Raw genomic sequence first — 285,569 nt, forward strand, 5'->3', positions numbered from 1 at the left:
AATAAAAACAGTGAATGGAACCTGGTGACACAGAGCCAGTAATACAACTAAAGTACCTGCTTGCAGAGCTCTGACAAAGACCCATGCTGTATGCTTCTGGTCAATTTTGAGCCTCCCTACAAGCAGGTTCAGCCTTGCTGGCCACTTTCAGTGTTGTACCTACAGCCACTGAACACATCACAAAGGAGTGTGGTCATGGTTCTGATGGGTTCACTAAGCCAGCATATTATGAGCTATATTGTACTTGGGGGCTGGAGGGATGGCTTAGTGGTTAAGGCATTTGCCTGCAAAGCCAAAGGACCCAGGTTCTATTCCCCAGGACCCACATTAGCCAGATGCACCATGTAATGCATGTGTCTGGAGTTCATTTGCAGTGGCTACAGGCCCTGGCACACCCATTCTCTCTCTCTCTCCCTCTTTCTCTCTGTCAAATAAATAAATAAAACTTTTTTAAAAAAATTAAAAAAAGAAAACACTTGGGAACAAAAATGGTAAATATTCCCTTAGAGGATTTTATTTCTCTATTTTTATATGGAACACTTATTAAATTAGAAGGCTGAAAAGTAAAAATATATTGTACAATCAAAGAAAATTCTGGACATGTACCTCCCTCCCAAGATAACGCAAAGTTCTGAGAACCATTCCCACCAACCTCCAAGCAGTGCATCTCAGCCCACGTTAGAGACCATGAAGGAGAGCGGCCTGAGAGGATATGGGCAGAACCCAACTACATGAGACACTTCTTTCACCTCAGCAGTCATCACTCACATGGTGAGATGGAAGCCAGAGTTCATGTCAGATCACAGATGCCAGGTGGGCTCCAACTCTAGCCACTAGCATCTGCCACGAAGAAAACAGGCCAGGCTGTGCCCAGACCCCTTCCCATGTCAGAAGTGGCTGAGTTCCCACCAAGCACTCTGTGTGGCTTTGCTACTGATATACATCTTTAAACCTGGCAGGACAGCAATGAGGCCTAGTGAGGGACTAGATCCCCAGCCAGAAGCCTATCTACATCTGTTATGGCTCTGCCTTTGAGCTGGGGCCAATCTGCTCCACCTTTCACACAAACCAGACACAGGATGGGATGGAGAATCAAGCAAGCAGAGCTAACACCATGGCTCTGGGGAATGGGGCGGATAGTGCTGCCTCTTCCCCTGTACTGGGAGGGGCAGGAGGCTGGGACATGCAAGCTTTCAATGAAAACAGTGCAAACGAAGGCAAGAGGGCCTCACTGAACTTCAGCCTTATAAAATATGATCTTTCTTCAATCTATTAAAAAATAAATGTTCATGAGAAGGGAAGAATCTGGCAAGTTCTGAGTCTGAATCTATCTTGAAATCATTGCTCTCCTTCCTGAGCGAGAGCTGCCTTGTGGGTGCCACAGGGGCTGCTCAGGGGTTGGGTGGCACTCCTTCCAGGTCACACACTACAGAACCCCACATGAATGAGGTGGTCCTGTGCCCAGACACCCCAGCAATGTTAAGGCAGAAGCCAGTGATTGTGACCCTGCCTGGAGCCTGCAGACTCACACTCTGTGCAGTGTTGCGTCTGTTGCTGACACCAACTGGACCACCTGGCAGCTCCTGTCCCACCTGACATGTCTGTCCCACAGGAGGGGCACTGGCTACCCAGGCACAAGGCCACATGTCAGTCTGGAATGGAGACTTCCAGTGCTGATGGTGTTAAAGTGAGCGGTTGAATTGACTTAAACATTGGTCTTTCTTCTCCATTATGGATTAAGAATGATCCACAAGTAAAAGCATGTGATGCCACCACCCCATGCCTGCCAACCACCCCATACCACCTTCAGGTATATAAAAATAAATATTTATGAACAAATATTTGACAAAAAAACACCCCACAACCGCTGGCAAAAAGCAATATTGTCTGAATGGCACTAAAACAACCTGTTTTTAGGGAAAAGACTGAACCTGAAGCACTAACTTCCTCATTCTAAGTCAGTCATGCAACTCTCGGCTACTGGGAGTCACCTGTGTGCCTGCGCTGGTGGGACCTCAAATCCAAAGGCTGGGTGCTAATTTGTGGAAGAAGAAATGGCAATTTAATGCAAAATGACAACAGCACAAACATGCAATGATGCACACTAGCCTTCAATGTTCTGCAGACTTGAAAGTGCATCACTTCTGAGAATGCTCTCAAAATTCTGAGTCTTACAACAAGGTGTCACACCTTCTGTCCCTAACCCTGAGATCTATAGCCAGCACACATGTTCAGAGGCTTGCAACCCAAGATGCAACATACAGTGACTACCCTTGGGGCAAGCACCTCTGTTGTAAGCTGGTGACGTGTACTGCTTTCTATCACTCAAACCAAGCTACAGTACTGGTCACAGCATCTGCTGAATGCCCTTTAGTAGACACAGGGTCACGTCTGTCTCCACCACAGGCTCGCTCTGTGGCAAGAGCCTAGCAGCCTAGCAGAAGAGAAGTCCCAGGATCCCCAGGATAACTCCCATGGCACTGGGATGAAACAGGAGGCAAAAAGTAGTGTCCAGCAGGCAAAGGCCAAGCAGAGCCAGGTCTGGATGCCATCTGGATTCACATGGGAATGTGTGGCTTAGGCCTGGCTAGACAGTAACAGTGGAGCTAGGCAAGAGTCAGGTCTGCTGGCTATGGCTAGAAGCCCAGCTCACCAGCTCAGGACCAGCCCAGGGCTCCAGGTCCACATATACCACCAAGAGAAGGAAGGAACTTTCAGTTTGAAAGTCCTAAAAATAGCCCACAAGTCAGTGCACATGGACTAGTTATGCCTTAAACTCCTGGGTCTATCCCACTAGGATGAATAACCCATGCCGCTCACTGACTCAGAAGGATGCTCCACATTTTTTAACGCCCTGGCTGAGGCAGCTACTTTCTGTAAGATACTTTCCAGAACAGTGTGAGGAGGAGAGATGCATGTCCCCAAGTAACAGGACTATAGGTCTGTCTGTTCAGTGACAGGGTCACGCCAACATCACTGAACCAGAAGCAAGGAGGAGCTGTCCTACCTGCCACTGACGGCAGAGGGCGGGCTGCCTGGAACAAAAACCCACATGCATCCCAGGAAGAGGCGGAAAGGGTGACACAGATGTCTGAGGAAGGAGTACATGGGCGGTCTCTCATTGGAATCTTGTGGGGACAGTGACCCTGCAGAGGAGCCCTGGGTGGGCAAGTCCAAAGGGCCAATGGCATGAAGCCAAGGGTGGAAGGCAGGTCTAAGACTCTTCACCCATCTGCAGCAGGGAGTTGATAGCGGCATCTTTGTTCCCCCTCTGGGCTTCGAGCACGGAGCGGATCACCTCCCTGTCCATGTTGGGGAACATGTCCTGGATGGCCTTGAGGTCCTCCTCGTTACAGCGGGGCTGGGCAGTCACAGCTGGTGGGGGCATGGCCATGGGCATCATGCCAGGACTGCAGACAGCAGGCATTCCTGGAAATAAAAGATCAAGCTTGGTGAAAACAGCATCACCAAAGTATAGTGCCAACAGAAGAAGCAGTGCATTTGATTGACCTCCTGGAACATGATCTGGACATGGGCCCTGCAAGGATGCCCACAGTGGGTGAGCGGAGCTGTCCTTATGCATCACTGTAGCCCCTCTCCTGATGCATTTTCTGCACATAAATGCAGACAGATCTTTCCAATCTCACCACAAGCCTATTTCATGATTATAGAGGACCACGTATGCTGACTTCAAGAACTCAAATAGTTCTTTACTGAGAACAGGTAAACAAAGTGTTACAGTCATTCACCTCACACCTTGAAGCTGAGCGAAGGTACTATTGTAACTGTGCACGCTGGCAAGTCAAAGCTGCAGCAGGCCCTGAGCCTCCGCAGAAACACAACACACATGTCAACCAGTTACCGAGGAGAACACTCCATTTCACAGCAGCAGGTGCATGTGGACCACCCGGAGCTAACACTACAGGGGCCCTTGCAAGGGTCTGCATCAGTGCTGGACGAGAGCGGACAAAGTGAGAGCGACGGCAGCGCAGAGAAAGAAATACGCCACGAGGAGCGTCACAGGCGTGGGCTGCTGAAACTCTCCTTACTTACTATCCTGACAAGACTCAGGAAGTCTAGGAATAGATGACAAATTAAAGAATTCCTATTAAACTCTTGTCTAAAAAGTTATAAGGGTTACAAACTAATTGTTTAACCTCTAAAAGAACGAGCAAAACTATCAACTAGGCCCACTGCAGCATTAGGAAGAGTAATTTTAGGCTTCTTCTTCTTCTTCTTCTTTTTTTTTTTCCTGGCTAAATTCAGAAGACCCTAACCTAAAGGAAGCTGACTACCATCTTCAAGGCCAACCTAAATCAAAATTGTTAGCAAGGAGCCAAAAGGTGATTGCCATTGGTGGTGGCTGCAGTGGGGATTAACTGCAGCCTCCTAGCCTGCAGCACTTGCTGCCAAATCAAACAGCCTTCCCTCTGGAGGGGTTTCCCAAGGCCCCTCTGGGCCCAGACTTTACCAAACCTGCTCCTTCATGCCTGCCCGCTTTTTGTCTGTCTGATCTTGGACAGGCTGTCACCATTACCCCACATTGCTCAGCCTTTCAGCAATTATAAAACAGGAAACCACATCAGGACCAGGTAAGGACCTGCCACACAGAAAACGGACTGTGCTGCCTGGGCCAGGCACCAGCCTGTTCTGGAGGGAACACACCACCTCATGCAGATGGATGCAACGTCTGACGCATGTGCACACGCAGCCAAGTTGACAAGGAAACTGCAGCAGCACATGGAAAGGCGCAGGACTGCAACCAGCCCAGGTAGCTCCCTGCAAGCCCTGCTCAGCTTAGTCTAGCATTTTCCACACTCTAGAGGATGGGTGAGGAGAAGGAAGGGCTGGCTCTGCTGCAAAACCTACAGGCTGACTACCAGCCCCCCTTGGGGAGAAACCCACAGCATACAAAGACTGTCTCTGGTGCATCTATTCCCCAGAGTGGACATCACATTCCTGGCCCACATCTGACCTGCACCATGCCCACTGTGGTCCTATTTATGAAACCCTTGGTGAGCCCGTCAGAGTAGGCCTGTTGGGAGAGTCAGTCAACACTCGCATGTAAAGGATGGACAGGAGTCCTGAAGCCTCATGGGTCCCAAACAAGGTCCTCTGGGGCTCAAGTAGGAGTAGAAAGGAAGCCACGGAGATGAAGATGAACCCACAGCTCATGCTGTAGCACCCTGTTGAAGCAGGGCCACTCTACTCTGCCTTGTTCTTCATGCACTGACAAACTGATGCCTGACAGCAGGACCAACCCACTCCAACAACAGGGCACTGGCCATAATGTACATGTCTCAGAAATGGGGGGGGCACACTTCAGTGGGATTAGAGTTTCTAATCACAACATCACCCAGACAACCAAAGCATGGCAGATTTCCATTCAAGAGCTGGTGCTCAGTGCAACAGTAGTCAAGACAGTAAGAGAACAGTACATGCATCCCGTGGCCTAGGCCCCCCAAGTACCTCACAGTAACAGCCCAGACCTGACACTGACACCCAAGGACGTGCATGTAAAATGCAGCTGCAGAGCATACACAGGGCTGGCCAGCTCTGCCCGCTGCGGTTTCAGGGCTTAGTAAGTCTAACATGACAGAGGAAGCTGCGTATCATGGGATATTTCCAAGATCTCAAAATAGTAGGCTCACAAATACATAGCAACAAGGAAGAAAAGAATTCCAAGCAATAGCTCAGAAATTAACAAATCCAAATTCTCACTTTAAATCAAACCAATTACATATTTCTCTAAATTAAAAATATTTTTTATATGCATGTAATATGGTGTGTGCATGTGTCTTATGTCCTTTCAGCAAGCACTCCAAATGCTCGCCTGTGGTGGGGATGGCTCCTCTGCAGTGGCTGGAGTGAAACGTTAGGTGTCCTCCTCCATCACTCTTCCATCTGGTCTTGTTCATGAGCCAAAGTCTCTCTTTTGACTGTTTCTGGAGCTTACAAGGCTCTGTCAATTTCTGGGTCCTGTTCCCATGCGGGACTGGGGTTAGAGGCACATGTGGCCACACACAGCTGTTTTACGTGGGAATCTGGAAATTTGAACTTGGGTAGTCTCTCAGACCCTCATGTTTGCACGAGAAGCGCACCTAACCACTGAGCCATCTCTCTAGCCCCTGTTTATATTTTAAACAGACAGTAACATGTAGCTTTAAATTCCATGGCTGCTGTGGGGAACCACTGCTTGGCTGGATTTACCCAATTCTCAGGTGTGGCTGTCCAAGGGGAGCTGCATGAGCTGCCTTCTCTGCTGACTGCTCAGATTTTCTGTGAGCAGTACAGAGGGGAGCAGGCGCAAAGCCAGACTCGCTTTCACAGAGGCTCTACCAGGAGACTCTGCATCAGTATCTGCCAGATCCACAGATGCTGGCCACAAAGATGGGAGGGACTAATCTCATGGCAAGGCAGGGTGCAGGGCAGCAGTTCTGTCCACTTGCCCAGAACAGATCACTCCAGGCCTAAGAAACTAAAAGCACAGGAAGAAATGAACATAATCATTTACCTGACCCAGCAAGAAGCCTTGCCAATGCCAGTAAGCCTGAGGAATCAAGCCCCAGTGTATCTGGCATATTTACAGAAGCCTGTTGGGAAAGCACAGGGAACCAGACCTAACAATCCACAGTACATGGTAAAAGAAAGCAGATAGTGACAGTGTCGTACAGTTAGACAAGACCAGTTTTTCTCAGATGGACAGTGCATGAATGAGAGCTGCTCTCCTGGCATCTCACTACCTTATTGAACCTGCCTGTCCCCTAGAATCTCATGGAATCATATTCTGAAGCCCAGGTGAGAGGGGTCACAGAGGGTCCCAGCATGAGATGCAGCCACTCTGGGACCCACAACTTATGCCCACAGCCTCTTCTAGGGCTACCAGAAGGTGGGCAGTAGACTGCACATGCACCTTGACCCCATGCTGCACCTCTGAGGCCCCAGCAGCTCTTTGTGGATGAAGACCATTCAGAAGCGCAACAGCAAGCCAACTGTGCATGCTACAGCTCCTGTACACAGGAGCGTACTCTGCAGCTGCACGCACCTTCCCACCCCCCACACCTCGATGCTCTAAAATCAAAGCTGACCTCTGAAGCAGACACCTAGCAGCTAACAATCTGAACCTGACGATCTTTTTTTATTGTATTTTTATTTGTTAGCAAGAGAGAGAGGAAAGAAGAGATAAATGTTGAGTGACAGAGAAAGAGAGAGAGAGAGTGGGTGTGCCATGGCTGCTAGCCACTGCAAACAAATTCCAGACACATGCACCACCTTGTCTATCTGGCTTATGTGGGACGTGGAGAATTAAACCTGGGTCCTTAGGCTTTGCAGGCAAGCATCTTAGCCACTAAACCATCTCTCCAGCCCTGAACTTGATGATCATTACCTTTAAAGAACATGATATAAGCTCTGTCTGCAGGCTTGGTGGCTTAGTTATCTTTACAGCACTGTGACAAAACACTAGGCAAAAACAGCTTACGAAGGAAAGGCTTTTTTTCTGGGTCATGGTTTCAGTCCGTCATGGTGAGGAAGGCAGAGCAGAGGGCCTGGCAGCAGAAGTGCACAGCCGCAGCTCCTTACCTCGAGGCAGACCCGGAACAGACACAACCTGCAAAGGCCTGTCCCCAGTGATGTGCTTCCACCAGCCAAGACACACCTCCTCAAGGCTCCATAGCCTTCAAAAAGCACTACAAGCTGGGGAACAAATAACTAGAACATGAGGGTGAGAGAGACATTTCAGATTCCAACTGAACACTTTGATCACCAAGTTCCCATTTCTGCCCAGCCTCATTTCATGGCTAAGATGGCCTCACTCTACTTTTCCGCACTTCTAGGAAAAACAGAAAAATAACGTCAATCAGTCTCTGAGATATGTAGACAGTTCCTTCAAGGAGACAAGTGACTTTGGGTTCTCAGCCTTGATCTCACATTTCACAAAGCATGCTGGGTAAAATCCTGTTTCACCACTGCCTGGGGGCTTGAGACTCCAAGACCCACATGCACTACGACATAGACCAGATGACAGCCTCTGTCAGTCTCTGCACAGGATGCCCTTCCAGGGTCAGTGAGATACCCCATCCCAAGAAGTAAGGTGGAGAGCAATGGAGGAAGACTCAACGCTGACTTCTAGTCTTCACATGCACATGTATATATGTGCCTCGGCACACATATGTACCCGCATGCATACTCACATGCACACTACACACATTAATGTGCATTAAAAAAAGCATGGTGACAGGCACTTTCTAGAATTGATTTTCTAATACTGGCTCAGAGAGAAGTAGCTAATTCTAAGCCTGAGGAAGGAAATGAGCAATACAAGCCACAGACTTTGTGCCAGAGTCAGGGAGCACTCAAACAATGTGGGATGCATCAAAAGGGCAGTCCGGCCTAAAGGACTGGCCAAATCTGGGGTCACGGAAACCATGTAGAAACAAATTATAGCCCAGAAAATAAAACGAACCTCAAGGCCATGCTGTTACAGCTGTCAAGGGACAGCTCAGTCTGACAAGAAACACAAGCAACCTTGACTCTAAAGCCTTTAAATGCTGACCCCAGGAGAGGTTTTTCAGGGACCAGGTCCATCAGCATGCACAGGCACACGGTGTCTGCTCCCAAGTGTGGAGGTGTGGCTGCAGTAACAAAGGAAGCTGGCTTCCTAGTGTAGCAGCTGGGCATGCCCAGGAGGGTGGCAGTCAGGGTAGCACAGCCCAGGGCAGAGGGACCCTTGGGCTTGCCAAGGGCCCTTGGCTTCACCAGGCCTCTGGCCTGAGCCCCTCCCCTCCACAAAACCAAGGTGGGGACCAGCCTGGACACTGCCCACAGCAGGTCCTGGTGGGGACACTGCCCTTGAGGGGGAGTGTGCTCACTCCAGGAAGTGCGCACTCCTGGGGCAGGCATCAAAGGCCAGCCTCCAGAGGCTGTAGAAATGCATCCTTTTCTTTCTGTGGCAAACTTTTCGGTAAGCAGAAGATGGTTTCAAACTTTTTAAATGTATATCAAAAGTGAAGTTCAAAGTCTCTATTTTAGAATACGTATTCTAGAGCAAGCTTCAAAGGCACTTAAAAAGAATGAAGGACAGGAGCTGGGAAAGGACAAATAGGCCAGCAACTTTTATCTCTTATTTGGAAGCTGACGCGGCATGAACCAAATATGTTCTGTCTGGTATGGCAACAAAAAGAGACCAAAGCGTGTCTCCCAGAAAGAAATGCTCAAGTCCTGACCCTGAAGCCTGTGAATGGGCCTTGTTTGCAAAGGAGGACCTGGCAGAAGCACTTGAGTTAGAATGAAGTTATGAAGAAGCAAGGTAGGCCCTTGTTCAGTAATAGGAAAGACAGAAACACACATGGCCTGGTGGCACAGACAGTAATTCCAGCTACTTGAGAGGCTGAACTTCAAGGCCAGCTTGGGCAATTAAGTAAGCCCTTCTCAAAAACACTGTGTAAAATGAGAGCTAGAGAAATAGCCAGGGGTAGAATCCTTGCCTAGTATGTGTAAATGCACAAGGCCCTAGGTTCAAAACACACACACACACACACACACACACACACACACACACACACACAAACACACACACACACACAAGAAAAGAAAAAAACAAAGAGGAGTGGTGGAGAGGCCATGAAAAGATGGGAGCTAGACCGGGGAGATGATGTCTTTAGCCAAGGAATGCCAAGAACAGATCAGACAGAAAAGGCCCTTACCTTGAGCCCTAGGAGGGACTGCAGGCCTAACACACCTTGGTCTCAAACTGAGAAGAGATCTCTGTTGCACTGCCCATCTGTGGTTCTTGACTTCTCTGGTGGTAGGACACTAAGACCTTTGTGTTATAAACGGGCTGCCTAATCCTTCAACTCAGGATAACTCAATGACAGAATCTCATACAAACACTCCATGAAATGCTAGATAGAACACTATCGAGACTCTGATCCTCTGACCTTGGGACCCAGTCACTGAACAGGACAAATCAGGACCTCCTACTGGGGTCTCTGGAGAGAGCACACATCCATGTGCCTGGTAAGACACCACTCCCTCACTTACTAAGGTTCTCTCCTAGGTCCCTCCACTTGATTGGCTTCTTCTCCCCTGCAGGCTGGGTATGCCTCTGGACCCTGCTGGTTTGTCAATTTCCTATCCATTCCAAACACTGTGAGGGGACAGCCACACTGCCCTTCCTCCCCCAGGCAGCTTGGTCACAGGCAGAAGCCCCAAACTCTGCTCCCAAGGCTGTGGGGGGGTGGGGGGGAGGTCCTGACTGTAGGCTTCTTTCCCATGTCTCAGCATAGGGAGGGTCTTCAAGTGTCCCATAATACCAAGCCACAGGGCAAGACCCACACTAGGCACTAGTAGCCAGGGGCTGTGCATACAGGAATCCACACCACAGCCCTACAAGCGTAGCATGCCCACTGCTTTGGCTTGTTACTTCAGCCCTCAGGAGGGCAGAATGACCAGCAGGAAGGGCCCTGCTCACTGGACCCTAGCAGAGAGCAGACCAGGCCTGCCCTGGGGTCTGCACCTGTCTTGGCAGTGGCAACTGTGGTTTTGTCTGGCTTGCCCCACTTTATGGCTACCTAATGGAAGGCCAGCTAGGCACCAGGTGCTGTGGTGGGCATGCGAAGATTAGGAAATAAAAAGGCATAAAAAGCCTCATCTCAACTTCATGCCCTGTGCTACTTCAGATGCTCATTTACATAGGTAAATTCCTGTGATAAAAGGCACATTAAAAACACAGCATGGGACTACTGGGTAAGATGGAGGCATAGGAGCCACACCAAACCAGCCTAAGGAGAGATTTAAGCAAAATCACAGCAAAACACACTCTTCTTTTGAAAAGTGAAGGTGTAACTCTTCTTCTGAAAAGTGAAGGTGTATAGATTATTCTTAGACACAGTGGAGAAGCAGGAGAGACCAAGATCCAACAGAAAGGAAAACGGCCAGAATCCCACTGAGGCACTTGCAGCCTGCTGATCCATTCACCCACCAGGCGCGCCAAACTGCAGCAGAGTTCAAACAAGGAGATTATTCAACTTCATCAGCCTCTTTGCAAAATCAAGAAAACTAAAGAAAAGACAGCTGAGATCAGCTAAGGAGCTACTGAAAGGGATACAGGTGGGACTGCGTGAGCAGCTCCAGGCTTTCTGCACTCTCCCCTCCCCCAAGCACCAGAACCATGAACCTCCAAATTCAGCCCCTGGTGGCAGCGCATCCAGCACAGCTCATCAGAACGCCAGCTCCACAGCACAACACAAAGGGATCGAGGTGAGCACTCAGCATTGGTGAGATGGGAAGCCACCCCAAAAGGTAACAAGGCTGACTGATGAAAACAAACAAACAACAACAACAAAAAAAAAAAAAAACAGGTACATAGGCCTGAATTGCAAGAGCTAATTTCTCTTTCCATGTCAAGGCAGGTTATGGGTTATATATTCTTGGCTGGATTTACCATCTTCAAATAAGTTCTATTTGGGGGTTGAATATTGTTGCCTTTCATGCTTTCATATTTATAGGGCCTTTGTCTTTTGCTTCTGTCATTATTGGGGGCAAGGTCTGATCCAGATCCAGGCTGACCCGGAACCCAGCTGACAAGATTAAGGATGCAGAACAACACATACCCTTAGGGATTTTGGGTTTATAAAACTATCTGTTTTAATTCTGACAATTGCATACTCTGTGCTGGCTTTTATTGAATGTGTATATTGCTCAGTTGAAGTTAAGAATTTAATAGTAAACTGTTCCATCCAGTCCAATAGTAGACTTGCTTAACAGGCAAACTCAACATCTAGGATTACTTCTGCAGCTGCACTGGGGTGCAAGAGCTGCACCTGGCACCTTAAACTCATATCCTGAAAGTATATAAAGGTGGATTGCCACATCTAAGAACAGATAAGTAGAAAACCCAAGCATCAAATCAATTCAGGATGCAATAGTTGCTACATTATAATACAAGAAACACAAAGAATCAAGATAATACAATCCCATGAAAAATTATAAATCCATCAGATATGACCACCAATGAAACTGTTTTAGATGAAATGCCTGACAAAGATTTTTAAAAAATGAATGTATCTATATTCAAAGAAATCAAAGGAATCAAAGAATAAAGGAATTAAAGAAAAAAATCAACTCCTGAAAGAGAACACAGGAAACTAGTTTAATGAAATAAGGAGGTCATTACAAGACATGAGTAAGGAAATAGAAATACTAAAGAAAAGCCAGGCTGAAATTCTAGCTCTGAAGAACACAGTGAGTCAAATAAAAAACTCTGTGGAAAGTCTCACCAGTGAAATGGATGAAGGAGAGAACAGAATATCTAAACTAGAAGAGCAGGTGGAAGACCTAATATAGTCCAACAAAGAGAAAGACAAACTAATAGGAAGGTATAGGTATGAATGGGAATTTCAAGATATCCGGGACACTATGAAAAGATCAAACATGGGCTGGCGAGATGGCTTAGCAGTTAAGCGCTTGCCTGTGAAACCTAAGGACCCTGGTTCGAGGCTCCATTCTCCAGGATCCACATTAGCCAGATACACAAGGAGGCACACATGTCTGGAGTTCATTTGCAGTGGCTGGAGGCCCTGGTGCGCCCATTCTCTCTCTTTCTGCCTCTTTCTCTGTCACTCTAAAATAAATAAATAAAAATGAACAACAAAAAGAAACTTAAAAAAAAAAGATCAAACATAAGAATTCAGGGTATAGTAGAAGAATTTCAATCCAGAGGCTTAGTAGGCATTTTCAACAAAATCATAGAAGAAATTTCCCCAAATTGGGAAAGAAATGCCAATGCAGATACAAGATGCTTTTAGAACACCAAACAGACAAAACCTGGAAAGAACCTCTCCTTGCCATGTTATAATTAAACTACTAAGCATGCAAACCAAAGAAAACATACTGAAAGCAGTTAGAAAAAGCAACTCACCTACAAAGGCAAGCCCATCAGAATAACAGCACATTACTCAACACAAACTTTAAAAACCAGAAGGGCTTGGAATGATGTATTCCAAGTTCTGAAAGATAACAACTATCAACCAAGATTATAGAGAAATAAGGACATTCCACAACAAAAACAGGCTAAAGGAATTTATGACAACTAAACCACCTCTACAGAAAATATTTGAACGAATCCTTCATGCTGAAGAGAAAGCAAAACACACACAGGAGGAAATAAGAAAAAATAAACCATACTCAAGTATCACTTAAAACATGTGAGTCAGTTAAAACAAGTGAGTACAGGGAAAATAGGAAGCACTACAAAATAAGAAAAATGGCAAGAATAAATACATACCTTTCAATAATATCAATGGCCTTAATGCCCCAACCAAACGACACAGGCTTGCAGACTGGATTAAAAGGCAGGATCCTGCCATTTGTTGCCTACAGGATACTCATCCCTCAAAAGATAGACAATGTATTAGGATGGAAGGATAGGAAACAGTATTTCAAGCAAATGGGCTTAGGAAACACACAGGGGTTACTATCCTAATATCTGACAGGATAGACTTAAAACCAACATTATTGAAGAAAGCTAAAGAGGGTCATTTTATACTGATTAAAGGAAGACTCCAACAGGAGGACATTACAATCCTAAACTTATATGTACCTAAAATAGGGGCCCCCAATTTCATCAAACAAACATTATTAGAATTAAGGTCACAGATAACACCAAACACAATTGTAGTGGGTGACTTTAATACCCCACTCTCATCAAATGACAGGTCATCTTGGCAAAAAATAAAAAGAGACACATCTGGACTAAATGATGTCATGGAACAAATGGATGTAACAGATATGTCAGAGCATCCCATTCAAACACTGTAGAATATACATTTTTGTCAGCAGGATATGGAACATTCTCCAAAATAGACCACATATTGGGGCACAAAGCAAATCTTAACAAATACAGGAAAATGAAATAATCCCTTGCACTCTATCTGACAACAATGAGATTAAACTGCAAATCAGCAGCAAGAAAAACTACAGAGCATACAGAAATTCATGGAGACTAAACAGTACACTATTGAATTATGTACATTGAAAAAAATCAAAATGGAAATCAATAAATTCATAGAATCAAATGATGATGAGAATACAACATACCAAAAACTTTGGGATACAATGAAGGCAGTCCTAAAAAGATAAGTGCCTATATTAAGAAATTAGAGAGTTCACAAATAAAAAATTTAATGCTTCACTTTAAGTCCTTGGAAAAAGAAGAACAAGGCAAACCAAAAATCAGTAGACACAGCCAGGCGTGGTGACGCACGCCTTTAATCCCAGCACTTGGGAGGCAGAGGTAGGAGGATCGCCATGAGTTTGAGGCCACCCTGAGACTACATAGTGAATTTCCAGGTCAGCCCAAGCTACAGTAAAACCCTACCTTGAGAAACAAAACAAAACAAAAAAATAGTAGATGGCAAGAAATAATAGAGATTAGGGCAAAAATTAATGAAATAGAAACAAACCAAAAACAAAAAAAAGGCCAAAGAATCAATGAAACAAAGAGTTGGTCCTTTGAAAGGATAAACAAGATTGATAAAACCTTAGCAAATCTGACCAGAAGAAAGAGAGAAGAGACAAATATTAATAAAATTAGAGATGAAAAAGGCATCATTACAACAGATACCAAAGAAATTCCGAAAATCATAAGGACATATTTTAAGAATATATATATGCCTCTAAGTTTGAAACTCTGAAAGAAATGAATTATTTCCTCAATTAATATGACCTACCAAAACTAAGCAAGATGAGATAAGCCATTTAAATAGACCTATAACAAATACAGAGATCCAAGCAGTGATTAAAATGTCTCCCAACTAAGACCCAGAGGGATTCACTGGTGAACTTTACCAGACTTTCAAGGAAGAACTAACACCACTGCTTGTCAAATTTTCCATAAAATAGAAAATGAAGGAATTCTACTGAACTCGTTTTATAAAGCCAGCATCACCCTGATACCAAAACCAGACAAAGACAGAACAACAACAACAAAAAAAGAAAACTACAGACCAATCTCCCTTATGAACATGTATGCAGAAATTCTCAACAAAATACTGGCAAATAGAATACAAGAATATGTCAGAAATATTCATCCCAACCAAGTTGGCTTTATCCCAGGGATGCAGGGATGGTTCCCTCCATATGCAAATCAACAAATGTAATACATCATATAAATGGCCTGAAGGACACAAAGCACATGATCATCATCTCAATAGATGCAGAAAAGGCATTCAACAAAAGCCAACATCCCTTAAAGGTAAAAGTATTACAGAAACTGGGAATAGAAGGAACATATCTCAACATAATAAAAACTATTTATGACAAACCTACAGTCAACATAATAGTAAATGGGAAAAAACTTGAAGCTTTTCCACTAAATTCAGGAACAAGACAAGGGTGTCCACTGTCTCCACTTCGATTTAACATAGTGCTGGAAGTCTTAGCTATAGCAATGAGGCAAGAGACACTCATAAATGAGATACAAATTGGAAAGGATCAAATTATCATTATTTGCAGATGATATGATTCTATACATAAAGAATCCTAATGACTCTACAAGCAAACTGTTAGCACTGGTAAACACTTTTAGCAACATAGCAGGATACAAAATAAACACAGAAATCAGTAGCTTTCCTATATGCTAACAACAAACATGCAAAGGATGAAATCAGGGAATCCCATTCACAACTGCCTCAAAAAAAATTAATAAAGTACCTTGAAATAAACTCAACCAAGGAAGTGAAGAATCTCTACAATGAGAACTTTTAAACACTCAAGTGAGAAACTGCAGAAGACACATGGAAATGTAAACACATCCCATGTTCGTGGACTGGAAGAATCAAGACTGTGAAAATGTCAAACTTACCAAAAGTAATCTACACATTAAACACAATCCCCATTAAAATACCAATGGCATTTTTCACAGAAATAGAAAAAACAATCCTAAAATTCATTTGGAAGCACAAAAAAACTCAACTAGGGCTGGAGAGATGGCTTAGCGGTTGAGCACTTGCCTGTGAAGCCTAAGGACCCTGGTTCGAGGCTCGGTTCCCCAGGTCCCACGTTAGCCAGATGCACAAGGGGGTACACGCGTCTGGAGTTCGTTTACAGGGGCTGGAAGCCCTGGCGTGCCCATTCTCTCTCTCCCCCTCTATCTGTCTTTCTCTCTGTGTCTGTTGCTCTCAAATAAATAAATAATTAATTTAAAAATATTAAAAAAAAAAACTCAACTAGGCAAAACAATTTTGAGCAACAAAAATAAGGCTGGCCGTAATAACCATACCTGATTTTAAGCTCTATTACAAAGCCATAGTAACAAAAACAGCATGGCATTGGCACAAAGAGACATGTAGATCAATGGAACAGAATAGAGGACCCAGATGTTAATCCAGGCAGCTGCAGCCATCTGATTTTTGACAAAAATATTCACTGGAGAAAAGACAGCCTCTTCAACAAGTGGTGCTGGGAAAACTGGATATCTGTATGTTGAAGGATGAAAATAGATCCTTGTCTTTCTCCATGCATAAAAATCAAGTCTAAATGGATCAGGGACCTTAGTATCAGATCTGAAACTCTGAAACTGCTAGAGGAAAAGGTAGGGGAAACCCTTCAACATATGGGTATAGGCAATGGCTTTCTGAATATAACCCCAATTACTCAGGAAATAAAATCACTAATCAACCACTGGGATCTCATAAAACTACAAAGCTTTTGTACAGCAAAGGACACTATGAATAGAGCAAATAGACAATCTATAGAATGGGAGAAAATCTTTGCCAGCATCACATCTGACAGAGGATTAATATCCAGAATATACAAAGAACTCAAAAAAAACCAGAACAATAATAAACCAAACAACCAAATTAAAAAACGGGCTATGGAACGAAATAGTATTCTCAGAAGAAATATAGATGGCATATAAACATCTGAAAAAGTGCTTTACATCTGTAGCCATCAGAGAAATACAAGTAAAAACTATTTCCGGGCTGGAGGGATGGCTTAGCAGTTAAGGTGTTTGCCTGCCAAGCCAAAGGACTCAGGTTCAATTCCCCAGGACCCATGTTAGCCAGATGCACAAGGGGGTACACGTGTCTGGAGTTCATGTGCAGTGGCTGGAGGCCCTGGCATGCCCATTCTTTCTCTCTCTCTCCTTCTCTCTCTCTCTCTCCCTCTTTCTCTGTCAAATAAATAAATAAATAAAAATAAAATATTAAAAAAAAAAACTATTTCCATCTCGCTCTACTTCCATCTCACTCCTGTCATAATGGCTACCTCAAGCAAACAAATGACAGCAAATGTTGGTGAGGATGTGGAAAAAGGGGAACCATTCTACACTGTTAGTGGGAATGTAATCTGGTACAGCCATTGTGGAAATCAGTGTGGAGGTCTTGAGACAGCTAAAAAGAGATTTACCATATGATCCAGCTATAGCACTCCTAGGCATATATCCTAAGGACTATTCTCACTACCTTAGAGATACTTGCACAACTATGTTTATTGCTGCTCTATTCACAATAGCTAGGAAATGGAACCAGCCTAGATGTCCCTCCACAGATGAATGGACAATAAAGATGTGGTACATTTATACAATGGAGTTCTATTCAGCGGTAAAGAAAAAATGAATTTTGCAGGGAAATGGATGGATCTAGGAAGGGTTATACTAAGTGAGGTAACCCTCTCTCAAATGTGGATCCTAGTGACAAATGTATAGACTTGTGTGTGAGCTGGAACCAAAAATCGATAACAGAGGCCAGTAAACTAGAAAAAAAGCTATAAGGGAGGGAAGAGAGAGAAGGACTTAAGGGGATGGTATTGTATATATGTAAGTAGAAGAACAAATTACAGAGAGGGGAAAAGGCCTAAGTGAGGCCAGGGGAAGAGATAATGAAAGAAGGGTGGGGGGGAGGGTCAATCAAAAGTTAAGATCTTCTGAATAAGACATATGAAAACCTATTTTTTTGAATAATCGCATATACAGAAGCTATAAATTGTTACTAGAAAGTTTTCAGTGCCAGAGATGAAATATTTCCAGTGAGTTGTTGGCCAGGGAGGTCCCTGTTGCCTCCAACATGGGTTCCTTCCCCTCCAGCCCCCACATGGTAAGGGCTCCTTGAACTTTCTTCTCTGTTGTCTTTCTATGCTTTCTTCCCCAGGCCCTCCACATGGGATCTCTAGCCATGTGGGTGTCTTTCCTTGGCTCTACTTCCCTCAATAAATACAATAATTTAGTAATTATCCTTCTTAGTTTTCTTTTTTATTCAATTCCTTGACTAAAATTAGAAATGAAGCCGGTGTGACAGCGCACACCTTTAATCCCAGCACTTGGGAGGCAGAGGTAGGAAGATCGCCATGAGTTCGAGGCCAGCCTGAGAATACAGAGTGAATTCCAGGTCAGCCTGTGCTACAGTAAGACCCTACCTCAAAAAAAAAAAACGACAAAAAAAAAAAAAAACCATAATGCATGACCCATATACCTCAACAAGGAGGGGCCGGGGAAGGGGGTAGGACATGGATGAGCCTAACAATGGTACCAAATTGACTGTATTCACTGAGTACAAAACTAATTAATAATTAAAAAAAAAAAAAAAAAGAAAGAAAGAAACGAATCCAGGGGTTGGGGTGCAAGGACTTTCCTGGACCCTACCAACCCCATTACACTTTTAGAAGGATTTTCACTGAATTCTATACTAGCCAAGCTCCACGGGAATTCTGAGGCCCTTAGTCCTCCAGTCTCACTGTCCCAGGGCTGTCAACTGAAGAAGTGGTACATACCTGCGATGGGCACGTAGCCAACACCCTGCTGGTAGACAGTTGGCATCAGGACCACAGGCTGGGGTGGCATCATCATGGCAGCTGGCAGGGACTGAAATCAGTGAAGACAATGGGAGAAGGGGTCCAGAGTGAACCACACCATATGTGAAAGTCGTGTATCTTCCCATTTCACCGTAACTGTGTTGGATACAGCACAGATATGAGATCCAAGGACATGAATCCCAGCAAGGATGTGGTGGCCTTGGTTATCACTACCTCCCATACTTGCACACTACCTCGTCTCAGCTGGAAGACTTGGGCTTGTAGCAGACTTACACAATTACAGCTACAGGGATTAAGAGAACTGGGTTGACAAGGCACATGCAAGTGCCCATTTCAGGATCTGTTTCTTGAGAGAGACTGCATCAATATCAGCAGCTTCTCACAACAGTCCCAGACTTGAGTTCCAAGAATCACCTACTGTAGGGAGGGAGTGAAACATAAAGCGGTCCTGTGCTATGCAAGCTGTCTCTTACAGATGCACAAGGAACATGTGAGAGATGACACTCACACCCAGGACTGGTGTTAAAAGTACCCCAGCATTAAACTCCAGGAAGGGGAAAGACCTGGGGGCTGGCATGCAGAGTTCCTCATACCCCTCCTCACCTCTCCACTATCAGTAACAATCAAAAAATGATACAAAAAAACATGTCAGGAACCCAGACCCCCCCCCAGTCCTCCCCCAACCAATGACCTCCCTGATGGTTCTGGGAGCCACAGATGTTCTGAGGTATGGATGGGTACAAGTCAGAGGGCCCAGGGGCACAAACTGAGTCCACTGTATAACACAGCTAGCTCTCTACTCAACAACCCTGAGTGAAGTGACCCCGGAAGCAATCCCCCAATGTTCCCAAAGAGACATTTACCACCTCATGGGCAGCCACTGCCCCTAGAGAAGAGCCTACAGAGTGTAAGGCCATGCACCAAGCCTGGGCTATTCCTCTGTCCTCCCTCTGGCCTGGAGAAAGTAGAGTGGGCTTCAGGATTCAGGCCCCAGGATTCAGCTTCTGCTGTGAGGCCAGCTCCAAGGCAGGGCTTAAACTCGGACAGTGACGTGAGGCCAGGCACTCACACTTACCGTGTAGGACATCACCAGGTTGATCATGCCCTCCTTGTCATCGCCCTGCCTCCCACTTAGGCTGTACCACTCGTCTTCCACCTGGCCCTGCTTCAGGGACTCAGGGATGGTGATGTGGGTCCAGGCAATGCGGTCATCCATGGAAAAGGCTCGCTGAGGAGGACAAGGAGGAGGTGACTTTGTCATAACCCACAATGACCCATGTCACAAAAATGAGCATTGCCCACTGCTGTGGCTCCACCTGCACTGGTACCTGCATCTCCCTGCTGTAACCCTATCACCACCACCACCTCTGCATCTTCTTCTGAGTAACTATTATGAGATGGATCAGGTGTTGAGGACCAGAAAGGGAGAATCCCTGGGCTACTCTCCTTATCCTGTCCTGGCCCAAGGATATCCAGTGCTCATCCCCAGCCCCTGTGGCCAAAATTTTAAACCACAAGCCAAAAGTCCCAAGTCCAACAGGCACAATATTGGAAGGCAAGGCTCCAGGCTACTACCCACAGGCCCAACCCTACTTCCCACATGTTCCTCTTATTTCAAGGGCCACAGAAGGAAAGACGAGGAGATTAAAAAAGGAAAAATGGAGGAAGCAGCAGAAGGACAGTGTGAGGAGAGGCTGTGCCCTCCCAGCCAGGTCGTCCTTCCCCAGCTCCCCTCCAGCCCTCCTAATACCAGCGCTCACCCCCACTGTCCCTTAGCTCTGACCTGAGGAGGCACACTGTCCAAAAACAAGCTTCCAAGAGCCACCTGCAACCACCTGAGCTTCCTGACTGCCCCTCAAAAAGCTTCGTGCCTGACTGCTAATCTGGCCAGGACACTGCTGGTGGGCCATGTGACTCATGCTAGGGAGGGAGTATGACCTGCTTGAAATTTAACCTATTTATGAACAGATGGTAAGGACACATTTCCATGCTCTGCCCAGAATGATCAGTGTTTGTGTTGCTTGTGATGCTTCCAAATGGGCATTGTCAAATGAGCTGAGAGAGGGGAAAGCCATACCCTGACACCTAGCCACTGAATGCTACAGGTATAGGGCAGGCCCTGAGCCCTAGCAGAACGGCCTCAGATGACACACACCAAGTGGTGCATTGACTGTAGCACCCTACTCCCCACCTGTGACGCTGGGATGACTCTCACCTCATCAAAGATCTCGAGGTAGAATGAGTCCACACCTGGAGGCACTGTGCATTGGATAACTTTGTTCCAGCGGGGGTTCTTGGCCCCATTGTGGGCTGTGGGTGTCTCATACACAGCATAGCCCAGACGCAGGCGGCAATAGGGGTCCATACGAGTCATACCATAATTCTTTGCCAACTTTGCCTGAAATAATGCCAAACGTAGAAAAATGAGACACCTCCTTCCCTTCTGTAGAAAAGGTGAGCATTCCCTACCCTGCCTTCTTCCTCACATTCCTCGCTGGCATTTCTTGGGCAGGAAAAACAGCCATTCAAGTTTGCTGACGTGGGTTGCAGGACAGGAGGTACTGGTTACTGAGGGACTCACACACTCGGCTGGGACCTCTAATCTGACATGTGCTTCAGCTTTCATGCCGGGCTCCTCAGCTACTGTGCATGCACCCTGGCCCTCAGCACGGAGCTTCGAGGCTGAGCAGCAGCAGACTTCTGTGCAGGTCAGGAGGCTCGGAGCACTGCCTACTTGGCACTGTGTGGCCATGGGCAGTGCTACCACCCCAGGGGCTGCGAAGGCTAGGGAAGCCATTGCAGTGGAGGAACGGTGGCCAGCATGGACCAACACTCATGATTACTTTAGGGTGAGCCTGAGAAATCAGATACCAAATGTTTCAGGAAAAATTGGGGATGAGAAAAGTACCATCTGTCCACATGGGAGATAGGATTTACTAGTGAAATCCCCACTCCCCTGCTCAAGTGCAACCTGCCTCCTCTCCACCAGCCCTGGGCAGGAAGGAGGGCCTGAAGCCTACCTGCACAACCGTGATGCTAAGGCGGCCCACAGTGCCAACCGCCCCGCCGTACTGCAGCTGTTGTGCTGCCTGGGCATCCAGCTGGATCTGCTGCTGTTGCTGTGTGGGTGTGATGCGAAGGAAGTCCTGGGGGAGTTCACCGATGTACACCTATGGGCAAGGAGCAAAGGGAGGAGCAAGGAGTCAAAGCAGGAAGCCAAGCAACCACAGAGGCAGGGTTATCCTCCATGCAGCCCTCACTCATCTCTTTGTGGGGGCCTGGTCAATGCTCATGCTCAGTTTCCTCATCTCCAAGAGTCTCCAAGCTGTCCTGCACCAGGTCCATCCTCCCCCGCAGATGAACTGCCTTCTTACTACTCAAAGGCAAATGAGAGCCCTGGAAGGCTTGGAACATTCCTCAGTCACTGAAAGGTTCTCAACTTCAAAGGCCTGCTCACATAGCACATGCTCTGTGTGTGTTCACAATCCACTTTCCTTTGCACCACAACTAAAATCAAAACTTATGAACTACATGGCATCAGGTCAAATGAAAGAAAGAGATGAAATTGGAATCTTGGATCTAAAGTTATTAAGATAGCCCTCTGTCCTAATAAGCAAATTATTTTCACTTGAAACAGTTTAAATTCAAGAGCACTTGGAAGAAAAGAAGTAAACAAATTCAAAAGACCTCACCACCCTCTTGACCAGTTTGCCCAGCCTTAATAGGAGAGAGAGAGAGGGAGGGAGGGAGGGTAGCAGGGAAAGACCTAAAAAACCTTGGCAACTAATGCTGGAGGGAGACATACTCCTTGGGGACCTTCTCCAGAGCTGGAATCATGGGAGACCAGAAGGGCTCTAAGAAAAAACAGTCATCTGAGAAAAACAAGAGGAAGCCAAAGCAAAGGTTGCCTGAGACTACCACAGGTGGTCCCAGCCAAGCTGGGACCCAACAGGGAACATGACCCAGGATACCCAGTTGCTTGACAAGGAAGCAGCAGTCAGAACAGTTTACATGCCTGGGGCCTCAAGCGGAACAAAGTCCCAAGGGCCACTGGGCGCAGCGCTGGGGGCAGGTACCTGCAGCTTTAGCCAGGCTGGTCTAACAATGCAGGAGGACTGCTTGTTGCCCAGTGGGTGTCTGATGGTTACATGTAAGAGATGCTCATAGCTAATGAACGCCCGATGAAGCTCCTCAGACCAAAAAAAAAAATCCATGAAGGTGGGCTTGGGTGCTGGTAGGGAGACAAGTCCTTCTGCGGGGCTGAGCCACCAAACAGATGTCCACAATGCCTGCTATGATCCTGCAATGTGTGGTCCCACAGGCCAGGACGTGTACCTCCAAAAAAAGAGTGGTACAAGTGGGAGCTGTGGCAAAGTGGATTTCCTGGGAACTACTGCTGTAAGCATTCAGATGCTGTGATACCTTTACAGCCTCCATGGTACACAGATGCCTACCCCACGTGGCTGTGGGCTCCCACTGACATGTATCAGGTAGACTACCAAAAGTTTCTGTACTTTCCCAAAGACCCGGAGTGTCCTTTTCAATGCTAGCACATAGGTGACTGAGGCAGAAAGACTGCTGTGAGTCCTAGGCCAGCCTGGGCTACACAGCAAGACCTCGCTTCAATCACCCACACACACAGGTCCTTGGATCACTGGAAGGACATGACTCTTCATCATCTATTTCTGTTTCTAGAGAATGCAGACCAGTTAGAGCACCACAACGAAGAAAGGTACAGGGCTGGAAAGATGACTTAGCAGTTAAGGCTCTTGCCTACGAAGCCTAAGGACCCAGGTTCAACTCCCCAGAACAAACATAAGCCAGATGCACAAGGTGACGCATGTACAAAAGGTGGTGCACACGTATGGAATTCAACTGCAGTGGCTAGAGGCTCTGGTGCATCAATTCTCTCTCTCTTTCTCTCTCTCTCTCATGAAAAAATAAAACATTTATTTTAAAAAAGAAAGGTACAGTCCAGATATGTCTGCTAGTAACTACTGAGCAGCTTGCCTGAAGTTCCTATTCCTCTCCACTAACTCATAAAACACACTTCCCTTTCCTTCTAGATCTGAATAGGGACGTTTCTGTGTAAGGTCTGCCCCCAGCAGCATGCCCCTCTGCACCTCTGATTCACAGAAGCCAGGAGGGAGCAGGTTCACCTGGAAGAAGCTCCCTGAAAATGAGAAAGGAGCAGCTGCCTCTCCAAGACAGCCCTTCTCAAGGTGTGTCACATAGTCTGCCAGAGTCCCGAAGTAAAGGGTCTGTAGCTAACAAGGTCCTCTCAGAGGAGGGATGGCTCTAAACTTGTGCTGGTCTACATTGCACAATGAACCGATACCTCCAGGCTCTGGAACCAGTTTGTCTACTGCTCATAAATGGGCTCTTTGCAGAAACAGACTCATCAACCAGCTTCATGGGGTTAACATATACCGGCAAATTCTCTTATGTATCTGAGAACTGCCTGCTACATGCTATGCGAGTGCTGCTGCAGAGCACATCGAAATTTCCAGGAGACATATTCAGAAGGGCAGACAAGCCAGCAAGGGTCCCTATGACAGGTAAGGGAATGAGTGGTCATGAGGGCTGTTGGAAGTATAAGGTCCAGAAAAGGCCATGCAGAGGAAGCCAAGGCTTGTGGGGTTTAAAAATATACATATTTATTTATTTGAGAGAGAAAGCAGCAGACACATAGAAAGATTATGGGCACAACAGGGCTTCTTGCCACTGCAAACAAATTCCAGATGCATGCTCCACTTTGTGCATCTGGCTTTACATGGATACTGGGGACATCAGGCTTTGCAAGCAAGCACCTTTAGCCATTGACCCATCTCTTCAGCCCTTTGTCTTTTTTTTTTTTAATTTTTATTTTTTGAGAGAGCAAGTGAGCAAGAGACAGAGAGAAAGAGAGTTGGCATGCCAAGGCCTCAGCCACTACAATCAAACTGCAGATGCTTATATCAGCTGGTGGGCATGTGAAACCTTGTACTTGCCTCACCTTTGTGCGTCGGGCTTACGTGGGATCTGGAGAGTAGAACATGGGTCCTTAGGCTTCACAGGCAAGCATCTTAACTGCTAAGCCATCTCTCCAGCCCCCGTGTCTTTTAGTAGTTTTTCTTTTGTTTATTTCTCAGAAAAAGACCTCCAGGCATTGGGATTCCTTATTACATTTTTTTAGGCTTTCATTAAAGAGCATGGGACTAATTTTTAATCAAGGGAAAACCACATCAAAAGGTCAAGTGTGGAGCTAGAGAGATGGCTCAGTGGTTAAGGCACGTGCCTGCAAATCCTAATGACCTGGGTTTGATTCCCCAGTACCCATGTAAAGCCAGCTGTACAGAGTGGCATTTGCAGTGGCTAGAGTCTTGGGCTACCCATTCCTTCCCTCCCTCCCTGTCCCCCTGCCAGGTGTGGTGGTACACACCTTTGATTCCAGCACTCAGGAGGCGGAGCAAGTAGGATTGCTGTGAGTTCCAGGCCGGACCGAGACTACATAGTGAAATCCAGGTCAGCCTGGGTTAGAGTGAGACCCTACCTTAACCCCACTTGAAAAGGGGGGGTGGCGGAGGCTGGAGAGATAGTGGTGGTAGAGTTCTTGCCTAGCATGTGTGCAAGCCATAGATTCAATCCCCAGTAATATCCCTCTACCACAAAGAAAAACCAAAACATCAAATCCAAATTTGTTTTCAATCAGGACTTAACCATAAAATTATAAATACAAAAGAAGAATATTAACAATGTGATTTAAAAATTGTGACAAAAGCTGGAGGTTCTGGTGGAACACACCTTTAATCCCAGTATTTGTGAGGCAGAGAGGATCACTGAGTTTGAGGCCAGCCTGGAACTACAAAGTAAGTTCTAGCCTGGGCTAGAATGAGACCCCACCTTGGCAGCTTGTTTGGAGGGTCTAGCAAGAGAGTGTAGCTACTTGTACACCCCTGACCAGTCCTCCTCTGTTGGGGAAAAGTCGACCTCTTTGACTGAGCATGCAGCTTCGGGAAGGACACACATGAAGCAGTGAGGGAGGAAGCGGACACCAGCCTAGCCAGCCAGATCAGCAGAACCAACCACAGCGATCAATGGGGTGACAGATGTCACAGCCAGATTGCCCTCACATACAAAATTTTTTTTTTGGTTTTTTGAGGTAAGGTCTCACACTAGCCTATGTAGTCTCAGGTTGGCCTTGGGCTCACAGAGATCCTCTCCTACCTCTGCCTCCCGAGTGCTGGGATTAAAGTCATGCGCCACCACAGCTGGCTTGAAACCCTACCCATGTGCGACTCTCCAGATCCCACATAAGCCAGACACACAAAGGTGAGGCAGGCATAAGGTCACACATGCCTACTAGGTGGCACAAGTGTCTGGAGTTCAATTTCAGTGGCTGAGGCTCTGGCATGCCAATTCTCTCTCTCTCTAAAATAAGTAAATAAATAAATAAAACAAAACTGTGACTTAAGAGGAACAAAGTATCCTTATAATAAACACAGCCAGCCAACACTTCCTCAGCCAGGTGATATCATCATCCAAACTAGAGACACACCACAAAAACCTCACCACTGTGCCTCCTCCAACCATCGGAATCAAAAATAAAAAAGACAAAGGAAAGCTGAGGGAAGGGCCCAGATAGGAAGAGACACAACAGTCCAAAGCAAGGCAGGGTATGTGGAGGCCCTCAACTGTAACGGAGAGCAAGCAAAATCTGGAGCTAATGAGTGTGGGTTGAAGCCAGCTTCGTGGCAGTAGGGATAATGACTTTAGGGGACCTAGATGAGTGATATAGAGTGAAAAAGGGTCGCTTTTCCTTAAATATAAAATTATTCCTAAGTCAGAGGTTTTATTAGAAAAACAATCACCTTAATGCAAATAGGGAGTGGGAAGGGAGAAAAATACTTCTGCCTAAGTCAGACAACAAACAAGCTGGTTATGCAACCAACACATGCTGTCCCAGGAGAAAGACAAGACAAACTCACTGCTACTGCAAGTCCCCTGTGATTTCGTAACCTGATGCCATTGGTCCAAATAAGGCCACATTTCTACACCTTCAAATTAGCCACCATTGTTACAAAATAATCCTTCATGAGCCACAGGCCAGTCTGGGTGCTGACACAAATCCTATCACATCAATGACAGAACAGAAAGATTGCATAATGGATTTTTTATAGTTTTGCATAAATGTACAAGTTAAACACATATATTGAGTCTAATAGTAACAAGTGACTTTAAACCCTTGAGGTGTGACCCATAGTTTCACTTCCAGGAACCAGTCACTTATAGCCTGGAAAAAGTAAGAGCCACCAGGAGCACCTGGTTCCCCTAGCCAGGAGCACCTGTGTGACACAGACTCATGCAGTCACAAAAAGGAATTCTGTGCCCCTAACACAATGCAAGGAACCCCCCAGAACCATGGTGAGGAGAGGGGCCAGCAGGCAAGGTGTACTGGACCTCCTTGGCTCTGCCAGCACTTGACCAGAGGCAGGAGTAGAGTCAGCAGACCAGGTGAAAAAGATAGGGAGGCTGGGAGACTCCAGTCCCAAGCTGTGCTCTGAGGCAGATCCCACAGGATCTCATCAAAGGTAGAGAGAGAAGGTTGTCCAAAGGCTATTGGTCTATGCAAAATGAAGGGCAGACCTGTCTAAATGTCTGGAACTGAAACAAACAGCTGCTGGTTTAGAGTTCAGGAAAGAGGTGGGAGGGGACAATCACCATCACTGGGAGAGTGGGAAGGTGAAGCTGGGAGTCTGGAGGAGCAAGAGAGAAGTGCTCAAGAAGCGCCAGGTCCCACTACTGGAAAACATGCAACTGAGCAGAGCAAAGCTGGGGTCTGCTACCTGGTGCCAAAGCTAGAGAACAGCCTTCCAGGGGAAGCTCACATGAGCTATGGACATAGATTAGCTGCTGCCGCCTCCCCTACTGAACTCCACAGCCATCCTTCCTTGCCTTTGGCAAGTCTGGAGCACAAATTCAACCACCTGTGCCCTGTTCCATCATCTTGCTGATGTCAAAGCAAAACTGTTGCAGGGATCTGGTTTTAGGAACAACCAAGTTTTCTGAGAAGTAAAAAATAATACATAGGGACCTAGCAGCTCATTAGTTCATGGTACTCTCCATGAGCCAGGCCTGATGCAAACACTTTTCATGCATAAGCTTGGCCCATCCTCACAGAGGCCCTTAGAACAACTCTGTGAATGGTGACCAGCAGCCCTGAGCTAGAGAGCTGAATTTTCACTTAAAGTCTTGAGCAATTCATACTAAAAACTCAATAGGTGGGAGAGAATTGTAAGGACTGGGAAGATAGGCCACAAGAGGGTTTCCACAGGGGAGAAAGACAGCAAGCAGACATTCTTGCAGACATGTCCATCCGAATTCCACACAGCCCTTAGGAAATTACAAGGCATTCATGATGAAACACTGAGTGTGTGCCACCCAAGAGTTTAAAGAGAAACTCTGAAGCAATGGTAAAGGAATCCTGATGGATGGTCAGACATGAGGAGGGGGAAAAAATCACACATTCTCAGCAAATCTAAACAAGAAATGAGGATATGCCAATGGTGCTGTTCCTCGGAGAGGGCTCAAAGGAAAGTAGAAACTATCACACCAATGCAACAGCACCAGCTAGGACAGGACAGGGCTAGGTAGGGTCTTTGTACAGATAAGATAGAGAAATATATTATGATTCACTTTAGAGCTACAAAACTGCAAGTTAAAATTCCTTGGTTTGGGGTGGGGGAATGGCTTAGTGGATAAAGCACTGTCACGCAAACATGAGCATGAGTAACTGAGTTCAGAACCCTAGCACCCACATGAAAGATGTCTTAATCCCAGACACACCCATAGGCAAGAAGGGAGGCAGAGACAGGAGAATCATGGGAAATCCTAGGGCCAGCAAGCCTGGTGAAAGCAGTGGCAAACAGCTGAGACTCTGCCTCAAAGGAAGTGTAATTTGAGGACCCACACCTGGAAAGCTGTCCTATAATCTACACATACATCATACAATACACACACTCAAAAATAATTCATAGGGTACCCTACAAGAGAAACACACTGTGCATTTCCCAAACTGAACTGAATTAAAATTCCTATGCTTGGTAAATCAAAAGGGTCAGGATAGAAAAGCAAGTAGAACAAAACCCCAAAGCTGAATATGTGTATGTATTTGTCTGTATACACCAAATGAACAGACAGAGACTTGGACTTGAGATTTGACTTAAGGATACAACTACATGCTGCTATGAATGGATCTGTCTTAAACATAAACGTTGAGTAAAATGTAAACTCAAAAGACTGAACTGAAAAGAGAATCCCACAGACAAATACTTTCCACTAATCCACTACTATCAGGTAAAGTAAAAGTGAAAGGCTGGTGAGGCCAGTCACCATTTGGTGACCATAGCCTGATTCAGCAATGTTAGACTTGAACACAGGAGGAGCTTGGCCTCAGAACCCAGAGCAGACATTCACAGGGACCCAGAGACACAGGCCTACCGGCCAGTTGAAGAGCAGGCTTGCTCGCTCAGGACCTGCCTGGTGAGAATGTTGACAGACCCAGGGGCTGCTGACTGATGCTAAAGGTTTGAAAATCATGGGCTTGTGATGACACTTGGAAAAGAGACAGCAAACACCACAAAAGAAAACTCTCCTCCTCCTTTAACTGAAGAAGAAGGGCCTATATCTTGCCTGCCTTTACAAAGTACTTTAGGATGACCCAGACACTTCTGGTTGATGGGGATCTTTACCAACAGACCCAGTTAACAAATGTAGGAAAAAAAATGATCAAATTAAAAACAAAAAAAGCCAAGTGTGATGGTACACACCTTTAATCCCAGCACTTGGCACACAGAGGTAGGAGGATCACCATGAGTTTGAGGCCACCCTGAGACTACATAGTGAATTCCAGGTCAGCCTGGTCTAGAGACCCTACCTTGAAAAAAAGAAAATCACCATTTGACAACCTAATGAAATCAGCAGTTCAGCAACAATCACCAGTGAAGTACAAGACTGATGAGGCCCAGGACAGACACGGGGAGTGTCGAAAGGCTCAGGAGGGGCAAAGACAGGGCCAGTGGCCTCCAGCCAAACTCAATGGCCAGCCAGCATCCCAGACACAGGACAAAGGAGTCAGCACCTAGCACTGCACACTACATATATATATAACAGCCCTTCAAAAAGACAGCCTCCACATCATGGTGCTGGGAAGAAGTGACAGAGGAGTGCTCAGCACTGCAACCTTCCAAGGCTCAGGGTCTATTGCGGAAGGGGTGGCGGAAAGAATGTAAGAGCTAAAGGAAGGGTAGGACTTCTTACAACGTGCTCCCCCCCCCCCCCCGCCCCGTCACCAAATGGACTGGATATCCATGACCTCATAGTGCCTGACACTACCTACACAAGACCATCACAATAGGAGGAAAAGATCATGACATCAAAATAAAAGAGACTGATTGAGAGGGGGAGGGGATATAATGGAGAATGAAGTTTCACAGGGGAAAGTGGGAGGAGGGAGGGCATTACTATAGGATATTGTTTACAAACATGGAGGTACAGGAACCCATCACATACTTTTTAAATACTATGTGGTCTGGGTAGAAAAAAGGTTTGGGAATTCCTGTATATCAGCAGTTTTCAAAAGTCAGGTGACACAGCACAGGGTCTAGAATCCCTTGCTGGGTAGTCAGGAAGAGCCGTGTCTCCAGGGAAGGACTCCTTCCTTCACAACTATGTGGTTTGGACTGTATACATGCTGGCTTGGAATTCACTGTTTAGGCTCAGGCTGGTCTAGAACTCAGAGTGATTCTTCTATTTCTACCTCCTAAGTGCTGAGATTAAAGACCTGCACCACCACACCAGGCTTGTATGTCCTCTTTTCTCCTGAATCCCACAACCAAGGACAGAGAGCCCTCTTGGATCACACAAGAGTGCCCTAGCCCTTCAGGACTCTGCTTGTCAGTCCTTCCCCACTGAGAGGAGATGATGGTCAGCCACAGGGTCTGAGCTCCCTGGCTGGGGACTCTGGGCCATGTTCCAACCCCAGCTGGGGCTACACGTAAGGAGGCTGCCTGCAGGGTCTGGCACTGATTGAATCTGCACCTTTCTGTTTTAAAACCTAGTCCCCTGTTCATCTTTGTAGCCCCACAACTCTATAACAGATTCAGTAGGGCTAAAGTATCAACACACTCTGGCAAAAGACCCTAGCAACTGCCCCTAAAGTCTGCAAATGCTAGTAAATGCAGAACTGGATGATCACTCTAGGTGAAACGCATGGTGGAAAGCTGGAAATGGAAGAGGGAAGCCAATGTACAAAACTGTCAACAAACTGTGCACTGAGCAGCCAAAGTTCAAGGGCTGTATTCAACCCCAAGACCCTAAATGTAAGAAACCCAGTACCCTGCCTCAGACAGTCCTCATTCCACCCCATGTCTAGAGCCTTCTGCTCTCAGTATCTCCTCTTCACACCAACCCCACACTCTGTTACTCCTTCAAGTCTTAAGCTATATGCACGGCCTCAAGAGACACCCAGTCTGGGAACAAAGTCACAGCACCTAACTAGTGAGTTGAGACTACAGATCTGATGGTGGCTGTCCCTGGCTCATCTGAATTATCATGCACAGTCCTCTGTCCCTGTGCTACACACCTGTGGTTCACTCAGTCACAGCTGCCCTAGATACCATGGCTTTCACACTGATGAATGGCTAAGTCGCTCATACCCCACACGGAACTTATGACCCCAGTTGTTGAAAGTATTCTTTTTTAAAAAATTATTTATTTATAAGTAGAAAGTGTATGTATGTATATGTATGAGAAAGCAAGCACGCATCAGAGCTTCTTGCCACTGCAAATGAACTCCACATGGCATGCCACTTTGTGCATCTGGCTTTATGTGGGTACTGGGAAATTGAACCAGGCCAGCAAGCTTTGCAAGTAAATGCCTTTAACCACTGAGCCATCTTCCTAGCCCTATGACATCTTCTTAGAGTCCAGACCCAAGGTTACTGCATGTTTACAGGTCAACAAGCATGCTCTGAAAACACTCATTCCCCTCTGCTGTAAATATGTGACCGACTATGTGATCCCTAGAACACTGGACAAGTAGAAAGTCAAAGCAAACATCAGGACTTGATATCACACACCCTACAAGTCTCAACATTATCTGACACTCCCAATTACTCATCAGAGAGTATAGGTTATTCCAGCTCACACAGCCACAGCACCGGTTTCCCTTGGCAACTGAGAAAGCTAACCTCTGTTGACTTCTCAATTCATGGCAGACGCTGACCTCACTCACCATGTGATGGATGAACTCAAATTCTATCCCACACCACTGAAGTTCTAGATGAGGGGTCACTCTCAGACCACACCTTGAGGAAGAGGCTGTCCTGCATGACCATACGTCCACTACTTGGCAGAGAATATGGAGAGGGCACAGTCCCAGCCCCCTTCCTCCTCTACCTGCCACCACTTATCAGCTGTAATTTGTTGAAACAGAGTGAGGATGAAGAGGGAACAGAGGCAAGCCCACCTCTGGTAAGCTCCATACCAAATGTGACCACGGGTCAAGAGGTTTGCTTCAAAGCCCCAGAAAAAGCACCCTGTGCCACAAAGGGGTTCCTCTCAAAAAGCCTAGGGCTTCACTACAAAGTCAGAAAGACATCTACCCCGAGGAGTTATCTCTCATAAAGAGAAACACACACACACACAAGATTGTCAACACCCAGCTGGCGGGGTGAGGCGCCCTGATAACCGGGGACTTCACAGGCACATCCAGTACTAACTTCAGGAACCCTTGCCGAGCAGTCAGTGTTCTTCACCCAGTCAGCGGCCGCCCCCAACATCTCAGCAAGCAGCAGGGAGGCCATCCATATCAGGGGGAGGGGAAGACAGAAACACTCTGAAAACCCAAGGCATGGGGCTAAGAAGACGGCTCAACCTAAAGGCGTTTGCTTGCAAAGCCTGACGGCTGGGGTAATTCGCCAGCCACGCACAGAAAGCTGGCCGTGAATTCATTTGCAGAGGCAAGAGGCCCTGCTGTCCCCAGACAGACAGACAGACACTGAAGCTGGAAAGGTGGCCAGTAACAGGGCTCAAGAGACAGTTCCCAATGCTCCTTGTAGGTGGGAGTAAGAGAGGAAAACACCTCTTCTACTTGTGAAGAGTGACTGCCACTCACCATCTGGGGGGGCAATGGGGATAAGGACACCTCTCCACATGGGGGATCAAGGGGGCAAAGACCCTTCCTCCATATGGGGACAAAGGGGACCAGGGTCCCTCTCCAGCTAAGAGATCACCCGGCTCTGGCCTCCTCCACCTGGGTGTCCATGAAAGCCGGCCCTCCTCCACCCACCGGACCACTAGGGACCCTCCTATAAGGCCTGGGGCGCCGAGGGCGGGACCCCGGGCACCGGGGAGGGCGCGAGCGGCAGGAGGTGGCAGCCAGGTGCCAGGCCCCGCCCGCACGTGCCGCCGCCCCCGCTCCGCCCTTGCCCGGAGGCCTTACCGGCCCGCGCTGCGTGCTGACGGTGGTCGCCATGGTGTTGCGGCGGCGACCGAGCCTCGCCGACCGCACACAGACGTGCCGGGAGAGCTCTTCCGCTCCGCGCCAGAACCTGCGATGCTGACGGTTGTCCCGCGAGGCCGCCGCCGCCGCCTCAATCAGCTGACAGTCGCCCCGCCCCGCCTCGCCCCCTCCCCCCCGGCGTGTCTAATGCGCAGGCGCCCAGCAGGAGCTGACTCCTCCCCTTCCGGCTGCCCTGCGTACGCGCGCTCCTAGCTGGAGGAGCGGAACCCTTGTTGGCGCCTGCGCATTCTTATTCTCCTGAGCCGAGCGGCCCCGCAAAATGGCTCCCGCCCCCCCCACCCCGCCCGCCTAGCTGTCTGCGCATGTCCAAATCTGACCTTGGCGCGCATGCCCAGGCCTGGCCTACCTGCGCATGCTCACACCTAGACGTTTGGTAGTGGGTGTGGCCGTGCCTCCAGGCTGTGCCTGGTCACCTGATTGGAGGTGGTGAGAAGACTGCCTTCCGCAGGTGTCTGATCTGCTTGGACAAGGGAGAGACTTGTGGCATACAGAGGTATGAGAAGCAAACAGGTGGCAATGGAGCCAGCTATCCACAGGTCCCTGAATTACCTCAAAATCCTGTAAGAGGAAGGCATTTGTACTTAAATGTAAATATAAAAGAAGGAATCAAAAGCCAGGCGTTGTGGCCGACGCCTGTAAATCCCAGCAGCTCAAGGCTGAGGTAGGAGGATCGCTGTGAGTTCGACACCAGCCTGACCTGAATTCCAGGTCAGCCCGGGCTAGAGTGAGACTGCCCCTAAAACAACAAAAAGCAGTCCGGCAGAAAGAGTGTCCTGGAGCGTTCCCACAGGCCTGGAAGGACGGTGGTTTGCTGAGTGAATGGAAGAGCGGGAGGCCGCGTCCCCGGGAGCCCTGAGGCCTCGGTGTTGACCTGGTGCAGCCCGACTTTCATCGGAAACCTCTGTTGGGCGTCGAACTTCCCCATGTTGGTGACCACTTCGTACGTGGGCTGCAGCAGACTTAACACTGCTGGTCTTTCTTAAGGACGGATCTTAACTCCCCCTTGGTACATCCTGTTCTCTCATGTTCCTCCCATTGCATAGACCAGGCCTGCCTTGACGTCACATGGGAAAGCATTCACAGCTGTGTTCCTGGACTCCCATCCACGAAGGGGTGGTCTCCTCCAGCTCTGTTGGCTGAAGTTCCATCTCTATACTGATTGTCCTAAATGGACCTCCAGCCAGGACAACCTCTGACCATGATATTCAGAAGTTGCCTAATATCCCTCCCAATGTGGTGGACAGATTTTAAGTGGGACTCATGACCCCCTCTGCCTGGTGTTCACATCCTTGTATAGTCTCTTCTTTGAGTGTGGAACGGACCTGTGCCTTGGATCTGAACAGTAAGATGCAGATCCCGTGATTCATTTGGGTTGTATAAGACTCCATCTGGCTGGCAAATTCACTCCAGAAGGTCTCTCTGTGGGCTTTATGTATCCTGCAACTTCAAGAAAGAAATTCTGCTTAGAATCTGAGGGTCCAGGTGAGAATACAGCCCAGCAGACTCCTTAGGCTGTGAAAGACCCCACACAGCTAAGCACAGCACATGTCTGAACAGCTCATCCACATAAACTGCGGTATTTTCTGTGTGTTGTTCTGTGCTACTAATAACAATTTATCATGTAGCATAGATATTAAACTTAAATGGCCTACCAATCCATGTGGCTCAGTCAGCTACCTCTCAGTAAACCCAAATCATTTTTTCACAGCGAGGCCTGACCTGAGCAGGAACTTAACCACAGGCTTACTCCACCCCTCACTAGCGCTTCCTACCTTAATGTCCAGCACTACTCTCCACAAAACCAGTATCTTCTAGAAAAAATATAAGCTTTTATATTTATTAACTTTTTTAAATTTTTTAACATTTTCTTTGCAAACAGAGATAGAAAACAGAGAAAAAAATGGGCATGCCAGGGCCTTCAGCTAGTGCAAATGAACTCTAGATGCATGCTCCACTGTGCATCTGGTTTTATGTGGGTCCTGGGGACTTGAAGCTGAGTCATTAGGCTTTGCAGGCAAGTGCCTTAACTGCTGAGCCATCTCTCCAGCCCTATTAACTTATTTTTGCTATTATAACAAATACCTGAGATAACCAGCTTACAAAGAAAAAGGGGTCATTGTATCTCAATGTGGAGGTCCCCTCTACATAACTGGTTGGGCCCATTCTTTGAGCCGGTAGCAAAGCAGCACATCACGGCAGGGAGTATATTGCCGGGGAGTGGAAGAAAGGAAAAGAAAGAACTTGGGTCTCATAAGTCCCTTTCAGGACTTCCATTAGTCCTTATTGAAGGCAGAGGTGAGACAAAGAGCTGACACAGAAAGTCACTGCAGCATGCTGGAGAGATGGCTTTGCGGTTAAAGCACTTGCCTCCAAAGCCAAAAGACCCAGGTTCAATTCCCCAGGATCCATGTAAGCCAGATGCATAAGGTGGCACATGCTTCTGGAATTCGTTTTCAGTGGCTAGAGGCCCTGGTATGCCCATTCTCTCTCTCACACACACACACACAATTTGCCCCCCACCCCCGTAAATAAATAAAATAAAATATTTGTAAAAAAAAAAAAAAAAAAGAAAGAAAGAAAGTCACTGCAGGTGATTTGATCAGGTGTTAAGGAACCCAGTTGGAGAAAGGCTGGAGGCATGTAGAGCCCCTCTGGATTAAATCCAGGTGAGGCACACTCCTCTGGGGTCTGGAACAGCAATGATTTGAGTGGGCCATATCAGTCAGTGGTGACAGTGATTAGCTGAAGCCCCAGGAACAGTTGGTAGTTCATCTGTGACACAGTGGTGGGACTGCTGCTCCTCCAGTGTTCTGTGCCCCTTCTTTTATATGATCCAGGTGAGGACCCTTCATTAGCTTGGTGTGTTTGCCACCCTGCCTTTGCATCAATACTCAAAATGGAGTCAACAAGCTACATAGATGGCTTAACCATTAAGGCGGTTGCCTGCAAAGTCAAAGAACCCAGGTTCAATTCCCCAGTACCCATGTAAGCCAGATGTACAAGGTGGCACATGCATCTGGAGTTCATTTGCAGTGGCTGGAAGTGCACCCATTCTCATTCTACCTCTTTCCTTGCCCTTCCCTCAAATAAATAAATAAACTATTTAAAATGGAGTCAAATGCTGCCTGAGGCAAGGCACAGCTTGAGGCCCGCCCATGTTTCACATAATATGGAGTCCCTTAGAGCAGGGAACAGCCTGAGGGCTGCACTGTAGTATTCCACTGCACATAAGCAATTTAGCTGAGCATTAACATTCAAGGCTATTGTGTGACCCTGAGGCACTGACATAAAAACAATCACTGAATACTGTTCAAGCCCAGTGACCAAGCCGCCTCCCCTTCCCAGTTAGTATGACGACCACAGTTACCAATTCAGCTTTTGCCTCAATCTCATCTTGCTCCTTTTACATGAGAATTATTAGAAGGCTATTCATAGAACTACTTCCCAATGGCATCCAATCCAGAGCCAAACTCTGCATCCTTGAGCTCTCCCCCACCAGTACCTACACAGGCCCAAATCCTATACCAAGCCCTTTTGAATGCCCTCTTTCTGCATCACCCTGCAGGTCTCATGATATGCATTCTTCACTGCAGTGAACCTTTACTCTGATGTACCCAGCTGTGGGTGTTTTCTGTTGTCTCTGGAAGGCATTGGCATACCCAGGGCTTGAACTGTCTTGTTCTTTTTGTACAGTTTCCAAAGATGTCAGAAATAAATAGCCAGCCCATTCTTTGCAATTGCTAGTTTTGTTATAGCAACTAAGTATCTCCAGTACCAATCCTTTAGCCCTCCACATAGACCATACCCCATACCACCATCCCTCCATGTACAATACAACCCATGCCACAGTCCCTCCACATGTACCTCACCCCATACCACCATTTCTTCACATATGCCACAGCTCATGTCACCATCCCTCCATTTACATCACACACCATGCCACTGTCCTTTCACGTATACCACAACCCATGCCGTTTTCCCTCCACATGCATCATGTACCCCATGCCACCTTTGAGAATAACTGGTCTCCATGTGACACAGATTTCCAATGCTCCGCTTGTCCTGGCAAGGGGTGTTATCCATGTGCTCATCAAATGTCTGAACAGCCCTGTCCTAGAATCCTACTCTGAGAGTCTGTTTCTTGGGACCACTTCTGTTACCAATTACTGTGTTAGTTGGATCTCAGCAGGAAACAGATGGCGTGCACAAAAAGATAATTAATAGGGACACTCTGTCCTAACAACATAAGGAAAAAGCTGGGGTGGGGGGGACAGAAAAATCAGCAACCCTCCTGAGATCTGTGAGACAAGTGAAGTCACAGGGTGAAGATCTGCCCCCAGAGCTAGACAGATGGGTACAAGTGGAGATTTGATTCGTGACTCAGCAAAGCAGAGACCACGTCTGAGGAACCAGAGCTATAGAAGGATGCCTGAGCTATGGTTGACGAAATGTGGGAGGCTCGGATTCTGAGAGACAAAAACCCAGGAGGACACATCAGGAAGGTTCTTCAATTTGTGGAAATCCATCTCCAAGTCCTCTACCAAAGGCCTCTCAGTGAAGCTCTGAGAATCGCCTCTCTGGGCATCCAGCAGGAAGTAGAGAAATGAACCATTCTTGTTTATTTATTTTTTTAATTAAATTATTTTTTATTAACAACTTCCATGATTGTAAACAATATCCCATGGTAATGCCTTCCCTCTCCCCACTCTCCCCTTTGAAACTCCACTCTCGATCATATCCCCTCCCCCTGTCAATCAGTCTTTCTTTTATTTTGATGTCATCATCTTTTCTTCCTATTATGATAGTCTTGTGTAAGTAGTGTCAGGCACTGTGAGGTCATGGATATCCAGGCAATTTTGTGTCTGGAGAAGCATGTTGTAAGGAGTCCTACCTTTCCTTTGGCTCTTACATTCTTTCCGCCACCTCTTCTGCAATGGACCCTGAGCCTTGGAAGGTGTGATAGAGATATTGTACTGCTGAGCACTCCTGTCACTTCTTCCCAGCTCCATGGTGCCTTCTGAGTCATCCCAAGGTTGCTGCCATTTGAAAAGAGAAGGGAAATAAACAATTCTTCATTATGCCAGAACGTTGCGCTCTTCTTTTAAAAAAAAAAAAAAACAACCAAAAAAATACTTCATTTCCATTATTTATTTATTTACTTGAGAGACAGAGGCAGATAGAGGAGAGAGAATGGGCAAGCCTGGGGCTCTAGTCACTGCAAATGAACTCCAGATGCCTGACTTGCTTGTGCATCTGGCTTACATGGATCCTGGGGAATTGAACCTGAGTCCTTAGGATTTATAGGCAAGCACCTTAACTGCTAAGTCATTTCTCCAGCCCCCATTGTGCTATTCCTAAGAAGGTCTGCCCTTGGGCTAGGACCTGAGTTTAACTCTCAAGCACCTACATAAAAGGCATGGTGGGGGGGGGTGGAGAGATGGTTTAGCAGTTTAAGGTGTTTGCCTGCAAAGCCAAAGGACCTCAGTTCAATTCCCCAGGACCCACGTAAGCCAGATGCACAAGGGGGCACATGCATCTGGAGTTCATTTTCAGTGGCTGGAGGCCCTGGTGTGCCCATTCTCTCTCTCTCTCTCTCTCTCTCTCTCTCTCTCAAATAAATAAATAAAGATATTTTTTTATAAAGGCATGGCAGAACTGGAGAGATGACTTAGCATCTAAGGCATTTGCCTGCAAAGCCTAAGTAAGGACCCAGGTTCAACTCCCCAGAACCCATGCAAGCCAGATACACAAGGTGACACACGCACAAGGTGGTGCACACATCTGTTCAGTGGCTGGAGGCTGTGATGTGCCAGTTCTCTCTCTCTCTCTCTCATTAAAAACGCATGGTGCAGTACTGCAGTATCTGTATCACACCTTCCAAGGCTCGGGGTCTAATGTGGAAGAGGTGGCGGAAAGAATATAAGAGCCAAAGGAAGGGCAGTACTCCATACAACATGCTCCCTCCAGACACAAAATGGCCTGGATATCCATGACCTCATAGTGCCTGACACTACCTACACAAGACCATCATAAGAGGAGGAAAAGATCAAGACATCAAAAGTAAAAGAGAGACTGATTGAGATGGGGAGGGGGTATGATGGAGAGTGGAGTTTCAAAGGGGTAAGTGAGGGGAGGGAGGGTGTCACCATGGGGTATTTTTTATAATCATGGAAGTTGTTAATAAAAAAATTAAAAAGTTTTAAAAAAGTAAAAAGAAAAAAAAAGGCATGGTGTTGCACACTTGTAATCCAGTTTTGGATAGGTAGAGATAGGAGGATATTTTAGGACTTGCTAGCTAGATAGTCTAGCCAGATCAGTAAATCTAGGTTCAGTGTGAGACATCTCAAAAAGAAGGTGCAGGGCTGGGGAGATTGCTCAGTGGTTAAAGCACTTGCCTGCAAAGCCTAACAGCCTGGGGCTCAATTCCCCACTACCCACGTAAAGCTGGATGCACAAAGTGGTGCGTGCATCTCAAGTTCATCTGCAGTGGCTACAGGACATGACATGCTCATATTCATTCTCCCTTTTTCTCATTGCAAATAAATAAATGAATAAAAATACTTGAGAAAAAAAAGAAGGTGCAACTGGGTGTGGCATTACACACCTTTAATCTCAGCATTTAGGAGGCTGAGGTAGGAGGATCCCAGTGAGTTCAAAGCCAGCCTGGGGATACAGAGTGAGTTCCAGGCCAGCCTGGCCTAAAGTGAGATTCTGCCTAAAAACAAAAAAACAAAAAAAAAAAAGAAGGTGAAAGTGATTGAGGAAGACACTTGAGGCCAACCTCTAGACTCTGTATGCTCGCACACATGCACATACGTACAAACTTGCGCACACACACACCACACACGTTTGTAAAAAGCCTGACTGCAAGGGAAACTAGTTTACCAGCAACCTACCTGAATAGACCCTTACTGAGTTGGGAGAAGGCCAATAGCCAAAGCCAGCTCTGCCTAACATCCCAGGGGAAAAGGGAGACAACCAGCTCCAGTCCCCCAGCCATCCCACACTACATAAAGTGGCAGGGGAAACCTGAGAAGCCCTGGTGAGGGTCACAGCTCAGGGTCACAGCTCAGGGCCACAGGGGCACTAATGCTGAGCCTTAAGCACAGGATAGTGGAGTGTGGGGGTTTCTCCAACCTGAACAGGTGTGCTTGCAGCAGGTCCTTCCCCAGCACATCTTGTCAGCTTTTCCACCAAAAGTGACAGGACTGAGAGAGAGGGAGGGAGGGAGAGGAGAAAGGGAGGGAGGAGAAGGAAAAGAAGGAGGAGGAGAAGAGGCAGAAGAGCAGGAGAGAAGAGAGGAGGAGATGAAGATGAATGAGGGATGACAAGACCCAGACATAGTAGAACACTGAAGTGGTCAGAATGGAAATTTAAAGCAGGTATGACTGATGTGCTCAGGGTTCTGATGGGGAAAGTGGGAAACATGCAAGGTACGTAGCAAAGGGGGGCAGAGAGATGAGAAAGGATCCAAATCAAATGCTTGAAATAAAAACGAGCTCACCTTGGGTGGGCTCACTAGCAGACCGGACACAGGTGAGGAAAGGACCTTTTACTTGGGGATATGGTGGTAGACGTTTCTAAAGTGGAAAGGCAGAGCAGGAGAGAATATCTAAGAACTATGAAGAGGTAAATATTTGTGATGGCAATACCAGGAGAAGAATGACAGAAAGAACAAAAGTGACATTTGAAGCAACAATGACTGAGGAGTTCCTCAAATTACTGTCAGACCTCAAGCCACAGATACAGGAAGCTCAGGGAATACTGAGCAGATAAACACAAAACCCAACCAAGACCCACACCTAGTCATGTCATTGCCAAACCATAGGAAATCAAAGAAAAAGTCTTAAAAGAGGGTTGAAAATTTTCAGATAGAGGAGCAGAGATGACAATTGCAACTAGTTTTGTTTCAGGAACCATGCAAGCAGGAAGAGGGTGATGTGAAATGATGTAATAAAAGAAAAAAGAAAACTGGGCTGTAGAGATTGCTTAGTGGTTAAGGCACTTGCTTGCGAAGCCTAAGGACCCAGGTTTGATTCTCCAGTCCCATGTAAGCCAGATGCACAAGGTGGTGCATACACCTGAAATTCATTTGCAGTGGCTAGAGGCCTTGGTGTGCCCATTCTCTCTCTCTCTCTCTCCTTCCCTCCCTCTTTCTCTCTCAAATAAATCAATACAATATTATTTAATTAAAAAAAACCCAAAAGCAATGGAAAAGTAAAGGCCATAGACCTACCTTGCTAGAATTACTGAACAAAAAATGGAGGGGAAGTGATGAAGGTCAAAAACTCAGATCTACATAAGAATATGGGAGAGGCCTGGAGAAATGGCTTAGTGGTTAAACACTTGCTTGTGAAGCCTAAGGACCCTGGTTCGAGACTCAACTCCCCAGTACCCATGTAAGCCAGATGCACAAGGGGGTGCATGCATCTGGAGCTCGTTTGCAGTGGCTGGAGGCCCTGGCATGCCCATTCTCTCTCTCTCTCTATCGCTCTCAAATAAATAAAAAAAATAAACAAATAAAATAAGAAGAACACGGGAGAAAAAATGAAGGCAAAATAGAATATTTTTTCTTTTAAAAAACTTTTCTAGGGCTGGAGAGATGGCTTAGCGGTTAAGCGCTTGCCTGTGAAGCCTAATGACCCCGGTTCAAGGCTCGGTTCCCCAGGTCCCACGTTAGCCAGAAGCACAAGGGGGCGCATGCATCTGGAGTTCGTTTGCAGAGGCTGAAAGCCCTGGTGCGCCCATTCTCTCTCTCTCCCTCTATCTGTCTTTCTCTCTGTGTCTGTCGCTCTCAAATAAATAAATCATAAAAAAAACACTTTTCTATTGATAGCCTCTGTACATATTAAAAATACCACCACAATCTCTGCTCCAGCTTGTTTCCTCAGTGACCTTGCAGCCAAAGCATATGGACTCTTCAGCAATAGGGTCTGGCCATCTATTTCTGGTGGAAAACCAAGGGCCTTGGCAATGTCCTGCAATGTTTTGGGGGCATCAGGGACCTCCCTTGTCAGCAACTCACTGGAGGGTATCCTATCCCTGGCACTGAGGTTTTTCTAGTAATGATCTATGGCTTCTAAGTCACTGAGAAATCAAGCTGGAGCAGAGATGAAAACCTCCTCCATGTAGACCAGCTGACAGAAACCTGGAAAAAGCTATGGTGCCTGTAGCCCTATGGGAGAGAGAAGTCATCAGTGGTGAAAACAGTGGACACTGCAAGCCTTAAGTTTGCCCTTCCAGGCCAAATGACCATATGGGTGCAATACTCTAATTGGACTGGAGACCCACTCTGGGAGGGAATATATGCCTGGTACTGAAAACCCAATCAAAAGCCTATGGTTGGATAGGTCATGAGTCCTAGGAGTGTAACCCCTGCTCTTGTCTGGCTAAATGCATTTATTATGTTCACCAAATGCCCGGTAAGCACTTTTCTTAACGTTCACACCCGTATATTAATGTTACTCTCACTTTTGGTTCGAGAAGCTTCTCTTTTCAGATGGCAGTGACCACTGGGATGACCCAAAAGGCACCATAGTGCTGAGAAGACATGACAGAGGAGCGCTCAGCACTGAAACATCTCTATCACACTCTCCAAGGCTCAGGGTCCATTGCAGAAGATGTAGCAGAAAAAGAATGTGAGAGCCAGGGCTGGAGAGATGGCTTAGTGGTTAAGCACTTGCCTGTGAAGCCTCAAGACCCCAGTTCGAGGCTCGATTCCCCAGGACCCACGTTAGCCAGATGCACAAGGGGGCACACGCGTCTGGAGTTCGTTAGCAGTGGCTGGAAGCCCTGGCGAGCCCATTCTCTCTCTCTCTCTCTGTCACTCTTAAATAAATAAATAAAAATGAACAAAAAATTTTTAAAAAAAGAAGAGCCAAAGGAAGGGTATGACTCCTTTACAACGTGTTCCTCCAGACACAAAATGGAATTGATATCCGTGACCTCACAGTGCCTGGCACTACCTTCAGAAAACCCTCATAATAAGAGGAAAAGATGGTGACATAAAAATAAAAGAGATACTAATTGAAAGGTGGGGTTGATATGGTAGAGAGTGGATCTGGGAAGGGGAAAGTGTGTGGGGGGGGAGAATTATAATGGTTTACTGTCTATCATTTTGGAAGTTGTCAATAAAAAAGCTTTTCTCTAATATTAAAAATTACAACAATCATAATCTCCTACAATTACCCTCCATTTTTCCCCCTCGTGAGCCTCCCTACACTGAATCCCTTTTTCTTTCCAAAGAGTCTCTTCTGGCTTGATGTCATCATTTTTTTCTCCTATTATGCATGTCTTGTGTAGGTAATGTCAGTCTCTGTGAGGTCATAAATGCCATAGTCACTATGTGTCTGGAAGACATATTGAGAAGCACTTCTGCCCCGTTTCTTTTTGGCTCTTACATTCTTTCTATGACCTCTTCCACAATGGTCCCCTGAGCCTTGGAGAATGTGACAGAGATGCCTCACTTAGTACTGAATACTCCACTGTCATTTCTTCTCAGCACATTGGTGAGTTTTGAGTCACCCCAGTGTTCACATCCTTCTGAAAGAAGCTTCTCTAACCAAGAGTGAGAGTAGCATTAATATATGGGCATAAACATAGGTATTTAGAGGGCAGTTTGATGGACATAATAGATCCAGTTAGCCAGAAAAATGTAGAAGTTTCCCCCTAGGGTTTATGACCTCTCCATTCATAGGCTTTTGATTAGGTTTTCCCTTATGTGAAATAGGCCTCAAGTCCAATCAGGGAGCAGTTGATTGCCTCCGTAATTGACAGGCCACCATTGCACCATTTATTATATTTTGCCTGGCTGTCCAGCCATAAAGCTTGCATGGTCCACTGCTAGTTAAGACTGTTGATGACTTTTCTCCCCCAACAGGCTACATAGGTTTTTCCACCATCCTGACAGCTAGTCAATGGGAAAGAGGCTTCCAGCTCAGCTTAATTTCTCAGTGACCTGCAAGCCAAAGCATTTTTATTTTTTATTTATTCACTAAATCCCTTCTTAAAACTTTTTCTTTTTTGAGGTAAGCCCAACAGACTGGCCCTTTTTTATATATCTCACATAAAAGGAGAGAGAGAGAGAGAGAGAGAGAGAGAGAGAGAATGAATTGGTACGCCAGGGCCTCTAGCCACTGTAATAAAATCCATTCGTGTGTGGCACCTTGTGTGCATGTGTGACTTTGCACATGTATCACCTTGTGCGTCTGGTTTATGTGGGATCTCGGGAGTCAAACAAGGGTCCTTAGGCTTCACAGGCAAGTACCTTAACTGCTAAACCATCTCTCCAGCCCTTAAAACTTATTTTTACTTGATCTAACAGGTAAGAGGCCTGGTGGCTCACACCTGTAATCCTAGCACTCAGGAAGCTGAGGTAGAAGGAATGCAAATTTGAGGCCAATCTGGGGTGGATCCGATCTCAAAAAACACCACAAAAATGCAAAACAAATAAATTTATTCGAAATAATACTTTGAATGTACCTGAAAGTTGGTTAGGTACAATGAATGACAGCAGCGATCAGTAGGAGAGAAGAACTGGGATTATTGTGCTGTTGTATTCACACCCCCTGTGAAGCTATGTGGCATTAGTTGTGAATGTATGTCTTTTGCAAACTATAGGGCAACCATTGAAAGTTTTTTAAAGTATAATTAAGGGATTGGGTGATGATGAGTGACAATTCCACACTGTTGATAGAGGTCCAGTAGGTTTGGGACCCTCTCTCTCTCTCTCTCTCTCTCTCTCTCTCTCTCTCTATCTATCTATCTATATTTGTTTCTCGAGGTAGGGTCTCACTCTAGCTCTGGAATTCACTATGTAGTCTCAGGGTGGCCTCGAACTCTCAGCGATCCTCCTACTTCTGCCTCCCAAGTGCTGGGATTAAAGGCGTGTGCTACCACACCCAGCTCTGGGACTCTATATTTTGACAATCTCCTCTGGTGCAGGAAACAAATATGTCTTTGTTTTTTTTAGAATTTCAATTTATTTATTTATTTATTTCTCAATTTTTATTAACATTTTCCATGATTATTAAAAATATCCCATGGTAATGCCCTCCCTCCCCCCCCCCACTTTCCCCTTTGAAATTCCATTCTCCATCATATCCCCTCCCCATCTCAATCAGTCTCTCTTTTATTTTGATAGCATGGTCTTTTCCCCCTCTTATGATGGTCTTTTGTAGGTAGTGTCAGGCACTATGAGGTCATGGATATCTAGGCCATTTTATGTCTGGAAGGAGCACGTTGTAAGGAGTCCCTACCCTTCTTTTGGCTCTTACCTTCTTTCCGCCACCTCTTCCGCAATAGACCCTGAGCCTTGGAAGGTGTGATCGAGATGTTACTCAGTACTCCAGTCACTTCTTTTCAGCACTATGATACCTTCTGAGTCATCCCGAAGTCACTTCCATCTGAAAAGAGAAGATTCTCTACCCAAAGTGAGAGTAGCATTAATATAAGGGTATAAATATTAAGAGAAGTGCTTACTGGGCAGTTTGATAAGTATAGTATATACATTTTTCCAGACATCAGCAGATGTTACACCCCTAGGGCTCATGATTACCCCTGTTGTAAGTTTTCAGTATCAGGGATGTGTTTCCCCCCATGGAGCGGGCCTCCAGTCCTATTGGAGGGCAGTTGGTTTCCACCATGACAGATGTGCAACTATTGCACCTGTTGGCTCATTTGGGCTGGCTGGCCAATTATAAGGCTTGCAGTGTCCACTGTTGAGTATCTTCACTGGTAGTATTTCTTTCTCCCATTGAACTACATGTAGAATGGCTTCTTCCAGCTTTCTGTCAGCTGGTCTACATGGAGGAGGTTATCAGCTCAGTTCCAGCAGGATTTCTCAGTGGCCTTGCAGCCCAAGTATGTGACGTCTTCAGCAATAGGGTCTTACCATCTATTCCTGGTGGGAAACCAAGGGCCATGGCAATGGCCTATAATGTTTTGGGGGCATCAAGGACCTCCCTGGCCAACAACTCACTGGAGGTATCCCATCCCTGGCACTGAAAATTTTCTAACAACGATCTAACAGATATGTCTTGTATCCCATAGCTCTTCACTTCTTCTGCTGCAGACAAGATGACACACAGACACACACACACAAAACATGACAGGTTTAAACATGGCTGAGAGAGAACGTGGGGCTACATTCTTTAGCTGAACCAGCAAGTGATAATTTGTAAATCTGAAATATCTATTGGTAACATATGAACCCAAAGGTGATTAGAATTAAACCAAATTAATCAATCATTCAAAATGCTTTATACTGACTTTTGAAATATCCCACTTATTTTGTTCTTACACAAATATTGTGGAATTTTTTGGTAACAAATTTGCTTTAAAACAAACTTAACAATACATGATATTTAAACTTGAGAAGAAACGACAGCACATTTAACATTTTTTTTCTCATAAAATCAACCATGTTTGCTACTTTATTATCATGCTGTTGGTTTTAAATGCAAGCATTGTATGTAACATCTCCAGCCAGAGCTCTTGTACTCTTCCTTATATCAGCCTTGTAAACATACCATTCATTTACATTTACGGACTAAGTGTAAGTCTTTAAACAATAAGGCATTTGTTGTATTAAATCTATATATTTAGCCAGGCATGGTGGCACATGCCTTTAATCCCAGCACTTGGGAGGCAGAGGTAGGAGGATTGCCATGGGTTCAAGGCTATCCTGAGAATACAGAGTGAATTCCATGTGGGCGTGGACTACAGTGAAACCCTACCTCAAAAAAACAAAAACAAAATCTATATATGCCAGGTGTGGTGATGCATGCCTTTAGTCTCAGCATTCAGGAGGCTGAGATAAAATTGCCATGAGTTCAAGGCCAGCCTGAACTAGAGTGAGACCCTACCTTAAAAAAAAAAAATCTTGTGTTTTAGCTGTTTTCACTATAATGATATGAACCAAGGAATACTACTATAGGAATTATGTATTACATACTGAAACTTGTGACAATTTTCATTCTGGATTATTTGGTTCACAATAAACAATTTGGACTGATCCAAAAAGAAGTATAATTAAGGAACTGGGGGGACCACTGAGTGGTTAAAGGCATTTGTTTATAAAGCCTGCTGGCCCAGGTTCAACTTCCCAGCACCTACCAAATGCCAGATGCAAAAAGTGGCACCTGCATCTGGTGTGCAAGAAGCTGTGCACGTGAGCACGCATACGCACACATTTTTTTTCCAAGTATAACTGAGCTGGGTGTGGTGGTGCATATCTTGAATCCTAGCACTTAGGAGGCAGAAATAGGAGAATTGCTGTGAGGTCAGCCTGTGACTTTAGAGTGAGTTTCAGATCAGCCTGGGCTAGAGTGAGATCCTGCCTTGAATAAAACAACAATCACCCAATCAAACAAACCAAAGTATAAATATATATATATTAGATATTTTCTCATTACTGCAACTTAACAGAAAGATTTATTTTGGTTCGCAGCTTAAGGGTATCAGATCTATAATGGTAGAGAAGGCGTGGTAGAAGACTCAGTTTTAGAAATTCATTGATTCTACACGAAGCAACTCTACAAACTGTAATTTCTATTAAAGCCTCCAAATGGCTTTCAGAGAGATTTAATAAACTGATTCTAGAACTGATATGGAAAATCAAAGGCTGAATAGTAGTGGAAATATTTTAGGAGGAAGATGGAAATGGAAAGGAAATGCCCTAGGCCATTATAAAGTTGTAATGATCTAGGCTGAGGTCCTGGTATATGGACAAAGTCATATGTAGAGCAGAATATGGAAAATACAATGGGTGATAGAGCTGGCACCAGGGGAAGGGCAGTTGGGAAAGGAAGTATTGGGCTAAGTCAATCAGTCATACTTAATGAAAAAAAATTAAAGTAGCTCATAACCTTATTCAAATGAGAAAAGTATTTCCCAATGGAATTGTTCCAATAAATACTTGATAATTTCAGAGCCCATGTCATGTTTGGAAATGGTAAAATGAGAAAGGTTGTCACCTCCCTAGTGATTCATGTGAGAAGGTTTGAGCAATATTTGAGGTGTTGGGAAATGTGCGTGATAAAAAGAGAACCACTTGGTAAGTCCAACGTGGGAGAAAGGTGTTCATCAGAACACGGTGACCTGACAGGGCAGTGAGCAGACACACCTGGGAAGACAGAGGATGCTCATGGAGAGGAAGAAAGAGTTAGGTGGACAGAAGGGGGTTTCCCTTCATTATGGGATTTCAGGAGTGGAGCTATGCAAGCGGAGATGCCACTCCACACAGGAAAACAGAGGAAATGTCACCTTACAGAGATGAGCAGAGAGGGTGTCACCCCATGTAGGTGAGCATGGTGGATGTCACTTTATATAAATAAACAGAGAGAGTATCTTTGGTAGGATATGTAAAGAAAGAGAAATCAGCTAGGCATGGTGGTGCACGCCTTTAATTCCAGCACTTGGGAGGCAGAGGTAGGAGGATCGCCATGAGTTCAAGGCCACCCTGAGATGACAGAGTTAATTCCAGGTCAGCCTGGACCAGAGTGAGACCCTACCTCGAAAAAAAAAAAAAAAAAAGAAATCACACAGAACCGCCAAATGTATTTTTCTCCTAATTGTAGACTATGAAGGGAATGCTGATGTGAACATTGGTTGCTTCAGAGACTTTGCCTAAAGTTCCTTACACACATGATGTCAGCCTTCAGAGCCTCAAACTCAGGGAGTTCCATCCCATGTTGTTATGGGAGCTCCACTCTCCTTTGTCTTCCTACTTGCAGGCCAGGCTCACATGGCACGCAGGTGCCCCAGTATTCACAGGACACTATAATGTACTGAGAACTCCAGGTATGTTTCCTGCACATCTTCCAGGGGAATTCTTTTTTTGGTTTTTGGAGAAAGGCTTTCACTATGTAGCCCAGGCTGACCTTGACTTCAAAATCTTCCTGCCTCAGCTTCCCAAGTGCTGGGATTACAGGTTTACAATCCTAGCCCAGCTCAGTGAAATTGGAGAGCAATAATAATGATGGAAAACTGGGCTGAAGAGATGGCTTAACGGTTAAATCGCATGCCTGCAAATCCTAGGAACCCAGGTTTGATTCTCCAGGTCCTATGTAAGCCAAATGCACATGGTGACACATGCATTTGGAATTCATTTGCAGTGGCTAGAGGCCCTGGAGTGCCCATTCTCTCTCTCTCTCTCTCTCTCTCTCTCTCTCCCTCTCTCTGTCCATAATAAATAAATATAAATAAAATCTTTTTAAAAAAATAATGATGGAAACTGGTTTTGTTTTCGGCTAGGCCTGTTTTAAGAGATGTCTATCATGTCGTTAAACCAACAGTGTGACCCTGTATAGTGTGTACACCACAGAAAAGGAAAACAGATGACAGATGAAATGTGGACCATGTCTACAGTTCCATAAATAATTCATACTTACACAGCATATAAATAACTCCTAAATATCAAAAGGATAAAAGAAACCACATAGTGAATAGGTGTTGTAAATTGTGATTCAAAGGCTGAGTCCCAAATGCTTGACAGATATAACAAGAGGGTCTCAAATAAGAGAAAGTAGTAATGAGAGAAAATTAAAAACACCCAGATACCACTTTGTGTTTGCCAGAATAATAACCATCTGAAAGGGAGGGTGTGGATGAGAGTGTAGGTAGTGGGAAGCCCCTGTGTTCCCCAGGGGAGCACAGATGGGTGGGGGATCTCTGAGATGTGATGTAGGCTTGCTTAGGGATATCTCCCCGTCTGCTCTGTAAACACTCTCACGTGGGCTCACAGGGGAACCACCCAAGGCCGTCTGCTGCGCAGTTGTTTGTGTAGCAGAAATTGTAGTCTAATTATTCATCTTTAGAGGAATGAATAAATAAACTGTGATGGTTATACACTATGGAATACTACACAGCAGGGAGAAACAACAAAGCAGATGTTTTTATAGAACAATATGCATACTTTTAAAAAAATCTAGAAAAACAGGTTAGGCAGCAGTTTTCAAGGTATCAGGCATCAGGTAATGAAGTCCAGTTATCCCTAAGAGGCAGGAAATAAATGAGGTGAGTGGCCATGATGGTCTCTGTTTAGTGCCTAGAGGGTTTCCAGGCCACAGCTCAGGGAGGGGAAACTGAGGCAAAGGCTAGGACTCTGAACTGAGATGATCAGAAAGGCTTGAGTTTTCAGGGAACAGGGCCAGGGAGGAGAGAAGGGCACTGACAGCAAGCAACGGGGACCTACAGAGGCTCTCTCAGTCTCGCTCAGAGCACATCAGGTCATACATCTGTGAGCTGCCCCAGGTTGCCCCGAAGAACTATGAAACGCTACAGGGCGCTCACACGGGGCCAGGAGTAACTACTCCTGTCGGCCACCCAGCTACAAAGTTTCAAATACTTGAAATAGCAACCGATGGAGCTATTAAGGGAAAAAAAGGGGGGGGTGCTGGAGAGATGGCTTAGCGGTTAAGTGCTTGCCTGTGAAGCCTAAGGACCCTGGTTCGAGGCTCGGTTCTCCAGGTCCCACGTTAGCCAGATGCACAAGGGGACGCACGCGTCTGGAGTTCGTTTGCAGTGGCTGGAGGCCCTGGCGTGTCCATTCTCTCTCTATCTGCCTCTTTCTCTCTCTGTCTGTCACTTTCAAATAAGTAAATAAAAATAAAAACAAAACAAAACAAAAAAACTCAAATCCACACCTGTAAATAGTGATTTCAACACCCCTCTCTACATTTAGTAGAATAAACAAATAGAAATGTACTAAGGATAGGGACAATTTGAACAACTTAATAAAACAATGTCACTCAATTAATGATTGTAGAAAATGTCAATTTATAGGTTACCGAGCAACAAAACATGTAAGTTGCATATCAAACATTTGCCAATAAAGACTATATTGTGGACTGAAAAACAAGGCTAAAATGTTGAAGATAATATAAAGTATATTCTCTGGTCAAAATGAAATTAAAAAAAAAAACTGGCAATGCCTCACAATGTTTGGAGAATAAATAACATGCTTCAAAGAAGCATGAAAAAGGAAAAAGGTACAGAACTTTTTATTGAATAAAGATAAAACATATTACATTTTGTAGCATACAGCTAAAACAGGGTTCAGGGGAAAATCACAGTTACATTAGAAAAGAAAGAAGCTCTTAGCTGGAGAAATGGCTTAGTGCTGAAGGCGGTTGCCTGCAAAGCCAAAGGACACAGGTTCAATTCTCCAGGACCCATGTAAGCCAGGTGCAGAAGGTGGTGCAGATCTCAAATCACTGCTGTGAGCATTCTCCTTCAGACACTGGAAAAATAATAGCAAATTAAATTCTAAGCAATCAGTAAAAGGGGATGTACAGTCATAGAAGAAATCATTGAACTAGAAAACAGAACAAACATAGGAAAAAAAATCAATAAAGACAAACGTATGTTCTTGGAGAAGGTCAATAAAATTAGCAAACATCTGGGCAGGTAGATTGGAGCCAGAGGTATGAGACACACATTGCCAGTACCAGGATTGAAAAAGGAGCCATCACTACATGCTCTACAGAGATGAGTAATATGGGATTGTCAGGAGCCACTTAAATTAAATGCAGTCAAAGTTAAAATGTTGCTCTTGGATTTTGGAGACAGGATCTCATGTAGCCCAGGCTGGCTTCAAATTCCCTGAAGCTGTCCTTGAGCTTCTCTTCCTCCTAGCTCCGCCTCCTGAGTGCTGGGATTATAGGTATGTGCCACCATTCCTGGCTCAGACAATTTTGTTTTGAAAGATACTAATTATCAAAGCTTTCTCAAAAGACAATCTGGACAATCCCTTGTTTATTAAAAAGTCTAAAATCTTTCCCAAGAAATCTATAAATGGCTTCACTGGCAAGCTCTAAAATATTGGAGAAAGAAATAACAATTCTATAATAAACAGGAGAGGAGAGAACACATTCCAGTTTATTCTATAAAGCCAGCACTATGCAGTATTTAAAACCAGACAAGTCCATTATAAGAAAACTCAGGAATATAGATGCAATCCAGCCTACACGCCCATTCTGTATGGTCCATGAAGTCACCAGTCCCTAAGATGTCACTGCCCCTGCCTTCCTTCTCTCCTGGACATGCACACAACCTGACATCAGAAGGTGGGGGCTGTGCCCTTCCTTTGTGTGTAGGTTGTCTCAAGGTCTCTTCACCAAGAGCATGTGGTGTTAGTAAGACTGAGGCCAGGTCCTAAGAAGCCTGCAGCCTCCCTCTGGGCTACTGGACCCCCACTCAGGATGTGGGATGAGACCCCCATGCTGGGAGAAAACCCAAGATGCCCAATAAGCCCCATAGGGTAGAACACTGTGTGGAGACCGTGTTTGAGCTCTGGAGGGGTCAGAAATAAGCATGAGGAAGCTGTGTGGTGGACATCTAAATGCCAGCCCTAGCTGCCCTAGTAAGACTACTACCACAGAAACACAGCATCCAGTCAGGTCTCTTCGCGGATTCTTGGCCCCCAAAACTAAACAACATAAATGACTTCTTTGAGTCACTCAGTTAACCTCCATAGTATGCAAGAATTGAACAAGAACTGATGTACTGACAACCTATGGTTGGTCAGTTTGGGATACATTTTTAATTAATGGTCAACATTGAAAAAAAAAAAAAACAGTCTGGGGCTGGAGAGATGGCTTAGTGGTTAAGTGCTTGCCTGTGAAGCCTAGGGACCCTGGTTCAAGGCTCAATTCCCCAGGACCCACGTAAGGTAGATGCACAAGGGGGCACATGCATCTGGAGTTCATTTGCAGTGGCTGGAGGCCTTGACAACCCATTCTCTCTCAAATAAATAACTAAAATAATCATTCAAAAAAATAAAAACCAGTCTGCAGGGCTGGAGAGATGGCGCAGCAGTTAAGGCACTTGTCAGAAAACCCAAAGGACCCAGGTTTGATTTCCCAGTACCCACGTAAAGTACAGTACCATGGAAAGCCATATGCCTAAGGTGGCACACACGTCTGGAGTTCATTTGCAGTGACTGGAGGCCCTGGCATTCTCTCTCTCCCTCTCTCTCTTAAATAAATAAATAAAATAAAAACCCAGTCTGCAAAAGAAATTAAAAATATAGATGAAAAATTCTTACTCTTTTTTTTTTTGAGGAAGCACCTATGTGTAGATATGTTTGTGAACTTGGCATTCTGTCCATTGATTTATATTCAGTGTCCACTAATAGCAGGGCCACAGTGACCTGATTACTGTGATATCAGGTAGCATGACTTCCACCTTTGTTCCTTCTCAAAGTTGTTTTGGATCCCTACCCCCTCCTCTCTCTCTCTCTCTCTCTCACACACACACACTTACTCTGGCAAAAAAAAAAAAAAAAAAAAAAAAGCCTCACGTGAAATTTACCTTCTTAACCACTTTATGTATACATTTCAGTAGTGTTAAATACACTCACATTGTTGTGCGACCTATCTCTACAACTTCATCTTGTAAACCTGAAGCTCTGTCCCCATTAAACACCAATTCTCTCCCCTCCCCACCCAGCGCTTGCCATTTTATTTTCATCTCTTTCATCTGATGACAGCAGGGACCACCTATGAGGAAAACCATAAAGCATGTGACCACCTGTGACTGGCTGATTTCACTGAGCATGATGTCCTCAAGGTCTACCCATACTGTAGCAGGCACCTGGACTATCTTTTTAAAACTTGATGATGTTCATTATATGAATTCACCACCGTTTTTCTCCATTCATCTGTTGAGGGTCATTTGCTCTATATCTTCCTCTTGGCTGTGGTAAACAATTCCAGGTTAACTCCTTCCTTCTTCCTTTCTTCCTTCCTTCCTTCCTTCCTTTTTTCCCCCACCATAGAGTCTCACTCTAGGCCAGGCTGGCCTGGAATTCACCATGTAGTCTCAGGCTGGCCTTAAACTCTAGCAATCCACCTTTTTCTTTCTTCTTTCTTATTTGCAAGGAGAATCAGGAGGGAGAGAAAACGAATAAGAATGGATCCACCAGGGAGGGCCTCCTGTCACTGCAAACTAACTCCAGATGCATGTACTACTTTGTGCATCTGGCTTTATGTGGACACTGGGAAATTGAACCCAGGCTAACAGTATTTGCAAGCAAATGCCTTTAACTGCTGAGCCATCTCCCTGGCCCCTAGGTTAATTTTCAACAAAGTACCCAAAGGCAATTTAGCAAAGAACAGATGATATTTTAACAAATGGAGAGAGAAGAACTGGATACACATATGCAAAACAATAAGCCTTGATCAGATATCACATCATACCAAAAAAAATTAAGAATCAATGACAACCACACATTGATGTGTAAAATGTGAAAGTATAAATCTTTCTAAAGAAAATAGGAGAAAGATCTTGGTAATTTGGAGCTACATCAAGATTTCTTAGATACAAAAGCCCAATTCAGAGGAGAAAAAAATGAAAACTGGTATTGCACTGAATCCAATAATTTGTTCTTCTAATGACATTGTCAATAGAATAAAAAGGCAGCCACAGACAAGAAAACATTTGCAAAACACCTATCAGATAAAAGATTTTTAGATAGAATGGATCAAGAACTCTTCACCTCAGTAGCTAAAGATCAACAGTTGAACTAAAAGGGACAAAAGATGTGGACATATACTTTATTAAGGAAGATTTACAGATGGCAAGGAAAGTCGTGAACAAGGTCTGAGGAATGCAAACATGAGGACCTGAGTTCAGATCCCCAGCACCCATGTTAAAGGCACATGTCATGTGCCTAGAATCCCAGCCCTGGAGAAGTGCAGATCGGAGGATCCTTGGGGCTCACTGACTACCTAGTCTAACTGAATCAGTGAGTACCAAATTCTGCGAGAAACCCTATCCCAAAAAGTAAGGTAGGAGCTGGAGAGATGGCTCTGTAGTTAAGGTGCTTGACTGCAATGCCTAACAACCTGAGTTCAATTCCCAATTACCCGCATAAAGCCAGATATACAAAGTGGTACATGTATCTGGAGTTCCTTTGCAGTGGCTAGAGGCTCTGGAACACTCATTCTCATTCTCTCTCTCTCTCCTTGCAAATAAATAAATTTTTTAAAAAGTAAGGTAGAGGGCTAGAAAGATGGCTTAGCAGTTAAGGCATTTACTTGTGAAGCCTAAGGACCTAGGTTCACTTCCCCTGTAGCCACATAAGCCATATGCACAAGGTGGCACATGTGTCTGGAGTTCATTTGCAGTGTCTGGAGGCCCTGGCATGCATGCCCCATTCTCTCTTCCTCTCACTACCTCTTTCTCTCTCTCTCTCTGAAATGAATTAAAAAACAAAAGCAGTAAGGTAGAAAGTGATTGAGGAAGACCTTTGACTTCCATACATACTTGCACACACATGAACGCCAACATACAAACGTGCACACACACGTGCACACACACACCACAAACACGCTACTGTGCGCACCAAAAAATAAACAAATAAAAGAACTTGAGTAGATATTCATCATGTTAGTGGAAACACAACACACTGGGGATAATTCCACTCTAGGGACCAAGCCTACGCATGAACCATCTCCAAGTCCTGGCACTTGCTAGCGACGTTCCCTGGAGAGGGCCAGCAAATGGCAAGCTGGTCACCAAGCAATGTCTATCCCTGGTTGGGAGTTCACTTAGGTTTGTAGCTACCAGTGGAAGCCACAAGTGCTAGGGGCTGCTAACAGAGCACTCCGTGCCAATGAGGGGGCAGGTGGTGTCAGCAGAAATGACTACATATGCCCGTGTACTTGTGCCCTCCAGTGGGACAGAGAACCCAGTGATCCAAGTGCTGTGGCATGCTGCCGGCTCCTCCTGCCCTGTGTGTCCTGGGACTGCCCAAACCTGGGACTTCCTCAGCAGCGGACTCCTCCCCCGTGGCTTCTCATGCCCAGCCAGAGTGAGATCAAAGCAGGCAGGGCCACGCTCCCGACAGAGGTCAAGGAGGATTCTTCTTGCCTTCCTCATCGGGAGCTCCAGGTACCTCGGCTTGTGGCCGCTTTGCTCCAGTCTTCTCTGTCTTCTCGTGACGTTTGTCACTGCGTCTGAATCACTCCCTCTGCCATTTACAAAGACCCTGCTGTTGAGATTAGAGCAACCCACGTACCCTTGTCTGGACTAGCACATCAGCCCCAAAGGTTCTCCTTCTACTCTTCCTCCATGTTTGAGCCCCCCGTGTACCCTGGCACACATCTGTGCCACACAGGGCTCTGTGGCCTCCATCAAGCCATGTCGTGGAATGAATCATGCTTGCCCCACATTCATGAGTTGAAGCCCGGACTTGCAGCGTGTCAGGATGTGACTGCGTTTGGAGACAGGGTCTCTTCTCGTGTCTCGTGTCAGGCTCCCTCATGTCTACATCAGGAAATGGCCAAGGTCATTTCCTATCACCCACAGGGGTGATCATTACCAAACACAGGTCTTGAAGTCAGCATAACCCAAAGGGACAGAAGAGAACAGATGATGGCCTAATGGAGCACCAGCCAAGCAGGGTGAAGGACAGGGTGTGGACGTGAAGGCTGACCAGGCAGGCCCCTTCAACCCTCTCCTCTGAAAGCCATGGAAGGCTGTGGGAAAATTTTTACCTCTAGGAGTCAGTCCTGGGAGAGCAGACTCATGTTGCCTTCAAATTAAGAAGAGGAAGGGACAGTGAGATGGAAAAGTACTGCTGTGATTTTTAAAGAGGTACGGCACCCACCTGGCTGCTATCTGGAGCCAAGCCTGGGAAACACAGCTCTCTCTCTCTCTCTCTCTCTCTCTCTCCCCTGCCTCTGTCTCTCTGTCTCTCTCTCTCCTCTCTGAGTCTCTGCCTCTCCTCTCACCTCTCCCTCCTGTCTTCTCCTCTCCTCCTCGTTCTTCTCTTTTTCTCCCTCTGTCTGTTTTCCCCTCTCTCTGACACAAGTTCTTGGTATGTAAGCCCTGGTACTCTCACTGTAGCCCAGGCTGGCCTGAACTGGCAGCAATCTTCCTGCTTCAGCCTCTCCAGTGCCTGAGGCCATAGACATGTGCCACCATACCTAGCTGTGTGGGCTTCTCTTGAGTGTGAATTTTGTTTGCGAGTAGGGGGTTCGTGCGAGCCAGCCCATTTGGTTCAGTGTCCTCCAATGTGGGAGGGGGCCAAGCCTATAGGGGAGGAGGGAAAAGCAATGGACCCCCTCCTCCATTTCTCAACCTCTATACCCCCCCTTTTTATTCTTTACATTTCTTTCAGTATACTTATAATCATTCTTTTGATTTCTCTGTCTGTCTGGCATTTTGTCTAATTTAATCCCATAATTTAGGTTCATAATTTTTGGGGAGGTTATGTTGCCTTGATTTTTTGTGTTTCTATTTATTTATTTATGAGAGGCAGAGAGAGAGAGAGAGAGAGAGAGAGAGAGAGAATGGATGCATCAGGGCCTCTAGCCACAGTAAATAAACTCCAGACACATACACCACCATATGCCTCTGGCTTACATGGGTTCTGGGGAATTGGATCTGGGTCCTTAGGCTTCACAGGTAAGCACTTTAACTGCTAAGCCATCTCTCCAGCCCTGCACCTGTTTTTATACTTCTAGAGGTCAGGGTCCCTGCTGAACCCTGTAGCCAGGTGTCCCAGGGACAGTGGCTCAGACAGGAGGAAATCCCCTTGCAGGTAGCCCTCCCCAGAAAGCTTCCACACTGGCTACCAGTCCTTGTTTCCAAGTTTCTGGTTTCCTGCTTCCCACACCTGCCACTGAACCCAACAAAAAAGGGACCAGCTTAGCCAGAGCACTAAAGGACACAGAAACCTGGGCTCCTTAGCGTGTCTGCATGTCCCAGCCTCAGTTTCCCACCTGTGAGGTACACCAGTGTATAGACTGTGGTGGGTTCAGTCGACATCATCCACACTCATGACTGCTCTGCAGTCTGTTATCTTTGCCACTGTACGGTTCAGGCCCATGTCCCTTACCACCACTTAGGCTCCCTTAGAGATACACCCTGCCTGTTGGTGACAGTACCCATGAATGGATGCATTGGGCCACAAGACTTATCTGCCCAGCCAGAGAGGCTGCCTTTGCATTCCATCTTCTGCCCGTTGAAAAGGCCTCTGCTGCTTCTCCCCAGTCTAGTTCTGCCCTCATGAGACAGCACGGGTCACCCCTGTGCCACATCCCCAGGACAACAACTTAGTGCCAAAGGCCTAGGAAGCCCTTCTGCTTCACCCTACTTTCCCTGGCTAGGGGTCAGGCCCATTGCTTTCCTTAGGATTTCTAGCTTCACTTGGGAGTGTCCATTGTGTACCTGAGAGTTTCATTTTCTCCATCTGCCAGTGTCCCTTCTGACACCTATGGGGGCCACGGTCCCTGCCAGATCTCTTCTTACACATTCTTAAGGCCTTTCCCTTATTTTGACTCTCTGGATGGACTTCAGTGGCCAGTCTTCCTGACTGGGACTTCACGGAGTCCACTGGGACCAACAAACAGCCAGAAAGTGCTGTGTCTTCCAGAAGCGGCTACAGTTCCCACCAGCCTCTGCCAGAGCCACCTCCCACAGCCTGGGATGGCTAAGCTTCTGAGGATGCTTGTGAGTCACTCACTGTTCAACATGCAACCCTTGAAAATGGAGGGACACGGGGCTGGAGAGATTTGCTCAGTGGTTAAGTGTGCCTCCTGTGAAAGTATGAGGGCCTGAGATCACCGGAATTTGAATCTCCAGAACCCATGTAAGGAGTTGGGTGTGGTCACACACATCTGTAACTCCAGTTCTGTGGGGAGTGGAAACTGGAAAATCACTGAGAGCAAATGGGCAAGCTCTAGAATCAGTAAGAGACTGCATCATAAGGAAAGCAAACAAACAAACAGGTGGGTGGGTGATAGAGGGGTACACTGTGTGTTCTTCTCTGGCCACCACAGGTGTGTCCACTGGGTCCCAGAGGTGAACATACAGGGTGCCACATCAGCACAAGACGTGCATATACCACACATGCACACACACACACGAAATGAACCCACAACCAAGCAAGTCACAGCAAAGACAAATGACTCAGAATTCAACACTTCCTAGTTCCCAATTATACTATAAGATGATGCTTCCTGTGAGCTGGGCTGGGCACGCACTGTGGAGGGCTGTTGTGTAGCCATTTCCTCCTAGTAGAAGTGTTCTGAGGAGGGATGCTCAGAATGTTTAGGAAGCTGAGGAAACAGGCTCAGGCAGTTCATAAGACATAAAAGACTCAGGAAGCTCAGAAAACTTCAGAGCTCAGGTGATCCCTCCCCACCCCCCCCCCAGGGTATAGGAGCCATAACTGAAGAGGAGACTCTTCAGTGGAGCTGCCTACAGACTGGGTAGGGAACTCTAGGGGTACAGCTTCCATAAGTCATTGCCCATGCCGGGATGGTTTTTCAGTAATGCAGCTGCCACCCATGTTCTCTATAAGTAACCCCAATAAACTCCTTGGTTCACCAAGCTGCAGTTGGGTAGAATGCTTCTTTGGCCTGACATGGGTGGCCCATCTGGAGTGTGTAGAAATTTGTTCATGTCTCAAAAAAATATGATACAACAAATGAAGGAGCATTACCTCCAGAAATGGGTACACTGGGCCTTGATTCCTGCTTTGTGGACTGCATGGCCTTAGAAAGCACTGGGGAAAATTGATGATGTAGATAAATCAGAACCGTGTTGTTTTAAAAAAAATTTTTTGGTCACTTTTTAAAAAATATTTTTTGTTCATTTTTATTTATTTATTTGAGAGCAACAGACACAGGGAAAAAGACAGATAATAGAGGGAGAGAGAGAGAATGGGTGCGCCAGGGCTTCCAGCCACTGCAAACGAACTCCAGATGCGTGCGCCCCCTTGTGTATCTGGCTAACGTGGGACCTGGGGACCCGAGCCTCGAACCGGAGTCCTTAGGCTTCACAGGCAAGCGCTTAACCGCTAAGCCATCTCTCTAGCCCATTGGTCACTTTTTATTTATTTGAGAGTGACAAACACAGAGAAAGACAGAGAGAAGAGAGCCGCCTCACGTGACCACCTGGCGGAGGAGCCACTTAACTCTGTTAGATTCTGAATTGTGAGTAGGTAGCTCTGCAACCCTGCGTTTGGCGCTGGGTGCCTCGATGAGATGAAGACTGTCTGCCAGATGTCACGGTGCTGCGTCCTGGTCCTTCCCAAGGGCGGGTGCACCTGCGGGGACATCCCGGGTCCTCTGCCGCCCCCTGCCGGCCGCGAGCGCGCGCGCTCCCAGAGCCCGGGCAGGAGGAGCCGGCGGACTCTGCAGCCTCCTCACATGGGGACCAAGGTATTTTCCAGATTGCACAGCTGCCAAACCCTCTCTGTCTCCGTCTGTCCTCGGTCTCTGTCCATCCTCCACCAGGCTTTCTGTCCCACTCGTGCTTCCTCCTCCACTTACCGAATTCTCTGTCCTCTTCCCTTGCTTCACCATCACAGCGAGGAGATGCCCAGCTCCTGCTCCCGGCGGGCACCCTGCCCTCTCTCTCAGTCCTGAGGACGTCCATATAGCCAGAATGTCCTAAGTGCTCCCTCCAAGCATCTGAGCATCAGTGGACACAGACATAGGCCGTGAACGCACAAAGCTGTCCACCTGGACCATAGGACAGTGGTGCTCCTCAGCACTGACTCCACACTCCTCAACTCTGTTCCAGGGACATCACACTTGGACCATGTCTCAAAACAAAAGCTAACAATTATGGGCGCTGGGGAGATGGGTCTGTGGTTAATGGCGCTTGCTTGCAAAGCCTGCCTGCCTGGGTTTGATTCTCAGTACCCATGGAAAGCCAGATGCACAATATCATGCATGTATCTGGAGTTTGTTTGTTTCAGCAAGCAGCCTTGGCTCACCTATTCTCTTTTTCTTCCTCTCTCATAACTAAGTAAAAAGTTTTTTTTTTTAAAAAAACCCTAATAATAATGGGGCCTGGGGAGATGTCTCAGAGGGTAAGAGCACTTGCTGCGCAAACATGAAGACCTGAATTTGAACCCCAGCACCCACGTAAAAAGCCAGGAAATCGGGCGTGATGGCACACGCCTTTAATCCCAGCACTTCGGAGGCAGAGATAGGAGGAGTTCACCATGCATTCCAGGCCACCCTGAGACTACATAGTGAATTCCAGGTCAGCTTGGGCTAGAGCAAAACCCTACCTCAAAAAAAGGGTGGGGGGCTGGAGAGATGGCTTAGCGGTTAAGCGCTTGCCTGTGAAGCCTAAGGACCCGGGTTCGAGGCTCGGTTCCCCAGGTCCCACGTTAGCCAGATGCACAAGGGGGCGCACGCGTCTGGAGTTCGTTTGCAGAGGCTGGAAGCCCTGGCGCGCCCATTCTCTCTCTCTCCCTCTATCTGTCTTTCTCTCTGTGTCTGTTGCTCTCAAATAAAAAAATAAAAAATATTTTAAAAAAATTTTTTAAACAAATAAAAGGGTGGGGCAGGAATGACCATGCATGCCTGTAACGCCATCCCTGAAGAAGGCAGACAGGAGGATCGTTGAGGCCCACTAGTCAGCCAGGCTGACACAAACAGGGAGCTCCAGGCTCAGCAAGTCTGTCTCACAGAAATCAGACAGAAGAAGCCAGGCATGGTGTCACACACCTTTAATAATAGCACTTGGGAGACAGAGGTAAGAGGATCGTTGTAAGTTCAAGGCCACTCTAAGACTACTGAGTCAATTCCAGGTCAGCCTTGGATAAAGTGAAACCCTACCTCAATAAAACAAAAATAATAATAATAAAAGAAATAATGAAAGCTAGAAAGGAGATATAAAGGGAATAGAAAGAGAGGGAGGGGGACCTAGTGGGATGGTATTGTACATATGTAAGTAGAAGAACAGATTAATGGGGGTGAAAAGGCCTAAGTGAGGTCAAGGGAAGAGATTGAGTAAGGAAAGGTGGAGGGAGAGCTAACCAAAATCTAAGAGGATATAAATAAGTCATATGGAAACCTACTTTTTTGGACAATGGGACACTCAGGAGCCATAGATTGTTACTAGAAAATTTTCAGTGCCAGGGATGGGATACCTTCTAGTGAGTTGTTGGCCAGGGAGGTCCCCGATGCCCCTAAAACATTGCAGGCCATTGCTGAGGCCCTTGGTTTCCCACCAGGAATAGATGGTAAGACTCTATTGCTGAAGATTCCACATACTTGGGTTGTAAGGTCACTGAGAAATCCTGCTGGAACTGAGCTGATAACCTCTTCCATGTAGACCAGGTAACAGAAAGCTGGAAAAAGCCAGGCTGCATGCAGTTCAATGGTAGAGAGAGAAATCACCAATGGAGATACCCAACAGTGGACACTGCAAGCCTTATATTTGACCGGCCAGGCCAAATGAGCCAATGGGTGCAATAGTGGCACGTATATTATGGGGAAACCAACCACCCTCTAATTTGACTGGAGGCCCGCTCCATGGGAGAGAATACGTCCCTGATACTAAAAACCTACAACAGGGGTAGTCATGAGCTCTAGGACTGTAATGTCTGCTGCTGTCTGGCTAAAAGTATATACTATGCTCACCTAACTGCCTAATAAGCACTTCTCTTAATGTTCATACCCTTATATTAATGCTAGTCTCACTTTTGGTTAGAGAATCTTCTCTTTTCAGATCACAGTGACCTTGGGATGACTCAGAAGGCACCATGGTGTGAGAAGTGACAGAGGAGTGCTCAGCACTGAAATACCTCTATCACACCTTCCAAGGCTCTGTATCCATTGTGGAAGAGGTGGCGGAAAAAATGTAAGAGCCAAAGGAAGGGTAGGACTCTTTACAGTGTGCTCCTCCAGACACAAAATGGCCTGGATATCCATGACCTCACAGTGCCTGACATTTCCTACACAAGACCATCATAATAGGAATAAAAGATCATGGCATCAAAGTAAAAGAGAGACTGATTGAGAAGGGGCGGGGATATGATGGAGAGTGGAGTTTCAAAGGGGAAGGTGGCGGGAGGGAGGGGATAACCATGGGATATTGTTTACAATTATGGAAGCTATATATATACATACACACAAACACACACCCACATATATATGATGGAGTTCATTGGCAATAGCTACGGGACCTGGTGCACCTATTCTTTCTCTCTCAAATAAATAAATAAATAAACAAATATTTTTTAAATAAAAAAATATTTTTTAAAGAGAAAGATAGATGTGTACTACCCAGAGGTGCCAAGAGTCACATGGGATGCAGGGAGGCAGAAAGCCAGGATGAAACACGACCAGGGGAGCAGGAGATGGTGACTGGTGCCCTTCAGTGACACAGTGGGGACCTGAGAGTGGGTGCAGTAGGTCTCAAGGAGTGCACTATGACCCCCCCCCACCATGTGAACAGTAGATAGTAAGCGGTGGACAGCTCTCCTAGGTCCTGGAGCATGCACAGTCAGAAACACTCAGACACACCCACACAGCCTAGCCTTACACACTGACACATACCAAAAAAGAAAGGAAAGGGGCTGGACAGATCGCTCATCAGTTAAGGCACTTGCTTGAGAAGCCTAAGGACCCAGGTTCGATTCCCCAGGACCCAAGTAAGCCAGATGCACAAGGTGGAACATGTGTCTGGAGTTGGTTTGCAGTGGCTGGAGGCCCTGGACCATTCTCTCTCTACTCTATCTGCCTCTCTCTCAAATGAATAAACAAAATCAAAGAAAAGAAATAAAAGAGCACCAGGGGACAGTACCATGTGGGGAGGTAGACGCTAAGCCACTGTGGAGGCCCACTGGATTTGTGGCATTGTACACATTGCATGTGTGGTTCCAGGGATGCCAGGATCCTCCATTCCTGTCTGTGCTCCTCAGGGTGGAGGTGACAGCCATGCATGGTCATTCCTGGCACTGCACACATCACAAACAACACAGAGGATGTTCCCAGTTCCCCCTCCCAACCCCACCGTGGTGGTCTCTCTTAGCGCCCTCCCTTCCCCTCCCTGGATGAATGGTTTTCTGGGTTCAGAACTGTGGGTTTTGTATACTTGTGGAATTACACGGCGCTGCCTTTGTGCTTCCTAAATAAAACGCTAGTGAAGGAACGGGATGCAGCCGCAGATGAAAATAGCAGCTCGCGGCAGTGGGAAGCGGGGTGATCTCAGTAGAAGGCGGGCGACATTGGGAAGTCTATTATTGCATCCAGCACGCAGTGCTGAGAGGTGGGAAGTCGGCGTCAGGAATAGAAAGAGCTGCTTTCGTGGCTGGGATGTCACTCAGTAAACCTGCAGCAGCAGCCCACTTGATTTCTTACGTGGCAGGGACAGCCCTAAGTGTGGAGCGAGACTCAGAGGTGAATTGTGGGGAATTTGACAAGCTCACATCATGGGGTCTTTTGACCTGTAACTGAGGCACTTGTCTCCATTTTTAGCTATCATCTTTAAGTCTTCTGAAAATGTCATGATTTTTGCTGCAGTGCTCTGACATCTCCTGCTGGATATATTCATACTTATTGGATATTTTGGGGGTTCATAAGCACAGTCTTCACTGTGGTTACCAGTGGATCACCATGCTCACGACTGGAGTGTGAACAACTGTTCTTTTGTTTGGAGTTTTGTTTTCGTTTTTGAGATAGGACCTCATGTAGCTGAGCACAACCTCGAACTCATGATCCTTCTGCCTCCACCTCCCAAATGCTAGTATTGTAGGCATGCACCATTAGTCCTGGCTAATAGGTGATTTTGATATCAATATTTTACTGTAATATAATATATATGACATAAAATTTACCATCTCAACCATTTTAAGAAATAGTTTTGCTGGGTATGGTGGTGCATACCTTTAATCCCAGCACTTGGGAGGCAGAGGTAGGAGGATCATCGTGAGTTCGAGGCCACCCTGAGACTACATAGCGAATTCCAGGTCAGCCTGGGCTAGAGCGAGACCCCACCTCGAAAAACAAACAAAAAGTTTATTTTTCTTTCTTTTTTTTTTTTTTATGAGGTAAGGTGTCGCTTTAGCCAGGCTGACCAGGAATTCACTATGCAGTCTCAGGGTGGCCTCGAACTCATGATGATCCTCCTACCTCTGCCTCCTGAGTGCTGGGATTAAGGCATGTGCCACCATGCCCAGCTTGAAATAATTTTTTTCGTGTATGATGTGTGTGTGTGTGTGTGTGTGTAGACCAGAGGGCAATGCCAAGTACTTTTCTCAAGCACTTCCCACCTTTTGTCTTGGGGGCAGGGAATAGGGTCTCTCACTGAGCTTGGAGCTTACTGATTCAGCTAGATTCATTAAAGTAAATTCCAGGGCTCCTCTTGTCTTCACCTCCCTAGCCCTGGGTTACAGGCACACATCACCATGCCCAACTTTTACATAGGAGCTGCAGATCTGAACTCAGGTCTTTGTGCTTGCATGCCAAACACTTTACCCTCTGCGCATGTTCCTGTTATGTAAAAAAAAAAAAAAAAAAAAAAAATCCCCACCATTCATTCCAGAACTTTCCCAAGATGAAACTCTGGCCCCTGTATGTGGATTTTGCAGTTTGCTCCGGCCAGTATCCCAAGGCACCGCAGTTGGGGGCTTGGACAGAAGTTTATTTTCTCATTGTCATAGAGATGGGAAGTCTGAGGTCCAGTTTTGCAGGGCTGGCTCCTCCTGAAGCCTCTCTCTTTGGCTTGAGACGGTATTTTCTCCCTGTGACCTCATATGATCAATGTCTGTGTGTCTGTCCTGAAGTCTGTGTGTCAGTGTCCTAAAATCCTCTTTTGTACATCTTTGTGTGTGTGTGTGTGTGTGGGTGTGTATGTGTGTGTGTCATGTGCACCCCCGTGTGTACCCGTACAAGTGGAGGCAGGAGGATAGCCTCAGGTGTCAACAATGTTCATATCTTTTTTAAAAATATTTTATTTATTTATTTATTTGACAGAGAGAATGGGAGGGGGAGAGAGGGAGAATGGGCATGCCAGGGCCTCCAGCTACTGCAAACGAACTCCAGTCGCGTGTGCCACCTCATACATCTGGCTAATGTGGGTCCAGGGCAATCGAACCTGGGTCCTTTGGCTTTGCAGGCAAGCGCCTTAACTGCTAGCCATCCCTCCAGCCCGTGTTCACCTCTTTTTAACACAGTATCTCTTTTTGACACAGTGTCTCTTACTGGCCTGGAGCTCATCAATTAGGCTGGCCAGGGAGCACGAAGGTGCCACCTGTCTCTGCCTCCCCAGTGCTGGGATGCAAGTCTTCATTCTTGCCAGCAAGCACTTTACTGACTGAATTATCTTCCCAGCCTGAAATCCTCTTCTTAATAGAGACCCAGGCTGTGGTATCGGGACCTGCCCGTGATCTCCCTGTAACGTCGTTACTTCTTATTTGGCACTGTCTGTAAACAAGGTCACAGTGGGTGCTACAGAGGCTCAAGCCCGGGGTTTTCCATGTGTCCAGTTGTGTCACACACGACAGCACTGTTTTCCCTCTGTGCTCTCTCCCAGCGTCCAGCATTGAAGACAGGCTTATCACAAGCCTCGGCAGCATTGCTCACAACATCTCGGCTGGCTTGCTATGACTCAGGATGTCAGTGAAGACACTTTGATTCTTAGTGGGCTGAATTAAGGAAAAAATAATGACTGAATGTTGGGCCTTATTAAGGCAGCACCCAGAGAAAAGACCATAGAGTCTTTCTTATCCTCTGTTCACACAGTAAGCTACACCAGAGAAGCCTCTGGTGGGTGCTTTTTTTCCTGGTGCCCAGTGCGCTGTAGACCAGTGGCTAGGCATACATTTCCTCACCTCCTGGAAGCCAGGGTCACTTTCTCAGAGACACCTGCTGTGGCATTGGGGGTCCCCTCTAGCACCCAGGAAAAGTTGGGGATCCTCAATGAGCCTGGTGGCTTGTGCCACAGAGAGGGATTTTCAGGCTGTGTGGAGGAGGTGTGTGAGGCTGGACTGGTTCTAAAGATGGCTCAGCATTCTCCAGGAGATTCTTTGCAAGGCCATCATCAGAACCGTAAAGTGGGTAACTGTCACTCAGAAAACCCTGGCAATGACAGAAGCCACTGCTGTGAGCCATGCTGCAAAGAGATTGGCAGCGGTGACCTTAAGGTACCCCGTGACTGCACAAGGCGCCACAAAGGGAAGAATGTCCCCGCTTGAGGCCGCTTGAGGCCGGAAGAACCCAGCGTCATGCTAATGTGAGCTCAGCTCGTGTGGTGTTAATTTGCAAATTCAGTGGTGCATGCCCCCCGAGTCACAGAGCCATATACACTGACTCCAAGGTTTTTGTGGCAAAGAAATCATGTCATAACAGCAAGAGCAGAGGACAGAAAACAGAAAACCTGTGAGGGAACTGGATGGTACAGAGATGAAAATGCCCCGAAAACCTCTGAGCAAGACACGGACCAGATGTCTGTGACTGGGGGGTGTTGCAAGTCATAAGGCTAAGATGAGGTTTCCAGGAAGTGGAGTTGGGACCACCTGTAGCCATCTCAGAAAGAGTGCAGACACCCCACCACCACACACTACGTAGGGCTCTGAGGTCGTGTGGGACAAAGCCCTTACCAGAAGGCTTGCCACACACCCAGGGTCAAGAGGTCCTGGCGGGGGGTGGGGGAGGGGTCAAAGACAGCTTGACTCTGAGCTTCTGTGAAAAGGAAATGGGAGAAGGGCAGTCTTTCTAAGCGGATGTGTGTGATAAGATCCAGGTGCCCGCTGCCTCCTCCACCTGCCTCTCCGATGCCGATCTGTTCACGCGGACACACTTCACAGATAAACCTTTTTATTGGGAAAATTGAGGGCTGGCATTATAGAAGTGTCCTTCTGAATCCAGGGAGAACTGGCTCTAGGATGTGAGATGGTACCATGCCTTCAGGTGAGATGGCACAGTGTTTGCACAGGAGCTACAGATCCCACTGTATACCTGAAGTCAGCTCTGGATGACTGCTGAGACTGAGGACTCAAGCAAAGATCTGTGGGTTGTTTTGTCAGTAATAGTCAGTCTCTCTCTCTCTTTCCTGCCTTTCCCTCACCCTCATCTTATCTTTCTTTTTCTTACCTTTCCCCTTTTCTCCTCTTCATTTTCTCTGCCTTTCCTACCTTCCCCTATTCTTCCCTTCTACATTTTGTTGTCTCTCTCTTCTCCTTCCTTCCTTTCTTCCCTTTCTTGTTTCCCCCTCCCTTTCTCCCCTTCTTCTCGCCCTGCCTCCTCTCCTCCTCCCTCTCTCCCTCTTTGACAGGGTTTCACTGTGCAGCCTAGACTGGTCTCCAGCGTGCAATCTTCCTGCCTCAGCTTCCTGATACATGCACTGACCAGTTTTTAGCTGTAGTTAATTTTTTTTTAAACTGGCCACCTCCCTAAACAGACACAATATACCCTGATCATAATCTCCTCCCATCACCTTCCTGTGTCCCCCTTCCCTATCCCTCCTCCACTGAATCCCTTTCCAACTCGTCCCTGGTCTATTTTGATGTCTTCTTCCCCTCCCCATATTACTCAGGTCTTTCTGTAGGCAGGTCAGCCACTGGGAGACCTACATGCCAAGGCCACTTCTCCCCTTCCTTTGGTTCTTACGTTCTTTCTGCCACCTCCTTCGATGGCCTTCAGGGACCCGTCTTGTAAAACCCTTGCCCTCCGTGTCACCCTCGCTCAGCATCACAAGCTCTTCCTGCTCCTCCTACTGTCGGGGCCTGGGCCCCACGCTGGCGCCGTACTGCCCTCCACTGTGAGAAGTGTGCTTATGCCGGGGTCCCAGTGAGTGTCAGGCAGTGGCAGCTCTGGTAGGTGCACAGATGGGGCAGTGTGGGGGTCTGCACCCATTCTCCAGGAGGCGGTGCCTGTCACTCCTGGACACACAGGACCAGCCGGTGGCATCTGCCTGCGAGGCACAGCAACACTGCCTCTGCACACTACACCCAGGCAGATCCAGCACCCACAGAAACATGGCGGTCCAGTGTCTAGATGAAGTCCTCTATAAGCATGCAGGGGTGATGGACAGTCCCTCCCATGGCAGGTGGAGCCATCCAAGTGGGTCTCCAAGGCCACCAGAGTTTTCACCTTCAGTTCTCTGAGGGGAGGTAGCCACTCTGTGTCTGGTCACGTGGCGTCCTGGGAGTCTGGCTGGACAGTCGGCTAACCCTGTGCTGTCCCTGTCCCATCGTGGGCCCCCTTTCTCATTAGAATGCAGCTGAGGGACCTTCAGGTTGATGGATGAAGCCTGTCAGTCCCCGGACTGACAGCACAAAGCCTCAGTCCCTGTGGTCCACACCTGCTCCATCTGGCCTGACTCAGGGTGACAGGCTGCCTGCTGTGAGGACAGACACAATGTCCAGCTGCTGCCTTTGTCCGCTTCGTCCCTCCTGCATGTGGGCTTCCATTCCTCCGGCCGGAGTAGCTGGGAGGAAATCTGGCCGTAACTATGACTACTGACCAGGAACTGAGTGGGAAGGTCTACCTCTGGCACCTGTGACCTGCCTTTGAGAGGTCGCTGAGCCCACCGGGCCTGGGTTGTTGGCCCCCTGCCATCTCCCCCTTTCCCCGCCTCCACTCCGCGCGGGGTTTCCCTCTTGATTCTGAGAGCTTCTAGGGCATCCTAGCTCTTGGCAGGCCTGCCTGTCATTCACACCCAGGGCTCCCTAGAGAGGTCAGAACTGACCATCTGTTTGCCCACTGCACTGACCTATGGCCTCAGGAGGGTAGAGTGCTGACCTGAGGGGCCAATAGCCCCTGGACAGTTCTAGGATGACTGGGAAGAATTGCTGCCCTGGGACCCATCCAGATGTAGGGTCTAGGAAGAAGGGGAGGACATGGGTCCCACACAGCCCCTGGGCCTGCTGAAGTAGCCATTCACCTTCGGGTCTCAGCCTGCAGCCAGTGAGGGCCTGAGTCCCCCCTCCCCACTCTACCTTCTATGTATATTCCTCCTTGCCTGGGGATGGCTGTAATTTTACCCAGGGCTCTGTGGGGAGCTTGGCTAAAAGTCCAGTTCCAACCTTCTCCTGGGAACATGGGGCTTCCGATTAGAGTATTTCCTGCTCAGAGAGCCAGCCCCTATATAATCAACTATACCTGCCTTCCTATTAAATAGAAGGAAGGTGGTCATCAGCCTGGTGTAGAGCTCATGTACCTATCAGTGTTTCTGAGCATAGGGTCCCCAGGACCAACTTACCTCATCCTCCCCCCCTGGACTCAACCCCATCCTGCACCCCTGCAGCAAAGGGTGACACCCCTCAGGTGTATCCCCATCCCAAGAGTCAAGGGTCCCTCATTCATATAGTCACCTATAGGGACTATAAGGGTTGTAGTAGGCTCCATAGAGCCTCCCCAGATCCACCTGTATTACAATCCCCAGAACCTGCGAATGGCACCTTGTGTGGTAAAAGAGTCATTGCAGATGTAATTAAGTGAAGGATCTCAAGTTGAACTCATCTGATTAGCGTGGCCCTAAATTCAAGTACAGTGTCCTGATAAAAAGCCAAAGAGACACAGATGCACAGGAGGGGCATGTGAGAAGACCGAGGTGGAGGCTGCAGCGATGAAGCCACAAATCAAGGAACACCTGGAGCCTCCGGGAACTGGAGGAGGTGGGAAAGACATTCCCCAGCCACACCATTCAGACCTCTGGTCCTCATGCCCTGGAGAGATTGCTTCTATCTTACTTTAAGGCCCTAGACTATGCATCTCACATAGAGGCTCCGGAGGCGAGATGGCAGCCCCGGGACACTAGTACCCTTGCTCTTCCCTGGCATTCCTGGTGTAGCTCACTTTGGGGTTCAGAGGACAGTCCCTGAGGCCACCTAGTGGCTGAATAGTGTAAGGTATCTGAGCTGATGTCTGTTGGATGGAATGAGGTCCTTCATCCAAGGAAGCAGTGGGCTGAGGAGCTCAGTGGGTCAAGTACATGCCTCTTAAACATGAGTTTAATCCCAAACACCCATGTAAAAAATGGCAGCTGTGGGGATGGAGAGATGGCTTAGTGGTTAAGGCACTTGCCTGCAAAGTCAAAGGACCCAGGTTTGATTCTCCTGGACCCACGTTAGCCAGATGCACAAGGTAGCAATGCATCTGGAGTTTGCAGTGGCTGGAAGCCCTAGTGTACCCACACACTCTCTCTCTCTCTCTACCTCTTTCTCTGCCTCTTTCTCTCTCTAAAGATAAAATAAATAAAAATAAAATATAAGGGGCTGGAGAGATGGCTTAGTGGCTAAGAACTTGCCTGTGAAGCCTAAGGACTCTGGTTGAGGCTCATATTCCCCAGGACCCACGTAAGCCAGATGCACAAGGTGGTGCACGCATCTGGAGTTCATTTGCAGTGGCTGGAGACTCTGGTGTGCCCATTCTCTATCTGCCTCTTTCTCTCTCTGTCTGTCGCTCTCAAATAAATAAATAAATAATCAACAAATTGGGGGGCTGCAGCATTTCTAGAGTTAATACCTATGGTTGTCCTCTGTCCTCCACACACATGTACAGACACATGCATGCATACCTGTGCACATAGGTACACCCACACACATACAAACATGCACAATGCACACACACACATACACACAGAGGAAGGAAACTGACACATGCTCTGACATGAATGGATCTTGGGGACACAAGCAGCAAAATAAGCCAGGTACCATAGGATTCCATTCATAGGGGTCCCCAGAAGTGTTAGATGCCCCGAGACAGAAAATATAATGAGGTAGGGAGGAAAACAAATGTTTGTAAGGGATAGTGCACTTGTGACTATGGAAAGTCCTGGAAGTGGATGGTGGAGACAGCTGTGATCACACTGTGAGTGGATGATGGAGACAGCACAGTGAATGAGCTCTGTGCCTGTGGGGGTTTGAATGGAGGTCCCCCAATAGATGCGGGAGTTTATTAACACTTGTCACTTAGCTCTCCAGCCACGTGGCAGGAGGAGGTGTCACTGTGGGCAGATCCAGGGGTCCAGTCCTAAGGTGTTGCTGGGAGCAGATCTGAATTCCAGACTAAGGAATGCAGAGTGCTTGAGCTCTGCCTGGGTTCCCGTGTGAGCGTGCTTGTGCAGCTGCTGGCTGTGGTTTTCTCTGTGTGGACCTGGCAAGGGGACCAGCTTCTTCCACCATTATGGAACTTACCTTGGATCTGTAGGCTTCCATAAATCCCTTCCTTAGCCGGGCGTGGTGGCGCACGCCTTTAATCCCAGTACTTGAGAGGCAGAGGTAGGTGGATCGCTGTGAGTTCGAGGCCACCCTGAGACTACATAGTGAATTCCAGGTCAGCCTGAGCTAGAGTGAGACCCTACCTCGAAAAACCAAAAGTAAATAAATAAATAAATAAATCCCTTCATCCCATAAACTGTGCCTGGTTTGGAGGTTCATCCCAGCAACATGAAGCTGTGACTATGACAATGCCACTGACCTATATATGTACTTTGAACATGTTTATATGTATTTTACCAGATTTTTTTAAATCACTTTTTAATAACTTTTTAAAAAATTATTTATTTTAGGGCTGGAGAGATGGCTTAGCAGTTAAGCGTTTGCCTGTGAAGCCTAAGGACCCTGGTTCGAGGCTCAATTCCTCAGGGCCCGTGTTAGCCAGATTTCTGCACAAGGTGGCTCAGGTGTCTGGAGTTCATCTGCAGTGGCTTTAAAGCCCTGGCGCGCCCATTCTCTCTCTCTTTCTCTCTCTGTCTGTTGCTCTCAACTAAATAAATAAACAAAAATTTTTTTAATTTATTTATTTCAGAGAAGGAAAGAGCATGCATGAGAGTGTGCCGATGCCTCCAGCCACTGCAAACAAACTCTAGGTGCATGCACCACCTTGTGCATCTGGCTTATGTGGGTCCTAGGGAATTGAACCTGGGTCCTTTGGCTTTGCAGGAAAGTGCCTTAATCGCTAAGCCATCCCTCCAGCCCTTAAATCACTTTAAAAAAAGATATTTTATTTTTATTTATTTGAGAGGTACAGAGGGAGGGAGGGAGGGAGAGAGAGAATGGGCATGCCAAGGGCACATGCCAGGTTCTTGGGGCTGCTAGAGCAGGAGGTAGCAAGACTCCAAGCACATCTAAGTGTCAGGGCTTAGGTGCTGCCCTCCTAGGGTGGGATAAGAGGAAGTCTATATGAGACTAAGGACAAGGAGGGGTTGGGCAGTCTGATATGTAGTGTGAAGAGGGCTGGCTTAGTATGCTTCACGTCCAAAGACCTTGAAGGCAATGGGACAGGAGAATATTGGGTGTGCTCTGCACTAGAAGCTGGGAGGCCAACCGTGAGGAGAGAGGAGGGCTCATGCTGTTGCCTTTTGGCAAAGGGGTTGTTGCCAGAAAGAGCTTGATTCTAGCAAGGCAACAGAAATGGTCACAGCGCCACTCCCAGCCTCTCTGCATTCCCCATCAAGAGGTGGGGCCGGCTGCCTTGAGTCTTCGTGAGCCTTTGAGCAACATAGTGAAGAGCAGACATCAGCCCATGACTTACCGAAGTTAGTATGAGACAGCTTAAACGACCCAACTTTCCCCAGCGGTATTTGGTCAAGAGTAGAGCACCACTGAATACTGCTAAATCACTAGCAATGTTTATTTCCCCTTTACATAGGCTAAGACACTGGGGGCCAGGGTGATTTGACTAAGTGACAGTTCCTAGAGCCTTCCCTGGGGCCTGGGTTTCTTGAGCAAGAACTATCAGCCAAGCAGCCAGCTGGATCGCACTTATGGCAGCCTAGCTGCTTTGGAAACACCACGGATAGCTTGAGGAAGTTACACAGCAGCAACAGCTGCTTGCTGCCGAAGCACAGCCTGGACTCCCGAAAGCACTAGCCCAGCCATATAGAAGACTAGCTTATGCCAGGCTTTTTGCCATCACAACTCTAGCGGCCATCTTCACCCTGGTCAGAGAGGGAGCACATCCCTTTGTGGCCCAGCAGAAGGCCTCTGATTGGTGCAAACATCCTTGCCACACTTTCTTTCTCTGTCTATAGAAGCACCCTGTTTGGCTCAGTTTTGGGGTCAGCTGGGAGACACCCTCCAGCGCTGCCCCCGACTGTGGCACCATTAGGCTCAATAGAAGGTTTCTCTCCCTCGTTGTCTTTGGGAGAGCGGGATAAGCTGGCAACGTGCAGAAGAAATGGCTGCAATAGTAGCTGAGCAGCAGCAGAAGCAGCGGCGGCAGGCAGCCACCCTCGCAGTGGTAGCGATGAAGGCGGCAGGAGCGGCAACAATGGCGGCAGCTGGAGAGCGCCAAAAAGCGGCCGGGGCAGAAATGACGGAGAGCGGAGCAGGAGGCACAAGGGATGGTAGAAGTAGAGAAAAGGTGCCATCTGCTACCTCCTGTCCACTGCTGCCACTCACTGCTGCTGAAAACAGACGATTCCAGGGGGCCATTGGTGGTTAAAGTGAATAGCAATAAGCCTTCATCCGATGTACCTGGAGACAGAAGTCTCTGATTTCTAAAGCCAGGAACTGAACGCCTGCTCTCTAGGTTTGAGTCTGTCAGACCAGCCCCTGGGCCTTGGAACTCGAAGGCCTGGGATTGCCAATACTAGAAGAGCTTCTCAAGTAAAGTGGAAGGACCCTAAGTAAAGGAATGGACTCTAGAAGTTTATATGCCTGGCTTCCACTTTCCCAGCTGGGCCATTGTCTCCAGCACCCATGAATGTCATAAACAGTTGTTTTGTGTCGTGGTTTGCAATCTGTGTGGCAGTGTGGCACAGTAGATACTACCATTGAAGATCATCCACAAGCAACCATGACTCTCCTCCAGCCACTGTGCCCTCCCTACAACCACCCACTCAAAAGTCTCGGAGCTCAAATGCCCTATGTTGGGATGACCCAGGCAGTTAGGATCAAGGCCCTGAGTCACATTGAATCCTGGTCAATGGGTCTGTCTTGCTGTCCAGGAAATTAGATTCTGATTTTAAGAGAGACTGTTTTCCCTTTTTATTATTACTTTTTTATTTGAGAGAGAGAGAGAGAGAAAATGGGAGTGCTAGGAACTTCAGCCAACTGTGAATGAACTCCAGACATGCGCATCCCTTTGTGGTGCATGTGTGACATTGTGCACTGTGTCACTGTGTGTCTGGATATGTGGGACCCGGAGAATGGAACATGAGTTCTTAGGCTTCCCAGGTGCCTTAACTACTACGCCATCTCTTCAGCCCGAGATTTTTTTTTTAACTTATTAGTTGGGCATGGTGGCACACATCTTTAATCCCAGCACTGGGGAGGCAGAGGTAGGAGGATTGCCTTGAGTTTGAGCCACCCTGAGACTATATAGTGAATTCCAGGTCAGCCTGGGCCACAGGGAGACCCTACATCAAAATACCAAAACATAGCTGGGCGTGGTGGTGCATGCCTTTAATCCCAGCACTCGGGAGGCAGAGGTAGGAGGAGCACCATGAGTTCAAGGCCACCCTGAGACTACATAGTGAATTCCAGGTCAGCTTGAGATACAGTGAAACCCTACCTCCGGAAAAAAAAAAGAAAAAAAATATTTATTTATTTATTTAAGGGGGGCATATTAAGAAAGAATGGGCACACCAGGGCCTCTACCTGCTGCAAACAAATTCCAGACACATGTGCCACCTTGTGCATCTGGCTTACATAGGCCCTGGAGAATCAAACCTGGGTCCTTTGGCTTTGCAGGCAAGTGCCTTAACTGCTAAGCCATCTCTCCAGCTCGAGGCTGCTTTCAAAGATCAGGGCTTTGGGGGTGGAGTGATTTATTTGCACACGTATATGTGTGGAGTTTGTGTGTGTGTGTGTGTGTGTACATATGTACGGGGTTGATATCTTGTGTTTTCTTCCATCAGTCTCCACTTTGAGACAAGGTCTTATTGATTAGGTCAGGTTAGTTAGCCAGTGAGCTCCAGGGATTCCATGTCTCTACCTCCCCAGAACTTGGATTATGGACACACACTACCACACCTGGTATTTTCCATGGGTGCCAAGATTCTGCTCTCAGGACCCCATGATTACACACCAAGCCCTTGCCCACTGAGCCATCTCCTTGGGCCCTAAAGGTCGATTTTTGTGGTTGTTAGCATTCCTCAAATGAGAACAACCAAGTAAACCACACACTGAGGGCCAGACTCAACATCCTACTCCAGCTGACCAGGTTTGGCATTGCACACACCCTGGCCTCAAGGAACCCTATCAAGACTTTGCCCATTTTATGAAAACCAAGACACCAACAGGCATTAGAGGCCAAGCCTCATGGCCAACAGTGGAGCATGGGTGCAGTGGCCACTTGACCCCAAACCAAGCCTCCCAACCAGGCAATAACACCTGTGGGATGAGACCCTGTCACAAAGAACAGCCGCTATTTCCTCAGATTTCACCATGAGCTCAGGAATCCCACGATTCCAGGGGCCTTTCATCCAAGGCCACCTGATGGGACAGTTTGTGTCTTCTCCTCCTACACCTATTTCTCATTGTGGTCTTGGGCTCTTTGACCAGTCTCCAGCAGGACCAGCACTGGGCTGGCCGGTGCCCACCCAAAGAAGTGTCTGCGGCTCTTAGTGCTGGGTGGAGGGCAGGCTGTACAGAGGCCCACAGATGGACAGGAAGCCACAGCATCAGTCTCATGTGGAAACCAGTGGAAATGAGCAGAGCACCATGGGCCATTTCAGCATCACTGGGAAATGGAGAGGCCACCACATATAACAGTTTCCAGCAACATCAGTGTCCTTGGCCAATAGTGGGTGAGGCTCCACCTGCCACCACACACAGCGGATACTGGTAGAAACTCCCTGGCTCCGTGCCCAGCACTGTGATTAGGAAAATGCAATTCTCTGTATTTGATGCATTCTAATGAAAATAAAATGTGCTCGGTTTTCTTTCTGGTCTACTGTTCATCTCTGTCATGAAGAGATCAGGTTGTTTTTTTTTTTTTACTTCTAGACCTACTGAGACTGAAAGAACTGTGGGGAGAGATAACTCGCTGTCAGAGTAGATGAGGATGGAGCCTCTAAGGAGCACTGGTCACTTTTCCAGACAGTTGCTTGAGCTCCCCAGGCCCCTAGTATGGAGACCCAAGTGTATAGGGTGGGGGAATGGACTCTCTTAGCACTCTCTTGGGCTGGGAAAGGTGGTGGGAGGCCCAGTCTGTCACAGTGGCAAAGGACTGCTCGGCCAACAACCCCCAGGCCTGGCAGTGTGCAGTTGGAGCAGGTGTGTGGGATGTTGGGCTGGGGATCCAGGCTGTGATTTCAGGCTGACACTTGGGATCCTTTGGCTCCTGTGTCTCTCCTGGAGAAGCCACATAAGACCTGTTCTCCTCTTGGCCATGGCAGAAACATAAGACCTGTTGCCTGGCTCTGGGCCACTTTGTGCACATTGCTTTGGCTAAGCAGGTCCCTTGGCCACATGATGGTTCTGTGATGGGGGCCCTAGAGAAGACCTGAGTCGACACCCTTCTCACTGTCCTGGCCTGCCTGTGAGCCCTGGGCTTTATAAGGACTGGACACAGCTGCTTAGGAGGCTTTGCAATTCCCTGTTGCTGAGCACCTAGCATGCCAGCACTGACTCAGTGGATAAAGCACTTGACCCTCGAGCTAGAGCACCCAAATTCCATCCCTAGATCACATGTAAAAACGCCAGAAGCTGTGGCAGGCTTCTGTAATCTTAGCATGTTGATAGTGAGATGAGAGGTGGAGACAAGAGAATTTTCTGGAAGCTCATGGTGAGTGCAACAAAGAGCAGCAGCAGAGGGAGATCCAGAGAGAAACCCTGCCCCACATGAGGTAGAAAGGCAAGGATGGACCTCAAAGTTATCTTCTGGTCTGCATACACATGCTATGACCCATGCACACGTGTGCGCACACACATCGATCAAACACAATAAAGTAACAGTGACACATGGCTGCCATAGGAGATTCCTGCAGAAGCACTCAGGAAGTGAGACAGTGAGTTAGGGAAGGGAGAATGGGGCGCACAGGGCTGAGGAACTCAGAGGTCCAGGACCCAGGGGGACATGGAGGGACATTGGCCTTAGAAATGAGCAGCTCCCTGGGCTCTGCTGTCATGGTCAGGCTGGTGAGGTTGGGCCCCAGGCAGTGTGGAGGTACTTTACCCTGTGTGACTGTCACACCTGAGTGTACCGCTGAGAGGACAAAGACGGTGATTCTTGGGCACAGCACAAGCCCTAGAGTACTCCGGGCCCCACTGAGGAGTCCTCCTAGGCACCAAGATACCTGCAGCTGCCCTTTGGGAAGGAATTCTTCCAGGATGAGTTCCTCACGGCTGAGCACTGCTCTCCTGAGGCATGACCACCACCTCTCTGCAAAGGTGCTTATGCCAGACAGAGGTCTTTTGCAAGAGGCCCGACCAAGGTACCTAATCATCAAAGGCCTTGCCTCCAGGGCTTGGTTGCAATCACTTGGGGGCGAAGGCAGAGGTACCTGGCCTCAGGGCTGGTGTGGGGCCTTTGGAACTACCTTAGCTCATGGCCCAGGTCTGTTCTCCTGCAAAGAGGAGTCAGGAGACAGGGCTCTGTGGCTTCTTCACAGGAAGGGCTGGAGGTCTAAGGATCATGCCTCTGGGGTGGGACAGGACTTGAGTTCCTCCAGAGAGCCTGTGAGAACATTATAAAGCAGCACAAAGCTCTCCCAGTAGCCAGGAAAACCACAGGCAACACCCCGCACTCCAACACACACATCACTTAGGAAGTGGGTCAGGCCAAGACCAGGTGAAGACCTCAGTATCAAAGGTTCCCCAGAAAGTCAGGAAAATAACCCTTATTAAACACAAATTTCAGTAGAAACACCACCATTTCAGAAACAGAAACCTACCAGCTATTTAGGTATGGAAAACTGACACACAGGATCACCTAGTGATAAGACATGCAACTTTCAAGAAATGACTGGTTGAGCTGAGCCATGGTAACTTTAATTATCAGCGTTCGACCACGGCGACAATGCTTTTCTTTGCTGGCAGCTGAGAAATGCTGTGGAGGCATGTGGGGTGGGCAAAGGCTTGATGTACATCCTCCAACTCTGAAAAGCAAATAGCAATAATAGTAAAAACCAAATTGAAGCTGTGAATAAAGAGCCTCATTACAGGCAAGCGCAGACAGGATGGGAAAACTGGGCAGGGCATTTCTCCTGGCCTCGAAGCAAGGTCCAAGGCTGGGACCTTGCTGCTCCCTCAAACGCCATCTCATTAAACAAGTAAATTCAAAAAGGGTCGAGCTTAAAACCCATGGAGTGTGAGCGCACTGCTCACCCGAGTGTAAGCACCGTTACATCTTGATACAGCCGCTACCAGTCGGCTGGGGAGACTCCATGCAGCTCCTGTTCTGCCCAATTGCCTTGGACACAGTTTCTCTCTGCGTCAATTCTTTATGGCTTGCTCCAGAAAGAGTGGAAGGAGGAGGAAATACGCATGCCCCCAGCAATTGCAGTGCCTGCATTTGCCGAATACTGCAACTACAAAGCCTCCTTCCTCTCTTCTCCTCCCAGGGGCGGGTGTGTGTCCCCAGCTCTCCTTTCTGGTTAGCTTCTGTGTATTCAAGATAGCCAGTGGCTAAAGCGAGGGGCACAGGGCTGTCTACAAAAGATCCCTTGGAAACGATGTCTTCTGTCCTCTTTCCCTCCAACCCTGAATCGGCCCTGGCTTTGGGAAGCCCTGGCTGCTGGGATTCCAGGTCCTTGAATATCCCATATCCCAGAGACCAGAGGAGGAAAGGAAGCAAAACTCCACTTCTTTGCATGTGTGTATACAAGTGGGTGCATGTGTGTGGAGGCCAGAGGTCCATGTTGGGTGTCTTCCTCAGTTGCTCTGTCCATCTTACTCTTTGAGACAGGGTCTCTTGCTGAACCTGGAGCTCACTGATTTGGCTACATGAGCTAGCCAGTGAGCCTGAGGGATTCTGTCTCTGCCTCTTCAAAGCTGGGATTATAAATCCATGCCACAGCACTCAGGGTTTTCCATAGGTCCTGGGGACCCAAACTCAGGTTCTTATGTTCCACAGTAAGCACTTTACCCACTCACTAATCCCCCCCCCCATTTTTTTATCCTCCTCAGCTGCCAACAGGGCAAGTTGGTTTTGAAACTGGATCTTTGGAGCAAGACTCACGAATTAGGTTATTTCTGAGAACCAATTTGTTGACCTGGTTGACCTGCTTGCTATTGTCAACTTGATAAGATTGAGAATCACAATGGGGAAAACCTCTGAGGGTGTCTTGAAGGAGTTTCTTGACTGAGTTGAGGTGGGTAGGCTCACCATAGCTGTGGGTGGTATCATACCACAGAGCAGGGTCCTAGACTGAATAAAAAGGAGAAAGCCAGCTGAGCACCAGCAGTCATCTCTGCTTCCTGATTGCAAATGAAACGTGACCAGCTATTTCAAGCTCCTGCTGCAATGCCTTCCCACCGTTGATGAACCGTAACCTCAAAGTTTGTGCTGAAACAAATCCTTAAGTTGCTTTTGCCGGGTGTTTTATTAGAGCAACAAGAAAAGTAATTAATGCACTGAGATTCTGTCGGCTTTTTTGTGCTAGGTTCATGAAAAGTGGTGAGCTTCAATTTTTTATTTTAATAGAGAGAGAGAGAGAGAGAGAGAGAGAGAGAGAGAATTGGCATGCCAGGGCCTCAGCCATTGCAGTCAAACGCCAGATGCTTGCGCCACCTAGTGGGCATGTGCGACCTTGTGTTTGCCTCACCTTGATGCATCCAACTAACATGGGATCTGGAGAGTGGAACATGGGTTCTTAGGCTTCGCAGGCAAGCGCCTTAACTGCTAAGCCATCTCCCCAGCCCCAATTTTATTCTTTCTTTCTTTCTTTTTTTTTTGCCCTGTCCTTATATGGCATTGGTACAAGGGCCATGATACTTTTGCATAAAAAGGAGAAGCTCTATCTCCTGTTCTGAGAAAAATGGTGTAGCGGTAGTGGTGCTGGGGAGGGGGTGCTGTTGACAAGGTTCCTTCAAGGGACAAAGCCCTTTCCACTCAATGGCATTGGCCTCCCAGCTTCCATTTCCCCAGTGCAACTTACTGACTAGCCCATCACCAGCTGTGGCATTCATTCATGAGCACTTTTTTTTTTTTTTTTTGGTTTTTCAAGGTAGGGTCTTACTCTAGCTGAGGCTGACCTGGAATTCACTATGTAGTCTCAGGGTGGCCTTGAACTCACAGTGATCCATCTACCTCTGCCTACTGAGTGCTGGGATTAAGGGTGTGCACCACCATGCCGGCTTCATGAGCACTTCTTTGCTGCTGCATACCGCTCCCAATGTCCCCCAGCATCAAATCCGCCAGACCCAGCTGACTGAAGCCTGGCTAAGAAATTAGAGAATTTATAAGACAACAGGACAGGTACAGCTGAGAATCTCCTGCCCAGTAGAGAAGGCTCGGAGGGAGCAAGAGCTGCTCCTAAAAGGCACATCCAAGAGAAGAAAGTATGCTGCCTGACCCTGGAAACCCACTGACGGGTGTGGGCTGAAGGGACTCACGAAATTGAGGTGTGGCCAAAGAAGGAAGACCAAAGGGTTCACAAGGAATGAGGGTGACCTGTGGGTGGGGAGAAAGCAGAGTCCTGAAGGTAAGAGTTTTGGGGACCAGATGAGGATGGCCAACAGGCCAAATGTTGCTGAGGCCACCACAAAGATGGACATGTAGGTGAAGGAGGCCAGGTGACCAGCACCAGCAGAGAGGGAAGTACCTAGCATCTCTCCTCTGAGGTCTCTTTTTAATTGTTGAGTCATCTCCCCAGCTCCCCTCATTTAAAATCATTTATTTGTATATGTATGTGCATGTCACTCCAGACACATGCACTACTTTGCACCTGGTTTTATGTGGGTACTGGGGAGCTGAACCAGGGCCAGCAGGCTTTGCAAGCGACTCCCTGAGGTCTCCTCTCTTGTGGAGCACCCATGCTGTGTTTCAGCCAACCACCTCTGCCAGATCCCTCTGCTCCATGCTCTGCTGCAAGGTCTCAAAAGGTCTCCAAATTCAGCTAAAAATCACCACCAAGGCCCCAGTGGCACCCGCAGCAGCCTGGGGTTGAGCCTCTGTAGCTATCTATGTATCCTCACCAGCAGGGCTCTGGCTGGCATCGCTCATCCTGAAGCCCCCAACACTTAGCACCTGATGACCCTAAATCCACCACTTCCAGAGAGCTGTCAACATGCCAGGCCAGTGGAGGGGTGGCCGTATGGAGTGCTAGCCCCCCTTCCTGGGCCGGAAATGTAAACAGATCATACTGCCCTCACACTTCGCTGGTTACCAGAGGGTACTGGAAAGAGGGAGGCCTTTCCCAAGTTCAAACTGCAACCACCTAGGGCGGGCAGGGGCACGTCGGCAGTAGAAAAGCTGCAGATGCCATTCCAGCCGCAGGGACTTGCTGTACCTGGCATCCTGTTGGTTAACGCAGACTCCATAGAGGTGCTGGGGTATTGCTCCCATTGCTGGCTACCTCCATGGATTAGCCCGATACCCATGCAACTTTAAGAATCTTCTTTGGCTCTTACGGTGCCATGAGCCCCACCCCTCCCCAAGTGGCCCACTGCTCAGCTTGAAGAAATGTCTGCAGCGAAAGGTCTGGGAAGCACCAGGGGACCCTGCTGTTGCATGGCCCTGCGTGACTTCCTTCAGCCTATTGTACTTGTCACTATTTCACACTCAGGAATTGTTGTCCCCCTTCCTCTCCTGGGAACAGTAGCAGCCAGCAGAGGAGAGGATGGCTTCCAGGCACTCCTCAGGAGGGGCAAGGGCGGCACGCCTGGGCACAGCTCAGTGTACAGCACGCTCGCCCTGCATGTAGCACTTAGCCTTGCATGCAGAATCCCACCAGAGTTCAGAACCTCAGCCAGTGCGCTGAACCCCTGCAGAACCTCAGCTTAAAAGCAACATCCCCATCCCGCGTGCAAAACCTGGGCCCGCATGCAGCATGCCCGCCTGAGTTTAATACCTGAGCCCTACATGAAGCACCTGCCCAACGCGCCTGCAGCACCCCAGCTCGCGTGCCACACCGCTCCTTCATACGCAGTACCCTCCCTCTCGAGGGACAGAAAACTCCTCCCAAAGCCAGGGCTCGCAGCTAACTGGGTGAAACCCCCAGACCAAGGCGGCCATCTGCCCCCTCCCCACAGCCTGCTGCCAGTCGGTAAACGGCCCCAGCGATCTCGTCTTAAGGGCGGGCGGCGCGAGCACGGCGATCGGGCTGTCGTCTGGAAGGACCTTGCTTTGGCCTAGCCTCGGCTTCACCCCCACCCAAACCCTCGGCTCCCAGACCTCCCCGAGCGTTCGTGGAGAAAGGCGGGACGGCCGAGGCGGTCGGCGCTGATTGGATCGTGCCTCTGATTGGCGGCTGCAGGCGCCACTAGCCACGGTCGCTGCAGCCGGGTTCACTCGCTCGGGCTCGGCTCGGCTCGGAGCCACTCGAAGCGCCTCGGCTGGGCTCGGCTGAGCGGCTCGGTTCGGCTACTCGGCTCGGCTCGGCTGCACGGCCGCGGACGGGCGTGCGCTTGGGGGCGCGGGGCGCGGGCCTCGGTGGCAGCGGCGGCGGCGGCAAAAGCCTGGTGCCCCCGCCCGCCCTGTCCTTTCGACGAGGCGGAGGCATCATCGCGGCTCAGACGGGCGCGTCGCGGGGGGCGGCAGGGCGCGGCGGGGGCGCAAAGCAGCGCGGCCCGCCCGGGGGCGCCGCCGGCCGGGTCAGCGCGGACGGCGCTCGGCGGACGCGGACGCACTACTGGCCGGCCCCTCCCTGCCCGCGCGCCCGGGCGCCCACTCGCCGGCGCGGGGTCCGGGAGCGATGACATCGACGGGGAAGGACGGCGGCGGGGCGCAGCACGCGCAGTATGTGGGGCCCTACCGGCTGGAGAAGACGCTGGGCAAGGGGCAGACAGGTGCGTGCGCGCCGGCGGCTGGGGGCGCGAGCGGGGTCGGCGCGCCGGGCGGGCGGGAGCGCCGCCGCGGAGGGAGGCCGTGCTGACCGGCCGGGCGGGGCCGAGGGAGGCCTCCGAGCTGTGATGCTGCAAGGCCTGGCCCGGCCGGGCGGCCGCAAACAATGGGCGGCCGTGCGCCCCCGTCCGCCGTGCGCCCCGGTCCCACCGCGGGGTCCCGCAGGCTGGTGGCTGCAGTCGAGCGGGCGCGGCCCAAGGGCACGCGGCGCGGACCGGGACGCACAGGAAACCAGGACGCACGGACCGGGCCTGGCGGCTCCCGGCGGCTCCGCTGCAGGTGCATGGCCCGGGCCGCATTGTGCTCCCTAGCGCCGGGCCCATTGTGCCTCGGGAGGAGGGGGACGAGCGGGCGCCCATCTGCCGTCTGCCGCGGCCGCGCTAATAAGCGTGCTGCCTGAGCAGCTGCGCCCCGGCCGCGCGACCCCCCACCTCCGGGAAGCGGCCACCGCCCGGCCCACCCGGCCTGGCTTTCCTGGCCCCAACCTACTTGGGCGCTGCGAGCTATAGCGCAGGAACCGTAAGAGGGCTGGACAGCGCCTTCCTCTGCTCCCAGCCTCAGGCCTGCTTCTGCGACACTGGGCTTCCCTGGGGACGGAGAGGGTGACAGTTTCTGGGCCTGGACCATGCATCCTGGCCTGGCTGTCTGAGCAGACCTGAGTCTTCAGCAGGAGGGGGCTTCCCCAAGGGTCCCCTCTGTCTTTGCCGGGACAGATTCTGGCCCAACCCAAGCCAGCAGTGAGTCTAAGCACCTTGCGTTTGGCCGGCTTTCCCAGCCGGGCTGGGCTTAGCCAGCCCCCTCATCTGGTCAGCCAGGCACATTCACACAGTCGTCTTTGTCGGAGACTGGGACTCAGCCATTTTCTTTCTTCTCTCAGGTCCTGCTTGTCTCCTGGCTGCCTAAAGGTCCTCCTGGCATTGCCTGCTTCTTCCTTTTCCTTCTGGGAAGTTCCCCAGAGCCAGGGCAGGCTGGGGTTTGGAGGACAGCAGTAGGATGTGATGTTTGGGTGGAGCTCCCGAGCTCTCTTCAAGCACCCCAGGGCTGCAGGAGGCAGCACTGGAAGGTGGTGTTTGAGAAGAAAGTGGGCCAGGCTGGATCTGGGTGGAAGCCAGGGCAGAAGCAGGTCGTTTTTGGGCCCCGGGAGCTGTGTCTTCCTGCCCTAGAGTCAACCCCTAAGCTGAGCAGCCTGCAGCAAGGCACGGAGCTTGGCGTCTAGGCTTGGAAAGTGGGAGGGAGGTACAAGGCAGCTGGTGTTCTGCTGAGTCCCAGATATGCATGTTTCCTGGGATGAACAGGTGTAGTTTGTGAGATCTCTGATGAAGGAAGGGCCTGAGGCGGGAGAAAGCAGGAGGCAGTGAAATAATTGAATTATTGAACCAATAAAACCTTGTTATAAGGAGTCCTGGGCGCGTAAGCGTTGACATCAGTGAGTGATGTGTGGTGCCCTGTGGTCTCCGTGGGAAAGGGCTGGTCTCCCTGCTTTCTTGGTGGAGTTACAGGACCATGATGGCCAATGATATCAAAGCACTTGAGTACATCAGCAAGGCATGATGGGTGATTATAAAACAGCCCTGAGCACACTTGCTCCTGGGCACTTAGGAAGGATCCCTTCTCATTCATTCTGTCACGATGTGAATGTGTTGCCACAGTGCCTGTTCTCCCCTCCCTCCCCACTTTACTGTTGAAACAGCATCTTGGTGGACATGGCCTGTCGTGTGTGTGGATCCTGGGCCTGGCCACTCAACACCAAAAGGCAGCATAGTCGCTGTGTTTCACGTGTGGGGGGGGGGGGCGGGGGAGGGCAGATTTCCTGCCGACCTTGGTGGGAGAGTGCAGGTCAGATCTCTGTCCGCTGCTCCTCTACTACTGATCCGTGGTTACTTGTGATGGGGACCTCTCCAGCATGGCCCCCAGCTCCCGCTTTCTTTTATTCACTCCAACCTTTGCTAACCTTCGCGTCCTTCTGCTCGAGTCCTTGCACATGGACGCTGCCCCTCGGGGCTGTGGACAGGCACAGTTGGTTGCAGTGAGCCTTGTGGAGCTGTGTAAGCCTTATCGCCTGTGGGAAGATGGACCCCAAGATGCTGGCTGTGTGGGGTCACATGAAGTGGGGAAGCTTCCCCCTGCCGTCCAGGACTGGGTTCTGCCTGCACTTTCTTTTGGACCACTCAGCAGGTAGTAGCTCATGACCTTGCCTGGGTGGCTGGACCATGGGGAGTTATTCTCTTCATTTTACCCCGCTGTTTGGCCTCCCCGTCAGACTGATGGGGCTTGTGGCTGTGCGCTGGTCTCTCCTTCCAGGTGTGTTCCCTACCGAGCCACTTTTGGTGGCCTTGGGTATCTCTTCTGATGGCGAACATACCAGGTGCCAAATGAAGCCCAAGTGTTTGGTGATCCCAGGAAGTCTGGCCCACAAGGGCCCTTTAGGAAATGATGGGCTTCAAGGGTGCCCACAGGCAGGTGGGACTGCACTGGCAAGGTGTCTGTGGGCTTTCTGTTCACCTAAGCCGTGCTGAGGTGGCTCCCTGCAGAAAGGGGGAGACAGACCCCGTCATTGAAGGGCACCACCAGAGGCTGTACCAGGAGAAGGAGTGGGTGGCGCTTCAAGTCTATGGTGACAGGACCATAGGCTGTGTGACCTCACCTCTCAACCTGCCAGCAGCTGAGCAGGGAACCTTCCTGCCCACTCTGGAGCTCTGCTTGCTGGATGAGCCCGCATTCCAGGAGAGCCTGCAGGACCTTTAGGAGAAGGTGGAGATGGCCGGAGGTGGGACAAGGGCAAGGCGTCAGGGAAGAAATAAACCAGGCCGGGGCAGGGGTGGGTGAGAGGGCCAGCCTTCTCACTCGCCTGACAGGGCCCATAGACTGTAGCTGCTCTGTCAGGCCAGGGGGCATGGGCCCTCCCCTCCATACTCCCAAGTGGTCCTTAAGGGCATGGACGGGACGCTGGGTCTGGTGGTTGCATGGAGTCTTGGTGTAGAAGAAGCTAATAGGCATGGAACAGGCAGGGGTCGTCGGGGAGAGATAGGTGAAAGGACAGGTAAGAGAGAGAGACAGGTGATTGAGGAGACAAGGGAGAGAAAGGGATGTGGCAGACCCTGTAGGTGGCCCAGGTCCAGGAGCTGCAGGTGGAGGGCAGCAGAGCGAGCCAGAGGCAGATGTGGAGGTGCCTGTTGGGACCATGTCAGTCTTTGAAAGTCAAGCAGGAGCCAATGAGTGGCTAATGAGGCCCAGAGACCCCGAGGCTGGGTGGATGGGATCCAGTGGTCTCTCCTGCAGTGAATGTAGGCGTCATGTAGCATCTGGTGGTCACCACCCTGCCGGGTTCCCCAGGCCCTGCTGTGGGTCCCGTAAGTACTTAGTCAGCACCCTTCCTGCATGGGGATCTTGCCATCTGACCCAGTTGTACAGGTGAGGAAACTGAGGCTCAGAACCTGGCATTCAGTGAAGGGCCATGCTGCGGAGAACCCTATTTTCTGCCTGGGGCTAGGTTCATCGTTCATGTCAGGTGGCATGCAGCCCTGGGGGCCTGCACAGGCTGTACGGTGGTTCCACCTCTCTTTTGCCCCACTCTGCTCCCTATCTGTGGCTGAGCCCGGGTCATGCCTGCCCTCCTCCTGTGGTGTGGACCTTGTCGGGGATTCTTGTTCCCACTGAGCTGGCTTGTGGGGACTGTGTCTGATGGTCCCTCAGCACAGAGGACATTGATGAGAAGGTTCACTTGAAGCTGGCAGGGAGTTCCTGGTGGGTTGGAGGAGTCCCAGGATCCCTTTCTATCCCTACTCACCAGTGCAGTGCAGAGCACATCTGTGTCCCTATGCACATGGGTCAGGGGTCAGGCAGGATCTGCTTGTGACACGAAGCTAGGACAGCCCTAGCTGCCACCACCCCCAGGCCCTTCATGGAGCCCATTTCTGACAAGCCCTCAGGTAGATGCAGAGGTGAACACTGCTGGGGCCAGCCAAGAACACTACTGCTGTAAGTGGTTAGTGGACTGAGGCTCGGGGGACTCCTAAGTCCCACTCTCTGTCCCTGCCTCTCTGGAGTGACCTGAACCCACCCTTCCTCGGAAGGTGCCCCAGCATCAGAACAACCCCTGTTCTTGCTGTGCTCTTCCAGCCACCTCAGGGACAGCATGGGATTCGCAGGACCTGTGTCTCACCTGCTGTCAGAGCCGGCCAGGCCCAGGTCCACTCCTGGAGGACACGAGCTTATTGAGTGTGCTCCCTGCCCCTGGCTGTCTGTTTTGGATTCTCCTCTGGTGTTTGTAGAGTGACCTGGGTCCAGGGTGAGCCAGGTTGGGGGCACATTTTCACCCTTGCCTTGGTGTCTGGCTTCTGTGTTGTCATAGTGGGCAGCAAGCCCACCCCAAGCCAGGTCATCTGCTGGCGATTGCTGAGAGTGACCCAACCCACAGAGAAGTCCCCTGGATCTCTGGATTTTGGCAGAACGGTGAGGAAAGCACCGATCTTCACGGTAACCTGGTGGCCCCTGAGAAAAGTCACGCTGCCTCTAAAACCATCACCTAAATGTGTTGGTTGGCGGTGCAAGAGTCCATGCTGGCCTCTGAATTTGGGGTGGAGACCCTTGTGGCCACCTGGAGCTTAATGGGATGCTGGCCCTGGAGGCTGTGCAGTGCTCACCTAGGGTCTGGACAACTCGGTAACAGGGGGCCTCAGGTCACCGCTTATGGAATGGGCTTTGCTCCCTGGCAATTCTGTGACGCTCTAAGGCTGGACATGCTATCTGGTGGGTGACAGCAGGGATACCTGTCATGGCCTTGGGGTGGTCCTATGGGATACAGGGGGCTCTTTAGCTTTCTCTGTATTTGAGGGAATTCCTTGTGCTGCTCTGTACACTGGAAGGGGCTCATAGTGCCATGAGGGCACACTGCCAAATGAGACCTGAGCCAGATGAAAACTGAGCTCACCTGCGGGACACCCGTGTGTCTACCTACCCAGGTTCCGTCTTAGGCCAAGCTTCCCAGAGGCCACTCACATGCCTTTCTCAGGGCTGCCTGCTGAGACAGGCTGCCCCAGGCTCTGGACAGGATGGAGGCTGAGCTGCAGCAGAGACCTCAGGGACAAAGCAGGGATTGTGTCAGGCCAGCCACCCCTCCGGGCCCAGTCCGTTCGGTCCAGGCCTTGTTCCACTGCCTCTAAGAGGCCAGTGTTCTGTAGCCTAGCAGCTGGGAGCTGGCCCCACCCTCTGGACAGTGTCCTGAAAGTCCAGCTGTTAACGGAAGCCTCCCCTTTCTAAGTGGCCTTTAGCCGCTAGCTGCAGGCTGGGTCTAGGGTATCAGCCTACACTTAGGGTCATAATGTGAGGGCCATGTAGGTTGGTATACATTGAGCATGACGTAGTGGCCTTAGTATTAAACTGCCCCAGCATCCTGGCCTTGGAGGACAGAGTCAGCCTCCCTGGGTGTACAGACAATTCCGGGCACTTGTGACTCTGGCCTGGCCAGGATGGGTGCCTGGGCTGGGGTGGGTGGAGGCCAGTGGGAGTCCTGACCTGCAGGGTTCCCTTGGGGCAGGGGTTTGGCTGGCATCAGGATAGAAATACTTCAGGGTGTTCACTCTGTCACTGCCCACTCTGGGCTCAGGCTGGACCTGAGGGTCCCAGAGGGCAGGGGTGGCCTTCCTGGCCCCATAGGCAGAGGCGGGAGTGCAGCCTGGACAGCTGCCTTGGGGCCAGTGACGCAGGTGGGGGTGGCTCCACGTCAGCTGAGGCTCAGAGCCGTGGGCGGTTTGCGCAGGGAGCCTGAGACTGTGGCTTCTGAGGGATGGCTGGGCTTGGGAGCCCTGGGTCACTCCAGCTGCTGGGAAGCTCTTGGGGTAAATATGTCGGGGTCGTGGGGGCTGGGTAGCAATGCCTTGTGGGCCCTTGCTGCTTAGAGAGTTGGGCTGCTGGGTCCAGCCATGTGTCTATGAATCCTTGAGACCAGCTCCACAACTCGCGGCTTACCAGTAAATGCTGCCACATGGGTTGGCTTACCTATGAGCTCTCCTGGGGCCCTAGATGGTGGTTTTCTGGGCATGTGGTCTTTGCATGCCTGTCTGAGAGTTCTCTTATGCTGGCCGGAGATGACAAGGCCTGGTCCCAAGGGCCCTCATCAGGGACCATTTGCTCTGGCAGTAGGGAGGCATCCCTGGCGCCTTATGCCTTAGCCTGGGTTCCAGCGGCCAGGTAAGGGCTGGTTCAGTTCCTTCTGCGTGGTCACGCAAAGCCCCACCGAGTATCAGGCCCTGCCTCCAGCCTGCAGCCTCACTCTCAACCAGCCCCTTCTGCCTGTCCTGGCGGGGTCAGTCAGCTCCTCAGCAGTGAGTGAAGGTCTGGTATAGCCTGAGGGTGCCTGGGAAACTCAGCCAGCATGGCCCCACACCTGCAACTCCGGCCCCTTTCCGTTCTGGTTCGTGGTTAGGGGCCCCGGCCCCCTCTGGCTGTTGGGAGCAGCAGTGTGGCCCTGCGTACTTTCCTGGTTTCCATCCCACACCATCCTGCTAAGAATCTGGTCTTTGGAGTCCTGTGGCACCTTCCTTCCTCGGGGCTGCAGGCATGACTGTGCTGGCCTGCACTTCACACAAAGGCGTCTTCAGCCTGCAAGGAGCTGGCCAAAGCAGCAGCTCTCTGGAGGCCTTGGGGTCAGGACTGTCCTGTGCGTGGCGCACCCTGGGTAGGCCCACCCGTGGGGCTTGGTTGCGAACTCAGTCTACAGTAGAGGAGTCCCATGTCTTGACACTTCTGTGACAGGGATGTGAAGGGGGAGACATTGCCATGGGGAATGCTCTTTCATGGGGCTGCACAGGGCCTGTACCTGAGGCCACATCCAGTGGCACCTTCAGGGTCGACAGTGTGCAGACCACGGGACATAGGATACAGTGAGAGAAACAGGACGGGTGAGGCCTTCTGCCTGCTTGCTCCCTCCACTGGGGGGATTTTCCTGGAGCCCTTATTTGCTGGGCAGCAGGCAAGGAAAGGTGATGAAATTGCGGCAGAGCTGGTTAGGCAGCTGTGCCCAGGCAACGGGATGCTGGGCTGGCACAGCTGTACTGAAGCTCAGGCTGGCAACTCCTCACACCTTACAGGCCCTGAACTAGTGAGTGGGTTTGTTTTGTCCCTTGCTAGGTGCACCCACAGTGCCTAACTCTGGATACCCATTGGATGGATTGACCTTTTCCCACCCTAGCTCTGTCTGCGGCCTGGTGGGCTAGGGGGGTTGGGACAGCAGGCCAGACATGGGTCCTCGGCTTGCAGATCCCTTTGTTTGGGTTGAGGCTGTTGGGGGAACTCCATGCTCTGCATTTGCTTTGGAATATGGCATTTCCAGACAATGATGTGGACAGGGGAGTGTTCAAAACCTAGTAGATGCCCTTGCACACGAGCTCCACCCACCAGCAACATTCAGCCAGTTTTGCTGTGTCCCTACTCCCCTTATTTGATAGTAAATCCCAGAACACCTGATAAATGTTCTGGTGTCTGTGTCAAAAAGATGGAGACTCTGAAGATCACAGAGCTGTTACTGCCCCCGAAATCAACACTGATTTTATTTTATTTAAATTTATTTATTTATTTATTTGAGAGCGACAGACACAGAGAGAAAGACAGATAGAGGGAGAGAGAGAGAATGGGCGCGCCAGGGCTTCCAGCCTCTGCAAATGAACTCCAGATGCGTGCGCCCCCTTGTGCATCTGGCTAACGTGGGACCTGGGGAATCGAGCCTCGAACCGGGGTCCTTAGGCTTCACAGGCAAGCGCTTAACCGCTAAGCCATCTCTCTAGCCCTCAACACTGATTTTAAAAGCAGCAGAAGTTAGTCTGGGGCTGGTAAAGGGTTTTTCAATGGGACCTGGACCTGTCTCCTGGTCACCTGCATCTGCTGTCCGGCAGCCATGGCTAGTGCCTACCTAGCTGTGGGCTGAGAGCCTTGCTCAGGATTTCTAGCCATGCATCACTGAGGCTTAGGTTTCTTACAAGTTCCCAGTAGACCCTAGTATTCTTTAGGGCCCACCTGGACACCCAGAGGGGCTGTGGGCTGCTTTCTCTTATTACACTCTTGACTGCAAGTGGTCGCATACATAGACTCTGCTTGAGTCCATCTATCATGGTTCATAGGTGCCTAATGCCACGAGGAGCAAGCCAGGCAGCAAATGTGGACCTGGCACAAGCCAGCAGCAGCAGCTCACATGTTCCAGAATATTCACTGCATGTCATGCATGAAGATGCTGCCTTAGTGGGATGGGTGCCATGAGTGGGCTCATTTTAACTCTGTCGTGGGGAGGGTGGAGGCCTGCCACTCCAGAAAGCCTGGGCAGAATGGGCCTCCCAGGGGAGGGAGCACCCAGCACCCTGACACTGGACACTGGACACCTGGCTTTGCTGTAGACTCTGCTGCCTGGTAAGTGAGAAGAATGGCAGTGGGGGCTAGGGGAGCGGCCTCCCAGTTCAGGCTGCACCCTCTCAGGCTCCCGTGGTCCTCAGGGTCACTCCTTAGGCCTTGCTTCTTCCAGATTCCAGGCAGGGCACCAGTGCCCTCAGTGTTCACTGGCTCCTGGTACACCCTCCGTCTCCAGAGAGTGGGGCTTTATCCAGTCCAAGTGCAAAAGCTTTGTGGGTCACCGTTAGGGGCACTGCAGTGTTTCCAACAGATGGACAGTGGGTGCAGTCGACGTGGAGCTGAGTCAAGTGTGCCACCCTGCCCAGGCCTCCTGTTTCAGACCTCATATCCTGTGACCTTCTTCTACAGCCCCAACATGTGGTCCCCAGAGATCGTGCTAGGAGCCAGGAGCTGGTGGGCTGTGAGGGGCAATTGCCACACTACCTGGCTTCTAGGAGAAGCTTGGTACCTGGTGTGGGCACCTCTAGAGGATATTTGTGTTTTCAAGTCTCCTGTCTGAGGTTGGGACTGCTGCTATGAGAGGCTGTGCCTCGTGCACCTGAGTTGTGCTCACACCCAGCACAGGCATCTTGCCTGTGCTCACACCTAGCACACGGGCATCTTGCGTGTGCATTTCTTGGTGACTAAACAGGGCTATGGCAACTTGGAAAATTACACCACTCTTGAACCCATCAGCTTTGTGTGCAGCGTGGAAGGCTCAGGAGACCCTAGCTTGCAGAGAGGTCCCCCAATCATTAATATATCCCTTGAGTAGCACCAGGCCCCTGCTCACCCTATACAGTGAGACCCTGGTGAATGGTTGCCAGCGTCCATGCCAGCTCCCTTTCACACTTGCCCACTCCTCCCACCCTCCCTAGTTTGCAGGGAGACCTTGGCAGGCCTGGGTGGTGCTGAGGCTCTAGTCCCCGGGGTCTTGTCAGGGCTGTGCTCTGACCTAGTGTTCAGCTACTGGAGGACCAGGCCTGCGCCCAGCCAGTGGGGAGCTGTCCGGCAGGGCTGTGCTGAAAGCTGTGCTTCTGCCTGCTAGGTGTTGGGGGAGGGGCGCTGCTGTTAGAATGGGTCCTCAGCTCCTGGCTCCAGCTGGACAGAGGGATACGGGGTGGGGAGGGGGGGTGTCTGTTGAGTTCCCAAGCTTATCTCCCAACTGAGGCCTCCTGCCTCTAGTTCCAGTCTGCTTCTAGTGCTCTAGGCCTTTAGGCACCAGGCCCCAGAAAACTCTGGCTCCTCACTGGTGCTGACCCTGACATTGGCTTCCCAGAGGTAGGTCCTCCCATGAATGGCTCTGTGGAGGATAAGAATGTGACCTTACACATGGGTATCTGAGGGTGAAGCCTGTGACATCATTTGTCCCTTGCCCTCACTTTTAAATTTTTTTTAAATATATATATATTTATTTATTTGTTTATTTATTGGGGGAAAGAGAGAGGGGAGGCAGATATACAGAGAGAATGGGTGTACCAGGTTCTCCAGTCACTGCAAACAAACTCCAGATGAATGTACCACTTTGTGCACCTGTCTTACATAGGTTCTAGGGAATGGAATCTGGGTCCTTAGGCTTCACAAACAAGCACTTTCACCGAAAAGCCATCTTCCAAGCTTTTTTTTTTTTTTTTCAAGTAGGGTCTCACTCTAGCTCAGGCTGACCTGGAATTCACTATGTAGTCTCAGGGCGTCCTTGAACTCACAGCAATCTTCCTACCTGTGCCTCCTGAGTGCTGGGATTAAAGGCGTGCGCCACCAGGGCTGAGCAACGCCCTCGCTCTTTGGTATCATTTGTTTCAGAGTTCTCATAGCTGAAGGTAGATGATATGTAGGAATCTGATGTCCTTGGGTGGCCATGGGGGTGGACAGGGGCTTGGGTAGCAGCTTGGTCCTAGATTGCTCTGGGAGGGAGAGGAACACGGAGGTGTAAAGTGGCGTCACTCACCTCTGGCTACTCCGACCTGGATCCTCAGACTGGCTTCCTTCAGACTAGCCCTCCTGGTTCTCTGCACACAGAGGGGTCGTGGTCTGCTCTGGCACCCCTTCCCCACCAAGCCCTTCACCTTCCCCTGATCATGGAGTGGTATGGGGCTGACTGGAAGCAAGTGATGTCTGTTATGAGGCAAGGTAGGTCTTGGGAACTTGTGGGAGGCTGTGGAGTCAGCAGGTTAGTGAAGGGCCAGCCGCCAGCTATGTAAAGAGAGGGGTACTTACCTTAGATAGGAGGCTTATGGACTCTAAACCCCAAATCCCAGCAAATGCCATGGGTGATGAGCTGGAAGTAGCAGCATCCAATGAGTAGGTTTGTAAGAGGCCCTGTATATAGCACCAGTGTCTCGTCGCACTTTTGAGAAGACTGCGGTCATACTGTCTAGCTAACATGGGAACCCAGGGACTGGCGGGGGGGGGGGGGGTCATGCTGCAGGCCTGGCAGAGGTGCGTGGTGAGCTAGTGTTCTCTGAAGCTTGGCTCGTCATACTGGACATGCCGACTCATGGAGGCAGAGGTGGATCTGTGGCAGCACCCTCTGCCTAGCCCCTCTCCTCAGTCACACTGCCCTCCCCTACACACATGCTGGGCTCCAGCCTGTGTGTGCGCCCTGGCTGGTGTCATCTGAGAAGGACATAGAACCCAGTTGGGTTACTTGGGAGTCAGTGGCAATTGTCCCCAAGCCCAAGGAGGCTGAATGGTGGCCACCATCTCAGGTCACATTATCTTTGGTTCCCAGACCACTGTGGAGATCCCTCCCTGGTAGTCCCTCCAATGGTGTTGGAGGAGGTGCTGGAGGGAGGACTCCTTAGCACCCTGAGCTGCTGGGACTGCCACCTCCCAGAATGCAAGGTGCTGAGGGTGGTGAAGACTATTCCACAGCTCTCGGAATTGGTCCCTTGGTGGCAGACACTTGGCTCCGTGCCAAGGACCCCTTATCTGGTTATAGATACCTATTGAGCACCTGCCAGGCTCCAGTCTTTCCCACTGCCCAAGCTGGGTTTCGCTATTTTACATGGCTTTGGCACTTGAAATGTCATCAGAATTCACATGCACAGGTGGAAGCTTGCAGATCCGGTGCCCTTCCCTAGCACCACAGAAGTACCTGCCGAGTCACAGCATCTCCAGCTGCCCTGAGAAGCTACCAGGGTCCGGAGGCTCCCCTTTGTAGTGGGACGCACCCCAAGCTCCAGTGTCCTGACACCTACAGGACTAGGGATCTGAGAGTTTATGATTCGCTTCTTTCTGCAGGCCCTGCTTCCTCCCATCCTTCCTCTCCCCCCCTCCCCGCACCTCTGCTCCTGTCCCCAGTGACTCCCTCTTCTTTACCCGACCTCCTCTGTAGCATCCTCTCTCCAGGCTTCCCTTACAGGGTTGTGGACTTCAAAGAGTAGGTTATAAGGACAAAGCCAGCCAGGCAGCCCTGCCTGGTGTCTGCTGGGCAGATGTAGGGCCGGAGATCCCTGGAGGCCTGCTGTACACTGTCAGGTCTTTTGACCTCAGATGTCAGCACCCGGGGTGAGGAAGGGCAGAGCTTATGAGACCAGAGCAGGTCCTCAGCCTGAGTGCCAGCCTGGAGAGGGAGAGGTGGCTGAGGCAGACATGGTGCCAGGTTCCTGGTGTGGTCACCGGCTCTGTGACACTTGGGGCCAGATACTGCTGTTTGCAAGTACCAGAGTGTGGGCTGATGGACTCTCTCCTCTTTCTGTCCTTCCTGCTGGCTGCCCACTAAGCAGATTCTATTATTACCCCACGCTGCAGATTACTGGCTGCCTGCTCCTCTCTGATGGACAGGCAGGTGCTCCTGGGCGGGGCCAGGCCCATCGTTTCTGTCACCAATAGCAGGTGACTGCAGAGCTCAGTGTGGCTTCCCTCCCTGACCACGGTCTTCTGCTGGTATTTCAGGCTTGTGTGTGTGCATCTGTCCATCTAGTTGCCTCTGGCTATCTGGGCAGACGGTCCTATTAGGGAACTTGAGCTATGTCTGGTCCTGCCAGGGATGTTAGTCCTCGCTGCAAGGGACATGAGAGTGGCCTGGCCAGGCTGTCCCCTCTTCTCCCTTGACCCACAAGGCTCTGCGGGAAACAGCTGGACTCCTCAGCTTTTGCTTACTTTGTGACTTCCAGGCAGGCATGGAGAGGGTACTGGCCAAGTGACCAGGGAGGTGACCAGAAGCAGGTGGGCCTCACCTGCACAGGGGGAGGGGAAAGTTTTAGGGCTCTGAAGGAAAAGGGTGCTGAGCATTGCTGGACCCCTGGGCCCTGTTGCTCATGGCTGCCCATCATAACAGGGGCAGAGATGCCCTGGAAAGAGGGAGCATGGAGACCCTTTATGGCCTTGGATGCTTCAGAGGGATCCTAGAGGTCCTGGTGAAAAGGCCCTGGATGACCTGCCAAGGCTCAGGTTCCTGTGGAGGATGCGGCTGAGCGCTCAGCCAGACAGTGTGGTTGTGAAGTGGGGAGTGGAGTGGGGGCAGCTGTGGACCCTCTGGGCCATCGCTGGTGCCTGCTGTATCTGCTAGCAGAGCCTTGAGGTGGCCGTCCCTGGGCTGGCACAGGGCTGGGGGAGTCCCAAGATTGAAAAGAGTCTCAGATGGGGAGGTCTGGAGCCTGCTGCCTCAGAATGGGGTGCAAGCTTTTGTGCAGATCTGTAGGCTTGTGTCAGAATCTGCACCTCTGTGTGTGTGTGCAGGTCTGTGTGTGTATAGGTTTGTGTATACAAGTTTGTGCTTTAGGCCTATGTATGCAGGTCTGCGTGTGTGCGTAGGCCTGTGTGTGCAGGTTTGTGTGTGTGCGCTTGTGAAGGTCTGCACACCCGTGTCTGCCTGTGTGTGGGATGACAGGTGGAGGCTCCCTGGGGCTTCCCAAGGAAGGCATCCCCAACCTCATCGCCATGGCAACCCCATCACCCATCCCTGGGGCCCTGGAGGGGTGGGGCCTGGCAGGTGCAGAGCGGGAGGGAACAGCTACAGGCTTTGGCGCTCTGCTGGGGCTTGGGAGTAGTGTCTTCCTAGGCTGCCAGCGTCAGGTCTGCAAGCCTCAGTGGCTCCTCCTAGTCCTCCTGTCTCCAGAGCCTGGCATTGCACTTCCCTCCCGGCCACCTCTGCTCTGCCCAGCATTGTATTCCTGCCACCCTTGCCATGCCCTGCATGCCCCTCGGGCACTGCTGTGGACTGTTAGAGCACCTCTGTTAGCTGTGTCTGCGCTGGTCGCACCAGGGTACATGTGTTTGCCAAATGTGGGAGCCTGGGCCCCATCCACTTGGGGCTTCTAATGTAGGACTCCCTGATACGGGCGTCACTCCTCTGTTCCCCCTCTCTACCTAGTTCTTGCTGACCTCCACCTCCTCACTGGGAACATACCTTTTAGAAAGACACTGGCGGTGCCCCCACCCAGGCTCCTTGTCCTCCTGGGATCCCCAGAGCCGTCACTCTGGAGGTGGCTCAGCCAGCAACCTAATCCTCTGTTTCCAGCCCCCAGTCCTACGCAGTGGGAGGGAAGGAGAGCGAGGCTTACTTAACTAGGACACCAGCTTAGACAAATGATCCACCCAATTGAATTACTGAATAGATAAGGGATTCATCAAAATATTTCATTGGGTTAATTTTACAGTATTGAATTGCAGAAACCAGTTAATAAAAACCTAATGTGATCACCCAGCACCGTGAAGATTGGAGTGGGGGGATCACCTCCCCCCCACCTCCAGGAGGGCACACCCTACCTGTAAGGTAATTCCCAGTGAAAGCTGGGGCTCCAGCAGGAAGGGTAGTGCACAGGGTTCTCTGTGCCCTGAAATTGTCATTTGCACAGCACTTGTGGCCCACAGATAAGGGAGCCAGGGAAAGGCTACTGATCCTGCCCACCCTGGGAGGCTGCCAGAGGTGCCCTGGTGCCCCATGGGGAAGAGTCCTGTGGCTCTCAGATGGGCTATCCTGCATCCTGGGCACTCCTTCCCTCTCCCGGGCTTCTGGGGTACGTGCAGCAGATAGATGCCCTGTTGGAATTTTAGCTGGGAAGAGGTCTCTGTGGCATCCCACTGAGGTTATCTCTGGGCTCTCACTGCAGTTTCCATGGGAACCTGGTGCTACTGGGCCTTGGACCAGCAGTCACTAGGCTGTGGCCAGGAGGAAATGGGGACCTTGCTGTTGTGGATCCTCAGCTCCCCACTTTCCCAAATGGTAGTCAGGGAGGGGGGTTGGTGGTGGTCTTGAGGGGGAAGGAGGCTTCAGAATAGATAGATCTGTTGGGAATTTTCCCCAGCATCTCTCTAGCCTCCCACTTGACCCAGAGCACCCAACCTGCAGACCCTTGCTGCTTCTTGCTAGCTTGAGGCATCTCTGATACCTCAGCTCATGGCCTGGGAAGCACAGGGTGGGTCCAGCTTCCCTTAGGCCTCCTCTGCTGTGGCATATATGGGACACTGAGCCAGTTGGTCATCTCCACCTGCTGTCTACACACCCACTCACATATGGCTCCAAAATCCATGCCTCTGGGGAGGTCTGCCCACCCATCCTGAGTTCCAGCTTTAAGGAAACATAGTAGTCCAGTATCTGAACCACATGTCACCTTCTACCTCAGGGTCCTGGGGCAGGCCCTGGACAGCAGCACTGGAAAGGATGCAGTGCCAGGATGGGGCACCCATGTCTTCCTTGTTCCGCAACCTGGGTACTTCCTTCTCAACACATCCCTGAGCGTTGCAGCCCCTTGGCAGATGTGGGGTGGCAGGTGTCATAGGAAGACAAGCCATGGCTGCCAGTCTAGTACTGGCTCCAGATTCACCCACAGACCTCAGCCTCCCTACACAGATTGGGGCCGAGCAGACCCCTCAGCCTGCCTCTCAAGCTGGCGCTGCCCCATTGTCAAGTGAGCAGGGCATCCCTGGTGGAAAGCTACCAGGAGAGCCAGACCTGATGACTTGGTCTTCAGAGAGGCGGCCCTACCTGGGGTCTGGGGTTTCACCCCCTTGTCCCTTCATATTCAGTTCAATCAGCCTGTTGGCTTTCTGTCTCCCAGAAAATTTGTCTCCAAGCCTGGCATTGGAGTGATTCCACAGGGTGAGAGGTGACCCAGAGGGTGCCAAAATGATGCTTAGAGCAGCTTGAACACTGTAGGGCTCCTGCGTTGGATTCACTGGCAGGTGGGTCCCCTTCCTGACTTTGCCTGACCAAACATGGACAGGTGCTGGGCTTCTCGGATCTTTAGGGTCTTGGAGTTTTTGGTAGGGGTGACAGCTATAGAAGGAGCCATGTTCTGAGTCTCTGGGAACTGGACATCCACTCAGGCACCACCAGTGGACCCCAGCCAGTATGTCCCTGGGTGCTCCTTCCTTTGGGCTGCCAGCAGGTGGGGGGTTGCATCAGGGAAGCTGGGTCAGTGGGCAAAACTTTGGTGTTCACAGGTCTCAGGCCAAGGTTGTGGCTGGCACATGGTGGGCAGGAAGGAAGGGGTGGGGGCAGGGAGCGGCGGATGCTACTGCCTGATCCGATCCTGTCACCATGGCAACAGATGGAGGTTCGGAAAGAAAGAAGAGGGGGAGGGCTCCAGATGAGGTGGCTGGGATTTGGAGATGAGGATCCTTCAAGGCTGGGGGAGGGGACCTGTGACCTCAGGCAATGGGACATTCCTCCCAGGACCATAGAGTTGCCCTCCAGGACCTGAGGGTTAGTTTTGGACCTGGGCTTGAGCTGGCTGCTAGGCCAGAGAGGCAGTTGACACAGGGGCATCTGTGCCCCCAGCAGACTAGCCTGAAGGTTGAGGCAGATGGCAGGGTGGGGACTTGAGCAGTGGTTATTCCTTTGCCTCCCTGACACTGGAACTGGGGAGAAGACCTTCCTAAGATGCCAGCCTCACTCATCAATGGTCATGTCCCAGCTGGACCTGGGCCCTTCCTCCCCTGCTCTCCACAGAGCTTCCTGGCCTGAGCCAGCAGATGGGGCTAGGCTGTAGTGTGAAGCCCTGGCCACTCTCCCAGGCATGGCCCTCTCAGCACACTGACTTCTTCACGGCCAGAGCAGGTGTACCCCTAATGGGATACTTACAGCCTGTGCTAGTTCACACTGGTTCATGACAGTGTGAATATGTGAAAGAAAGACAGGCCTGGACACTTGCCTGAGGGCACAGTGGGGATGTCTTCAACCCCAGGGAAGCCAGCTGTGGGGTTCCCAACCACTGTGGGAACGTGCCACCTGAGCTGAGGTCTTGGGCCTGGCATTACCCATTGTGGAGGATAATGCTGCTAGCCACCAGCCTGGCCACAGAGCTTAAGAACAGCTCGCTCACCCGGGCTGACTTCTAGAACCCCTAGCGGCCCTCCCCAGCAAGTGTGTCATCCCACATATGTCCTAATGGGAGAGGGTCAGTGGTCTGGGATCCTTGGGTGAGGCCCGGCGGCAAGGCAGTGCGCATCCTTGGAAGATGTTGAGGTGGGAGGGAAGGGCGAGTGTCAATGGGAGGACCTTTCATCAGACGGAGAATATGCTAGTAGCTCCTAGCCCATGTCAAACACTGGCTTGCCTGCCCACTGTGAGCTTTGGGGACCAAACAGCATGATGATTCTGTGTCCTAGCCTGTCAGGGTATACAGGACACAGGGCAAGGTGTGACTTGGGTGACTCTCACTCCCTGGGGAGGTCTCCTTGCCTCCCAGATCCCTGAAATGCAGAGAGTAGAACATAAGCTCTTGTGGCAGCCCCTACCATGCACCCCTCCCTATTTGCCAGAGGCCTGGGATGGTACGATGGTACATGTATCATTGTGTCCTAGAAAAGTGGAAGGTCTTTGCCTCAGAGCTCCAAGGGCTCAGTCTAAGCCAGGGCTGGAGCTAGCTGGCTATGCCAACCACCGACACCTCTAGGAGCCCTGTGGCCCATCTGGGACAGTGCCCTCACCAACCTTCAGCCTCCTCTTCTAAGGAAAGAATGTGCCAGTTGTACCATCTCCCCTGTTAGCTCAGGGAAACCTACCCCTCTCAAATCCGGCCTGAGCTGACCTTCAGTACCCCCACATTGGTCCCTATGACTGTGTATTTGTCCCATCTCTGGTGACTGTAGGAGGTGATGAGGGTAGATTGATGCCCTTAAGAGGCTGGTGCTTCTGCAGAGCCAGTTAAGCAAGAGGCCTGAGGCCATCTGTGGCCTTCAGCCTGTGAAGGCCCCTTGCACTGGTGTTGGTAGGGAAGAGAGACACTTTTCCTAGGCCTGGGTCCTGTGTTCTCAGCCCCAGTAGTCAAGGCCAGCATATCATATCAGACCCCAAAAGTGGCCACAGAGCTGGGACAGGCTTACCCACCACAGTAGGGAGCTCCCAGTCCACCCAGCCTGCCAGTCCAAAGGTGCTCCTTGTTGACGCTTCAGCCCTTAGCTGCACTGCCAGCCCAGGGAAGGCTGTGCTTGCCTGCACCTATGCAGAGACTTTGGGGAGCCATGAGACAAAGGCTTGAGGCAGGAGAAAGGTTCAGCACAAGAGCAGCCAGAGGACCAGGCCCAGACCCCGAGGCAGCTGCTTTCCCCTCCCCTCAGCTTGCTCTGGCTTCCTGGCTGTGTAGGTTCTGGGCGGTGAAATCCATCCTGCCTCTTCATTATGGGGGAGGCACAGACGGGCCTAAAGCTTCATCAAAGCCCCCCCCTCCGGTATGGGTGTGGGCTGGGTTTCCCTTCCTTCTCTCCCTCTTTGTAGGTCACAGGTGGAAAAGGAATGAATGCACCAAGGGGACTTTGAGTCTTCTGGTTCCTGGTGTGGGAAGAGCTCCCAGTTGGAAATTGCCAGCATCATTGCCCACTTGGGGAAAAGTGAGTTGGAGGCAAAGCAGTGCCTTCCCCCATGGTGAGGATGCAAGATGGATTTCATGGCTGGTTTGGTAAAATGCTACCATTTCATGAGTTGATTACATCTCACTGTTTTCTCCTTAAGCAAATGATTCCCAGAAGGTAGGAGATAGGGCAGGTGGAGTGACAGACAGGCTGGGGTGAGGCCCTCGTGACCGACAGTGGGCAGCTAGCTTAGGGTTGGCGTCGCACTGGCAGGAGGCTGTGCTGTGTGCCTGCTGGCTCTGCTCTGAGACCAGGTTTTCATGGGGTTGGGAAGGTCAGAAAGGCCAAAGCCTGGTGTTCTTTTCTGACATCCATGAATTGTCTGCATTCATGACGTGGCGCACTTGTATCACCACATTCCAGAGTCCTATGAGTTCCCAGGAGTTCCAGGTTGCTGCTTTCTTTGGGGGGTGGGGGTGGGGGACAGGGTCTCATTCTAGTGCAGGGTGATCTGGAACTCACTCTGTAGCCCAAGCTGGCCGTGAACTCATGGCAGTCCTACCTCAGCCTCCTGAATGCTGGATTAAAAGCATGCACCATGATGCCTGGCTCCAGTTGCCCCCGCCCCCTCTCTCTGTGGGTGTGTATGTGTGTGTGTGTGTGTGTGTGTGTGTGTGTGTGTGTGTGTGTTTGATTTTTAACCTATTTATTACATGCTCCACTTTTTAAAGAAACGGCTCCGTCTCCGAGTAAGCACCCCTGCTCTGTCACATGGGACCTGGCTCTGAGGGGCCTCTCAGAAGCATTCCTCCTCCCTTCTTCCAGCTTCCCTGAAGCCTGCTGAGTACATGCCTCTAGGGCTGCCCCTGGCCAAAGGTGCCATGCCTTCCTGTCTGTGTTCAGAGCCCACACTAGCCTGGCCTCCGTAGCATTTGGCCCTAGGGACCTGGGTACCTAGTATCTCAATTCCTTTAGGTTACTTTTGGGCAGTGGAAATGGCTCCTGGCCTGACTGTGCCAAGACCCTTGGTTGGGCCTTTTCCTGGAGGCGATCTCAGTCACGTCCTGGCGAGGAAAGAACAAGTGTAAGGCGGATAGAATGACAGATGTGTAGGGGCTTTGATCTCCATCATGCACAGAGGGTGTCAGGAAACCCCTCACCCCACCAAAAAAAAAAAAAAAAAAAAAAAAACAACAGAAAGAAAAGAAAAACAACTGAATGGACTCCTCAGTGCTGCCAGATCAGAGGGCAGGGTACAAGGATCTCAGGGTCACATGAGGGCAGTGCTCCCCTCTCTCTCCATGCGCCTTTCCTCCCCGAGTCAGTGTCTCCTTCAGAGGACTCTGGCCAGGGGGATATGCTCTACAGAGGAGTAGTCGGCCCCTGTCTCCTGATTGGGTGCCAGGCAGAGGAGGGTGGGGGCGCTCAGAGCCAGCCAAAGGGCTGCAGGCGTGTGAAATATTTCAGAGCTTAATTAATTTAATTTGAGAGGTTCTTTTCTGAGCGTGAACAGTTGTCTCCCCAGAGGCGCGCGCCCTCCCTGGCGCACTAGTGGGCGTCCTCTGGTTGGGTGGTGTGCCGGAGCTTTTCCCTGCGAGCAGGCGGCCTTTCCTGGTGTGTGCAGTGATGGGGTACTCTTTAAGTACAGCCACGGCCCAGAAACACGGGTGCCCACCCTGTGGGGTGCATTCGCTGAGCCTAGAGGTGGGGAGGGACTGGGGTGCTGACAGCTCCTAAGGAGGGCACGACCGCTTTGATGTCTGCAACTTCAAAGGCCTTCTCAGCTCGGCTGAGGGAGGGGTGCTCCGAGCAGTCTGTCTTTGAAGCAGGCCCACTGGGTCTGGGTGCCCCCCAACTCGGGAGCCGATCTGCATCCTATGCTTGCCCCCAGGCATCCTGACTCCCCCTTCCTGCCAGCATCAACTTGGAGTCTGATGTGATCTTGAGGCGGGGTCTGGAGGAGAGGAGGAGGCCAAGGCTTGGGCTGGTGAGGCCTGATGGCCTTCCTGGGCCAGTGTCTAGCTGAGGATCTTTGGAACCCCAGCCTAACTGCCAGACCCTTTCCCCAGAGCAGTCACCTGGAGTCCACAGCAGGCGGCGGGAGAGTCAGCCTGGACAGATCTGTAGTGGGCCGCTGGTCAGTGCCGCTGTGTGCACTGCGTGGAGTCGGTATGGTCCTTCCGGAACCCTGAAGCTCCACCAAGTTTGAGCTCTGGAGACCCTGGGAGCGCCAGCAGCCAGCTCCCAAGCGCAGTCCATCCCTGGCCGTCGGCAAGCCTCTGCTGTTTCACGCAGCTCAGCTATAGTTGTCAGGAGGGCCCCCCCCCCCCCGTGGCTGGTGGCTATGTTGTAATGTTCATGGTGCTGGGAGAGCCCCTGTTGCCCTTGGCTCCAGGTCCCTTCTGTCTCTAGCCACTCTCTCCAAGGATTCTAGCTGCCCAGCTTGCTTTCCATGGAGAAATGAAGAGTCTAGCACCTCCCACTTTGGCCACTTTGGCCCAGGCCTAATGGGCGAATTCTGGGCAATACCACTCATCTGCAGCCACTGGTGGTGTAGAGGCAGGAGTCACGTAAACCTGGATTTCTGAGCATATGACCCACGGCTCTGAGACTCTGCTTTCTTCTCTGAGAAGGGAGCAGAGCTGTGTGAGGAGACGGGAAGGTGTGTGGGAGCCTTGTTCTGGTCACACAGTGGCATTGCTGGGACATGTGACCAGGCCTGTCCCATGATCTGTGCTCAGTGTCCAAGGCTAAAGATAGTTCTTAGCACCTGTGGCCAGCGTAGGTGTACTTGCTGTGCAGAATCGTGCTGCAGTGAGCAATGAGGCGATGAGGTGAATGAACCCATTGCACAGAGATATGCTGGATCTGCCATGATGAGAAACAAAACATGTTTGTGAGCTGAGGTGTCTTATGTTGGCTCCGCAGGCCTCTGAATAAATGGCCACAGGCTAGTCTCTAAGACACCAAGTCCAGGTGTGGGCAGGAGGCTCTAGAGGATCCCTTCCAGCATCTGTCCACTACTGGGGGTCACAGTGGGTTTTGGCACTTCTGTGTCCAGCTGACCTCATATTGGATCTACAACTCAGTTGTGAATACAAAGGTCTCTTTCTAACCAGGTGCCATTCATGGGTTCCAGGCATTGGGACATGGACACACTTTTGGGCCACAATTCTCCCCCCCACCACCATCCGTATCCTCACATGTGAGAATTGAAGCCCGAGGTGAGTCCGGGCACTTACAGTTGTACACAGCAGTTTCCTTATCATTGAGAACCCTCCCCCCCACACACACACCAAGGCCACTCTGGGTCTCCTAGCACTGGGGAAGTCTCAGTACGGGGTGAGAGCAGGGAGGGTCAAGGGGAGAGGAGATGCTTTGGGGGGGGGGTCCAGCTGGTCCTCAGGACTCCCACCTTCCTAGCAGGAACTGTGGGATCCACATGAGGAATAGGGCAAGGCAAAGATTCCCAGCACTGGAGTGGGGACCCACCTACCAGTGGGAACTTTCCCAGGACTTAAAGAATAGATTTTCTTATTTATTGAAGAGAGAGAACAGTAGGTAGAGAATGGGCATGCCAGGGCCTCCAGCCACTGCAAACTGCAGATGCATGGCTTAAGTGAGTACTGGGGAATTGAACCTGGGTCCTTAAGCTTCTCAGGCAAATGCCATAACAGCCCTCCCAGGACATTTTTAAAGGGGAGGTAGATGGGCTGGAGAGATGGCTTAGTGGTTAAAGCACTTGCCTGCAAAACCAAAGGACCTCAGTTTGATTCCCCAGTACCCATGTAAGCTAGATGCACAAGGTGGCACATGCATTTAGAGTTCATTTGCAGTGGCTGGAAGCCCTGGCACACCCATTCTCTCTCCTCTCTCCCTCCCTCCCTCCCTCTCTCTCTCTCTCCCCCCCCCCCTTAAATAATCAAATAAAAATAAAATATTTTAAAAGGGTAAGGTAGATACAGGACCCCCTCCATTCCACAAATTTGGGGCTGTTTGCTGCCCTGCCCTTGCCCTCCTCTGGTACCCATGCCAATTGCATGTGCCTTCTGCCCTCCACACTGGCCCGGGAAACCTAGGCTGAGGACCCAGTGCGATTAGTGTGGAGGCAGGTTTTAGCTGTTGCCTACCACCAGTTTCCCCCATCACAGGACCTGTGGAACAGGCTAGGGGGAGCTCTGGCCGTAGGATTCCCACCAGAAAATCACGTGGGGCCCTGGCTGTGGCTAGAGGTGTTGAGTGAGGGATTGAGTGGATGGATATCTTTGAGCCTTGCCTCCTAGTTCTCACAGCTCTGTCTTGTCTACTGGGGATGAGATGTGGTCCTCCAACATAAGCCAACGAGGTGGAGCAGGCTCAGAAAAGCATAGCACTGTTAGATTCCATAGGGCAGGTGAGACTAGAGCCAGCCAGAGTGCTGCTGCAGCGTGTGCCTATCCTGTTTGCAGGTACTGGCATCCATTATTAAAGACATTCGTTATTACTGTGTGACTAGTCACCTTCACGTTGAGTGGCCCAGGATGGCAAACCCTTTGCCTTCTGGCCTTCTGACCTGGGGCAGCTTAAGTGTCACCCTGGCTTGGGGTTTCCACTGGGATGTTAGCTGGGGGTGGGAAACGGAGGTGGTGCTCACTCTGACAGCCTGGGGCTAGAGAGCTGCCGAACGCTGGCCTCGCTCCTGAGCAGGTGACGAGACACTGGATATTGCCTCGGTGGTGGGTGTGGTCCTGGGGCCCATTGCCAGGACAGATGTGCTGAGTGAGGGGCCTGCTGTGTATGGCTTCAGCTGGCTGGCCAGGTCAGTAGGCGCCATGGGGGATGCTGACTGCCAAGGTTCTTAAAACCACCTAGAGCAGAAACTGGATGGATAGAGAGCTCAGATGAGGAGGACAAGGTCACAGAGCAGCTGTAGTCACCTGTGCCCAAGGAGCTTGCCTCTCTGTCCTGCCTGCTGGATACCCTGGGAGCTGGGTGCTCACCATTTTCTGGCCTCCTCATCTCAAGGGTCACCTTATTATTTTTAAAGAAATATTTATTTATTTATCTGAGATGCGGGGCCAGATAGAATGGGCACGCCAGGGCCTTGAGCCACTGCAAACGAACTCCAGATGCATGTGCCACCTTGTGCATCTGGCTTTATGTGGGTACTTGGGGAACCAAACCTGGGTCCTTTGGCTTTGTAGGCAAGTGCCTTAACTGCTAAGCCATCTCTCCAGCCTGGATCAGCTTCTTTTGGGAACCCATAGAATCTCTCACTGTAGACCAGTGCTTCTGGCCTCATACCCTGGGCATGGGGTCATGTGTGTGTTGGTATCTGAGACCATGGTGAGGCGGCCTGCTGCCACTGGCCTTCAGGACAGAGCCTGCAGAGTCTGTCAAGACACTCAAGGACAGAAGCCTAGGCTGTAGGAATGACAGTGTGTGGTGCAGCATGCCTAGCCCTTGCTGGGAGAAGGGTATGGACTCCAGGTGCCCGCCCTGCATTTTGCTCTCCCTCTCCTTGTGCCTGCTTTCCTACTGTTGTGGGCAACCCAGCTAGGGCAAGTTTTGCATTGCGGATCTGTGTTCCCAGCATGGGCTGTCCTCCACCAAGCCAATGCAGGCTGGTCTGCACTTCCCATCTGTCCCCCTAGGGAGATGCAGCCACTGTGCCTTCACACACCCACGACTGCAGCCCACAGTGAAGTCAAGGAAAATGGGTCACTGTTTGCTGTAGTGGTTGCTCTGGAAGCTGAGCCATTATGGGGAGGCTGGGATAAGGCGCCCCTAGGCCTGGAGGAGGGCGGTCAGCAATGGAGGCCCAGAGGACCTCTGAAGCAGTCCAAGAAACATTGGTCTCCTGAGCCTGATGTTGAGGAGGATGCCCCCCTCAACTTGGCTCGGCTGGACCCGGGGGTGGAGCGCTCATCAGCTGCCTCGGGCTGGAGCTCGGCCATATCGTGCCCCGTGATGAGCCTCGCTCCTCAGAAACCGCAGGGAAGGCCTCTGTAGCAGGCTCCCAAGCACCAGCTGACTGGGCAGGGCCCCCTCCCCCCAGGCTGCCAGAGGCCAGGCCCTGCTGTCAGTACTGGCCCTGTTCCTCACCAAGGTCGGCACACCTCTGCCCCTCTGCCCAGGTGGAGGCTCCCACTCTCGGAGGGAGAAAGTGGGTCCCCCATGGCTTCTCAACTGCTCTCACCTTCTCCTAGCTGGGCTTGGGCAGAGGAGCTGACTCACGCCCACTCTCTCAACCCTCTCTGGCCAGGGCAAGGGTGGCAGACTGCCATGGGTGGAGTCTAGCGTCCTGGTTTGCGCAGACAGGAACTGCAGAGGAGGTGCCCCCTGCCACACCAACATCTGTCCATTCCTGAGGCCCTGTGGACAGCTGAGACCACTGATGGGTGGGGCTGAGGAAGGACTGAGACTGGGCATCCACCCTATCATGGTCCTCTGCATGGGTCAGTGAGGGGGGAGAGTGGCTAAGTGGATATTGCCCAAAGGACAGAAGAGAAAAAGCGCCCATAGGTTCAGGTCTCCACCACTTTCCTGGCTCCTAGGAGCCCCAGACCAAGGCACTGCCTTCTCCCTTGAACTGGCTGTGAAGTCCCGGGGCTGGGATTGTGGGAACAGCATGACTGAAGCAGCCTCTGTGACAGTGGTGGCCTCTGTACAGCCATACTCAGCACCCAGGTGCCACGGTGCCAGGCTCTGAGAGGTCAGTGTTGTGTGGAGAGGCTACAAAGCCTAGTCGGGGAGAGGCATACCTCCTTATCCAGCCTGTGTTCCTAGACTGTATACTCCCGACGGTGGGTGTCTCTTGGGTGTGTTCCCCTGCCCAGGACTAGCACTGCCCAGAAGTGCATGCTCAGCCTATTTGCGCCGAGTCCCCTTCTGCACGGGCCAGGACTGGACTGAGGCCTGTATGCAGTGGGCACGTGGGCCAGCTGTGGCCTGCTGGTAACAGAGGAAGTCAAGCAGTGCAGGGACAAAGGTCCAAGATGACCCTGTGGGAAAGAGTGGAAGTCAGTGTGCTCCTTTCAGACTGTGGTAAATGGGCCACATCTTGGCCATGGGAGAGCAGCAACTTGGGGAACCAGCGCTTTCACCAAGGTGAGTCGAATCTGGATCTGGTGAATGTGGGATGAATTGGCAGGCCCTGAGATACTGGGAGCGTGAGGATGCAGGGAGTGTGAGTTCAGGTGGACAGAGGCCGCAGCCTGTGTCTCCTTGGTGAGGCTCCGGAGAGGTGGGAGGCGTCACTGCAGCCCAAGGAACAAGCAGAGTTCTAGCTGTAAGTATTTCCCAAGAGCCTTAGCCGGGTGTGGAGAGACCAGCAAGGAGACATTGTGAGTGCAATGTGGTCCTCAGATGACCTGCTGCCCTCCTAGCCATAGCCTGTGCTTGGGATATATTGGGGCCATTAGCCAGGGGGACCTGCGTGGGGCCCTGAGCAACCCAGGCCTTCATGGAGAGGGCCATGGGATATGGCCCTGAGCACTCCCTGCTGGCGACGATGAGATGGATATCAGTCGTGATGCGTATGGCCATGTGCTATATCTGAGGCCAGCGTTGCTGCCCAAATGGAGGTCCTGTGTGTCTGAGCTGTTGCTTCCCTACCCTATTCCCCAGAACTTGGCCCTAGCCTGGGGTGCTGGGGGCTACAGAGGGTCCCTCCTCAATGCTAAGTACCTGGAATACCCTGCCCAAATCAAAGAGCAGCAAGCCAGCCTGGTGGCCACCAGTGGGCACTGGGAGCAGGGGTCCCATTCTGGAGACAGCAGGGATATTCAAGAGCTTGGCCCATCCTGCCCGTTGAGCTCATGGTGCCTCCATTTCGGTCTTTTAAAGAAGACTCTGTCTGCAAAAGGAAAGAGGCCAGTGGTGGTAGTGGTTGAAACAGAGGTACTGGTTCCAGGTTCCTTATGTTCATCTGCCCTAGACCCCTGGCTGTTGGCTGAAGACTGGTGGATCTCAGGGAGCTGGGAGTCTTCTCTCTGAATGTAAGCCTCCACCCCCTTCCCATCCTCCCATTCACAGCCAGCCTTGGGTCTCCCTGGAGCCCTCCTGGCCTAACCACAAGCAGACCCCTTCCCTCTTCCATATTGAGATGGTGGCTCTATGGGGTGCACTGCTGAGTAGTGTGGCCTAGGAACTGAACTCTGCCTCCACTGCTCCCCAACATGTGCCCCCAGCAGTGTTTTGCCACTGGTTCTCCTGGAAAGCTGAATGGAGGGTCATCCTGCTGCCCTCACCCCGGCCCAGTCCCCAGTCCCTGCCTCAGTGAGGGGGAAGAACTGCTCGGAATCCAGACCGTCCTCCTGGGGCAGCCAAGGGCCTAGTCAGGGCTTCCCTGATATCTGAGCTGGTTGGCTGCAGGTGCACCGCCTGCCCGCCTGTCCCCTGATTCTCCATCCGGGTTGTCAGGAGCCCCAGATCCCTGTGAGTAGGGGGTGGCCCTGTCAGGATCTTAGGTCCTCACCCTCATATTGGGGTCAGCCCTGGGAGGCCAGGTCTCTCCCTGAGGGCAACAGCAGCCCAAGCACCCTTGTGCCCAGTGCATGCCACAGAAGTGGAATACAGTTGAAATGGGTGGCTCCTCAAACATCAAGCTTGGGCCCCACCCTGGCATAGCCCCATGCAATTATCTGTGACACGGTATACTTTCCCTCTTGATGTGAGCCTGAATTTGTGTAAAGACAATAATTAGAGATAAATTCACAATTGGAAAATAAGCCCCAGCGAGTTGGAGGGCTGAGTAATGAGGGCCATCATGGGCTTTCTGCCAGAAGCTGCCTGTCCCATGGTCTCTGAGGCTGCAAGCCAAACACCAGGGTAGAACTCCTCAGAACCCAGATATCCAGCCCCAGGAGATCCTGTTTGCTCCATTTTCTGAGGCAGAAACCAGCCCATTTTTTTCCAGAAGCAAGGGGTGGGTAGGTGGGCTGAAGCACCAGGAAAGCTGTCCCAGGAAGGGGCAGTCTCATCCTGGCCTTTGCAGGGTGTGTATGATTAGTCAAGGGACAGTCCGAGGGAATGAGCTTCCTGTGCATACTGGAAGCAGTGAAAGGAGGAGGTGGTTGGGAGGGAGTGGCCAGAGCTCCAGAATGCAGCCCAGGTTGGCTCCTCAGCCCCGTGGCCCTACTGTGTCCAGAGTTGCTGTGGGACTTACCCACCTGGGCAGGTCCAGGGAACCCTGTGGCTATGGGCCTTGGTGTCTTGTCGCTTCTGGAGAGGCCCACTGCCTCCATCACCATGAGCTACCAGGGAAGGCTTTGGGCTGGGGAGCACCTTGTCCCAGTGGCCCTCTGTCCTCTTCGCTTTCTAGAAGCCAGTGCGTTGAGTGCTACAGACCTCAGGCTCCCTCACCCATTAGATGGGGTGGGAACGCACAGGCACACAGGCCATGCTTGCTGACCCAGAGGGTCACGTGTGGTTGTGACAGCATGGTTCTCTTAATGTTTGATGTCTGGGCAGTGGGGCCAAGGCAGCTGGTAGTCAATCAAGCTCAGTACCCCCTCCTGTCCACTCTGGAAGAAGGACCACATTTTCCTGTATGCATCTGTGGTTCCTGCTATCTGAGGTCATGTGAGGGTAGGGATGTGTGTATACACACACATATGTGTATGTGCAAATAGGTGGACATGTGTCGTGTGAGGGTGAGCATGGGGCGTACACACATGTACAGGTCTATACACAAGGGTCTGCACGTACGCATTGTAGAAATGTGGGCATGTATACAGCATGTGAGGGTGAATGCATAGTGTGTACACATGAATAATGTGCACACATACATGAGGGTGTGTGCCTCATAATAGAGCTGTGGGTGTGCATACTTGTATTTGAGAGTGTACTTGTACTGTGGGTGTGGGTGTATGCTGCCCCTGCGCGGGCCCCGCATGTCCCATGGGGTCAGCTGGCAAGCGTCTCTTGGTTGAACAGCTATTTGTGCCCTTGGCCGTGGCTCTGACAGCTCACAGAATGGATCCTGTTCCTCGCTGTGTCCCTTGTTCCCCACCTGGTGAGTCCTGAAGACTCAGATCAGAGGTTGAGCGTGCCTGCCTGGGACGTGGTCAGGGAGGCCCCTTTCCACTGCAGTCCTTCCTGATTACATCTTGGGCCAGTGACTGTCTCTCTGTTCTCTGGGGTCTCCTGAGAGGGTTCATTGTGCTGGTGTTTTGGGGCCATTTTTCATCCCCCGTTTTGCCCTCGTGGCTTTGTCTCTGGCTGCACCCTTCTGTGAGTGGGTCTTGTACACTTGCAGGGTAAGAGCCTCTTGTCGGGCTGGAGAGATGGCTTAGCGGTTAAGCACTTGCCTGTGAAGCCTAAGGACCCCGGTTCGAGGCTCAGTTCCCCAGGACCCATGTTAGCCAGATGCACAAGGGGGCGCAGGTGTCTGGAGTTTGTTTGCAGAGGCTGGAAGCCCTGGCGCTCCCATTCTCTCTCTGTCTGTCTCACACTCTTCCTCTCTCTCTCTGTCACTCTCAAATAAATAAACCACAAAAAAGTTTTTTAAAAAAGAGCCCCTTGTCACTTGTCACCGTGTTCCTCGTTTCTTTTGCACCTGCAGCCTTGTTTGGGGGACTTTGCTAGATAGTGTTACTCAAGTCCCCAGTGCCTTCTGATGTGGTGCAGATGGCCTCACACAGGGGACAGCATGCTGCGCCTCAGTGCCCAGAGCTGCGATGTGGGAGCAGGGTGGTGCCATCTCTGGGTTTCTTGCGGCCCCTGAGGTGGCTGAATTATGGATGACAGACTATCAGCACCCCCGTCCCTCCTAGCAAGCACTTTCTGTCTCCTGACTGAGTGGGAATCACAGGCCCTCGTGCCAGATCAAAGGCAGCCAGCAAGTGGCCCTAGAGCCTGTGCCAGGCCTCAGAGGTGGCCTCCCCTGGTTATCACATCTCATGGAAGCCACCTCCTGGCCTGCGTTCCCACATAGGGCCTATGCTTCCCCTGCCTTGGAGAGGGACACAGCTTCTGCACTCAGGGTCTTAGGACCCCTGCCCCAGGCCTCAGGACACACTGTCCAGGGAGGAGTCTGCTCTTCTAGAGGCAGCAGGCCAGGGTTGAAGGAAGCAGAGCTTTGGTGTTCACTGTAGGGCACATGGGTGCTGGGCCTTGAGACAAGCTAGCGTAGGCAATTGGAGTCCTCTGTGGGACCCACAGCTGCTAGTAGAAAACAGCCAGGCCAGGGGCACCAACCAGGAGGCAGGGGCTGCTGTGCCAAACTGGATCCAGACACTGTCTCGGTAGAACTAGCTGCAGCAGAGGGTGGGCCCAAGTCCACACACGAGGCAGCATAAGACAAAATCAGTGGAAAGGTAGGGCAGAGTGGAGGAAGTATTTTTCGCCTGTACATTCAGTTTCTCCCTCTACAGAAGGTTTATTCCCCCTCCCAGGCCAAGGGCTCTTGCAAATTGATACAACACACGCATACACTGGTGCACATGCCAGTGTGAATACAAAACAGACAGACACATAGAACGACACTGTCTTGGTTAAGGTCACAATAGGGACACTGCCCAGAAACTAGGGGTGACATACTGAAGTTGGACACAGAGCAGGGTTTCCACTTATAGTCACAGCCCACCTCGTAGGCCTTGGGGAGAAGCATGGGCATCCCGGGGGCTTTAGTGCCCAAGGCCGTAACTCCCAGGTAGAACATGACAGCAGTTAAAAGCACCCTTTAAATTTTTTATTTGTTTATTTTTATTCATTTGAGAGAGAGAGAGAGAGAGAGAGAGAGAGAGAGAGAAATTACGGGTGTATCAGGGGACTCCTGTCATTGTAGATGAACTCCAGATGCATGCACCACCCTGTGCATCTGGCTTCACGTGGGTACTAGAGGACTGAACGCAGACCGCTGGGCTTTACAAGCAAGAGCCTGTAACTACTGAGCCGTCTCTCCACCGCGTGGTGGCGCTGATGCGAGGCTGGGTGGTGGGGTGACGAGGATCCTGTGAGATGGTACCATTTACAGAGCACCCATCATATAGGGGGTCAAGAGAGAAGAGCTCTGGGGATGTGGAAAGCTGGGGTAATGTTCCCCAAGGTGCTGAGGGGCACAGGTTCAGAGGGGGCTGTCTCTGCAGAAATCTGCAGGTGGGGAGTTGGGTAGGAGTGGGACAAAGTGGCTGTGAACCTGAGGCGTTCTGGCTCTCTGACTGAGGCTGGCCTTGCTTAGGGGAGGAGCTGTAGGGTCCTGAGAGAGGGGCAAGAATAAGTGGAGACCTGAGGTTATCGCAGGGATGTGACTTTGGGACAGCATGCCATCCTTCTATGGAGCCATTCCGGTCGATGACCAGGAGCACCTGGGATGGACATTGGCCGTGGAACCCCGCAAGCCTGTGGCTTGCTGGGTGGGGTGCGGGCCACACGTGAGGGTGGGGCTCCACGGTGGACATAAGGTGAGGCCAGGCTCTCTTCTACAGGTCTTGTGAAGCTGGGGATTCACTGTGTCACCTGCCAGAAGGTTGCCATCAAAATCGTCAACCGTGAGAAGCTCAGTGAGTCGGTGCTGATGAAGGTGAGACAGCGGGCTGGTGCCTGGAGGGGTGGGCTAGGCTGTTGTCAGGGGTCAGTGTAGGTGGCGTCTGCGCTACAGACCTGCCCCAGAGCTGAGCCCCGGGAGGACTGCTCCCTCCCTCTACATCAGGAGTGGTACAGCTCCTGGCTTATCTCGTCCTCCTAAGGATCTCCATCACATCTGCCCGCTGGCCTGGGGCCCAGCATAGAGGGTGCTGGGACAACATGCTGGCGGACTTGGGGGTTAACTAGGCCTCACTTCTTCAGTTAGAACAAGGAAGCCCCTCCTATCCCCAAGAGCTCTTCTTCCTCCAGGACCAGGCTGCCAAGAGGCAAGCAGGATAGTTTTAGAGAAGCTAAGGTCCTGGGGGTGGGGGATGGTGGTTGGAGAAGAGACGGCAGCTCAGATGGAGAGGAAGGTTGCTGGTGTTGAAGGACTGACATCGTGAATCTGCCTTGAGTGTGGGGCTGGGGGCCTTGGAAGGTGCCAGGAACCAGTGTTGAATTAGGGACACACGAGTGGCTAGAATCTGGTAGCATGGGTCTGAGATACAAGAGAGAGAGAGAGAGAGGTTTGACACTGTGGGCGTGACACCCACAGACCATGTGGGAAGTAAAAGATAGGGTGGCCATCGGAAAGCCAGGGCCCATGACAGACCTGGTGGCTCTTCTCTGTCAGCCCCTGGGGGCCAGGGTAGCTGTAGGCAGAGCATTGCTCATCAGAAGTCTGGTCTTCAACTCAGAAGCCCTCCTGGGTGTGAGGAGTGTACCCCTGTCTCCTAGGTGTTAGGATGGGCTCTACCCACCCCATGCAAAGCTGGTACCAGCCTGGAGTCTGTGGATGAGGAACCCTTGCTCCTTTGCAGGGCCTACCACACCCTGCACACACATACATGCACACACAGTCCCTTGCATGATACTCCGCGACGGGTGTCTCATTCACCAAGCTACCCCAGGTCTCCATCACTAACTTTTGCATAACCCTCTGCCCAGGGCATCTGTCCTGGCCTCCTGGGGACAGCGAGGCCAGAGCTGCAGACATCCCTTCTCCTAAGCTGGGCCCCAATTGCAGTGTTACACAGACAGCTAGGGGAAGATGCCGGCAACCCCATGGGTGGACAGCCTGCTTGGATGGCCCCTGGTCGGCCATGCTGTGGCAGTGACATGGTCTCCCTGGCAGGTGGAGCGGGAGATCGCCATCCTGAAGCTCATCGAGCACCCACACGTCCTGAAGCTGCATGACGTCTACGAAAACAAAAAATATTTGTAGGTATTGCTGGGCCTGGAGAGGTGGGGAGGCTGGGGTGGGCTGGCCGCGGGGCACAGGCCACCTTCACCCTGGGGAAAGCTTGGTGTGGTGGTGCTGGGAGTTGGCAGGGGAGGGTCCCAGCGCTGGCCATCATGGCCTCTGTTTTCCGGCCAAACCCCGGTTGGCTGTTGTTGCTGGAGACCTGCTCAGCTGTTGGCGTAAAGCCAGCAAGGGAGAGGGCGTCCAGGAGGAGGCACTGGGGTCCACATGGGTGCTGCTTGAGCCCTCCCAACACCGCTCCTGCTCTGTGTGGCTTTGCAGAGCTGCTTTGGCTTCCAGCTCCTTCCAGCCTCCCTCACAGGGCATCATATTAGCCAACTACACTGTCTGCAGAACACCACCGCCGCCCCCCCCCCCCCCCCAGTCCCAGCCTGGGCTCCTGCCCAGTGTGGCTGACACATGTCACCACCTCAGCTACCTGAGGCTTGTGGGAAAACGTCTTGGGAATCCCAGCTGCCTGGATGCGGTGTGGCCAAGTCCAGCCTGAGCAAACTGGCTTGGGAGAGGAGGTGGCACCGTCACTGGCAGGGCCCCCACGAGGTCAAGTATCTGGGTTATCTATGCGTACAAGGCCTGCACGCCCTCTACTTGGATGTGAGGCAGTGTGCACATGGTATGGAGACACGACAGGCTGCTGCCCTTGGGGGTGGTGTCAGTTACTTTTTGCATTGCTGTCACCAGACACCTGACACGAAGCAGCTTGAGTGAGAAAGGATCTGTTTTGGCTCATGCTCGGGGTTTAAGGGTATAGTCCCATCTTGGCAGGGATTCTGCTTGGAATATGGCATTCAGCTGGCTTTCTTCTTTTTCCTTTTGCTCTTCCTTTTTCTTTCTTTCTCCTACCCCCCACCCCGCCCCCGCAAGGTAGGATCTCACAACTCAGACTGACCTGGAATTCACTGTGTAGTCTCATGGTGGCCTCCAACTCACAGCGGTCCTCCTACCTGTGCTTCCCGAGGGCTGGGATTAAAGGCGTGCGCCACCATGCCCAACTCTTTTTTCTTTTTTACTGTCTAGGGCCCCAACCCATAGGATGGCACTGCCCATATTCAGGGTGGGTTGTCCCTTCTCCTCTTTAGTTAATCCTCTGGAAACACCCTCACAGATGTACCCAGGGGTGTGCCTCACTAATAACCTATCCATTACTTACTCCAATGCCAAGCAACCATCACAGGGACTCTGGGTGTCCCTCCCCCCAGCTTGGGGCCTTTCCATGTTCCTGCCTTGCCACTGGCTTGTTCTGGAATGCTTGCCCATGAGCACCAGACTACCATGAGTAGAGGCCAAAGGGACAGAGGCAGCAAGCCTGTACAAGTAGCTGACCCCAGTACCTAGAGAGAGGAGAGCAAAAGGTCCTCTGAGAGCTGAGGATGGGCAGTGGGGGTGGGGATCAGTGAGTGGGACACTGGATACCACAGGCCTGGGGCTGGGCAGGTGGTGGTCTGGGATCTCTATGCTGGAAAGATGAGGCCTACTGAGGGGCCCTGCCAAGGTATTGCTGTGCTTTCTTTCCCCTAGTGCTGACCTCAGTATAGCTCCTCCGTGGGGGCTGTCTTAGTCCCCTCCCCTAGCTCCCACTGGTTCTCCCAAGCTGCCTCACAGGACTCAGGGCCCCAGGTCAAATGATCTCCCCCAACCTAGATGGCTGACCTCTTACCTCTGCCACGTGAGGGCCCCATACCACCGCAGCTGCTGCCACCACACCCCTCGGGCTGAGCAACTGTGGGGTCTGATCTGGGGCCCAGCTACAGCATGCCCACCTGCACCCAGAGGGCAGAGAGCCATCTAGAGCCCTGTGGAAACCCGTGCTGGGCCCTCCCTATGGTCCTCCTGTGGACCCAGCACTGGACTCCTCTGACCAAGGCAGTGGGTGGGCATGAGGGGGCTATGTGCCAGGCTATGTGTGGGCGCTGACACTTCCCCCTTCCCGCAGGTATCTGGTGCTAGAACACGTGTCTGGGGGGGAGCTCTTTGACTACCTGGTGAAGAAGGGCCGGCTGACCCCCAAGGAGGCCCGCAAGTTCTTCCGACAGATTATCTCAGCACTGGACTTCTGCCACAGCCACTCCATATGGTGCGAGCCAGGCCACTTCTTAAGTGGTCAGCAGGTCCCTGTCAACTTTGTGTAGGGGCATTGGGAGGTAGGAGGTCTGTCAGGTGCCCTAACCCAGAGACCGGGAGCTCCTCTGCTCCATCCCCATGTGCCTGCCCCTCACAGCCAGCAATAGGATGCCTCGCCCCTGTTGCTCAGGCCAAGTGGTCTGCCTGTGGCATCCCCCGGCTGGGTTGCCATCAGCCTGTCTCATAGACAGGAGTTCAGGAGAAAGTGGGGGGATGGCATGGCCCCCTGGCTGGCCCCAGTGTCTGCTCTCAGCAATGGGGGAGGGCTTCCTGGGGCTCCCCTCCCTGGATCTGGATGGATGATAGCCATCTCTAAGCACAGCAACCCCAGGTTGGGTCAGAGAACTGGACACAGGATCCCAGTAAGGCTCACCTGGGCTTTCTTCCCCAGTCACAGGGACCTGAAACCTGAAAACTTGCTGTTGGATGAGAAAAATAACATCCGCATAGCCGACTTTGGGATGGCATCCCTGCAGGTGGGCGACAGCCTGCTGGAAACCAGCTGTGGGTGAGTCGTAACCCACACCCCACACGCACCCACTGCCCTTTGAGCCTTGGAGCCAGACACATCAGCCACTACTGCCCAGACTGGACAAGTTGTCTCATGTTATTATTTATTTGAGAGAGAGGAGGAGGGAGAGTGGAGAAAGACTATGGGTACTTCAGGTCCTCTAGCCACTGCCAACAAATTCCAGATGCATGCACCACCTTGTGCACGTGGCTTATGTGGGTCCTGGGGAATTGAACCTGGGTCCTCGGGCTTCACACAGGCAAGCACCTTAATCACTAAGCAATTACTCCAGCCTGGACAAGTTTTTAGAACAGTCATAGTACATTTTGCTGGGATGCACAAGGGCTCAAACACCCAGCTTCCAGCTCTCCCCCAGCACTAGAGGCTAGCCTAGGACAGAAAGCAGGACTCCAGTTTCTTACCAGGGTGGGGGTATGCTATGGCCCCAGTGTCTGCTCTCAGTGATGAGGGGAGGGCTCCTTGATGCTCCCATCCCTTGATCTGGATGGATGGCTATCCCTAAGACTAGTAACCCCAAACTGCAGGCCCCTCTCTCTCTCTCTCTCTCTCTGCAGGGGCCTAGGGAGGGTTTAGATTGAGAGGGTTGGTCCTGAAGCCTGTCAGCCTCCAGGGGCTAACCAGGGTAGGGACTGTGGGCTCCACAGTGCGACCACCTCAAGGTTGCTTCAGGGCTGGTGACAAAACCGGGGTAGTATGCCCTGTCCTCCTGTCCTCCTGTCCCCTGACCTACTACTTTTGCCCTCAGATCCCCCCACTACGCTTGCCCGGAAGTGATCCGGGTAAGTAACCACCGGGGTCGCTGTGGTAGAAAGATCTTGACCAGCTACTGCTGGGCAAGACTCTGCTCAGCTGCCCTCCCCTCCCAGATGCCCCCCACCCCCACCACCTCCACCCTGCCCCCTACCAATGCCTGACACTGCCTTCCTCCTGCAGGGGGAGAAATACGACGGCCGCAAGGCGGATGTGTGGAGCTGTGGTGTGATCCTGTTCGCCTTGCTGGTGGTGAGCCTCTGGGTGCCCTGCTCCCTTCCCTGCCCTGACTGGAGTCCACCTGCCCTCAGTGACCGTTACCCTCTGCTTGCCCTCAGGGGGCGCTGCCCTTCGATGATGACAACCTGCGGCAGTTGCTGGAGAAGGTCAAGCGGGGTGTGTTCCACATGCCACACTTTATCCCACCCGACTGCCAGAGCCTGCTGCGTGGCATGATCGAGGTGGACGCTGCACGCCGCCTCACGGTGCGTCCCACCTGACCCCTCTGCCCTAGCTAGGACTCAAGTGCCCGTGGGAGTCTGGTCCCTCTGCAGTTGCCATCCTTTCTTCACTGTCTCCTGGACTTGTCCCTTCCTTTGGTAGATTTGTACCTGTGGGGACAAGCTTCCCTCTTAAGCACCCTGTTGGGTGCTTTGGGGAGAAGAAGGTTTCACTGAGGATGGGACTTGTCAGTGTGGGCCCTGCCTGTGCCTGCATGTGTGTGTGTGTGTGTGTGCACGTGCGTGCATGCGTGTGTGTCGTGCAGGTAGACTGTGTGCAGGGATATGAGTGTGTGCCCAGGTGGATGTACTCAGAGGTGGGTCCACATGTGCCAAGATGGGCATCCTGGTATATGGGACCTGTGCTTAGCTGTGTGTGTTCAGGTGTGTGTGGCCCATGCTTAGCTCTGTGGAACCTGTATGTGATAGGGGGCAGGACTGTTGAGTGGTTGGCTCAGGTGAACTTCAGAGGCCATGACTCCCTTTGTTGCTACATGGCCCCTAATAGTGTGAGCAATTCCATCAGCTTCGGGCTGGGCAAAGGCCCGAGGGAAGCCCCAGGAGTTCTGCTTGTACCACCCAGTGCACACCCACGTGACAGGGCAAAATACCCTCTGGGCTGGCCTTTGCTGGACGAGGTGCCCCCCCCCCCCCCCGAGCTGTCCTTAGTCAGGGTGGAGAGAAGACCACACAGTAGGCTTGTAGGCCTCCTGCCCGCACCTGCACCCAGCCCCACCTCGCCACCAGGCCCTCCTGGCTTCCTCTCCTGGGCTGATTCTCTGCTCTTGCCCTCTGCTCCAGGAGGGCTCGGCTAGGCAGCACAGGTGCCCCAGGGCTCTGCTCGCTTCCTGCCTCTTCTCCCCTCCTTGACTGCCCCCGTTCCCTGCCTGCAGAGCCCTGCCCACCCCCCACCCCAGCCTCCCCTTCCCTGGCTGCATTTCTTCTGTACCTGGGGGAGCAGTGGTGCTGGCCTGGGCCTCCGAGAATGCCCCCCTCCCCACTCTCCCGCTCTGGCCCCCACCTCCTAACGTGGGCTGCCCCTGGTACTAACCCCTGTTTCTCTTTCCTTGTAGCTAGAGCACATTCAGAAACACATATGGTATATGTAAGTAGTTCCTCTGCCCACTAACGCCTGCCTTGCCTGTCGCCGTGGCCTGGAGGGCCTGCCAGGACGGAGGGGGGAGGGCACCACTAGCTTGGGGCTGCCCCAGCCTCTCTCCATTGCCCTGCGTGGCTGTAGCAGGATGCAGGAGGTCCTCAGGGCTGGGTGCAGGGATAGCAGCAGGACTCCGGGCCCAGATGAGGGTGGGTTTCACACCCTCCTGGCCACCTCAGGGTGGGTGGAGTTGTAGCCTCAGGCCAGGCCACAGGTGAGTGACTGCTGCTGGGTGCCCTGTCATCCACAGAGGTGGCAAGAATGAACCAGAGCCAGAGCAGCCCATCCCCCGCAAGGTACAGATCCGCTCACTGCCCAGCCTCGAGGATATCGACCCGGATGTGCTGGACAGCATGCACTCATTGGGCTGCTTCCGAGACCGCAACAAGTTGCTACAGGACCTATTGTCTGAGGAGTACGTCGGATGTGGGGTGCGGTGGGGAGCTGGCTCCGTCACTGGGCTCGGTGCTAGAGCAGAGTCCTTGAAGTCGAGGCTCGTGGGTGTAGGTACCCTGCATCCAGAAGCTCACTCACTGTGCCCCAACCCTCCTGGCGCTTCTCACCTGCTACAGGGAGAACCAGGAAAAGATGATTTACTTCCTCCTTTTGGACCGGAAAGAAAGGTACCCCAGCCACGAAGATGAGGACCTGCCCCCTAGGAATGAAATAGGTACGAGGCATCAGGCCCACCCTGTGTCCCCTGGGCCTGGATGTTGCCTAGCCTGACCCCCCCCCCAATCTGTACACAGACCCTCCTCGGAAGCGTGTGGACTCCCCAATGCTGAACCGGCATGGAAAGAGGCGGCCTGAGCGCAAGTCCATGGAGGTGCTCAGTGTGACGGATGGTGGCTCCCCAGTACCCGCGCGGCGCGCCATTGAGATGGCCCAGCATGGCCAGAGGTGCGTGCCTGCCCCAAAGGCTCACAACCGCCCTCCTGTTGCCTTGTCGGGGCAGCGTCCGCACCCTACCGGGTTGCCTTCCATCTGGCCCTGTTTGTCTCTGCCTGTTGGTCCTGGGATCAGGTCTGAGGCCACTGGTTAGGTGGAGTATACTTGCTGGGCATGCTGGCTGACTGCATGAGCTGAGCCAGGCTGGGCTGGGCTGGGTTGGACTGATCTGGACTGGACTGATCTAAACTGGGGTGGCTAGTCTAAATTGGGCTGAGCTAGACTGAGCTACGCTGGGCTGAGCTGAGATGGACTGAACTGGAAGGGGCTGATCTGGTCTGAGCTAGACTGGACTTGCTGGGCTGGGCTGGATTGAGCTAGGCTGAGTTGAGTTGGACTGACCTGAACTGAACTGGATTGGGCTTAACCGAACTGGACTGGACTGGGATGAGCTAGACAGGGCCGAGCTGGGCCTGGCTAGACAGCTGTGCTGTGCTGTGATATGATGTGGTAAGGTTGTGCCCAGCAGACTTGTCCCTCACTGGTGCTGGGCCATCACTGGATGGCCAGCAGTAGTGTTGTGGGAAGAATGTACAATTCAGGGAAATGATGGGCAGGCCTTGGTCTGAGAAACTTGGGCAAACATGGGTGGGAATTTAGGAGGCCTTTACAAAGCCTCCTGTGCTCGGTAGGAGCCTTGGTGGTCTTGGAGCAGTCCTGGAGCCTGGGACCTTGCAGCAGCACTAGCCATCCTTGCTCAGCAGTCTGGGCCCAGCACACCACTGCCCTTTCCCGCTGCTTGGTGCTTGGGTGCTGAAGCAGGCCAGATGCTGCCCTGAGGATCTGGGCAGAAACTGGGAACCATGAGATGGGTGATGGCCTTTGGGATAAAACTTCCTCAGCCCTGACTCTAGGGTACTAGTGTCCCCATCATAGATCCTCCCTGAGGATGAGGTTGGGCTTAGCTTCTGACCTTGGGGTTCTACCTGAGGGAGTCCTCCAAACTCTCCAGCCATCTGTGACTTATGGCCCCTTGGCTCCCAGCACCAGGGTGGGGCAGCAGGGCTCCCTCTTGGCTATATTCTCAGCCTGACCCTTCTCTGGTGTCCTGCATCTTAGGGGTGTGACTTGCCTCACCAGTATACCTTGCCAGCGTCTCAAGTCGATACCATCTGCTCAAGTGGTGGTCGCTTCTCCATGGGCTCCCCTGGTCCCTACAGGGTGGTTCCGGGCAGGCACTCAGCCTATCTTCCCATCCCACGGCCTGAGAGGGCTTCCTGGCTTCTGCTTCAGCTGCCAGGCCTAGCTGCCTCGGGGTGGGGCCCATCTGTGGGATGGCAACTGTTGCCAAAGATCTCTGGACGGCCCTTGTCCTGGCACACCCCAGCCTGCTTGTGCTCTGGCTTAGTCACTTGGCACTGAGCTATGACGGGACCACTGGAGGGGTCTGTTGTTCTGGTTGAGTATCCAGGCTCTCCTCCAAGGTCTGGCCATCACCCCGCCCAGCAGGTCACCCAGGGCAGGGTCATCCTCCTTCTTCATCTGTGCACTGGCCTGGGGTCAGCAGGGCATTCCTTGCCTTGAAGCTATGTGGAGGTCTTGCCTGGTGTGCCTGGGTGGCAGATGGCCCAGCAGCTGACCTGCGTGCGTGCGTGTGGCCGCGGCAGTAACTCTGTTTTCTCACTTTGTTCCTGCTGTAGTAAAGCAGTGTTCAGTAAAAGCCTGGATATCGCTGAAGCCCATCCCCAATTCAGCAAAGAAGACAGGTATACACCCTGCCCGTCCACTCCGCCCTCCCGTCCCCAGACACTCTTGCCTGAGCCGGGCAGGCGGGCCTGGGGACAGGGCTGCCTAGCAGTCTCCCCTCCCCTCCTCTCTGGGAATGGAACCATCCAGCAGGCCAGTGTGGCCTGCTGTGAGGAGGCAAGGCGAGGTGGGGATGCTAGGGCAAGGCCCATGGCCAGCCTGAGGCAGAGGCCCACACAGTATGACTCATACAGGCCCAGGGCAGGTCCCGCCTCCCCAGACCCACCTTGTAGCTGCAGGCTTACCACCCTCTGGTGGCCCTTGTCCTTTGTGGGCCTCGGTGCTGGGGCATCCCTGCAGCCTGTGAGGGCCTAGCAGTGGAATTGAAGTGGATAGTGTGCCATGTCCCTGGCAGGTGATAGCAACAGGCCCCAGTAGGCAGTGCTGCTCAGATGGCTGCCATCTACACGTGCTGGCTGCTTGGCTGGCCACATCCCTGTTGAGCTCCATCCCGCCCCTGCTTGTGCCCCTTCCTCGCTTGCTTCTTGCCCACCCTGGCTACCCTCTGGGCTGGTACCATCTTTCCTGCCTTGGGCAGTTGCAGTTCAGCTCCAGCGGCTTGCCAGACAGACAGAAGGGTCAGGGCACAGTGCCCCCAGTCAAGTCCCAGCTTCCGTTCTTGCCTTCTGCTTCTCCTGCCTGGCTGGGCAAGTCTGGGCCCTCGGCCTCAGCTGCTTATGCATACTGCTCCCTTGCATAGCCATCCCTGTCCCTTCTCAGGGACTGGCTCTCAGCTTCCTAGCTGGGCCTTGGTCCCAGCCCTCACCCTGGGTGCCATCCCCAAGGCCAGGCATGCAACACTGACTACAGATCTCTGCTATCCCGCGGGCTCTTCCCTTAGCAGACAGGTGGGGAAGCTTGGAAGTCATGGCCATAGCGCCTGCTTGGGAGTCAGCAAGGGACCAGTGGGGGTCAGTTCAGATGCTCTGTAGCCTGGGGGCTGGGTGCCCAGGTAGGGGCCAGAGACCCCTTTGTGGTAGTCTGGCTGGTGGTGGGCAGCACATGCTGGTCTGGTATTCTTCTGTCTTCTTGTCTCCTGTGGCTGTCCCTCACTTCCCCCTGAAAGACAGCAGACCCCCACTGCCAAGTCTGAGCCAGCGTTTGTGTGATCTCACGTGATGGATCAAAAGCCTGGTCCCTGCCTTGCAGGACAGCTGTTCACCTGTGTCACAGTGGACATACAGGGCCAATGCCTGCCTCAGCTATCAGGCCAGGTCCCCAGTGGGGCACGGTGGGTCAAGACAAGGGCTGTGAGCAGGCCCCGGGTATATCTTGTGGGTAGCTGTGGATGTGGAGGGGTTGGGCAAGTACTCAGCTGGTTACCCCCCCACCCCACTGGGCGCTGTTGACAGTTCTTAACAGCATCAGACACTGGGGACTTGGGTTGGATGAGGCTGGATCCAATTCACAGGAGACCCCTGTCTAGTCCCCTTGTATCTCTGTCCATCCAAGTGCCTGCACACCCTTGCTGAGGCCTGTGCGATACCTCCTCCTGTGCCAGGTCTGGGGCCGCTGGCAGGCAGGTCCCGTGTGGAGAGGAGCCCCAGAGACACCCCCCCCCATCTGCATATTGGGCCAGCTGACTAGTGTGGTTGGCAGGGTGGAGTCTGAACACGCCCATGCCTCCAGGGACCCTCCTGAGCATGGCAGGAGCATTGGGACTCTGTGCTAAGACCGCCTCTTGGAGAGTCCACGTGGGGGACAGAAGCAGATAGCTCTGCCCTCCTCACTGAGTCACCCCTCTGCTTTGATTCCCCCCAGGTCTCGGTCCATCAGTGGCGCCTCCTCAGGCCTTTCCACAAGTCCACTCAGCAGTCCCAGGGTAAGTGACTGCCCCACCAGCCTCGTGTTGCAGGGCTGACCTCCCCCGGATAGAAAGGGACTCAGGCTGCATAGGGGGGAGCCAGGAGGCAGCTACCCCTGCTCTGCCTCTGCCGGCGGGGCTGGCCCCCTCGTGGCTGCTGCTCTGCCGCTTGGCTCTTGCTAACTGCATGTTCTTTTGTTTTGTGTTGTTTGTTTTCTCCTGTGTCACTTGTTTTCTTTTTCTTTTCTTTTTTTTTTTTTTTTTGGCGATCCCTCCCCTTGGTGGTCCCTTTCCCCCGATCCTGCCTGGGGTCCTGCTTGAATGCTTTTCTGATCCTGGCTGCTGTGTGTGTGTGTGTGTGTGTGTGTGTGTGTGTGCACGCGTGCGTGTGCGTGTGTGTGCATGCTGGCGGGGCGGGCTCTGCTGTACTGCGCGGTCACCCCATCTGCCTGCTCTCTGCGTCCCACCCCTGTAGCCTATTAGAAAGTTCGTCCTACCCCCTCTGCCCCCTGAACTCCCCTTTGTGGCCTGCCCCCTGGCCACCTCCGTGGAGCCCGAAGCTTGTCGGAGCGCCTCGCGGCCGGGACACATCCTCCCTTCACAGGCCACCCCGCGGCTCAACCCCAAGACCCAGACCTTGCCGTGCAGGGCCAAGCTGACTGACAAACCGCTGCAGGGCACCAAGTCCAACCCTCTTCCGGCCCGCACCCAGGCCCGGCCTCCGGGCACCAGCCCCGGCCCCCCACTGGCCCTGTCCCCTGCCACCCCCACATTGCCGGCCCCTGTCCGGCTTTTGCCCACTGGGACTGAACCAAACACCAAATCTGTCCCCACCATACAGGTGACCCCTCACCCCTCACCAAGGGGTAGTCCCCTTCCTACCCCCAAGGGAACGCCTGTCCACACGCCAAAGGAGAGTCCGGCTGGCACACCCAACCCCACGCCACCGTCCAGCCCCAGCGTTGGAGGGGTGCCCTGGCGGACACGGCTCAACTCCATCAAGAACAGCTTCCTTGGCTCCCCTCGCTTCCACCGCCGGAAACTGCAAGGTCAGCACTGGTGCAGGGCTAGGCGGGTGACGGAAACGTCACTGGGAGCTGCCACGCTGCCCCAGAGGGACTGTGCCTGCAGCCAGCGGGGTTTGCAAGCTGTTCCGGGAGTCCACCATGCACCCCTCTCATCCCTGCTCCCTTCCCACCATCCTCTGGACAGCAGCAGGGCCCAGCCATGCCTGCTGGGTGGTCAGGAACTCTACAGATTCCGTAGTGTGCTGAGTAGCCTCCCTCTGCGTACCCAGAGTCAGGGGCCAGTGTCTCAGCTGGGGTTGGGGCCGGGGGCTGGGGCTGGCCGGAGGCACAGTTGAGACTTGAGCGCCAGAGCCTGGATAGTACCCCACAGCCGATGGACAGAGTGGTGTGGACTCCTGGGGACAGCTGCCTGCAGGGGAGGGAGGAGCAGTCACCTGCCTTTTCCCTGTCCCTCCCTGTGCAGTTCCCACACCGGAGGAGATGTCCAACCTGACCCCGGAGTCCTCTCCTGAGTAAGTAGCTCTGTTTGCAGCCAGCCAGGCAAAGACCCGAGACACGAGACCCTGCCCACAAGTAGAGGGTTGGTTGCCTGAGGAGTCCCCACCCGGCATCCAGCCTGTCCACGTTGGGCCCATTGCAGACAGGGTTTGACTCAGCCCACTGGATCCTGTGCAGGTGGGGAAGGCCAGTGGGGGGATGCACCCCAGCTTGGCTCAGAAGCTTCTCAAGCTGGTTAAGGGTGAGCAAAGGGCCCAGGGGATTGGAAGGGCTAACAGAGAAATTGGCCAGCCTAGGAGGACCGGCCCCAGCAGGAAAATTGCTGGCCGGTAAGCCTGATGGAAGCAATGTTGGGGAGGCGATTGGCAGAGGCCCAAGGCAAGATAGAGTGCCTCCTCAGCCCTCATCAGAGGGAAGGAAGCCTAGGATGGTGGCCTGCGCTCATTGTGCAACCCCTGGCTGCTATGGCCCCTGGTGACAGGCATCAGGAGATGAAGATGTCCTTGGTCAGACCCTCTCAGAGCCTTGGATAGGGCCTCTCGGTTGCCACTTCCCAGGTGGCTGCTGGTGTGCATGTCTGAAAATGCCATGTGAACAGGACATAGCGTCTGTGCAGAGAACAGAGTCAAGGCTACAGCTGTGTGACCTCCCACAGCCGTCTCCACACAGGGCCGGCTACTGCCAGAAGACCTTAGTCATGTTGCTAGTGTGCAGTAAGGTCTCGTGGGGGACAAGTGGGCTCCGAGCTAAACTCACCTGGAGCAGTGTCTGAGGAGTGGCTCACTGTCCTGGATTTTCTGTGCAGCTGAAGTGCACTGTGGCCAGACCCAAGGCCATGGGTATAAGAGGACCTTTTACTCCTGTCAGGCCCTCTTGCCATTTGTGTTATCAAGCAAAGGTTTTTGGGAAAGTAGAAAATGTGACAGTAGCTTCAGGCCAGTAAGGAAGCTGCTGCCTCTAGCCACCAGTTCCCAGATCAAGTCCTTTTGGAGGCTCGGCTCTGTGTGGCCCCGTGTCCCCACAGGCCTGCACAGTCACCGTCAGCCTTCTGTATACTGAGAACCTTCTCCTCAGCTGTGCCCAGCCCTGTCTGTCCTGTGTCAGTTGTGGCCTCCACAGAAGTGGACTCTGGAGGGTGGGGTAGGGGTATTTCAGGAGCTGGCTCCCTTGGCTGTTCTGGCAGGCTGGAAGCTCAGGCTGGCTCCCACGCAGCTGTCTGGAGGGTTCTCCCTCCTCCAAAGCTTCTCTCTCCAAAGGCTTGCAGGCCATCAAATGAGGCCCACTTTGTTGAGGTTTTCGCTCTGCTTAGAGTCCTCGGGTACATATGATCTATTATCTCTCATATTATCTCTCATGCCTTCACGGCCACACACAGACTTCTTATGCCCAGGTCAGGCACCAGGGCCAGCTATGTGGACCCAAGAACTCCACGAGCTGTGCCCCCACCACCATCATGTATTGCCAGAACAAGATGTGTGCCACATGCCACACAAGCTCCTCTGGTCTCCCAGCTTCTTTTAGACATGACATACCACCAGGTCCGAAAGTACTAGAAGGTAGTGTCATTGCCTTCTTATATGTTTTTCATCAATGGGGGGGGGGTACCTGTGCCACCTTGATATACCCCAAGCAATGCTGGCATGAGTATGCTACACCCAGGACAGTGGGCAGCAGTGGATGGCAGAGGCACAGAGGGGTTGAATTGGGTCCCGTGTGTTCCAGATCTTCCATAATGGTCAAAGCCACAGTTCTAGAAATGGGTAGGAAGGGGAAATGACATTTTCAGGAAACTCCACAGAGCCTGGAGTCATCAGAGGGGGTGCTGCCCGGCACAGACCTTCCGGTGCACACGCCAGTCCTGGCCACGAATGCTTGCTGTGGTTGCCGCAGCCATTTCCCTGCAGCTCTCGGCCTCTGCGTCACTGGCTTCAGCCTGCATCAATGGCCCGATGGGGTTCCTGGCCATGTGTCCACGTTGCAGCTGTGCAGGGCAGCCAAATGGCATCCTGGCCATACAGGCTTGGCATCTCTGGGCTCTGTGAAGCAAGCATCTGCAATGGCTGCACTAAGGGTCCACGGAACCATGGTGGTCTCCAGGCTACTCTGGGGAACCAAGCACCTGTGGTGGTGGTGGGCTGGCTTGGAATCCTCACGGGCAGCAAGATGGCATGAGACTATGGCTGTGTGCACTATCACTCAGAGTTCACCCTGGTTAGGAACAGGAGTGGGCAGGGCCCTGGAAATGTGTCTGGGAAGTGGTTGCATCTGTCCTTACTAGTGATTTTCAGCCACTCGAGATGAAGGGCTCCACTGAAGAGGATACTGTAACTTAGCAAGGGCCAGGAAGTGGATAGATGGTGGGTATATAGTGAATAGCATTCTGGTGGAGCTAGGGAGGTGCTCGGGCAGCCCTGGCCAGACAGCAGAGGCCAGTTGGGCAACAGTGGGATGGCAACAGGCTGGCCCTTGACAAGCACTGTGTCAAGTTACCATGGAAACAGGGTTGTCAGATGTGAAGCCTTGTACCCATCCTGGATAGGATCTAGGAGCTGAGGGTCTGTGTGCTCCAGGTAGGTCTTCCCCAACCGACCCTGAGGGTCTTCAAGGGATCTCTGGTCCCTGTGCTGAGGAGTGGATCTCCAGGGTAGAGAATATGGCCCTGTTCTCTGGGTAGCATGCACGAGGCTAGAAAGGATGTCAGAGCAGGCTGCTCCAGAGCAGGGACTCATGGCACGGGAATTGCTAGAGCACCCTCTTCTGCCCTGTCCAGCCCAATTTACAACTCTGGGGGAAGGTCTTGGAATGGGTTGGGAGGTTGGGATTAGAGACATTGGGCTCAGGTTGGGGATGGAGGGCTAGGGTTCCCTAGGGATGTGAGATACAGATTAAGAACATGGGACTGGGATTAGGAATATGGAGTCTGGCTTAGGGACTTGAGGTCCAATTTAAGGGTGTGGGGCTAGGATTAGGGATGCGGAGTCTGGGTTAGGGGCTTGGGAGCTGAGTTAGGGACGTAGGAATCCAGATTATGGATGTGGGCCTAGGGTTAGCGATTTGGGGGGTCTTGGTTAGGGATCTGAGGTCCAGTTTAAGGATATGGAGTTTAGATTAGTGACATGAGGTTTGGGTTGAAGATACAGGCCTAGGGTCAGGGAAAGGAGTTTGGTGTTATATGAGGGCTAGGGTTATTTAGGTTGGCATTAGGTTTGTGAATGTTTGGTTAAGGTTAGGGACATTTGGTTATAGTTTATGGTGGTGGTAGGGACATTTGGTTGAGTTTTGCCATGGGTTTCCAGGGTGAGTTTAGAGTTGGGGATAGGACTTGGTGTCGGTTAGACTGTGGGTGTGGCCATGTTTGCACTGGGGCTATGTGGATGGTCTGGGATGTGGGGAGCGTCAGCCCTGCCTTGCAGTGAGTGCTCCGTGCCCCAGCTCCTGTGGCAGGTCTGACGAGCGGATGGGTGCCACAGTCCCTCACCACAGCCTCTGCTTCACCTAGGCTGGCCAAGAAATCCTGGTTCGGGAACTTCCTCAACCTTGAGAAGGAGGAGCAGATCTTTGTGGTGATCAAAGATAAGCCCCTGAGCTCCATCAAGGCCGACATCGTGCATGCTTTCCTATCGGTGAGGCCACGGCAGAGCTGTCCACTTACTTCCACCCACAGGCCTGGCCCAGTCCTCCCAGTAGACTGAGGGCCCTCCCATTCCCACCCGACTGTGGACATACACTGTCTTCCCATGTCCTCAGCCTACTGGGCACTGCCCAGCCCTGGGAGTGGGGCACTGCCCATGGCTGTGTGAGAGAGGGTGCATCCCCACCCTGACTTCAGAGGCTAGTGGTCTCTGCACATAGGCCAGCCCTTGATCTTGAGGGTTTTGCATCTCTGGGCTCTTGATTTGCTGAGAGGATCTTAGGCACTGGAGTGGAAAGACTCCCTGGCCAGGACACAAGCTTTCAGAGACCCCTTAGAAGGAATCCTGGTGCCCACCCCCATACCCAGCCTGTGTTGAGCCAGGCCTCTGTGGGACCTTCTTCAACTGGTGGCTCCCACCCTAGGACTACAGTATGTGGGCATTTGGCCCTGTCCAATGATGGATCCTCTGAGGATGCCCACTCTGTCTAAGGATGGGAGGTGCCCTTGCTCCATTGGGGTCTGCTCTGGGGTCCTTTAAGTCAGGACTTCCGCATAAGATGTTGGCGTAGGTACCACGCCAAAGCAGCCTGGGTTGGGGGAAGAAAAAAAAACCCAGAAAAATACATACTTTTACTAAAAAGTGAGGTGTATAGGAAATTGAAACGGCAGCGGAGAAGTAGGAGAGATCCAGAGCATCCAGAGCCCACACAGGCCGGCAGAAGCAGTTCCAGAAGGTCCGTGGACTGCGGCGGGTTACTGCCTTTGTGGCTACAGCTGAAGGGCTTCCTTGTACCCTGGGGACAGCTGTGAGTCCTTGGCCAGGGAGGCCAGTCCAGACAGTGTGATCGCACTTGACTCTTGGCCTCCCATATCCTCTCAGCCCTGAGCCTGCCTCCTACTACTCTGATCCACTAACCCTTCATGTGTCTGGATCCTGAGATACCAGGCCAGCCTGGGCCTTTATCCTCTTCCCCATGCTAGCCAGAGCCCACCTACTTTCCAACTTTGATCTTGCTACTGTGTACTCATGTGTGGGCCTGGGCTCAGGAAGGCAGGGTGGGGAGGGAACATAGTCTCCCATATCCAGCAGAAGGCTCATAGCCCTCCTGGTTACTGCTGGGATGATGTCCCCTCCTTTCCTGCCCTCTGACTCAGGGCTCCAAGGTCCCTGCGGGGCCCCTTCCCCACCCAGCACCCCCTGTGGGAGACTCAGGTTAGGTGTTAGCATAGGCCCTGGGCTGGCTGAGCCAATGGAAGGGGCTCTGATACAAGTTTCTCTCCAAGCCATGTCACACCTGGTTCTCAGAATGGGAAAACAACATGGAGAGCTGGGATTGTGGCCTAGAATCGCTGCAGTGCTTGCTTCGCTGGGACCACCTCTCCTGGAAAGCCAGGGGTGGGCTAACGTGGTCCGCTGGCTGGCTGCTCTCACACCCCTGTGCATTTTGCAGATCCCCAGCCTCAGCCACAGTGTCATCTCACAGACGAGTTTCAGGGCCGAATACAAGGCAACAGGGGGCCCGGCTGTGTTCCAGAAGCCAGTCAAGTTCCAGGTAGACATCACCTACACTGAGGGTGGTGAAGCTCAGAAGGAGAATGGCATCTACTCCGTCACGTTCACCCTTCTCTCAGGTGAGTCCCACGCTTGGTGGTTGGAGCCACCCTCCTTGGCCCTGTAGAGACCTGACGTGCTATCTTTCCTCAGGCCCAAGCCGGCGCTTCAAGAGGGTGGTGGAGACCATCCAGGCCCAGCTGCTGAGTACCCATGACCAGCCCTCAGCCCAGCACCTGTCAGGTGAGGCGGGGGCTTGGTACGGCATCTGTGCCTAGTGCCATGCGGATGGGAGGTATAAGGACCCGTCACAGCTTCCTACTCTGACGGACACCCACCTCTGTGCCCCAAGCTGAGCTGCACCCCTCAGGAAGCAGGGCCCCTCCCCGGGTACACTGGGCTGCAGCACACTGAAAGGCACCTCTTGTCCACTGTAGAACCCCCCCCGCCAGCGCCAGGACTAAGCTGGGGTGCTGGGCTTAAGGGCCAGAAGGTGGCCACCAGCTACGAGAGTAGCCTCTGACGCTGGCAGGTAAGGTGTCCGGCCTGCTGCCGGGGTGGGGAGGGGCTGCGGGCAAGGGCCTCTGCGAAAGCCAAGCTGGCCCCGAGGGGGCACCTTGTGCCCACCCGCCTGTCCTGACCATGGATAGGTCTGCAGGCTCAGCACCCAGGCAGCCGGACATGGGGGCAGCCTGTGTAGGCTCTGGGAATAGGGACCAAGATGGTGCCCCATGGGGCTCCCCCAACAGCACCTCATGAAGGCTGGGGCTCCCCAGTACTGTGCAGCTGCCCACCAGAGCCCTGCCTTGAGCAGGATAGGGGCCTGAAGCCCTGGCCCCAGCTGGCTGCTCAGGAGTATGCCCAGGTTGCTGGGTACGTGGTGGGAGAAGGCGACATCTATGTGTTAGGCCCCATGCACAGGCACACGTGAGGCCCCGCATGTCGGGGTGATGGGGCGGGCACAGCGCCTGGGCTGTCTTTTAGCTAGGGCCGATGGTGGTATGGTATGGCATGGGGCTGCTCAGTCAGGTGAGGGCTTTGGGGTAGGCAAGGCCTAGCTTCTCTGAGCCCCACAGCCAGTGGAGCCCTCCAGTGCTCCTTCTCCTAGGCCCCCTGTCTCCACATCTGGGGCCTGTTAGGGTCACCTCCTCTGCGTGTGTGGGGTTCCGAGGTTCTTTCCACCTGTCCCCCATCCTCATTCCATCTCATTCCACCGCCTGTGGGTGTACTCCCAACATGTGCCTCGGCCCCTTGGGGGACTGGAGCCCCCAACAGTCCTGACCTTAGTCAGCTCCCCCTCTCCTGGAAACCAGGCAGGTGGGGTGGGCCGGGAGCTAGCAGGGCCAGGGCCGGTAGTCACCTGGTTTCAGGCCTCCATCTTGGAGCCAAGGCAAACTGAGGGCATGGGGTGATAGGCAGTGGCAGAGGCTGTCCAGAGGCTTTGAGGAAAGTCAGGATCTGTCATGCTTTCCAGGCCTCCCTCTATCTTTGGTGACCACAGGGACACCACAGTCTACCCCTGCTGCTAGCCAAGTCTGGGACACTTCCGTGAGGCATTCTACAAGGTTCTTGTCTGTCCGCCTCCCCTCAGATGTCACAGTGAGCAGGTGGCTATGGCTTGTGCACAGGGTTCCACCCTGCTGTTCTGCCTGGCCAGCCCTGACCTTGGATCAGCCCACCCTTAGGCTACTGGGCATCCACTGGGGGCCCATGTGAACTGACGCCTCTCCCCTCATTGTCTTCCTCTGTTCTGGCCCTTCTCACCATTCTCCTTCCGCATGGGACTCTTGTGCAGTGAGCTTAGCTTCAGGGCTTCTGCTGCAGGTGGGCATTAGTGTGGCCCTCCAGGAAATCCCTGGTAGCCAGACAGGGACCTGACCAGGGAGGGGAGGCTGAGAGCCTCCAGTGAACAGGCCAAATGGACGTCATGCTGCTCAGGCCCCAAAGGCACTAAGGGCACTCCCAGCCCAGGCCCTTGCAGGTGCTGATATTCCAGGCCCAGGAGAGTGGAAGAGGGCAAAGAAAGTTGTGTGGGGGGTATGGGAGTCACTGGAGGGTGGGGTGCAAGTGAAGGTGTGCAGGTAGCCTGTGTAGACCAGTAGGTTTGTCCATCCCAGGGTAGACAGGGGAAGGCAGCGAGGCCTACCTAGGGGACCAGACCACATCTAGTTTTTACACTGTGACTACTGGAGGGTGACCCTCAGCTGTCTGCCTGGCTCCTACCTCATTATCATCACAGGCCAGCTCTGACCCTGACCCCAGCTCCCAGTCCTGTTCCTTCCAAGCTCTCCCTCCTTTTTGGGTCTGCCTTTTCCACCAGCAGCTCCGGCCAGGTTCAGCTCCTGCCAGTCAGTCCTCTTGTGCCTGCCCACTGTGGTCACATTCCCTCAGTGAGTCCCATCCTCTGGACTCTGCCTATGCCAGGCTCTAGCCCTCTCGGCCTGCCCCTTTCAGTGCTGCAGTGGCCAGCAGCCCCAGGTAGACAGTGGGCAGCCTGCTTCCTTTCTTCCTTCCTCTCTCCATTGCTGTGGTGGCCAGCAGCCCCCAGGGCCTATACAGTGGGCAGCCTGCTCACTCTTTCCCTCCCTCTCTCCATTCTGTGCTCCAGACACCACTAACTGTATGGAAGTGATGACGGGGCGGCTTTCCAAATGTGGTAAGAACCCCTCACGCTCACCTGGCCCCTAGCCTGCACTCCCCCAGCCTGCCCTGCCGCCCCTGCACAGGCACTGGACTGCCTGCTACTTCCAGACCACGTCTCCTGTCCAGAGCGGTCTTGACCACTCACTGCGCTCTCCCAATTCCTATAATCAGGTCAGGCTAAGGGGGTGCCCCAAGGCTCAGAGAAGAAAGAGCTCCTGGGGTTTCAAAGGCAATACTGGCCTGGGGACAGGGTAGATGCTGTCCATAGACTATGCCTGGCAGGAGAGGAGTGGGCTTGCATTGCTGGGCCGAGGTGGAGGTCAGATGAGGAGCTAAGGTACCCTGTCAGCACAGCTGAACAGTGACTACAGGCCCAGGAGGGAGTCCTCCCATTTGCCCCGTGGGGACCAGGAACCTAGCTCTGGCTGCCTGCTCCCAAACCTCTGCCTGCCCACCCACGCCCACCATGCTTCTACCCATCCGCCCACCCGTCTGTCTGCTGCTGACCTGTACACACCAGTTAAGAGCCAGGCTCTCCTGGGCTGCTGCTGGCCACGGGCACCAGCCTGCTCATCCCAGCGTAGGCATCCCACACGGAGCCAGCAGCTGACTCCAGGGTCTGGCTCAGCTTTGGGGCTCCTTGCGGGCCCTGGTCTTCACAGCGCTATTTCTAGAATTGGGGTCATACAGCTCACATGCTCTAAGGCTTGGCAGGGAGGGAAGGCGAGGCCTGGGTCACTCAGGACCACGCCAGAGGAGGGTCTCACTGCTTGCCGGGGCCTCTGTGCTCAAAGGAGCCTGGGTCACTGTGGCAGCTTAGAGGCCCGGGGGGCCGGGGTTCCTGATCCCACAGCACAAGATCCTCCTGGCGCACTGCCTCTGGCACTAGGGACCATGCTGGCCGCCTGCCCACCCTGCTTGCTGCCCGCCTGCCCCGCTCTGCCATTCATGTCAGACCTCATCTCCTTGGGTTTTTCTTTCTCTCGTCAAGGCCCCTTCGTTCATTTGTTTGTTCTTTCTCTCCTTCCCTCCCTTCCTCTCTCTTTCCCCTTTTTCTTTTCTTTTCTCTCTTTTTGTCTTCTGTTCTGTGTCCCCAGGCACCCCATTGAGTAACTTCTTTGACGTAATTAAACAACTTTTTTCAGACGAGAAGAACGGGCAGGCGGCCCAGGCCCCCAGCACACCCGCCAAGCGGAGTGCCCACAGCCCCCTGGGTGACTCCGCGGCCGCTGGCCCTGGAGGGGACGCCGAGTACCCGATGGGCAAGGACATGGCCAGGATGGGGCCGCCCGCCGCCCGCCGTGAGCAGCCTTAGACACTAGTCCCTTCCCAGCACAGCACAGCACAGCACTGACTGCGGCCGTCTGCCGCTGCCCTGTGTGGACCAGGGCCCCACCTGCCAGCCCCGACCTTGTCTCAAGCCTGGGAGGAAAGGAGAGTGGCTGGGCCGTGGCCTGCAGGCCGGGCTGCTGGGCTTGCTCTCTTTTTCTCTCGCGCGGTTTCTGTCTCTGCCCGTCTCTGACAGCATCGCTTGTTTCCGCTCTGATACCAGGAATTATCCCGAAAAATTAACATGTCACCTCCACGAGGCCATCCTCTGTGCTCCGTGTGGACACTGGCTGAGCGAAGGCAGCTGCTGCGGACCACCCTCCCTCCTCCTGCTGCTGCCGGGTGGAGAGGCCAGCCCGTTGTCCATCACCTCTGCCCAACCCCTGGCAGCTCCGCATGGCCCATGGAGGAGGGCTCGGCTCCCAGGGGACGCCTCCTCCAGCCCAGCAGCCCTGGACATCCAGAGACCAGACCCTCAGCAGGAACAACCTGCCTACTGCCTTGCCAGGGTAGAGGACCTCATGGTGGGAGAAGCAGTGGGAATGGACCGTCTGTCCGCCTCTATGCCGCTCCTGGAGGCCTCCTGGGCCACCTCACCTCCGCACCTAGGCCTCACTGGGGCCGCCTTTCTCTTCCACATCCACCCCTCTACTCGGCTGGGCTGTGGGCACTCCCAGCTGCGCCATCCTTCCTGGCTGAGGTGGAAACAGAGACTCTGGGCACCCAGGCTGTGGGGGCTGGGCTGAGACCAGTATTATTTATTTGCTGTTTTAATTTATTGAGTTTCTTTATTTCTCTGTTCAGGGAAGGGGCAGCAGCAGCAGCACCCTCCTGCCGTCTGTCTGTCTGTCTGTCTGTCTTATCTGTTCTGTCTGTCTGACTCTGGCAGGGTGGGTCCAGAGCCCAGCTTCCCTGAGGACAAAGCCGTTGGGGGACTGGGGGCGGCGGGGAGCTGGCTGGTGGATACAGCTCTGGCAAGCTACTGTAAACTTTAAAGAATTCCTGCAAGATATTTTTATAAACTTTTTTTTCTTGGTTGTTTTTGGAAAAGGGAGTGGGGGTGGGGGGAGCTGCTGGGGCAGGGCTAGATTTTGTGTTTTGGTTCCTCGCTCTTGGTTATTTCTATATACATATACATATATATATATATTTAAAGAATGACGCGGTTAGCTCTGTCCCGGGTTGTTTCATTATTGCTTAGAAGCAGCTCCAGGCTCATGTGAGGGCTTAGGGCACAGGGCGCCGCCCGGTGCTCCTCTGCCACACCAGGCTGGGATGATCTTGGTTTGGTGTCAGAGAGTGAGGGGTTGGAGAAGGCCCTGAGCTGGCACCCCATTAACACGCAAGATGACAGGGGTACCTTGGGGCTTTTTTTTATTAAAATGAAAAAAAGCAAAAAAAAAAAAAAAAATCCAAGGCCAAAAAGGAGTCAGCCGTGAGCTCTGCAGTGCGTTCCTCCTGCAGGCAGTGAGCATGGGGCCTCTGCCACTGCCTGCTGTCCACCTTGCTCCGCCCCTTCTCTGGCTTCTGTCTGTGTTCCATTCCATTTGCGGGGCAATCCTCCCAGCCCCAGGCTGGCCCAAGGCATCTGGCACAGGAGGGGCTGGGCGGCAGGTTTCATGCATGTCTTTGCTGCGAGCCCACATTGCTCTGGGTGCTCCCTCCTCCCCCTCATGTACAGATTTTAATGCTTCTGTTACATTAAACCTCTACCACAGGCTGGGATTTCTATACATAAGAAAAAAAAAAAATCAGACACCTGTAACAGCAAAAGCCAAGCAGTGCAAGCGGGAAGGGGCTTAACCACGGAGACAGAGGGGAACCGAAAGCAATAGCTCTCGTTACGTTAGCCTTCCTCTTTTGTACTTCGGACACACGCGGACTCATGCAGACGTCATGGAAATGGACAAGCCCCATCCAGTGTACCCCCTGTCAAATAACTGTGAGCAACTTCAGTCCTGGAACAATAAATTACTTCGGTAAAGACACACGACGCAAGGTCTCCGTCCGGGCCGGGCGGGCATGGGACGGGGGTGTAGGATGCCAGGAGGCAGTTCTTGTTCCCAGCTTGTACCCTTCTGGACTTTGCCAAGACAGGTGGGATCCAAAGATTGAAGTTAGCCAGATGGGGTGGGGTGTTTGCATAGGGTGCTGTTGCCAGGGATGGGCTCTCAGGACCAGGACTGGGGGAAGACATAAAGGGGCACAGGACAGCACCGTGTCCAGGCTGCGGAGAAGCTCTACTAGGCATGAGGCGGCAGTGACAGAGGAATGCTGCCTTCTGCATGGCAGCTTTGCCTCCATCCTAGACAGATGGGGCTGCCCAGCACCCAGGCTTTCTCCTGGAGAACAGAGTCCAGTTGAGGCAACAGTGCCCAGGCCCGGAAGCAAGGGCCCCTAGTGGAGCACACTTCCCCCAGGCAGCCCAAGGGTGGGTACCAAGCTCACCCTGGCCTTAGTTGCTGCCTCTGCTGCTGCTACCCAGAGGGCAGGTCTAGTCTCAGGAACCCACTGCAGCCTGAGGCTAGGCACAGGACAGTCCTCAGCAGGGGACTGAAGGGAGTGAGTGCCACGTCCATGAAGCTGCCCGTCTCTGGAGCAGTGCCCCACCACAGCGTGCTGACAGTGGGTATGATGGCTGTGTTGGGGGCCATCCCCTGCACTACGGGATCTGTAGCACCCCTTGCCTCTGCCCACTAGATGTCAGCAGATGTCCTCCACACTGTCACAGCCACATAGCTGCCTGGGGCGAGGTGGCCCTGGGTGAAGCCCTGCTCTACAGTTGGCCCACTGTCTTGCCAGAGAGCTGTGCTTGCCTAGTTTCACTGTGAGCTAGGAAATCAGGCTCCAAGTCCAGGACAAGAAAGGGCTGAGGTGAAGCTAGTCACACCCATCCAACCCTGGATGGTCAAGGAGCGGGACACCCAGAAGACTCTGAGAGGGCAAGGAGCCTTGCCGCCACTGAGCTGCAGCTTCTCAGTTGATTTTAGCTTGGAATCCAGCTGAAGGTGCCTGATGACCTTGCTCTGACGTCCAGGGTGCTGGCTACGGTGGGGCATCTCCCTCTGGAGCTGCATTAGCTCTGCTGAAAGGCACACCCACCCACCTTCCACCTGCTGGCCCTCTAGATGTTGAGTCTATGGTTAGCCTTAGTGGGTGCTGGACTGGAGTCTCCAAAGGTAGGCCTGCCAGCTTATGTCTGCACACTTCACCCCCACAACTCAGGAAGTGGCCTTCTGCTGTCCCATTCCTGACATCAAGCACTTGCAGCTTGTATTTAACAAACCAAAGCAAGTAGCTCAACCCCAAATTATTTATATAAAAAGTAAATGTGATCTTGAATACTTAGCACTGCACATTAAGCCCTAATGCTTATGTGGAAACAGGAGAAAAGCCCTCTTTAGAGGATATCACTTGACCCCCATTCCTCAGGCTCAGCAGCAGGTGCACAGGCATGGAGTGGGCGGGGTCTCACATGCATTCCCAGGGTGCTGCCCACAGCCTTGGGAAACTGCAGGAAATAAACCAACCTCTGTTCTGGGGAGCCATCCCAGCCTTGTCCTGCTTTCAGCTGAGCCTCTGGAAAGGAAACAGTGGCTCCTGGGGTCAGACCTGTGTGTGGGGGAGGATCAGCCACAGAGGGAGATGCTGAAATTGCTCTGCCCACACAGCCGTCCCAGTCCACCATGGGAGGCAGCCAGGACTAGCTGACAGCTCTGGGTGGGGAGGCAATAGGTCATAGGCAAAGGGGACACCCCTACTGACTGTTCCCTTATCAATTCTACCACCACCACCCTACAACCCTTGGTGCAGCTTGTCAAGGGTGGGTGTCAGTAGAGAGCCAGAGAGCATGGCCAAGACCAAGATGGAGAGCCAACGGTAGCTGTCAAGGCTATAGTGACTGAGGAAGAGACAGCTGGACTAACAGGCAAGAGAAAAGTGTCCGCACCCAGGGAGGCCAACCAGGGGCTCAGAAGGGCCAGAGTCCACTAATAGTCATGTGCCTTGGACCCAGGTGCTAGAGACATGCTTTCCAGATCCTCTTGTTAGGCCCTCAGATAACTGACAATAAGCAGGGTAGGGTGGCTCATATTTGCTATTCCAGAACATGGGAGACTGAGGCAGGAGGACTGCTGTGAGGCCAGGATGGGCTGTATACTGAGAAGACCGAGTAGGTGGTGACCTATTTTACAGATGTCTCAGTTTCTTACTGCTACTGTGACAAGTTATGAACCAACTCAGTTTAAAACACAAATTCAAGTCAAGAGTTGGTAGGTCTTCACCGAGCATGTCTCAGCAGGGCTTTATTCCTTCCCAGGTCTCTGGAAGTATAGCCTCAGGCTTCCTGGGTCCCTTGGCTCCTGGCTCCACCTTGACCTTCCAAACAGGACCTTTAGGCAGTCTCTGGTTCTCCCTAGTGTGCTGCCCTTCTTACTTTTAAGGACTCTGCTTACATCCTCACCCATCAGTGTCAGCTGATTACAACCTTTGCTTGCGATCCCTACGTGTAGCAGTTGAGGATGTGGGCATATTTAGCCCGAGAGGCATTACTCTACCCAGTCTGCCTACTGGGCCCAGCTTAACATCTTTCCTAAAGTCTCACCATGTTAACAGTATCAAGCCAGATTCCAAACCTCATCTAATCTCTACAGCTCTTAAGTATGGGGACATTCCAAAATCCCTCAGCACCTGTGGGTCTGTGAGCCACAAACAGGTTGCATCTCCCAGCCATAGTAGGGCCAAAAGAAAGCCAGTTGCTGACATCTGCTATGGCTCAAGGGTCTAGCCCCATCCCCCACCTTGTCCCTTTGTTATGAAAAGCTGAACGCTGCACTGTTTTGCTTCCTGCCTACACAACATCCTGTTGGTGGCCTCTCAGAGTCCTAGAGAACCTTGTAGTTCTAGTTGTCCTGTGTCCATCATGACAAAAGCCTGGGCACAGGTTCTACCCAGATAATCCCTTCTCATTTTTGTCTTAAAGAATATTTAAGAGAGATAGGTAGATAGGGAGAATAGGCACACTAGGGCCTCTAGCCACTGCAAATGAACTCTAGACACATAGCGCCACCCTGTGCATCTGGCTTACGTGGGTACTGGGGATTTGAACCTGGGTCCTTAGGGTTTGCAGGGGAGTAATTAACCACGAAGCCCTATTTCCAACCCTACTTTTAGCTTTCAATTAGATAACTGACCGAAGGTGTCTACACTCTTCCAAGAACTCTCTATTCTCATGAACGCTGGTCTTTCTGTCCAGTCTCACCCTGGGCTTTTTCTCTAGAGCATTCTCCCTGACAGTGACTCTCAAGTGTATGGTCATTCAGATCAGTAAGTGCTAACTCCATTTTGGCCCATAACTTTTCCCTTAGTTACTTTTCCTTGCACAAGACGCAACAGCAATACCAGGCTGTGACTTGAGAACTACTTTGAAATCTGTGTCAGATGCCCAGGCTGACTGTTCAAATCTTGCTTCCCACTCAGCTTTAGCTAGGCTGCTTCCAGCCACTGCACCTTGTCTCTGACTCCCAATGGCAGACACACTCTGCTCTGGAGTCCTCATCAGCAGTGCCACTGACACTCGTATTTCCAGTCACCAAGGCTCACAAAAGCTCTGATGCATCCTCAGTGGCAAAGCAGGTTTCTTTCTGCCATGCCCATTCTCTCCAGCCCTCAGTAGTAGCCACTGACAGCCAGACTTCTGCCTCTATCTGGGCCTTCATCATGCTCCCCTAGTCTTGCAGCCTGTCTGTTGCCTGGGGTCTGCCTCAGGACTGCCTTGTGGACCCAACTCCACTTACAGACAAGGACACTGAGGAAGGGACAAGGAGGCTGTCTGAAGCCCTTGAGTTGGCCAGAACTCTAGGTCTTGTGGTAGGAGCCATTCATTGAACATGTCAGCCACGCCTAACCCTGGCACACAGCCCAGCAGAAGGTGTTGTACAACCGCCCTTGTCTAGATGACTATAACTGGTTGGCTCTTTACAGGTTTTACAACAACCCCTTGTGCCTGGAGACCCTAACACTTCTTCCTGTCAGACCCCCCCCACAAACCCTTCCATCCATAGTGCCTTAGGTCCCAGATAACAACCCCTGATAGAAACCTGCATCCTCCTAGCCCAGCTGTTCTGTACTTGGTGCTGCCCTGGCCAGTCTCTACTGGGAAGCCAGCTAAGTGGTTCTGGCCAGGGCTGTGGTGAGTCTGCCCTCTGTGGGGCTCTACTCAGAGCCCAGCTCCTTACCACCTGGGAGCTGACCAGAGAGGCAGTCCCACTAGGCGAAGCTCCACCTCTTGTTGTCCTTGTGCAAGGCTGCCCATTCAATGCCATTTTCAGACAGTGCCAGGCCCTGCCTCCTATGGCAGCCCCAGAGATCCAGTTCTGTGGACATCCTGAAGCCTCTACTTAGGAATCTGTGCCGAGGCAAAGATGGACAGACAGCAGGACAGAGGGGTGGTGAGCTTGAGCAGCCTGATGAGCTCTGCCCTTAAGAGACTGAGTCAGAAGCTTAGAGTTGATCCAGATACCAGGGATCCTCCTGGCCCCTCTCTCCTGAGAAACCCCAGGGGAAGGCAGAGGACCAGGCTGTTAAGTCCCTAGAGTGCCCCAGGATTTTCTGGGGAGTCCTATAATTACCTGGTGGGAACAGCTGTCAGACAGAGAGATGGCATCATGAAGCTTGGGATAAGACAGGCAGGACTGAATCAGGACGCCACAAAGAGCTGAGACGATCTCATGGGAAAGAGAGTAGAAGGTCCTCTACCTCTCAGCTTGGGTGAAGGGGGTGGGTACTGGAGATGGTGCAAGAAAGTGGAGAAAGGGCCTGATGTTGATAGGTGCACTACATAGTATAGTGTACTATATAGCTGAAGGGCCAGGTGAGTACCAGAACTCAGGAAGGTCCCACAGTTTAAGAGGTACATATGTGAGGCTGAGTATTTCAAGACTCAACCACCAAGCCAGGTGTGGTGGCACACGTCTTTAATGGCAGCACTTGGGAGGTAGAGGCAGGAGGATCGCTGTGAGTTTAAGGCCACCCTGAGACTACATAGTGAATTCCAGGTCAGCCTGGGCTAGGGCGAGACCCTACCTCAAAAAACAACGCCACCAGAGCAGAAGGCACCAATGACCAGACACAGCAGGTGGCCTACCAGAGCCTGGGTGCAGAATGTGTACTATGTGAGCCAGTTCTAGCCTTGCACTTAGGCCCCACCCCTCCATGGATATCAGGGACACTGGGACCTTGCTACAGGGACAGGAGTGATGCAGAACCCCTGTTGGACCTCTAGCAAACTCCAGAAGCAGCTGAGGGCTGCGCCCCAACAAGAAGGATGCGTATAAGGGCACTGCCTGGAGCTAATGACACTCCTGTTCCCATCCCTGCAGGACCACAGGGAGCATCGGCTGAGGACACACACAAGGCTCTAACCTGAGAGATTCTTTTTATTACGACTGAACACATGAACTAAAGCGGTTTCTGCCTTCTGCTGACAGCCGTGTCTCAGCACAGGGCCTCAACCCTGTCCTGGCCCCGCCCTGGCCCCTGTGCATCACGGGCCCTTCATGGGCATTGAGGAGGCAGCAAGAAGGGGTGACAGGAGCAAGCAGCAGGTGTGGGCCCTCCTGGTTCACCCCAGCCCTCTCTCCCATAGCAAGTCTGAGCCACCAACATCCAGCATCCAGGCAAGGGCTGGGCAGGGAGATGGGAGAGGGGCTATATAAAAGCCTCACCCCCAAAGCACAGCAGAACTCTGGGTCTGCAGGTCAAGTCCCCTCCGAGGGAGACACCTCTCACAAGGTGCTTCTTTCAAAGCTGCAGAGCCCCCCAGAGGGGGGGGGAGGGCAAGAGCCATGTGGAAGACCCAAGAAAGGAAAACCCCAGAAGAAAACTCAAAACATCAGTCCAATAAATGTTTGTTGAATGAATGAATGAATCCAAATGCTCTTCGCTACCAAGAGCACTCATCCATCCAACAGGAAGCCAGGAAACTCGCCTTGACCCGGAGGCTTCTGTGGAGTCCACTCTGTGCGGCCCGGGACCCTCAGACCTTGCCACCAGCGTGCCTGGGCACGTGTGCGCACACACAGACAGTCATTTCTTTGCACATGTGCACCCTGTCTGGCTCTGGTGGCTCATCTCTCCTTCACATGGTTCTGTGACCCCGTGGCCCCATTGCTGGCCCCATCCCCAGTGGCACCAACTCCAGGGCTGCTGCACAGCACCTCGGTAAGGTCGTCCATGACAGCAGTCTCTTTGGGGTCAAGCAGGTTGAACTCTCTGGCAAAGAGGATGAAGTGGATGTACAGTGTGTTCAAGTGTCCGTGCAGCTCGAGGGCCAGGGTCTCCTTGAAGTGGGCCCAGTAGATGTGGCCCAGCACATGAAACAGGTACTTGCAGATCTTCTTCACCAGAGACTCGAAGGAGCTGGGGAATTCTCTGCCTAGGGGGAAGCTGCAAGTCACAGGCCTGCAAGGAGGCTGGGCTCCTCCAAGTAGGCATTCCTAAGGCCGGCCTGCAATGCTCACACCTGCCACCATTCCCCAACACTGCAGCCTTCAAGCCACTCAGCCACAGCCACAGCCTTAGCCCCACAAGTGCTCGTGTGATTTTCAAAATGATCTGGACTGTTGTGAGCTCCCTGCAGCCTTCTACCTGCTCTCCAAGTGCCATGTGTCCCGTGGGACAGGTGCAGCCTGCCCTGTGCTGGCATTGGCCTGTGATGGGTCCTCAGGCTCTCTGTCCTTCCTCAACAGGCACTGCAGGGCACTCTATGTGGGCTGGGAGGGGTAGTGATAAGTACACGGGCATCTCTCATGGGCCATTGTCATCTGACTGGGCAGCCCAGGATGTGCTCTGGGTAGATCTGAACACATCAGCCCCAACAGGGTGGACTGTGGCAGCCTCACTGTGCAGAGCTGGTGGCAGAGGGCAAAAACAATGCAATCGTGGCCCCAGATCCCAGGGTGTGAGTACTTGGCCCCAGCTAGGCTAAGCCCTGCCGTGGAGTACCTCCCTGCCTCCCTTCCTCCCTGCCCCAGGTCTTGTGCTAAGCAGGTGCTAGGGTCACACAGCTGTTGCCTGTCCAGTCTCTCACCCTGCAGCTACACCCAAGATGCCCTCTGCCTCAGAGAGATGGAGCACCTGCTGGCTCTGTGACAGAGGCCAATAATGGAGGCTGCATGCAAACCCCAAGAAACATACCGTATTTTGTGGGGAAAACATCTTCGTCAGTCACTAGCTTCTGCACAGAGCTCATGACGAAGTCAACATACTGGGGGGCTGTGCACTTGACCTTCTTCCCCCGCTCGTCATACCAGTAGTACTGTCTGTGGGGACAGAGACCTTGGTCAGAATGGCATCCTTGCCAAACACCCACCCAGGCATGCTCCTGCGTCACACAGCACAGGGCTCATATCTGAACAAAGGCAGCACCAGCAGCCAGATGAGGTGAGGCCCAAGACTGTACAGTGGGAGGTCTGTAGTGATCGGTACAGCATCTCAGGGAAACACGGGCCAGTCACATGACCAAACATGCATGATTTTCTCTCCTGCACAGCTTCAGGTTTTATTCCCTTCACATGAATGTACCTTATTTCTGTATTGTTTGGGCACAGATCTCTGCATGACAGGCAGCCTAGGACTGATCTAAACCCTGGGTAGTGACCCATGAACACAACAGGCATCTCTGCAGTAGATGGCCTGGCCCTGGGAATGTACTAAGCCGGATCCGCTCTGAGTGGGACTTGCATACTGAGTCTTTCCACCCTGGAGCACAGCTCTTCACTCAGTTGTCTGACATTTGGCACTGGCCTCTCATAGTTTGCAGAATACAGAGCTGTACCTAAGCACTGCTTCTAGTGTCATGGTTCCAATAGGGCTGGAGAAATAGCTCGGCAGTTAAGGTGCTTGCCTGCAAAGCCTGACAACCCAGGTTAGATTTACCAGTGCCCATGTAAAGCCTAATGCACCTCTAGAGTTCACTGGCAGCAGCTAGAGGCCCTGGTGCACCCCATTCTCTCCCCCCTCACTGCTTGCAAATAAATAAAATAATACTTTTAAAAAGAATGCATGCTCTCAAGGTGACTACTGTGAACATGGTAGTGTTAAGTATGTGTGTTTAAAAAGAAAATGGGGGGCTGGAGAGATGGCTTACTGGTTAAGCGCTTGCCTGTGAAGCGTATGGACCCCGGTTCGAGGCTCGGTTCCCCAGGTCACACGTTAGCCAGATGTACAAGGGGGCACACATGTCTGGAGTTCGTTTGCAGTGGCTGGAAGCCCTGGCGTGCCCATTCTCTCTCTCTCCCTCTATTTGTCTTTCTCTCTGTGTCTGTCGCTCTCAAATAAATAAATAAAAAATGAACAAAAAAATATTTAAAAAAAAGAAAATGGGAATCAGAGATGAACAAGGTAACATCACAACAGATTCCAGAAAAATTCAAAAAATCATAGGGACATACTATAAAAGCATATACTCCACAAAGTATGAAAATCTGAAAGAAATGGATGATTTCCTTGATTTATATGACCTACCTAAATTAAATCAAAATGAGATTAATCACTTAAATAGACCTATAACAAACATGGAGATCCGAACAGTTATCAATAATCTCCCAACTAAAAAAAGCCCAGGCCCGGATGGATTCACTGCTGAATTTTACCAGACCTTTAAGGAAGAGCTAACACCATTGCTTCTTAAGCTTTTCCAGGAAATAGAAAAAGAAGGAATTCTACCAAACTCCTTCTATGAGGCCAGCATCACCCTGATACCAAAACCAGGCAAAGCTAGAACAAAAAAAGAAAATTACAGACCAATCTCCCTCATGAACATAGATGCAAAAATTCTCAACAAAATATTGGCAAACAGAATACAAGAGTATATCAAAAAGATCATTCACCCTGACCAAGTAGGCTTTATCCCAGAGATGCAGGGATGGTTCAACATACGCAAATCTATAAATGTAATACATTACATAAATGGGTTGAAGGACAAAAATCACATGATCATCTCATTAGGCGCAGAGAAAGCATTTGACAAAATCCAACATCCCTTCGTGATAAAAGTCCTAGAGACTGGGAATAGAAGGAACATATCTCAATATAATAAAGGCTATTTATGACAAGCCTACAGCCAACATATTACTAAATGGGGAAAAACTGGAAGCTTTTCCACTAAAATCAGGAACAAGACAAGGGTGTCCACTGTCCCCACTTCTATTTAATATAGTTTTGGAAGTCTTAGCCATAGCAATAAGGCAAGAGACACACATAAAAGGGATACAAATTGGAAAATAAGAGATCAAGTTATCATTATTTGCAGATGACATGATTCTATACATAAAGGACCCTAAAGACTCTACTAGCAAACTGTTAGAGCTGATCAAAACCTACAGCAATGTAGCAGGATACAAAATAAATACACAGAAATCAGTAGCCTTCATATATGCTAACAACAAACACACAGAGGATGAAATCAGAGAATCACTCCCGTTCACAATTGCATCAAAAAAAATAAAGTACCTTGGAATAAACCTAACCAAGGAAGTAAAGAATCTCTACAATGAGAACTTTTAAACACTCAAGCCAGAAATTGCAGAAGACACTAGAAAGTGGAGAAACATCCCTTGTTCCTGGATTGGAAGAATCAATATTGTGAAAATGGTAATCTTACCTAAAGCAATCTACACATTTAATGCAATCCCTATCAAAATTCCAAAGGCTTTCTTCATGGAAATAGAAAAAACAATCCAAAAATTCATTTGGAATCACAAAAAACCTCGAATATCTAAAATAATACTGAGCAACAAAACTGAGGATGGTGGTATCACCATACCTGATTTTAACCTATACTACAGAGCCATAGTAACAAAAACAGCATGGTACTGGCACAAAAACAGACATGTAGATCAGTGGAACAGAACAGAGGACCCAGATGTAAGCCCAAGTAGCTATAGCCACCTGATATTTGATAAAAATGCCAAAAATACTCATTGGAGAAGAGACAGCCTCTTCAGCAAATGGTGTTGGGAAAACTGGATATATATCTGCAGAAGGATGAAAATAGATTCTTCTCTCTCGCCATGCACAAGAATTAAGTCCAAATGGATTAAAGACCTTAACATCAGACCTGAAACTCTGAAACTGCTAGAGGAAAAAGTAGGGGAAACCCTTCAACATATTGGTCTTGGCAAAGACTTTCTGAATACATCCCCAATTTCTAAGGCAATAAAACCACAGATTAATCACTGGGACCTCATGAAATTACAAAGATTTTGCACTGCAAAGGACACAGTGAAAAAAGCAAAGAGGCAACCTACAGAATGGGAAAAAATCTTCGCCAGCTAGATATAGGATATACAAAGAACTCAAAAAGTTGAATAATAAGGACTCAAACAAGCCAATCAAAAAATGGGCTATGGAGCTAAATAGAGAGTTCTCAAAGGAAGAAATACGAATGGCATATAAGCATCTAAAAAAATGTTCTACGTCACTAGTCATCAGGGAAATGCAAATTAAAACTACACTGAGATTCCATCTCACTCCTGTCAGATTGGCCACCATCATGAAAACAAATGATCATCAATGTTGGCGGGGATGTGGAGAAAGAGGAACCCTTCTACACTGCTGGTGGGAATTCAATCTGGTCCAGCCATTGTGGAAAACAGTGTGGAGGTTCCTAAAACAGCTAGAATCGATCTACCATATGACCCAGCTATAGCACTCCTAGGCATATATCCAAAGGACTCATCTCATTTCCTTAGAAGTACATGCTCAACCATGTTTATTGCTGTTCAATTTATAATAGCTGGGAAATGGAACCAGCCTAGATGTCCCTCAACTGATGAGTGGATAATGAAAATGTGGCACATTTATACAATGGAGTTCTACTCAGCGGTAAAGAAAAATGAAGTTTCTAAATTTGCAGAAAAATGGATGGACCTGGAAAGGATTATACTAAGTGAGGTAACCCAGGCCCAGAAAGCCAAGTGCCACATGTTCTCTCTCATATATGGATCCTAGCTACAGATGATGGGGCTTTTGTGTGAGAAGGAAAATACTTGGTAGCAGAGGCCAGTAAGTTAAAAAGGAGACATAAAGGGAAGAGAAAGGAAGGGAGGAGGATACTTAATAGGTTGATATTGTATATATGTAAGTACAATGATTGTAATGGGGAGGTAATATGATGGAGAATGGAATTTCAAAGGGGAAAGTGTGGGGGTGGGGAGGGAGGGAATTACCATGGGATATTTTTTTTTATAATCATGGAAAATGTTAATAAAAATTTAAAAATTAAAAAAGAAAAAAGAAAAGAAAATGGGGGGGGCAGGAGGCTGGAGAGACGGCTTACCAGTAAAAGCACTTGGCTGTGAAGCCTAAGGATCCAGGTTTGATTCTCTAGTACCCACGTAAGCCAGATGTACATGGTGGCACATGCATCTGGAGTTCATTTGCAGTGGCCAAAGGCCCTGACACTCCTATTCTCTCTATCTGCCTCTTCCTCTCTCAAATAAATAAATAAAAATAAGACAAAACAGTTCTAATATACCAACTCAGTTGTCTAATTGCACACTACCATGCAGACCTGTTTTTTTTTTTTAATGTTTTTTTTAAATTTATTTATTTGAGAGCGACAGACACAGAGAGAAAGACAGATAGAGGGAAAGAGAGAGAATGGGCGCGCCAGGGCTTCCAGCCTCTGCAAACGAACTCCAGATGCATGCGCCCCCTTGTGCATCTGGCTAACGTGGGACCTGGGGAACTGAGCCTCGAACCCGGGTCCTTAGGCTTCACAGGCAAGTGCTTAACCGCTAAGCCATCTCTCCAGCCCCAGACCTGTTTGATTTCTGTGTGTCAATCTTGCTAAATTTATTTTATTGCTTTAGTCTAAGGTTTTCCAATCATGTTCTGTATGAATAGGGATAATTTTATTTCCTCATGTAGATGCTTTCTTTTTCTTCTCTTGCCTTACTGTATAGGACGAGTTGTCAAGTTTTATGTTTTCCACAGTACAGTCCATTTAATCCTTACTGTATGACTCATGCACAGGATTTTTACAGTATTTCTTAATTACCTTGATAACATCTGTGAGATCTGCAGTGAGACCCTCCCCTCTCCAATCCTTATATTCATAATTTGCATCTTCTCTTCATCTGTATTTATTAATGTTTCCCACCAATTATACTTTAGTTTAATTGATTTCCCCTATTCTTTCCAGAAGTACGTTTTAGTGACCCTGGTCCTCTAAACTCTTCTCACCTAAGCCTCGCTGCAGCTACATCTCAGATTCTCGTTCTCTGTCACTTCGCACTGTGCTAGGACTGCAGGTCCATGAGCAACCATGCCTGGCATTGTTTCTGGCATTTTGTAATTTTATCTGTATTTAGTCCAAATAGCTTCAATTTCCTTGATACTTAACGCCCCAACCCACGGGTGATTCAGGACTCTGGTAATCCTGAACTCTGACACTGATTCCCAGTCTAACTTCATAATGGTCAAGTAACTTGGCATCAATTCAATTCTTTAAAATTTGTCAAGGGATCTTCTGAGAGCCAGAAATAGATCTATTTTGGTAAGCACTCCATGTGAACTTGAAAAAAGGTGACGTTCTGCTGCTGAGGTTGGACTGTCCTCCAATGCCACCTCAGCCATAGAGCATATCTCTGAGTTCTGGGCTCCTGGCCCACCTCCTGCAGCTGGCAGTTTGCTGTGTGCAGTTCTCCTGTCTGGAGCACAGGCACAGGGAACACCAGTGGCCTGGTGAGTGGCCCTTGCTGGCCCATAACCTCCTTGCGTACTCTGGTTGGACTTTACTTTTGAGTCTCTGCCTGCTGCGAACACATTCACTCCTGCTTTTTTCTGACAGTCTTCTTGTTCCATCGTCTTCCACCCTCTTATGGTGCATCTTCTTTCATCACTGTAAAGTGATGCAATGAACCAGGTGTGCTGCAGGTGGAGTGTGCCTGTAAGTCCAGATTCTTAGAAGGTGAGGTAGGACTGTGAGTCCAGGTAGGCCTGGACAACCTAGCAAAACACTGTCTCAAAATAAAATTGTAAGCAGAGTTGGGGATATGGCACACTAGCAGAGCACTTGCCTAGTGTGCACGGGGCTCTGATGCCCAGCACTGTGATGATGGTAACAATGCTCTGGTATGTCTATGTCTGTCCCCCAAGCTCGCTTGTTGAACCCTTGCCCTCACAGTGATGGTGTCAGGGAGGTGGGACCTCTGGGAGCTGATGAAGCCATGGGGGTAAAGTCCCTGGGAATGGAATTTGGTACAAAACGCTGTCATCTATGAACTAGGAAGCACTACCAGAAACATCTTAATCTAGATTGCCATCCCACAGTGAGGAATGAACTTCTGTTTAGAAGCCCTCAAAGACACTTGGTTATAGCAGCCCAAACAGACTAAGATGAGTTTCTTCACAAGAACAGCTTCTCTCTCACCCCCACCCACCCAGTGAGCTTCTGTGAGCTTCAGGAGGGCCTTTGCTTTTCTGTTTTTGCTGCTCTTCCTTTGCCCACATAGCTGAGGAATTCAACAGAACAACTCTCCTGCAACAGGTTTGCTGCTGGCTCAAAATAGCAGCAGTCCATTCACCATGCTCCTTGGACATTAAATCTGGATGAAGGCTTCTCTCCTCCAGCACTTGAGATGTGGAGGAGTTTCCCAAGCTGCCACGAGGCCTTTCCTCTGCCTGGCCATGGGGCTATTTCAGGTCAGATGGGGCTCATGCAGTTGTTAATGTGGGACACAATCTCTGCTGGCTCTAAGCACTTCTCTCCTGATGGGGATCCCGACACTGCCTTTTCAGCTTATCCTACAGCTGCTGACAGGATGAAGATGTGCCTTAGCCTAGTATGAACCTTCCCCTGACCCAGGCCAAGCTCCAAGACTGGAGGACAGGAAAGAGCTCTACACATCTCTGACCAACTTTTTTGTTCCTTTTAAACTAGTTCTGAGGGCTGGAGAGATGGCTTAGCGGTTAAGTGCTTGCCTGTGAAGCCTAAGGACCCCGGTTCGAGGCTCGGTTCCCCAGGTCCCACGTTAGCCAGATGCACAAGGGGGCGCACGCGTCTGGAGTTCATTTGCAGAGGCTGGAAGCCCTGGCGCGCCCATTCTCTCTCTTTCCCTCTATCTGTCTTTCTCTCTGTGTCTGTCGCTCTCAAATAAATAAATAAATAAATAAATAAATAAATTTAATAAAAAAAAAAACTAGTTCTGAGTTAGTATCCCTTTATCTCAAATAATTTCTGGGAAGAGATTATAGAAATTATTTTTTTTAAAAAATTTTTATTTATTTATTTGCAATGTGTATGTGTGTGTGTGTGTGAGAGAGAGAGAGAGACAGAGAGAGAGAGAGCGCGAGAGCGAGAAAATGAATGAATATGAATGGGCACACCAGGGCCTCTTGCCACTGCAAATGAACTCCAGATGCACACACCGTTTTGTTCATCTGGTTTTATATAGGTATTGGAGAATCAAACCTGGGTCAGCAGACTTTGTAAGCAAGTGCCTTTAACTGCTGAGCTGTCTCCTCAGCCCCATGGGAATTATTACAGTGATCCAACAGAGTGAGAAAAAAGCAGCATTTAGCTGTCCAGGCTCTCCATACATGCACTGGATCTGGACACAGATCAGCCCAAATACTTTGCTCTCTCAAGGAGTTTCTCCCCAAAAAATCTGATACTGAGGAGTAAGTGGGAGATGGGAAGATAGAGGTGTGGCGGTGTCCCTTAGCCAGACTGTACACATGCTCTCAAGTGCTGCCCTTATTACCCTCATGATCTGTCAGGACAGTTTGTCCCTTAGAGGTTACTTCTGTCCCACACATGCCAAGCTGGTTCCCAGCAAGGCTACTCAGCCATGCCCATCTTCCTTGGCAATGCCTGGCTGTTATGCCTGACCCTGATGAGGACAGAGAGCTAGCTGCCTGCCTGCTGTACTTGCCCCACATTACTAAGAACCAAGCTGTGATTTCCAGGGCTATGTGAGTGGACCCAACTGGTTGAAGCTGTGGGGACCCCATCCTCTGCTGTACTGAGGTTTATATGCTGTGCTCTTGAGAGCAGTGTTCAACTGTCTGGAGACAGCTACTTCTTGGGCAAGGAGTATGGAGAGCTATACCTATGGGCAAGAAGCTCATATGTGCCTATATCTGTCCTTGACCTACATGATGGTGATCACAAGGAGACATCATCAAAGATCTTCTACCCCTTCTTGGCCACACCCACCTGACACTTGACCTTCTGCCTGAACCAGCTTTGGTCACCCCTGCCAACACAGCACTTGTGGATGTCCTGAGATGCCCTGAAAACCCTCAGGGGTGCCTGCCTACTACAGTACTAGGACCACGAGGAAGTCACCAAGAAGGCACCCCAGCCCTACATCTCCCTTCCCTGGACACTAAGCTCTCTGCAGCCTAGGGAAATGCCCAAGAATCTCCTGCCTTCTGGCCTCTGCAGGCTCTTGGCCCTTCTAGTCAGGGACAAGAAGCATCTGGCCTGAAACTGTGCAGAGACTTCAGGTGAGGTTTGTCTGAGAAACTGGCCACTCACCATAGCCTATCCCCCAGCTCTCAGCAAGTGCAGTGTATGCCACAACTCACGTGTTACACACGGCCATCGTCTGACACGTCTCTCCTGTGCAAAATTCTGAGATTGTGCTATACTGCAGGTTGATGTGGTGGAAAAACGTCGTTGCTGGAAGAGAAGGAAAGGGCCGGGTGAGTAAACACCCCTGCTGCCAAGCCGATGAGAGCGAGCGAGGATTCAGGTGAGCTCAGGCCTGTCCATGGACCACACCCTCCTCAGGTGGCAGGTGGGCTGTTGACCTTCACTCTGTGGGGAGGCAGGGGGGTGTCCCTGCCTTGCAGCTCCTGTACCCTCCTCCCCGCCCACACGCACTGTTGCTGGCCAGCCACTCGTTGAGGTCGATCTCCCGGGGCAGCACTACCAGCTCCTTGAACTCGAAGTCGGTGATCCTTGATTTGGTGTGCTCCGGCTCCAGGTATACCTTCTTCTCTTCTGCAGCAGGCTTCTTGCCATTAGGCTTGGCTTTAGACTTCCTGGCAAAAAGGAAGGGAAAGAGTAGTTACTGCATACTGTGGCTAAACCCGGACTACATGGAACCTCATGGAGGATCCTGCCTGTAAGGTTACTCACATCAGACATCACTAACAAGAGAGGGGCTACTATGTCCCTCAAGGGAAATCTCTCCCTCTACCAGGTGCCAGCAGAATACCAGGGACCAGGTTGCTCCAGGGAGAAGCCTGCCCCACAGAGGAGTCAAAAGGCCTCTAATTGGCCAGAGGCCAGAACCCAGGGCAGGTAGGTGGTGACCACATCTCATGGGCTACTCCTCCACCCATGTGACTGCAACTCTACCAATATTCTGGTCAGTATTGTGGGCCTGTGCTCCCAACATACACAGGATAGCATGGTCAGCATGTGATGCTTGTCAGAAGCCTCTCTAGGAAAGCTGCCTTCCCAAGGATCCTGAGCAGGGCCTCCACAGCTTTCCCCTCTCCAGGCAGGCTGCATGACTTCAGTCAGAGCTTCAGAATAGAAATGACCCTGGGAGGTACCAGGGTACCATCCCCCACCTGGGTACACCAAGAACACAGCTGCTATTCCCAACAGTCCAAGGCTGGCCAGCAGAGGGCCAGCTCCTTCCTTAGAGCTTACTGATGTCTCTACCCTTGAGCAGTAGGATCACCATGACAAGATTTAGATATGCCCAGCAAAGGCACTCCATCTCTACCCCACCACCCTATATGGAATCAAGCAAAGGCACCTAAGGGGGCAAAGCTCCAGCCACAGCACCACAAGGAAGGCAGAGGCCGTGTAAGGACACAGCCTCCCTGTGGTGGTTTGATTCAGGTGTCCCCAATAAACTGAGGTGTTGTCAATGCTAGTCTCCCCAGCTGACAGCATTTAGAAATTGTTGGGGGCAGGCTTATGGGTAGTAAAGCCAGTTTCCCCTTGCCAGTGTTTGGCATACACTCCTGTTGCTATTGCCCACCTTATGTTGGCCAGGGGATGATGTCCACCCTCTGCTCATGCCATCATTTTCCTTGCCATTGTGGAGCATCCCCTTGAGTCTGTAAGCCAAAATAAACTCTTTTTTTTTTTTTTTTCTCAAAAGCTGCTCTTGGTGGGGTGATTTCTGCCAGCAATGCAAACCTGACTGCAACAGTAATGCTGGTACCAAGGAGTGGTGTCATCTGCTGTTAGACACCTGACTGTGTGGCTTTGACCTTTTGGAGCTGATTTCAAGAGGAATGTGGAAAGATTTGAAACCTCAGCCTAAGAGATGGCTTGCAGTGCTGTAAGTACAGTTTGATGGACTATTTCGTCAGAGTTGAAAGACCTCAGTGCATAAGAATGATGGACTATAAGGTTTGGCTTGTGAAGGTAAGAAAGAGCTTTGCTGGGCCTGGGCTAGCAGTTTGTGTGAGAGGCTTGCTGTCATACCTATGTCCTGAGAACTTGTGCAAGGTTGCTTTGTGTAAAAATGAACTGGTGTGAGCAGAGGGATATGGCACAGAAGAAATGAAATCTTTGGGCCTAAACCCTGAGACTACATAGTAAATTCCAGGTCAGCCTGGATTAAGTGAAACCCTACCTCAAAAAACAAAACAAAACAAAAGTCTTTGGGCCTAAACTGATGCCCATTTACTGCAATTGTTTGAGAGATTACAACCACTGAGACTGGGCCAGTTGACCTGCACTGGAGCAATAGGAAGAAATGTAGACTCTTTTGAAGGAACCTGAGTGTTCAAGGAGTGTCCTGTTCTTCAAAGTCTGCTTTATTCCCCCCTGGATTAACAAAATTGGCACTCTACCTGGTATTGAAATATAAGACATGCAGGAAAGTGAAGGTCACTGAGTTTGCAACACGGTCTTATGTTTTGGAAATGGCCATGGGCAGTATGAAGCAGGTTTGCTGGATGCCTGCATGGAGACCCCATGGGGCCATAAGGATGAACTGTGGCTTGCAGTGGAGACCCAGCAGAGATGCCAGGACCATGAGGTGGCTGCTAAGGAAAGCTGCTGGCCCCAATGAAGTTTTCCAGGACTGTGAGTAGTGTAGCTGAAGGGATGGAATTGAATGCCAGAGACTTGCTGCTGGTTAGAGTTTGGGGACTTGGAGATTTGTCACTGGCTAGAGTTGTTGGACTTAAAAGTTACAGAGTTTGGGGCTGGAGAGATGGCTTAGTGGTTAAGCGCTTGCCTGTAAAGCCTAAGGACCCCGGTTCAAGGCTTGACTACCCAGGACCCACATTAGCCAGATGCACAAGGGGGTGCACGCGTCTGGAGTTCATTTGCAGTGGCTGGAGGCCCTGGCGCGCCCATTCTCTCTCTCTCCCCCCCCTCTCTCTCTCCCTCTCCTTCTTCCTCTCCCTCTTTGTCTGTCGCTCTCAAATAAATAAATAAAAATAACAAAAAAATTAAAATAAAATAAAATAAAGTTACAGAGTTTGATGTTTGGCCTGGCTGTTTTCAATTTTGTATTGGCTGAATATTTCTCTGTCATGCCCAGTGCCATCTTTTGCATTATGAATGTTTATTCTGTGTCATTATGGGTTTGGGGAAATTTTTTGTATGGCTCAGTTAAAAGATCTTGGACTATGGGAATGTTTGAACATTAGGATTGATAAAAATTATGGGCACTTTTAAAGTTGGACTGAATGCACTGTATTTTATATCATGTATGGAGATCAGTTTATGGTAACTGGGGTGGAATGTGAAGGTTTGATTCAGGTGACCCCATAAATTTAGGTGTTCTGAATGCTAGGCTTCCAGCTGATAGAGATTTAGGAATTAATGCCTGCTGTAGGCAGTGTATTGTTGTGGGCAGGCTTATGGGTGTTATAGCCAGTTTCCCCATGCCAGTGTTTGGCATACTCTCTTGTTGCTATTGTCTACCTTATGTTGGCCAAGGGATGATGTCCACCCTCTGCTCATGCCATCATTGTCCCTGCCATCATGGAGCTTCCCCTCAAGTAAGCCAAATATGTAAGCCAAAATAAAACCTCCCCCCCCCCCCGAAAGCTGTTCTTCATGGGGTGATTTCTGCCAGCAATGTGAACCTGACTGTAACACTATCCCCAAAACCAGGCTGCACAGGACTCCTTGCTAAGTTCCTACTCTGTTTTGAAAAACAGTTATTTTTCGTACAACTGTGTTTAAGTATTTGTTTAAACCATTTTTTAAAATTTACTTATTTATAAACAGAGAGGGAAAGAGAGAAGAGAGATACAGGGAGAGAAGAATGGGCACACTATTGCCTTTTACCACTGAAAACAAATTCCAGATGCATGTACCACTTTATGCATCTGGCTTTATATGGGTACTGGAGAATCAAACCCAGGCCATGAGGATTTGTAAGCAAGTACTTTTAATTACTGAGCCATCTCTCCAGCCCTAAACAATTTTTCTCCATGTCTTGTTTTCACTTGGATAGAGTAAGCATGAGACCCTATGTCCATGGAGCAGTATATGCTGTGGCTTACATATGGTCAGTTCTTCCAGGCCAAGCTGTTCCCCAAACACTAGTAACAATAAGATGCCCAGGTGCCTGTGGCTTGTTGGTGAACACACTTCTAAGCAAGCAATGAGATAGGGTGTTGCTTAGATGCCCATCAGCAGTGACAGCTGGCCTGTGCTCTCTGAGGGGTGCCAGGTCAACTGGAAACAAGCGAAGAACACTGAAGTCTCCATCTGTATCATGTGGCTAAGTCTGTGCTAACAGTCTAGGAGGAGGTTTTTTGAGCAGAAGCTCCCCAGTGAGCTCCTCAAGGATGGGCATGCGGGGTCCTGCAGATGGTCTCAGATGACCTGTCAGTCAAACACAATGGAGAGCTGACTGGCTCTTCTGGGCAGGGATCCCATAACCCAAAGATGTCAGAGGCAGGGGCTCCTTTGCTGATCTGATCTCGGAGGACCTCAAGAGCACTGGTGAGGGCCTAGGCTGTGCTGGCTGGCATACACACAGGGTTCTGACATCTTTAGCTTTGGAATGGTGGTCCTGGGGAAGAAGTATGAGAACCATGGTGAGCATTCCCATAGCATGGGTTAGTCTCTTGTTCTCATTTGGACAAGCAAATCTGTGAGTGATAAACACAATGACTTAAAATGCAGGGTGCCCATATTGGCATGAAGCCATTGGCCAGAAAAAAGTCACCTTGGGTTAGAAACTTACAAGAAGTGGTTACCTGGGAGGTGCCGGCCTTCAAGTGAGCTCCACTCCTATGGAGGGTTGGTGGGCCAAGGGCACACAATTCCCTTCCAGTGAGATTACCCACTGTAAGACACAGAGTTGCTCAGGGGCTGCTGATGAGAACACAGAAGGCCAGGGAGGCAGATCCAGCAAGGGGGTCCCCTGTCCTGGCAGCAGCCTCCAGAGGCCTGCCAGCTTTCCTCCACACGGCTGAGGGGCACCTCGCAGGGAAGAATATGGTGCTAAAGGCAGAACTTCTGTTTGCCAAGGCCTTCTTGCAACCAGGGTAGGCAAAGGGCTAGCATAAAGTGGCCTGGGCTCAGCCTCCCTCTATGCCCCCTCTAGGTTGTTGGGTACCCCTGGCTGTCTAGATGAAGGCAGTGTTGGCCTCAGGCCAGGCACGGGCTTGGCACCTGTCTTCCTGGTCCACAGACACAGCATGGCGTCAGAAGGCAGTCTGGCCTGGCTCTGTGTCCTGATCCTCCAGGGCCCTGGGAAGCTGCACGGGGGTGGGGTGGGGTGGGGGGTGAAAGGTCTTTCTAGCTTTCTGACTATGACCTGTGCTTTCCTTTCCTGTTCTGAAAAGCTGCTGGTAGTTTATTTAAGAAAAAGGGGAAAGAAAAATGCTTCCTGATGCCAGGAAAATGTTTTCCTTTCAGCTTCTCATGGCAAAGCCTATCCTTAAAAGGCAAGGTGCACTCAGCGTCCCGGGCAGGGCCAAGAGATCCAGGGACAGACAGGGGACAGGCCTAGTTCTGGCATCCTTGACATAGCAGAAGCTCTGCAAGAGGAAGCATGGAGGTCTGCAGGGTCCATGGTCAGGAGTGGATACACCACACAGAAAGCAGGTACTTCAGGGCCCCTGCCTCAACTTCTGGACCTGAGAGTGCGGTCTCTAGCCTTTCCAGGAGCTAGACAAGGACAGGCCCCAGAAAGGGCTCAGCCAGTGTCTTTGGCACACTGTCCCACCCAACACTTCTTTGACTTTGACTACTGATGTGTGTTGAGTTTACATGCCACTCAGTTAGAAAGTGGAGACTAGCCAGGAATCTAATGCTTAGCATGTGGGATTGGCCGCAGCAGGGCTTGAGCCTGGCACCAGCAAAAGCTTTGCTTGGGACCACCAGACTCACATTTTCTTCCTGTGCGGCTTATCTTGCAGGCCAAGTCCCACTTGAACCAGCCGCAGGCACTGAACCTAGCTCCATGGGAGGGTAATGACCAGAGCAGAGGGCTACAGTGGGGGGCACACTGCCAACCCCTTTCCATGCTCTGTGGCTTAAAAGCCATGTCATCTGCAAGCTATGGGAATTGGGGACAGGATGGCCTGGCAGAGTTGTCAGTAGGAACCAGCCATCATCAGGGCTTATGGGCACAGCTCTCAGGACACACTTGGGAAGTCTGCCCCACAAACAGCATCCAGTCCTCACAACAGCTTCCAAGTCTGGCATTAGGGCTTAACCTTTAGGCTGAGGCCACCCTCTGTCTCTGTTTCTCAGAGGAACAAGGAAAGGATAATGCCCAGAATGTCTGGTTCTATGACTGGCCACAAGGGGCTCAGGGCAAAGTCACAAGGCAGCAAGCAGCTACCGTGCTGGACAATGGTACCTGCTATAGGCACAAGCCTTCCCTGTTTCACTCTGTCCTCATCACACAGGATCAGGCCAGGCTCCAGTGCTCAGTCCCCTGCTGGCCCAAGCTTCTATAGATTCCAGTCAAAGGGCTTTCTCCCACTGTGGCCTGGGGAACCGGACAGAGAGGTTGTACAGGGACAGCCTCTGTTTGAGGAAGGACCTGGCAGGTGCTGGTTGAGGGACCTCTGCAGAATGTCAGATGCCTCCCAACCCCAGTTTCTCTCTCTTCTCTGGAGCAGGGGGGCTCAGCTAGGTCACTAGGCTCCTGGGGAACAGCTCCAGTTTCTCTGGCAGGGTTTCTGTTCTTATCTAGGAGAAAGAACAGACAACCCCTGAATATCTCCCAGGCTAAGGCAGGCTCTGTCTACCTGCTATGATTCCAGTTTACATGACCAGCTTGCCCAGATCCTCTACGAGCCCATCAAGTGTTATTCTCCCTATTCTAGATGGCCACACCCCATGGTACTGCCCATTGGCCTCCCTGGCATCAGACATAAATCAGTGCTTGTCTGGCAGGGACACCCTGGTTGACATGCCTGACCTCCAAGAAGCAAAAGAAACTTGCAGGTTTTAAAAACAGAATGAACTGTACATTAGGTATCTGTACATTGATCTAATAAAGGACTTTTGAATGTATATTATTTAGTTATTTTGATTAGCATAAAGCAATTTCTGTAACCCATGACTATTTTAAAATAAAATGCTATAGATATAGACAAAGTATATTTAAAAAACAATGCAACTTTGTGAGGGCTATGGAGCTTGCTCAGCATTAAAGGTGCTTGTTTGCAAAGCCTGTCAGATTGGGTTCAATTCCCTGGCATAAGGCCAAACACAATGTGACATGTGTCTGGTGTTCACCAGGAGACCCTGGCACCCTCCCCCATATACATACACACATGTGCCCAAGCACATAAATAAAAGACGTTTTAAAAGAATGAATCTTTGTGACATCTGCGCTGCCAGGGAGGAGGTTGGAAGTACGGTCTCACTCTGGCCCAGGCTGACCTGGAAATCACTATGTAATCTCAGGGTGGCCTCGAACTCATGGTGATCCTCTTACCTCTGTTTCCAGGCTGGAAGTTTTTAGTTACAGAGTAGGGGTAGCTGTGGGTGCTGAGGTAGGAGCCAGGCCAGTGGCACCTTTCTGCCACCAGAAAGACACTTGTGTTGGTGACTGCTCTCCGGAGCATCCTCCCCAGAGGCCACCGTCCTGCTCTGCTACATAGATGCCCAAATAGCAAGGCTCTGCAGGAGAGGGTGCACAGACTCAGGAGACACACACAGGAAGTGGAGAGGACGGAGGCCCTGAGGAGGATGGGAGGGGTTTTAAGACTCCCTGGTAAAGGGCTGGAGAGATGGCTTAGCAGTTAAGGCGCTTGTGCCTGTGAAGCCTAAGGTCCCAGGTTTGACTCCCCAAAACCCACGTAAGCCAGATGCACAAGATGACGCACGCATACAAAGTGGCGCATGTGTACAAGGTGGTACATGCACCTGGAGTTCAATTTTAGTGTCTGGAGGATCTGGAGTGCCAGTTCTCTCCCTCTCTCCTCATAAAAAAAAAAAAAAATTAAACTGAAAAAGTCCCTGGCAGAGCACAGCACAGCACAGCGCAGCGCAGCACAGCATGGAAGGAGGGCAAGGTGATCACCTGGGGCCTCAGGAGAGATGGACAGGGTGCTTACCTCCCACACTTGCCCACCCCACCCAGGTTAACAAGGAGGCAGAGGTTAACACTGGGCAGGGGGTGGGCATAAAGGGCTTTGAGACATAAGGCCAGGCCTTGAGAAACATAACTATTCAGGCAGAGTACAGCTTAAAAACCTAAGAGGAGTGTGGTGTGGGCCATCTTGCTAGAGATTTGCATACTCCTTGTCAGGTCAAGTGTCAGAGTCCTCAGGACAGCAGGACCCTTGGTCCTGGGTCAAGTATTCCCAGGCTCCCCATCCTTCAACAGCAGGGATGACAGGTCCCGCTGTGGGACTGGGTGTGTGTGGAGATACTCACTTCTGCTCACTCTGTCACAACTACCAAGTCTGGGCCTGGGTACTTTAACACTGGGAAACACACCTCTGCATCATGTTCTCCCTCACCTGGCTTCCCATTGCATGGCCTCAGGGGCATGGTGGGAAAGAAGATCTTCCTGGCCCCACGGGGTCCCACAGCACCACCTCACTGCAGACTGGGCTGGCCAGAAACCATAGAGAGGGTCACAAGAGCCCTCCTCTCGATGTCAGCACTTCACCAACCCAGTCTATCCTTGACCCATAGGAGACCACTCAGCTGAAGAACAAAGAGCAGAGAAAGGGACACAGACACTTCGGAGATGAGCCTCCGACCAAGTGCTCCTTCAACCCCACTGGACTTGATGTGATTGGCGGCCAGTCTGGACCCTGACTTCCAGGTGGGCTGGGACTTCTGTAGCTAGAAGTCACAGGCAAATGGTTGCCACCTTTATCCTTCCTGGAGCTGGTACTGAAATCTGGCATGTGCAGAGACACCTCACATGCACAGAAACACTGGTGTGTGTGCACTAACACCACATGCTCACAGAAACACTGGTGTGTGCACAGTGAACACACGCATGGTCACCTACACACTACTTATGTCAGATACGTTCTGAATTAGGACTGATGATGCCACTAGCTTGCCCACACTCTTCCAAAGCCTCACACCCTCCTAGTACTATCAGCTGGTTAGCTCTGGATTCCTGCTTGCACCCCCTGTGGGTCCTCCCCGCTCAGACATCTGGGTGATGACATGGAAACACAATTTCCTGCACCGAAGAAAACCCGACTGGATTCCCAGTGCGACACTTTTTGAGAAACACCTGTGTCAGTGTTCCTGCCCTCAGGGCCAAAGCAGACAGCCCCATGTTTCCTTGAAACTGTCACCCTGCCAGCATCTCATGTACACACACTCCTCCAGGTCCACTGAAACTATTGCAGGATATGCACCAACACACTCTTACACCACACCCATTCCTTCCCTCCAGGCTTGGGGAAGGTGCCACTGAAGCTAGGAAGACTCAGAAGGAGCTTTTCTGGCAATGTCCCTACAGCAGCCAGCCTGCTCCAGGCACTCGGGAAGACCATGTCACTTCCCTGGACTAGGACATTGGAGAACAGGCTCCAGGTCACCGTTGTCTCAGACAGTCAAAGCCCATGCACAAGGAACACCACTGGCTGCAACAATGTGCCAGACATACCTGCTGGTGGTGGAACCAGTGCTGCCCAACAGATACTGGAGGGGACAAGGAAAGACTCCCAGCCGGGAAGAGGCAGTGAGCTCAGAATGGGGCAAGCACTTCAGGGGTGCTGAGTGGGTGCTTTCCTCCTGGAAGGCTCCCTCCCATAAACAGCAGAGAAGTTATGACAGCCCACACAGTAAACAGGTCCAGTACTGACAGCTGCTCCTAAGCAGTGCACACGGCAAGCTGAGCTGCCAGGCTGACCCGGGGCTATGTCAGCTACCCCAGGATCCAGGTATGGCAAACCCACCCCCTGCCTTCCTAGCTCAGCAAAGCACAGCAGCCAGGGCCACAGTGAACTGCCTCTTGGGTAGACCACCTGCCAGCAGGCTGTTGTTACCTGAGCACTTTGCTGACGGCCTGAAGCACCATTTTGCAGCGGAGTCCAGTTTTAGGAGGCTGGTTGAGCAAAGCTCGGTCTGCAGGCAGACTGTAGTGCTCTCCGAGCATGGTGTGGGGGGGAACGTAGAGCTGGGGAGGGAAAATGGAGGCAAGGCCAGCTGCTCCAAGCTCCCTCCCTCCTTTCCTCCCTCCCTCGGAAGTGCCCTCCGCCCTCGCTCTAGGCCAATGACAACTTCTGCAGAGACAAACAGCTGCTCCCTTTAAGGAGCAAGGGCCGCCCAGGCTGGTGAAACAGGGGAGCTTCTGAACTGCCTTTTCAAAGTGGTGCAGAGCTGGCTGGACAGGGTGGGGCCAAGCAAGACAGACGGGAGGGGACAGGATGGCTCCAGCAGTAGAAGGGCCTGTCAAGAAGGCCTTATTCATACCTTGAGGCCCTCCCATGCCGCCTGGCTGACAGTACCCCTGACCTGATCCTAGTTCCGCTGAGTGAACCAGGCAACCAGCAGGCAGACCAGGCAGCACCTCTCACCAGGAACAGAGAGGCCACCCCAGCCCCTGTAGAGACAGGCTGCTCTCACACCAGGTGGGTTTCCAATCAGACAAACGGTGGGAACAGAACCAGCAGGCTCATGGAGGGTATGTAGGGCAATGTGCTGGTCTAGGCAGGGCTGCCCATGTGGAAGAGGACCACTAGCCAGGGCCACTGCCACCAAAGTATGAGTACACCTTCTTTTGAGTACCCAGGCTTCTTCTTTATGACTGTTCTATACAAAGACCACCAAGTCCTGAAAATCACATGCTTGAGAGAGGTTGCTCCCACATACCTCAATTTGGGCCCACCGCAGCAAGAGTGGTAAACATGGGTTCATCAGAGGGAGAGGCTTCACCCAGTGAGCCTCACCATGGCCAGGGGGCCAGGGGGAGGAGGGAGCCACACTCCCATGCTTCCTGACACTCCAGAGACCAGTACTGGTAAGTCAGAGCCTGCAGTGCTCCTCCACGGAGGTAGCAGGTGGGAATCAGGTTGGGGTGTATCATGTTTTTGTCAGAGTAAGACAGGGGCTGTGGGCCCACCGAGGGCCCCAACTATCCATATGACTTGTTCCTATGCCAGAGCTCTTACTGGGCTGCCTCCCAGGCCTCCACTGCACAGCACCTCTCTCTTCTCAGGAAGAAAGTGGTTTTGCACAGCCACAGGTAAGTGCCTGTGGAGTAGAACATCCACCATGATACCTAGCATGTGAGAAGGTGCTGGGTGTGTAAAGAAGCAGAAAAATGCAGCCTACATGCACCCATAACCAGGAGAAGAGAGAAAGCCAGTGGGAACAGATCCAAGGATGATGGGAGAATGGCACTCTGTATTCACAGGCAATCATTATGTGTCAGTTTACAAAGCTAAAAACAGTAAACAAATGAACAAAAGAGAGCACACATGCTGTAGTTGTAAAGGGGGGGGGGGCACTACACTGTCACCGCCAGGTGAGTGAGGAGGGAGGAGTGTGTGCAGACACTGAGCACTTGGCCAGCCGAGGAAAAGACAGAGGCCAGACCCTCTCAGCACCAGTGGTATGGGATGCTAGAGACAGAAAGTCAGGTTACATGGTACAAGGCCTAAAACCCTGGGAAGGGATCAGAATGAAAAACCATCAAAAAAGATTTATTTGGAGTCACAGCATGATCCAATTTATTTATGCTCCTTAAATCTTTCTCTGGGGGCTGGAGAGATGGCTCAGTGGTTAAAAGGGTTTGCTATGCAAGCCTAGCGATATTTCGAATCCCCTGAACCCGTATAAAACCTAACACAGTTAACACATGCATCTATAGTACCAATGCACCTCACCTACAGCAATGGAAGGCAAGGTTAGGAGAATCCCAAGGCTCACTGGCCAGCTAACCTGGCATTCACAGCGGCAAAACAATAAGAGAGATCCCATCTCAAAGTAGAAGGTGAAGACTGACACCCCTGAATTTGTCCTCTGACTTCCACAAAGCATCATGGCATGTACACACCCCTACATACATACACCCTCCCCCATACACACAAAGGTCCCTCTGGCTGTGGTACACACTCATGGGGACAGGATGAGAGGGAATCCAGACCAGAAGCTTTCACATTAGACCGTGTGGTGCTGGCAGAAAAGAACTCACACAAGGCACACTGTAGAAACGGAAGTACCAGGACCTGAGGGTGAACTGAGTATGCACAATAGAGGACATCAAGAATAGCTTCTAGAAGTGACAGAGGAGTGCTCCACACTGAAATATCTCTATCACACCTTCCAAGGCTCAGGTTCCATCTAGGAAGAGGTGGCAGAAAGAATGTAAGAGGGCTGGAGAGATGGCTTAGCCATTAAGCACTGGCTGTGAAGCCCAGGGAGCCCGGTTCAAGGCTTGATTAGGACCCACGTTAGCCAGATGCACAAGGGGGCACACACGTCTGGAGTTCATTTGCAGTGGCTGGAGGCCCTGGCGCGCCCATTCTGTCTCTCTTTCTCTCTCTATTTCTGTCAAATAAATAAATAATGAACAAAATTTAAAAAAAAAAAAAGAATGTAAGAGCCAAAGGAAGGGTGGGATTCCTTACAACATGCTCCTCCAGACACAAAATGGTCTGAATATCCATGACCTCACAGTGCCTGACACTACCTACACAAGACCATCAAAATAGGAGGAAAAGATGATGACATCAAAATAAAGAGAGACTGATTGAGAGGGGAAGGGCATATGATAGAGAGTGGAGTTTCAAAGGGGAAAGTGTGGGGGGGCATTACCATGGGATACTGTTTACAATCATGGAAGTTGTCAATAAAATATAAATTAATTTTAAAAAAGAATAGCTTCTAGACCATTTTGTATCTGTGTCAGTCTATTTTGTTTTGGTATTATGACTTACCTGAGGCTGGGTTAATTTTATAGAGAAGCGGTGATGACTGTCATCTTGATTATTGAGTTCCAAGTGTCACAGGGCACCACAACAGGAGACAGGGAATGTACATGTGTGAGTGTCTGGTCTTTCTTCTTATTTGGCTACCAGGATGCAGTCATGGCCCTCTATGCTCAGGGTCTTCTTTAATCCAATCACCCACCCAAGGCCTTGCCTCTGAACACCATGGTCAGATTTCCACTGTTTAACGGCCCTGGTAGAGATTAAACTTCTTGAGGGACACACTCAAACCACAGCAACACCTATCAGAATGGCTAAAATAAAGATCCTGACAGCACCAAGGGCTGATGAGGATGTGGCACAACTGGACTTCTATGCTGCTGGTAAGAATGTAAAATGGGCAGCCACTATGCAGTCTGAAGGTATCCTAAGCATGCAATTGGCTATAACTCAGCCACCTCTATCCTGGGCATCTGACCTAGAGAAATGAAAACTATGTCCACACAAAATCCTGGACACAGAAGCTCTATTCATAACTGTCCTAAACTTAAGCCAACCTACGTCTTTTGTGTGGATAAATTATGACATGCATCCACAATGGAATACTACTCAGCAATAAGAGGAAATACACTGTTAATACAATTGGACGAGTCTCACAGGTATCACTGAGTGAAGGAAGTCAGTTCAAAATCCTACAAAGTATGTAACTGTGTTTATGTGGCAATCTTGAAAACAGAGGGACAGATCTACCTTTCAAGGCAGTGGACAGTGAGGGGAAGATGGATGATCTAGATCTTGACTGTGGGAATGGTTATAGGAATCTAAACATGTCAAGGTGGGCATAGTGGCACATATCTGTAATCCCATCAGGGAGACAGAGGCAGGTGGATCAGGTGTTCATGGCCAGCCTCTGCTACATAATGAGTTCAAGACCAGAAATGAGATACTAGAAGTAACAAAGACTTTCAGGACTATGACAATAAGTGAATTACAGATTTGGAGGAAGCCATGGACACAATGAGCAAAGTGCACTCAAAAAGAGACAGAGGGGGATGGAGAGATGGCTTAGCTGTTAAGGTGCTTGCCTGTGAAGCTTAAGAACTAATGTTCAAATATCCGGGTCCCACGGAGCCAGATGCACAGTGATGCAAATGCGCAATGTCACACATGCGCACAAGGGGGTGCACATGTCTGGAGTTCACTCGCAGAGGCTGAAAATCCTATCACACCCATTCCCTCTCTCTCCATCTCTCTCTCTCTCTCTCAATCTCTGCCTCTTTCTCTCTCTCTCTCAAAGCATAATAAATTAAAATAAAGAGAAACAGAGGACTGGAAAGATGGCACTTGCCTGCAAAGCCTAATGACCCAGGTTTGAATCCCCAGTATCCATATAAAGCCAGATGCACAGAGTGGTATGTGCATCTGGAGTTCATTTGCAGTGGCTAGAGGACCTGGTGTGCTCATTCTCTCTGCTTGCAAATAAATAAATAAATAAATAAATAAATAAATAAATAGAAACTATTTTTTTGTTTTGTTTTGTTTACCGAGGTAGGGTCTCACTCTTGCTCAGGCTGACCTGGAATTCATTATGTAGTCTCAGGGTGGCCTCAAACTCATAATAATCCTCCTACCTCTGCCTCCTGAGTGCTGGGATAACCACTATGCCCCACTCAGAAACTTCTTAAAGAAACAGTAAAAGTCCATTTACAGAAAGGAAAAAAAAAGCCCACCATATAAATGTTTTATAGAACAGGGCCAACAGCAGGTTAACCAGTGCTAAAGAAAAGATTAAAATAAAATCATTAACTTTTTAAAATAAAGAACAACAGGGCCAGGTGTGGTGGTGCACGCCTTTAATCCCAGCACTAGGGAGGCAGAGGTAGGAGGATGACCATGGGTTTGAGGTCTCCTGAGACTACATAGTGAATTCCAGGTCAGCCTGGGCTAGAGTGAGACCCTACCTCGAAAAAAACCAAAGGAAAAAAGATAATAAAGAACAACAACAAAAAGAATAGGCCAAATTAGACTGATGAAAATAAGTCAGAAAAGCTGGCGCTTGGGAGAGGAAGTGGCAAGGAACAGGGCTGACCTGAGAGCACATGGTGGGATTTACTGTGTCTAATGGGGGAAGCGGGGGTAGCTACAGGGGAATGCAAGCTTATGGCACCTGCCTAACAGATGCTTGAGATGTGTGATTGTCATCGTACATGTATCAGGTTTTCTAAAACAATAAGCTTGTAGAAAGAACAAGAGAGGAAGGAAGGAAGGGAAGAAGGAAGGAAGGGAGGGAGAGAGGGAGGGAGGGAGTAAGTAAAAGAAAGACTTGAGAGAAAGTGGTAGATGAAGCTGAGGAAAAGACAAGGGGAAGCTACAGACTGTTAGTTACCCACAGAAGGTGTTGTAGTCAATGGACATGACAAGGAAGCTCTCTGACAGTGTACTGTAGATGTAAGAAAGGAAGCCATACTTCCATAGGACTTCAATAGTGCTGTATGTCACAATGCTGATGTGGACTCAGTGTCTGTCCTGCTTTCAAAATTCCCAAGCTGAAGCAGGATGCCTGAGCACTGTGGTGTTGGGGGGTGATTAGGTTAGATTATTAGGTCTGAGGGCAGGCCCTCCAGTGACATTACTGGCCCAATAAGAAGAGAAAGAGTCCAGGCAAAGGCCAATGGAAACCTCCAATGCCACAGAAGACCTCAAGCTGTGACACACTCCTGGCTGGAAGGATGCAGCTCACAGAGCAGCTTGGCCTCCAATGAAAAGAATCGGAAGATAGTTGATACAATGTCCTGATCTGAACATCAGCAGAGGAACACTAAACAGTATCACAAGGGGCAGTGCACAAAATGTGGACACAGAAATATCATGGAAAAGGGAAGAGGAGGGAACCAGAGGACAGTGGACTGAGGAAACAGAGCCCCACTGGTGGAGGGACAGTGTGCCAATGTGGCTAGCTGGTCTGACATTTTTCACTTCAGTTATGAGAGGCTAACATCAGGGACAGGACTCTGTATACCATCTATGTCTTGTGGGTCTACATTTACCTTAAAATACAAAGCTAGGGCTGGAGAAATAGCTTAGTGGTTACGGTGCTTGCCTGAGAAACCTAAGAACTGCTGTTCAAATCTCCAGGTCCCACAAAGACAGACACAGTGACACAAGTGTGCAATGTTGTACATGTGCACGAGGGGGCACACGTGTCTAGAGTTTGTTCATAGTGACTGGAGGCTCTGGTGGGACCATTCTCTCTCTCTCTCTCTGCCTCTTTCTCAAAAAATACAGGATCACAAAGTCGGTCACCCAACTGCCCTGTATGAGATGAGCCTTACTTGAATCTACACTTCAAACATACTGAAACAAATCTCAGGAAGCTGGAAAAATGGGACCAGTGACCAGACATTTCATCAGAAAGTGTTGGGAGTGTCTGAGAAAAGGCATCTATCTTACATAGGGGCAATTTGCACAGAGGACACAGTCTCTGAGCAAATCCACTTCTAAATCATTTTAGAAGGCAGTGGAGTTGAGTGTGAGCTAGGAAACAAAGAGTATCCATAGTTGTTCACCTTACTATGATCCCTTTGGATACTATCCTTTTGAAATCCAAAGTGAATCCCACCCTGTCAAGGAAACATGCAGCAGTGTTTGGAGAGCAGCTTTCCCAAGTCCTCGTGATATGACCAGACACACCAAAGCTTAGAGACTTACAACCAAACCCCAAGACAGACAGGGTGGGGTCATGATATAAGAACTACAATGTCAGATGTCATGAGTATGATCTGTTCTCAATGATAGGTACACACACTTCTTGTGTTACAAAACTCTCAGGTAGGAGAGTGTGAGTTTGATAAGCGCAAATGTCTTGTTCAGGTGGGACAGTGGGCAAGACTTTTGATCCTAGGCCAGTCTCTGACTCTGGAGACAAAGCCACCATTACCAATGCCTCTGAGATCTCATTGTGCACCTCTCTCTGTGTGTGCCGTGGGTATCTATGGCTGGTTTGCAGGCCTGCTTTCCAGACTACACTGTTCAGCGTTGAGCTGGAGTGCAGGCATGGGCAGCAATGGAGCCTAGCTATCATGTCAGCTGCAGCTGTGAGACCCTGGATGGGTGGGTGGGTAAGTGAATGGATGGATGGAGGGGACATGACCAGGAAGTGCAACAGACATGTGTACAGTAATGATGTCTTTCTCAGTGAGCTTTTAGGCAGGAAGACTCCATGCTCAAGACAGGCGCTTCTTCAGCAGCTGTGAGGCACATGACTGGTTCTGCACATTCTGGTCTTTGTAGGCTCCCCCACCTTCCAACCCAGGCAGCTACAGCCTCTTTCCAAAGCAGAAAGTCTTGTTCCAAGGGCAGGAACGAGGCCTGCTTTCCAGACTACACTGTTCAGCGTTGAGCTGGAGTGCAGGCATGGGCAGCAATGGAACCTGGCTATCATGTCAGCTGCAGCTGTGAGATCCTGGATGGGTGGGTGGGTAAGTAAATGGATGGAGGGAACATGACCAGGAAGTGCAACAGACATGTGTACAGTGAGGGCACCTCAGCCTCTCTGCACAGAATTGCCACTGGAAGAGCAAATGGAAATAGGTCTTTCCTACTGCCAAAAAAAAATGGCCTTTCATGCCATCAAAGAGCCCAGCATGTCCACATTACAGAGAGCAAAGGACTAGGGCCATTCTACCCTGACCCTAAGGTCCCTAATGAAAGCCAGTGTCCTCTCCAGGCATCCTGAACAGTTCAGTGAGCTGCCCTGGGTCAAGTCAATGCTGGTTTCCACCAACCCTGCAGTTCCTAGTCAGCCAGGAAGAAGCAGGGACATGACAGGCCCCTGATGGCCAATGGTCACACCTGGCCAGGATATAGGAGTGGTTTCTCACCACCCGCACACCTGGGGAGAAGGCCCTCAGGAATAATTCCTGAGTGATCAAGTGCAGTCTCCTGTCATTCTCTGCTCACTCTGCTGGACATAGCAGCTCTCCTCTCCTTCCTGAGCTATAGAGACTACACCTCACAGGCAGCACCACCAGACAGCCAAGGCTGGGCAGAGACAAGCCGTGCCCACCCATTGCCAGAAAGGAGGAGGAGCTCCTGGAGGGAGAAGTCCCCCACCAGTCTCTGTGCAAGCTCATCTCCACAGGCCTAGAGGCAATTGGCGGAGGTGAGGCAATCTGTGGTTTACCTCCACAGTGCCCACAGTCCTTTTGGGGGCTATATCTTTCCAGCTGGGGTGGGGGTGGGGGTTCAAGAGACCCCTCAGCCTCGTCTCTAAGGCCTTCAAACAACATCTGCACCAGAGTACTCTTGTGACCTTCAACTCCTGGTGCCCAGTTTGGTTGGCTGCACTGAAGGACTTTGGGTGGCAGGAAGCCACTCTACTTGGTGAGTTAAGGGACATGGGCAGCCTGAGAACACAGAGGATGGAGGCACAAGAAGCACAAGGCTTCAGGTCACCTGAGCAGCCGAGTCCATCATATAGAAAGGGGAGGGTCCCAACATAGCACCTGTCAGCTGCTGTTCCCAGGTCCAAGCAGGGTGCAAAGAGGCCTTTCAGAGAACAGATTCAGAAAGCTCAAAGCACAGCCTGTGTAACAGCTAGCCTGTCCAATGGTGGTATAAGAACTCCTCTCTGATCCGCCTACTTTCACCTCTTTCATGCCTGTGATCCCAGTAAGAAAAAGACAGAAATAAACACAAGCACTAATAGCCAACCCCAGGATCCGGCTGTAGTCAGAAGAAATGGTACAATGGAGGTACAGATACACATGGCCTAGGAAGAACAAGATCAACACTTGGTCCTCTACCCAGGACAAGCAGCCACCAAAGAACAGCCCATAAAGGAAAAAGCTGGTGAGCTGGGCCTCATCAAAATTATGAAAATTTTGGGCTGGGAAGATGGCTGAACAGTTATAAATGTGCTTGCCACTTAAGCATGAGAACCTGGGATACCTGAAACTGTTCAAGTTTGGCTCCACAGAACACACATAAAAAGCTGGGAATAGTTACACACATCTGTAACCTTGGGGGGTGGAGGTACGACAGGATGCAAACTGGAGAATCACTGGGGCATGCTGATCAAAACACAGCTGCTTAGGTTACCCCATCTCAAGGAAATAGGCAGCTGAACAACAGAGAAGGGCATCTGAAGCTCTGGTCTCAACATACATACACATAGCCTCCCCAGGCACCTGCACATATATGTGCACTCACCACATGCCTATAATCACAACATTCAGTAAGCTGAGGTAGGAGGATGGCCACTGCATTCCAGGTAGCCTGGACTAGAGTAAGACCCTGCCTCCAAAGAAAAAATTAAGAACATTTGTACTTCAAAATACCTGTTACCTAATAGGCTGGTGTGGTGGTTTGATTCAAGGGTTCCCCATAAACTTATGTGTTCTAAATTCTAGGTCCTCAGCTGGTAGCTAGTTGGGAATTGAAACCTCCTTGGAAGCAGTATATTGTTGGGAGCAGGCAAATGGGTGTTGTAGCCAGCTTCCTCTTGCCAGTGTTTGACACACTCTCCTCTTGCTGTTGTCCATCTGATGCTGCCCAGGAGGTGATGTCCACCCTCTGCTCATGCCATCATTTCCCCCTGCCATCATGGAGCTTCCACTCAAGTCTGTAGGCCAAAATAAACCTTTTTTTCCCGCAAGCTGCTCTTGGTCAGGTGTCTTCTGCCAGCAGTGTGAACCTGACTGCAACAGTAAAGCTGGTATCAGGAGTGGGGTCACTGCTGCTAGAAACCTGACTGTATGGCTTTTGGCCTTTTGGAACTGCTTTGCAAGAAGAGTATGGACAAATTTGAAATTCTGGCCTAAGAGACACCTTACCTGCTGTAAGTACAGCTTGATGGACTATTCTGGTCAGAGTTGAAAGAGCTGAATGCAGTGAGAACTACAAATGATGAAATTTAGCTTATGAGGGTGAGAAAGAGCTTTGCCTAGATTGGGCTAGCAGCAGTTTGTGTGAGAGGCTTGCTGCGTTGCTTGCTTATGTCCTTTGAACTTGTGTGGAGTTGCATTGTGTAGAAATGGACTGCTGTGAGAAGGACACAGAAAAATAAAATCTTTAGGCCCAAACTGCTGTCAGTTCAGCTGCAATTTTTTGAGAGATTACAACCATTGAGAGAGTCAGCTGACCTGCACTGGGAAAACAGGATGAATGCAGAGTCTTTTGAAGGGGACTAAATGCTGAAGGAGTGTCCTGTTCTTCAGTCTGCTTTATTTCCTGCTGGATTAACAACTTGGTAGACCACCTGGTATTTTGAAGTATAACAAATGCAGGAAAGAGAGGGTCACTGAAGTTGCAACATGGTTTTGTGTTTTGGAAATGGCCGTGGGCAGTATGAAGCAGGATTGTTGGATTGTCTGCGTATAAATCCGATGGAGCCATGAAGATGAACCATGGGTTGCAGTGGAGACCCAATGGAGATGCCAGAACTATGAGATGGTTGCCAAGGAGAGCTGCCTGCACCAGACTGTAAGTAGCCCTAGCTGAAGAGGCAGAACTGGAACTCCAGAGACTTGTCACTGGTTAGAGTTGCTGGACTTGGAGCTACAAAGTTTGATGTTTGCCCTGTTTAAGTCTTGATTGGTTGAATATTTCTTTGCTATGCCCAATGCCATCTTTTACAATGTGAATATTTATTCTGTGCCATTACTTTTTATTATTTATTTATTTGGTATTATGGCTCACTTAAAAGATCTGGGACTATGGACATGTATGAACATAATTGGAATTGATAAAACTGGAATGAGCCAGGCGTGGTAGCACACACCTTTAATCCCAGCACTCGGGAGGCAGAGGTAGGAGGGTTGCTGTGAATTCGAGGCCACCCTGAGACTCCATAGTGAATTCCACGTCAGCCTGGGCTAGAGTGAGACCCTACCTCGAAAAACAAAAACAAAACAAAACAAAAAAAAAAACCCCAAAAAACTGGAATGAATGTATTGTATTTAATATCAAGTATGGTTATCAGTTTATGGGGACCAGGGGCAGAATGTGGTGGTTTGATTCAGGTGTTCCGCATAAACTTAAGTAGCCACCCTCCCTCGGAAGGCCAGCACAGTGGGAACTGTGAGTACTTGCAGCAGCTTCACCGCCCTCAACTGCTGAGAACCACCAAACACCCTGAGCAGGTGAAAAGGTTAGCTGACCTGCACTCCATCTATACAAGGTGTGGGCTCCTGGCAACCACAGGAACAAAAGGCACAGCAAGCACCAACCTTGGCAGCCCTGCACTGAAAGAGATACCAGATATGGAAATCGAGGCACACCAGAAGCCCCTTTCTATGACACTCCAGAGAAACAAAATGCAGTTGCTGCAAGGTCCAGGGACAGCTTTACGGTACTCACTGCTCGGCATCGCCCCCGGGGTGTGGTTCATGAACACACTCATACATACAGCTTGTCAGGATGTGCCCAGGTATATGCCTTAAATAGCTGACTTTTTGTAAACAGGCATTGTACTTCTTAAATAAGCTGACCAAGGTGTGCAGAATGCCACACTCCAGGAGAAAGGGGAACTTAGTATCGCCTCCACCAGGGGACAACCTGTGGTAATGGGGGGGTAGCACAGAGGGTCTACTTAAAGTCTGGAACAGTCAAGCTCCTTTGGGGGCTGAGAAGGGTCACTGTGAGACACATGGTGGGAGCTCTGGGAACATATGAATATGTTGGTAATGTGGGATGGTGGCCAATTTATGTGACATACTTTTTATTTTCTTTTTGGTGGTGCTTGGATGGAACTCAGGACCTCACACATGCTACTACTAAGCTCCGTCAGCAAAGATTTGCCCCTTCCTTATCAAGGGTTTCTTCTATGAAATATTTCATGGTAACAAATAGCTTTGTATGTCTTCACAGACAGAAGGAAGGAAATAAAGGTGTTAGAGAGACAATAGGGCTCCCTCCAGACTACAATCCCCAATGTAAACATGTCTACTGGCGTCCTGCATCCGAACAGCCATACTTAAAACAGTTGAATTCAGCTCCTAACTATGAAGTCACTGCCTCAAACCGCATCGGCTCACAGGCAGCCGTGTCACAGGGAAATGGAGTCATCAAGCAGGTGTAACCAGGATGGAGTCACAAGAATGTCTGAGGCAGAGAGTCAGGTGCTGGGTTAGGTTCTCCCCTGTACTAGTCTGACTAACCCTAATGTCCAAGGCTGCCCTCCAAGGTCCCCTGTGCTAGCAACCTGACGCTGGAACCTTTGCCATTGGCTAGCCTGGAGGGAATGAGTGCACAGGGAAGAGAGGCAAGCTTATATACACCCCATAGCCCAAGTGATGCTCCTAGTGTCAGGACTGTGCCGCCCTTCACCAGCCAGCCTTGTGCCTAGCACAGGAGGCAAGTCCATTTTCTTTTAAGGGGCAGTAACCCTCTCCTTCCCTCTTGCACCAGGGCAATGAGGAAGGAACAGAGAAGAAACTGCTGGGAACTGTACCCCTAAACCACCCGGACAGCAGGCCTGGACACCTCAGCCTCAACAGCAGGCAAAGGGAGCACCCTACATGCTTGGCACTCTTGGAATGTAGCTGCACAAGTCAGGAAGACCCTCAGGTGACAAGAGGGTCTTTACAAGGGCCAAGCTGGAGGCCCATCACCTGCTGAGGTGAGGAAGAAAGAGAAGCAGGGTAAGGTCATAAAGAAAGTGCTGCTTGGCCCAATCACAAGGGAAGGAGGCAGGTTACAGCCGGGCCAAGACTAGAGTTCCAGAACAAATTTAGAAGGCAGAGAAAAGAAGCCTATACCACTCAAATCCTCCTGTTTCAAGCTCATGTCAAGCCAGACATCAAGCAATTAAAAAAGCTGTAGGAGCCTGCCTAGTCATCTTGCCTGGCCCGGCTCCTGCCACAACCACAGGAGGGCAGGGTACGTAGGAACTTCAGCTCCTCTTCTTTCCTTCCTTCCTTCCTTCCTTCCTCCTTCCTTCCTTCCTTCCTTCCTTCCTTCCTTCCTTCCTTCCTTCCTTCCTTCCTCCCTCCCTCCCTCCCTCCCTTCCTTCCTTCCTTCCTTCCCCACACTCGCATTCAGGTTCCTCCAGGCAAGGCTCCCACTTGGCAACTACTAGGAGGCCCTGGGAAGGGGGAGGATTTGTGTGTGTTCATGGCCAGGACATGCCATGTGCTAGGGAGACAGAAGCCAGGTTCTATGCTCACCTGAGCTGTGGCAAGTGGGCCACACATATACAGCTATTTCCAAAGGCTTCAAAGCCAAGTCCACTCACAGCAGAGGTCTGTGAGACCCTACCAGTCACACCCCATTGGCCTATCAACAAGCTACATGGGCCCAGAATGCAGGCAGCCAGGAAAGGGCAATAGCTGGCCCTGTCAAGCTGCCCCACCCTGCCTGCTGGTATAAAAACCTCAGCTGTAAAATTTAGCTCAGCTCAGTCCCACAGGAAGGAGGGAAGTCCCACACAGGAGGAAGGCAGCAGCTACTAAAGACAAGTTTAGCCAGATGGAGCAGAGCTGGTGAGAGCCTGTCTGCTCTTCTGGGAGTGCTGGGCAATGAGACCTCTAAGTCCTGCCTCTCCACGTTATATGCAGGACCAGAGAGCTCCCACAGTGACCTTCTTGGGAGTTTTTTGTATGTTCGTTGGGCGGGGGCGGGGAGGGGGGGGAACAACGACAAAACCTAAGATCTACAAATATAGAGAAATAGACTTTTAGAGAGAGAGATCCAGAAAAGTAGCCTACCAAAGAGAAATGGAAGAGCTCCTAACCCACAGTTTCCCCTCTGAGGATTGGTCACGGTCCCAGCCCCAGCCCATCCAGAGCACCACTGCAGGTATGGGGAGGCCCAGGCCTACTGTCACAGAACTGCGGCTGGTCAGTGAGCACATTAGGGCTGGCAGAGCAGCTTCTTACGTGCAGTGTGGTAGGTGCCGCACCCCCCACAACTGTGTCGGGCACCAACAAGAGTGAAGCACAAACCACCAAGTGGGCCTTGACATGTGAGGTCAGCACAGCACCTTGCTTGTCCTGGTCTTGCTACAAACACCAAGTGAAGGACAAGCCCAGGGCAGCCCCCAGGCCTCGTCAGTCCTGGTTGTTCTGTAAGAGGGATGATTTGGTGGACACAGTGACAGAAGGCTGGTGAACCTGAGAAGACAGGGAACTGTTCCTCCACTGGCTAGTTGCCCCACCAGCTGCAAGACATGGGCTGACCCAGCACCATCTAGTATCTCACCAGCCAGTCAGGGCCAGGCATGTCACCTGCACACCACCTGGTTGACACCTGCCCATCAGCCTTGGTCCTTGGCCAGATGGTGCCTATTTAAACCCTAGTTTGCTCAGGTCACTCCTGGACCCAGGTCCAGAGCTCATCTGGTCCTTTTCCTGGGCTGGGTCATTTACAACAGACATTCAGTTCTTGGTCCTAGAGTCTAAAAAGCTGGCACCTGGCAAGGGCCTCCAAGATGAGGAATCCACTGAAGAATGCTAAGAGGCGAAAGAGGCTGAGAGCAAGCCGGAGGGTGTGGCCACTGCAATAATGACATGACCCACATCGTACTCTGACTACTCACAGACTCTCAATGGTCTCTGAGGTCCCACAAGCCTTGTACATGTGCTGGCACAAGTGAACTTCTTCCAGACTACAGTGTTTGCTATGTCCTCAGCTCAGAATCCCCACCACTGTTTCTGTGGGTCTCTGCCTAGTCTTCCTAGAGTCACCTAGAACATGATCCTCCTCTGTCCTCCCCATCCTGTCAGGTCTGCTGTAGTCATCTGCATCCTATAGAAGAGCCCAGGCAGCAACAGGGTAACGCCATATGTTCAAATTTGCAAATCAATACCAAGGAGAAGGCCACTCTACCCCCAAACAGCAATAAGGGACAAGGAAAACCACCCATGGGGCACAAATGGCCAGAAAACAATAGACAAAATCAATGTCTGTGACCTAGAAAAGACAAGACGATGGCTATTGCCTTCTGCCACTAGAGCAGTGTCAGCATTCTCTGCACAAAGACTGCCTCCGGAATATGCCACAATGAAAATGTAAAGACTTTTGACCAGAAGGTCTGCAATTGTCACAATATTCAGACTGAAAACAACTTACAAATGGTGCCACTGAAAGAAGCACTTTGCAGAACGCAGCAGCCCCAGCTGCTGGAAGGGCAGGCCAGAGTGCAAGTCTATGATGGAGCTGGGCCATGACCAGTGGAGCCTCGAGGGGACTTTATTGTCCTTATATGCTTATAAATCACGGGACTCTATGTGAAAACACATGTCAATGGCAGATACTGTGTGGGTGTGGCTTTCGACTACAACTCCCCACATGAAAGTACACCATCCCCAACTGGTGATGTAGGATTGAAATCCCAGCACTTAGAGACAGAAAGACCTCCAGCAGCTTGAGGCAGGTCTGAGGCACACAGCTGGAGAAGAGATGGAGAGAAAGGAGAAAAAGAGAAAGGGAGAAAAAGAAAAAATAGTGAAAAGAGAGGGAGAGACTGATTTTAATATGGGAGACAAGTATAAAAGAACAGGCTTAGAATGAACATGCCAAGAGTAGAGATTTTTGCAAGCAAGTACCCTTCAACAGTGAGCCACATTCCCAGCCCAGTAATTGTTTTTTTCTAGTTTTCAAATTTTCAGGGATATTAATTTTATAATTATAGAAAATGAAATTTAAATCCTACATCCAACATACATTTTCTTTCTTTGAAGCAGGGTGTCACTCTAGCTCAAGCCGACCTGAAATTCACTCTGTAGCCCTCCTAGGCTGGCTTGAACTCACGGCCATCCTCCTATCTCAGCTTCCTCAATGCTGGCATTAAAGGCATGTGCCAGCACGCCTGGCCCAACATACATTTTCAAAAATTACAGACAGCAAAACCTTTGGCAGTCTACTAAATAGTTAACTATATCCTCACCAATGCCACCCAACAACTTCTTCCCTCCATCTTCAACCACAAGAAACTGAAAGGCATGTCCACAAGGGACATGTCAGCAAGTGATTAAAGGTGCTCTGGCCATAATGGCTAAAACCAGACACCCAAATTTCCAGAGACTTAGAGACAACCATCACAGTACCCCTGTAAAGAATGACAGAGATGATCCTCTGATATGCACACCTGGCTGACTTACTGGTGGACTCAATAGTTGAGGGCAGGAAGCCAGACACAGAACATAAAGTCTACATCATACATTCCCAAGGAGGTAGTGGTAGTGACTTTCTGAAGATAAAGAAATAGCCTCCAAGTCAGGCTGGGATAGGCATGAGGCAGCAGTCAGAGGGATGGCTATGTCACAGGAACCATCTGCACACTGGTCACAAATCAGTGAACTATGCCCTGAAGCTGGGGGATTTTATGTTATGTGACATCACAGATTTCCCATATAATACACAACCACACAGTCATTTTTCCAATCTAATTCTGAAACTATCAAGACAAGAATGGGTCTATGAGGAAAACAGGCTAGCCGGGCATGGTGATATACGCCTTTGATCCCAGCACTCGGGAGAAGTAGGAGGATCACTGGGAGTTCAAGGCCACCCTGAGACTACATAGTTAATTCCAGGTCAGCCTGCACCAGAGTGAGACTCTCCCTCGAAAAACCAAAAATAAATAAATAAAAATAGGGCTGGAGAGATGGCTTAGCGGTTAAGCGCTTGCCTGTGAAGCCTAAGGACCCCGGTTCGAGGCTCGGTTCCCCAGGTCCCACGTTAGCCAGATGCACAAGGGGGTGCACGCGTCTGGAGTTCGTTTGCAGAGGCTGGAAGCCCTGGCGTGCCCATTCTCTCTCTCTCCTCTATCTGTCTTTCTCTCTGTGTCTGTCGCTCTCAAATAAATAAATAAATAAATTTTAAAAAATAATAAATAAATAAATAAATAAATAAATAAAAATAAAAAGTGACACAGGCTCTAACCTGCCCACATCATCAAAGCTCAGTACACAATGAAATTCAAGATTGTGGTATATTTTCTACCATTTTTCATGCCTTTCCCCTCAGAACGTCAAAAAGTATACTGAAGAAAAATGTAAAGATGTGGGCAAGCTGGATATGGTGGTACATGCCTTAAATCCCAGCACTCAGGAAGCAGAGAGATAGGAAGATTGGATTGTTGTGAGTTCAAGGCCAGCCTGAGACTACGGAACAAGTTCCAAGTCAGCCTGGACTAGACTAAGCACCCTCAAAAAACAACAACAAAAGATGTGGGCAAAGGGAGCAACAAGGACACTTCCCTCAGTGGCCATCAGCAACAGTTGTGCCAGTGCTATCTGGGTGAATAGTTTGCTCCATGTCTCTCTGAAACCTGATGCAGAGCACAATCACCAGGACCACCACCATTATGGGATGCCACCTCTTCTGGAGATGAGCTTCAACTGATGATTTCCCAAGGTGGCTCCAAAATGAAAGTCTCACTGACTTTGCCTGGAGGCTGATCTGAGCAAACTGACCCGCCCATTTCTCTGTCCAATGGGCACCTCCTCCTCACAACTTTAGGCCCCTCCATCTCTACAATGGTCTTCTTGAAGAAACTGCCTCAACGGGTTACAGTTCTAGGAGACACAGTCCATCCTGGTAGGGAAAGTGTGGCAGCAGGAACACGAAATAGCTGATCATATTGCACACACAGTCAGGAAGCAGAGAGCAATGAATGCTGGTGCTGAGCTTGATTTTTCCTTTTTATTCAGCCTAGCACTCCAGGTCACAGGGATGGTACCACCCACATTCAAGGTGGGTCTTCCCACCTCAATTAGCCCAATGTAGAAACTCTCTCACAGATACACTCAGAGATTCTAAACCCCATCAAGTTCACAAAATTAATTATCACACTCAATCTCAGCCTGGAGGGCAGGCACAGGACCAAGTACATGAGGGGGTTGTAGGCACAGGAACCCAGGCTATAGTGTAGAATGTTCTCCAAGCTTTATTGGCATAGTGGTATCTCTTATTGTGCCTGGTACTCAGTGTCCCACATTGATCCACACAATGCATCCTTCAGACTTGGGTTAGATGGGAAGGGGCCCGCAGTGTCAGTAACTCTGCTGTCTCCAGCTCTACCTCAACAGGGCCAGGTCATACCTACTCCAGAGCCACTCTAGTATTCCACAGTGGATGCAGCCCTTCCTGGTTCATGCATGCACATGGCATCCCATGCCTCAGACTACCAGCTCTCCAGCATCTAAGTTTACTGGTTGCTGTTTCCTCATCTGTCTCCATTCCTGTGGGTACTAGTGGGAGCAGGTTCTCCAAGGTGCAGCCTGTCCTTTAGCCAGAACAGAAAGTGCATCTTCACCATGTGACTAAAGTAGGCAGGCTTCACTGCCCACTAGACCCTTTTTTCCTAAAAGCCAACCAATGCTCATGACCACACATGGATGCAGTCTTCCACACATGAATGCAGTCAGTGAGGAGGCATGGCAGATCTGGATGGCAGACCCATATCCAGCACCTTTGCCCAACTCTGAGAAGCTCAGGCACAAGTCTGGGGTTATCAGGAGGGTGTCCTATCCCAGCTCAGGCAGACTCTTAGGCCTGCAGTAGAAGTCTGCTATAGAGGTGGGTACACTCCATACCTGCCCCCACTGACCAGGTAGCAAACAGATCTGAGGCAGAGCCCTCCCTCCAAGCCTATCCCCACAGTAAGTACCACTATCTTGGGTCATGGATTCTGCCCTGTCCAATGCCACAGGTCATATCAGAGCCCTGGTTCAGGCTTCAAAACTGATACACTTGGACTGGGGCTACAGCTCAGTAGTTAAGGCACTTGCCTAGCATGCACAAGGCCCTGGGTTCCTCTGAGGGGGGGGAGGAAGGGAGGGGGGAGGGGAGGAAGAGGAAGAACAGAGATGGGGAGGGGAAGAAAGGGGAGAAGGAGGGGAAGAAAGGAATAAGTAAAGAATGAACTAAGAAAACAAAAACAAAACAGATGTACTGTTTCTATGGAAATCTGCTTAGAGACCAAGGACCAAGAGTATAGATCTGGCACCCAACTGTGCCCTTGATCCAGAGCCCCGAGCAGAACTGCCAATTCAATGTCTCCCCTACACACAGTGGAGAGGATACAGCAAGCCAACTCACTGGAAACAAGGCATACAAACCCACCGCAGGCTGCCACTGTACGCCTATCTCAGGTCCTTGGGACAGCCCTACCATATACAAAACCCTGCACTAACTTTTGGGCAGGTTTGTTGTTCAGAAAGCTCCTATCCCTCTGGTGCAAAGTCACTGGTCCCTAATCCTAGCAGTAAAATGACCCCAAACCCAGGGCATCCTGTGAGAGTGGACAATAATATCTGACAGAGTTGCTATGCTCATGGGAGCTAATCACGAGCTAGATATAGACCCTTCCTCTGAGTGCTCCTCTCAGACAAGGCATCTGAATACCGTACCATGGATAAGCTTGCTTTCCAGAACCCTGAACTTAAGGAAGAAAACTAGTTAGAGACAGAATAGACATGTGCCCCGTGGCCACTTAAACAGCTCTTGGGAGGTAGGAGTTGTCACATGCTACCTGGCACATGTTAAACAAAACTACCCTTGGGGATGGTGGGTCAAAATAAAACCAGAAGTGATCCAATTAAGACACCTGCTGGATTGTCAAGAGAAGAAAACGCTGATGTCCCATAGTACTGGCACAAGTGAGCACTGAGGTGCTCCCAATATGCTGCTAGGATAAAACACAGTTCTTAGGGCTTGGCTCCTGGGCACTGTTGCTAACTCTAGCTCTGCACTGGGCATTCAATGTGTTCTGGCTATGCTGAGCTTTCTCTAGCCTTCTCTCACTGGTCCCACAGCAACTGACCCACAAAGAAAAAAGTCACTCAAACAGTCAAGCTGTAGAGCATCTGTCCTTAACACTGTGTGTAGGTCTCCTACAGGGTCCTGGGTGGTCAAGAGTGCCCTCTGGTGGAGATAGGACCCGGCCTACAAGCAGCTATATTACAAGGGCACACAAGGAACAATGGCTATTCCTGGATCATCCTCAGCCTTCCCTAGTGGGATCCACATGGGCTGCCTGGTATGGGCCATCACGTTCCATGCCCACAACTCCTCAGGACCTCAGCTACTTCTTGCAAACTGCCTGATAACCTTCAGAGTCCTTCACTGCAGGCCTGGTGGGCTCTGAAGAGCCAGGATGAAGTTGGGCCAGACTGCCTGGGCTCACCCACCTCTCTATGGCATGTCTTCACAACTGTAAAGTGAAAATGATGATCCAGGTGTATCCTAGATAAGCAGGGCACTTCTCTAGGGAGCCAACACCAACTGGCTGAACCTAGACATGGAAGTGCCAGCAATGCAGCCTCTTAACTGCCTGAGAATGCCCAGCCAGTGGGGTAGGAACATTCAGAAAGCTGGACACCTTGAGGCAGGGCTTTCAAAACTGAGGGAACCCAATGGAAAGGACTTGCCTGGGCAGTTCACTCTCAATCTTCCAGCTGGTAGACAGATGCTAACCCAACAAGCTCACCTCATATCCAGAGCCGGCTATTGACCAGACGCTTGAATTCTAGAAATCTGCCATACAATCAATATAGTGCCTATAGTTAGCAATACTGTACTGAGTACAAAAAGCTCTAGAAGCCAGACATGATGGCACACACCTGTAGTTCCAGCTATTCATAAAGCTGAGGAAGGAGGAATATTTGAGCCTAGAAGTTAATGGCCAGCCTGGGCAACATGGTGAGACAACTATTACATTAAACAGTACAGGAAAAAAAGAAGCTAGGAGGGAGGTCTCATGTAGAATGCTCTTATTTATCATTGTTTTAAAAAGTAGGGATGAATGTGAAGACAGAACTCAGTCTATCTTTAACTATTTTCAAGATAAAAGAAGATAGGCCTCTAGGGCTGTAAAACTTAGAGCTGTCCCAGCTGCCCCACAACTGAATGAAACACAAGAAATTCACTGTTTGTAAGAATAGATCAACAAAAAAGGATGGTGGCTGAATCTAATCCAAATTCATCAAAAAAAAAAGAACAGGGCCAAGGAGATGGCTCAGTGGATAGGATACAGCATTCTCCATGCAAGCAAGTGTACCTGGGTTTGATCCCCAAACCTCATAAAAAGCTAATCCAAGCCAGACATAGTGGCACACACCTTTAATCCTAGCACTCAGGAGGCAGAGGCAGGAGGATCGCTATGAGTTCAAGGCCACCCCGAGAATACATAGTGAATTCCTGGTCAGCCTGGGCTAGAGGGAGACCTTACCTCGAAAAACAAAAAAAAAACAAAAAATTAGGAAAATACTAGAATACTATAGATAAGAATTGGAGGAGATAGAGAGATGGATCAGCAGTCAAAGGCACTTTGCTTGCTTGCAAAGCCTGCAGCTCAAGTTCGATTCCACAGTACACATGTAAAGTCAGATGCACAAAATGGCACATATGTCTGGAGTTCAGTAGTAGTGGCAAGGGCCCCCTGGTACTTTCTTTCTCTCATACAAATAAATTAAAAAATGTGCATGCTTTGAAAAGAGGAACTGAAAAACATGCAATAAAGCAACATAGCTGAGCACCCAGTCTGCAGCCTCATGGAAAAGTCTTTCCAAGAGGCCCCAGAGGGACACCTATGACCATGGGGAAGAGCACCAGGACATGTTCACTCAACCTTGGGTAACTGGCCTCATGTCTTGTGAGTGGACAGTAAAGCAAGCAGGAATGCAAGAAGTTAAAACCCCAAGTTTTCAAGTGAGCAAGACATAAGATGGGTCCTGTGAAGGAAAATCCCTGTCCCCAAACTTGAACAGGAGCCTAAGAGTAAGGACATGGTACAGTGCTCGTTCCCTATAGATCTGATTAACTGAGCAGCTCTACAAACAGTGGCCAACCTCAGGCAGAGGGCACCTAGAACATGGACTCTTAGACCACTTCCAATGCCAGAGGCCAAGGTCCCTTGATTGAGGGACATGGAGGGCAGCAAGAGCACAGGTGGATCATACTGTCATGATAGGAGGTGCCAGCGTGGTGCCACCAGGCTTGCCAGCCCAGGGCCCAAGACTGGATAAGGTATGGTAGTTTGAATGTTAAATGTCCCCCACAGCCTTATGCATTTGCAAATAAGCTTTATACTCAATCCTCAGCTGGTAGTAATTTGAGAGGTGAATCCTTGTTAGAAGAGGTATGTCACTGGGGGCAGACCTCTAAGTCCAGTGCTTAGAGTACTTCCATGCAGATATATGACATTCTGCCATGTTTTCACCATCATGATGAAGTGTCTCCTTGAAATTATAAGCCAAATAAACCCTTTCCTCCCACAAGCTGCTTCTGGACAGGCGCTTCATCCCAGCAAGATGGTAAATGTTATACAAGGTGCTCATTGTGCAGTGAGTGACAGCCATGACAGTAACAGACAGAGGAAGCTTCAGCTAGTGGGTGATTATAGACATGGGTATCATAGCTCTCACTGATCTCTTCTGGAAAATAATAGGGCAGGGTGGGTGTCAGCATCTTCATTCTGAGAGCTGGAGGACCAAGGGGAAAGTGGAGCATGTGCGCTGACTTTCTTGGGGGAGCCAAGCAGCCAACAGGAGGCACTTTCTCTTCACAACTTCCACCTACTAAGGAAGGTAGAGAGTGAAAACATCCCATACCATCCAACAGCATCCAGGGACTTCAGATTATGACAGTAACCAGCAGCCTGACTGACACTATGGAAGCACTCACACTAGTGAAGTGGCCTGGGTTTTGCCAAGGGACTTACGGACAGGAAGCCCTGGGAAACAGAAACATGATGGAAGGAACAATGCAGACAGCAGGTACGGGACACAAGCTGCTTCTGCAACAGAGAAGCACAAGGAAGGCATGTCATAGCTCAGTGCAGGAGGCAGCAATGCAAAGCCACCCATGGAAATTTGTCTGGGTCTCAGCTGGAAGGGAGGCAGGAGAGTGTGAAAGAGGAATAAAGAGAAGGAAGAAGTAAAAAACCGGAGGAGAGCCAGGCATGGTGGTGCACGCCTTTAATCCCAGCACTCAGGAGGCAGAGGTAGGAGGATTACTGTGAGTTTGAGATTAGCCTGAGACTAAATGGTGAATCCTAGGTCGGCAAGAGCTAGAGTGAGACCCTACCTAAAAAATAAAATAAAATAAAACTGGAGAAAAGAGGGAGGGAGGAAGAAAGAGAGAAAGCAAACAGGTGAAGGAAAGGGTAAAAAAGGAAAATGGGGAAGGAGGCAACAGATATTTGGGGGCTTTCTTGGGAAAATGTGAACACTGGTAGACGACTCTCTGCAGCTGGACAAAGTAGAACCCTACTGTTCCAGCACTCTGAATGGAGGCAGGAAGATCATGAGGTTCAGGCTAGCTTGAGCCATATAGTGAGCCCTTGTCTCAACATTAAAAACTATCTTTAGAGTTATACACTAATATACACTCAAAAGAGTAGCAAGATTTCAAAATGCTTGAGCAGAAGGCTGGGGGACAGATCAGTGATAGAGCACTTGCCAGCCATATGCAAAGCCATGAGTTTATTCCCAGCATAGTGCACAATATATAAAGTCAAGGGGTGGACAGATGCCTCAACAGTTAAGACCATTTCCTGTACAAGCATGAGGGCCTAAGAAAGTCTGAGAGACTGCTAGACCTCAATTCCCAGACCCATAGAAACAGCTTGATATGGCCAAACATGTCTGTAATGCCAGTCCCCTACAGGAGCAGAGACACAACAATTAACAGGGCTCATGAAAAGCATCATGCTCCAGGATCAGTAAGACTCCAGCTACAAATAAATGGGTAGAAGAGACGCTGCAGGCAAGCACACCCCACAACAGGCAAGCTTGTGCGATTTTGCATGGGCTCACATACACACAAATAAACGTGGTCCACTAAATACTTGAGCAAGAGGGGAAAGATGCAGGCAGGGTACATGCAGGAATCTGAAGGAGCCTGGCCACAGGCTCATCCCACCCTCTGCTTCTATGACCTGGGCAACAGCCCATATCAAGGGCTGTCTGTGCCTTCCTCCCACCTCCCCACCCGCCTTCCTGGGCTCCATCAGAGCTCCACAGTCAGCCACAATCTGAACATGGCTAGAAAGGGCAACATCACATCAAGAGAGGAAAACAGGGCAGAAGGGCAGGGCTGAAATTATAAGAGTCACCCTTCCACTCTGCCAAGCTTGGCACAGCTTTCTGAACCATGTAACAACTCCTACACCAACACAACCAACTCACACCAGGCCTGGTGGCACCACCCTACCTACACTGTCCTCAGAGCCAGCTCCATGATGAAGTCATAGCCACTTCCTTCCTCACAAGCAGCTTCCACAGGAGAAAGGGGCCTTTGAGCCTCCCTCATCAACCTCCAGACACCACCTGATGAGGCCAGCCTGAGACCCAGCCACACCCTCTACACTTCCTGAAACAACAGCTGTGGAGTTGCTTCCCATGGGTGTACGCAGACTGCCAAATCTAGAAGTACTTCTCTGTATCAATTCACTCCTGCCCATGAAACACAGTTGGAGACACAGAGGTACCACTGGGCAAAGGTGGTGACCAGGGACCCAAGGGTGGCACCATGGTGGGTGTTCAGGGGCCTGGGGTGAACTCTGATTTGGACTGCTGGAGGCTCCTCCTCCCTGTGTAAGCAGTTGACCTCAGCCCACAGGGTCTCATTCCCAACAAAGTCCCAGGGCACCTCCCTGCAGCTTCCAGGTCCTCCCAGGGAGGAGCTTCCTGGAGATAGGACACACCAAACAGGCCTGCATGTGCATAGTTCTCACTCAGCAGATTCCCCGGGAAAAGGCAGCCATAGTGTCCCCACAGACCTGTCCTGAGACAGGGTCCCAAGAGTTAGGGTGGGAGAGCAAAGGTGGGAGCAAGTATCCAAAGCTGATGGGGGAAGATAGGACAGTGAGGTGTAACTCTCACCACAGCAAGTAGAAATAAAGTAGACCCAAGATCAGCCACAGGTCAGCCCGCAGCACCCATGGCCAAGCGCCAGGTTCCAGGCAAAACACCCCAGAAAGTGAAAGGTGCACCTGCTTGCTCCCTGTCCAGGGAGCAGAAAGCCAGACACAAAGTAAATGAAAGTCCGGGTCCAGCTGTGACCTAGGAAGAGTTGGCTGGGTTCTAAATGGAGCTCCCTTCTAGCCCAGGCACGAGTAAAACTTGCCACAGCTTGTCCTCAGAATGTGAGAGGTGAAAGTAATGAAATCAGTGACCAACTGACTGCTCTGCTGAGGGCCTTTCTTCCTCCCTATGACCAGTGTCATGACCACAGGGTAATGTCCAATGAGCCATGCAGGGGGCAGTGCCAGCAAGGAGGACCCAGGGTCCTGAGCTGACTATGGCTATAAATGGGACAAGAGCTCTCACACACCGTGCTGCTACAAGTCAGTTTCTTTTACAAAGTGGTGGCTCTGATACCCTGGGCTCAGTCATACTCAACCCTCAACCTCTGCGGGCGGGCGCTGGTGTCTCCCAGAGCCATCCCACGGACCCCTTATCCTCATTCACAAGGATGTGCCAAGAATGCAGCTACAGGACTCCACTACCAATGCCAGACTCAAGAACCATATGTTCTGAGTCTAGCTATCAGAGGCCAACATGGCTCCCCTGAACACCTTGGGGGCTCTCCAAGACAGATGGTCAAGGAGATCTGTCCCACCAAACACCCGATGCAAGCTACACATATGGGAAAGGCTCTTTTGCTTCTCTAGGGTACCAGCCAAAAGCTGGACAAAGAGAGGACCTGAGCCCCTGGCACACAGAACACAAGAACTAGCTGTTCCTGCTCTGGTCTCCAGGGAAAGGCCGGCATGTGGATCCTGTGGCAGGAAGAAACACCACAAGCAAAAGCTACAGGGCGGAGAAACCCAACACACGGAGGACAGCAGCAGAAGAGATGTGGATCTGGGTCACTCCTGGCAGCCTCTGGCCACACCACTAAAGCAGCAGCAAAAATGGACCATGGCAGTGGCCAGAGACACTGGGCACAGGTCAGAGGGTAAGCCACTATGAGGACAAGTGGGTGCTCTGGAAAGGAGGCATTCTGGATTATTGCAGGCCAAGGATACCAAGAGGGTTACTGTTGGCTCTATGGGTACAGCTACATAACATAGCAGTTTTTATAAGAGCTGGGTGTGATGGCATACTCCTATGACCCCAGCCAGCACTCAAGGGGCAAAGGAGGGAGGACGAGGAAATCCTGCTCAGAAAAAAGAAAAGAAAAGAAGGGTACACTCAGAGAAGTATGGTAGTTCATGCCAGCATTCATAAGGTTGAGTCCAGAGGATCAGGAATTCAAGACAAGCCTTAGCTACAGAGCAAGTCTAAAGTCAGCCTGGGCTACCAGAAACACTATTTAAAACAAAAAGTTATACTGACTCCAGTGTGGTTGTGATGAAAAACGAACCTCAACTGGGACACAGAAAATGTCTAAAATGGATTTCACCACTTAGACCCTCACACTTGGTCCAAACAGTTTAATCGAACGCTTAGCAGTGCACAGACATAAACCATGATTTACATGAGTAGCAAAGGAGTCCTGGTACTCCTTCAAGCAACCCAGACTCCAGCCAGGAAATCACTGATTTTTCACTAGTGCAGGCTTTTCAGATGCTTCTAGTAAATAGGAAGTCGAGGCTATGAAAATTACATAATGAATGCATTTATCTGAGGGCATCCTATTGTCTTTGCATTTTACTCTGCACAGACCCAGGAACAGTCACCAACCTCCTCTAGCATTCCATCTTCCTCCTCCCCTCAGCTGTTTTCTTTTCCTGTCACCAGGGAAGGGGCTAGTCTCCATGTGCTCAGACACTAGCATGTGAACATGCCTCAACATGAGTGCACTTTCTAGACAACAGCTGTACTCCTGCCTGCAGGTGCCTTGAGGCACCAACCATCAGAAAGGAAATAGGATTGAGAGCTAACTGCCTTCTTGCCCCCTCCATTCCTAAGGACTCCTACTCTGCACCCCCCACATAGGTTGTTCCCCAACAGCAAGTGCAGACATAGGCATACTGGGGCTATTGCTCTACACCCAACACATCTACCTCACCAATGAGCTTTCACTTTCCCCTTTCTACCACTTAGCAAAAAGGGACTTCAGAGCCTATTTCAAATTTTATAAAGCCAGGTGTAGCAGTGCACCCCTGATATCCCAGCTTTCAGGAGGCAAAGGCAGGCAGATATAGTTTAAGGCCTGGTCTCAAATACACAGAAAAAGTTTACACTTTAAACAGAAAGAGAATCTGGCCCCTTTAGTGTCATGGTGCTCAGACATCTACACACCAAAGGACATTATGCTCCACATTGGGTAAAGGAGCAAGCCACCCTCAAGCTTAGCAGAAAAAGGGTGTTTGTGCATGTGTGCAAGGAAAAACGGCGAAGCAAACATGGTAAGAGCAACAGTATCCTTGTTAGCTGACTTCTCAACAGCAATGCTGGAAGCCAGGACACAGGGACTGACATCTAGAACAGGCTGAAAGGATAACACAGCAATGGTAGCTGAGGACTGAGTGCAGCCCACCAGCAGTGGGTCCCACCTGAGAGTGTACGCCTGATGCAGGTGGTAGGGGCTGGCCACAGAGGGAATGCAGGTGTACTAGAAAAAATAGAAACAAAGATTCCAAAACATGCACATAAATACCAGATGAGCTAAACAACAGAAACATCTGGTTGCAGCAAGCACATGGGGTTTAAAAACACATCATGAACTCAAGGCAGCAATGGCACAAGCATGCTTCTTCTCTGTTGCAGGTGCCATGGGAGGCAGACAGCACTACTAATGTTGACCAAAATCAAATCCTACTTTGGTAGGCTCAGGGTATGTACTGTCAGGTAGCTGCAAAATGACAGGGAAGGACACAAATCCCAAAGCATTGAGACTTAGGAGGAAGGGCAACTTTGTAGAGAATAAAGTCAAAGGGAGGGAAGAGAAGTGGTGTGATGGGGTGGGCAGAAGCACAGTGTGGTGGGAGGATTTTGCTGAACCAACAGCAGCTACAGCAGTCATAAAATATAAAAGGCTAAATGGGAAGGATGGCCTTGTGACCTGTGATGACCCACTGATTAGACTTAAATAGCGCATGGGTAAGTCTAAGTCTCAAGGTTCCTCTGGCTCACCCCATAATGTGCAGGGCTCCATTCATGGTCAGGGCCATTTGCATTGCCATGTGTACTTTCCTATAGGCTGCTGTCTGCTCTTGCTGCTGTTGGCGCAATGAGGTGGCCAGGGTCTGAACTCCCTCCTCCTGTGGTTAGGGTCAGGGCCTTTCACTTTGAAGGCCACCTTTTGATGAATACTGCTGCCATATTCTCCTTTATGTACAAACCACAATGAGAGCTTTAAACTTTCAATAACCACATTAAAAAGAAAAAGAGGGGCTGCAGAGATGGCAGTTAAGACGCTTGCCTGCGAAGGCTAAGGACTCATGTTCAACTCTCCAGATCTCATGTAAGCCATATGTACAAGGTGACTCAAGCGCACAAGGTGGCACATGTGAACAAGATGGTGCAGCATCTGGAGTTCAATGGCAGTGGCTGGAGGCCCTATGACACCAATGGTCTCTCTCATAAAAAATACAAAAACAGCAACAAAAAGAACCAGGTGATTAGTTTTAATATATTTTATTTAATCCAAAATACCTAAAGTATCATTTTAGCAGGCAACCAATACAAGATGCTTAGATAACACTGTACAGTTATTTTCTTCAAAGTCCAGTGTTTTCCACAGTTCCTCTTCAGTACACCACAGCAGACTGGTCAGAAACCATCCTGGCCACATCCAACTCTGAATTACCTGGCTGGGCCATTCTGTTTTGGAAGGAGGTATGGGATCAGCTTCTTATCTATGGATGTTAGCTGCCCCTTGGCCCACTGAAGACTGGCTGTCTTCATTTGTATCAGTGACACAGGATTTTTCACCCCCTTCCTGTTTTCAGCTGGCTGCTGGCCTGGGAGGCCCTGGAAGTGGTTTCCTGAGAATCTGTTCTAGCCTCACTCACCCAACTCCCATTCTCTCTGTGCTCCCACCTTTTCTGACTAGCACCACTGCTCAACCAGTGAGTCAGAACCTCAGCTTTCCTCTCACACACACAAGGCCTCAAGCCACTCTCTGGCTTATCTGTACCCTGCATGTCTGTGCATGCTAACTTTTGGCTAAGAAACTTTTTAATTCCCACCACTGACCTTTCTTTGGCCATGAGTTACTCAGAAGTAGGCCTCTCTGTTAGCTCTGTCAGGTTTTGGTTTAATGCTGCTTTGGTCAGAATACACTCGGCAGGATCTTGGGTCACTGAGACTTGCTGAGGCCTGGTCAGTACAGATTCATGCTTCTGGGTACATGAAGGGATGTGGCCCACAGGTGGCTGTGGCCTGCAGGTAGTGGATTCACTGCTCCTAAACTGACCTTGGAGAACTAGCTGAAGAGCCAGACAGAGAGCCCTGTTCCCAGCCAGGATGCTCACCCTGACATTATGAAGGCCAGACAAGGTGCTCAACTCCCTAATGCTTTTCTGTAGCTCACCACCAGAGCAGCTCTGCATCCTTCCCAAGGACCCTGGGAAGAAGAGGAAAGCAGAGTGGGGCCAAGCTGCTTTCAGGTGACTGAGCAGCCCCACTCAACCCATCTTGGTCTTGAGGCTCCTTGCACAAGGAGACAGTAGGAAAGCACCTGGGAACTGCAGCCAGAAATTACATGCAGGGTCTTCATATATGAGTCAGGCAGGCAGGTTTGAGTTTTCTACCCAGAGGATAAACATGAGCAGAGACCAAGGCCCTGGCAGCCAGGCTACAGTGTGACTGGGCATGCAGGATGAGGCTGCAAAGAGACAGGATTTGGACTTCATCCTATAAGCAATAAGCCAAAGAGTATTTTATGCAGTAGAGTGACATGCTCCGTGCTCTCTCTGGTAGCTTTATGGAGTGCCTGAATCAAAGACGAGACCATAGGTCCAACCTATCTGCCTCCAGTACCTATGGCACCCTGGGACCACAAGGAGGGTCGTCCCAGGGAACCATGGGCCTAACAGGCTTCTGGATTGGGCCTGCAGCTGGAACCTAGCCTAGGCCAGACAGGTCTGTGCAACCCCAAACTATCTCCTCAGGGGCCTTCCCACACCAGGGTCTTTATCTTAAAGGGGTTGACTTCTGCTCTGTATCTTATGAGTGTCATTTCGAGACATTTTATTACTTTTGCCAAAAGCAGAAAACATCAGTACTGACTGGGTCCTAAGGGTGTAGCTCAGTGGCAAAGTGTTTGCCTAGTATGCAATAGGCTTTGGGTTCTATCCCTAGCACCACAAAAAAGAAAGGACAGGACTAGGTGGGACAAAACAAGACAAGACCCACATCAATGTCCCTGTCAGTCACACTAGTCAGGAACACCATTCTGCACAGTACAAGGGAGGAGGAGGGGCCTGCGCCACTCCTAACTTGCTCTGTAGCTCCAATGACAGTAGAGCCCACAGAAAGCACTAACAGATAAACAGAAATAGCTGTGAGCATCTCCTGAATCACTGAGTACAATGCAAAAGCCAGGCTGTGAGAAGGATAGCATGATTTGGAAATCATCAGACCAAGGTGTTCAGAGGAAACCAAGGGACAGTTCCTTCGTCCTAGTAGGAGTAAGGCAACAATATCACTGGAGAGTGGGTCTGGTACCCCACCCGACTACACCTGCACAGTCAGCCTAAACCCAATGTTTCCATCATTCACAGAGCTGACAAAACCTATGAAAGCTTCCAAGGTGCCCCCAACACCACCTTCCTTCCCAGGCTCCCCTGTAATCACAGAAAGGACAGTTACCACCTGGAAGTTAGGGTACTACACAGCAGGTATAGGGATGAAAACCCAGACCAACCCAAGAGCCCAACATGACAGTTCAGGCTGACAGTGACTCCAGCCTGCTCCATAGGATAGACATGGCAGTGCCTCAAACTACTGTGTTGCTAGGCTGGGTTGGCCCCATCCCAATCTGTCCTGGCTGTGCAAAATGGTCGGAGGACACTAGCAGCAGCACTGCTCTGCCAGTCCCTCTGCTTATGCATCACTCCGTAACAAGGACCTGACCACCACGCCAACCTAGAATGCTGGCCACAGTGCACACAGCTGAGCTGCCCAACCCACAGAATGTCAGCACATCCCAGGCTATTGTCAGACAGTTAAGCTGGAACTGCTGATGACCCTAACACAGGGAGAGCCTACACTGGGATCAGCTCTCAGTGCGGGTCATACTTAGTGTGGCCAGACCTACATCTTCTAGGTACACACTGCACCATGGGCCTGCACAGGACTTCTGCCTAATCCTCATGCTGGGGGCTGCAGCCCAAAAAGGCTCTCTAGAACCTTGTAGGAGGTGGGATATGAGCTCCACATGGCAGTCGGGTCAGGGCCATCTCAAGAGACAGTGAACATTTAGCTGAGGAACCCAAGGCCCTGTCATGTTCCTAGGGAAAATCCAGATCTCAAGAGTCTGCACACTACAACTGCCCTGCAGCTGTAAGCAAGTGCTCTGCAGGGAACTAGGCTGCCCAACTCTGCAGCTTCCTCATCCCTATGGTGACCCATAAGCCAAAAGCACTGCTCGGAGGCCCTGGAGGAAGTACAGGAGCTGTGCAACACAGCCAGACAGCACTGGCCTCTCCTAATGAACCACACACCTACAGCGGCAGCCAGCACTTCAGTCAAGACAGTGGCCTTCCTAGAATGACTGAAAAATAAGATCTCGGTCACACAGGTTTCAGCCTCCTGTGGAAAGCACCACATTCAGAAGGGCCTCCATCCCCATAGATGGAAAAGGGGCTGAGTACTCTGCATATGCCTCAGTGGAGCCCTGCTGCCTGCACTCGAGTGGTGGCAAGCAAAGCCAGAAAACCAACCACCCAGCACCATTCCTCAACAGCTACCGCATAGGCTAAGGCCAAGGATGTCAGAGGCCACAAGCAAGTCCAGAGAATACATGAAAAGGCATACAAAACACATTCTATCAAGGCAAAGAGGTGGCAGGAAAGGGTATCAGAGAGGCTGCTGTCACATGAGGGAAACAGAGATGCTGCTAATGGGAGTCAGTGGCCAGCAGCTCAAGGCAGCCTTGATCACATACTCCAGAAGACCCTCTGACCTGGCCACCACACTATTTATCCAGGGTGTAGGAGTATCACTGGGTAAGAAATAAACAACAATCTGTGGCACCCGTCAGCACCCCATTAGCATAGAAAGACAGTTGACAGAGTACCTGTGCACTAAGGCCCTGAAACTCTTTTAACCACTGTACTACTGCACTATCACTCCAACAACTAAGAGGAAGACTAGGAAGAGACAGTCTTGCCTTGGGACAGGTAATGAAAATGTGAAGTGGGGACAGCAGGAGAAAGGCCAGAGAGTAGGAGCCATAGGTCACAGTCAACCTCAGTTGTCATATTCAGATGACATGGGTAGTATGGCCATAGAAAGTTGTCATATTTAGAATGGCTCAGAGCCTCTAACTACCTACCACTGTCCACTGAGCTTCCAAAAGGATCCCAGACTTTCATCCGAGGCATCCAGTATTCACCTGGTCATCTCAGAGGGTAGGTGTTTTGTTTTTTATTTATTTTTATTTATTTACTTGAGAGAGAGAGAGAGAGAGAGAGAATGGGTGCACCAGGGCCTCCAGCCACTGCAAACGAACTCCAGATGCGTGTGGCCCCTTGTGTATCTGCATAACATGGGTCCTGGGAATCAAGCCTCAAACCGGGGTCCTTAGGCTTCACAGGCAAGCACTTAACCGCTAAGCCATCTCTCCAGCCCAGGTAGGTGTTTCTTGAGAGACACTTCGGAAGACTGTTATAGGTCCTCTTCACTGCCCTGTGCCCACTGCCTTCTCTACACTGCCTGTAGCACCAGGCACGTAAGAGTAGTGTGGTACCAGGACCAGCCCACCCTGAATTCCTTCCTGAGAAGCTAAATAGGACACATTTTCAACAACTGGGACAAGCTTTTAAGGAAGAATGATAAAAAGGATGGGCTGAAGCTGGGTGGGGTGGCGCACGCTTTTAATCCCAGCACTCCCTTAATCCCAGCACTCCTTTAATCCCAGCACTTGGGAGGCAGAGGTAGGAGGATCACCATGAGTTCAAGGCCACCCTGAGACTACAGAGTTAATTCCAGGTCAGCCTGGACCAGAGTGAGACCCTACCTCAAAAAAAAGGATGGGCTGGGTAGACTGCTCAGTGGTTAAGGTGTTTGCCTAAAAGCCTAAGGAACCAAGTTCTGTTTCCCAGTACCCAAGTAATGCTAGATGTTCAAGGTGGTGCATGTGTCTAGAGGTCATTTGCAGAGGACTGGCACACCATTCTCTCTATCTGCCTCTTTCTCTCTCAAATAAATAAATAAAACATCTTTTTAGATGATGAAAGGAATAGCACCCCTCAAGGGCCAGCCAAGGAGAGAAAATGCACAGGATACAGCAGCTGCCAGAGATGCCATGGTCCCAATCCCCTACAGCCACCCCTGCCTGGCCCTGGCAACCCTGCCCTGTGATCTGTATTTTCTGTCCCACTATAGCCTGGACAGTGGCAGAGACAGCTCAGAACCCTGTCCTGCTCCATACACAGTGCCTGGCTTGTCTTTCATTTGTCTCTAAGAACCCTTATGGGGTTAAATCCTAATATGCAGACTGGTACCCTGACCATACAAGAACTCATGGCCATCAATCAAGATTGAACAAACTAGGCTGGAGAGATGGCTTAGCGGTTAAGCACTTGCCTGTGAAGCCTAAGGACCCCAGTTCGAGGCTTGATTCCCCAGGACCCACGTTAGCCAGATGCACAAGGGGACGCATGCATCTGGAGTTCGTCTGCAGTGGCTGGAAGCCCTGGCACGCCCATTCCCCCCCCCCCCCCCATTCCTTTCTCTGTCTGTCACTATCAAATAAATAAATAGTAAACAAAAAAAATTTAAAAAAAGATTGAACAAATCAAGGCAAAGTAGACAAAGACCAAGGAAATGGTCATAAAATAAAACCACTGAGCCCAGTGCCATGGACTGCCTGCTTTCTGCCTGTTGTGGCCAGTGAAAGGGAAGGTGAGCAGCCCCTCTAGAATGCCACCTATGGAAACACTGACCATGGCAACATGGATACAGAAGGCCCCATGAAGCCTGAAAATATCCTTAGTACCCAGCAACAGACAAAGTTGCTGGGCACACTGGAGGCAGCTCTGAAAAGTCTCTTGCTTTCCTTCATGGAAAAGGGGACACAGCCTTAACCTGAAGAGCAGTAGAGCTGTCTACGTGGTGGGACCATGAGCTTAGCTTTCTGGCTTTTCCAGGCTCCATGTTTTTACAGAGGACACACAATGCTCAGTTCCACAGGAGCAGAGACCCTGGCCCTCCCCAAGACCTGAAGCACACCTAACACCATTCTATAACCCCGCACAGTCAGGACTATGAGTCCAACAGAGGATCCCAAGTGTGCCCACATGCCAGGTTTTGGGGAGTGTTGTGACTGCTCTTCAGAGGTGGGCAAGGAAACCAAGGCTGTAGCACCCAGAGAAGCTTGTCAAATACAGTCACCAGGTGGGAGCCTCTTAAAACACAGCTATACTGTCCCACAGGAGCACAATGTCTGCTCCAGCCTGTCACAGGTTCTTCCCCCCTTCAGGAGTACCACTCAGCTCCTTGCTAAGCCCCACAACACCTGTCTCCAAGTCCCTGGGGTCTGATGGTGGCACCAGACTTCATACCCATTTTGCCCATTGGTAGGTACTCACTGGCAGCACCCTCGCTGATGCAAGGTGTGGGCGCTCCTCAGTATCAGTTCTGGGACTGGGGCAGGACCCTCCCACCCAACCTCCTTAGTACCTCAGATTGACATAGGGGGGAGACAGCCCTACCAAGTGAAGAAAGGCATATTTGCTGTGGACGTTTCTGGTTAATGAGTAGCTGGGACTGCGTAGTAATCACTGGTTCCTCCTACCTCAGGGATGGGTCATTGTTTCTGTTGGCTCTCCTTGACTCCCATCTCCCAAGAAACCATGAGGGAAGCCCAAGGACACTTAGCAAGCCAGTCACATTTAGAAACCAGAATTCAAACGATGTTCTGGGTGGTCCTGATATAGTCTTTCCAGATAGGAAAGGAGCTGCTGGCTGCAGAGGACATCCCATACACTGCACACTGGAATACAGCATCCTTCAGATACCCTGGTTCTCACCAAACACCTTCTTGACACAGTCAAAGCACCAGATTCCCAGCCAGCGTCACACGGCCTTTAACCTGTAAGCAAGCACTGGGGAGGGAGGGGGAAGGCTGCTACTTCATGGCTGCAACATGCCAGCACTCAAGTCCTACAGCAGAGCTGTGCTCACTTCTCACTGTGGAGTGAAAACAAGGTGGAAAGTGGCAGGACCTATGGAGCCTCAGGCTCATAAACTTAATGCCCTCACAGCATAGGGGTCAGGAAGGCAGAGGTCTAGGTGCAAAGACCAGCTCACAGCTGGTGGTAAACTCTCACCACTCCCTCCTAAAGATGCTGGAAAATAAGCCTAGGAGGAAGGGCCATACTTGTGCTTCCCTAAGGCAGGTCCAGGTGAACTGTACCCCAAGGACAAGGACAAGGGATACAGCAGGGGCCCATGAAGCAGGCTAGAAAACTGCCCAATCCTAAGCAGGCCTCCATGGTCCCAGAGGCATCTTGGTCTGGGCATGTGACCCTGTCCTACTGCGAGGTGTCTTCTTTCAGAAGATGTGAACAGAGGGCACTGGGTACACAAGCCACTTGGGCCTCACTGCCTTGCCCTGCAGGCACTGCAGGCCCCAGACCTTCCTTAAGAAACCTTGAGGGAGAAAAAAAAAGAGAAGAGCAGAGGAGGAAATAAAGAGCAAGAAAGGCAAATGCCTATACTTTGCCTAGAAGTCAGAGGACAAGAGAAGGGGCCAGGGCCCTAGAAAGACCAGCCAGGCTCCTGGAGTAAAGAGGAGGAAACAGAGGGCCTAGTGCATAGTCTGGATCACAGCTATGCCCAGAAGACCAAGCAAGGCAGAGAGAAATGGGCTGTGGGCAGAGGGCTTGTGAGGCCTTGCTGAAGGCACCAGCGAGATCCCTACAGGCAGTGCCATCAGCAGAAAAATAAGAGTGACTCTACACAGAAAATCCAAATAGACCAGCGGGGAAGGCAAGAGGCAAGGGCTGCTAGTCCCAGGGGGACAGGGCCAAGAGCCAGAAACAAACTGCTACATACACAAAGGACCGTCCTTTTAAAAACACCACACCTGCGGGCATGGTGGTGCGTGCCTTAGATCCTAGCACTAGGTAGGCAGTGACAGGAAGTTCAACACCAACCTGGGACTACCGAGTGAGTTCCAGGTTAGTCTGGACTAGAATGAGACCCTACCTTGAAAACAAACAAAAACCAAAAACCACCACAAAGCAATCATTTTGGTTATAGGCAAAGCCCAGCACAAGCAGGGCCATTTTCTGCTCACAAGCTGCCTCCATGATTCCCCTGACTGCTACGAGGAGCACTGACCCAAGTGCTTCTGACTGTCATATCCTGTGATGACCCACAAGGACAGCTCACAGAGGTCACAGCAACAATGTTCAGGAGAAAACAGTCACAGTGATAAGCGGGCATGGGGCTTATGGATGTTGCTTCTACACTCCCGGTAGTGACGTACTCAGGTGCCAGGTCTTAGCAACTCCCCAGTGTTCACAGCATAAGTGACTCACAGACCAGAACCACAGGCCACAAACCAGAATCACTAGCCACTGAAGAGAACCAGGCAGCAAGGTATCTAGAGTGCCTCCCTCGCCCCCTGCCTCAAGGTCAACTTTAAGCAGATCTGCCACAGAATTCCATCAACCTGCTATGATGCAATGCTACCTTGATGAGGCTTTAGTTGGCCATGCCCACACAATGGCCTTCAGCTCAAGCTCCTGTTGGGAATAAGGCCCAAGGGCTAACACAGCCCAACAAAGAACAGAAGCATGGTTTAAAAAACATGTCTGCACTGAACAGGTACAGACCTTTTTCTTGTCATTATTTCCTAACTAATAGAGAATAACAAGTGTTTATAAGAAATCTAGAGATTATTTAGAATACACAGGAGGGCACATGTAATATGTAAATATGCCATTTATATAAGGGACCTGAGTAACCAAGCTGCCTGGTGTCTGAGAAGTCCTAGGACTACTTTTCCCAGGATACTGAAGAACAACTATACAAAACAGTGAGTCTGTAATATTCCTAGTATAATGTCCCAGGTTTTTTTTATTATTGTATTTTTATATCAAAAACTTGGTTACAGATCAGGGATTATATCTATAATCTCAGTACATGGGAAACTGAGACAGGAGGATTGAGTTCATGGTTGCATGGCTATGCACTTGGGCTACACAGTGAGAGCTTGTCTCCAAAATCCCCAAAAAGTAAATAGGACTAGAGAGATGGCTCAACAGTGAAGGCACTTGCCTGAAAAGCCCAAGGACCTAAGTTTGATTCCCCAGTTCCCTTGTAAAGCCAGGTAAACTAAGTGGCACATGTATCTGGAGTTCATCTGTAGTGGCAGGAAGCCCCAGTGCACCCATACTGACTCTCTGTATCTGCCTCCTTTTCTCTCTCTGATAAATAAATCAACATAAAAAAGTAAGTGAAAATGATAATTGAAGATACTTGCTTGTTTCTAAGACTTAAGTGTTTGTTTCAACCCACAATATTCATAAGCCAAATCATAAGACCAACATAATCTTTATCCCATAACCTAAAAGAGTGACATTCATCCTCCCCAGACCATTCCACCCAGCAGGACAAGCATAGAAGCTCTTGTCTCCTCCCACTTCTGGCTCCAATCCCTCCTCCTCATCAACTGACAAAAGACCCAGTTCAAAAGTATAGTCACAGCTGGGGCATGATGGCATGGTATGCCTTTAATCCTAGCACTTGGGAGGCCAAGAAGTAGGAGGATCACTGTGAATTTGAGGCCAGTCTGAGACTACATAGTGAATTCTAGGTCAGCCTGGGCTGCAGGCAGATCTTAACTCAGAAAAAAAATAAGTATGCCCACTGGAGCTGGGTGTGTAGCTCAGTGTAGAGTGCTTGACTAGGATGCATGAGGTCCTGGTTCAGTCCCCAATACCACAAAACAAACAAACAAACAAAAAACTCCCACTGGCTGTATCTGGGGCAATCCCCTTATCAAAATAAGAAAGACAAAAACATAAAAATATAAATAATACAGGGGCTGGAGAGATGGCTTAGTGGTTAAAGGTACTTGTTTGCAAAGCTTGACAGCTCAAGTTTGATTCTCCAATACCCATGTAAAGCCAGATACACTAAGTGGCACACACTCTGGAGTCTGTAGTGGCAGGAGGCCCTAGCACACCCATACTAACACATTCTCTCTCACACACATGTAAACAAATAAAAAATATTTTAAAGAGATAAAATAAATAAAGCAGACTATGTTTGACTATAGAATATGGAATGAGTCCATTGCAGCCTGGGGGACAGCAGAAACAGCCTTCTTATTCAGATATCCACCGATGTCTGATCACCACCTTGCCAGTCTCATGGCATCTTCTCAGCCCCTCCCCCAGCTCCTATTAGATAGTTCCCCCACACACTCTATCACACCTTTGTTTCCTTATGGTCCCCCTAAGCAGCAACAAACCACCACTTGGGACAGGCAGCTTATCTATTCATTACAGTATCTGCCTCTAGAAGCTACTTGCTTCAACTAGTCTCTGGCTCATGCTCTTTGTACCTAATGACACTAAGGCTCACACACATTGCCTTGTCACACATGGCGCCAAAAGAACAAGCTACAGAGCAGGAAGATAGGTGCGATGGGGGCAGGAGTGTACAGCAGCTCCCACTGGCCTACAGCAGTTCCTGCAAAGAACCTGGAGACAGGCCTGAGAACCCAGCCAGGAGTACACAGCCAGACCCCAAGACAGACAAACCAAGCCGGCGGTCACAGCATGTCTAGGCTAATTTTACATTCTTGGGCTTGCTCTATGACCAGCCCTGGGCTCAGGCATTGCCTCCTCAGGACCACCTGGCACTGTCTTGAGACTTGATGGGGCTAGGACCTTCAGAAGATATAGACACTACAGTTCCAGCCGGAAGAGGGAGGGGAACGAATACCACTGAAAGGTACCTGAGGTTAAATCCCCAACTCTGAAAAGACCTTTGGCGAAAGCCACCCTGCCTGATCTACAAGGGGACAAGTTCACACTCTGAAAGTGCTCCCTGCCTTTCTGCCACACCCAAACACTCAAGTACCCCAATCACCAGTGCTCAAGGCAGCATGCATGTCAGGTGGACTTCAGTACCTCATCCTAAGATCTCCCTTATAACCTTAGAGAGACAAATCCACTCTGAGCCATGGGATGACCTGGATGAAACGCCACACGTGCTGGCAAAGGAAACTACTGAAGAGAAGGAAACTGGAAGCCTGCAATATAAGTGGTCCACAGCAGAGACACTGGCCATGCCAATTAGCAGGCCATGGATTCCACGTGGCCTGGCTGCCCTGCCAAATACCTTCTTCTTCTCTCTTTAACCTTTTGTTTTTGTTCCTATTGTTTCTACTTCCATGTTTGAGGGCACCATCCCAAGGAGTCACAGTGAACACTAATGGGTGTGTCCTGGTCACAGAAATCCTGTGCAGAAACAAAAACAAACACAAGGCAAGCAAAGAATGGGTGGCAGCCTGGCCAAGGCAGTCAGGAGCAGCTCTTGCATCCCCTCCTCTGCTGGACAGCTGGCAGGGCACTCAGGAAGTTCCCTAAGAAAAACAGTTCCAATATGCCCTCAGTGACCCTACAGGATGACAGGAAATGCTGGGATAATGGGACCAATGACATGGTCTCCATAGGGGCAGACTCCAATAATCACTTTGCCACAGCCAATGACCATGGCAGAGATCACAGACCTTGTAGGTGAACAGAGCCCTAAACCATCAACTTCCCAAATGCGCCTGGAAGAGCCAGGTCTAGAAGCAGCCTAGAAAGATGCCTTGCGGGGCAGGTAGAGGGCAGAACCACCAAATAATGTGAGCAGAGGCTTCAAACTGTACTCTGAGACACACGAGCATGAGAGGGCACATCCTTGCCATCCGCTGGCCCTCAGTCAGCAGAGGCCTTCTGTGACACCCCACTGGGCTTACAGACTGTCTTGCCACCTGCCAGCTTTGATGATCTTTGTGCATGGGCTCCCCAGGTCACTTGGAAGAGAATGAAGTGCTGCTCAAGGTGTTCAGGAGCACACAGCACCTGTGGCCACTGCTCTTTAAAGGAAATGGAAATGCAGTATCTCCCAGGTAGATTCCTTCGCAAACCCAGCCTAGATAACTACCTAAAGGCTCCAGAGAAAGAAGGTATTTCAGAGGATGTGCCCAGAACCAGGGCAGAGGGGCGACTTACTGGGGAACTTGATCCCAAGAGATGGTGTCTGCACTGTGCCTCTAAGCCTCTACATGTGCCTTTCCCACTTCCTGTGCCACAATGTCCTCCTTCCTCCTCGGAGGCTTACTGCGCCACTCTTACATGTCCCACCCTCACTCACTCGTTCACTCTCTCTCCTTCAATGTTTCCATTGAGTTTGTCCTGTCCTGCCTCACCAGCCCAAGCACTTGAAGCCCTGACCATGGAACTCTTGGGAGCTTCATCCTCAGCACTTGGCAGGATTAGGGCAGCAGAAAACACTGGACCCCAGAGGCCCTATCTGAAGAAAAGGTCTGGCTCAAAGTTCTAAAAGGCTGAGTCACAGCAGCATTGGTCATAACTGAGAAGACTGGACACAGAACCATAGCTACTCATAGGTAAAGGGGGGAGCAGAAGTGAGGATAAACAATGCCTCACGGAGCAGCAAAAGGACAGCAATGTTGGTACTCACCACACAGGAAACTTTACAAAGAACACAGCACTAACTCAGGACTCCAAACAGTGACACACTCATGTTGCCTCAGGTGGGGTGTGACTGCATAGGGACAATGGCATTGTTCAAAACTTAAACCATGCTGGGCTGAGGGTAGATAAGGTAGAGCACTCCCCAGCATGTGTAAGACCCTGGGTTCCAGCCCCAGTACCACAAAGGATGAAAATAGATAAATTAATTAAAATTAAATTAAAGCAAGATGAGAGTTACAAAAGCCTGTAATCCAACTGAAAATTATTTAATTGTGCTCTGAAAACAAGCAAACGTTGTGGTGTGTAAATGATACCGCATGAGGCTGTTCAAACAAAGCCTAGAGACGCTGGCAAGTCCAGTCAGGTGTCAGCCACCGGAAATACCCCCTCCCCATGAGGCAAAAAGTCAGGAGGAAAACAAAGACATTCAGCCCCATACCAGTCCTTGCAGACATCTGCATGCAGACTCTCAGAGTACAAGGCTGTTGAAGGCAGCTCCAGACAGGCTGAGAAGCCCTGGGGTCATTTAGTGCATACTTGCCAGCTGAGCAAGAGCAGACAGCATCAACTGCACTCTGGATCAAATGGCCAACACCAGGTTCCACTTCCTTCTGTCAGCACCAGAGAGCTCGAAAGGTCCCCCGTGGCCTGGACAGTAAAGAGAGTTCAGCGGGCAGGCCGGCTGGGAAGGCATCTGAAGCTCCGAAAGAAGAGCCAGGACCAACTCAGAAAGGGAGCCCTGGAGGCCTGGCTAGAAAGAGGTGCTGTCATGGAGGGCAAAGTTGGCACAGGTTCACCATCAGGGTGGCTGGGCAGGAGGGCCTATTTACATCCATCAGTGGGAAGGGGAGGAAGTGTGTTTCCTCTTCTGACTCCCAGGAGCTGCAGAGCTTCAAGAAATGCTTTCCATTGGATAAAATTTAAACTGCACTCAGTCAGACCTTCTGCTCACAGATGCCTGCCACTGCTTGTAAAGAAGACAAGTGTCTCCTCAAGCACCACAGGAGGTCCTGTTCAAAATCTCAGCAGCTGCCCTCTGGGTGTCACCCTGTCCTTCATTGTCCAGTACAAGAACAGAGGTCAACTGTATAAGAGCAGTAACCCTTCCAATTTATAAATTAGTCTTGGCCAGAAAAAAGAAAGGAAGGAAGGAAGGTAGTCTGACTACACATTGCTTCAGTAGCAAGCTCAAAGCGACACCAAGCAGAGGAAACAAACAGGGTGAGAGGCAGCTGGGAGCCACACCTACAGCATTCTCCAGAAAAGCCCCAGCAGGTCCACCACCAAGTCCTAACGTGCCCAGCTCTGCTCTGGCCTTCCAAAGCATGTTTCCCTGCAGGGCCTCCCTTCCTCCGAGCAGCTGCAGCGCAGAAGATAAGGCTGTGAGATGCTCAGCAGGCCCAGCTCACTCCTCGCCCCACCAAGAGGAAGATGTGGCTTTTCACTTGCATGTCCATAGTCAGCTCTTCTGGTTCTAATGTTTGGGAGAGAAGGCAATGAGTGCTTTAATGTTTCCTTCAAGTTCATACTTGGCCACCCAACATGAAGTAAGTCAACAAAACCTTGAAAACAAACAAACCTTTTTCAAAATATGGGAACTATATTCCAAGCTGCCTGGCTGACACTGAATGATCTGAAGTAAGAATAGATTTCAAGAGATAGTGAAAAAAAATACATTTCTCCCGTTCCCATTTTTACAGCAATGCTCATAAACATGTGAAGTGCACAGGGGAGAGGGAAAGAGGAACAGGAGGGCACCTTGGCTCTACCATCCCACCACACTAGCTGGAAACACTCAAGGAGGAACTGTGCTGGGCCACTGAAATATGCTGCTTACAAAAGAGGTTTTCACTTAAGGAATTGTTAAAGAACTGATGCATCCCAATGATCAATCTGTAACCCACTACTTAAGGACAAAAAACACACCACATCCAGATCCCTCTTTACAAAGCTCCACTGCCAGCCGGGCATGGTGGAGCACGCCTTTAATCCCAGCACTCAGGAGGCAGAAATAGGATGGCTGTGAGTTTGAGGTCACCCTGAGACTTCGTAGTGAATTCCAGGTCAGCCTAGGCTAGAGCGAGACCCTACCTTGAAAAACCAAAAAAGCAAAACAAAACAAAACAAACAAGAAATATCTGTATTTTTCCAGCTAAGAACCAATCGAGGCTCCTTCCCTTCCCAAGAAAGCTCAGAGGCATGCAGTACCCTTAAGACTCACACAGGTCCCCAAAAGAGTGCTCAGTTGTCCTTTCCCTGAGGCAACTTGTTAACAAGGTCTCAACACGGGTCACAAGAACCAGTGCCTCAGAAGGCTGACGATGCTTAATGTCTAAATTCTCACAATGATGAGTCAGTTGGTCCATAAAGCAAAGACTTCAGTTTAAAGACTGGCTGTTGGTCAGTGTCCAGATACAAAGCACCTGCGACTAAGGGACATTAAATAATCACACATATACACACCCCGCAGTGGGCACTCTCCTCAGCATCCAGCTTGCCACGAATTCAACCACTCACACTTGAGCAGGGCTTCCTCCAATGCAGGCCCTCTCCACAAATGCATAAAGTGAGTGTCTGATTTGGAATGGGGTGGACGTGGCTGTGTACACCACACTCTCTGAGCCTCTGGATTTCAGAATTCTTGAACACGACCACGATGCCGTTTCTCTGCACCACAGTTCCCAACACTTACCATATGACCAAGCATAAGGCATCCCTTACCTCGGTTTACCCTTCCACAAGGCCGTACTGCAAATTCCACGGTTTCTATCTGACAAGCAGTGGTAAAAGTCAGTCCAGAGCGGGCCACACACACACATACAATAAGCAGTGAGGTGGAGTGACCGAGTTGCATGTCCCAGAAGCCTGACGCCTGGTCCCCTGCAATCACCCACACGCTGTCCTTCTGCGAGCCTTCCTTGGTCTCTTGATTCCTCCTCCCCCCCCCCCCGGCCCCGGAGAAATGCTTGTCCCCTTGCTGTACGCCCCCAGACCTTTCTCTAGGCTGCACGTCCTGGCAGGTGAGGACGGACCCAGGATCTCCTGGGTCATACTGACAGTGCCAACACCGCCACCCTGCCCTCCGCCTTCCCCGTCCCGGCTGGGGACTCCAGAGTGGTCTCGAGCAGCCTTGGCACAAGCCGAATCGGACGGCCCGCGTCTCCGCCGGCGTTCAGCTAACCCCACCGGCAGGGGCCACCCGCACGGCCGCAGGGGTCAGGGGACCGAGGAGAGCTCAGGACCGCACGCGGGCAGAAGCGCCCGCCTCCCCGCTCTTCGCAAAAAAGAAAAAGAAAAAAAAGAGAGAGAAAAAAAAAGTACACTGGAAAAGTCACTTGAGCGGAAGAACTTTCGCAGGCCCGCGACGACCGCTGGCCCGGAGGTCCCAGTGCCCGACTCCCGGCCCTTACACCCCGCAGCCAAGAGCCGCGGCCTCGCGGGACGGCGCCTCGGGGGACCGGGCCTCGCCAAGCTGCCCGCCCGCTCGCCAGCCCGCCCGTCCGCCCGTCCGCCAGCCCGGCGCCCCGCAGCGGCCGTCCGTCCGTCCTCCGGAACCGCCCGGCACGGCCTCGGCCCGGCCCAGCCCCGCCGCCCTCGCCGCCCCGAGCCCGCCGTGCTCCCCGCCGCCTCCGCGCCGCTCCCGCCGCCTCCGAGACTCACCCCATGAGCCAGTCCATGGCTGCGCGGGGGCCCGCGCCTCGCTCGGCCTCAGCCCCGCCGGCGGCCGGAAGTAAACACTAGCTCGCTCCCGCCCGCTGCCGGAAGTGACGCGCGCGCGGCTTGCTGGGAGGAGTAGTCCGCCGCGCGCGGACTCTCCGAGTGCCCCGAGCCCTGGGAGTGCGCGCGCACCTCCCACGTGCACAGACCTCTGACAGCCCCGGGACCCCCGGGAGCGCCCCAGACCCTCTGGGTGCGCGGATCCTTGGAGTATCTGCAACCCCGGACCCCACACCCTGGAGTGGACACACCCCTCGAGTGCACGACCCTTGCAGCGCTGTAGCCCCGGCAATGCTCGGACCCCTACAATATGCCTAGGTCCCCTAGATGTGCCTCATCCCGGCTTGTTTTCGTCCTTCGCGCTCTCCCATTCACCCTTGCTGCCGTGTGTTTCCCCCACCTGGTGCCTGTGCCTAGATTGTCCCTAACCACACGGTCCATTTGCTGTCTCCTTCCCCACCCACCGCGCCCCTCCCCCCCCGCCACACACACATCCTTGTCCCCTGAAATCCACAGGTATCCCCTTGCACACTGGACTGTCTCCTTGCTCCATCAGCTGCCACGCTGGTTGGCGCCATGTCATCCCAGATCTCCTCAAAGTCCTGGGCATCTATTATTACTGGCTGCTCTGCTCTGTCCAAACCCAGACCAGCATCGGGAGCTCAGGGAGTTTCTGGGAAGAGATTTCCAGGAGCTCACACCAGGTGAGCAGAGGGCGCTCAGCAACCCATCTACAGGTGTCCCCCCTAGTGGGGTGACAAGGGCAGTGTGCATCAGACAAATAATAGCTTCAGGCCAGCTGCGCACTGCAACACAAGTGGCATGTACTTGAAAGGATGCTCACCTTTCCCTGAACTCCACTACAGGAAGCTGTTCCTCCCTGTAGTTGTGGGGTGGGTGGTTGGGTAGGATCTTGGCAAACTCTACCAACAACAAACGACTTGAGATGAAACGGAAAAGACAGGGAGAGAGAAAAATCACCTAGTATAGGCTATTTCAGGAAGGAGAACACCGATATGCAGTCACCTTCTTGTTGCCACAAGTGCCCCACAAGGCCATGTTGCATGACTCCCACCCTCATTCCAGGACGGCTTTGCTTACAGAGTCTGGCAGCACCTCTAACAGAGCAACCCAGCCCATTGCTCCTGAGCTGCACCAGCGGTTGGCCATTGTGATAGTTTATTTTTATCTTTTATTATTTTCAACTTCCATAATTATAGACAATAAGCCATCATATTTCCCTCCCCATTTCCCCCTTCACAACTCCACTCCCCATCAGATCCCCTACCCCTCTCAGTCAGGCTCTCTTTTATTTTGATGTCATGATCTTTTCCTCTTATTATAATGGTCTTGTATAGGTAGTGTCAGGCACTGTGAGGTCATGGATATCCAGGCCATTTTGTGTCTGGAAGAGTGCATTGTAAGGAAACCTACCCTTCCCTTGGCTCTTAAATTCTCTCTGCCACCTCTTCTGCAATGGACCCTGAGCCTTGGAAGGTGTGATAGAGATGTTTCAGTACTGAGCACTCCTCTGTCACTTCTTTTCAGCACCATGGTACCTTCCGAGTCATCCCAAGGTCAATGCCATCTGAAAAGAGAAGCTTCTCTAACCAAAGGAAGGGTAGCATTAATATGTGGGTATGAACATTAAGAGAAGTGTTTACCGGGCAGTTTGGTGAGCATTATATGTACATGTAGCCAGATGCCAGCAGGCATCACATCCCTAGAGCTCATGACTTCCCCAGTCATAGGTTTTCAGTATCAGGCATGTATTCCCTCCAGTGGAGCAGACCTCCAGTCTGGTTAGAAAGCGGTCAGTTTCTCCTATAACAGACATGCCACTCTTGCACCCATTGGCTCAGTTAACCTGTCTGGCCCAACTTAAGGCTTGTAATGTGCACTGTTGTGTATCTCCACTGGTGATCTCTCTCTCCCATGGAGCTGCATGCAGCATAGCTCTTTCTAGTTTTCTGTCAGCTGGTCTACATGGAGGAGGTCTTCAGCTCAATTCCAGCAGGATTTCTCAGTGAACTTGCAACACAAGCATGGGGAGTCTTTAGCAATAGAGTCTTACTATCTATTCCTGGTGGGAAACCAAGAGCCTTGGCAATGGCCTGTAATGTTTTGGGGACATCAGGGACCTCTCTGGCTAAAAACTCACTGGAAGGTATCCCATCCCTGGCACTGAAAATTTTCCAATAACAGTCATGGCTTCTGGATGTGTCATTGTCCAAAAAAGTAGGTTTCCATATGACTTATTCATACCCTCTTAGATTTTTATTAACCCTCCCCCAACCCATCCCCTGACCTCACTTGGGCCTTTTCACCCCCATTAATCTGTTCTTCTACTTACATATATACAAGACCATCCCCTTTCCTCCCTCCATTATAGCCCCTTTATAGCTTGCTGGCCTTTGCTACCAAGTTTTATTCCAACTCACATACAAGTCCAAACATTTGTAGCTAGGATTCACATATAAGAGAGAACATGCAGCACTTGGAATTCTGGACCTGGGTTACCTCACTAAGTATAATCCTTTCCAGGTCCATCCATTTCCCTGCAAATTTCATTTTTCTTTACTGCTGAATAGAACTCCATTGTATAAACATGCCACATCTTCACTATCTACCCATCAGTTGAGGGACATCTAGGCTGGTTCCATTTCCTAGCTATAGTGCAGTGTGATAATTAATCTTAATTGTCAACCTGATTTGATCTGGAATCACCTAGGTGACATATTTGGGCATGTCGGTGAGGGAGCTTCGATAGATTAAGTTAGTTGAAATGGGAAGACCCACCCTGGCTGGTAGAGAGAGAGCATGGGCTGTGGTCTTAGACTGCATAAAAAGGAGAGAGAGAGCTGCCTCCACCATTGAAAAAATGAGAGTGCACACCCTGAGACTACACAGTGGTTCCAGGTCAGCCTGAGCTAGAGTGAGACCCTATCTTGAAAAACAAACAAACCAAAAAAAAAAAAAAAAAAAAACTATTCTAAAAAAAACAATGAGAGCGAGGGTAAGCTCAGCACCACCATTCATCTCTCCTTGGCTGTGGATGCAGTGTGACCAGCTCTGATTCATGCTTCCCCACTATGCTGGACTGTAACCTCAATCTATGAACCAAAAATAAACCTTTCTTTCCTTAGGTTGCTTTTTATTTTTATTTATTTTTTGCAAGCACAGAGAGACAGAGAGGAGAGAGAGAGAGAAAGAATGGGCACACCAGGACCTCCAGCCACTGCAGACGAACTCCAGACACATGTGCCACCTTGTGTGTCTGGCTTTATGTGGGTCCTATGGAACCTTAAGTTGTTTTTGTCATGTTACAGTAATGAACATAGTAATTAATACAGCACTCCTGCCTATTTTTGGCTGTTACCATTAGTTCTTGTCCTAAACTGGTTGTCACAGGACATGTTCATAATCTCTCCCTATTTGTAGCTGGTGATTTGGACAAGCTGTTTAACGATGCTGTACCTCCATTTCCTCTTCATTGCCATGGAATTAATTCAGCCATGCACCTCATGATGGGGATACATTGTGAGAACTGTCTGGTTGGGCCAGTTCATCATGTGGATGTCACTAAGGGAACTTACGAAGGCCTAGATGGTATGACTTCTCACACACCTAGACCACGTAGTATAGGTTGTTTCTCCTGGGCTACAAACATACACTAAATACTGTAGGGAATGAATCCATGTTCCTAAGGAAGTTTGTTTATACCAGCATCACCAAAAACATATAAATAGTGGGTTATACAAGACATTATAACACCTAAAATGTCACTAGGAAGGTAGGTATTTTCATAGCAAGTGTGAGTACCTGAGCTCTGATCTTCAGACCCCCAAAAAAGCCAGATGCTATAGAAGGCTTCTGTAACTCCCCCCACCTCATGCTTATGGCTAAATGAGAGGGGAAGATAGAATTTCCCAGATGCTTATAGACTACTAGTGAGCCTGGAGGACAAAGTGAATAATAAGAGATGCTGCCTCAGAAGCAAAGAGCTGGACAGATGGCTCAGTGGATAAAGTGCTCACCACTCAAGCTGGAGTACCAGAGTTCTATCCCCACACCCCACATAAAAAGAAGGCAGGGTGGGGCACACACCTTTAATCCCAGCACTCGGGAGACAGAGAAAGGAGGATCGGGATCGCTATGAGTTCAAGGCCAGCCTGAGACTATATAGTAAGTTCCAGGTCAGCCTACCTCTAAAAAAACAAAACAACAACAGCAACAAAAGAAAGAGAGAAAGAAAGAAAGAAAAAAAGAGAAGAAGAAAAGAAAAGGCAGGTTTAGCCATGAAGGTCTGTACAGAGCTGCATGTGGGAGTGGGAGCCTTCAGAGAGAGAATGACTCAGAGGATCAGGGCAAGTATGCTTAGGATTTGGGTCAGTACCCAGAGATAGAAAGGGGAGAAAAGGAAAAGTTATGTTTTCTGAGTTAGAACTCAGAAACGTGGACAGGCTTACATTAAAGATCTGCAAGCAGCTGCATCAAAGGAGGGGCTTGTGTGTATGTAAGTGTATTACTTCCCTAAGAGGATAAATAGTCAGGTGAATCAGATTTCCTGAGAGTTTGTCTCCTGGCCAGGTGATTGACATGTTTAGTTGGATTAACTCCTAAGGGAGAGGACCATCAACTTTTTTTTTTTTTTTTTTTGAGGCAAGCCCAACAGACAGGCTTTCTTTTTTTTTTTAATATTTAATTTTTATTTATTTATTTATTTATCTGACAGAGAAAGAGGTAGAGAGAGAGAGAGCTAATGGGCACGCTAGGGCCTCCAGCCACTGAAAATGAACTCCAGACGTGTGTGCCACTTTGTGCATCAGGCTAACGTGGGTCCTGGAGAATTGAACCTGGGTCCTTTAGCTTTGCAGGCAAATGCCTTAGCTGCTAAGCCATCCCTCAAACCCAGGCTTTCCATTTTTATGCAAGAGGTAGGGGTAGAGAATTGGCATGCCAGGGCCTCCAGCCACTGTAATCAAACTCCAGACATGTGCGCTACCTTGTGCACATGTGTGACCTTGTGTGCTTGCAACACTTTGTGCGTCTGGTTTATGTGGAACCTGGATAGTTGAACATGGGTCCTTAGGCTTCACAGGCAAGTTCCTTAACTGCTAAGCCTTCTCTCCACCCAAGAACCATAATCTTATGTTTTATTTATTTATTTACTTGAGAGAGAGAAAGAGGCAGAGAGAGAGAATGGGTGGGCCAGGGCCTCCAGCCACTGCAAATGAACTCCAGGTGGCATGCACCACCTTGTGCATCTGGCTTTTGTGGGTCCTGGAGAATCGAACCTTGGTCCTTTGGCTTTGCAGGTAAGCACCTTAACCACTAAGCAATCTCTCCGGCCTTTACTTTAAAAAAAAACAAAAACAACTATATTTTTTCATTTATTTATTTGCAAGCACAGGTAGAGAGAAGAAAGACAGAGACGGGTGCACCAAGACCTCCAGCCTCTGCAAGCAAGCTGCAGATGCAGATGCGTGTATCACTATGCATCTGGCTTTATGTGGGTACTAGGGAATGGAACCCAGGTTGTTAGGTTTTGCAGGCAAGCCCCTTAATCACTGAGCCATCTCTCCAGCCACATAATCTTTTGTTTTGTATAGCCTAGAAAGGCATGTCCCCACCCAGAGGTAAAACTCAGGTTCCACCTTTCTGACCAGGAGAAAGTAGCTTTCCCTCACCAACACAAGTTCCTAAATCCTCATGGGGTTCATCCCTGTGCCCAGCACATGTATTATTTTAGCACCTAGCCTGTCACTAGGTCCAAAGCTCTAGGGCCTATCAGTAAGACCTTGTACATGTAGAGGAATGGTGGGACCCCGAGCATGCTGAAACTCAGCACATGTGGGCTTAGCTTGGGGCAGACAGCATTTCAGTTGATGTAGCCCTGAGGCAAAGTGGTGGAAACACTAAGCTCGTCCCATCCACCAACAAACACATACTACTTCGAGTGTTCTCTGTTTATTGGGGTGTTAGGGACTGGGGTTCCCCAAAGGTCCATCTGTTGGAAAGTCTCCAAGAAGCTGGTAATGGAAGTTGTCAGAGCCCTTAAGAGATGGGCCTGGTAGGGCAGAGGGAATCTCTGGAGCCTCCATTGAGAATAAGAGAATAAAATGCAGTTACAAAAATGGGGGTGGGGAAAGAATAAGATAGCAGTTTTTTGCCTGTTGTAGTGTGTGTGTGGTGTGTATGTTCATATGTGTGTGTGCATACATGGAGGCCAGAGGTTAAAGTTGGGTGTCTTTATCAATCACTCTATACCTTCTTTTATGAGACAGGGCCTCTTGCTAACCCCAGAGCTCACCAATGCCACTAGACTAGCTAGCAAGTGAGCTTCAGGGATCCACCTGTCTTCACATCCCCAACAGCTGTGCACCGCCATGCCTGCCATTTTTACCCCCTTTTTTTTTTTTAAATCCCCTGTTGGTTTTGTTTTTCAAGGTAGAGTCTCACTTTATCCCAGGCTGACCTGGAATTCACTCTGTAGTCTCAGGTGGCCTCAAACTCATGGTAATCCTCCTACCTCTGCCTCCCAAGTGCTGAGATTAAAGGCATGTGCCACCACGCCCACCATACCCGCTATTTTTACGTGGGTTCTGGGAATCATAACTCAGGCCCTTATATGTGCATGCCACGCACTTTACCCACTGAGCCACCTCCCATCCCTTACAATTAAAGTGACTCAGGCTGGAGAGATGGTTTAGTGGTTAAGCACTTGCCTATGAAGCCTAAGGACCCCGGTTCAAGGCTCGATTCCCCAGGACCCATATTAGCCAGATGCACAAGGGGGCGCACGTGTCTGAAGTTCGTTTGCAGTGGCTGGAGGCCCTGGCACGCCCATTCTCTCTCTCTCTCTCTCTCTCTCTCTCTCTCTCTCTCTCTCTCTTTTGCTCTCAAATAAATAAATAAATAAAAATTTAAAAAAATTAAAGTGACTCTTGTGGCTGTTTATGAAAGGGTTGATATGAAATGAGCAGGCTTAGCCCCACCCAGATCTCTTTGCCTCCAGGTTTGAGATGCCATCACGCATTCTCCCACCATTTCTATGTGATGCCCAAAGTGATACCAGTAAGGACAGCCCTTACCAGATCCTGAGTCGTGCCGTTTGGAATTTCAGCCTCTAAAGCTGTGAGCTAAATAAACCTCTTTACTTCATAAAGTTAGCCTGGGTCTGATATTTCATTATAGTGACAGAAAGCTGACCAATAGCTGGGCATGGCAGAGCACACCTTTAATACCAGCACTAAGGAGGCAGAGGTAGGGGGAGCGCTGTGAGTTCAAGGCCACCCTGAGAATACATAGTGAACTCCAGGTCAGCCTAGACTAGAGACTCTACCTCAAAAAACAAAACAAAACAAAACAAAAAACAACAACAATGACTAATACACTGAGGTGGGGGTGGCTGAGTTGATAACTGAGTTGATATGCCAATGTGGTTCCCACATTGGGAAAAACAGCTACAGTTGGACTCAGTTATGTGTTCCAAATTATGACAACCTCTATCAATCAATGACACTTTCTGCCTTCTGTATAGAAAAGACATGGGAATAGAGCTGGAATGCTAAAAAGCCAGCCTATTGCATCTCTGGGCTTCTCTGGAGATGAAGTTTAGCTTTTCATTTATTATTTGGGTAAGAAGGTAGGATAGCAGTTTCCACTTATCCCTTTCTTCTTTACATTCATCCCCTCATCCATTCATTTGACATCGCTGACTTCCAGCTATGTACTAGCCATTTATAAGGTGAGTGGAAAACAGAGATCTATCCCTACAGAGCAACAACCTGACAGGAGTCCTAGTCAATGAGAAAAATGATAGACATATGTGTCAGAGGTAATGAATACTCTCTGGAAAGCCAGGCATGGTGGTGCACGCCTTTAATCCCATGACTCAGGAGACAGAGGTAGGAGGATTGCCATGAGTTCTAGGCCACCCTGAGACTACATAGTGAATTCCAGGTCAGCCTGGACTAAAGCGAGACTCTACCTCGAAAAATAAAACAAAATAAAATATAGTCTCTGGAAGAATGCAGCCGCTGCCTGTGGAGAACAGAGAATGGTGGTCATTACATGATTATGTATCAAACAGGCATTTCAGGTATAATTAGTGAAGATGAGATTACTGAAAGAAAAGCCTACTCCAATTGCCACCAAATGATATATTGATAATTGGTTGTAAAAAGGGGGGGATGGGGAATGGTAGTGCATACCTTTACTCCCAGCACTCAGAAGGCTGAGGTAGGAGGACTACCATGACTTTAAGGCCACCCTGAGACTACATAGTGAATTCCAGGTCAGCCTGGGCTAGAGAAAGAACCCATGTCAAAAGAAAGAAAGAAAGAAAGAAAGGGAGGGAGGGAGGGAGGGAGGGAGGAAGGAAAGATAGCCGGGCATGGTAGAGCATGTTTTAATCCCAGCACTTGGGAGGCAGAAGTAGAAGGGTTACTTTAAATTTGAAGCTATCCTGGGGCTACAGAGTAAGTTCCAAGTCAGCCTGGGCTACAGTGAGACCCTTCCTTGAAAAAGACAAAAAACGAAAATAGGAGATTCAGACACAGCCATGCACTGGGGAGAGATGGTGGTAACTCAGCCATTCACAGCCTAGAGGAGGCTTAAAGCAATGCTCCTCACAGCCTCACAGCCTTAGGGAGGACATTGAAGTGTTGGACTTCTGGCTTGCAGAACTCAGATAACACAAGGCTGTCCTATGCCAGCTTGGTTGGTGGTACATTAAGTTGGTGGCAGCCTTAGGAACTAAAAGAGCCAGGTCCTGGATGTCACCTTTGTTACAAGGGCCTTCCATCTGCCCAGTTTTGAGAGCCTCTTGGGCCAGGAAATGACAGGTTAGGTTTTCTCAACTATGCTTCACTCTAGTCTAGGAAGCCTTAGAGGCACCATCTGAAGGATATCCCATCCCTACCTCAGATAACTGTCCTCTTGTAGGGAAGAGGACCTAGGCCTACAGGACAAAGCTAACCAGGTGGCCAGGTTTCCAGGGGGAAGAAAGGTGGCTTCTGACTCAGGTTCTGCCTCTGAGACACAGGCTGAGCCTGCTGAATGCTCCTTTCTTGTCATATTCTGAGCCCTCTGCCCCTGCCTTGGGATCCACCCACTGCCCTCCCTCTCCTGATAGCCAGCAACTGTCAGTGTGATGGATGCACAGCATGCACAGCATCCCCTCCCTGTCCCTGACTGCGCTCCCCCCCCCCCATCAGGCAGGGAGAGTTTTGGCACAGAATGGGTCTTGTGACACACACTCTTGCCCTTGGGAGGTTGGGAACAATGGTTCCCTCTCACTTCGGGAGCTGACTTTTGTGCTTGGGACTGTCCCAAGGGAAGCCAGGGGCATCTATAGCTGCTAGTGCCTTCTGAACAGCAGAGAGGGCTCCTCCGTCCCCACCACCCACAAGAGACCATGTTTGTTCCATCTTCTAGACGCTGGAGGATATGATTTGGGGGAGAGCTGTAGAGAGCCAGTCCCCTACAGGCTGCACAGGTCTGGACCCTGCCCCCAGCCCTCCCAAGCATTGATTCTCCTAAACTTTCAGCCAGAATCTCAGATGTCCCCCCTACAACGCGCGACGCGATTTCACTTCATTCTCATGTTGTTCCGGGTAGTAACTGTCTCATGAGGAGACTGAGGATCTTTGAGGGGCAGGGATTTATCCAAAGCCACTCACTGTGCAGATGAGAAACGAACTCCAGAGCCATGTGCCACTCCCATCTTCCCACACCATCCTGCCTCCCAGAAGAGTTCTCCCTGCCCCCACTGGCCTTGAAGGAATACCCCCTGGAGCAGACTGTACAGCAAATAAATGCTGTCCAGTGGCACAAGAAGGGCTGAGCTATTTACACAGACCCAGGCTTCAGTGGCCCTGTCTGCAGAGCTCAGGAAGCCTGTTTGTGGTGTACCTGTCTCACCAGAGCTCAGCGTGGTGATGCCCATGAATTAAATCACCTGGGACCATTTCCAGGCACTCACCAGGATCCAGATGTCACGTAAATGCTTCCAGAGCAGGCCCTGAGGTGGTCTCCCAGAACCCTGTAGGGTGACCCCGGCAGCCCTGACTTATTCATGCAGCCAAGACACCCCACCAAGGTGACATGGAGGGGTGCTTCCAGGCCCTGTGCAGTATGCTGTACCTCCTGGGCTGTCTGGAGCAGAGGCCTGCAATCTGAGCTGTCCTCCGCCCCATTCACCCTGAGCACCCGACTGCTTCATCTTGTCAATGAAGTCCATCAAGACTCCCACCAGTCTAGATGCACAGAGAACTATTGACAGCCTGCACCTCCAAACCAGCTTGTCCATTTAACTGAGGGCTGCCGTCACCCAGCAAGTTCTGTTCCCAAGGTTCATCATCAGCTCAAGTTCAGAGGCGGACTGTTCCAGCCCTGCGCCTTGAGACCTGGCTGTTACTTCAGGGTTTATTTATTTATTTATTTATTTATTTATTTATTTATTTCGAGGTAGGGTCTCACTGTAGCTCAGGCTAACCTGGAATTCACTATGTAATCTCAGGGTGACCTCAAACTCTCGGCAATCCTCCTACCTCTGCCTCCCAAATGCTGGGATTAAAGGCGTGCGCCACCACGCCCGGCTCTACTGCAGGGTTTATATTAGGGAGAAAATAAACCCGAAATGGCTGGTAGGGGATTGTGGGGTTTCTTAGGGCTCGCCTAGTAATGATCGCAAATGTGTTGACTTCATAAGAGAAACGGATCCTCTCCCAGCCCGGTGAATCCAGAAGCCCAACATCAGCTGCGTGCAGCTGGGTCCGTGGATTGACTCCAACCGTAGCCCCACATGGATGTGGGCAGCAGGTGGCGCTGCCCGGCTGCTCGCAACCCTCTGGGCTGGAGGTGGAGGACTGGTCAGGAGACGGAGGTCAGACCCAGGTCGCTCTGAGAGGGACAGGTTGTCTCTGGAGGTGCCGGGGACCCAGGGGCGCTGGAAGGGTGCAGCCGCCGTGTCTCTGCCTGTCCAATCGTTTGTCCTGGCCCGGGAGCTGCGCTGCCCACGGGCTCCGGAACCGGCAGGTGATCACCGTAGCAGCTCTCCGCTCTCTCCAGCACCTCGCGCCCACAGGTGGAGAGTCAGGAGGCCCGAAAAAGCACGCCACGCCGTCGGGGACTGGGCCAGCCCCGCCCGCCCGCCTGAGGTCCTCGAGAGCAGCTCTGCTCAGCCACCGTGCCAGATTCCCAACGTCAGGAGGGGCCAGGATTCGGGACAGTAGGACAGGATGGGAAGGGGGCGATTGGTGGCTGGTAGCCGAGCCATTCCTGCCCCCGCCCCTTCGAGGCCTAAGCCAGCCCAGTGGCCCCCGCTCTTGAGCGCAAGTTGGGCGAGATCTGGGCTCCTCCGAGGGGTCTCTTCCCTAGGGGATACATCCCCGCTGCCCTGGCACCTCTTTTTCCCAGAAGTCTTACCAGCGGGGCCGCGCCCACCCCCGTTTGCCAACGCAGCTGCGAAGCAGACTCGTAACTGGGTCTTGGGCTACGGGGGGTCGGGGGGAAGAAGGGGGAATGCTGGGGGCATCTGCCTGGAGAAGAGTGGAGCCCAAACTCACCTTGCCTTCCCAGTCCTACTGTGCTAAATCCTACCCCTTCTGGAGTGTAAGGTTAGCTAACACGGACTCACTGAAAAAGGTCTTGCTAGCCCCAAAGCCATCGCCCAGCACTCAGCCTGCCTCCCCTCCCCACAGATGACCACCTTCAGAGATCACAGAGGACTGCCTGGCTGGGGAACCTCAGTCAGGGTGTGCCCCACAGTGGGAACCAGTCACTGCCTGGCTGGGATGGGGTCCTAGGTCTCTCTCTCTTCCACTTCAGGAACCCAGCCCAGTAGCTGCATAGTAACTGGCTGCCTGCAAGTGCTTGGACCGAGTGTAGGTGCACAATTCCTAGGTGAGTAGACAAGGGATCCAGGAGAGAATTTGTGAACGCACACGCGTGTGCACACACACACTTGTGCTCGTCTTTGTGGTTTTGGGTGTGCAGGCTTGCCAACGCAAAAGCATGGAGGTCAGAGGACAATTTCTGGCGTCTGTGCTCGCCTTGTTTGAGGCGAGGTCCCTGGTTATTTATTGCTGCATTAGCCACAGTATTTGGTCCTTGAACTACTGGGCAATCAATCCTCTTTCCTCTGCTTCTTATGTAGTTGTAAACTCACTGGGATTGCAGAGCTTGGGTTAAGGCGTCTGGCTCCCTGGCCCTCTTGCCCCTGGAGAGAATTCTTGAGCAAAAAAGACAGGCTCGGGCTGGAAAGATGTCTTAGTGGTTAAGACGGTTGCCTGTGAAGCCTAAGGACCCAGGTTCAATTCCCCCAGCATCTATGTAAGCCAGTTTCACAAGGTGGTGCATGTATGTGGGGTTCTGGAGTTCATTTGCGGTGACTAGAGGCTCTGGCATGCCCGTTCTCTCCCTCTCTCTCTCAAATAAATAAATAATTTAAAAAAAGACAGGCTCCCCAAACCTAGAGCCCATGCTTGCCCTCTTCACACCCCCCCCCCTTAGCTACAGTGTGCCCTTGAAGACCCTGGGTCCACCTCTGACCTGGGTGAAGTTCTCAGTGGAGAAGATCAAAGCCCTCAAGGTGGATTCTCCTTCTACCAAGTTCTGAACAATGTACGCTCAGCACTCATCCAGCCCTAGAGATGAGTGTGCCTGAGGGGTCTGAGAGGGCTCTCCGGCTCCGAGGACTTGCCTGGAAAGGACAGAGGGAGGCGGGACACTAAAATCTCCTTTCTATGTGTCTTGCAGGCCTCAGGAGGAGACACTGCTACCCAGGTAAAGATGGGGAACCCAAGGGAGGGACAGAGCGGTGGTGGATGCAGCTCCCTAACCCTTGGCCCTCACAGCTGCATTTGGGAGTCACCATCCTGACATGGATGAGTAGAGTTGCTGGCTTTACCCTCATTCCCTGAATTTTACTTGGCGTCAACTCCCGGCAGGTCTGGGGTGCAGCGGGAGGCCCAAGCCCACTCTGGTCCCTTCCCACTCCCCCGAGCTCCTTTTCCCCACTGTTCTGTGGACGGAAGCCTTCCCCAGTCTGCTCTCTCAGACCCTTCTCTCCTTGAGACCACACCCAGGGGGGAACATTGGCAGGTGCTGACTCAGAATAAAGCTCCAGGACAATTTTATTAGCATTTGAGAGAAAACCAATAGGGTGGACAAACTAAATCTGTCAGCTGTGGGAAGGAGAGAAAGAGAGAGGGAGGGAGTGTGTGTGTGTGTGTGTGTGTGTGTGTGTGTGTTATGTTTTTGCATTAGGGTCCAGCGAGTAGGCAGGTTCTGCAATGGAGATTGGCAAGCAGTTGCTTGGGGTCTGGGGTTGTGGGAAAGAAGAGATTCAGAGACAATGATAAAACTCAGGGCAAGCATGCTTGGGATTTGGGCCAGGATCAAAAGAAGAGATAATAGAAGGAGAGAAGAGGAATCTGGGCGTGGTGGTGCACGCCTTTAATCCCAACACTCAGGAGGCAGAGGTGGGAGGATCACTGTGCGTTCAATGGATGCCATGCTATGACTACAGAGTGAGTTCCAGGTCAGCCTGAGCTAGAGTGAGACTCTCTACCTTGAAACAAACAAATAAACAAACAAACAAACAAACAGAAAAAGTGAGTTAGAACTCAGAGAAGCAGGCAGACTTAGCAGTGAGGATCTGTAAGCAACTGCATTGAGGAAGGGGCTTTGGCCGGCTCTGAGTACATCATCTGATTAAGAGGAGAGAGATTCCTGCCACTTCATTAGCATGTCTTTAGGTGAGAGGTGGTGAGGAGTGTTCACTTGGTTGAGTGGACAGGCTTAGTTGGATTAACTCTTTTTTGTTTTTAATGAACTCTTAAGAGAGGGGAAGCCTTTGATCCCAGCACTTGGGAGAAAGGTAGGATGATCACTGTGAGACTGAGGCCAGCCTGGGACTACAGTGAGTTTCGGGTCAGCCTGGGCTAGAGTGAAACCCACCTTAAAAAAAAAAATAGCCGCTCTTTGCTAATGCTTATAGCTCTGTTCCCTTGAAAGAAAAGTAAAAAGTTGCCACCTAAAAAAAAAAAAAAAAAAGCCGGGCGTGGTGGCGCATGCCTTTAATCCCAGCACTTGGGGAGACAGAGGTAGGAGGATTACCATGAGTTCGAGGCCACCCTGAGATGACATAGTGAATTCCAGGTCAACCTGGGCTAGAGTGAGACCCTACCTCAAAAAAACCAAAAATAAATAAATAAATAAAATAAAAATAACTTTAAAACCTTTTAGAAAGAGGAGACAGAGCCAGGGTGTGGTGGTGCATGCCTTTAATCCCAGCACTTGGGAGGCGGCAGAGGTAGGAGGATCGCCATGAGTTTGAGGTCACCCTGAGACTGTATAGTGAATTCGAGGTCAGTCTGAGCTAGAGTGAGACCCTACCTCGAAAACACAAAAAACAAAACAAAACAAAAGAAGGAGACATAATCTTATGTTTCAGATAGCTTAAACTGTCGCATCTCCACCCAGGCCCCGGGGTAAAATTCATACTCCATTCTTTTAACTGGGAGGAAATAGTTTTCCTTCAACAAAGCCATGAAACTACTCTCCTTCCTTTACCAGAGAAAAGGGAGGTGGGATCCAAAGCTGATATGGGGGAGGGGATTCCATCCTCAATGGCCTCCAAGCCTAATACTAAACAAGAGGACCTGCTTCTGCTTCTAGGAAGCCCTCAACAACTAAAGATGCCCGGAGGACCTGAACTCAGCCTTCTCTTAAAAAAAGGGTCTCTTGCTGCTACAAATGGCAGATGCATGTGCTACTTTTATTTTTGTTGTTTTTTTTTTTTTAGTTTTATATTTTTATTTATTTGTGAAGAGAGAGAGGAGAGAAAAATTTGGTGTGCCAGGGTCTCTTGCCACTATAAATGAACTCTAGACCCATGCATCACTTTGTGCTGCTGGATTTAGCTGGATACTAGAGAATCAAACACAGACCATCAGGTTTTGCAGGCAAGCCTTTAATCATTGAGTCATCGCTCCAGCTCCACTTTTGTGTCTGGCTTTATGTTGGAGCTGGAGAACCTGGCCACTGGGGAATTAAACAAGGACCAACAGGCTTTGCAAGCAAGCTGCTTTAACCGCTGAGCCATCTGTCTCCCTAGTCCATTGGGCTCAGCCTTCTTAGTGTGACTCTGCACTCCTGTCAGACAGGATTCTATTTCCCTGGAGGGTTGGCTCCCTCTCAGTACCTGAGGCTCCCAAGGGATCATCGTAATTACATAAGTCAGCAACTTCCAATCCCCTCCTCCTTACCACCAGTAGTAGTTGGAATGATGTGTCCCCCTTAGGCTCATGTGTGTTGAATACTTGGTTCCTGGCTGGTGGAAATTTGGGAAAGTTTTGGAAGGTGGAATTTTGGAGGAGGTGTGTCACTGGGACAGGCCTTAACACTGTAGTTCAGTCCTCTTGCCAGAGCTAGATCATTCAGATGATTTCCTTTGAGCTACTGTGGAGATGTGACTCAGGCTTTCCTCGCCATGATGAAGCTTCCCCTAGAGACTGTAAACTGAAACTTGTCCCAGCAATGAGAAGATAGCTGCTACATCACCCATGTGCCCAAGCCTATTTATCTTACCTGGGAGCCTGGAACTCCCAGGTTAAAGAAGCTTGCTTGCAATTTATCAAATCTCCATGGCTGTTAATTTTGGGGGAGGTGTGAGGGTGGGGAGGGAGAGGAGAGAGAATTGGTGTGCCAGGGCCTCAGCCACTGAATTCACACTCCTGACACTTGTGCCACCTAGTGGGCATGTGCGGCCTTGTGCTTGCCTCACCTTTGTGCACCTGGCTTATGTGGGATCTGGAGAGGGATCAAATATGGGTCCTTAGGCTTTGCAGGCAAGCACCTTAACCACTAAGCCATCTCTCTAGCCCTATTTGTTTATTCATTTGAGAGAGAGAGAAAGGAAGATAGAAAATGGATTGCAGAAGAGGTGGCAGAAATAATCTAAGCCAAAGGAAGGGTAGGACTCCTTACGAGGTGCTTCTCCAGACACAAAATGGCCTGGAGATCCATGACCTTATAGTGCCTGACACTACCTACATAAGACCATCATAACAGGAAGAAAAGATCATGACATCAAAATAAAAGAGAGACTGGTGGAGAATGGAGTTTTAAAGGAGAATGTGGGTGGGGGGGGAGGGAATTACCATGGGATATTTGTTTACAATTATGGAAGTTGTTGATAAAAAAATTTTAAAAAGAAAAAAAAAAAAGAAAAGAAAATGGGCACACCAGGACCTCTAATCACTGCAAATGAGCTCCAGATGCATGTGCCACCATGTGCATCTGGCTTATGAGGGTCCTGGGGAATCAAACCTGGGTCCTTAGGCTTTGCAGGCATGTGCTTTAACTGCTGAGCCATCTCTCCCCTAACTTATTTTATTTTTAGTTTTTGGTTTTTCAGGGTAGGGTTTCACTCTAGCTCAGGCTGACCTGGAATTCACTATGTAGTCTCATTTCGAGGCAAGGTTGGCCTTGAACTCACTGAGATCCTCTTACCTCTGCCTCCTGAGTGCTGGGATTAAAGGTGTGCACCACCATGCTAGGTCATCTCTAGCTTTAAAAAAGTATTTTATTTATTTATTTGAAGAGAGAAACAGAGAATGGTGTTCCAGGGCCACTAGCCACTGTAAATAAACTTCGAATGTATGTGCCACCTTGTGCATCTGGCTTTATATGGGTACTAGGGAATCAAACCCGGTCTTAAGGCTTTGCATACAACCACTTTAACTGCTAAGCAATCTCTCCAGCTACACACACACACACACACACACACACATATACATACACATATTTGCAAGGAGAGAGAGAGAGAGAAGAGAGACAGACAGAGAGAATGGGTGCACCAGAGGCCTCCAGCCACTGTAAACAAACTTTAGATGCATGTGCCACTTTGTACATCTGGCTTTACATGGATGCTGGAAATCCACGCAGGCAGGTGCCTTAACTGCTGAGCCATCCTCCGGCCCCAGCCCCACTGTTTTTGTTGTTGTTGTTTTTCAAGGTAGGGTCTCACCCTGGCCCAGGCTGACATAAAATTAACTATGTAGTCTTAGGGTGGCCTCGAACTCATGGCGATCCTCCTACCTCTGCCTCCTGAGCGCTGGGACTAAAGGTGTGCGCCACCACGCCTGGCCTTTTGTTTTATTTTTATGAGGTAGGGTCTTTCATTGGCCTGGAGCTAATCAATCAGGCTAGACTGGCTGGCCACTGAGCCCCATGAATTTGCCTTTCTTTTTTTGGTTTTTCGAGGCAGGGTCACATTCAGGCTGACCTGGAATTCACTATATATTCTTCAGGGTGGCCTCAAAAATCACAGCAATTCTCCTACCTCTGCCTCCTGAGTGCTGGGATTAAAGGCATGTGCCACCACACCTGGCTGGATCTGCCTTTCTTTACCTTGCCAATATGGGATTACAAACTCATGCCACTACACCTAGTGATTTTTAAGTGGGTTTTGAGGCTTGGAAACTCAGGTCTTCATGCTTGCAAGTGAAGTGCTTTGTTAACTGAACTATCTCCCAGTCCTGTTTTGTTTTGTTTTGAGGTAGAGTTTTGCTCTAGCCCAAAGTGATCTAGAATTCACTATGTAGTCTCAGGGTGGCCTCAAATTTATGGCGATTCTTCTACCTCTGCCTCCCAAGTGCTGGGATTAAAGGCGTGAGCCACCACGCTCAACTCTCCTGTCATTTTTTAAAAAATTGTATTTGTTTATCTATTTGAGACAGAGAGAAAGGCAGAGAGAGAGAGAGAGAGAGAGAGAGAGAGAGAGAGAGAGAGAGAGAGAGAGAGGGCTTCCTACAACTATAAACAAACTCCAGATGTATGTGCCACTTTGTTTACCTGGCATTATGTGGGTACTGGGGAACTGATCCCAAGCCATTAGGCTTTGCTAGCAAGCACCTTTAGCCACTGAACCATCTCTCTAGATCCCCCTTTTCCCCTTTTGGTTTATCAATTGTAGAGTCTTGTTCTAACTCAGGCTCTTTTTTGTTTTTTTGAGGTAAGGTTTCACTGTAGCTCAGGCTGATCTGGAATTCACTATGTAGCTCAGGCTGGCCTTGAGATCATGGCAATACTCCTACCTCAGCCTCCTGAGTGCTGGGATTATGTGTCTGAATCACCATGCCTGGCTTCTTTGTTTCTTTGAGACAGGGCCTCACCATGTAGCTCATGCTGGCCTTGAACTCTAAGTGATTCCTTTGCCTCAGTCTCCTGAGTGCTGGGATGACAAGCATATCCTGCCATGCATGGTTTAACACCCTCCTTTAAGATAAAGCAGAAGAGTAAGAAGGGCACCATAGCAGTGCAACATTTAGCCCCTCACCCTCTTGTCCAGCCTATTTGGCCACCCAGACCCCTCCTATTCATCTACCCATCCATTCTGTTCATTTGTCTTCTTACCTACTTTCCCATCTATGCATCCATTTACCCACCCATTCATCCATCCGCCCATCCACCCACATGTCCATCCATCCATCCACGCACCCACCCATCCAATCCACTGTTTCTCTCAATTACCCATCCACCCAGCCAGCCATCTAGTCTATCCATCATTCCTCCCTCTCACTTACCCACCCTTCTACCTACCCCTTACCCACCATCCAGAAGCTCTCAAGTAGATGAGCATGGTGGTTCCTACCTGTGATCCCAGCACTTGGGATTATTCCTGAGGCAGGAAGATCACAAGTTTGAAGCTACCCACAAACAAATGAACAAACAAATACATATCATCATCATCATCAGCTGCTGTCAGGTCTTGGTTGTCTTGGGGCTAGACAGGTACAGAGGTAGCATCAGGGGTCAAGTCTTTATGTAGCTGGGCATGGGGCTATAGGGGTTGAGCAGAGGCTAGCCCAGCACAGCCCACTCTTATGCATTCCTTGGCCAAGCTGACCTTGAGGAATATGGGTAAGTTGGTATGTGACAGCCCCTTCACACTCCTGTAGAGTAGAATCTTACACTGTCCCTGGGGTCCTAAGGCACACACATCTCCACTGGCCACCTTTGATAGTTACAGACGCTCCTGTGCCCTGAGGTTGGAAGAAGCGCCAGGCATGCTGGAGACAACCATCAGCTTTTTTTTCCAGTCCTTAGTTTTATTGACTTCTAGGGGCTGCCAGAATTATAAATAGATGTTCTTGAGCTAAAAATAGCCTTGGTAGAGGCAGACTGTGCTTCTAGCTTTCGGCCTTTTTGAGGGCTCTTGAGAATGCAGGATTCGACTGGCTAGAAGAGGGGCTAGCCATGGTCTCTTCTGTCCTCTCCACCTTCCTCTTCCTCCACTTCCTGGAAATTGTACACATACACACACACACACACACACACTTCACCTAGGTGGCAGGTGCCACTAGTTTGAATAACCTGTCTCTTTGAAAACGAAAAAGAATGCCTGGTTCAGGATGGCCAAACTGGGAGGACCCTTTCTTAGCCAGGGGACAGTGACGAGGGCGCTGATCTGCTGAGGGGCCTGCCTGGAAACCCCGGTAGGGTCCCTGGTGTGTGATGAGCCACACGCTCAGCACACACAGGCTGTTCTGGTGACAGCAAAACACATGTTGAGGTGACCCCAGAAAAGCGACATTCAAAATCTGTCCTATGGCGCAGTGGATGCTCACGCATGTTGTCATGACACATGGTGGCTGGACCAGGGCACCGGCCTTGCTCGCGCAAGTAGCCTGACGTGGGCTGTTTGGGGGGAGTGGGTGAGTGTCTGCACTCCAAAGAAGACAGCCCTGTGTCTGGGGACAATCTAGTACCGGTGAGCTGATGCTCCTTATGCCATGTGCAGAACTGGCTGGGCGGACGGCTTCTGTTGGAGAGGCTGTTCTGGGGCATGTGTAAGCATGTGCACATTCAGGCTTGAGATGCGATGTTGACAATGGGATTGTGGGTGAGAGCGGCGTTGACAAGTGTATCGGTCACTTTCTCATTGTGAGTAAATACATGATCAAAAGCAAGACAGGGAAGGAAAGGGCTTATTTTCAGCTTACAGCTTCAAGGGCAAGGAAGGCATTGTGGTAGAGGCAGAGAGCCAGTGTCATATTGTCAGGCAGGAAGCAGAGGAAGAAGAGGAAATGTGGCACGGCTAGTCATTTTTTTTCCCCCTTTGGTTTTTCATGGTAGGGTTAATTTTGCTCCAGCCCAGGTTGACCTGAAATTCACTCTGTAGTCTCAGACTGGCCTCGAACTCACAGAGATCCTCCTACCTCTGCCTTCTGAGTGCTGGGATTAAAGGCGTGTACCACCATGCCTGGTTTTTTCTTCTTCCTTTTTTTTTTTTTTTTTGAGGTAGGGTCTTGCTCTAGCCCAGGCTGACCTAGAATTCACTCTAGTTTCAGGGTGGCCTTGAACTTATGGTGATCCTCCTACCTCTGTGTCCTGAGTGCTGGGATTAAAGGCATGTGCCACCATGCCTGGTATTTTTTCTCTTTTTAAAAATATTTTAATTTATGACATAGAGAGTGAGTGAAAGAGGGGGGGAGGGAAAGAGAGAGAGAGAGAGAGAAAGGGTCATGCCAGAACCTCTAGCCACTGCAAATGAACTCCAGATGCATGTGCCACCATGTGCATCTGGCTTACATGAGTTCTGGGGAATTGAACCTGGGTACTTAGGCTTTGTGAGCAAGTGCCTTAATTGCTAAGCCATCTCTCTAGCTCTCTTTTTTTTTTTTTTTTTTTGTAATTTTTTTATGACAGAGAGGGAAGGAAGAAGAATTGGTGTGCCAGGGCCTCCAGCCACTGAAATCAAATTCCAAACATGTGCCACCTTGTGTGAAACCTTGGGCCCCTGTGTCACCTTGTGTATGTGGCTTATGAGGGACTTGGAGAGCTGAACATGGGTCCCCAGGCTTCACAGGCAAGTGTCGTAACTGCTAAGCCACCTCTCCAGCCCTCTTTTGGTTTTGTGAAGCAGGGTCTTGCTGACCTTGAATTCACAGCAATCTTCCTGCCTTTGCCTCCTAAGTGCTTGGATTAAAGGCATGTGCTACCACACCTAGCCTGGCTAGTAATCTTTAAGTGACCCATTTCTTCCTATAAATTCTATCTCCTAAAGTTTCCACCAATCAGCTGGAAACCAAGTATTCAAACACATGAGCTGATGGGGGCATTTTTCATTCAAACTACAACAAGAAGGAAACTTAGTACTTTGTGTGAATGTCCATTCACATGTGTGCAGACACACATGTATGTGCGTGTGTGAGGAGGCCAGAGTACAGCCTTGAGTGTCATACCATACCAAACCTTTTTCTTTTTTTCTTTCTTTTTTGGAGACAGAGTTTCGGATTGGCTTGGAACTCATCAATTAGACTAGACTGCCTGGTCTAATATCTCTAGCACTGAGATTACAGGCATGTATCACTACCCTCTGGCTTGTGTTGTTTTTCCAAGTAGGGTTTCATTCTAGCCCAGGCTGACCTGGAATTCACTATGTAGTCTCAGGGTGGCCTCAAACTCGCGGCAATCCTCCTACCTCTGCCTCCAGAGTGCTGGGATTAAAGGCGTGTGCCACCATGCCCAGCTAGTCCCCTGTTTTTTTTTTTTTTCTACATGGGTTCTGAGGAGGATTGGATTTAGGTCTTCATGCTTGCATGGCAAGCACTTGACCAACTGAACTATCTCCACGGTGCAAACTGAGTTTGGAGTTACTTATCTAGCTTTAGGTTAGTTCAGTTTTTATGAGCAGATAATGAAAAAAGGGTGTTTTACCTCCTGGGAGTACATCCAAGACCCTGCACCCCTCCTCTATACCTGGCTCACCAGGGACAAACCTCAGACTCCACTCTCTGCCCACTCAGCAAGTGGGCTTTGCAGACCCAACCCACCAGGCTCTTGGTTTCAGGGAGCCTTCAGAGTCTCCCCTAGGTCCTATCTTTTCTATCACCTTCCCCCAAATAAAAGAGGCAGCAGAGGCCTGAAGAAAACATCAGTCTCAGGATTTATTACAACACATTGTTTCCAAATACAAAAGGAGGGAACAGGAAAGTGCAGCCTGCTGGGGAGGGATTTCAGGGGGGCAGCTGGCACCCTGGCCTTCGGAGACCTGGAACCATGGGCTGGGGTCCAGCCGCCTCTCCTCTGCTGGACTTCCTAGCAAATAACAGGTGGCCAGATCCAATCTGGGCAATCCCAATGCCAGGCAATGGTCAGGTAGGAAGGGAAGGAGGGGCTGGAGAGGGCCAGAGAGGACCCAGCACCCTCCAGACCCTGGACAGTGGGTGGAAATCCACCAGGGGAAGGGCTTGTGCCTCACCCTCTCCCAACATACAGGAGGGAGCAGCTCAGACAGTAGGACCTTCTCCTCTTTCTTGGCTGCTCACTTTGGGGTGACCAGTGTCAAGAATAAGATCATACACAGACTGAGGCCATGGGACCCCAGGTGCCCAGACAGAAGCCACACCTCGCTCAGGGGAGGAGTGGGGCTGAACCTGCCCCAGAGTTTTAGGGCCCAACCAGTGGCCCCAAACTTCTGTCTTTCAGACAGCAGTAGGGTGGGGGGGCAAGGAGGGGGGAGCCAGTGCATCCTCCACACCCAGGGTCACCTCAGAAACCCAATGACAAACAGGAGGCAAATTTACATAATTAATAATAATAATAATAATAATTAACCAATAATAATAAATACTTAAACCTCTAATCCATAGATTGCAAATACAACAATAGCTTATTTTCTCAGGGGAAGGGAGAGGTGGGCTCAAGGGGGCTAGGATGGGGCTTTTGCTTAAGGAGGGTGACAGGAACACAGGGCGGTGGGTCAAAAGAAGAACAAACAGAAGGATACAAACAGGGGACGGAGGGGGTTAGAAAGAAGCCACCCCAGGCCTTCTCCAGGACTCAGTCCTGCCCAGGCCACCTGTTACCAAGCCCCTGGCCTCTTCCCAAAGGGACAGCTTCACTCCTAGACCGGAGGACATCTGAGGGCAGGGACCTCTGTGCTGCTCCCAAAACCTTGGGTCCCAAATGGCCCATGAGGATGTGCTGCAAGGGTGGTTGGAGTTTCTCTCCTGCTTTTGCTCCCAGACTGGCCCTCCTGAGCCAAAAAACGCCACCGGGGAGTGGAGGCTGGCATGTCACCTTGAAGACACTGGGAGAGCACCCGAGGAAAAAAAGGAGCCTCTTTCCTGAGAGGTCCCGTGGAGTTGGGCAGATAATGGGGACTTCCCCAACATCTGCCCCTATCTGGGGTCTTTCTCTGCCTTGAGATGGCTCTCAAAGCAAAGGACTGCTACCCCCAGGAAGCAGAAGGGCTTCACTTCCTCTGCAAGCAGGCCTGCCCCGGGTTGGGGGTGGGGTGGGGCTCAACCTGCAGGTATGCCCAAATCCTAAGTCCTACCTGGGGCAGGAAGAACCCAGAATGAGAGCCTGGATCCACCCACTCCTCATTCTGGGCCCAGAGCTCTCAGACCAGCAGGACTGACCTCAGCTAGCCTAGCTCCTCTGCTGGACACTGCCTCCAGGCCAAGCTATAGGCTTCTGCTGGGCTTCCTGGTGGGGAGTAAGGGCTCTGTGGAGGGGAGAAGTCTCCTCTGAATGGCCTTGAAGGTTCTTCTGAGGAACTGACCTTCACTTAGGCAGGAATGGGGGTGCTTTTATCACCCCATCCTTGCCTGGTGGGTCTACTTAGGAGCCTTTCCTCCAAGAGCCCCCTGAAAACCCTGGCCCAATGGACCCACTGCCTGTCAACACCTACCAGGGAACAGCCCTGGGGTGATGGGTGGAGAGGGTGCCTTCATGCCAGGTGTGTGTGTGTGTGGGGGGGGGGTCTGGTGGAGTATTTTGGAGGGATTCTGGAGTCCCCTCCCCCCCTACCTATGGCTTTGATGCAGAGCCCAGGACAGGAGGGAAGAAAGGGACAGGAGAGGAGGAGGGGGAGGGGAGTCTGTGGCTCAGTTTGTGGCAAAGAAGTTTTTTTTTTTTTTTTTCTTTTTCCCCTTTTCTGTAAAAAGTGCAAGAAAGCTGGGTAGCTCTTTGCAAGGTCAGCAATGTTTCCCGGGGAGGGAGGGATGGGGAGGGACCCAGGCCTGACCCTTCAGCTTAGAAGTGAAGATGGCCTCATATTGCTTAGAAACCTGTGTTTCAGTTTAGATACCAGACAGTAAAACTAGAGCTTGAGGGCCACCCCATACTGTGCCAACCACTGCCAGAAAGAACAGCTTCAATAAATTAAAAAAATTGAAATATTTACTTCTGGATAAAAATCGCAGTAAAAGCTTTTACCTTTCTTTGCATTATATATAATATATATTTATACCTGGCCCGGCTGCAGCATCCGAGTAGACGTGCTGAGCTCAGGGGGTCACGACACCTCGATGACCTCCACGCTGCCCGAGAAGCTGGCCTGCTTGCCCAGGGTGGCCAGCTCCTCGCCCCGGGCGCGTCCCTCCACCATGCCCTCCTCGAACTCCATCTGGCAGCTGCGTCGCTTGAACTGAGCATCAGCAGCCTGCTCCTCTGGCCAGCCGGTCCTCACATCCCGGGACTCAGCCCGAGGCCCCTCCCTCCGCCGCAGGTCACCGCCGCCGCTGCCGCCGCTGCTGCTACCAGGTCCTGGCACACCAGCACTTGCACAGCCAAAGGCAGAAAACATGGCACCTGGGCCTTGTGCGCCCTCGGGGCTGAAGCACCAGGGTCCATCTGGAGACGGGGTGCCTGGAGAGTCCAGAGGTGGTGCCCAGCCCCCAGGGCCCGCCGGCTGGCCTGGGCCCGGCAGCCCAGGCACCGAAAGGGCTGAGAGGCCGTGCCTCGGAGTCTGCCGGGCAGCATCTCCGAAGTTCAGGGTCAGGCTGTGTGCAGGGGATCGTGCTGGAGAGCCAGCCGGAGGTCGCCTCCGGCGGGGTCTTGGGCGTGCCTCTGGAGTGGAGTCTGGACTGTCGGGGCTGGGCGAGGGCAGACCTAGCGTGCCCGACGGGCTGTCCAGCTTGCAGAGCTTCGGGGCCTCGCCGGGGTCAGGTGGGCCAGGACAGTCGGGCCGCCTGCTCGGGGCATAAGCGGACTTGATGTCCAGGGAGAAAGAGCGCTTGAGACGATTGGTGTCCTGGAGGCGGTCTGAAGAGAGGTGCAGGCCACGCAGGCCCTGCTGCAGAGCGCTGGTGGCTGGGACTGCGCTGGGGGCCGGAGCCTCCCCTCCCTTACTCGGGCTGCCCTCCCTGGCTGCGGTGGCTGCCTCACTCCCGGTGGCAGCGCTCTCTGAGGTAGATGGTGGCAGACGGGGCAGTGGGACGCCTGCTGTAGGAACTGCGAGGGGCTCCGGGGCCCCCAGATGAGGCCCATCGCCCTGCAGGGCAGCCAGCAGCTTCAGACTCCGTTCATACTCCAGCAACTGGCCCAGGAAGTTGAAGTTGGGCGAGATGGAGGGGCGCCGATCCTTTACAAATCTGAGCGAGAGTTGTTTTGCTGTCAGCCAGGCTGCACCCAGCTATTCTGCACCCACCCACTGCCACCTTTCGGCACGCAAGCTTCATGTCGGGGTTGGACTCAGGCTATCCCTCCCTGTCTGGGCAGTAGGTTGGGCCGTAATGGCACAAGTGGGTGGAGAGAGCAAAGGAGGGGAATGCTGATGGGCATTGGTTGCTGAGTTCCAGATCCCCAGGGCCCAGGAGAGGAGAGGAGGGAGTACCTATAGGCGTCGTCAGAGGACATGCCCATGGTCTTCATGATGTAGGCGATGGCAATGGTGGCAGAGCGGGAGATGCCGGCCAGACAGTGGACGATGACCTGGCAGCTGGACAGCTTGGCTTTATCTGCCCGGCAGGTGAATGGTAAGAACAGGTAAGGGCTGAGACCACACCAGTCCCTCCCTACCCCAGGCAGGACCCCACCCTTCCTATTGCAGATAGTCCAAGCTATTTCTCAGAGCCGGGTGGCCCCAGGGGACCCGCCTCATCTCGACTTCAGTCCAGCCTTCCTCTAGCCAGCCCCTCCCCCACAGGAGAAGCAGGCATGCCCTGCCCTCTCCTCACCGATGAACTCGATGGACTTGTCCAGCCAGGGCAGCAGCTTTTCACAGTAGCTGTCATTGATGGGAATACGCATAAAGCGACTCTCGCAGATGAAGTCTGGCTTGGGGCAGGAGTTGCTGGCGTTGAGGACGTAGCTGATTCCATTTTGGGTCATCAGATCCTGTTGGGGTGGGAGTGTGGGTTGGTTAGGGGGTTGGGAAGAAAAGCAAGGCCCCTTGGAGAAAGAAGAGCATGGGGACGTCCTCTCTGTAGTCCAGACATGGTTCCAGAATCTTGGGGTGCTCTGGAGCCTGCCTCCCGAGCCTAAGATTTTGTCCTGGATACTGCCATATGGAAGAGGCTGGCTCCAGGAGCTAACTCCATTACAACCACGGAGCCCACTGGGCAGTGCTGGGGACAGAGGACTGACTGATGGCCTCCTGCAGACACTCCCCACAGCCTGTGATAGGCTCCCAGAGACTTTTTGATTGCCTGGGTGGTAGCTTCACCCTTTTCCCTTGTCACCATTTTTAAAACACGGGATTCTTTCAGAGCTGGCCAAGGGCCCAATGACAGAAGCAGTTTGGCATGCAGGCCGCCCTGGCCCTACCGCGGAAGAGGCTGGGAGCATGCTTTTCCACCCAGCCCTGCTGAGTTCCCTCCCTAAGCCTTGCTGTGGCACAGTGGGTGGGGAGCCCTAGGTCCCCCTGTGCTCCTGCTCCATCTTTATTCACTACCTTCTCCTCCCAGACAACCTGGAGCCCCTTCCCCTTTCCTTCAACCGCAAGTCCCCCCAGCCCAGCCCAGCCCAGCCCAGCACACACCTTGTTCAGGACATCTTTCTGAGAGCCCAGGTAGAGGTGAGGCAGGATACGGGTCAGGCCCACACTGGGCACAGGCAGGCAGGGTTGGGAGAGACTCATGGATGGCAGGGTGGTAGGCTTGCCCTCGCAGAGTCCGGGGAAGCAGGAGGAGAAAGTGGCAAAGCCCCCTGTGGGAAGAAACACAGAAGACTCCTCAGGAGGCTGGACAGCCGGGGCAGGGGAGAGTCCCTCTGCTCACTCAGCCACGCCCTGCTGACCCCAAACCCAGCCCCCGACTCTGGCCTGACACCTGGACTCATGCTACCGAGCCTCTGCGCTCTGCAGCACTGAGGCGCGTGCCACCGCCCATTTAGAGCTGGCACCTACACCCACATTCCTTTCCGTGATCATTAGGGAATAGCTCAGAGACGCTGCGGTGATGCCCATAAATGTGGGTCTAGGTGCCTGTCAGCACAGCACGTGGGAGCCAGGAAGGGGCTTGCTCGGACCTCCACAGGGGTCTGCTGACCCCCAGGGAAGGACAAGGAAAGCCCTTCCCCAGCCCTTTGCGTACCACTGGCCTGGGGCCAGGCAGGCACTCTGCCTCTCCCCATGCTGATGCAATCCCTCCTTCCCTGCCTCCAGTTGGCTGGGATCCCCAGGCCTGGACTCTGGTGCCTGGCCTGGGAGGACAGGGCTTCTGAGGGGAGGCCCTCCCAAGGCATGACATCAACTTCTTGAATTGCCACAGCCTGCAGGGGCATTTGTGGTATGGTCACGGCTTCACTCCACCCAGCAGGAGAGGACAGAGGAACGGGGAGATCTGTGAACACACACAGGGAGCACACAGCCGGTTCTCTATTCCCTGGCCTGCGGCCACTATCCACGCAGGTCCAAGACCCAGGCCCATGTCAGTGAGTGAGTCTCTCCAGTAGCTGCCAAGTCCCAGGCCGGAGACGCTGGTGTGTCTGACTCAGTGACCACAGGCAGGGCACACCTCTGGCCTCAGTTTCCTCATCTTGCTTACCACACAGCACTGTTGTGAGGCTCAGAGAAGATGAGCGTGCAGATGTGAAGACGGACCTGAGCACAACCGTTTCTGGCTGCTACGTCCAACCAGAAAACGGGTTGTATTAGTCAGGGTTCTCTAGAGGAACAGATCACACGGGTGGTACCCACCGCATGGCCGCAGCTCTTAGCAAGGTGAGGCGACCTGTTCAGCAGCACTGGGGCTACCTATGCTTCAGGGGGATAAGTTCCTAAGCAAGTAGGTTGGGATTCAGGCCTCAGTACACCATCCAGAACATGGGACAGCAGAGCTCAGACCTACCCTGTCCCCTGGGAGTTGGTGGAGCTAGGGTTCTGGGTACTCCGTGTTCTTTACTGATCTGTAGAAGAGGCCCTGCAGACAGGGAATTTGGTGTCTTTGCCTTCACCTCTGGTCCAGCTCATGAAGAGCTGATGCAAACCCTTAGCCAGTGCACCTGCTGGGGCAGCTCCCACTATCCTCAAAAACAGCTTGACTTTGGGGGACTGTGGAAATGGGTGGGGTTGAGGCTCTATCCTTGGAGGAACAGCAGCAGGTGATGGTAGTACCACCAGGGCCTGGGGTTTGTGGGTACCTCTAGGTCCCATGGCTGGACTGCAGGGCATGCTTGTACCATAAGTGTGATATCATCAGCCCACATTCCACAGTGATGGTATCAACAAGGGCTGTACCAATTACTGTGTGAGGGCCTGCATGCCACTTAGAAGGCTAAGGCCCCTTCCTTCTTCCCTCCCGCCTCTTTCATAACAACACATACTTAACCTAATTAACCTTTCTTTTTTGGTAGGAGAGGGTGTTGTTTTTCTAGAGAAGGTCTCATGTAACTCAGGCTGATCTTGAACTTGCTATGTGGCAGAGGATGGCCTTGAACTCCTACCCCTCCTGCCTCTACTTCCCAAGTGCTAGGATTAAAGGTATGGGCCACCATATCCCGGAAACCTTTTCTAATAAACTCCAACTTTGCCTAACCAAAACAAAAGGGGCTAAGCCTATCTCCCATTCCCACCCCCGTCCAGCCACCAGCAGACTGCACGGCTCTGAGGGTGCTGCCTGGGACTCCAGTGCCCTCTCCCCATTCCCTCCACTGGTTATTCTCCTCTCCCTGGCATTCCTGTGAGCCACCGCCAGGAAAGGTGGTCCTCATGGCCTGGTCTCTGCTGCCCCCAGGCAGTTAGCTGAGGAGCCAGCCTGCCCCGTGCTGTGATCCTGAACAATCAGCCCTCAGTCTGGGTGGGCAAGTAGCAGCCCCTCGTCCTGCTCAGTGTTGTCTGCTCATTCTCACTGCGCAGGTCCAGCTCAGCAGGGCTGGTGCCCGCGTCATGGCAGGGGACTGTGGGCAACATGGGGTTCCCAGGAGCCTCCCTCACACTAATGTGGCCAGAAGGTGTTTTCATGAGGTAAAGCCTCCATCTCCTCCCCATGACCAAGAGCTTCACAGGGGGCAGAGGCTCCTGAAACAGGCCATTGCCTTGGAGCTTTGCCCCTTTTCTACCATGAGCTAGCGCTGGGGGCTTCCTTTTGCCCACTTCTCTCATGCAAGAGAGATAAGCCCTAGAGTGGGGACTCAAGACCTCTAGAGGCATGGGGAATCCCCCCTCTGCCACAGTTCTATACAAGTCCCTCTCAGCCTCCGACAGTCCCAGCCCTAGCCAAATGCGTAGAGGGCAGAAAGGAGAGGGTGTCCCAGAGCCTAAGCTTGGGTGGCTCCCCAGCTCACCTGTGAGGATAGCCACACTGTCAAAGCAGCCGTCCAGCTTACTGAGCAGGATGGACAGAAAGCTGTCTGCCGCCAGCACACTGGCGTCCCGTGTGCTCTGGTCATAGACCACCACGTCCTGTGGCTCTGTGGCATCCACCTAGGGACCGTAAGAACAGAGATCAGGGCGCGGGGGAAGAAGAGCAAGGTGACAGAGGAAAATGAGGAGGGGCTGCCGCCACCCTCCCTCACAACCCACCCACCTGGAGAGGCAGAAAGACCCAGGGCTTCCCTCATAGGCCTTCTTCACAACCAGGGACAAAAGGTCTTGCGTCCTAGGCAGCCATACCGTCCCCCTCTGAACATGGGTTTAAGGAATGGATCCCAATGGGTGTCCAGAGACACAGGGCTTGGGAGTGTGCATACACACACACACACACACGTGCGTGCGCACACACACGCACACACACGGCCTGTGCTAGCTCCTTCTGTTCTTGGGAGGTTGGTACCGCTCCTTCCTTTCTTGTCCTCTCCAGCCCCCAATAAAGAAACTGAGGTTGTGACAGGACTCGTCTCTAGCCTCTCTCTATCCCCCTCCCCAAGATAAAACCAATGTCAGGTCAGGAGGCAGCAGCTGGAAGCTGGGGTTCCTCCTGCCCCTCTCCCCCACTGTGTTGGCCTTGGGGCCAGATGCTGAGCGGCTTTTGCTCACACAGGCTGATGGCCCCGCCCCCCCAGCACACTCAGCCTTTAAGCCAGCTGAGCCACCAACCCTGGGCTGGATGATGTCACCAGCAGCCAATAGGACCACACTCTGGCTGGAGTCCTCGCTGGGGGTGATTAATCACTGGATTCCCCTCACTGGCACCACAGGGAGCCAGTTCTGGCCTTGGAGTGGGGGACTCCCGACAAGCGGCATCCCACCTGAGTCCTCATGCATCTCTGCATAGAGTGGGGCAGGGTGGAGGCCAAACCATCCCGAGGCCTCCAGGCTGTCAACAAGGCACACGTCCCCCCCAACCCCAAAGGTGGTAGGAGGGGAGGAGGCCGCTGCCTCCTGCCTGCAGTCTGCTGGCCAGGCTGGCTCCTGGTCACTGCAGCGGATGGACCTGGAAAGGAGAGCTGCCTCTCCCTCCCTAGAAAGATGCTCTGGGGTTCCACAGAGTGAATTCTGAGTCCCCGAAGACTCCCGGTGGTGGGAGGAAGGAGCGGGGTGCTGGGGACATGTTCCGTTAGTGTGTTACCTCCAGACTCAGCTGTCCTCCTCTGGAGTGTGCCAATCTACTGTCTCCCCCCTGGTCCATGCCTCTGTGAGGTCCCATTTCCCTCACCCGTTGAGCATTTCTCCCTCTGAGCCAGTGAACCCAGCCCTGCCTTGGGTTTGGGGAAAAGGGCTCCCTACTACCTCCAGAGGGAGATGTGAGGAGGACTTTGCTGGAAGGAACTGCCTCATAGCAACCCATCTCTGAACCCCAAGGGGCCCAATTCAGATTCAAGGGCAAAGGAGGGCAAGCTCCTGATTAGAGGGCCTTGTACACCAGGCCCAGGAGGTGTCCACTACAGTGGTGACTTCTGAGTGGCCCTGATTGGTCAGCACTGGGGATAGACACACGTGGTACCTGGCTGCGCGTGGCGGGCTGGATGAGCTCAGCAATGGTCACTTTGCCCTGCTGAAGTCTCCGCTTCACGAGCTTGGAGCAACAGATGTTCACCGAGTTGAGCACATGGCAGCTGTTGTACTCCACGAAGGATCTGCTGTCGATGACCAAAGGGCCCCCAGGCCCACCCCGAAGCAGGCTGGCCAACTTCTTAGCATCCATCACCTTCCTCGGGAGCCGGTCCCCGGCCATGGTGGGGTGGTGGGCAGTGAGGAGAGTGGCCCCTGAAGTGAGGAGTGCGCAGCCTCTTGGTGTTCTGGGTGCCCTAGCACATGGCGCCAGACCTGAGGGAGAGGTGGGTGGTCAGCAGGGCCGTAGGCTCTGGGCAGCTGAAGCCAGCTCAGGACCTGGCATGTCCCGCGGGTGCTTCCTCTTGGATGAACCAAGGTCTCACCGAGTGGGGTGAGTGGCCAGGAGAGACCTCTCCCGGCCCAGGTTCTGGTGCCAGGTGCTCTGTAGGATGTAGCAAGGCACAGGACACAAGGAGACCCAGTGAGAAGGGTCTCAGGGTTGGGCTGGAAAAGGATCCTTCCTTCAGGCACTGGAGTGCATCTACACTCCTGCCTTCCTGAACTTCTACACTGCTAGCTTTTGCATCTCCCCCAACCCGGGACCCTGGGGTACAGAGCTTGCTCCTCTACCCTTCCTTGCCAAGCCAGCTGCCATCCTCAGATCTCCCTCTATTCCTGGCCACAATGCCACACAGCCAATCCCTGGAACCTCTTCTTCAAGGATGGTCCCCTAATCCATAATCCAGATGCTGACGGATGGCGGGGCAGGAACGTTTCACCCCCACATTTGCTCCTGAGGCTATAGGCCAGGTGTTGGGAAGCTCTTGTGTTACTGCCACTGTCCAGTGATGCAGGCTGAGGTCACAGCACCCTGTCTGCTGCTCAAAGGGACTGGGGAAGGTCAGAATGAAGACTGAGGTATCTGAGCTTCTTGGAGCTGTTTGGACTCTTAGCATAGTCCCAGAAACTTTGGGGCTAAAAGTATGTGTAGGGACTTGAGTGGCTGGCACCATGAGATTCAGAAATCTCCTGTGGGCTTGGTGATGAGCCTCTGCACTTTTACCTGTCAGGTTCCCTCTCTTCTGTCACCTGATAGGACTAGCTTTTCTCTAAGCCCCTCAAGCCTCATAGCCTTCAAGAGGTGGTGTCAGAACAATGAGTTTGCCTCCAATACTGGGAAATTGAGGCTTGGAGCAGAAGATGAAATAGGAGAGCAGGCATGACATGTCCTCCCCAGTCCCCTACTCCCACCACACCCCCTCAAATGCAGTGGGGTAGGAGCTGTCTTGTCTGTACCCTTGCCTAACTTATCTCCTCCTTCCTGCTTCTATCAGTCAAGTGAGGTTTCGACTTCTCTGGGACCAGGTGGGCAGCCTGTACCGAGCCACTGCATTAGCACTGAAGCGATGACCACAGGACACAGACAGCACATTGTCTGTGGGAATCTTGGGGTTCTCCACTGGGAGAGGCAGACGTAGGCCAGTCATGCCGAGCAAGCTCAACAGCAAATGGACAGTTTGCCAAAGAGGTTCCCTACCTGCTCAAGGAGTTTGACTTAATGCCTATCTGGGCTGTTTGGGGGACTTTTTCTGAGTTCCAACCATAATGTGGTAGAAGTGGGTGACAGACTAATCATTAGGTCCCCTAGGTCAAAGGATGGAGCAGATCTTATCCACCCTCCTGTAGTTCCTGTGGGCCTGGACAGTGGGACCAAGAGCCCAGAACCCTTAGAAGGTCCCAGTATACTGGCACGCAGGGGGTCTTTGTTGAACCACATGGCTACCCAGCAGCCTGTAGCTCCTCTCAGATGAGGTAGGGCTGCTGGCTATCACAGGTAGCACCAGAAGCAGCCAGCTCCAGCACAGGGGGCAGAAAGGCACTGCCCCACCTTCTGCATCAGGCCTTGATCAGTCCTGAAAAAGCTGCATTGGAGGCCATCCCCCCCACCCCCCGCCAATACAGACTCCCATCACATGGTGTGGAGGCTGAGGAGGTTAGGGAGGCGAGGCCTGAGACTCCGAGAGAAGGGCAGAGGAGGGTAGGGATGTGGGCAGAGGTTGGAAAGGGGGGTGGGTCAGACTGGCTCAGGCCTGATACCTGTCCCCATCCCTACCTCCCAGGGAACCCCGAGAGCAGGGAGCCAGTCCCTATTAACCGCTATAGTATTGTTATTTGCAGCCGAGGGGGACTCATTAGCAAGTTAGCACCTCCGTTGTTGCCATGGCAACAGCAGAGGTGCCAGGCAACGGCTGCTCTTGCTGCAGCAGCCACTAGGCTGCTCTGCAGAGCGGGCAGGTCGCCCTACTCTCTGCTCCCATCCCCCAAAGCAGGTGCCCAGAAGTAGCTGGGGCCTGTGATGACCCTCAAGCTGGCAATGAAGTCCCATTCCCCCCCCCCCAACCAAGCCCTACTTAGTCCTACTTCCCAGGACTCACCCCCGTACTGCAGATCACTGGTTCCCCAACCCCTTGGAAGCATCTGTGTACTGCACTGCAAAGGTAGCCTGAATCCCCCCGCCCTCCTGCAGCTCAGAAGATAACCCTCACTGGGCCGGTCTCCTGTGGAAACATCCTCACAGGCTTCCCCTGGACCCTCACGTTCGGCCTGCCCCGCGCTGGACATGAGGGTGCAGAGACGGGTGGAGTGCACTGGGAATGGGGAATAGAGGTGTGTGTGTGGGGGGGGGTCAGCCCTGAGCAAGGAACCAAGCATGGACACTCCAGGTGAGATCAGAGCACCGCCCCCTCTCAAGTACTCCCTGCCTAGCCCTTCCACAGAGAAAAGCTATCACCCTGCTCTTCCAGAGCCTTGGGGACTGTGGGGAGCAAGACCCTCCAGGCAGAACCCATAATCCTCCTCAAAGGTTTTTGCACCAGGAGGTGGCAGTTTCCAAACCCAAAGTCAAGAGGACGGCCCTCCCAGGCCAGGCCCACTGAGGCCACGCCCCTCAAGAAGACCCCATGCATCGCCCCCTTTATAGGCCAGATCCTCCCAAAGACTGTGAGGATACTGCTTCAGGCACCAGCATGGGAACAAGCTGCTTTGCACACTGACGGGCTAGCCTCTGCCAATAATCCACCTTGAACCTGTGTAAAATTATAATACATGCATGCGTGTGCACGCACATGAGGCACTGAGACCCCGCTGGAGTACACACACTAACACAAATGCTTGCACACACATCCTCAGCTCCTGCATACCCAAATCCCCTGGCATTTGCATGCCTGTACACAATTGCCAGCTCTGCCGCTTCACACTTGGGCTCCCACACAGCACTTTCTGGTCCCTAAGCATTTATATGACTAGTAATAGTCCAAGTTGTGGGGTAGTATCATCACTAAGCTACCTTCTGCTCAGTGCCTAATTATGGAGAACTCACTACCTCATTCCCTCCAGAGATGGCTGCTAGAACCACTAGCTCCCTCCTCATGGTGGACTGGCCTGAATGCCCTTGGTCACACAGGCCCTCAGGAAAGAGGCAGTAGTGGAGGCAACAAGATACCGAGAGATACCAGCTCACAGTCACAAAGGACTTCTAAAGGCAGAGGTCCAAGTGCTCCCTCAGGGTAGCTCAAGCGTTGGCTACTCTAGGCAGGCTCCCTGGCCGCCCTGGCCCAGGGTCTTCTTGTGGGGCATGTGGAGGCTGTGGCCCTAGGGTAGAAAGAAAGGTAGGGAAGGATGGATGGAGGCCACCTTGCCCTCCAGGAACAGCTGGGGCTGATTCTAGCCCCACTGATCCACAGGGCTTTGCCGGTCCCTGCCTGGGAGGTCAAAGAAGAGGTGCCTTGGCCCCATGGGGTTTTTGAGTCACAACATAACCATCTCCCTGGTTGTGTTTTTGGCTCCTGTCCCTGTTTTCTCAGTGAGCTGCACATGTGGGTCACTCCAGACCTGCAGATGCGCCACTGGAGACACCTGACCAGTTGAAACTTCTGGACTGGGGTGTCAGTCTACGAGAACAGATGCTGAGAGGAGTCTTGGGCACACTGACTTGGGGCATCTTTCTGCCTAGCTTGCTACCCAGAGGCAGCTAGCTGTAAGCCTCCCCAAGGACACAGAGCAGGAGGGGAAGAGAACCTGCCCAGCAACTCTCTTGACACCCTTGGCTGAGTGCAGCTGGAGGTATTTCAATCAAACAGAAAGATGAACTTTCAGGTCCTGATCACATGATCTGCTCATCCATGGCAGGTGCTTGTTAACCAAGGAGCAGCGTGCAAGGGACTCTGGCCTCCCCATGCAGGGCCTGGCACTGCAGGCTACACTCATCCCCCAAGCTACCCTGAGAGCAAGCAGGTGTGTGTGTGTCTCAGAGGTGTCTACAAGCCCTTGAACTTGCATTGTGAGCCCAGTGACGGGGTCACCCAGCAGAAGCAAGCTGGTGCCCCCATCCTTCAGCACGCCACCCCGTACTCCAAGCTGCACCACAGAGCACTGCAGATACGGCTCAGGTCCCCCACCCCCATCACTGCACCATCAGGGTACCCAGCTCCTGTCTGCAGATGCAGCACACCCTGACAGCAGGGCATGGGGGAAGGGGTTCCCTTGGAAGGGCTGACCTGGTGGGGGCTGGTCCTGTCCTGGCTCCTCGAACCTCCAAGGCCCGACCCTTAGGTTCCCTCTCAAGGTGGGCATATAGGCCAGGAAGGAGAGCTGCAGGCAGCGGCTGTGCAGGCCCCTCCCCCAGCATCGCGCCAGCCTCTGCGGCGGGCAGGGATGGTCTTTATCCGCAGAGGCTAGAGGAGCACCCCTGGGTGGAGGTTCCTGGGCAGCCTGGCCCGAGCAAACGGGGTGGGATTCGGAGGTCCTCTCCGCCTGTCATGGAGCCTACCACAGGCCGAAGCCTCTGGCGGCGGAGGGTTTACGTCTCCGCCGCCGGCTCGGGCCGCGGATGACTTTTTCCAATTCTGACCGCCATCCGAGGCGCCGCGCACAGCCTCGCACGCATCGCGACAGGATCTCGGAAGCGCCCCCACGACCCGGGTCTCTAACGTGCGTCTTTCCAAAGGAGAAGGACCAGCGCGGAGAACCGAGTTATCTGCGCGCGCGCCGACCCGCAGCGCGCCCCGGGCGCGGCGAAGGGCCACCTGGTCCGCGGCGTCGCGGCGAGCCTCGTCGGGGACGGGCCGCCCGGTGCAGCACCTCTCGATCCGCGTCCCCGCACCCCGGCGCCCGGCCGGGCCCGCGCCCCGCTCACCTGGCTCTCGCTCGCCGCCGGGGCGCCCACTCCGCCGCGCCGCCCATGGGCCCGTCGGGGGCCCGCGCAGCCAGGGCAGGGGTCCGGGGGGCGCGCGGGTCGAGTCGTCGCCGCCGCCGCCGCCGACGCCGCCGCCGCCGCCGCCGCGGGGAGCGCTCGCACGGGCCGGGGCGCGCGCACTGCGGTCGAGCACGCGCGCTCTCGGCGCGCATCCCAGCCCGCGGCTCGGCAGGCGCGGCCGGCAGCTCCGGCCCGGCTCGGGCTCGGCGTCCGGCGTCCGGCTTGGGGCGGGGGCCCGAGGAGCCGGCTCGGCCACCGCGGGAGCCGCGAGTGACAGGCCCCGGGCGGAGGGCGGGGCAGCCGGCGGGGATGAGGTCATGCCGAGCGAAAAAGCCCCTGACGTCACCTGCAGCCAATCAGCGCGAGCGGCTTGAGGGCAGGTGACGTCAGCCAAGCCCGGGTGCCGAGCCCAGGCGGCGACCACGGGTCTCTCCGCCACCGCCCTCCGCCCCTCGCGCCCCGAGCTCCTCCGGTACCGGCTCTTAAAGGGACCACGCGCCAAGCCGTCCGGTGTCTAGGCCCTAGCAGCCGTCGGCGGCGCGGGGGGTGTGTGGGGTGGGGCAAGGAATCCGACCCACGGGAAGCCTTGCAGCACGCGTGGCCCGGAGAGCCCTCTGCCCGTCCGGGCTGCGCTCAGACCGGTGGCGAATACGGAGGTCCCGGGTGTGCGGTACCGGTGCGCGAGGGGTCTCCTCTCCCGGCCGTCCCTGGGCTGCAGCGGGCGTCGCTCTCCCCCCCAACCCCCGGCCTTTGTTCGCGCGGGGACGCCCACCGGGAGAACGCTCCCCAGCTCCGGTGCAGCCCGGGAGCGCGCGCACGGCGAATCCTGGCCCGGAGAATTAAAATAATAATAATAATTAAACAAACAAACAAAAACCCAAACGCCTATAACCTGCGGCGTCCACGGTTGGTTCCTGGAGGTGGGAGCCCAGACCCCCACCTTACTCAAGAAACAACTAGGCGACGTGGTGTGCCTCGAGTCGTTCACCCCGGGAATTCCGGGGGCGGGGCTCCAGACCCACCTGCGCTCCCCAGGGCGACTCCGGTGCCCCCAGTCGCACGCATCTATGACTTCCAGTCCCGGGTGCTTCCGGTGAGAAGCCGGACCGAAAGAGCGCTCCGGTCCCGCTCTGACATTCTCCCTCCTCCTGGCTGTGGAGTGTCGGCCCCAGCCCACCGCCGTGAGAACAGTACCACGTGAGCGCTCGGAACAAAACATAGGTAATTACACGTGCGGCAGAGACACACAGGGACCCCCGCACACCGGGGAGGGGGCGATGTCCGGCCACCTCCATCTGCACCTGCCTGACGGATCTGGCTTGTCTCTGCGGGGGGCTTGTTTGGGCCCCAGAGCTTAGGGTCATCTACTTACTGATCCAGTGCTGACCCCAGAGCTTTCTTTCGCTGAGTGGTGTATTGTGCCAGGCTCCAGGTCACAAGGCCTGAGACACAAGACAAAGATTCCTGACCTGGAGCTGAGGGGGTCTTAAATGTCTGTGAAGTTGATTATTTTGAGGTGTTCCGTCACACCTCAATCGTCTTCCCTCTCTCCACTCCTCCCTTTTCTTTCTGAGAGAGAAAGAGAGAGAGAATTGCACGCCAGAGCTTCAGCCACTGCACTCACTCCAGATGCTTGCGTCACCTGGTGGGCATGTGCGACCTTGTGCGCGCCTCACCTTTGTGTGTCTGCCTTACATGGGATCTGGAGAGTTGAACATGGGTCCTCAGGCTTCTCAAGCAAGCGCCTTAACTGGAAAGCCATCTTTTCACCCCCCTTCTCCTTTTGTCCCCTCCCCTTTCCTTTCGCCCTGTAAGAATCGTTTGCTCTCTTCTCTCTTTCTCTTTTGAGGCAAGCCCATCAGACTGACTTTTTTTTTCTTTTTAATTTTTATTTATTTATTTATTTGAGAGCGACAGACACAGAGAGAAAGGCAGATAGAGGGAGAGAGAGAGAATGGGCACGCCAGGGCTTCCAGCCTCTGCAAACGAACTCCAGACGCGTGTGCCCCCTTGTGCATCTGGCTAACGTGGGACCTGGGGAACCGAGCCTCGAACCGGGGTCCTTAGGCTTCACAGGCAAGCGCTTAACCGCTAAGCCATCTCTCCAGCCCAGACTGACCTTTTTAATGTGAGAGAGCAAAAGCGAAAGCGATCGAGAGAGAAAGAGAGAGAGAGAGAATTGGCACGTCAGGGCTTCCAACCATTGTCATTAAACTCCAGACCTTGTGCACATAAGCAACCTTGCACGCTTGAGTCACCTCGTGCGGCTGGCTTCTTATGTGGTATCTGAAGAGTGGAACATGGATCCTTAGGCTTCGCAGGCAAGCGCCTTAACAATGAAGCCATCTCTTCAGACCACACCTCCCTCCACAGAGTCACACTATGTAACACAGGCAGGCCTCGAACTCACTATCACCAGGCTGGATTTTAGCCTCCCAAGTGCTGGGGTTACAAGTGCCTGCCACCTCAGACATTTCTAAATGTGCCCCTGGTTGAGCTGAGAGTGGACAGTGGGGGTGATCCTGAGTCTCCAGGGGCTTCCACCCTGGGAATGGTAGGAAGAAGGGAGGGAGCCTAGAGGTGGCTGGTTGAATGAAGAGTCAAAGTAACTTTTCCCTCCTGGTGTGGTTGAGTGATCAGGACCCCAAGGCAGTAGCGAGTGCTGGGCAGGGCTGTACATGAGGCCTTCTTTTTCCTATCATACCTCGCTTGGCTTGTCGCATGCACAGTGATTGTTTAGAAACTGCTGCAGCCTGCGGGGAAGTCTGGCATCCTGTGACTACAGGTTGGAGAGGAGAGGCGTCCCAGGGTCAGAATTATCACTAGATAAACAAACAACTTGGGATTGCTGCCCAGGAAGGAAGCTCTAGGATCCCCTAGGCTGTCTGGGGCCTGTGCTGGGCTCAGGTCTTCCTTCTCCCTGCCCCAGTCTGGGAGCTGGTCTCTCTGCTGAAGGAAGGTGCCTTTGAGGCTGGAGGTGCCTGGCTTCCCTGCAGGCTCAGGTCAGTACATGGGTGGGGATTGATGCTTTGCTAGGTTAGAGGCTTGCCTTGGGTAAGGGCAACAGTTCAGGCTGAGAAATGAACAGGTCCAAGTGATGGGAGAGACATATGAAACTCCCAAGGAGATATCAAAAGTTCTGGAAGTTGTTGGATGCCTTTAATCCCAGCACTCGGGACGCAGAGGTAGGAAGATCACTATGAGTTCAAGGCCACCTTGAGACTACATAGTGACTACATAGTGAATTCCAGGTCAGCTTGAGCTTGAGTGAGACCCTACCTCGAAACAAACTAACAAACAAAAAGTTCTGGAAGTTGTGCAGGTGTGGGGGCTGTGACAGTTAAAGGAATTGTCATCTTCCCCCCAAGGGTGGTGGTGTTTGATCTGTCTTCTCCCCCCTGTCAGGCCCAGGGAGAGCCCAGTGGGGATGTTAGCAGATGGTGTCCAGGAAACAAGGGGTGTGCTTTAGTGTGAGTAGGTGCCCCATCCCCTGACCCAGAAATATGATTATGCCAGGGAAGATCTACACTAGGGTGGAGCAGAGGCTCAGGTGACCTGAAGGCTCTTTTGGAAACCCTGAGTGGGTGAGGTGGCATGCAGCTGGCTCCTTCTAGGTTCCTGGCAGAGGAGGGCTCTCCAGTCTTTCCTATTTTTTCGTCTGATAAAGCACTTAAAACCTTAGATTCTGCCACACACTGGGTGGAGAGTTAGGTGCTACCTGGTCCAGGGACAGTAGACCTTCCAGGGCCACCTGCCTCCAGCTCTGTGTCCTCAGAGCACAGGAACTGGGTCCTCTCCTTATCCTTCTCATCACCAGCAATGGGACATTTGTGTCCAGGGACACTGACTGATCTCTGGGGATTTAGGGTTCGAGTCCCCAAACTGTAGGATCCATGCGGAAGCTGGTGTCTTTCCGGGTGTCGTTGGGAGTAAAGAACTGGGGCATTCCGAGGGTGCAGCTTTCCTTGAGGTTGGGCCTAGAAGGCGGCCGCCGTGCCAGACGGATGAGCGCACCACGCCCGCCCAGGCTTGAGGTCGGTTTTCCGGGTCCCTGAGAGGCGGATATGACCCTGCGCAAGTCGGGGGTGGGGTGTGTGGGGGTGGGTGCACCCAGGCAAAGGAGGGAGGAGGACAGCCGGGTTGAACCGGCACACAGGTGTCCGGCAGGTGGCAGGTGCGGCGAGCTGGGAGACCCGCTGCGCTATCCGCGCGCGCCCTCTGCCGTCCGCACACCACGACACGTTCCGGCCGCCTTCGCTGCAGCTGGGAGATGGCCAGAGACCAACCTGTGGCTCTGTGGAAAGAGAAGTGGGTTCTTCTCACAGGTTCAGCTAGTGAGCCATGCCCTCGCCTTGCCCAGCCTGGTATGGTTAATGGAGTGACCACTTCAGGTGTCCAAACAGGTGACTAGTTGCTTCTGTTTTTTTAACATTTTTTTGTTTATTTATTTGAGAGCGACAGAGAGAGAGAAAGAGGGAGAGGGAGGGAGGGAGAGAGAGAGAGCGAGCGAGAGAGAATGGGCGTGCCAGGGCCTTCAGCCACTGCAAACGAACTCCAGATGCCTGTGCCCCCTTGTGCATCTGGCTCACGTGGGTCCTGGGGAATCAAACCTCGAACCGGGGTCCTTAGGCTTCACAGGGAAGTGCTTAACCACTAAGCCATCTGTGGTGGTTTGATTCAGGTGTCCCCCATAAACTTAGGTGTTCTGAATGTTAGGTTCCCAGCTGATGGGTATTTTGGAATTAATGCCTTCTGGAGGGAGTGTATTGTTGGGGGTGGGCTTATAGGCTTTATAGCCAGTTTCCCCATGCCAGTGTTTGGCACACTCTCCTGTTGCTATGGTCCACCTTATATTGGCCAGGGGGTGATGTCCACCCTCTGCTTATGCCATCATTTTCCCCTGCCATCGTGGAGCTTCCCCTTAAGCCTGTAAGCCAAAATAAAACTCTTTTTCCCAGAAGCTGCTCTTGGTTGGGTGATTTCTACCAGCAATGCAAACCGGACTGCAACAGTAAAGTGGTACCGAGGAGTGGGATTGCTGCTGGACACCTGACTGTGTGGCTTTGGCCTTTTGGAGCTGATTTTCAAGAGGAATGTGGAAGGAGTTGAAACCTTGGCCTAAGAGATGCCTTGCAGTGCTGTAAGTACAGCTTGATGGACTATTCTGGTCTGAGCTGCAAGACCTGAATGCAGTAAGAACTATGGACTGTGAGGTTTGGCTTATGAGGGTGAGAAAGAGCTTTGCTTGGACTGGGCTAGCAGTTTGTGTGAGAAGCTTGCTCTTGTGCCCATGTCCTGAGAAGTTGTGCAGGGTTGCTTTGCGTAGAAATGAACTGGTGTGTGCAGAGGGATATGGCACAGAAAGAAAAATCTTTGGGTGAACTGTTGCCCATTCAGCTGCAACTGAGAGATTACAACCTTTGAGATTGGGCTAGCTGACCTGCGCTGGGGCAACAAGAAGAATTTCGACTCTTTCGAAGGGGCCTGAGTGCTAAAGGAATGTCCTGTTCTTCAAAGTCTGCTTTATTCCCCCCTGGATTAACAAATTGGCACCCTACCTGGTATCGTGGAGTATAAGAAATGCTGGAAGGAGGGTCATTGAGTTTGCAACACAGCACGGTCTTGTGTTTTGGAAATGGCCATGGGCAGTGTGACGCGGGTTTGCTGGTTGCCTGCATAGAGACCCCATCGGGCCATGAGGATGAATCGTGGCTTGCAGTGGAGACCCAGTGGAGATGCCGGGACCATGAGATGGCTGCCAAGGAGCTGCCGGCCCCAATGAAGTTTCCCAGGACTGTGAGTAGCCTAGCTGGAGGGGCGGGATTGGAATGCCAGAGACTTGGAGACTTGTCATTGGTTAGAGTTGCTGGACTTGAAGCTACAGAGTTTGATGTTTGCCCTGGTTGTTTTAAAACTTGTATTGGTTGAATGTTTCTTTGCTTTGCCCAATGCTATCTTTTGCAGTGTGAATATTTATTCTGTGCCATTATGGGTTTTTTTTGAGGTTATATTTTTTGGTGTTATGGCTCAGTTTAAAGATCTTGGACTATGGGGATGTATGAACATCTTTGGGATTGATAAAAATTATGGGGACTTTTAAAATGAGATGAATGCATTGCATTTTACATCATGTATGATTATCAGTTTCTGGGGGCCAGGGGTGGAATGTGGTGGTTTGATTCAGGTGTCCCCCATAAACTTAGGTGTTCTGAATGTTAGGTTCCCCAGCTGATGGATATTTGGGAATTAATGCCTTCTGGAGGGAGTGTATTGTTGGGGGTGGGCTTATGGGCTTTGTAGCCAGTTTCCCCATGCCAGTGTTTGGCACACTCTCCTGTTGCTATGGTCCACCTTATATTGGTCAGGGGGTGATGTCCACCCTCTGCTCATGCCATCGTTTTCCCCTGCCATCGTGGAGCTTCCCCTCAAGCCTGTAAGCCAAAATAAAACTCCTTTTCCCAGAAGCTGCTCTTGGTTGGGTGATTTCTACCAGCAATGCGAACTGGACTGCAACACCATCTCTCTAGCCCTGCGTCTGTTTTTGTTTTAAATCACTATTGCCATTATCGTTAGTTCATTATTAATATTGCACAGCCGAGGATGGAACCCATTGCCTTGTGCATGCTAGGCAATTGCTGTACCACTGAGGCACACTTGCCAGTTCTAATACTGTTTTTTATCATTATTCTTACTTTGGTGGGAGGGAGGGAGGGAGAATATGAATGTTTGAGTGTGGGCACACATACCGAAGTCCCATGTGGAGGTGTGAGGACAACTTTGGGTGTTGGTCCTTATCTTCTACTTTGAGAGGGTATCTCTGGTGATTCACTGTTCAGAATGTCAGGCTAGCTGGCCAGTGATTCTCCTGTCACCATCTTTGTCCCCTTCTCCCATAAATAGGCTGCGATCACAGACACTAGCGCTGTAGCATCTGGCTTTTTACATGGGCCCTGGGGTTTTGAGCTCAGGTATTCAAACTTGTGCAGCAAATACTTTACCCGCTTAGCTACCCCTCAGCTTCCTATTATTGCTGTTACTTTAAAAACACACATTTATTTATTTATTTATTTGTGATGGGGCTGGGGGGGTGGGAGCTGCAAATGAACTCCAGATGCATGTGCCACTTTGTGCATCTGCCTTTACACGGGTACTAGGGAAATTAACCCTTGGGCCGACTGGCTTTGCAAGCAAGCATCTTTAATCACTATTTTATTGTGCCCAAATCCACACCTACCTTCTCAGCCATATTTAAGGACATGGTCCAGTGTCATTGGGACACTGATGCTGCTGTGCACTGTCACATGGTCTGCTTGCCAAACTCTTTTTTTCTAGAAAAATCAAACCTCTTGTTAGACTCCTCAGCCCCATCCCCAGCCACTAACAGTTTTTTTTTTTTCAAGCTTTTTGTTTATTTGATTTGATTTTCGATTTTGATTTTTTTTTCTGTGGTAGGGTCTTGCTGTAGTCCAGGCTGGCCAGGAATCTACTATATAGTCTCAGGGTGACTTCAAACTTGCGGTGATCCTCCTACCTCTGCCTCCCAAGTGCTGGGATTAAAGGTGTGTGCCACCATGCCCGGTTTAGCTTTTTTTTTTAAGCATCAGCCTACAAAGTAATGGGTTTCATTATGATGTTTTCATACATGGTTTGTTTTTATTCGTTCCCCACTTCCACTGCCCTCCTCTGTCCCTCTGCCTCCTTTTGCTGGCCCCCATTAGATAGCTCCCCTTATGCTTTCCTCCCATGTATTCCATTGCCCTCTTGTTTCCCTTCCTTCTCTTTAGACCTCTTCCTACCCTGGCACGGTTCTTTTTCTACTTTCATGTCACACACACACATGGGCACACATGTACACAAATCTAGATTCTGCATATGAGAGAAAACATAGAATATATGTCTTTCTGAGTCTCGCTTATCTTAACATAATTTCCAGTTTCTTCCAAACAGTGCTATGATTTCACAATGGAATTCTATTGTGTAAATGTAGCACATTTTTATTCATCAACTTATGGACATTTATCAATAGAAGGGTATCTAGACTGATTCCTTTTTTTTTTTTTTTTTTTCCGAGGTAGGGTCTCACTCTGGCCCAGGCTGACCTGGAATTCACTATGTAGTCTCAGGGTGGCCTTGAACTCACAGTGATTCTTCTACCTCTGCCTCCCGAGTGCTGGGATTAAAGGCATGTGTCACTATGCCTGGCTTGAGTTCATTTTTTAGCAATAGAGAATGGCACAGCCATAAACATGATGTGTAAGTATCTCTGTAGTATGTTGGCTTAGAGTTCTTTGCGTATATACTCTGGTGTGGTATAGGTGGTCATATGATGGTTCTAATTTTAGTTTTTTTAAAAGGCCCTCCACAGTGACATTCATAGTGAATGCACAAGTTTTTCCTACCAGTGTGTGTGTGTGTATAAGTCTCCACATACTCACCAGCCTTTGTTGTTTGTTCCCTTAATGATAGCCATTCTGAATGAAATCTAAATGTAGTTTTAATTTGCAGATCCCTTATGGTTGGATCCTTTTTCAAATAATTGAGCACTTGTATTTCTTCCTTTTTAAATATGTCTATCCAATTTATTAGCCCACTGATTGATTGTTTGGTATATTTTGGTGTTTAATGATTGAAGTCCTATATAGATTCCAAGTGTCAATAGATTTTCTTCCATTGTGTGGGCTTTTTTTTTTTCATTCTATGAATGATTTCCTTTGCTATGTAGAAGAGAAGCTTCTTAATTTTTTTCTCAATTTTTAAAAATTTATTTATTTGAGAGCGACAGACACAGAGAGAAAGACAGATAGAGGGAGAGAGAGAGAATGGGCGCGCCAGGGCTTCCAGCCTCTGCAAACGAACTCCAGACGCGTGCGCCCCCTTGTGCATCTGGCTAACGTGGGACCTGGGGAACCGAGCCTCGAACTGGGGTCCTTAGGCTTCACAGGCAAGTGCTTAACCGCTAAGCCATCTCTCCAGCCCTTTTCTCAATTTTTTTATTAGCATCTTCCATGATTATAAAAAATATCTCTTGGTAATATCCTCCCTCCCCCAACTTTCCCCTTTGAAATTCCTTTCTTCATCATATCCCCTCCCCCTCTTAATCAGTCTCTCTTTTATTTATTTTTTTTCTACACAAATTTTTATTTATCTAATGCTGTGTATTCTTATTTGTATTTATGATTATTCGGAGTGTTTGTTACACACGTCCATGCAGAATGAGACCGCACATCCTGACCCTTCATGTGACATATGTCCATGCAGAATGAGACCGCACATCCTGACCCTTTACGTGACACACGTCCATGTAAAATGAGACCCACATCCTGACCCTTCACGTGACACACGTCCATGCAGAATGAAACCATACATCCTGACCCTTCACGTGAACCAGTGGCGTCTTTTAAGGACTGCTGTAGCACATGCACTTTGTCCTACATTTAGAGTTCTTATCAAAATATTAAACAAAAAAGAACATCTGTATTTCTCAGATTTAACAAAAAGCATAAAATGCAGTGCCTCCTTACAGTAAGAATGTGATAATCATATAATTTTAAAAGTTCTACATAGTATTATGCATAGTTAACATATGCTAACAAAAAGTCCCAGAAGTTCCAAAATAAAAAGCTAGTTTTATTAAATGCTCAATTCTCAAAGTGTGTTGTATACACACATACTTCTTATTAAAAACCCTCCATCCCTATAAACTAGGCTTTGCCCAAGCAGTATCAAACTCAACAAAGCCTACCATATGTCTGACTCAGGACAACAGGAGGTAGTCAGAGCACAAGCTTGCTGGGGTCACGACACAAACTTACGGAATCCTTACTAGCTAACTGGTACTAGGGGGAAAGGACAGAAACAACACGGGCACGTACGTGTGTACACACACACACACACACACACACACACACACAGGAAGGGGCTGAAGATGTAGCTCAATGGTGGAGCACTTACACTTGCTTAGCATGTGCAAGGCCCTGGAATTTCAATCCCCAGCACCATAAAGGGGCTTGCAATGGCAGCCTGACCAAAAGGTGTTTGTATTTTAGGTAAGTTTATACGAATTTAGGGTGCCCACCAAGTCCAAGAGAATAGACCAAACTATACAAAGTAAGGTCTCTGCTTGGCCATCTCTCCTCCAGTCTGGCCTCCTCTGCTTCTGCTCGGTCCGCCTCTCAGGAATCATTTGGAAGCCCAAACAGCTTCACAGTTCCAGCTTCCCGACTACTGTCATATTTGCCATCTTTGTCATCACAGGCAAATGCCAGCAGAGGCCTTTTGGGGTGCCAAGCCACAGTGAAGGTCGGGGACTCACACTGCACTTCCCATAGCTTGTCTCCTGTCTCCACCTCAGCTATGTCAATGAAATGATCCTCTGATGCCGCTGCTAACATTTTCCCATCATGGCTAAAACTGAGTGTCCTGCCAGGCCAATCCAGTCTGGAGAAGCACCGCACACACACTAACTCGTCCACATCCCAGAGGCTGACCAAAGCATCGGCACTTCCTGTGGCAAAGTATTTCCCCATGGGGTCAAACTTGATACAGATGCAGTTAGAAGGATGGGCATTGATGGACTGCACAGGCTTTAGTTCTGGGTAGCTGAGGATGTGGATACAACCATTGCCATTTGTCAGGAAGAACATGTTATTATCATTGTTCCAGGAGATTTCGTTGACTTCAAACTTGAACTGTTCTTCTGCTTTGGAACGGTGTGTCTTGGCATCAGTAAAGGTCACCACGTCATCCTTGTTGCCTACAGCAATAGTCTGCCCATCGGGACTCCAGCAGATATTAATGTTCTCCCCTTTGGTGTTCACAGTAGCAATGCATTTTGTGGTCCTCACGTCCCAGATCCAAATGGTTTTATCCCCAGATGCAGTGACGAAGAGGTTAGGATTACTTGGATGCCAGCACAGCTGATCCACACTGTCTCCATGCCCCCGATAGTTGTTTTCTTTGACCAACCGGTCCTTCTCCAGCAAGAAGACGCTGGCCGTCTTGTCGAAGGATCCCGAGGCTAAGCGATGCCTGACGCCCGTTGCAGCTCCAGGCCACCAAGTGCACCTTGGCGCTGTGCGCCGGAAACTCGCGCGTCTTACTGTGACCTCGGAACAACTCCTGCATCCCGAGGACGTAGCATGACAGGCCGCAGCTCATGGAGCACCAGGGAGCCATGGAGCCAGGACCTGTCTGGCCTAAAGCCGATGGCCCCATTGTGGGCATGGGGACTGCCATGCGGATCTGCCCTCTCTTTTATTTTGATGTCATGATCTTTTCCTCCTCTTATGATGGTCTTGTGTAGGTAGTGTCAGGCACTGTGAGGTCATGGATATGCCAGGCCATTTTATGTATGGAGGGAGCACCTTGTAAGGAGTCCTACCCTTCCTTTGGCTCTTACATTCTTTCCGCCACCTCTTCTGCATTAGACCCTGAGCCTTGGAAGGGTGATTGAGATATTACTCAGTACTCCAGTCACTTCTTTCCAGCACCATGATACCTTCTGAGTCGTCCCAAAGTCACTTCCATCTGAAAAAAGAAGATTCTCTACCCAAAGTGAGAGTAGCATTAATATAAGGGTATCAATGTTAAGAGAAGTGCTTACTGGGCAGTTTGATAAGCATAGTATATACATTTATCCAGAGATCAGCAGATGTTGCACCCCTAGGGCTCATGACTACCCCTATTTTAAGTTTTCAGTATCAGGGATGTATTCCCTCCCATGGAGCAGGCCTCCAGTCCAACTGGAGGGCAGTTGGTTTCCACCATGATCTACGTGCCACTATTGCACCTGTTGGCTCATTTGGCCTGGCTGGCTAATTATAAGGCTTGCAGTGTCCACTGTTGAGTATCTTCACTGGTGGTATCTCTTTCTCCCATTGAATTGCACGTAAAATGGCTTTTTTTCATCTTTCTGTCAGCAGGATTCTTAATTTTATGTGATTCCATTTGTCAATTAAAAACACATTTTATTTGTTTATTTACAAGGATAAAGTGACAGAGAAAGAGAGTATCAGAATGAGTATTCTAGGGGCTCTTGCTACTGTAAATGAAACTTCAGATGCATGTGGGTACTGGGGAATTGAGTCCAGGCCATCAGGCTTTGCAAGTAAGAAGCTTTAACAGCTGAGCTATCTCTCATGGGAACTGGGGAATCGAACCTGGGGCCTTAGGCTTCATAGGCAAGTGCCTTAACCGCTAAGCCATCTCTCCAGCCCTAGTCTTTTTTTTTGTTTTGATGTCATAACCTTTTCTTCCTATTATGAAGGTCTTGTGTAGATAGTATCAAGCACTGTGAGGTCATTTTGTGTCTGGAAGATTGCACTGTAAGCTGTCCTACCCCTCCTTTGGCTCTTACATTCTTTCCACCACCTTTTCCATATGGACCTTGAGCCTTGGAGGTTGTGATAGAGATGTCTCCGTGATAACACTCCACTGTCACTTTTTTCAGCACTGTGGTAACTTTTGAGTTATCCCAGTGGTCACCACCATCTGACAAGAGAAGCTTCTCTAACCAAAAGTGAGAGTAGCATTAATATATATGAACATTAAAGTGCTTGGGCTGGAGAGATGGCTCAGCAGCTACAGCACTTGCCTGCAAAGCCTAAGGACCCAGGTTTCATTCCTGAGTACCCTGGTAAAGCCAGATACACAATGGCACATACATCTGGAGTTCATTTGTAGCAGCTGGAGGTGCACCCATTCTCTTTCTCTCTCTGCTTGAAAATAAATAAATAAAAAAATATATTAAAAAGTAATCTCAGATGATGCATTATGACCTGTAGTGTATGAAATTAAAAAAAATGCTTACAGGGCAGTTTGGTGAGCATAATATATGCATTTAGCCAGACAATAGCAGGTGTTACTCCCCTAAGGCTCATGACCTCTCCCACCATAGGCTTTTGACTAGGTTTTCAGTACCAGGCATATGTCCTCATTGAGTGGGTCTTCAGTCCAGAAAGCAATTGTTTTCCCCATAACAGACATGCCACTATTGTATCAGTTGGCACATTTGGCCTGGCTGGCTAATCTTAAGGCTTTTAGGAACTGCTGCTGTTTAATACCATTGATGACTTCTCTCCTGCAAAAGGCTAGCTTTCTGATAGCTAGTCAATAGGGAGGAGGCTTCCAGCTCAGCTCTAGCTTGATTTCTCAGTGATCTGCAGCACAAGCATGTGGCGTCTTCAGCAATAGGGTCTTACCATCTAGTTCTGTGGAAACCAAGAGCCTTGGCAGTGGCCTATAATGTTTTGGGGACATCAGGAACCTCCCTGACCAACACTGGAAAGTATCCCATCCCTGGCACTGAAATTTTTCTAATAACAATATATGTCTTCTGGGTGTGCCATTATCCAAAGAAGTAGATTTCTATATGGCTGATTCCTAACATCTTAAATCTTGATTAACCTTCCTCCCACCCCTCCTTCACTCAATCCCTTCCCCTGATCCCACTTAGGCCGTTCCACCTCCCATAACCTGATCCTCTGCGTACATATACACAATAACTTCCCTGTAAGTTCTCCCCTCTTCTCCTCCCATATAGCCCCATTTCTAGGGTACTGACCTGCTACTGACTTTTACTCTAACTCACACATAAATCTAAACATTTGTAGCTAGGATCCACATATGAGAGAGAAGATGCAGTGTTTGGCTTTCTGGGCCCCGGTTACCTCACTTAGAATAATCCTTCCCAGATCCATCCATTATCCTGCAAATTTCATCTTTCTTTGCCACTGAATAGAACTCCATGGTATAAATGTACCACATCTTCATTATCCATTCAGCAGTTGAGGGACATCTAGACTGGTTTCATTTCCTAGCTATTGTGAATAGAGGAGCAATAAACATGGATGAGCGAGTATCTTTAATGTAGTGAATAGTCTTTACGATATATACCAATATACCTGGGTCATATAGCAACTCTATTTTTAGCTGTCTCAGGAACCTCCACACTAATTCCCACAATGGTTATTACCAGTTTACACTAACCAGTTCCCACCAATGATGTAGGGTCTCACTCTAGCTCAGGCTGACCTGGAATTCACTATGTAGTCTCAGGGCAGCCTCAAGCTCATGGAAATCTTCCTACTTCTATCTCCCAAGTGTTGGAATTAAAGTGTATGCCACCACATCTGGCTGTTTGGAGGTCATTTCTATGGGATTTATAATTTTTGGTAGGATTATATTGTCTTGATTTTTTTTTTTAATGCAGAGATTTCTGCATCTTGAGTCAGTTCAATGCTTTGGTTTTCTAATTATTTGCTATATTATTAGATGTATAAATCAGAAGTTATATCTTCAGGGCAGGAGCTAAGGTGTCAGGTATGGCTCTTATATGACTCCTACAGTAACAGCAGGAGTGACTCAAGCTGTTGGATATGATTGTGATGAAAATCTTCTAGTATCAGGGGCTGGAGAGATGGCTCGGAGGTTAAGCCACTTACCTGGGAAGCCTAAGGACCAAGGTTCAATTCCTCAGTAACCATGTAAGCCAGATGCAAATGGTGGCACATGTGTCTGGAGTTCATTTACAGTGACTAGAGGCCCTGTTGTGCCCTCTCTCTCTCAAGTAAGTAAATAAATAAAACATTAAAAAATATTCTAGTGCTGGAGAGATGGATAATCAGTTAGGTGCTTGCCTGTGAAGCCTAGGGACCCCAGTTTGAGGCTTGATTCCTCAGAGCCTAAGTAAGCCAGATGCACAATATGGCACATACATCTGAAGTTCATTTGCAGTGGCTGGAGGCCCTCGTGTGCCCGTTCTCTCTCTATCTATCTGCCTATTTTTCTCTCTGTCTGTCATTCTCAAATAAATAAAAAAAAATAAGCAACAAAAATTTAAAAATTCTCAAATCAAATGGACAACAATGTTTATTTTGATTTCAATAATTGCTAATGAATAAAAGGACAAGTATGGTAGAGATATGCTAAGGTTTTAGTTATTTAGAATTGGGAACAGTGTAAGGTTAATTACTGTGAGGGCTAATATTAACTTTTAAAAATAGATGGAGGTGGCTCAGGTATCTGGGAGAGGAAAGTTGGGTACTGTTAGTTTCCATTAGAAGTTGTTTTATGAGGACATCTGGGTAAGATGGCTGCATAGGAATCACACCAAACCAACCTAGGGAGGGATTTAAGCAAACAGTAAAATACACTTTTCCAAAAAGTGAAGGTGTATAGGTTTTTATCAGCCACAGTGGAGAAGTAGGAGAGACCAAGATCTACCAGAAAAGAGGAACTGGTCACAATACTGCTGAGGAACTTGTGGCTTGTGTGGATCTCTGTGCCTTCCCAGCCTGGCGGTGCCCACCTGCAGGAGGAAAGATTAAATAAGAAGATTTTCATCGCTTCTCAGCATTTTGGCTAAGATCAAGTGTAGAAGATGTTCCTACATCATCAAACCTGAAGGGAAGATAGTGGAGATCTGCTAAGGAGCTGCTGAAAGGGATACAGGTAGGACCAGCTGAGCAGTTCCAATACAACTCCAGGCTTCCTGCAGTTCCTCTTCTATTCCCCAATCGTCAGAACCACGAATCTCCAGAGAATGCATTCAGCCCCTGGCAGCAGAGCATCCAGCACAGCTGATCACACCACCAGGTCCACAGCACACCACAGAGGGATTGAGGTAGGCGCTCAGCATTGGTGAGACTGGAAGCCACCCCAAAAGGTAACGAGGCCTACTGACAAAAAGCAGGTACATAGGCCTGCACTGGAAGTGCTAATCTCTCTTTCTGTGTCAGGGCAGGTTATGGGTTACATATTTGTGGTTGGCTTTACCATTTTTAATTAAGCTGTACTTGGGGGTTGACTGTTATTTCCTTTGATGCTTTCAGATTCATAGGGCCTTTGTCTTTTCCTTCTGTCATTATTGGAGGTAGGGTCTGATTCAGACTGAGGCTGAGCTGGAACCCAATTCAGAACAGAAATCTCAACCTCCCAGCAGACAGGATTAAGGGTGTAGAACAACACACACCCTTAGGGATTTTGGCTTTATAAGGTTAGCTGTTTGCTTCAATCCCCATACTTGCATACTGTGTGCTGGTTTTTATTGAGTGGGTATATAGCTCAGTTGAATTTTAGAATTTTGCCTGTAAATTGCTCTATCCAGCCCACTAGAATACTTGAATAGCAGGCAAACTCAACACCTAGTGTTACTTTTGCAGTTGGATTGGAGAACAAGGACTACACTTGACACCTTAAACTCTTACTCTGAAGGTACATAAAGTTGGATTTCCAAGTCTAAAAGCACTATAGATAATTAGAAAACCCAAGCATCAAAGCAACTCAGTATACAAAAATTGCTACATTATAATACAAGAAACACAAAGAATCAAGGCAATAAAACCCCATAAAAATTATAAATCCATCAGAAATGACACCCAATGAGAATATTTTAGATGAAATACCTGACAAAGATTTCAAAAAAATGATTTTATCTATATTTGAAGAAATTAAAGAAAAAATCAAAGGAATAAAAGAAGAAATCAAAGGAATCAAAGAAGAAAACAAAGGAATTAAAGAAGAAAACAAACTCCTGAAGGAATTCAAAGAGAACACAGGAAACCAGCTAATGAAATAAGGAGGTCATTATAAGACAGGAGTAATGGAAATATTGAAGAAAAAGCAGACAGAAATTTGAGCACTGAAAAACTCAGCCAGTCAAATAAAAGCTCTGTGGAAAATCTCACCAGTAGAATGGATGAAAGAGAGAACAGAATAGCTGAACTAGAAGACCAGGTGGCAGACCTAATACAGTCCAACAAAGAGAAAGATAAGCTAATAACAAGGCATGAATGGAAATTTCAAGATATTGGGGACACTATGAAAAGATCAACATGAAACTTGAGGATATAGTAGAAGGAGAAGAATTTCAGTCCAAAGGCATAACAGGCATTTTCAACAAAAGCATAGAAGAAAAATTTCACCAAATTGGAAAAGAAATGCCAATGCAGATACAGTAAGCTTTTAGAACACCAGACAGACAAAATTTGGAAAGAACCTCTCCATACCATGTTATAATTAAACTACTGAACATGCCAACCAAAGAAAATATATTGAAAGCAGTTAGAGAGAAAAATCAATTCACCTATAAAGGCAAGCCCATCAGGATCACAGTAGATTACTCAGCACAAACTTTAACATCCAGAAGGGCTTGGAATGATGTATTCCAAGTTTTGAAAGATAACAACTGTCAACCAAGAATACTTTATCCTACAAAGCTATCTATCCAAATTGAAGGAGAAATAAAGACATTCCACAACAAAAACAGGCTAAAGGAATATATGGCAACCAAGACAGCTCTACAGAAAATACATGAAGGAACCCTTCATGCTGAAGAGAAAGCAAAGCACACACATGAGGAAATAGGAAAAAATAAGCCACACTCAAATAACAGTTAAAACAAGTTAGTAAAGGGAAATCAGGAAGCACTACAAAATAAGAAGAATGGCAAGAATAAACACATATCTTTCAATAATAACATTTAATATCAATGGCTCCAATGCCCCAACCAAAAGATACAGGCTTGCAGACTGGATTAAAAGGCAGGATCCTGCTGTTTGTTGCCTCCAGGAACCTCATCTCTCAATATAAGATAGACACTGTCTTAGGGTGAAAGGATGGAAAACGGTATTTATTCCAAACAAATGGGCCTAGGAAAAAAGTAGGGATTGCTGTCTTAATATCTGACAGGGTACACTTCAAACCAACATTAGTGAGGAAAGATAAAGAAGGTCACTTTACAATCATATATGCACCTAACATGGGGGCTCCCAATTTCATCAAACAAACACTATTAGACTTAAGGTCACCGATAACACCAAACACAATTGTAGTGGGTGACTTCAATACCCCAGTCTCATCAATTGACAGGTCATCCTGGCAAAAAATAGAGAGACATCTGGATTAAATTATGTCATGGAAAAAAATGGACCTAACAAATCTCTACAGAACTTTTCATCCAAATGTTGCAGAATATATACATTTTTCTTAGCAGCACATGGAACAATCTCTCCAAAATAGACCATATATAAGGACACAAAGCAAATCTTAACAAATGTAGGAAAACTGAAATAATCCCTTGTACTCTAGCTGACCACAATGGGATTAATCTACAAGTTAGCAACAAGAAAAACTATAGAGCAGGCACAAGTGCATGGGGCTAAAGAATACAGTACTGAGTGATGAGTGGGTCTTTGAAGAAGTCAAAAAGGAAGTCAACAAATTCATAGAATCAAATGACGGTGAGAACACAACATACCAATAATTGTGGGACACAATGAAGGCAGTCCTAAGAGGGAAATTTATAGCTCTTAAGTGCCCATATTAAGAAATTGGAGGGCTGGAGAGATGGCTTAGCGGTTAAGCGCTTGCCTGTGAAGCCTAAGGACCCCGGTTCGAGGCTCGGTTCCCCAGGTCCCACGTTAGCCAGATGCACAAGGGGGCGCACGCGTCTGGAGTTCGTTTGCAGAGGCTGGAAGCCCTGGCGCGCCCATTCCCTCTCTCTCCCTCTATCTGTCTTTCTCTCTATGTCTGTCGCTCTCAAATAAATAAATAAAAAATGAACAAAAAAAATTAAAAAAAGAAATTGGAGAGTTCACAAGTAAACAATTTAATGCTTCACCTTAAGGCCTTGGAAAAAGAAAGAACAAGGCAAACCAAAAATCAGTAGATTTCATAAAGATTAGGACAGAAATTAATGAAATAGAAACAAAACAAAACAAACAAACAAAAATCCAAAGAATCAGTGAAACAAAGAGTTGGTTCTTTGAAAGGATAAACAAGATTGATAAACCCTTAGCAAATCTGACCAGAAGAAAGAGAGAAGAGACAAACATTAATAAAATTAGAGATGAAAAAAGCATTATTACAACAGATACCAAAGAAATTCAGAAAATCATAAGAATATACTTTAAGAATATATATGCCTCTAAGTTTGAAAATGTGAAAGAAATGGATGATTTCCTTGATTCATATGACCTTCCAAAATTAAATCAAGATAAGATAAATGATTTAAATGACCTATAGCAAGTATGGAGATCCAAGCAGTTATAAGAAGTCTCCTAACTAAAAAAAAAGTCCAGGCCCAGATGGATTCACTAGTGAATTTTACCAGACCTTCATGGGCTGCTTCTCAAATTTTTCCATAAAATAGAAATGGAAAGAATTCTACCAAACTCCTTCTATGCAGCCAGCATCAACCTCATACCAAACCAGACTCTCTCTCTCAAAATAAACAAATAAAATACATATATTTAAAAAAAACTATGAAGTTTCTTTGCTGATTTTTAGGGCTTTTTAAATTTAAATTTCATTTATTTATTTATTTATTTATTTATTTATTTATTTATTTATTTATTTATTTATGACAGAGAGAGAGAGAGAGAGAGAGAGAGAGAGAATATGAATATGGGTGCGCCAGGGCCTCCAGCCACTGCAAACAAACTCCAGATGTGTGAGCCCCCTTGTGCATCTGACTAACGTAGGTCCTGGGGAATTGAGCCTCGAACCGGGATCCTTAGGCTTCACAGGCAAGCGCTTAACCACTAAGCCATCTCTCCAACCCAGGGATTTTTTTTTTCAAGGTAGGATCTCACTCTAGTCCAAGCTGACCTAGAATTCACTATGTAGTCTCAGGTTGTCCTTGAACTTTGAGTGACCCTCCTAGCTGTGACTCCCGAGTGCTGGGATTAAAGGCCTGTGCCACCACGCCTGGCTATGATTTTTAGTTTGGATGACCTGTCTACAGAAAAGAGTAGTGCCAGGCATGGTGGTCTTCACCTATAACCTAAGCACTTAGGAGTCTGAGGTAGGATTGCCATGAGTTTGACACTAGCTTTAATGTGCTTAAAGACATCCTGGGCTAGCATGAGACCCTGCCTCAAAAAGAGAAAGAGAGAGAGAAAGAGAGAGAGAGAGGGGGGGGGGAGGGAGGGAGGGAGGGAGGGAGGAGTGGGGTATTGAAGTCATCTGCTATTATTGTACCAAGAAGTATCTGACCTTTTATGCCCTTTAGTGTTTAGTGAAATTGAGAGCCCCAACAGTCAGTGAATATATTTTCAATTATTATATATACTTGATGAATTGTTCCCTTTATTAATATGTAGTTGCCTTTGAAAAATCTCTTATGGGGCTGGAGAGATGGCTTGGTGGTTAAAGCACTTGCTTGCAAAGTCTAACAGCCCCAGTTTGATTCCCCAGTTCCCACATAAAAGCCACATGCACAACATGCCACATGCATCTGGAGTTTGTGGCAGCTAGAGGCCCTGGCCTACCCATTCTCTCTCTGCTTGCAAATAAATAAATAAAGTCTATTTCGATTGATTTGGGTTTGAAGTTTACTTTGTCAGATATCAGAATAAGTGCATCACATTGTTTTCAGCTTCCATTCATTGGACTAATTGTTTTCCATCCTTTGACCCTTGATATGAAAGTTTTTTTTTTTTGTTTTTGTTTTTGTTTTTTAGGTAGAGTCTCACTCTAGCTCAGGCTGACCTGGAATTTATTATGGAATTTCAGGGTGTGGCCTCGAACTCACGGTGATCCTCCTATCCCTGCCTCTCAAAGTGCTGGATTAAAGGCGTGCGCCACCATGCCTGGCTTTTTTTTTTTTTTTTTAATCAGTAACATGTGTCTCTTGGGGATAACAGATAGTTAGATCTACTTATTATTTTTATATTTATTTATTTATTTATTTTTAAATACAGTCAGTCCATGTCTCTTTATCAGTGAGTTGAGGCCATTTTCACATAAGGTTATTACTGAGAAATGATTATTGATTTCTGTAATTGTATTGGTTATTTTTCTGCTTGGTCAGACTATTGTTTGTTCCTTGCTCTTTCCTCTTTTAGTATCAGGGCTTACCTGGTTTACTGTATCAGACATGGTACAGTCCCTCCTAGCTCTCCTTTGTTCATCTAGTCCTCTCAGAAATTATTCTTTCCTAAGCTCTTGTGATGGAGACTGCCTTTCTTCCTCCTCTGTGCATAGTATTCCTTCAAGTACCTTTGCAGTGCTGGCTTGGTGGTCATGAACTGCCTTAGTCTGTACATGTCTTGAAATGTCTTTATCTCTCCATCATTAAAAAAATATTTTATTATTTACTTATTTTTAATATTTTATTTATTTATTTATTTGACAGAGAAGGAGAGAAGACTTGACAGAAAAAGAGTGAGACTGAGAGCAAGAGTGAGACTGAGAGTGAGAGCGAGAGCGAGAGTGAGAGCGAGAGCGAGAGAGAGAGAGAGAGAGAGAGAGAGAATGAGTGTGCCAGGAACTCCAGCCACTGCAAATGAACTCCAGATGCCTGTGCCCCCTTACACATCTGGCTAACATGGGTCCTGGCGAATCGAACCTGGGTCCTGTGGCTTTGCAGGCAAGCACCTTAACCACTAAGGCATCCTTCCAGCCAGATTTTATTTATCTATTTATTTAGAGAGAGAAGGGGCCTTTAGCCACTGCAAATGGACTCCAGATGCATGTGCCATCATGTGCATCTGGCTTACATGGGATCTGGAGAACTGAACCTGCATCCTTAGGCTTCTCAGGCAAGCGCCTTAACCGCTAAGGCATCCCTCCAGCCCTCTACGATTTTTTTTTGTTGTTGTTTTTGGCTTTTGGCTTTTTGAGGTAGGGTCTCTCTCTCTAGCCTGGGCTGCCTTAGAATTCACTATGTAGTCTCAGGATGGCCTTGAACTCACAGCAGTCGTTCTACTTCTGCCTTTTGAGTGCTGGGATTAAAGGCGTGCGCCACCATGCCCAGCTTCTCCATTAGTTTTAAAACACGCTTTGCTGCATATAGCAATCATGCTTTCAGGGGTTGCAGCATATATTTCTGTGCTTTCCTGGCTGTCAGGGTTGCTGATGAGAGATCTGAGGTGATTCTGATGCCTTTGCCATTGTGAGTGAGTTGGTGATTTTCCCTTACAGATTTTAATATTCTTTGTTTTGTTGCTCTTATCATTTTAACTATCATATATTATGAAGATATTCTTCTCTGGTCATATGTATTTGGTGTTCTAGATGGCTCTTGTGTTGAATGTCTATTCCTTTCTCTAGATTTGAGGAAAATTCTGCTGTAATTTTCTTGTACAGCCTCTCTTGATTTGCTGTTTGTTTCAGATTTTTTTTTCTATCTTGTGGATTCCTTGGTTTGGTCTCATGATTATACCCCAGAGTTACTGGATACTGTGATCATGCTTATTTATTTTTATTTTTTTATTGACAGCTTCTATATTTACAGACAATAAACCATGATATTTCCCTTCCCTGCCCTGCTTTCCCCTTCATAACTCTGCTTTCCATCATATCCCCTCCCTCTCTCCATTAGTCTCTCTTTTAATTTGATGTCATCATCTTTTTCTCCTATTATGAGGGTCTTGTGTGGGTATTGCTAGGCACTGCGAGGTCATGGATATCGAGGCCAATTTCTGTCTGGAAAGTTGCGTTGTAAGGAGTGGTACCCTTCCTTTGGCTCTTACATTCTTTCTGCCACCTCTTCTGCAATGGACCCTGAGCCTGGAGGGTGTGAGATGTTTCAATGCTGGACACTCCTCTGTCTCTCCTTTTGGGTCATCCCAGTGGTCATCACCATCTGAAAAGAAAAGCTTTTCTAACCAGAAGTGAGAGTAACATTAATATATGAATATGAACATTAAGTGTAGTGCTTTCAGGGCAATTTGGTGAAAGTAATATATGCCTTTATCCAGACAAGAGCAGGCTTTATACCCCTAAGGCTCATGACCTCCCCTGCCATGGGCTTATGATTAGGTTTTCAGTATCAGGCATGTATTCCCTCCCACAAAGCAGGCCTTCAGTCTAATTAGAGAGCAGTTGGTTTCTCCCAGAGTAGACATGCCACTATTGCACTTGTTCAGTCATTTGGGCTGTCTGGCCAAACTTGAGGCTGCCAGTGCCCACCATTTTCATTGCTGATGACTTCTGTCTTCCATAGGGCTGCCTACAGTGCAGCTTTTTCCAGCTTTCAGTTGGCTGGGCTATAGGGAGAAGGTTTTCTGCTCAGCACCAGCTTGATTTCTCAGTGACTTTGCCACTCAGGCATGTGAAGTCTTCAGCAATAGGGTCTTACCATCTCTTTCTCATGGGAAAACAAGGAAGGGCCTTGGCAATAGCCTATAATGTTTTTGAGGCAACAGGGACCTCCCTGGTCAAAAACTCACTGGAAGGTATCCCATCCTTGGCACTGAAAATTTTCTACTAACAATATATGGCTTCTGTATGTGCCATTGTTCAAGAAAGTAGATTTTCATATGTCTTATTCAGAATATCTTGAATTTTGATTGACTGTCCCCCAGCCTTTTTTTTTATTCAATCTCTTCCCCTGACCTCGCTTAGGCCTTTTCCCTCCCTGTAATCTGTTCTTCTACTTACATATATACAATACCATCCTCTAAAGTCCTTCCCTCTCCTCTCTCCATTATAGCCCTTTTTTCTAGCTTATGGGCCTCGGATACTGATTTTTGGTTCTAGCTTACACACAAGTCTATGCATTATTAACTAGTATCCACATATGAGAGAGAACATACGATGTTTGGCTTTCTGGGCCTGAGTTACCTCACTTAGTAGAATCTTTTCCAGATCCACCCATTTCCCTGCAAATTTCATAAGTTCATTTTTCTTTACCGCTGAATTGAACTCCACTGTGTAAATGTACCACATCTTTATTACCCATTCATCTGTTGAGGGACATCTGGGCTGGTTCCATTTCTTAGCTATTGTGAATAGAGCAGCAATAAACATGGTTGAGCAAGTATCTCTAAGGTAGTACGAGGAGTCCTTAGGATGTATGCCTAGGAGTGCTATAGCTGGGTCATATGGTAGATCTATTTTTAGCTGTCTCAGGAACCTCCACACTGATTTCCACAATGGCTGGACCATATCATATCCTCCCACAACAGTGTAGAAAGGTTTCCCTTTACCGCATCCTTGCCAACAATTATTGTCATTTGTTTTCTTGATGGTAGCCATTCTGACAAGAGAGAGATGGAATCTCAAGGTGTTTTAATTTGCATTTCCCTGATGGCTAAGGATGTAGAACACTTTTTCAGATGTTTACATACCATCTGTATTTCTTCTGATGAGAACTCTCTATTTATTTCCATAACCCATTTTTTAAATTATTTATTTATTTATTTATTTATTTGAGAGCGACAGACACAGAGAGAAAGACAGAGGGAGAGAGAGAGAATGGGTGCGCCAGGGCTTCTGGCCTCTGCAAATGAACTCCAGACGCATGCGCCCCCTTGTGCATCTGGCTAATGTGGGACCTGGGGAACCGAGCCTCGAACTGGGGTCCTTAGGCTTCACAGGCAAGCGCTTAACTGCTAAGCCATCTCTCCAGCCCCATAACCCATTTTTTAATTGGGTTATTATTGTTCTGTTTTTTTAAATTTTTTTTCTCAATTTTTATTAACATTTTCCATGATTATAAAAAATATCCCATGATAATACCCTCCCTCCCCCCACTTTCCCCTTTGAAATTCCATTCTCCATCATATCCCCTCCCCATCTCAATCAGTCTCTCTTTTATTTTGATGTCATAGTCTTTTCCTCCTCTTATGATGGTCTTCTGTAGGTAGTGTCAGGCACTGTGAGGTCATGGATATCCAGGCCATTTTGTGTCTGGAGGAGCATGTTGTAAGGAGTCCTGCCCTTCCTTTGGTTCTTACATTCTTTCTGCCTCCTCTTCCACATTAGACCCTGAGCCTTGGAAGGTGTGATCGATACATTACTCAGTACTCCAATCACTTCTTTCCAGCACTATGATACCTTCTGAGTCATCCCAAGGTCACTGCCATATGAAAAGAGAAGATTCTCTACCCAAAGTGAGAGTAGCGTTAATATAAGGGCATGAATATTAAGAGAAGTGCTTACTGGGCAGTTTGATAAGCATAGTATATACATTTTTCCAGACATCAGCTGATGTTACACCCTTAGAGCTCATGACAACCCCTGTTTTAAGTTTTCAGTATCAGGGATGTATTCCCTCCCATGGAGCAGGCCTCCAGTCCAATTGGAGGGCAATTGGTTTCTACCATGACAGACATGCCACTATTGCACCCGTTGGCTCATTTGGCCTGGCTGGCCAATTATAAGGCTGGCTGTTATTGTTCTGTTTTTTGTATATTCTGGATATTAATCTTCTGTTAGATGTGTAGCTGGCAAAGATTTTCTCTCATTCTGTAGGTTGTCTCTTTGCTCTATTCACAGTGTCCTTTGCTGTACAAAAGCTTTGTAATTTCATGAGATCCCAGTACTTGATTAGTGGTTTTATTTTCTGAGCAATTGGAGTTATATTCAGAAAGTCATTACCTATGCCCAAATGTTGAAGGGTTTCCCATACCTTTTCCTCTAGCAATTTCAGAGTTTTAGGTCTGATATTAAGGTTTTTGAGTCATTTGGACTTAATTCTTGTCCAAGAGAGATAAGCATATATTCTCATCTTTCTCCATATAGATATACAGTTTGCTCAGCACCACTTGTTGAAGAGGCTGTCTTTTCTCCAGTGAATATTTATGGCCTTTTGGTCAAAAATCAGTTGGCTGTAGTTGCTTGAATTAACATCTGGGTCCTCTATTCTGTTCCATTGACCTACATGTCTGTCTTTGTGCCAATACCATGCTGTTTTTGTTACTATGGCTTTGTAATATAGCTTAATCTTGGGTATGGTGATACCAATAGCCTTATTTTTGTTGCTCAAGACCATTTGGGCTATTCAAGGTTTTTGTGCTTCCAAATGAAATTTAGGATTTTTTTTCTATTCCTGTAAAGAATGCCACTGGAATTTTAGTGGGGATTGCATTAAATGTGTAGATTGCTTCTGGTAAGATTGACATTTTCACAATATTGATTCTTCCAATCCAAGAACATGGAATGTCTTTCTATTTCCTTGTGTCTTCTGCAATTTCTCACTTAAGTGTCTTAAATTTCTCATTGCAGAGATCCTTTACTTCCTTTGTTGAACTTATTCCAAGGTACCTTATTTTTTTGAGGCAATTTTTCTTCTTTTCAGTCAATTCTACTGCTGGGGCTTTCCAGTATGTATTTTAAAAAATATTTTATTTATTTATTTATCAGAGAGAAAGAGGGAGAAGTAGAGGGAGAGAGAAAGAGAGAGAATGGGCATGCCAGGGCTCCAGCCACTGTAAACGAACTCCAGACATGTGTGCCTCCTTGTGCATCTGGCTTATGTGGGTCCTGGGCAGTCAAACCTGAGTCCTTTGGCTTTGCAGACAAATGCCTTAACTGCTAAGCCATCCCTCCAGCCCCTGTGTATTTTTAAAAATTTGGTTCAATGAATTTTATTTCATTTCTAACATTTCTGTGTTTTTACCCCAAAATCTCATTTTCTTAGCCAAATTTTTCTCTTTTTTCATTGTTGACAACTTCAATAATTATAGACAATAAACCATGATAATTCCTTCCCCCCTCACTTTCCCCTTCATAACTCAAATCTCCATCATATACCCTGCCCCTCTCAATCAGCCTTTCTTTTATTTTGAAATCATCATCTTTTTCTACTACTATAACGGTCTTGTTTAGGTAGTGCCAGGCACTGTGAGGTCATAGATATACAGGAAATTTTTTTGTTTTTTGTCTGGAAGAGTGTGTAATAAGGACCCCTACCCTTCATTTGGCTCTTACATTCTTTCTGCCACCTCTTTCACAATGGACCCAGAGTCTTGGAAGGTGTGATAGAGATGTTTTAGTGCTGAGCACTCCTCTGTCACTTCTTCTCAGCACTATGGTGCGTTTTAAGTCATCTCAGAAGCCACTGCCATCTGAAAAGAGAAGCTTCTCTAAACAAAAGTGAGAGTAGAATTAATATATGGGTATGAACATTAAGAAAAGTGCCTACTGGGCAGTTTGTTGAGCATAATATATGCATTTAACTCATGACTTCCTCCATCATAGTATCATAGCATCAGCATCATAGTATCAGGCATGTATTCCTTTCTGTGGAGCGGGCCTCCAGTCCAATTAGAGAGTGGTTGATTTCCCCCATAAGAGACATGCCACTGTTGCACCCATTGGCTCATTTGGCCTGCAGTGTCCGCTGTTGTTTATTTCCACGGATGACTTTTCTCTGTCTCTCATGGAGCTACATGCAGCATAGCTTTTTCCAGCTTTCTGTCAGCTGATCTACAGGGAGGAGGTTTTTAGCTCAGCTCCAGAAAGGTTTCTCAGTGACCTTGCAACCTGAGCATGTAGCATCTTCAGCAATAGGGTCTTACTATCTATTCCTGTGGGAAACAAGGAGCCTTGGCAATATTTTGGGGGCATCAGGAACCTCCCTGGTCAACAACTTACTGGAAGGTATCCAATCCCTGGCTGAAATTTTTCTGTTAACAATCTTTGGCTTCTGGATGCACCATTGTCCAAAACAGTAGGTTTCCATATACTTATCATACCCTCTTAAGTTTTGATTAACTCTCCCCCCACCTCTTCTCTACTCAGTCTCTTCCTCTGTCCTCACTTAGGCCTTTCTGCCCTGAGTAATCTGTTCTTCTACTTACATATATACAATACCATTCCCTGAAGTCCTCCCCTCTCCTCCCTCCCTTGTAGCCCCTTTATAACTTACTAGCCTCTGCTACTGAGTTTTATTCCAGCTCACATACAAGTCCAAACATTTGTAGCTAGGATCCACATATGAGAGAACATGCAGTGTTTGGATTTCTGGGCCTGGATTATATCACTAAGTATAATCCTTTCCAGGTCCATCTATTTCCTTGCAAATATCATAATTTTGTTTTTCTTTACTGCTTAATAGAACTCCATTGTATAAATGTACCATGTCTTCATTATCTACTCATCAGTTGAGAGACATCTATGCTAGTTCCATTGCCTAGTTATTGTGAATAGAGTGGAAATAAACATGGATGTGAAAGTAGTGCAATGAGTCCTTAGGATATATGTCTGGGAGTGGTATAGCTGGGTCATATGGTAAATCTGTTTTTAGCTGTCTCAGGAATTTCCACACTGATTTCTACAATGGCTGGACCAGATTACATTCCCACCAACAGTGTAGAAGAGTTCCTCTTTTTCTTGCATCCTTGCAAGCATTTATTGTCATTTGGTTTCTTGATAATAGGCATTCTGATAGGAGTGAGATGGAATCTCATAGTAGTTTTAATTTGCATTTCCCTGATGGCTAAGAAAGTAGGACATTATTTTAGATGTTTAAATGCCATCTGTATTTCTTCTGAGAACTCTCTATTTAGTTCTATGGAACATTTAAATTTTTTGTTTATTTTTATTTGTTTATTTGAGAGTGACAGACAGAGAGAAAGAGGCAGATGTGGAGAGAGAATGGGCACGCCAGCCACTGCAAAAAAACTCCAGACATGTGTGCCCCTTGTGAATCTGGCTAACGTGGGTTGAGCCTCGAATCGGGGTCCTCAGGATTCACAGGCAACTGCTAAGCCCTATAGCTTCCCCCTCCTTTTTTTTTTTTGGTTTTTCGAGGTAGCTCACTGTAGCTCAGGCTGACCTGGAATTCACTCTGCATTCTCAGGGTGGCCTCGAACTCATGGCGATCCTCCTACCTCTGCCTCCCGAATGCTGGGATTAAAGGTGTGTATCACCATGCCTGGCTTCCTGTAGCCTATTTTTAAATTGGGTTGTTTGATTTCTTATTATTTTGTTTTTTGAGTTCTTTGTATATCCTGGATATTAATCCTCTGTCAGATGTAGAGCTGGCAAAGATTTTCTCCCATTCTGTAGGTTGTCTTTTTGCTGTATTCACAGTGTCCTTTGCTGTGCAAAAACTTTGTAATTTCATGAGGTCCCAGCGTTTCTTTAGTGATTTTATTTCCTGAGCAACTGGGGTTATATTTAGAAAGTCGTTGCCTGTGCCAACATGTTGAAGGGTTTCCCTTTCTTTTTCCTCTAGTAGTTTCGGATTTTCAAGGTCTATGAGTCATTTGGACTTAATTCTTGTGCATGGAGAGAGAGAAGGATCCGTTTTCATCCTTCTACACACACACACACACACACACACACACACACACACACACACACACGTAGTTTTCCCAGCACCATTTGTTGAAGAGGCTGTCTTTTGTCCAGTGAGTATTTTTTGGCATTTGTGTCAAAGATTAGGTGACTGTAGCTGCACAGACTTACATCTAGGTGCTCTGTTCTGTCCCATTGATCTACATGTCTGTTTTGTGCCAGTACCATGCTGATTTTGTTACTATGGCTCTGTAATATAGGTTAAAATCAGGTATGGTGGTATGTCCAGCTTTATTTTTGTTGCTCAAAATTGTTTTGGATATTTGAGGTTTTTGTGTGCTTCCAAATGAGTTTTAGGATTGTTTTTTATATTTCTATGAAGAATGCCATTGGAATTTTGATGGGGATTGCATTAAATGTGTAGATTGCTTTTGGTAAGATTGATATTTTCACTATATTGATTCTTCCAATTCAAGAACACAGGATATCTTTCCACTTCCTAGTGTCTTCAGCAATTTGTGTCTCGAGTGTTTTAAAGGTTCCATTGTAGAAATCCTTCACTTCCTTGGTTAGGTTTATTCCATAGTTCTTTCTCTCTTTCTTTCAATCTTTCTTTCTTTCTTGAGGCAATTATGAATGGAAGTGATTCCCTTATTTTATCCCCAGCTTCTTTGTTCTTAGCATATAGGAAGGCTACTGATTTGTATGTTTTTATTTTGTATCCTGCTACATTGCTGAAAGTGTTTATTAACTCTAACAGTTTGCTGGTAGAGTCTTCATGGTCCTTTATGTATAGAATCATATCATCTGCAAATAATGATAATTTATTCTCTTCCTTTCCAATTTGTATCCCTTTTATGTGTGTCTCTTGTGTTATTGCTATAGCTAAGACTTCTAGTACTATATTAAAGAAAAGTGGGGACAGTGGACACCCTTGTCTCATTCCTGATTTTAGTGGAAACGTTTCAAATTGTTCCCCATTTAGTATTATGTTAACTGTAGGTTTGTCATAAATAGATTTTATTATGTTGAGATATGTTCCTTCTATTCCCAGGTTCTGTAGGACTTTTCTCATTAAGGGATGCTGGATTTTGTCAAATGCTTTTTCTGCATCTAATGACATGATCATGTGATTTTGGTCCTTTAGTCCATTTACATAGTGTATTACATTTATTGATTTGCATATGTTGAACCATCCCTGCATCCCTGGGATAAAGCCTACTTGATCAGGGTGAATGATCTTTCTGACATATTCTTATATTCTGTTTGCCAATATTTTGTTGAGAATTTTTGCATCTATGTTCATGAGGGAGATTGGTCTGTAATTTTCTCTTTTTGTTCTGTCTTTGTCTGGTTTGGTTTCAGAGTGATACTGGCTTCATAGGAGTTTGGTAGTCCTTTCTTCTATCTTGTGTACAAGTTTGAGAACCACTGGTGTAGTTCTTCTGTGAAGATCTGGGACTATTCACCAGTGAATCCACCTGGGCCTGGGCTTTTTATATTTGGGAGATTGTTGCACTCAGGTTCTCAGAAAACACCTGACCAAAAGGAGCTTATGGGAAAAAAAGTTTATTTTGGCTTACACACTTGAGGGGATGCTCCAAGGTGGCAGGGAAAAATGATGGCATGAGCAGAGGTGTGGACATCATCTCCTGGCCAACATCAGACAGACAATATCAGCAGGAGAGTGTGACAAACAATGGTAAGGGGAAACTGGCTATAATACCCATAGCCAACTCCCAACAATATACATCCAGGAGGCATTGATTCCCAAATCTCTATCTGCTGGGAACCCAGCATTCAGAACACCTATGTTTATGGGGGACACCTGAATCAAACCACCACAGAGATGTTTTTTTTTTTTAATAATTGCTTGGATCTCCATACTTGTTATAGGTCTATTTAACTGGTTAATTTCATCTTGATTTAATTTTGGTAGGTCATATAAATCAAGGACATTATCCATTTTTTTCAGATTTTCAAGCTTAGTGGAGAATATGTTCTTAATGTATGTCCTTATGATTTTCTGAATTTCTTTGGTATCTGTTGTAGTGGTGACTTTTTCATCTCAAATTTTATTAATTTGTGTCTCCTCTCTTTCTTTTGGTCAGATTTGTTAAGTGTTTGTCAATCTTGTTTATCCTTTCAAAGAACAAACTCTTTGTTTCATTGATCCTTTGTATTTTTTTTTTTTGTTTCAGTTTCATTAACTTCTGCCCTAATTTTTATTATTTCTTCCCATCTACTGATTTTTCATTTGCCTTGTTCTTCTTTTTCCAAGGCCTTAAAGTGAAGCATTAACTTGTTTACTTGTGACCTTTCTAATTTAATATAGGCACTTAACACTATAAACTTACCTGTTAGGACTGCCTTTATTGTGTCTCAAAGGTTTTGGTATATTGTATTCTTCTTATTATTTGATTCTATGAATTTTTTATTTCCTTCTTGATTTCCTCATTGACCCATTCATCATTTAGTAGTGTGTTGTTTAGTTTCCATGATTATGTGTGTGCTCTATAGCTGTTCTTACCATTGATTTATAATTTAATCCCATAGTGACCAGATAGAGTACAATAAATTTTTTCAGTTTTCCTTTATTTGTTAATGTATGCTTTGTGTCCTAATATGTGGACTATTTTAGAGAATGTTCCATGTGCTGCAGAAAAGAATGTGTGTTCTGTAGCATTTGGGTGCAATGTTCTATAGATGTCTGTTAGGTCCATTTGTTCTATGACCTCATTTAATCCTGATGTATCTCTGTTTATTTTTTGTCAGGATTACTTGTCAATTGATGAGAGTGGGGAGGTGAAGTCTCCCACTATAACTGTGTTTGGTGTTATCTGTGACCTTAATTCTAATAGTGCATGTTTGATGAAGTTGGGAGCTCCCATGTTAGGTGCATATATGTTTAGATTTGTAATGCCCTCCTATTGGAGTGTGCCTTTAATTAATATAAAGTGATTTTTCTCTTAATTAAATTTGGTTTGAAGTCTACCCTGTCAAATATTAGGATGGTGACACCTGCTTATTTCTAGGCCCTTTTGCTTGAATACTGTTTTCCAACCTTATATTCTAAGATAGTGTCTGTCTTTTATGGAGAGGTGAGTTTCTTGGAGGCAACAAATAGAAGGATCCTGCTATTTAACTCAGTCTGCAAACCTGTGTCTTTTAGTTGGGGCATTGAGGCCATGCATATTAAGAGTTATTATTGAAAGATGTGCATTTATTTTTGCCATTCTTCTTGTTGTGCAGTTCTTCCTATTTTTCCTTACTCTCTTACATTAGCTATTATTTGAGTATGGTTTATTTTTTTCCTGGTTCCTTATTGTGTGCTTTTCTTTCCATTCTGCATGGAGGATCCTTTCAAGTATTTTTTTTTTTTTTTTGAGGTAGGGTCTCACTCTGGTCCAGGCTGACCTGGAATTAACTATGTAGTTTCAGGGTGGCCTTGAACTCTCGGCAATCCTCCTACCTCTGCCTCCTGAGTGCTGGGATTAAAGGCGTGCACAACCATGCCCGGCTCCTTTCAAGTATTTTCTGTAAAGCCGCTTTAGTGTTCATATATTCCTTTAGCCTGTTTTTGTTGTGGAATGCCCTTATTTTTCCATCTGTTTAAATGGATAGCTTTGCAGGATAAAGTAACCTTGGTTGACAGTTGGTTCTTTCAGAACTTGGAATACATCATCCAAGGCTTTCTAACTTTTACAGTTTGTGTTACATAATCTACTGTGACCTTGGTGGGCTTGCCTTTGTATGTGACTTGATTTTTCTCTCTAACTGCTTTCAATAAATTTTCTTTGGTTTGTGTGTTTTGTAGTTTAATTATAATATTACAGTGAGAGTTTCTTTCCTGATTTTGTCTGTTTGGTGTTCTAAAGGCTTTCTGTATGTGCATTGGCATCACTTTACCTATTGGGAAGAAGTTTTTTTTTTTTTTTAAATATTTTATTAATTTATTTGAGAGTGACAGAGACAGAGAGAAAGACAGATAGAGGGAGAGGGAGAGAGAGAATTGGTGCGCCAGGGCTTCCAGCCTCTGCAAACGAACTCCAGACGCGTGCGCCCCCTTGTGCATCTGGCTAACGTGGGACCTGGGGAACCGAGCCTCAAACCGGGGTCCTTAGGCTTCACAGGCGAGCGCTTAACCGCTAAGCCATCTCTCCAGCCCAAGAAGTTTTATTTTATGTTTTTGTTGAAAATACCTGGTATGCTTTGGAGTGAAATTCTTCTCTGTCTATTATGACCTGAATTCTTAGGTTTGATCTCTTTGTAGTGTCCCAAATGTCTTTAAATTACCATTCATACCTTCCTATTAGTTTGTCTTTCTCTTTGTTGGACTATATTAGATCTGCCACCTGGTCTTCTAGTTTAGATACTCTGTCTTCTTGATCTATTCTACTGGTGAGACTTTCTACAGAGTTTTCTACTTGACTTACTCTGTTTGTCATTTCTAATATTTCTGATTCATATTTTTCATTATTTCTATTTCCTTACTCATGTCTTTTTTTTTTTTAATTTTTATTTATTTATTTGAGAGCGACAGACACATAGAGAAAGACAGATAGAGGGAGAGAGAGAGAATGGGCGCGCCAGGGCTTCCAGCCTCTGCAAACGAACTCCAGACGCGTGCGCCCCCTTGTGCATCTGGCTAACGTGGGACCTGGGGAACCGAGCCTCGAACCAGGGTCCTTAGGCTTCACAGGCAAGCGCTTAACCGCTAAGCCATCTCTCCAGCCCCTTACTCATGTCTTATAGTGACCTCCTTATTTCATTAAGTTGGTTTCCTGTGTTCTTGTTCAGGAGTTTGTGTTCTTCTTTGATTTCTTTGAGTATAATCATTTTTTGAAATATTTGTCAGGTATTTCATCAAAAACAGTCTTACCGGGGGTCATTTCTGGTGGATTTATATTTTAGATGGGATTATATTGTCTTAATTTTTTGTGCTTGTCATATTACAATGCAGAGATTTTTGCATCGAGTTAATTTGATGTTTGGGTTTTCTAATTGTCTGTACTGTTCCTAGCTGTGTAAATCTGACTTTATATATCTTCATGGTAGGAGTTTAAGGTGCCAGATATGGCTCTGAGACTTCAAGAGAAATAGCAGAAGTGACTGTAGGTGTTGAGTTTACCTACTATTTAACCATTCTAAGTGATTGGTTAAAGCAATTTATTGGTAAATTCTAAAATCCAACTGAGAATGTACACATGCAATGCAAAGCAGCACAGAATAATTATGCAAGAGTGGGGATTAAAACAAACAGATAATCTAATAAAGCCAAAGTCTCTCTGGGTGTTTGTTGCCCCACACCCTTAATTCTGTCACTTGGAAGTTTGAGATTTCTGGTGTGAAATAGGTACCAGGTCAGCCTGGGCACAAGTCAGACCCTGTCCCCAGTAATTACAGAAGAAATAGACAAAGACCCTATGAATCAGGAAACCACAAAGGCAACGAGAGTCAACACCAAACTACAGCTTATTTGAGAATGGTAAAGCCAACCAAGAATATGTAACTCATAGCCTGGCCTGACCTGGAAAGTGTTAGCACTTCTAGTGCAGGCTCATGGATCGGCCTTTTTTTTGTAAGTAGGCCTTGTTACTTTTGGGATGGCTTCAAATCTCACCAATGCTGAATGCCCATGTAGATCCCCCTCTGTTGAACTCTGGATCAGGCTGACCTGAATTCACTATGTAGTCTCAGGGTGGTCTGAACTCACACTGATCCTCCTACCTCTGCCTCCGCAGTGCTGGGATCAAAGGCGTGCCCCACCACACCTGGCTTCAGCGTGATGTTTTGATCTGCTTGCTGGATGCCCTGATGCCAGTGGCTGAATGAGTTCTCCAGGGTTCGCTGCACGCCAGCGGATGGGGGATGGGAGACTGGGCAGGATGCCTGGAGTTGTAGCAGAGCTGCTCAGCTGTCCCTGCTTGTGTTCTCAGCTGGTCCCTGCTGTCTCTCCTTCGGGGTTCTTGACTTTGTGAGGAGGCGGCTGTGAGTGGAAATCCCTCCGCCTTCTTTCTGTTCCTGTAGCTCTATGCCAGCTGGTTGCAGGGACTGGGGCTGCTGGCGCCTTGGCAGGAATCTGGCCAGTTTCCTCCTTTCTGGAAGGTCTGAGTCTCTCTTGTTTCTCTGCTTTGGTTGATAATAAATTACACACCTGCACCTTGTGGTAGAAGAGTGTATTTTGCTGTTTCTCTGCTTATTTCTCTCCCTAGGCGGTTTTGATAAGGTTCCTATCCCACCATCTTTCCTGGAAGTGCCTAACATTTCTTCCATGTTGATATTTTCATCGATATCACTTATTTTCTCTCCCGTGTGGAATTTCCTTTGTATCACTCACTTTCCTCCCCAGGTCCTGGTTGAGCTCATCTGCTCGTTTCTATTCTGCTGGAGGTTACTGGTCATCTTTGCTGGTGTTTGAGACCCCCATTCCGCATGGCCAGTGCAGCACCTTTGGAGGCATCTTAGAGGAGTTGTGTTGCTTGGCTTTTCCTGTTTCTTGGGCTTATGCAGTGCAGCGTGCACACTGTTGCTGTAGACGCCTCTTTGGCTTCATCTGGAGATCACCTTGCTGAACCGACCACTGTTGAGGCTGCCATCCACAGAACCACGGAGAGAAAACAGTATTGTATCAACGACATCAAGTTGTGCACGATATAGCGATATACCTAAATTGATTCAAGCCTCTCATGCATCAACAGTGACCATAAAACAGAAACTGGCAACACTAATATCGAGTGTATTTGAAGTTAAAAATTACTCACGGTCAGTGTGAACATCGCAAATAATCTTGATATGGGAAGGAGGAAGGGGATGAGGAGAACTTAAGGAGAAACAAGGTTCAATAAGAGAAAGGAAGAAAAGTGGAGAAGAATATTATGGAGGGGAAGAAGGGGAAAGAGAAAGAGATTAAAAATTTATTTATTATTATTATTATTATTTTTTTTTTTTTAGTTTTTCAAGGTAGGGTCTCACTCTGGCCCAGGCTGACCTGGAATTAACTATGTAGTCTCAGGGTGGCCTCGAACTCACTGTGATCCTCTTACCTCTGCCTCCCAAGTGCTGGGATTAAAGGCGTGTGCCACCACGCCCGGCAAAAATTTATTAAAAGAAAACCACAGATCAAAGATTATAATAAGATTTCTCATGCTGGAGAGATGGCTTAGGGTTAAGGCACTTGCCTGCAAAGCCTAATGACTCAGGTTTGATTCCCCAGTTCCCACACAAACCTGCTGCACAAGGTGGTGCATGTGTCTGGAGTTTGTTTGCCGTGGTTAGAGCCTCTGGTGTACCCATTCTCTCTCTCTTTCTGCCTTTTTCTCTCTTAAATAAATGATTTCTCCATGAGAAAGTTTAAAATCAAAACTAGTAAAGATAAAGAGTATAAAAAAAATAAAGCTTAGTGTGGTGGCACATGCCTTTAATCCCAGTATGTGGGAGGCTGAGGTAGGAGGATCACTGTGAGTTCAAAGCCAATCAGGGCTACAGAGTGAGTTCCAGGTCGGCCCAGGCTAGAGTGATAGCCTGCCTCAAAGACAACACAAAACTACCAATAAATAAATAAATAAATAAGCATCAAACTTAAAAATATATAATGTTAAAATACTACTAAAAGTATAATAGCAAGAAAAAAGTAAACACCGAGCACAACAGCAGAAAAAAAGAGAGATTGCCCATTAATAAAAATATATAAACAAAATTATATGAATGTATGAAGGAGTATAGAAACAACTTAATTTTTTTTGAAAATGTGATACACCTAAAATACTCCTGGATGTATAGTTAAAAAGGACAAAAAAGGGAAAGCACAAGGGTTGGGGGAAGAAAAATGTATTGGAGAAGCTCCTTGGTGGGTCTTTAAAAACTGGAGAATGGCATCTATATGCATGGAGGGGCGGTGCTGCTTAACTCTTGGACTTTTGTCTTTCCTACAGTCTATGCTGATGTTGAGCCAGCATTGGACAAGTGTCTGATGTCCAGCAGAGGCCTCTTCTCTTGAGCAGCTTCCTTTCTGTACACACTACCTCCCTCTCCTGGCCACACGTAGCATTGCAGCCTATTGGCTGGGCAGATTCTACCGCCCTAGCCAGACTCCTCAGTTCAGATCTCCTGGAATCAATATGCCCTAGCGGCAGGGGACGGGGCTGTGGGGGGTGGGGGGGAGGCTGGGGAGCAGGGAGGGAAGAGGAGTGGGGAAGGGGGTGTTTCTCCCAAACTGTGGGGTGTGTGGGAAGCAAGCATAGTACTGAGATATATACAGGTAGAGGACTTTTTCCTAGTCTCAAAAGTCCTGAAATATTGATCACCCTTGCTGGCGGGATGCAGCTGTGGGTGGCAATCAGTCTGTCAGCTTTAGGGTTCACAGATTCTGTAGCAGTGAATGGCGGATATGTGGCTCCCTTAGGCTCAGAGCTGCCCAGTCCGAGTTATTTTCTGTTGATGATGAGGTCTGCGGATGTAAACGCAGTGGCTGAAATACCTGTAATCCCAAACTCATCAAAGGCAACACGGGAGTCGGAGTCAGAATTCCAAGAAACTTGAAGAGCAGCTGCCTGGCCTATGCAGGAGTAAGTATCAAGAGCCCCTGCTTCAAGCAAGGCGGAAGATGGGGACCAGCACCTGACATTGCTCTCTGGCTTCCCCGTGCACGTGCACACACACACACTCACAACACTGTGGTCAAGCACCACTAAAGCTTTATCAGTGCCTTTTGTTCTTGGGGTAGGGTCTCTCTCTAGCCTAGGCTGACCTGGAATACACTATGTAGTGTCAGGCTGGCTTTGAACTCACAGTGACTCTCTCTGCCTCCTGTGTGCTGGGATTAAAAGCACCACACCCTGGGGGAGGGAGGAAGAGAGAGAGGGAGAGAGAGAGAGGGAGAATTGTATGGGCACACCAGGGCCTCTAGCTGCTGCAAACCAATTCTAGATATATGTGTCACTTTGTGTATCTGGCTTTATTTGGGCACTGGGGAATCAAACTCATGTTGTTAGACTTTGCAGGCAAGTGACTTTTCCACTGGTCCATCTCTCCAGCCCCTGTGTTTTTGTGTTATTTTGTTTGTGTGTTGGGATGAGCCTTATGCATCCCAGTCTGGCCGCAGGCTTTCTATGTAGCAGAGAACGACCTCGAATTTCCACTCTTTCTGCTGCCCCCTCCTACTGGGATTACAGGTTTTTGCCACTACACCCACTGTTTCTGAGTGTCTTTGTGTGTTTTCACTTTTTTTTTTTTTTTTTTTGAGACAGGATCTCATTCTGTAGCCTAAGGCTGGCCTAGAACTCACTGTATAGCTCAGGTGGCCTCAAAGTCATGCTTATCCTCCCTACTCAGCCTTCCAAGTGCTGGGATTACAGGTATAAACCATCATGCTCCAGTCTATGAGTGTCTTTTAAAGGTTGTATTTTGTAATTACCTTGGCCTTTCTATCTGCTGTGAAGGGATTGTCCCTTAATCAGCATCATGTCCCCCCCATTTTTTTTGAGGTAGGGTCTTGCTCTAGCCTAGGCTAATCCTTGAATTCACTATGTAGTCTCAGGGTGGCCTTGAACTCACAGCAATCCTCCTACTTCTGCCTCCCAACTGTGTGTGCCATCATGGCCTGGCTAATTTGGGGTGCTGTGTTCATATTTTTTGGTTTTTTACCCATCACCAATGGCTGTGCTGTCTCAGGGATTAACAGTGAGGCTCAAATCTGGGCATGGTGGCTTACACATGTGATCCTAGCATTTAGGAGGCTGAAGCAGGAGGATTGCTGAGGGTGCGGACAACCTGGGCTACAGACCGAGACCCTGTTGCAAAAGGAAAAATCTTGGCCCTGAGTGCAGATGTGTTACGTTGATCTATGCTTCCTCATGGCAGAGGGGTCAGCCACTCCACATGCTGCTTAGAGGTCAAGATTGATGGCATTCCTTGTGAACAAGAGTATAGGATAGTGTGGGCTAAGTGCAGAGCTCCAATTATAATATATAATATAATTTTGATATATTATATAAAATAAAAATAATGTTATATTTTTGGTATGTGTGTATTACATGTGATTTAGTGTGTTATATGTGGTGTATGCATGTGTGTGTGCAGATGCACATGTCTTGTCAAGCATATGGTGGTGAAAAGATTGCCTTTCTCTGCCATTCAATCATGTAATCCCTTAAGACAGTGTCTCTCCTTCAATCACGAGCTGCCGTTTTCGGTCAGTAAGCCTTAGTGATTCTCCAGTCTCTGCTCTCTGTGGGCTGGCATTACAGATGTGAGTGGTCACATCCAGATTTTTGTTGTTGTTATTTTATTTTATTTTTCTTTATTTATTTGAGAAGGGACAGACAGAGAGAGAGAATGAGGCGGGGGGGGGGGAGAGAGAGGGAGAGAGAGAGAGGGAGGGAGAGGGAGAGGGAGAGAATGGCCACGCCAGGGCCTCCAGCCACTGTAAACGAGCTCCAGATACATGTGACACCTTGTGCATCTTGCTTACGTGGGTACTGGGGAATTGAACCTGGGTCCTTAGGCTTTACAGGCAAGCACCTTAACCACTAAGCCATCTCTCCAACCTTCATCCAGATTTTTACATGGGTTCTTGGTGTAACAAACTAGAGAGGTCTCAGGTATTCCCAGGCCCTCATGCATTTTAATTTCTGGTTAGTTCGTGTTGATGGTCATATTGATGGGTTTTAGAATCACCATGGAAAGGAATCTCTGTGCATGTCAGTGAAGGATTTTCTCGAAGACCCACCCTAGTTAGTAGTGAGCATCACCATTCTGTGGGATGAGGTCCTGGACTGTATAGTAAGGAAAAAGTGGGCCTGGGGAGACGGCTCAGTGGTTAAAGGTACTTGCTTGCAAAGTCTGCCAGCCCATATTTGATTCCCTAGCACCCACATGAAACAGATTCAGAAAATGGTGCTTATTTTCAGTGGCAAGAGACCTTGGTGTGCCCCTTTTCCCATGTGCAGTAAATAATATATATATTTTTAAATTTTTATTAGCATTTTCCATGATTATAAAAAAATATCCCATGGTAATTCCCTCCTCCCCCCCCCCGCTTTCCCCTTTGAAATTCCATTCTCCATCATAATAATTTTTTTTTTAAAGGAGAAAGTGAGCTGAGCAGCAGCTTTCACCTCTCTGCTTCCTGACTGCAGATGGGATGTGACCAGCTGCCTCCTGCTCCTGCCGCCACACTTCCCGCCGGGCTCAACTGCACCCTCAGATGGTGACCAGAACAAACCCTTCCCACCTTAAGTTGCTTTTACCAGGTATTTTGTTGCAGCAACAAAATAGATTAGATAATCCTTTGTAGTGGGGAGCAGAGTGGCACCCAGACTGGCCCAGAATGGCTGAGTGGGAAGGGCGTGTGCTCTGGGTTTTCTTGTGGTGAGAGACTGGGGGGTTGAGTGGTTTGAACTTCCCACCAGGACCATGGAGTTTTAATTTTCCTGGCTCTGAGGTATAAAGAAGATGGAGGAGGGATGGGGCCTGAGAACCGACAGCTATCCACATGGAGCTGGATCCAGGCCGCTCCACGAGCCCTGCAGTTGTTTTCCCTCTGTGGCTGTTGTGAGCCCACGCTGAGGTGGCACATGCAGAGTGCTCAGATAGTACTGACACCACACCGGGAGCACTGGGGACCAGTCCCATTCTGGTCTGATGGTGCAGTGAAGACATGGAGGCACACCCGCATCAGCCCAGTACCAAGTTAGGGGAGCTTGTGGCAGGGCTTACCGAGTCTATAGCATAACACACACGCACGGCATCGCCTATGATGAGGCAGGCGCATTCAGCAGCCCATCTTTTTTTTTTTTTAAATTTTTATTTATTTATTTGAGAGCGATAGACACAGAGAGAAAGACAGAGAGAGGGGGAGAGAGAGAGAATGGGCGCGCCAGGGCTTCCAGTCTCTGCAAAGGAACTCCAGACGCGTGCGCCCCCTTGTGCATCTGGCTAACGTGGGACCTGGGGAACCGAGCCTTGAACCGGGGTCCTTAGGCTTCACAGGCAAGCGCTTATCCGCTAAGCCATCTCTCCAGCCCTCAGCAGCCCATCTTTTAAGTGCAGACACAGATGCTGGTAAGGAAAGTGACTTTCTCAAGGCTTCCAAGGGTAGAAAGCAAACAGGGCGTTTGGGAGATGGGCGTCA

The 285,569-nt window shown here is 49.9% G+C and overlaps 5 protein-coding genes across 21 annotated transcripts; 1 reads left to right on the forward strand and 4 right to left on the reverse strand.

The window, feature by feature from the left end:
- Positions 1-489: 489 nt before the first annotated feature.
- On the reverse strand, positions 490-33,455 carry LOC101608198 (toll interacting protein). The gene is made up of 6 exons (XM_004654190.2): positions 33,293-33,455; positions 21,831-21,980; positions 21,026-21,208; positions 19,886-20,038; positions 18,769-18,859; positions 490-3,429 (listed from the first exon to the last, which is right to left on the reverse strand). The coding sequence occupies exons 1-6, from the start codon at positions 33,323-33,325 to the stop codon at positions 3,215-3,217; spliced, it is 825 nt and encodes a 274-aa protein (XP_004654247.1). The 5' UTR covers positions 33,326-33,455; the 3' UTR covers positions 490-3,214.
- Positions 33,456-83,846: 50,391 nt separating this feature from the next.
- Brsk2 (BR serine/threonine kinase 2) lies at positions 83,847-137,222 on the forward strand. Of its 12 annotated transcripts, none has more exons than XR_006635139.1 (22): positions 83,847-83,972; positions 114,552-114,646; positions 115,826-115,911; positions 117,888-118,028; positions 118,467-118,583; positions 119,353-119,386; positions 119,541-119,609; positions 119,696-119,842; positions 120,931-120,962; positions 121,264-121,428; positions 121,586-121,683; positions 121,763-121,913; positions 123,602-123,667; positions 125,469-125,529; positions 126,353-126,560; positions 127,003-127,051; positions 130,537-130,660; positions 132,123-132,303; positions 132,377-132,466; positions 132,661-132,755; positions 134,832-134,879; positions 136,419-137,222. XR_006635139.1 is itself a non-coding variant. In XM_045142368.1 (21 exons), the coding sequence occupies exons 1-20, from the start codon at positions 83,879-83,881 to the stop codon at positions 132,744-132,746; spliced, it is 2,094 nt and encodes a 697-aa protein (XP_044998303.1). In that variant the 5' UTR covers positions 83,847-83,878; the 3' UTR covers positions 132,747-132,755; positions 136,419-137,222. The 12 variants fall into 12 exon arrangements, 9 of the variants coding, with proteins under 9 accessions (XP_044998303.1, XP_044998305.1, XP_044998301.1 ...); XR_006635140.1 differs by lacking the exon at positions 136,419-137,222 and adding an exon at positions 136,012-136,100; XM_045142368.1 differs by lacking the exon at positions 134,832-134,879.
- A 6,391-nt stretch (positions 137,223-143,613) lies between these two features.
- Positions 143,614-208,062, reverse strand: Mob2 (MOB kinase activator 2). 4 transcript variants are annotated; one of them, XM_004654194.3, is made up of 5 exons: positions 207,975-208,062; positions 154,092-154,252; positions 153,794-153,887; positions 145,391-145,515; positions 143,614-144,629 (listed from the first exon to the last, which is right to left on the reverse strand). In XM_004654194.3, the coding sequence occupies exons 1-5, from the start codon at positions 207,989-207,991 to the stop codon at positions 144,322-144,324; spliced, it is 705 nt and encodes a 234-aa protein (XP_004654251.1). In that variant the 5' UTR covers positions 207,992-208,062; the 3' UTR covers positions 143,614-144,321. The 4 variants fall into 4 exon arrangements, with proteins under 4 accessions (XP_004654251.1, XP_004654250.1, XP_045015102.1 ...); XM_004654193.3 differs by lacking the exon at positions 207,975-208,062 and adding an exon at positions 163,634-163,746; XM_045158574.1 differs by lacking the exon at positions 207,975-208,062 and adding an exon at positions 163,634-163,746 and having other exon boundaries at positions 144,459-144,625.
- Positions 208,063-229,977: 21,915 nt separating this feature from the next.
- Dusp8 (dual specificity phosphatase 8) lies at positions 229,978-245,641 on the reverse strand. 3 transcript variants are annotated; one of them, XM_045154842.1, is made up of 7 exons: positions 245,488-245,641; positions 239,162-239,484; positions 237,564-237,702; positions 234,820-234,986; positions 234,017-234,176; positions 233,674-233,797; positions 229,978-233,431 (listed from the first exon to the last, which is right to left on the reverse strand). In XM_045154842.1, exons 1-7 carry the CDS (start codon positions 245,528-245,530, stop codon positions 232,354-232,356), a joined length of 2,034 nt encoding a protein of 677 aa, XP_045010777.1. In that variant the 5' UTR covers positions 245,531-245,641; the 3' UTR covers positions 229,978-232,353. The 3 variants fall into 3 exon arrangements, with proteins under 3 accessions (XP_045010777.1, XP_045010783.1, XP_045010770.1); XM_045154848.1 differs by lacking the exon at positions 245,488-245,641 and adding an exon at positions 244,406-244,463; XM_045154835.1 differs by lacking the exon at positions 245,488-245,641 and adding an exon at positions 243,768-243,903.
- Positions 245,642-254,592: 8,951 nt separating this feature from the next.
- LOC123462187 (THO complex subunit 3-like) lies at positions 254,593-255,700 on the reverse strand. Its single transcript, XM_045154862.1, is given in 2 exon segments — positions 254,593-255,489; positions 255,491-255,700. Coding segments are annotated over 2 exon segments (1,062 nt in total). The 3' UTR covers positions 254,593-254,637.
- Positions 255,701-285,569: the final 29,869 nt, after the last annotated feature.

Source organism: Jaculus jaculus, chromosome 1, assembly GCF_020740685.1.
Source record: "Jaculus jaculus isolate mJacJac1 chromosome 1, mJacJac1.mat.Y.cur, whole genome shotgun sequence".
NCBI lineage: Eukaryota > Metazoa > Chordata > Mammalia > Rodentia > Dipodidae > Jaculus > Jaculus jaculus.

What these genes read in the sequence shown, in the direction of transcription:
- Mob2 (XM_004654193.3), bottom strand. Translation starts at nt 163,743, where the DNA reads ATGCTCGGAGAGCACTACAGTCTGCCTGCAGACCGAGCTTTGCTCAAC. An exon ending in CGAGTGGCTGGCCAGCAACA is followed by an intron (nt 153,888 to 154,091) that starts GTGCGTGTGGGC and finishes CTTCTCTTCCAG; the next exon opens with CAACGACGTTTTTCCACCAC. An exon ending in ACGATGGCCGTGTGTAACAC is followed by an intron (nt 145,516 to 153,793) that starts GTGAGTTGTGGC and finishes CTGTCCCCACAG; the next exon opens with ACAGTACTACTGGTATGACG.
- Dusp8 (XM_045154835.1), bottom strand. Translation starts at nt 243,843, where the DNA reads ATGCCCACCTTGAGAGGGAACCTAAGGGTCGGGCCTTGGAGGTTCGAG. An exon ending in AGAAAGATGTCCTGAACAAG is followed by an intron (nt 234,177 to 234,819) that starts GTGTGTGCTGGG and finishes CCACCCCAACAG; the next exon opens with GATCTGATGACCCAAAATGG. An exon ending in TCCTCTGACGACGCCTATAG is followed by an intron (nt 233,432 to 233,673) that starts GTACTCCCTCCT and finishes ACTCTCGCTCAG; the next exon opens with ATTTGTAAAGGATCGGCGCC.
- Brsk2 (XM_045142366.1), top strand. Translation starts at nt 83,879, where the DNA reads ATGACATCGACGGGGAAGGACGGCGGCGGGGCGCAGCACGCGCAGTAT. An exon ending in CTTGCCCGGAAGTGATCCGG is followed by an intron (nt 119,387 to 119,540) that starts GTAAGTAACCAC and finishes TTCCTCCTGCAG; the next exon opens with GGGGAGAAATACGACGGCCG. An exon ending in GGGGCGGCTTTCCAAATGTG is followed by an intron (nt 134,880 to 136,011) that starts GTAAGAACCCCT and finishes AACTTTTTTCAG; the next exon opens with ACGAGAAGAACGGGCAGGCG.
- LOC101608198 (XM_004654190.2), bottom strand. Translation starts at nt 33,325, where the DNA reads ATGGCGACCACCGTCAGCACGCAGCGCGGGCCG. An exon ending in TCAGCACGCAGCGCGGGCCG is followed by an intron (nt 21,981 to 33,292) that starts GTAAGGCCTCCG and finishes CCTTGCCCATAG; the next exon opens with GTGTACATCGGTGAACTCCC. An exon ending in TGGCTACGTGCCCATCGCAG is followed by an intron (nt 3,430 to 18,768) that starts GTATGTACCACT and finishes TTTTATTTCCAG; the next exon opens with GAATGCCTGCTGTCTGCAGT.